The 251,798-nt window shown below is 35.6% G+C and overlaps 1 protein-coding gene and 2 pseudogenes across 3 annotated transcripts; all 3 read left to right on the forward strand.

The window, feature by feature from the left end:
- The first annotated feature begins 18,843 nt into the window (after nt 1-18,843).
- NIPBL (NIPBL cohesin loading factor) lies at nt 18,844-216,607 on the forward strand. 3 transcript variants are annotated; one of them, XM_054555486.2, is made up of 48 exons: nt 18,844-27,124; nt 93,966-94,050; nt 105,705-105,847; nt 107,540-107,705; nt 110,188-110,315; nt 114,614-114,713; nt 115,252-115,403; nt 124,074-124,234; nt 125,151-125,247; nt 128,988-129,614; nt 137,881-139,506; nt 148,862-149,044; nt 153,613-153,810; nt 154,061-154,132; nt 154,233-154,322; nt 155,958-156,061; nt 156,557-156,643; nt 159,662-159,893; nt 160,624-160,775; nt 161,311-161,391; nt 161,923-162,023; nt 163,365-163,503; nt 165,820-165,902; nt 167,186-167,318; nt 168,167-168,310; nt 170,452-170,541; nt 171,590-171,804; nt 171,905-172,007; nt 173,178-173,276; nt 173,367-173,513; nt 175,700-175,834; nt 177,349-177,447; nt 178,473-178,526; nt 187,496-187,604; nt 189,774-189,910; nt 195,537-195,677; nt 195,826-195,919; nt 196,641-196,795; nt 197,308-197,398; nt 199,704-199,877; nt 200,299-200,489; nt 202,983-203,090; nt 203,573-203,773; nt 208,361-208,507; nt 210,067-210,341; nt 212,022-212,196; nt 215,004-215,192; nt 215,744-216,607. In XM_054555486.2, exons 3-48 carry the CDS (start codon nt 105,784-105,786, stop codon nt 216,107-216,109), a joined length of 8,415 nt encoding a protein of 2,804 aa, XP_054411461.1. In that variant the 5' UTR covers nt 18,844-27,124; nt 93,966-94,050; nt 105,705-105,783; the 3' UTR covers nt 216,110-216,607. The 3 variants fall into 3 exon arrangements, with proteins under 3 accessions (XP_054411461.1, XP_024102796.1, XP_024102795.1); XM_024247028.3 differs by lacking the exon at nt 93,966-94,050 and having other exon boundaries at nt 215,004-215,233; XM_024247027.3 differs by lacking the exon at nt 93,966-94,050.
- Nucleotides 27,132-71,220, forward strand: LOC129059378 (keratin, type I cytoskeletal 18-like; annotated as a pseudogene).
- Nucleotides 216,608-240,552: 23,945 nt separating the features above from the next.
- On the forward strand, nt 240,553-241,419 carry LOC100435493 (small ribosomal subunit protein eS4, X isoform-like; annotated as a pseudogene).
- The last annotated feature ends 10,379 nt before the right edge of the window (nt 241,420-251,798 follow it).

The raw sequence follows: 251,798 nt of genomic DNA on the forward strand, positions 1-251,798 counted from the left end.
TATTGACCACATAATTGGAAGTAAAACACTCCTCAGCAAATGTAAAAGAACAAATATCAAAAGAAACTGTCTCTCAGACCACACTGCAATCAAATTAGAACGCAGGATTAAGAAACTCACTCAAAACCGCACAACTACAAGGAAACTGAACAACTTGCTCCTGAATGACTACTGAATAAATAACAAAATGAAGGCAGAAATAAAGATGTTCTTTGAAACCAATGAGAACAAAGACACAACATACCAGAATCTCTGGGACACATTTAAAGCAGTGCGTGGAGGGAAATTTATAGCACTACATGCCCATAATAGAAAGCAGGAAAGATCTAAAATTGACATCCTAACATCACAATTAAAAGAACTACAGAAGCAAGAGCAAACAAATTCAAAAGCTAGCAGAAGGCAAGAAATAACTAAGATCAGAGCAGAACTGAAAGAGATAGAGGCACAAAAACCCTTCAAAAAATCAATGAATCTAGGAGCTGGTTTTTTGAAAAGATCAACAAAATTGATAGACCACTAGCAAGACTAATAAAGAAGAAAAGAGAGAAAAATGAAATAGACACAGTAAAAAAATGATAAAGGGGATATCACCACCGATCCCACAGAAACACAAACTACCAACAGAGAATAATACAATCACATTTACACAAATAAACTGCAAAATCTAGAAGAAATGGATAAATTCCTGGACACAAACACCCTCCCAAGACTAAACCAGGAAGAAGTTGAATGTCTGAATAGACCAATAACAGGCTCTGAAATTGAGGCAATAATTAATAGCCTACCAACCAAAAAAGTCCAGGACCAGACGGATTCACAGCCAAATTCTACCAGAGGTACAAAGAGGAGCTGGTACCATTCCTTCTGAAACTATTCCAATCAATAGAAAAAGAGGGAATCCTCCCTACCTCATTTTATGAGTCCAAAATCATCCTGATACCAAAGCCTGGCAGAGACACAACAAAAAAAGGGAATTTTACACCAATATCCCTGATGAACATGGATGTGAAAATGCTCAATAAAATACTGGCAAACCGAATCCAGCAGCACATCACAAAGCTTATCCACCATGATCTAATCAGCTTCATCCCTGGGATGCAAGGCTGGTTCGACATATGCAAATCAATACATGTAATCCATCACATAAACAGAACCACTGACAAAAACCACATGATTATCTCAAAAGATGCAGAAAAGGCCTTTGACAAAATTCAACAGCCCTTCATGCTAAAAACTCTCAATAAACTAGGTATTGATGGAACATATTTCAAAATAATAAGAGCTATTTATGACAAACCCACAGCCAATATCATACTGAATGGGCAAAAACTGGAAGCATTTCCTTTGAAAACTGGCACAAGACAGGGATGCCCTCTCTCACCACTCCTATTCAACATAGTGTTGCAAGTTCTGGCCAGGACAATCAGGCAAGAGAAAAAAATAAAGAGTATTCAATTAGGAAAAGAGGAAGTCAAATTGTCCCTGTTTGCAGATGACATGATTGTATATTTAGAAAACCCCATCATCTCAGCCCAAAATCTCCTTAAGCTGATAAACAACTTCAGCAAAGTCTCAGGATACAAAATCAATGTGCAAAAATCACAAGCATTCCTATACACCAATAACAGACAATCAGAGAGCCAAATCATGAGTGAACTCCCATTCACAATTGTTTCAAAGAGAATAAAATACCTAGGAATCCAACTTACAAGGGATGTGAAGGGCCTCTTCAAGGAGAACTACAAACCACTGCTAAACGAAATAAAAGAGGACACAAACAAATGGAAGAATATTCCATGCTCATGGATAGGAAGAATCAATATCATGAAAATGGCCATATTGCCCAAAGTAATTCATAGATTCAATGTCATCCCCATCAAGCTACCAATGACTTTCTTCACAGAATTGGAAAAAACTACTTTAAAGTTCATATGGAACCAAAAAAGAGCCCGCATGGCCAAGACAATCCTAAGCAAAAAGGACAAAGCTGAAGGCATCACGCTACCTGATTTCAAGCTATACTACAAGGCTACAGTAACCAAAACAGCATGGTACTTGTACCAAAACAGAGATATAGACGAATGGAACAGAACAGAGTCCTCAGAAATAACACCACACATCTACAACCATCTAATCTTTGACAAACCTGACAAAAACAAGCAATAGGGAAAGGATTCCCTATTTAATAAATGGTGCTGGGAAAACTGGCTAGCCATATGTAGAAAGTCGAAACTGGATCCCTTCCTTACACCTTATACAAAAATTAATTCAAGATGGATTAAAGACTTAAATGTTAGACCTAAAACCATAAAAATTCAGGACATAGGCATGGGCAAGGACTTCATGAGTAAAACACCAAAAGCAATGGCAACAAAAGCCAAAATTGACAAATGGGATCTAATTAAACTAAAGAGCTTCTGCACAGCAAAAGAAACTACCATCAGAGTGAACAGGCAACCTACAGAAAGGGAGAAAATTTTTGCAATCTACTCATCTGACAAACAGCTAACATCCAGAATCTACAAAGAACTCAAAAAAATTTACAAGAGAAAAACAAACAACCCCATCAAAAAGTGGGCAAAGGATATGAACAGACACTTCTCAAAAGAAGACATCTATGCAGCCAAAAACATGAAAAAATGCTCATCATCACTAGTCATCAGAGAAATGCAAATCAAAACCACAATGAGATACCATCTCACACCAGTTAAAATGGCGATCATTAAAAAGTCAGGAAACAACAGCTGCTGGAGAGGATGTGGAGAAATAGGAATGCTTTTACACTGTTGGTGGGAGTGTAAATTAGTTCAACCATTGTGGAAGACACTGTGGCAATTCCTCAAGGATCTAGAACTAGAATTACCATTTGACCCAGCATTCTCATTACTGGGTATATACCCAAAGGATTATAAATCATGCACACGTATGTTTATTGCAGCACTATTCAAAATAGCAAAGACTTGGAACCAACCCAAATGTCCATCAATGATAGACTGGATTCAGAAAATGTGGCACGTATACACCATAGAATACTATGCAGCCGTAAAAAGGATGAGTTCATGTCCTTTGCAGGGACATGGATGAAGCTGGAAACCATCATTCCGAGCAAACTATCACAAGGACAGAGAACCAAACACCACATGTTTTCACTCATAGGTGGGAATTGAACAATGAGATCACTTGGACACAGGGCAGGGAACATCACATCTGGGCCTGTCGGGGGTGGGGGGCTAGAGGAGGGATAGCATTAGGAGAAATATCTAATGTAAATGAGTTGATGGGCAGGAAACCAACATGGCACATGTATACCTATGCATCAAACCTGCACGTTGTGCACATGTACCCTAGAACTTAAAGTATAATAATAAAAAAAAGAGGCCTAGCTAATATACCCCATGAGAAATATAATGCTTCAGAAATACAGCTGTCAATCCCTGTTTCATCAGATGTTTATAGGGTGCCTTGTAGTTTTAAAATATTCTCATAAAATTATTATATTCTGAGTTTTTCACAATAAAATAATGTAGATGAGAAAAAAATAAATGGACGTTCTCTGGTACTTGGGATTGTACATTGATATCATGTTTCTGGAGGACAATTCAAAAATATGTACCAAAATTTTCAATACAGTAGATATATTTTTTTGATCCAGCAATTCTACTTCTAGAAATTTATCCTTAGAAGATAACCCTACAAGTACTCAGATTTGTATATACAAGAATATTCTCTACAGTACCACTTACTTGCTATTAAATAAATGGGAAACAATCGAATTATCCTTTAACAGTGATTAAATAACTTTATGTTCAATCATACTACCCAGTCATAGAAAAAATAATGTCGACCTATATTTAATGACATAAGAAAATATATACAACATACTATTTCATTAGAAAGCAGCATACAAAACACTATATATACAGAAGTATCTAGCTATGTAAAATTATATGTATATGTGTGTGTCTATGCATTATAAGATGATTAGAAAATTGCTCAGCAAAATTTTAGCAGTGATTATCTCAAAGTGGTGAGATTTCAGGTGATTTTATTTTCTCCTTTTATGCCTTTGTATATTGTTTTGATTTTTTAAACAATTATCATGTTCTATAATTAAAATTAGAAAAATACAAAGCTATCTTCATTAGAAAAAATAAACTTCACATTTTATTTTTCACAATCTTTATATTTAGAAAAGTAATCATTGCACTCCATTCAATTTACATCAATTATGTAAAAAGTAAAAATAAAATGGATTCGTTGTAGTTTACCTCAATACTAATACAATTTTTTTTAAAATATTGTCTCTCCTTTTTTCATTATTTCGATTAAAAAAAAATCTCTGTTAGGGTGAGCCATCTCTTTAATAAGAAGATTGCCTTCGCTGTACTGTAACGTATGGCCCCCCGCCCTTCCTCCCTAATGCACAGACATAGGCACATGCAGCGCCGGGTGCAGCCAGGAAGCTACGTGCGGAGCCACCTGCCTAGCCACCAGTTGAACAGGTCCGAGACCCCAAGCATCGCCAGTGGACTGTTCCACTTTCCAGGAGTAGGGGGGGATTTTCTTAGAAATATAACTTGTTTAGGCCCAAATTCAATAAAAGAACCTCAATCTTCCCAATCCAATCAACGGAACAAATTACAATAAACAAACGTGTGTAATAATATAAATTAATCTGAGGTAGAATTTTGAACCTGAGCTTCTCTTTTTCTCTCCAATAGGAACTCACTAGGGAGAATGGTCTAATCCAGGAGTGTCCAATCTTTTGGCTTCCCTGGGACACATTGGAAGAATAATTGTCTCGGGCAACACATGAAATACACTAAGGATAGCGGATGAGGTTAAAAAAAAAAAAAACGCAAAAAAAAAAATTCTCATAATGTTTTAAGAAAGTTTACGAACTTGTGTTGGGCCACATCCGAAGCCGTCCTGGGCTGCGTGGGCCTGTGGGCCGTGGGTTGGACAAGCTTCGCTTAATCCGAGGTATCCCGCGCAGGTAAGAAGCTCACTGTTTGTTTGTTTTACACTTCTTAATAATTAGGTAATTCTGTAACAGCACCAAGTCCTTATTAGTGTGTCTCCTTCCAGAAATATAAGCACTCATTTTGTCCCTTTTCATGAATTCCCCCGAACTACAGCGATTAATCAAAAATTTAAATTCTGGATCTGGTTCCTCCGGGGTACAGAAGGTCAGGGCTGGGAGGGCACGTGGGACTTGGCCGAATCCTATAAATAGAATCTGCATTTAAGCTTCACACCCGGAATATTTCAGACGCCTGACAGGGTGGCCTTGGCCAGTAGTGGGAGGGAAACCACATGCCCTTGGATTTACCAGTACAGCCCTGATTTCATGTCAATGTACTGTTTGGGTTTTTTGTTTGTTTTTTGGGTTTGTTTTGTTTTGTTTTGAGACGGAGTCTCACTCTGTCGCCCAGGCGTGATCTCGCCTCACTCCAACCTCCGCCTCCCAGGTTCAAGCGATTCTGTCTCAGCCTCCCGAGTAGGTGGGATACAGGCGCATGCCACCATGCCCGGCTAATGTTTGTGTTTTTAGTAGAGACGGGATTTCACCATGTTGGCCACTCCGGACCTCAGGCGATCTGCCCGCCTCGGCCTCCCAAAGTGTTGGATTACAGGCGTGAGCCACCGCGCCCGGCCAATGTATTGTTTTCAATGAGGGTCACTCATTAAGTGTGTAATTAAATTCAGCTAAATGTAACTTAATTTTTTATAATGTTCAATGTTTAACATAAACAGAAAAAAAAGAATCGACGTGCCCAGATTTTCGGGTCATTATAGTTGAAGCCAGCTCAGATGGAAAGCTGAGGTTTTTACAAGGAACACAGGAGAAATGCAGGTTTGCGAGGGAGAAATGAACAGGTTTTATTCTCACAATCTTTATATTTAGAAAAGTAATGGTTGAACTCCACTTAATTTTTATCAATCATGTAAAAAGTAAAACGGATTCGTTGTAGTTTGAGTATCTCAATACGAATACGATTTCTTTTCAAATATTTTCCCTCCTTTTTCATTACTTACATTAAAAGAAAAAGTCTCTATTAGGGCGAGCCAGGTCTTTAAATAACGAGATTGTCTTCGCTTCACTGTAATCTACAGCCCCTCGCCCTTCTTCCCTAACGCATGGCACAGGCGCAGGCAGCCCTGGTGCCGCCGGGGAGTCACCTGCAGAGCCACTAGTTGAGCTGGGACTTTCCTGCCTTATCTCATTTACTTTTTGTTTTTTGAGACGGAGTCGCACTCTGTCACCCAGGCTGGAGTACAGTGGCGTGATCTCGGCTGACTGCAACCTCGGCCCGCTAGGATCAAGCGATTCTCCTGCCTCAGCCTCCCGAGTAGCTGGGATTACAGGCGCGCACCACCATGCCCGCCTAATTTTTGTATTTTTAGTAGAGAAGGGGTTTCACCATGTTGGTCAGGCTAGTCTCGAACTCCTGACCTCAGGTCATCCACCCGCCTCAGCCTCCCAAAGTGCTGGGATTACAGGCTTGATTTACTTTTTTACCCATTTACTTTTCACTGGAAAACCGAAGGACATTTTATTTCGGGAAATCAATTTGCTCAAAGATAATAGAACTAGTCGAAATTAGAGGATGTGAGCCCAGATGGGACTCGTAAATCCATGCTTTTTCTGCAGTCCCATGCTGCTTCTAAAGTAAAGGACTTTGCTAGTTACTTAGGTCATCTCCCTCACTTTCAGTTGAAACCATTTAACCAGAAAGATAACACTTAAAATGGTCACCTTACTGGTTTGTGGTAGAACCAAAATGAAAAGGTAGACTTTGGGATTCAGCTGCTTTCTCACTGTAGTGATTATGCCATTTTGTCTTTGGCTTTTAACCAATGTAGAATTAAAGATGAGAAAAATATTTTTAAAATTCTTTTTCTTAAAGCAGCTAAGGGCTTAAGAATATTAGTCCTCGTTTTTGATAGCACATATAATAAGCAATAACCTATAATGCTATAGCATATGTACTATTTCTGCGATAACTTGGGTGTAAATCACCGTACAGAGCCTGGGCTTTTTGTTTCACGTGATGGTGAATTAGGTCTTGCACAGCCTATTTTTGCTTTTCTCACAAATTCTCTGTGACTCAGGCCAATTATTTTCAAATAGTTTATTCATCAGTGAAATAGGTACAATGTTATAATGCCTTAGTCACAGCATATTCATTTCTTAGTAAAGCCAAGGATGTTTCTTAGATTCTAATTTGGGTAACATGGAAAGTTTCAGAAAATTTTGTGAAAAGTTAACTAGTAATCTTTATGCTTTGGAGGAAGGCACAAATTAAAGAGGGAAAACTTTTTTAAAATGTTCAATTGGTACCTAAGGATTTTTAAAAATACTGTTGGTAACACAGTGAGATCCTATCTCTACAAAAACAATTTTTAAAAAATTAGCCGGGTGTGGTGGCACATGCCTGTGGTCCCAGCTACTTGGGAGGCTGAGGCAGGGGGATTCCTTGAACCCAGGAGGTTGAGGCTGCAGTGAGCCATGATTGCACCACTGCACTCCAGCCTGAGCAAAAGAGCGAGACCCTGTCTCTTAAAAAAATAAAATAAAACTATTGTTTATCATTGTAAAATATTTACAACAGTCCTATGAGGTAGTGTTTTAAAACTGTGCACCCTGGATTATTTTGGGTAATGTGCCTACCATCAGAGTCAGAATTAAAATTTCCCAATAATAACAAATATTTATTTAGAATTAATTATGTGTCAGGCACTGTGGTAAAACTTTACAAGTATTATCTCCTTTAATTCTTACCCTTAGTCATGTGAGTTAGCCACAACTAAAATTTCCTTTTGAAAATGTTTTTTATTCATTTATCTTTTTAGAGATGGGGTCTTTCAGTTGCCCAGGGTGGAATGCAGTGGCAAGATCATATCCTTGAACTCTTGGACTCAAGCATTCCTCCCACCTCAGCCTCCCAAGTAGCTAAGACTACAGGTATGTGCCACCATACCCAGCTAGTTTTTTTTATTTTTATTTTTAGAGACAGGATCTGGCTATATTGCCCAGGCTCATCTTGAACTCCTGGCCTCAAGCAATCTTCCCACCTTGGTCCCCACAAAGTGCTGGGATTATAGGCATGAGGCCACCACTCCTGATCCACAACTATAATTTCTAATTTATAGATAAGGGAACTGGGATTTAGAAAGTTAAGTGACATCTAGGTTCTTAACCATTATGTGCATTGTCTCCCAAGTATCTCTGAGTAAGTGAAAAAGTAAACTTTCCTCCTCTCGGTACTCTTATCTGATACTTTCAGGCAGCCCAACATCCAGTAAAAGTGACGTGTGTAATCCAGAATTACTGGTTTTGGAGTAGGCAACATATACAAAAAGGCAAATATCCATGTGAGGTGCCATCCCAGGCTATCACAATCTTTGGATTTACCCTATCTTTAATAGTGCCTGAAGAAGTTCTTTTAACTTCAACCTTTGTAATAAAATACAATGATTTAATTGGGAATGACTGAACTCCATAGTAAACTCTATGATTAAAAAAATAGTTAATATATGTATATATAAATATGCAAAGTACAAATAATACAGAGTGTGGTTTTCATGTTAATCTCAATTACTTCTCACTGGGGAACTGGTGAAGCCTTCATCAAAGATGATTAAGAGTAATAATACTGTTCTAACACTGTCCAGATATTTCTTTCTTTTCATCCAGATGATTCTGTAAGGTCTATTGATAGTGTGTGTGCATGTGTGTATGTGTGGGGGTGTGTGATTCATGTCAATCTGTATTTGATGCTAGTTTATATTGGTTTCTTATGTCAAGGATAACAAACTAGTAGGAAGGAATTTTAATTCTGCTTACAATTGTTCTAAGTTCATTTATCAATTGGCAATTAGCAGAAGAGGTAGTGTCAGATTGGGGAAGAGAGCATTGAATATTTTATGCCTGAGGGGCCAAACTGAGATGGTGGTGGCAAGAAGGAGTGGGGCTTGTTAGTAGTTAGGTTAGTCATGAAGGCACACAGTAACTGGAGGAAGAAGGAAGGAACAGGATGGAGAAAGGGAGAGTGCTGGAGGTAAACTGCCTTTTTCACAATTTGGTCTATAGCCAGCCTTGCTCTTTTTGCCTGAAATGTTTGCAACCTTTCTGTTTTAGCTTTCTACATAAAGGATTTTTTAAATGAAAACTTGTAATTTTTTCCTTATTATCAATGTGATTTATATTTATTACAGAGAAGTTAGAAAATGCAAATAGTCACAAAAGAGAAAAATAAAAATAAACTAAAATACTCATTATGACAACATTAAAATTAAGTTAACATAATAACTTAAAATTACTCAGAGATAACTCATTTTACAGTAGGATGTCTACTCTTCTAGCACAAGTAGTTTTCTGATTAAGTGCTAATATTCCTGATTACCATCTCAAGTCATATCAGTTACTTATTTAAATCTACATTTTCAATATTTGTTTTTCATGAAATTCTCTATTTTATATAGAAATAAAATTTCAAATTAACAATAGCAAAGGCTACACATAAAAATAATATAATATTTTAGGTGTAAAATTTGCTTCTATTTGACCTATCCCTGCAATATTGTATTTCTTCTTCCATATAAATCCTGCCACTTCATGGTTTTTAAAAATCTTGTTGATTTTACCGAAATAAATGACTTACTTTGAAAGTTACTTTTAAAACTTAAAGGTTTAAATTGTTAAAAGTATTGAAAAGATAAAGGTAATTGTTAAATATGATGACTTATAAAATAGGAACTTCTCTGCATAACAAAAACTCAAAGAATGTAAACTCAGAGAATATGTAGAGAATGTGGGCCTGTTTGGGTTTAGTTAGAAAACAAATTTTGAACAATGTCTATTCATTCCATAACCAAAACATTTGAACAATTAATTATCAGTTCAATTTGAAATTAGGTAATGTGATTTTCCACAGAAAGGCATTTCCATAGGATATTAATAGAGGTTATGTGATAACAGGATTTCATGATAAAAAATGGGCTAAACAAAATTTAGCAGATTTTTTCATTAAGGAACGTTCAGAGCCTTTAATATGTTGATATGCATGATAAATCTTCAAGTGGAAGAATATGGCCAAAGAATTCTTTATTTCTGGATCATTTTGCAAGACTAATGTTCTGTGAGATAATTTGGGAAATGGTATAGTGACTCGGTCTAGTTAAATCATCTTAAAGTAGATTTGGTACACACAATATCGTGTTGTCAATTTGTTTGTACAAAAGTTAGTGATTTGCCAAAAAGTGTAATGTCAGTAAGTCCTATCTCATTTTACAGTCCATGGGTTTATCCCTAAGTTTTATTCCAATCTATAGGATATTTCTTGCCCTGATAGTATATGAGAGGAAAATAAAAACCAGAAACCTTATATTTTTAATGAAATATGAACATTTTGTGGGGAGGGGAGTGTCATTCATTCAACACACATTTATAGAGTGCCTAGCCAAGCACTGTGTTGCTGCTGAAACTACAAGAATAGTTAGGGGAATGGATTTTTTTTAAGTGTAAAATATATTAATATATTTAATATGTACTGTAAATATACAGTACATATTAATTCCCACACAAACTAAGGAACAAGTGAAGAAAGTCTCCAGTTATTACTTCTTATAAAAGTCTGCATATTTTATCCCACTAGGATCAATTTTCCAGTTAGAATTTAGATTATATTTGATAATTAATTGAAGAAATCCTGGATTCTTTGGTCTATAATTGTGATTATAACTTAATTTATATTTTCTCTTTATAAAACTTTTCATATTTTTTAAAGATTTGAAATCCTTAGTCATTCAACAATTTGATATAAATCTCTTATATTTTCTTCTAGATGTGTACTGCTGATTTTTAACTCTAACTCTTTAAAGTGTTTGGGATTTGGTAGATGATGAGTGAGACACTGAATAGATTTTCTCAAATGTTCAGTCAGTTTTCACAGCACCATTTATTGAATAATTTTCCATCCCTCCATCTTTCTTTCTGAGAGATTTTATATGAGATGAATGTTGCACACCTTTTGGGCATCTGTCGAAATGATCATATGTGTTTTCTGATTTCACTGGCTGATATGATGTATTTATATTATAGTAAGGGTTCACATGTTTGCAATTATGTTATGAACTTAATTATTATGGTATAATCCTTAAGTTACTGTTGAATTAAGATTTTTAGTATTTAATTGAAGATTTTCTTTAGTTTTCATTTTAATAATTTTTTGGTTACATTTTAGTCTCAGAATTCTATTAGGTTAATAAAATGATTGGATAATTTTTAACCACGTTTAACTTCTGAATAGCTTATAAAGCAGGGGAAAATGCCATTCCATAAAAGTTTGCTGAAATGATCTGTCTGGACTTAGCAATATTTCAGAGTAATTCTTTAATAATATTAAAAGTATGTATCTTTTAGTTGGTTGTTCTTGATCAACTATAAGAAGTTTGGATAAAAGAAAGTATGAGGAAGAGAAATTAATTACTTTCAAGCCCATCTTTCAGAGATAACATTTTGGTGTATTTCTTTCTAACCAATTTTTAAATAACAAAATTGGCATTATGATGTATTTTTTTCTGATTTTCTATACCATATGTGCTTTTTCTCCTATAGTCAAATATCCTTTAAAACATATATATTTAAAAACAAGCATTCAATTGGTAGACATTTAAGTTTTTATTTCTTTGCAATTATAAGTAGTACATCATTTTCCTATGAGTCGCTCTAAAATATTTTAAAAGTCTGTTCACATCCAGTGTTCTATTAACTTACCTGAATAACCTATAATTTTTAATGATGGATTAATTTTGCTTTTACATTTAAAATTTAGAATTTCATCTGCACTTTGCTTTAGTGGATGTAATGTGAGATTGCAGTTTTGCATTCGTTTATTTATCCAATGATTCATTCAGTGGATATTTATCAAGTACATATTCTATTAGGTGCTGATAAACCAAACATAGTCCTAGCTCTAGTGGAATTTACAGTTTAGGGAGTGAAGACAGACATAAATCAAATAATCACACCAATAAAATACAAATATAAACTGAGATAAGTGCCCAAAATGAAAGGAAATGTGGGTTCCGTGGCAGCAGGGAGCATGATATCATTTGAAGTATTAGAAAGAGGGCCAGAGTGGCTGGTGTTGGGTTGCAAGGTGGAGATAACTAAGAGACGAGACTGGAGAAGCAGGCAAGGATACACCATGTAGAGCCTTCTGACTTATTAAGAATTTTAATCTTTATCTTAAGAGTAATGAGAACTATTTAAAGATTTTAACAGCAGGTTAACATGATCAAATTTACATTTGGAAAAGATCACTATGGAAGCAGAAGAAAGAGTTGGGGGGATGAGTGTCTTTGTGGATGGCAGAAGCCCGTAAGCTATTATAGTAACATAGGCAAGAAATGATGGTAGCCATTTCTGGCTACGAATAATAATTGATGACTAAGTTGGTGTTGCTGGAGACAGAAAGAAGTAGATAGCTTTGATGGATATTTAGAAAATAAAATGAGTAAGATCTGGTGATTGATTGAATGGGTGGGGTACTGGTCAGGGGATAAGGGAGAGAGGTATTAAGGAAGACCTCTAGATTTCTGGCTTGAACAAAACTGGATTCACAAAAAGCCATTTCCCAATATCATTTGTTAAATAGGCTATCATTCCTCCTTGGCTTATGACATATTGGAGTTTCTTCCAACTATCTGTACATTTCTATGGCAAATATGTTGCAACCATTTTAGTTTTACAATGTATTTCAATATTTAGAGAGAGGAATACACTCCACCAAAACTCTTCTTTTTAAAAATATCTTTGTTGGCTGGGCATTGTGGCTCATGCCTGTAATCCTAGCACTTCGGGAGGCTGAGTCAGCAGAACTGCTTGAGGCCAGGAGTTCAAGACAAGCTTGGGCAACATAGCAAGACCCATATCTACCAAAAAATAAATTATCCAGGGGTGGTGTTATGTGCCTGTAGTCCTAGATATTCAGGAGGTGGAGGCAGGAAGATTGCTTGAGCCCAAGATTTCAAGGTTACAGTGAGCTATGATCATGCCACTGCACTTCAGCATGGGTAACAGAGCAAGACCCTGTCTCTAAAACAAACAAACAAAATATTTGTCTGTTTCCACCTATTATTCCATATGAAGTTTAGAATCTTTTTTCAATTGCTAAGAAAAAACCCTAGAAATTGAGAAGTTCTCTTTTAATTTTTATAGCTCAGTATGAAGTTTTATTCATTTCTTTGTATAGATTTCACATATTTCTTGTTAGAATTATTCTTTTTTTTTTAAGATGGAGCAATCTCAGCTCACTGCCTACCGAATTCAAGCAATTCTCATGCCTCAGCCTCCTGAGTAGCTGGGACTACAGGCGTGTGCCACCACGCCCAGCTAATTTTTGTATTTTTAGTAGAGACAGGGTTTCACCATGTTGGCCAGGCTGGTCTAGAACGCTGACCTCAAGTGATCCGCCTGCCTCGGCCTTCCAAAGTGCTGGGATTACAGGCGTGAACCACCATGCCAGGGCTCTTGTAAGAATTATTCTAAGTATTTTGTTGTTACTATTGTTATTGTAAATGCAATGGATTTCGTTTATTTTAATGCAATAAGGTGACAAGATTATAGAAGCTTGTTGAAGAAAGCCACAATGATGCTATCTCAGATGTAAAACTTTTGGTCATTAAAGGATCCCTCTTTGTCCGAGCCCAAATACCTAACATGATTATATTTGCTGTTTGATGTTGCAAGCAAGATATCTGAATACACTGAACTTGAGACTGTAGAGAAAAAAGTAAGAAAATAGATGAGTCTGTGAAGGAACTAGTTATTAATATTAATACCAGTACCTGGGGAGTGGGTAGATGTTACTTGGAGCGCGCATTCATGTTCCATATCAGAACTGTCCTGTGCTAAATGGAATCACAGAATTTGAAGAATGGCTGAGCTATTTGGTAGAAATAAAATCTGAATTTCAAAAGAAATTCACTAGTTTTCATTAGCGTGAATTATGCTTTAAGATTCTGCAGCTGACTTTAGAGAGATGTGTTTGAATTTTGTAAGCATCTGCCTTGTCAACATGGCTCTACTTCAAGAGGAATTGATTGAGCTGAAAGCAAACCCATATAATCTCTAGGACTTTTTTTAATGAACATATACATCATATATTACTATTCTGAAATTTCTGGCTCTGTAGTCAAATTCTTGCAACATGAGAGTCCTCCAACTCTTTTAATGTATATTTTCTTTCCTGAAACTATGGAAATAAAATCTAAGGGCCACTTTTAATAATGTAAACCTGGACTGGGAATTGAGATGGGCCCTGTCTATATTCAGTTCACCCCTGCTTTTTTTTTTTTTTAACAGTTTCTTTGAAATAGAATTCACATACCATACAATTCACCCATTTAAAGTGTACAATTCAGTGGTTTTTAGTATATTCACAGATATGTGCAATCATCACTGCAGTCAATTTTAGAGCATTTTCATTACCTCGGAAAGAAACTCTACCCTTTAGCTATTCCCCTGCCCACCCATGCTCCCACCCTCGGCTTTAAACAGCCAGTAATCTACTTTCTGTCTGCATAGATTTCCATATTCCATTCATTTGAATGCAATCATATAGCATATGGTCTTTTGTGACTAGCTTCCTTCACTTAACATAATGATTTCAGGATCCACTCATGTTGCAGCATGTATCAGTACTTCATTCTTTTATATACCATAATATACTACATAATATACCATTATATGGATACCATATTTTGTTTTTGCATTTGTCAGTTGATGGACATTTGGGTTGTTTCCACCTTTTGGTGATTCTAAATAATGCTTCCATAAACAAATGTGTACAAGTTTGTGTGTGGACATATGATTTCATTTCTCTTGGGTATATACCTAGTAGTAGAATTGCTGGGTCATATAGTAACTAGATGTTTAATCACTTGAGGAACTGCCAGACTGTTTTCCAAAGTGGCTGTGCCATTTTACACTCCTATCAGAGTGTATAAGGGTTGCAGTTTTCCTCTATATCTTTGCCAATAATTGTTGTTATCTGACTTTTTTATTCTGGCTATCATAGTGAGAATGAAGCCTTGTAAGTGAAGAATGAAAACTTTGTAGTTTCTTTATTTGCTTTTCTCTGGTGACGTCAAGCATCTTTTCATGTACTTATTGGCCATTTGCATTTCTTCTTTGGAGAAATGTCTATTTAGATTCATTGCCCATTTTAAGTGGGGTTATTTTTTACTAAGAGTTCGTTATATATTATAGACATAGATCCCTTATCAGATACATGATTTGCAAGTATCTTTCCTATTCTGTGGATTTTTTCACTTTCTTGATGGTGTCTTTTGAACCACTAAAGTTTTCAATTTTGATGAAGTCCAGTTTATGGTGTTTTTGTTTGCTTGCTTCTGGAGGCTTGTGTTTTTGGTGTCATAGCTAAGAATCCTGTCAAATCCAAGGTGATACAAATTTATCCTTATGTTTTTTTCTGAGAGTTTTATAGTTTTTCTCTTACATTTAGGTCATTGATCCATTTTGAGCTAATTTTTGCAAAATGGTGTGAGGTAAGGGTCCTAGTCTTTTGCATGTGAGGTAAGGGTCCTAGTCTTTTGCAGTTGTCTCAGCACCATTCGTTGAACAATAGCCTTTGGTTCTTGAACAAAGTTTGATCCGTTATATACCAGTATTCTCGCTGACCTCAAAATTACTTGAAGGCTAGTACTTGGCCCATAATTTTACACCTTTTTATAAATAAACCTCATTAAACTAATGTGACACTACTTTGTAATACTGTAAAACTAAATACTTTTTTTCTGGTTGTTGAGACAGGCTCTCACTCTGTCACCCAGGCTGGAGTGCAGTGGTGCCATCATGACTCACTGCAGCCTCTACCTCCTGGGCTCAAGCGATCCTCCCACTTCAGCCTCTCAAGTAGCTGGGACAACAGGTCCACACCACCACACCTGGCCAATAAAAAAAAAAAAATGTTTTTAGAGATGGGGGTCTCACTTTGTTGCCCAGTCTGGTCTTGAACTGCTGGACTCAGGCAATCCTCCCACCTCAGCCTCCCAAACTGCTGGGATTACAGGCATAAGCTACTGTCCTCAGCCAAAAACTAAATACTTTTGAATAGCTAATAGGTTATAATTCTACTATTGTTATAATTTAAAATGTATGTGGCCCACATACATATGGATTTCTGATAGTTGTGATTCACTACTGGAAAACATGTAAACCTCTGAAATATGGCATAATCTTCACTTCCACCCTGTCATGCTAGTTTTTGTCTTACCACTAGGTGACATGAACAATCAAGAGTATATTTACCCTTGATTTAAAGGAACCGAAATGTGTGGGGATGGTGGGAACCAATGGTGAGTGGATAGATATTATGAGAAGGTTGGTAGTAAGATAAATGTGTTAAGAAGGAGTGATGAAAGTGAAGCAGCAAGAATGGTTAGCAAGCATGGGTTGCATTGGAGTTGCACCTTGGGGTGAGAACAGACAAACTACTTGGAAAGTTTGCTGTAAGCTTTCTAGATGTGGGATGAAAGTATTATTAAGTTGAAAGTATTATTGTTAAGGAGATTTGCTGCTAAAAAATAAATTATTAAATCATTCGACTGGTTACATTAACTTTCTCATTGATTCACCTTTCTCCACCCTCTCTTACATTCCATCCTTCCTTCATTCAGTTGCCCAAGCTTCTGTTTTAATTGAAATTACAAAAGCAATATATAGCCACCTCAAGAGTTCAGATGTGAAAGTATTATGTCAATGAATATGAACATTTTTACAGCTCAATACATATTTCTAAATTGTACGAAATTTCCAAGTTCACCACACCTTATCCCTTTTGTGGGGTAATGTTATAGGTACTTCTTTTTACTGTTAATTGTAGAGTTATTCTAAAACGCAAATTTTATCATGATGTTATCCTGTATGTAAAGTTCTTTCATATTTATTTGTTGAGTGTGGGGTAACAGCTGCCTCCCAGGTTCAAGCAATTCTTGTTCCTCAGCCTCCCAAGTAGCTGGGATTACAGGCATGCGCCACCACACCTGGCTAATTATTGTATTGTTAGTAGAGATGGGGTTTCACCTTGTAGGCTGGTCTCAAACTCGTGACCTCAAGTGATCTGCCCGTCTCGGCCTCCCAACGTGCTGAAATTATAGGCATGAGCCACCACGCCCCACCTAAGAATGTTATCTGTCAATTTGGATGTGCTAATTCAAAATCTTTAAGAAGCTCATATTCTGATATTCTTAGAATACAGTAATATTCCAAAAAAATAGGGAATTAGATACTTACTTATATTCAGAGGCATACTAAACTCTTATTAGTGAATGTAATAGCTACATTGTAGTCAGAATAGTTTTCAAACCAGTTTTATGGTGAGCATCTCCTAAAGAGCCAGATTTCACAACTATGATGTTTTACAGCAATATTGTATACAGAATGAAAATCCAAAAGATTTAATGTAAACACAAAATTAAGCTTAAGCATGATCATTTCTAAGCTCCTAGCCAAAATGGACATTCAAAAGTTTTTACAGAAATTCTGAAAGATGTGCAATATGTTCTTTAAATTAAAAATACTTTTCCATCTATATTGTCAATACTACTACAGCTCTTCTAAATTCATAATGTAAGCTATTTTCCCATGCATCAAGCAAAAGTTACATCATTTGGCTAGATATGATTATAAGGAATCATCTGACTGTATTGGAGAAAGCTGATGAATGTTGATGTTAGAATTAGGAAGAAGGCAACGTTGAGTGTTAATTGTACCGTTTTTGTAGAGTTAACTGTAGATGGTTTAGAAGCAGTACAGAATTCAACAGTGTAAGATGGAAAGAAGCTGATAAATCAGAAACATTACTATTAAATTTAGGTTTTGGTGCTGCTTTTTTAAAGAGAAAATAAAATATTTCAAATGTCTAAAGAAAAATGTTAAAAGCAGTATTCATGTGTGGGTACAAATTCCTGACTAAACTTTTATATTTAATTTTTTAGCAAAAGAGAAATTCTTTACTCAAACCTCATGATTTTGTTCACTGGAAGTCACTTTTTTTGATGGTTTTCCTAATCTGTCACTACTCCTTACTCTGGAATAAGACAAGATATGAGCTATTTTCTCACCAGCCTTTGTTTGGTTGAGTTTATTTATTTATTTATTATTTTATTTTTTTTGAGACGGAGTTTCGCTCTGTCACCCAGGCTGGAGTGCAGTGGTGCAATCCCGGTTCACTGCAAGCTCCACCTTCCGGGTTCACGCCATTCTCCTGCCTCAGCCTCCCTAGTAGCTGGGACTACAGGCGCCCACCACCACGCCCGGTTAATTTTTTGTATTTTTAGTACAGACAGGGTTTCACTGTGTTAGCCAGGATGGTCTCTATCTCCTGACTTCGTGATCTGCCTGCCTCGGCTTCTCAAAGGGCTGGGATTACAGGCGTGAGCCACCGTGCCTGGCCAGAATCTTTTAGATTATTAAATGAAAACTAGATAAAACAGAAATACCTATACTACATACCACAGATTCTGAAATGTTGACTTTGGTGACAAAGTTACTAGTTTTTATTGGACTTTGACATGAATTAACCCACTATGTTTATCAATCAGGAATAGTTCATGGCAAAACTATTGCCACTTTATTAATTTAATTTTTAAAAGTTCATAATAGCTATTTTTCATGAGTGGAAACATTTAAAAGCTTAGGCTGTTTATGCAATTCTAATAGCCCATATTCACCACAACTCGTGTGTAAAGGAAACAAATAATTAGAAGTAGTAATACTGGTTGCATTGAGGCTTTTTTGGTATTAAAATGTCTCTAGGCTGGGCGCAGTGGCTCACGCCTGTAATCCCAGCACTTTGGGAGGCTGAGGCGGGTGAGATCGCGCCACTGCAGCACTCCAGCCTGGGTGACAGAGTGAGACTCTGTCTTAAACAAACAAAAAAAATGTCTCTAGGACTGATGAGCTGTACATCTTGGATATCATCGCTGTGATTAACTGACTTGACACCAAATGCCAATTTATAAAATAATGCCAGTATAATATAGCATTATAAAAGAATATACCCTTCAAGAAGTTTACAGTCTACTTTCTAGTACTCAAAATCGAATAATTTGCTTTTTATTTTTTATTTTTTGGCTGGAGATCGGAGTTTTATTATAACTCAAATCAGTCTCCTGGAGCATTTGGGGATCAGTTTTTAAGGATAATTTGGTGGGTGGGGGAAGGCAAGTGAATAGAGAGTGCTAATTGGTTGGGTTGGAGATGAAATCATAGGGAATTGAAGCAGTCCTCTTGCTCTAAATCAGTTCCTGGGTGGGTGGCCACAAGATCAGATGAGCCAGTTTATTGATCTGAGTGGTGCCAGCTGATCCATCAAGGGCAGGGTCTGCAGAATATCTCAAGCACTGATCTTAGGAGCAGGTTAGGGAGGGTCAGAATCTTGTAGCCTCCAGCTGCATGACTATTAAACTATAATTTCTAATCTTGTGCCTAATTTGTCAGTCCTACAAAGGCAGTCTAGTCCCATAAATGATTTGCTTCTAAGTATCACTTTCTTGAAATCACTGGTTGCATACTGAATTTGTATGATTGTTCATATATCAATGAAATTAAATCTTTCAATAAAATTTAAGAAGTTTGTCTACTTCATAATGAAGATATGCTCCATGTCCTATGGAGATAGTGCTTAAGAAGTATATTTTTGGAAGGAATAAACACATGAGTAAAAGTATATATGGTATGTTTCCACAAACCTTGAAACAAGGGGCTAGACTAGCTAATTCATTTGGTTATTCAACTAAAAATGTTTGGGTCTTTGTATTTTTTATTTTGATGCAGTTAGCTAACGCTCAGCTCTTATAGTTTCACTTCAAATAATAAATAGATCACATCTATTCATTCAATATGCACCCATTCTATCAGGCATTTTGAAGTTCTTAGACAAGATTAAATAAACTGACATAATCACTTAGCTACTAGATTCCTCCAAACATCTCTCACAAAACAGATATTACTTTATTTGTTGTGTTTATAAACAGTAGTGGAAACAATTCTGTTCTCTAATTTTAAGCTGAAAAATCATGTCCTTATTAATTCATTGTAATAATTTTTTATTAAATTTTATCCCTTGTGTCTTAAATTAAATGCACATAAATTTGATGTACAACTTTATAGTTTTAAAATGTGTCTATTTATGGCCTAATTTCAACTTTAAGTGAAAATGGAATTATTAAGAAATATTCACTGTTACATTTGGCTAGCAATTCATCATAGCATTAAGGTACTGTTTTCCATGGTTTTTCCATCTTGTGTTATAATACTGAGACATTTCACTTGTATAGTTCTGCATTCAATTTTTCTTCCAATTTATTTCCTGCAAGGTAATTCTGAGTTATAATTGTCACTCTATCCTTATTTGATACATTGGTTGCCTTTCTCTCCTTATGACTGTCTTTTTGGTAAACTCAAAAAGTGAGCAGGGGCCATACAGTTAAATTCAAAACAGGAAGTCATATGATGTTCCTTTATAGTCCTACCTTTCATGATTGACTTGGCTCCCTCTGCTGGTTAGTAATATAATTCCTTTCTTAGTTCAATAGGGTATGTGTTAACATTGGTGAAATATTTGGGGTGAATAAGCTTGGAGTTAGAGCTTCTTATATGTTGATTCTCTAGCAAATTTTGTGTTTAGCTAAGGTTTTAACCAACCTAGGCCTTCCTTATCTATAATGGAAAGGGACTTGGTATCACATGCCTGAAAAACAAAATTTTTATTAATGCCATCTTAAATAGACTTGCCAATATTACAATACTGAAATCTACAAATAGCAAATAAAGTGAAAGAGTAATGAAATATTTAAATTGTAATAAAATATTTCAGTATAATATAATCCTTATCTTATTTGCTTTCTGGTTAGATACTTTTCATTCTAATCATGCAACATAATGCCTCCTTTTTAAATTCTATACACAATTCCTTCCTTCCTAAGTTTCCCCCTTTTAAATCCTATACACAAGTGTAAGTACATTTATTTAAATATATAGAATGAGTTGGATGGCAAATGAGAGTTACCTATTTAACAAATTATTTACTTTGGCTAGAGAGAAAACACTTATTGAAAGTTTATTTTTCGGAGGGAGAAAGAAGTTTCCACCATTTTCAGGGAGTAATTTGTTCCTATAATTACTCTGTGAAAGATAGAAATTTGCTTTGCTCTGACTTATTAATAAACACTTGTTTTAAAATTGAAGGTGGGAAAAATAGAAACAAACATATATTTTGCCCCATGTTTATTACTGTGCTGTATTGGACATTTTAGATTGGAAAATGTGCTACAACAGATCAATAATAGTCACAGATCTACACACAACAAATGTAGGTCCACTAGGAAAATAATTCCTCCTCACAACTTTAACCATATCTGACATTTCTGCTAACAACATACTTTATTTCCTACCCTTTGCTTTAAGATTACCTTTCTGAAACCAGTATCAGATCTCTAAAATATCCTGGTACTTCCTCTAAAATCCTTCACTAGTTCATAGGCAGTCAGATCTTTCTAACATTCTTTTTTTCCCCATTTTCTAAGGAAAATCTGAACTGTAGATTTTTAAAAACAAAAACAAACACTTTTTTTGGCCTGTAACCCCCAATAAGGAATATATTTTACAAGGTAATCTAACACATATACACATGAACAAATGTTTACTTAAAAACACATACCCTTACCATCTGTGATATACTCTTTTATTTTCTATTCTTTCCTATATTTTAAATAAAAAATGCTAGTCATAATGCAATAAATTAATTTCATGACCCATAGTGGTATTATAATCCACAGTTTAAAACACTGGTCTGGAGCAGATGCTTTGACTACAAGCTAATCTACTCAAGAATGCTGTTAAAATGAGCACCATAAGCCTCTCTTCATACCTATTTTAGATGTTTTAAGTTTTTAATAGATTTTATATTCTTCCTTCATAAATACAGTAATTTTTTAAATGATGTTTTTCCAGATTAGTTCAGTATTAAAATACTTGACTAGTTTAACTCTGGTTCACATGCAGAGTATGTGTAGGTTCCAGAAAGATTAGGCTTTCATGAAACTTTATGGTCTTAAATAATTTTACATTAAAACATTTCAGAAGTGCATTTTTTGAGGCCCTTCCCTCTGTGTAATTCTTATGCATTACACAGTGAAACTTGCAGTATAATGTGGAACTGGTCACTTTGATTTAGTAACATAAGCTATAGATGTATGAAAACATAAACAATAAGGCCGGGCACAGTGGCTCACGCCTGTAATCCCAACACTTTGGGAGGCCGAGGCGGGGGGATCACGAGGTCAGGAGATGGAGACCATCCTGGCTAACACGGTGAAACCCCGTCTCTACTAAAAGTACAAAAAATTAGTCAGGCGGGGTGGTGGGCGCCTGTAGTCCCAGCTACTGGGGAGGCTGAGGCAGAAGCATGGCGTGAACCGGAAGGCAGAGCTTGCAGTGAGCCGAGATTGCACCACTGCACTCCAGCCTGGGCGACTGAGCAAGACTTCGTCTCAAAAAAAAAAAAAAAAAAACCATAAACAATATAGGAGTGTCATAGGATTATAAATACATGGCATGGATAATAAAATCTACAAGTTTAGAGAAAATTCGTAATTATAGGTGAGAAGTATTAATGAAAGGACAAAGCCTGCTCTTAGAGGATCAGAATAGGCCAAGATAAAAAAAGGCATCCATGGGAAAAGAACTGTTCATTTCTGTAATTTTAACAAAATAGATAATCTATGTTGAATAAAATCCATAAATACTATTTCCAAATTTGATTAAGGTATTTACTTTGAAAACCTGAAACAGGAACATCTTTACAGTGTTAAGTGATTTGATAATTTTTGTAGCTCTGCCCTAAAAATCAATATCCTTAATTAACTCTTCATCAGTTTCTTAAGTCATCTGTCATCCTAAAAGCAATTTAATTATTCTAAATGTTAAATAATTTTGGTAGTGTCTAATCTATAAAACATACACACACTACCAGTTATTTTTTCTACCTTTAACAAATTCGTTCCCATAAGAGACAATTTTATCACTAACAAAGGACAACCGGCAGGCATAAAATAGTGAGTAGAAAATGATTTTCTAAAATTTTTCATTTCTATCATTTTATAGCAAGTTGCATTTATCTTAAAGATAAATATTCTTCAACAAAAATAACAATTCAGATTTTTCAGTTGTAGAATTTCCTGGTGATGACATTTGATATAGATAGTTTATACCTGAAATCCATTTAAAATTTTTAATCAAATCTTCTGCAATTCATTGATCAAGAATACATATGAGACTATCCAGGGATATTCCTAGCAAAGAAAACTGAGTCATGCAACTCAGTTCTTGAAGCAAGGGGGCAATTTAAAGTCAGAATAAAGGTTTACTGGGCTATCCTCAATGGACAAGTGGAGGATGTAAGTCACCTGATTTGGAACATAAAAGACTTAAAAATGTAAGAGCAGAACAAATGGATGGTATTGGGAAAAATAATTATTAAGAAAAAAAAACCCACAACAATGAAATGAAGAAAACACTAATATTAGATTAACAGATTCTATGTAAGATCTAAACTTGGATACTTAAATTTATGCAAGCAAAATACCATTTGATTTAATAGAGAAATACTGTGATATGAATTGAAACAATTTCTTTGATTCTATAACCTGGAAAAAAAATGGTATAAACTATATAAAAGTTAAAACCCTCAAAGGCAGTGTTGTGTTTTCATTCACTGCCATGCATGAGATGTGTAGCATAAAGCTAATTAGCGCCTAATAAGTCCTCAATAAGAAAGGGAAGAAACTAAAAAAACTTAAAAATTTTAAATTAAATGACACAATAATGCCAAGACTTTCCAAAGTAGATTGACTGTAGCAGCTGCAGTTACCTGGACATGCAAAATTACTAGTTTACCAGTAACATTTAAGAAAGCAGACAGGAAGATAATTGTGCTTCTATTAGCGAATTGAAATAATGGTATTTTGAAACTGAGTGAAAAACACATTCTGAGCCATCTGTATTAAAGCTGTTCTGAAGATTAATGGGAAAAATAATAATGAACAGACGATTGGATTTACTAAACAATGTTTGATTAATTGTATTAATGGTTATAAAATACCTATCAAGGCTGTCTTTTCTTGTCCAAAAATTCAATACATGAAATATGAAAATTTGTAATACCATAGCCAAAGCCTTATTGCATAGCTTCTAGCTTACTGATATATTTACTTATTTTAATTTAAAAAGCCTATTTTTCCAGCCACTAGGAAATAAAATTTCTCACGTTTTATAGTACTCAAAAATCATGATTAAGTACATCTAATGCTAACCTAAGTGTAAGCAAACAGCAAAATAAATGGTGAATTAAAATATCCACACCAAGCCTGGCCTCACCTTTCATTGAACCTTTTCTTCAGAAGAAAACTAAAAATAAATTTCACTAACATTTGCTTTGCTTGACAGCATAATTGAGTAGCAACCAAAGTAGCCGTATGTGGTCCTTTATGTAAAGCCTCCTAGCCTCAGAAACACACACCTTTTGAATTACCGTGCCTGGTACCCATTTGTCCCCAATAAATACTTGCTGAATGAACTTTTCCAATAGTGCTGGATTTGCTCTGAGCCAACCAAATTCTCACTTTTGATGTATTTTGCAAGACAGAGGACGACAAGATGAAGAATGCAGTTTGAGACTCAGGAGAGCAAAGATAATCGGCCCAGTATGGATATGATCATTTGATGCACTGTCCTCGGGCATGCCCATTTACAGAAGCCTAAAAAATTTTATCCCTCGTTTGTGGGTTTCTGGTGTTGTGGAGGGCTTTCCAATGTTTAGAAGCAATATATTTTTATAGAATTCTGTAATAAACGTTTTTTAAATCTTTTATAAAGCTCTCCGTAGCATATAAGTACATATTAAAGACAGAAATGGGGGAGCATCAAGGCCCTTATAATCGTCATTCATTCATTAACCACATACTACGCATCTACTGTGTGGCATTCTAGGCGGGGGCCGTAACACCAGTGCAGAAAAACACAACCTCTTGTCCTCTTAGAGCTTACATTGCACTGGGGAAGGAGAGATAAGAAGATAAACAAGTAGGGATATGTAGACTGTCCAAAGGATAAAATGAGAAGGGGGCTAGGGAACTTTCAGTTTAAAAGTAGCCGCGGAAGCACCGAGTGACACGAGCAAAATCCTGAAGGTGAAGGAGCAAGCCCTATGGACACTCAGGGAAGAGTCCTACTCGCAAGGATGCCAGGGCAGGCCCGCCCCCACCCCCAACAGCGCGCGGGGACTTCTGCCGCGGTCAAGGCTTTGGCTCACTCCCCTCAAGACGGGAAGCCATTCGCAGGGCCTAGAGAAAAGGAGTGACAGGATCTTGGCCCCCTGGGTGGCCTGAGGCAAAAGGAATAATCTAAGCAAGTTTTCCTACTTACTTTTAGCGCACTGGTACACACACAAATACACAATACAATTCATATAACACGAATTTCGTCCCGGTTGAGTAAAATTCCCCTTACCTACTGCACTTTTTACCGAAAATAGCCCCTTTTTAATTTACACAAACTTAATAGAGAACTGTGGAACGATGGAGTTATTTCTTGTTTTACAATTTAAACACTACAACAACCATAGTACTGTACGTATAATCACATTTTGTATTCCAGCCTTGTCCAGCGCCTCAGTGTTCCGAACCTAAAGAGGAAAACGATGTTTGAAATCAGCTGGCCGCAGGCCCGCGGGTCGCCCGCAGTCACCGGTGGCTGAGTCGGGGCCGGCGGTTCTCCCCGCGCGCTCGGCTCCACCCACACCTAGAGGGGGGCGCCGGGGCCGCCGCGGGCGAGCTTCTCGCTCGCGCAGCGTCGCCTACAGGCCTTTATCTCGACGGTTAGAGAAGAACCCAAACCTCTGCCGACAAAAAGCAAGAGCAGCGGAGACCGCGTATTTCCAGAAATAAACGCATCACAAACACGATTCCAATTCAATCCAGCCGAGAGTCGTCTTCACCTCCAAAGGTTGCGTTCTTATTCCGCAGAAATAACACGCAGTCGGGCGTAAGGTCCCGGCTCTCAAAAGGCAAGGTGTACGATCCATCCATCCACCCGGCTGCAGGGACACCATTTAAAACGGGCATCATCGCCGTCGAATCGCGGGCGTCCTCTGTGGGGCCGCCCGGAGATCGGCTCCCTAAAGCTAACGACGACCTGGGACAGCCAGCGCGGCCTCCTGCCGCCGCCGTCGGCTACCTGAGAGCCCGTCCGGGCCTGAGTGCCCCCCACGCTCACGACCACCACCGAACTCGGGCCCCGCTCCTGTCCGCCTCCAGGAAAATAAAGACAGAGGAGAGCCGGCCCGCCTGTGTCGCAGGGCAAACGTCGCTCTGAAGCGTCGACAATACTGGCAACATCCACAGCCGCCCTGAGGGGACGGGCGCAGAGGAGAGCTGCCGCCTCCCGGCTGCTGGACCCGGCTGGGCCCGGGTGCGGCGCGGCGCGGCGGAGGACGCGAGCCCAAGTGGCGGCAGCGGCGGCGGCGGCGGTGGCGGAAGTGGAGTGGGGAAGAGGGGGTGGTTGTTAGTGTTTGGCGCCGGCGGAGGGAGTCATTCCTGCAGCTGCACTTCCGGTCGGCATTTTGTTCTGAGAGGGAGAGACGGAACGAGAGAGAGACACACACAGGGCTCCTTCCCCCCGCCCTCCCCCCCCTCCCTCCGTCGGTACCGACTCACCCGACACCACCAAGCCGCAGGGAGGGACGCCCCCGCCGACAGGAGAATTGGTTCCCGGGCCCGCGGCGATGCCCCCCCGGTAGCTCGGGCCCCTGGTCGGGTGTTTGTGAGTGTTTCTATGTGGGAGAAGGAGGAGGAGGAGGAAGAAGAAGCAACGATTTGTCTTCTCGGCTGGTCTCCCCCCGGCTCTACATGTTCCCCGCACTGAGGAGACGGAAGAGGAGCCGTAGCCACCCCCCCTCCCGGCCCGGATTATAGTCTCTCGCCACAGCGGCCTCGGCCTCCCCTTGGATTCAGACGCCGATTCGCCCAGGTAAATTCCTGCTCTTTATTTCGGCGGCGGCGGCGGCGGCGGCGGCGGCGCCAGGTCCTCAGCGTCTCTCCTCCTCGCTCCCCTCCCCGCCGTTTCCTTAGCGGCCCCAGGTCTCTTCCACAGGCGAGTCTAGAGTTCGCTCCTCTCTGGTGGCAGCCGCCTTGGGTAGCGGTGGTTTTGTACCCTCTCCCGGCCGGCTCCGGTGGCGGGGACTGGGCTCTTGCCGGGCGGCCGGGGAGGCGTAGGCCCGGCGGAGAGTGCAGGCCGCGGGCCAGCGGAATCTACTTGAGCTCGGGGATTAGGAGAGCTCCGGGCTGAGCGGAGCGACTGCTGGTCGGTGACAGGCCTCGCCCGGGAGTGGAGCCGTAGCTAGTGAGGAGGCGGAAACAATACAACTAACAGCAAATGTGCCCTGATCGTCCCCATATTTACAACTTTCCCGGTCCGGGAGTGGGGAACGTCCCAGTGAAACAAACAACCCCCCTTCTTCCCCCTGTGACCCCATGAAGGGAGGAAGTAGTTTCAGTTAGTGAGACAAACGTAAATACTCAGACGCGGATCCAGTGGTAATTCTTTCTCTTTCTAAAACTTGTTTGGACGTTGGAAAGTTCATAAAGACTCATTTTCTTTTTTAAAGAATTAAATCGTCCACATGAATATTTAATACAGAAAAGCATACTGTGGTAGACACTGCACATCTCCCCTTCCCCAAGAGCTTTTATCTTGTTGTTTGACAGTGTGTTGTTTCACATGGACTTTTTATTCAAAGACAAGTATAAAGTACTTGACAGGTTTACTCTGCCACTTTCTATTTGTATGCGTTATGTAAGGGCAGTTTTAAACGACTATACGTAAAACACTCAGGTACTTCCTGACCAAAACGTGTAGGAGCATACAAAGAATTTTAAGTGTTCTGAGAATTGTGCTGAGATACGGGTAAAACCAATTTTCTTTTCTTTTCTTTTCTTTTTTTTTCAAAAAATTAAGTTATACTTAAAATCCTTGGGAGGTTAAAAAATTGTAGAAGGTGCCATCCTTTCATGTCAGGGCAGTTCTTCTTGAGGTCCCAGGATTGTCATTGGCTGTTTGTGCCATGATGTTTGACTGTGTAATGAGAGAGGTGTCATTTTAATAGGTCAAATGTATCTGTAAATGCTGGAGAAAAATATCAGTTCTAACTTGACAAGTTCTAGTTCATGAGTAAGTTAAGTGTTTCGAGCTTGTTTATGGAGGCGTTCGTAATGTAGGTTGGTATAAGGGGGAAACACCAATTTAAGATTCCTCAAGTCAGGCAAATTGCTAGAAAAATGTACCTGGGTTACACGTTTTGATACTTTGTTTCATATTCGCTGAAGGAAAACTTTCATTGGTTAAAATGAAGCAGCACTGCTCAGCGAAATACCTTGTTTTACTAGTGTTTGTTACATTGGTTCATATTTTTTGTGTCATTAAATTATTGTCACTGTAGAATAAGTTATTTTGTGGAGGTTATTTTTGAGTTTAGCGTCCTTCTTACAATAAATTGTTTCACATTTCCTGCAAACATACGGATAAATGTTTAAAAGAATGAAGTTAATATAGCTGTCACGTACTAGGCATGTTTTTAATGCTATAAATCCGTGTAGTAGTCAGTAGCGTGTCCGTGATTTGTATTGGTCAGGGAGCAGTTTGAATTTTAAAAAGCCTGAAGCTCCTGCTGAGCCCCAGTCCCGGCCTCCCTCCCTCCCACTAATCTCCCATTCCTGTCTTTGTGCTGCCTGCTCCTGTTAGACACTGTTTGCTACGGGGCCTCAGGCCTACTGCGGGTGGGGGGGTGTACGAGTGGGGGGCATGCTAGGGAGGGAATGCAGACGGGAGGAACACTTCACATCTTAAGAAAGCAGAGGGTTTGCTTTTTTGGGGATGGGGGTGGTAAGGGCTTCATTATAAATGTTTAAAAGGCCTTCATATATTCCTGTGATTGTCTCTACAACTTTTATTTAATTAAAATACTAAGATGTATATCAAGGGATAAACATATTTTTACTAAAGATAATGGAAAGAGGAGTTGTGCTTGCTTAATTTTCACGAACTGAAGCAACTTATTTTCAGAGGTTGTTTTATGCAGATGTTTGAATAAGTGTGTTAGAGATGGGTTTATGTGATTGATTCTTTTTTTTCCTGAGACTTTGGAATTGTTATAGTGAATTAGTTCTTCCCAACTTATTTTCCCAATTCTACATATTTAGTAATTTGTGAATAATATAGATTGTGTGATATCTTTCATTATGATAGCATAAACATTTCTTTAAATTTAAAAATATGTTTTGTTTGGTCCAAACCAATTAAATACGTCATTTTTAAAGGAGAAAACACTGTGTAAAATTCAAATTGTAAAATTTAAACTTGAACTTTAAATCTCTGATAACCTAGTTGGAGAGAATAGTCTGTTTGCTTAAAGACTGTAGAGTGTTCTGCTTCCCCTCTGTTGGTTGGAATATTCACCAGTGGCTAATCATCTATTTCCATTAAAAAAAAATTAAAATTCAGTGAAAGGAGAAATCAGAAGTATTCCAGTAACCTTATAATCCTAGTTATATTATTTGGAGAAATATTTTCTCATGCACCTAAAGGAAATTTCAGCAATGTCGCTTATTGTTTCTCTTGACTGAAGAGTTGTCAATAACTTTTGTTACTTGAAAAGAGATTTCAAGTAAATCATGAAAGTAAATCAGAGTTGAACATTAAATAGATAATTTTCAGTGTTTGAGAAGTGTATATAGGATGCTTCCTTTTTAAAGTTATTCAACAATTTGTTTACTAAAGTTATTTGAGAACATTTTTGAACCTGTTCTAGAGATCATTATAATATTTTCTGCTTTTAAGGAAAAGTTATACATTACTTGAAAAAAGAAAAACTGTCTACTTGAGATTCTTTTTAGGGATGAAAAGTGAAAGTTTTTACTATGGCAGTAAGCTTGGTTCTTCATAGCAATCATTATTAAATTTCAAAAATATGAGCAAAGCTATGCCAATACAAAATTTTCTTTACTTGCAGCCAAAAAGTGTATTTTCTAAGGCTTCTTCAACTAATTTCATATTTAATTTTTTGGTACCAATCCATCATCAAACTGTCATAGAAATATTTGAACATATCTGTGTTACATGTTTGATATACCCCATTGTGGTATTTTTACTTTCTCAAAATAAGATGTAGTAATTAATAATATGAGTAAATAAAAACCAGGAGTTTGAGTTTTATTTAATTTCATTTAATCCTCCTTTCTGGCGCTTATTAGGAAAAGCATAATTAGGAAGAAATTCTAAAATTTTAAATTAAGATTTCAGTTTTATGTGAAGTGATTAGGGAGTCTGAGGTAAACAATAATTCCTTTTAGAGAAATATAACTTTAATTCTGTTTATCACGTTTACTTGCCATAAAAATGAATGGGAAATAATTGACTAGGAACCTTTATAGAAGCCTGACAATTAACTGTTCAGTTGAACATGCTTATTTTAATATCCTGACCATACTAGGTTAGGTTTGGTGGTAATTTATGGTCTTATATAGCCTTTAAAAATTGTTTTAAGATGGACTTTTTAAGCAAAGTTTTTCGTTTTTTCAGCAGTTGTCATTTATAATAATTCTTTGTATTTTAAAACTAGTCGTTTTTCAAGGTGACCTGAGTTCATTTAAAAATATTCTGATATCCCTGTGAGAGAAGTGACCAGCATGATTTCCGTTTAATGATGAAATACTTGACACTTAAGAGACCATAAGATTTGTGTAGATTTATGTAGTAAGTCAGCGGGAGGATAAGGGATTCCCTGACACTAGTGTTTTCTTAGATTAGGTTGCTTTAAGAAATACGTGAGCTCTGGTCTTGAAGCTAGGTATTGCTCAGTGCTGACACTGATACCATTTGTTACTTTTTCAGTTATCTAAGTTCAAAGTGCATTTTTCTCGTCTTTGAGAGAGAGGATACCTGTTTCTTGGTTGTATTTTCCTGGTATGAAAATAGAGTGGGATTTTAGTGTTTCTGGTTGATTTAAAAGGAATTTTAAACTCCATGTCTCTTAAGGCCATCATTGTAATTTTAAAGGGTATTTTATATGCTTAGAATATTTTGCCCAAATAAATTAAGTAATAAAAGTAATTTTAGGTATTTGTCTTGTGTGTAATTTTTTTTTGATGTAAATCTGGAGTCCGTTCTATTGAATTTTGTCAAATTGCATTATGTTTTAAGGCATATTTTTTTCTATTCCCAAAGTTATATCATTAGGAGAGATCATTGCTTGATGTAACATTGCCAGCTAAGATTTTGTCACATAAGATTTTGAGGACTTATTTGCCAGGAGTTAAGTCTGTCCCCATAATATCTCATTTAATCTTTTAACATGCCCAGAAGTAGAAACAATAATTATCTACAATGTACAGATGAGGAAACTGAGGCTGGAAAGGTTTAAAAAACGGCCCATGGTCCTGCAATTAGTAAATGATCAGTCTGATTTACATTTGTTCTTATGGATTCAGGATTCTATGTATCTAGTTTCAATGAAAATTTTAGTATTATCTTTTGGGTGTTAGTTGATTTGTTACTTGCCAGTAACTTAGTCAAAAAAATTGTGTACTTCAGGAAAAGAAGCTGAAACAGAATTCAGGCTATATATTCTGTATATATAATACTTTTAAAAAAATCAATAACTCTTTACCATCTTATATTTAAAACAATTTTTGTTAAGCAGTCTGTGAAGCTTTTAGTTCTTTTAAGTATTTTATATTGAGTTGAAGTTGTTTGTCAAAGCATCTGTTGTTAGACAAAATTCAGCTTTAGAGAGTCATTTCATTCATAGAAATGTGTATGACCAATTGTAGGATAGTAGCTAAATCTATAAATTAGTATGACTGATCATTTTGTCAAGTTTCAGTATTTTTATAGCCAGAGAATGTTGATCATTATAGTCATCAACTTGGGAGGTTGTGCACTTATTCCAGAACTGTTGCCATTACGTACAATCTTATAGGAATTCCTTTTGTGAATACCTTTAACACATTTGAAATAGTCTTTTTCTCATCTTTATGACAAATCTTTATTTTCTGGGGTGAATTTGAGTTTTAGATACTGTACAACATCACTTGAAACTTAGTTTAGGGATTTTTTTGTGTCTGGCACTATGTTGAGTGCTTTATGTTTGTAATATGTAGTAGTATTGAATGTTTCCATGTGACAGAAACTGCGAGGGAAAAGGTTTTTCAGTTCCTCAAGGTATTGAAAAGTTGAATATGAAGTTGAAGTTAGTTATATGAGAAAACTGAGATATGGAATGATTACGTGACTAGCCCAAGGTCACACAACTAATAAGTTCAAGAAAGTGGAGAAAAGATTTCAGAGTTGATACTTTACCCATAAGCCTTAACCACGATACTGTGTATCATGATTTGAACCACCCAACTACTCAGTGAAGTTAGTGATACTGTTCTCTTTTTACAGAGGAAATTGAGATTCATCATGCTTAAGAAACTTATTCAGTGTAGCAAACCTAGCAAGTGTTAGAAGTAGGATTCCAGCTAAAATGTATCTAATTCTAAAACCTCTATTCTTTACATTCTACCACTCTGGCTCTTCAAAATTTATAATACAATTTTTGGTGAAAGGGTAGCCTTGGTTATGAAGTTAGTGACACTGTTTTTCTTGTGGAGCTTACAAGAGTAATTCTAAAATGTTTTGGTCAGTTATAGCTGATTGATCATTTGATTATAGTCTTTTTTTTTTTTAAAAAAAAAACACCTTGTTACTTTACTTCATGTATAGTACACAAAATGTTTGTATATTCAAATATGCATGTAAATAGGATATTGATTTTTAAATGCATGTACTGTGGAATATATTAAATGTAGGTATCTGTGGAATAGGTAGCTTTAGAAAATTTGGCAAAAGCTATTCTCAGGCTATAACAGTACTGAAATTTTAAAAAATGATCAGTCATGCTAATTTATAGATTAACTGTATTTTTATGATTTTATTGTGACTCTTGTTACTTTTAATAATGTTAAACATTAAAAAAATTCCCAAGAATGCATTGAATTTTCAAAATAATTCATGTAGGTAAATTGCTTTGCCATCTTACATGTGTAACATATCTCTAAACATGGATATACCAATTTTCTTTGAGTTCTCTTTTGTACATATTTGTCCTTTGACAGAAAAGAAAAACTTTTTCAGAAATTAGCAATATTAATTTATTAAAATAATTATATATATACTTTTGCCTCTCCTGAGAAATTCAGAAGCTGTGACATAATTTTAAAATGCTGGATTTCCTTTTGTTAGAATTAACATATTTGGGTCACTTATGCAGGTGAAATGCACAGTTATTTTTATGTGAGCACTATTGAAAAAATACTATTCTAGATACATTAAAACTAACAATGTCTAAAACACTAATAAATTATTGAATTCTGACTATAATTTACTTTTAAAATATTAGTCTTTATGATTGATATTTATGATATTTAATTTGGTATTTGTAAAGCAAAAATGTCCTTTAATCCTGGCAAGGAAATACATTACGGAGTTTTCTCAGCACTGCTACTTGTCAACCCTTTCAGTATTTTAAAACCTGCCTTTAGTTGTCTTTATTTGAATCAGATTGTGGGTTGCCAATTTTGAGCTAAAGACATCGATCATCTGAGTGTATGCTCTATGTAATTTAGTTTTTTTTTGGTAATGACCAAGTTGAAATTTTACATTGTTTTAAGTTGGGCGTAACTCCATTTATTATTTATTTATTTTTTATTAATACTATTCTTTAAAATTGATGCACATGAAAAAATTTCTTCCTAGGATTCTGCGTATACCTCAGAAAGCTCTAAGATTGAAATTTGAAATGTCATGACCTGAAAACTGATTCTTTTCTCCTTTAAGAAAAGAATTCAGAAACTAGTATTTATTCCATAACGTTACCTTCAAGTTATCCTGAAAGACACACGTGACATATGCTTTTATTTAACTCTACTAATCTTTTTACTATTTTCTCTTTCCCTTTTCTTATGTATCTCTTCCTTTCACTATCAATGTCTATTTCATCTCCCCCAAAGCAAATTTTTACATACTGTGTAATATAGGTATTTGTTGTTAATGTGGATGATCTTGTAATGTGTTACTTTCCCTGATGAAACCCAGAGCAGTTTCAGAGGCCTCAAATTCTGTGATCTTCATAAGTTCAAAATAGATTGCTGGTGGAAAAGCATTGACATTAACCATAAAAATATATATTTGTGTATTGTTCCCACTTCTATAGACATGTATTACTTCGCAAAATGTCAGCTTAAGGACCAGAAATTTTTTCTGAGGAGAAAGAGAAAGCATTGCCTTTGCAAAAGTTTTCCTGATCATTCCATTTCATAGCATTTGTGCAGTTTTTTACCTGTATCTCTTGATAAAATAATTTGTTCCTATATTCGTCAGCCATACTAAACCATCAGCTCTGTGAAAGCAAAGAGACTTTGTATTATCTTCATCTGTATGTCTATAACATCATCACAGTGCTGCTCCTGTTTTAGGTATTCAATATATATTTGTTGTTTAGTTAGAATTGAGCCATATGGTATTTCTTAAAGGTATGTTTTTAAATCTAAGATTAGTGAATGGCAAGTACATTTCTCTTAATTTCAAAATACAATTTTCTTAGGTAGAGCTGTGTCCTTGAGGGCTTCTTGCTTTGGGGGTAGGAATATTTTATTTAAATATATCCCTAACAATACATACATAACTTTATAAAAATAAAGAAAAATTTAAAGCAGAGTTCCTTTTTAAGCTGTTAGTGAGGATCGTGAAGTACAGGAAGGGTTTTTTGTTCTGATTCCTTAGGCAGTATAATTGGAGTAAGATACTGGAGTATTGCAAGAGGTGAAGTATCTAAATACTTTCTTGTTTTAATCTTTGGATTTATTGCAGTTTTAATTTTCTTTGCCAATTTAAGAATTATATATAATCAGATAAGTTAAATAATGAGAAATACGTTACAGCACGTAAAAAATGCTATTCAGGGTCAGCAAAGCCTGAGTCCTGTCCTCTTGCTCTCCTCCCCGGACAGCATGTGCTTCACCACTTGCTCCACCTTCTCCACCAACTACTGGTTCCTGGGCTCCGTCCAGCCACCCAGCTATGGCGCCTGACCGGTCAGCAGTGCAGCCAGCGTCTATGCAGGCGCCAAGGGCTCTGGTTCCCGGATCTCCATGTCCTGCTCCACCAGCTTCTGCGGCGGCTTGGGGTCCAGGGGCCTGGCCAAGTGGATGGCCCAGGGTCTGGCAGGAATGGGAGGCATCCAGAACAAGGAGACCTTCCAAAGCCTGAACGACCACCTGGCCTCCTACCTGGACAGAGTGAGGAGCCTGGAGGCCAAGAACCAGAGACTGGAGAGCAACACCCGGGAGCACCTGGAGAAGAAGGGACCCCAGGTCAGAGACTGGGGCCATTACTTCAAGACCATCGAGGATCTGAGGGCTCAGATCTTTGCAAATACTGTGGACAATGCCTGCATTGTTCTGCAGATTGACAATGCCCATCTTGCTGCTGATGGCTTTAGAGTCAAGTATGAGACAGAGCTGGCCATGTACCAGTCTATAGAGAATGACATTCGTGGGCTCTGCAAGGTCATTGATGACACGAGTGTCACTTGGCTGTAGCTGGAGACAGACATCGAGGCTCTCAGGGAGGAGCTGCTCTTAATGAAGGAGAACCACGAAGAGGAAGTAAAAGGCCTACAAGCCCAGCTCGCCAGCTCTAGGTTGACCATGAAGGTAAATGCCCCCAAATCTCAGGACCTCGCCAAGATCATGGCAGACATCCAGGCCCAATACGACCAGCTAGCTCAGAAGAACCAAGAGGAGCTAGACAAGTACTGGTCTCAGCAGATTGAGGAGAGCACCACAGTGGTCACCACTCAGTCCGCGGAGGTAGGAGCTGCTGAGATGACACTCACGGAGCTGAGACATACGGTCCAGTCCTTGGAGATTCACCTGGACTCGATAAGAAATCTGAAGGCCAGCTTCTGGAGAACAGCCTGAGGAAGGTGGAGACCTGCTATGCCCTGCAGACAGAGCAACTCAACAGAATCCTGCTGCACCTGGAGTCAGAGCTGGCACAAACGCAGGCAGAGGGGCAGCACCAGGCCCAGGAGTACGAGACCCTGCTGAACATCAAGGTCAAGCTGGAGGCTGAGAGCACCACCTACCACCGCCTCCTTGAACATGGCAGGAACTTCAATCTTGATGATGCCCTGGACAGCAACAACTCCATGCAAACTATCCAAAAGACCACTACCTGCTGGATAGTAGACGGCTGAGTGGTGTCTGAGACCAATGACACCAAAGTTCTGAGACATTAAGCCAGCAGAAGCAGGGTACTCTTTAGGGAGCAGGAGGCCAATAAAATGTTCAGAGGTCATTGGGGGAAAATAGGCTATTCCGTTAAAATAGTTATCTGATGACTGAAATTTTTTTTTAATATGTCAGGTGTATTGAGGTATAATTTATACAGTAAAACTCAGTCTTTTGGGTGTACAGTTTGATGAGTTTTGGCAAACATACACAGTCTTAAAACCACCACCACAATCAGTATATTTCCATTACCCCCAAAAGTTCCCATGTATCCCTTTGTAATCAGTTTCCTGCCCCTACTGCAGCCTGAGGCAACTAGATCTGGTTTCTGTCTCTATAGTTTTTCCTTTTCTAGAACATAAAAATGGAATCATATATAGCCTTTTATGTCTTTTTTTTAAATTTAGCAGAAAGCTTCTGAGATTCATTCATGTTCTATGTATCAGTAGTTTGTCAATGACTGAAGTTTAAAATTGTTAACTTTAGTGATGCTCTTATGAAAGAGTATTATCAAAAAATAGTACTTTGAACAGTGGTAGATATTTCTCTCAGATTTTGGCCTTATTTTTGCCTTATCATTGAACATTTTACTTGCTCATTTTTACCCCTCGCCCCCCAAATGTTACTTGCCTGTTTAACCCTCACCCCTCAAATGTAGTCTAATTGACATCATTATATGACATTTATTTATATTAGTAAATGCTGTTTAATGCTCTACCAAGCATATGAAATAGACCTACTCTCTTTTTCATAATTAAAATAGGTAGCATCTTGCATTTTGAACATATAGCACATAGAAACTAGAATAAAAAATGAGGGATGGTGCAGTAACACCAAAAACTTGAGTTTACATTTGCTTTAGGTTTAGTGTTTATAAGTTTGTGCTAAAAATAGAGCATAGATTATAGTGAATAACAGTCACAGCCTCTCTTCCAATGATTAAAGTTAGAAAAGCAGTGCTCTTTACTGAAAGTTGGGGGCAGATAATGAGAAAAGAGTCATTTTCTGGACATTTTATTCGACCACCTTTCCCCCAACCCCTTCCTTTTTGAAACAGCTTCATCTCTGGGATATTCTCTTCTTGTTGTTTCTTTATGTCTTTGACCTCCCATTTGTTAAGTCTTTTGCTAGGTCTTGCTCCTCTACCTACCCCTTTAAATATTTGTGTTCTCCAGGAGGTGCTTCAGACTTATTTCTGTTCTCCCTTCCTGTTGATCTCATTTATTCACATGACTTGTTACATGCTACCTGTATGCTGATGACTCACAAATCTATCTCCAGAATATATTTCTCTTCCGAGCCAGATCCAGCTGTCTACCAGGTACCTCCTGATGTCCCACGAATAACAGAAATTCCATAGTATGTAAGTCTGAACTCATTCCTTAATTCTTCCTTACTCTGACCTGTCACCCAAAGAAAGAAAACTATTCTTAAAAAATACATGATGTAGGTTAATGTTTTCACTATCAACTCATTTGCCTAAACTAGAAATTCGGGATAATCCTTGACACTTCTTTACCATACTTCCAATTCAGTTGTTCACCCAGTTCCGACATTTGTAACACTTCCTTGAATTATCACTTGAATCTACCCCTCCCCCAATGTTTTGAATCTGTGAGAGGGCCTGAACGTAGTTTTCTCAGATTTAATAACTTCTAGTACTTTAAGAAAGATTTAGAGGTAATTGTGAAAGTAATATGTATTTAGTATTGGATACTTTTTGCTTCTATGCTTGGGCTCTGGTATTTAAAATTAAGGTGTAATCTTTAGTAACAGTGACACTATATAGCCTAAATGTGACTGTGTTCTGTTATATCTAAAATTTAGGACTTTTGACTTACAGCCCAGTTTATCAGCTGGGAGACTTGAACTCATTTTTTATCTTTCCATTCTTGCTTTTAGAATACTGCATTTCATGGAGTTGTATATTCATTTCAATACTTTGTGTTTATGTGTTTTGGAGCAGGGTAGAGGAGAAAATGGGAATGTATAAGGAAAGTTAAAGGAAGGACTTTTGAATTGACTTTCCTATACTGTAGAAACGAGTTTACTTAAATAACTTTCACTTTTATTGCAAACAACAGAAAACTAAAGAAATGCTGTGGGATATGATACCATTCAGGTGCTAGGCATGCACATATTTTTAATGACAGGAGTTAGATGTGTTGTAACAGTATTACTTGTTTGTGAGTTTGGAAATTAATGTTCATGGTTTTGTATAACTTTATGATATTTCTTCCTTAAAATAAGAAATTACCCCTCCAGCCCACAGTTTGAGCCAAAGGGTCTGCTTGAAATTATTAGTTTAAATAATCCTGAGCGCAACTTTTGTAAAGGGCATTTTAAAATGTAATGCTGCCTTGAAAAACAAAGCAAGCATTTTCTTCGTTATATCTAGAGTTTATAACTAAAGAAGTAATATGTGCTATATTTTGCTCTAGTGCCAAGTACCATATTTTGGAATGAATAGAATCAATCTAAAGGCAGTTTACAAAGGCTGAAGGGAGACCCAGTTTGGTAGTCATTGGATCCCTTTGGTGGCTTGCACATAGTAAGCACTCAGCAAACAATTGTTGAATAAATGAATTTGAATATATTTCAGTTTGGGGACATAGGACTAATTAGAGTGACAGAAGATGGGTGGGGCTTGCTAAATACTGAGCAAGTTTCATAGAGGAAGGAAAACATGAAACCCAGAAATGGTGGACAACATTGACGGCAAAGAATTGGTGTAATTTAGTTAACTATTTTTATCTGGACAATAAGATTTGTTTAGTTGAATAAGAGAAAGATCTATATACAGAAGTGTCTTGAGTTCTTTCTACTTTCATTTCCACTCTGGCTCTACTTCTGAACCCCCATGTTCACTGCTAAAGAACAAATTGTAGGCTTGGGGCTAAAATGATCTGCATAATCCAGATATTCATATTAAGAACGGGGAGGAGGTGTTGGGAAAGAGGTATTTCTTACAGTTCTTCAATCTTTCCAGTTACTCATGTTTCTTAGTATATGTCAGGGTGCCACTGCACTGTCCTCAGTATTCATATGAGGATGTCTAAAAACTAGAATTTAAAATCACATATAATTTACAATAAGCTTGTAACTGTCCTAGGATGAAGTTCAGTATCTGAATCTCTAATAATTAGTTACCTAGCTGTTGAGCCACATTGCCATCTACTCTGATTATCATATGGTTCTTATGATTCTGATATTTTAAACTGGAAGATAAACACCACAGTTTTAGTGTGTTTTATAAAAATTTTATAATTCAGTAGCAATCCAGTCCTTTATTTTCTTGGAAGCCAAAACTACATATAGTTTTCTGATATGTTAAGCTTAAACTGTGGAATTTAGAACTTAAAAATTTTCAAGAGCTTCAAAGTTGAAGACTTCTCTTAATTTTTTTTCAATTGTAGAACCAATGTGAAAAAAAAACTACATGCTATTTGGGAAATGGGAAAAATATCAAATTTCATGTTTTTCCTACTAAGTTTCCTATTAAATTTTTACATACAAATATTTATAATGAATGTAATTATGGTTAAATACATATATTCATCCTATAAATTTATTCCTCTTTTAACATTGATCATAAAGATTTTCCTAGTTTTCTATATAGTGTTCATAATTCTTTAAAATGTTGCCCAGTATTTTGTCAGTGGATGAACCATAATTTATTCATTCTATTCTTGCGTATTTTTTGCTTTTACTTTTTATCTGTATAAATAATGAGGCAGTGAATATCTTTATATGTAGTTTTTTCCCCCTTTAGGAGCTTTATTCACTTAGAGTAGAATCTCTTAAGAGGAAGTAATCCTGTAAGTGGAAGTTGGGCCAAAAGGTTTGAACATTTTTATGGCCTTTAATATATATTTCCAAAACTAATTTTATTCTGCTATAATCTTTATTTTCATTCACATCTTAATTCATTCAGTAGATTCATTGTATTTTTCATATAGAATACACACTGCCTATGAATATTATTAGGTCATTTAAATGCTCCCTTTTCCCACTGTTGTGCCTGTGGTCTCTTTTTACTATATATTTTTAACCTCTTGATGATAAACAATTGTGGCTTTTCAAACCCTGTATATCATTTCGAGGTGTTATATAGTAAAATTAGCATGGGATCTAAACTGCTATTAGCCAAGTGACATTTAGGCCATTCTTAACCCAAGCCCATGTCTTCAGCTGTAAACTGAAGAGGTTCTCAGCTTTTGAGATTTCATGGACTAGTCAGAACAAAGCAAGAAAGTGCTTTTCTGCAGAAATAAAGTGGTAAGGATATGTAGATTGGAATGTAGTAAAAAGAAAAGTAATGTCTAGGTAAGACCCATTACCTAGTCTTAATATTTGAAATGTGAAATACCCAGTGTGATGTGAACATGGTCATGATCTCATATTTATTCTCTTGTATGTCAAACACTGAGTGATTCCTATGTCTTTTCTCAGGAACTATTAAGGCATTGCAGATGGTGAAATAAAAGACTTCAGGCCAGGCCGGGCACGGTGGCTCACGCCTGTAATCCCAGCACTTTGGGAGGCCGAGGCGGGCGGATCATGAGGTCAGGAGATGGAGACCATCCTGGCTAACACGGTGAAACCCCGTCTCTACTAAAAATACAAAAAATTAGCCAGGCGCGGTGGTGGGTGCCTGTAGTCCCGCTACTTGGGAGGCTGAGGCAGGAGAATGGCATGAACCCAGGAGGCGGAGCTTGCAGTGAGCCAAGATAGCGCCACTGCACTCTGGCCTGGGCAAAGAGCGAGACTCCATCTCAAAAAAAAGAAAAAGAGAAAGAAATAAAAGACTTCAGCCCACCCATATTATAGTCTAATACAGTTTATAGACAGGTAAACAGAGATTATGTTACAATATCTAAGTGCTATGATCAGGATAAACGAGGTGCAGTTGGAGCCCTGGTGGTAGTGGTGGTCACCTAATTTAGACTAGTGTGGTGAGGCAGTAAGTCAGGAGCCCTCCTAGGTGTGATGGTTAGTAGGTATGCAAACTAAGTTTTGAAGGCTGTTAGTCATACTATGGAGTCTGGGACAACAATTTGATTTTTGGAAACTGATGATGGCTTAGATTATTAGAACATAGGCTGGAAAAAGGGGCATGCCAAAAAGGTCTGAAGCTACAGAGATGGGCAGGCTACAGATTATGAAGGAATGGATATGCCTTACTAAGAATTCTATGTTTTATTTTACAGATGAGAAACCAGGAAGTTATTTAGTAATGGAGTATGTTTTATGCATATGTAAAAAATTTTTTGGGTAGTAGGCAGGAAAAGGGAGGCTCAGGAGGCCAGTAGGAGTTGAGGTCCTCAATTAAAATGGGGGATTGTAGCGAAGGAAACCCATAACAAATATTAAAGAGTTAATCTGGTTATAGTTTAGTGATTCTATGTAGGTAGACTGGGTAAGAGAGAATGAAAACAGTCAAGGATATATCCTTGTCTCAAGTTTCATGTGGGCATATGAGAGTAGAATATAAGTTAAATCAATTTTGGCTGCCTGTGAGTAAAAATATAGTCTACCAAAACCTGTATCACCTTTCACATTTTAAAGGGAATGGATATTGAAAAATTTAGTGGCTTGGTCAAATTGTACTAACGATTATTTGGAAATGACTTTTACAGCTGACCTAGAAAATCTCTCTAGTGTTAAATCAGGGTTAACAGTAGCATGGTGGATGAAAAAATGCTCATCATCACTGGCCATCAGAGAAATGCAAATCAAAACCACAATGAGATACCATCTCACACCAGTTAGAATGGCAGTCATTAAAAAGTCAGGAAACAACAGGTGCTGGAGAGGATGTGGAGAAATAGGAACACTTTTACATTGTTGGTGGGACTGTAAACTAGTTCAACCATTGTGGAAGTCAGTGTGGCCATTCCTCAGGGATCTAGAACTAGAAATACCATTTGGCCCAGCCATCCCATTGCTGGGTATATACCCAAAGGATTATAAATCATGCTGCTATAAAGACACATACACACATATGTTTATTGCGGCACTATTCACAATAGCAAAGACTTGGAACCAACCCAAATGTCCAACGATGATAGACTGGATTAAGAAAATGTGGCACATATACACCATGGAATACTGTGCAGCCATGAAAAAGGATGAGTTCATGTCCTTTGTAGGGACATGGATGAAGCTGGAAACCATCATTCTCAGCAAACTATCTCAAGACAAAAAACCAAACACTGCATGTTCTCACTCATAGGTGGGAATTGAACAATGAGAACCCTTGGACACAGGAAGGGGAGCATCACACACCGGGGACTGTCGTGGGTTGGGGGGAGGGGGGAGGGATAGCATTAGGAGATATACCTAATGCTAAATGACGAGTTAATGGGTGCAGCACACCAACATGGCACATGTATACATATGTAACAAACCTGCACATTGTGCACATGTATCCTAGAACTTTAAAGTATAATAATAAAAAAAAAAGTAGCGTGGTGGATTATTATCTTATGTGATTAAGTTACTAGAAGATAATACTATTTCTTTTTAGTGCTTTGTTTTCTAGTATATTGAGTATATTATTGTGAGCTTAGAATAACATAATGAATGTTCTTTAATAACTATTTTCTATTGTGCAAAGTTCTCTTAGGGCTTTTCTGGTGTATTTGTTTATCCAGCGTCATCTGAAGACTGCCCCTTCAGTTAGTTTTATGCTAAATCCATACATACACTATAATGAAATCTTGTAGTGAGAACTATGTTACTTTGTTCATGAGGGGATTATCTTTACAAATATAATTAAAGGGATGCTTTTAAAATAAATTTTAAAATGGCGGTAGCTTTTTAGACTTGTTATATGCAGGAACAGTTATAAAGCAGTCAAACTGATGTATCCAAAATAACTGACCAAGTGACATACTGCCAAAACGAAAATAGTACTTTCCAAGGTTCTAAGTATACTTAAACAAATGTACTTCATTTTGGTTTTTGGCTTAAGAGGTAGCATATCAGAATCACTTAGGAATTTTTTTTTCTCAAACTTTAATCCTTTTTTGGAGATGAAGGATAAGTTTTTAAGTTTCTCTTTTAGCTGTGTTCCCTTAGACTTCTTAATCATTCAGTAAGAATTAATTGAATAACTGCAATGTGCTCAGCAATGAATACTAGATATTTGATATGGACTTTTTTTGAGTCTTCCTCCTGAATTTTACATGGCTACCTAAAAGATCTCTCTCTTTTTTTGTATTCTATGAAAACATAATCTGTGAGGTATAAAGGAGCAAGGAATCATGTGAGTAGAGTTAGTGAATTAGATTTTTTAAAAAATGATAGAATGGTGAGATGTGTTTAATTCTGAAGAATGGAGGAGGAGTTGCTGGATACTAGAGAGGACGTAGAAGTGAGGAAAGAAGTTAGGGTAGGAGATAGTGTAAATGAATGTGGTAGAAAAAATTCAGTACAACCTACCAGCAGTACTTCAAATAAAATTAGAAATTGTGAACTGACCTATCTGTTCCTAAAGGTGTCTTATATTTTAAAAGTCTGCTTAAAAGTCAAATTGAATCTTGTATATGTTAGAAATACACTACTTAAAAATATAAACCATGCCTGTGTGTTCACACTAAGTCCTCAGCAAATACTTCTTATTCATAGCTGCCTTTCTACTGATTTGATGGAAAATATATCCTTCTCAAATATATTTCCAAATGAAAATCTGCTAATTTTTGACATTTCTAATGGATTATTAGGAAGGAAAGTATTTGATAAGAAGCAAAGAAAAAGTAATCAAATTAGCTCAAGTTCATCTGATACTGAAATATGATAAGTACTCCTTAGTAACACAACTTAGCTATAAACCACAGATAAAGTGAAGTATCCAAAAAAAAAACTCTATTTATATGAGAAGTTTGATTTAACTTTTGTCTAATATCTAAAGTTAATTATGTCTCCAAAGGTATTGTACTATACTATACTGTCATGTATGTACTTTCAAAAATACATGTATATAAAAATACATATATACATATAATATATTCATATATACAAATATATCCTATGCACTTTGATAGCTCTATTTTGATAACTTGTTTTGTATTTTCCTACCTCACACCTTTTAATCAAAACATTTACCTCCTTTTTTATCCATCTATCCAAATCATACTTTCTTTCTATCATGATCTTATGTTTCTTCCCCCCACTGCGGGGAGGTGGCATATCAGAATCCTCTGTGGATTATTTTCAAGCTTAAAATCCTTTCTACCTTTTCTCCTACCCCAGTTCACATGATCTTTTCTAGCAGTACCTGTGTGTAGGAGTTATAGAAATTTTATGTTAGCTTGTCACATTTTCTTACTGTATATTAAGCTAAAGTTTATTTTGTTTTATTTTTACCTTATTTGTCTTCTCAGTCAGATTATAAACTCTTAGAGGACACAGTCTGCCTGTGGTGCTTGGTGTCTTACCTGCAACAGGCTTGTAGCAAGTGTTTGCTGATAACTGGTGTAGCTCATCTGGACTGGTTTGAAGAGATTTGGAAAATACCTCATACTCTTATAAACTGTAAAATTCACCCTTTTAAAGTGTAAAACTCAGTGATTTTTAGTATATTCACAAAGTTATGCATTCATCATTACTTTCTAGTTCCAGAGCATTTTCATCACCCCCCAAAAAACCACATTTCCATTAGTGGTCACACCCTGTTGTCTCCAGTCAGTCCTTGGCAACCATTAATTTACCTTCTGTTGCTATGGATTTCTGTATTCATATAAGTGGAACCAAATAATGTGCCCTTTTGTGTCTGGCTTCTTTTACTTGCTCATCTATATTGCAGCATGTATCAGTACTTCATTTCTTTTTAGGACTGAATATACTCCATTGTATGGATATACCACATTTTACTTTTGCTTTGTCGCTTGATGGACACATGGATTGTTTTCAGCTTTTGGCTATTATGAATAATGCTGTTATAAGCATTCATTTGTACGTTTCTGTGTGGATATGTTTTTACTTCTGAGTAGGTACAAAGGAGTAAAATTTTTAGGTCATATGGTAACTATGTTTAACTCTGAGGAACTGTCAGACTGTCTTCCAAAGAGGCGTATGGTTTTACATTTGTAGTAGCAGTGTATGAAGGTTAGACTGTCTTTACATCCTCACTAACACTTGTTATTGTCTGTCTGATTGTATTGGTCCTAGAGGGTGTGAAGTGGTATCTCTATGTGGCTTTGATTTGCATTTTCTTAATGACTGATGATATTAAACACCTTTTTATGTGCTTATTGGTCATTTATGTATCTTCTTTGGAGCAACATTCATCCAAATCTTTTGCCCATTTTTAAATTGGATTATCTGCCTTTTTATTGTTGAATTATAAGTTGTTAGACATATTCTAGATACAAGTTCCTTATCAGATACATGATTTGCAAATATTTGCTCCCATGCGGTGGATTGTCTTTTCACTTTCTTGATCGTGTCCTTTGAAGCACATACATTTTTAATTTTAAAGATCTCTATTGTTTTCCTTTGGTTGCTTATGCTTTGGGTGTCATAAGAAACAATTGCCTAATCCAAGGACAGGAAAAGTTACACCTGTGTTTAGTTTTAGCACTTACATTTAATACTCTGATCCATTTTGAGTTAATCTTTTTCATAAGGTATGAGGTAGGGATCCAGCTTCATTATTATGTATGTGTCTACCCAATTTTCCATTACCATTTGTTGAAAAGACTATTCTTTCCCATTGAATGGTCTTGGCATCCCTGTCAAAAATCAGTTGAATGTAAATTTAAGAGTTTATTTTTGGCTCTCAATTTTATTCCATCAGTCCATATGTCTATCCTTATGCCAGTACTACAGTGTCTTGATTACTGTGGCTTTGTAGTAAGGTTTGAAAGTGAAATGTGTGAGTCCTCCAACTTTGTTCTTTTTCAAGATTGTTTTGACTATTCTGGATCTCTCATTTTCATATGAAGTTTAGGATGTTTGTCATTTTCTGCAAAATAGGCAGCTGCAATTTTGATAGGGGTCATATTAAACTATAGATGAGTTTGGGGAGTATTGCCTTTACAATAATATTAAGTCTTAACAATCCAAGGGCATAGGAAGACGTTCCATTTTTTTAAAGCCCTAATTTCCTTTAGTGTTTTGTTTGTTTGTTTGTTTGTTTGTTTTGAGACAGACTCTTGCTTTATGGCCCAGGCTGGAGAGCAGTGGCATGATCTTGGCTCACTGTAACCTCTGCCTCCCTGGTTCAAGCGATTATTGTTTCTTAGCCTCCGAGTAGCTTGGGGTTACAGTCCTTTGTCACCGTGCCTGGCTAATTTTTGTATTTTCAGGAGAGGTGAGGTTTCGCCATGTTGGCCAGGCTGGTCTTGAACTCCTGGCCTCAAGTGATCTGTGTGCCTTAGCCTCCTAAAGTGCTGGGATTACAGGCTTGACCCACCACACCTGGCCGGTGTTTTGTAGATTTAAATGTACAAGTATTGCGTTTCTTTTGTTAAATTTGTTCCTGTGCATTGTATGCTTTTTAATGCTATTGTAAATGGAATTGCCTTTTTTTGTTTTGTTTTTTGAGAAGGAGTCTTGTACTGTCACCCGGGCTGGAGTGCAATGGCACAATCTTGGCTCACTGCAACCTCCACCTCCCAGGTTCAGGCGATTCTCCTGCCTCAGCCTCCCGAGTAGCTGGGATTACAGGTGCACACCACCACACCTGGCTAATTTTTTGTTTTTTCAGTAGAGACGGGGTTTCACTATGTTGGCCAGACTGTTCTTGAACTCCTGACCTCGTGATCCACCTGCCTCAGGCTCCCAAAGTGCTGGAATTACAAGCGTGAGCCACCGCACCCGGCCTGGAATTGCTTTCTTAATTTTACTTCCAGATTGTTCACTGCTAGGGTATGGAAGTGCAGTTGATTTTTATATATTGATCTTGTATCCTGCAACCTTGCTGAACTTGTTTATTAATTGTAACTCATGCTCTTCTTTCTAGGGACAGTTTACGTTCTTCAGTTTGGTTCATTGTGCCCTCCTCCAGTTTTCCAAATAATACATGTCAACAGTGTTATAAGAAAGAAATTTCTTATTTTCTCAATCCTGCTTTGTGACTTAAACAAACTTGTGCACCTATGAAAAGTAAGATCAGACAACTCAGAAGAAAAACGATATCCACTAAAAACTATGTCAACATTTTCATTTAGTGCTCTGGCTGTAGCATAGGATTAAAAATTTGAGGATTGTGGTTCAGTAGTTAAAGCAGTAAGCTTTACCTGTAGTGAGGCATCTTAAGTATTTGTTGCAGAAATAAATAAATGCCTGCTAACAATGTGTATATAGGGGTGCAAAATAAATTCTTTTGGTCAGTAATTTCTGAAGCCTTTACTCCACTAGTCAGTAAGTGATTTTCAGTAGTGCATCTGGAAAGCTTGAGTCATACGGGGGGGGGAAAAAAGGAGGGAAGAAACAAAAGGAAGTAAGATTAATAATTTGAATTTTATTAATACAGATAAGATTGTGATTTAAATAAATCTATTGATTAGGAACAAAAGAGGAAAAAATGGTAACAGATTACAGTATTATTCCTCAAGTTCAAACTTCTGTGTTTTTTAATGCCAGAATCAAACCTAAAATGTCAAATACACATATAAAAAGATGCCCAAACTTACTAGCAGTTAGAGAAATAAAGAGTTAAAATGTAGCTAGCTTATTATGTATTTTGTTGATCAGTAAGGATAAATAAAGTGTTGAAAGTATGCTTCATATACTATAAAGTATGCTTGTTTAATAAGTTGTATCCTCTATTATCATTAATATTGTTGTTCTTATCACTGACCTTTAGGTCTTAAAATAGATGTAGAGAAGGGTAGTGTAATCCTGCCTTTAAAAAAAATTCATCAAATGCTTTATGTCTTATTCATGGTCATATTTAATACTCCTGAAGAAACCCATGAGATAGATATTTTTGAGACAATTGAGGCATAGGAAGTTAAATAATTTGCCCAAGCTTACACAGCTTGAAACAAGAGGAAGAAGAAATCAAACCTATGTTTTTCTGATTCCTTTTTTTTTTTTTTTTTTGAGATGGAGTTTCGCTCTTGTTGCCCAGGCTGGAGTGCAGTGGCGCAATCTCAGCTCACCGCAACGTCCGCCTCCCAGGTTCAAGTGATTCTTCTGCCTCAGCCTCCCGAATAGCTGGAACTACAGGCATGCGCCATCACGCCCACCCAATTTTGTATTTTTAGCAGAGATGGGGTTTCTCCATGTTGGTCAGGCTGGTCTCGAACTTCCGACCTCAGGCAATCCGCCCACCTCAGCCTCCCAAAGTGCTGGGTACAGGTGTGAACCCCCACACCTGGCCTGTTTTTCTGATTCTAAAACTTAGTCTTAAACTTTTTTTTTTTTTAATTTAGTCTTTAACTTTTAATTGGTATACTATATTGCTTCTCCACTACCTTTGAACTTATTCCTAGGTGGATTATATAATAAATAATATTCCTTGGATTTTTAAATTGTATTAGTAAGATTTAAAGCAGAATTTTAAAATTGGATTTTGATTTTACTTCAGAAAACTCTCAAGTCTTTGCTTTGGGAAATCAAACAAAACATTTGCCCATTGTTGTAATGCTGCTGTATTTCCCAATTGTGATTTCCAAAATTTCTTTGATTCTCACTTTGGGAAATGGGGTCTTGAAATTCACAAAATCCGGTTTTGGGTCCAGAAGCAAATAGACTCAGTGAAAGAGACAGTCATGGGAGAACCTCTTAAATAGTTTTAGGACAAAAAGTTACAGTTTAAAGAGAAGGATGGGTAAATGTTGAAGAAAACTTAGTACCTCTTGTTTTCTCTATGTTGAAGACTTTTGTTTTGCATTAAGTCTTGCCTGCATTAAAAAAAAAGTGTAATGTGATTGTTTTATGTACTTACAAATTAATATGTATTGTATCTTTAATTGCATCTCTGTGGAACTTTTATATCATCTGCTTTCTTTGTTTTATACTTTTCTTTGGGAATCTCATATGCAGTGCAGACTGTTGTAATGAGTTTGGTTTGTTGACCTGGTGAGCAGTAGGATTTTGTAAAAGGAAATTCAGCTTAAAGCATTCAGAACTTTGGCTATTGTGCCCTTTCAGAAGTGAATTTTTAAATAGGTTTAAAATAACTGACTGCCTCCAAAGGATTGCTTTCTAAATTTTGTGTTAGAGACATGCTTGCCTCCTGATTTTGTATTTTAGCCCCAAAGTGAATTATTTAAGCTTTTCTGCTTGAGTTGGTGAATATTACTTCTTAAGTACATGTATATACACAGAGTTAAAAACCTGCTAGTACTCAAAAATCAGTCCTGTACTGTATAGAGATTTGCCTGCTGATGGATCAGGTGTTGTTTTCAGTATACTGTTCTTGGACTTTATGACAGACTAGGGGTACTTAATGCCTGAGTTGATAATCACATTATTACTTCTTACACTTTGTTTATAGAATCTAGAAGGAGTTAAACAGAAAAGTATTTTCTGTTCCTTCCTTATGATTTAGAAAATAGAAAAAGTCTTCGCTAAAGCCTTTAATTGCCTTATTCTTAGTGATGATGATGATGATATTAATAGCAATGATGGCCAGTATTTGTCATGAGCTCACTATTTTGAATATTTGACTGGCATTATTTAATCTTCACTACAGTTCTTGAGGTATAATCAGCCCTTCATATTTGGGAGTCACACATTTGCAGATTCAGCCAAGCACAGATTGGAAATATTCAGGAAAAGAAACCAATAAAAAACAATACAAAAACATTTAAAGTGCAGTATAAAAACTATGTAGCATTTACATTGTATTTGGTATTATAAGTATTCTATTAATGATGTAAAGTATACAGGAAGGTGTGCATTTTATATGCAAATACTACACCATTTTAAATTAGAGACTTTAGCATCCATGAATTTCATATCTGCAGGGATCCTGGAGCCAATCCCCTCAGGACCAAAGGGGACTGTCTAGCTATAATATTATCTCCACTTTACAAATTAGGAAACTGATGCTTACAAAGAATGTGACTTGCTCAAGAGATAAGAGAAGGAAGTCCCACGAGCAATTCAGTCAGCATAATTACCATGAATGTATGCTCTCCTTAAGTTTAGTTAGACTTCTGACCTCCTTGAGGTCAGGGACTTAATATGTTTATTTCTTTAATTCTAGTACCAAGCACAGCACCCAGCATGTGGCATGTGCTCGGGTTTTTTTGTTTTTTGTTTTTTTAATAAAGAAGTTGTGAGAGGCTGATTCATTAGCTTTAGCTGTAAGTCTTCTGGAGGGAATCCATACCAATTTCATTTACATTGCGTGATTTTTTTTTCCTTTGCCTTGGAATACCCCTTGGCAGGGGACCTAGTAAGTTCCTGTTCATTCTTCAAGTTCCAGCATGATTCCATCTTTTCTTTGATGCCTTCCTTGTCTCTTTTAGGCAGAATTAATTGTTCCCTTTTCTATCCACTCCCTTTTTTTCCCCAGCCTTTATTTTAGATTCCAGGGGGTACATGTGCAGGTTTGTTCCATGGGTAAATTACGAGTCGCAGGGGGTTTGTTGTATAGATTATTTTGTGACCCAGGTAATGAGCATAGTACTTGACAGGTAGTTTTTGATCTCCACCCTTCTCCCACCCTGAAGTAGGCTTTAGTGTCTCTTGTTTCCTTCTTTGTGTCCATCTGTGCTCTATGTTTAGCTCCCACTTACAAGAGATAACATGCAGTATTTGATTTTTTTGTTCCTGTATTAATTTGCTTAAGATAATGGCCTCCAGCTGCCTCCATGTTGCTGCAGAGGACATGATTTCATCCTTTTTTATGTCTACGTAGTATTCCATGGTGTGTATGTACCATATTTTCTTTATCCAGTCCACTGTTGGTGGGCATCTAGTTGATTCCATGTCTTTGCTATTGTGAATAGTGCTGTAGTGAACATACACATCCATGTGTCTTTATGGTAGAATGATTTATATTGCTTTGGGTATATACTCAGCAGTAGGATTGCTGGGTTGCATGGTCCTTCTAAGTCCTTTTTTTTTTTTGAGTCGGAGATTTGCTCTTGTTGCCCAAGCTGGAGTGCAATGGCGTGATCTTGACTCACTGCAACCTCTACCTCCCGGGTTCAAGCGATTGTCCTGCCTCAGTCTCCCAAGTAGCGGGGATTACAGGCGTGCGCCACTACACCCAACTAATTTTGTGTTTTTAGTAGAGATGGGGTTTCCCCATGTTGGTCAGGCTGGTCTCGAACTCCTGACCTCAAGTGATCCACCCGCCTCTGCCTCCCAAAGTGCTAGAATTACAGGGGTGAGCCACTGCACCCAGCCCTTTCTAAGTTCTTTGAGAAATTGAACTGTTTTCCACAGTGGCTGAACTAGTTTACATTCCCACCAGCAGTGTATAAGCATTCCCTTTTCTCCATTGTCTCACTAGCATCTGTTGTTTTTTGACTTTTTAGAATAGCTATTCTGACAGGTGTGCGATGATGTCTCATTGTCGTTTTGATTTGCATTTCTCTAATGATTAGTGATGTTGAACATTTTTTGATATGCTTATTGGCAGTATGTATGTTTTCTTTTGAGAAGTGTCTGTTCATGTCCTTTGCTTGTTTTTTTTTTTTTAATAGAGTTGTTTTCTGCTTGTTACTTTGTTTAGATTCCTTACATATTCTGGATATTAGACCTTTGTTGGATGTATCGTTTGCAAACATATTCTCCCATTGTGTAGGTTGTCTGTTCACTCTGTTGATAGTTTCTTTTGCTGTGCAGAACCTCTTTAGTTTAATTAGATCCAGCTTGCCAATTTTTGTTTTTGTTGCAATTGCTTTTGAAGTCTTCATCATGAAATCTTTGCCAGGGCTGATGTCCAGAAGAGTTTTTCCTAGGTTTTCTTCTAGGGTTTTTATAGTTTAAATTTTACATTTCAGTCTTTAATCCATCTTGGGTTGATTTTTGCATGTGGTGAAAGGAAGAGGTCCAGTTTCAGTCTTGTGCATATGGTTAGCCAGTTATTATTGAATAGAGAGTCCTTTCCCCATGGGTTGTTATTTTCAACTTTGTCAGAGATTAGATGTTTTAGGTGTGTGGCTTTATTTCTGGGCTCTCACCTGTTCTATTTGTCTATGTATCTGTTTTTGTACCAGTACTGTGCTGTTTTGGTTACTGTAGCCTTTTAGTACAGTTTGAAGTTGGATGGTGTGATGCCTCTGGCTTTGTTCTTTTTGCTTAGGATTTCTTTGGCTATTCGGGCTGTTTTTTGGTTCCATGTGAATTTTAGAAGTTTTTTGTTTTGTTTTGTTTTGTTTTCCTAATTCTTTGAAAACTGTCACTGGTAGTTTGATAGGAATAGCAATGAATCTGTAAATTGCTTTGGGCAGTATGGCCATTTTAACAATATTGATTCTTTCTGTCCATGATCATGGAATGTTTTTCCATCTGTTTTTGTAAACTCTGATTTTTTTCAGCAGTGTTTTCTAATTCTCATTGTAGAGATCTTTCACATCCCTGGTTAGCTGTATTCCTAGGTATCTTATTCCTTTGTGGCTATTGTAAATGGGATTACATTCTTGATTTGACTCTCAGATTGGACGTTATTGGTTTATAGAAATGCTACTGATTTTTGCACATTCGTTTTGTGTCCTGAAACTGTGCTGACGTGGTTTATCAGATCTAGGAGCTCTTGAGTAGAGACTGTGGGGTTTTCTAGGAATAGGATCATTATCATCTGTGAGGAAAGATAGTTTGACTTTCTCTCTTCCTATTCAGATGCCTTTTATTTCTTTCTCTTGCCTGATTGCTCTGGCTAGGGCTTCTACTACTATGTTGAGTAGGAATAGTGAGAGAGGGCATCCTTGTCTTGTTCCAGTTCTTAAGGGGAATGCTCCCAGCTTTTGCTCATTCAGTATGATGTTGGCTGTGGGTTTGTTATAGATGGCTCTTACTATTTTGTCCCTCTTTTTAAACTTTAATATATTAGTAATACCTATTATTATCATATTGTAATTATCTACTTCCTCTAGCCTGGGAATTCTTTATAGGTCAGGGAGGGGACAGTGGTAGGCTTTATCTAACTCATCTCAGTTATTGTCAGTATCAAGTATGATTTCTGGCACTTGGTAGGTGCTCATTAAATGTTTGGGCTGAATGAATTCATATAAACAAGCTAAAAATAGACTTGTAGATAAATGGTGGAGAACTTTATTTAAACGTTGTCTTCTCGGAATTACTGTCATTTGCTTTGTGATTTTAGGCTACTTCTTAGTTTATGAGCACCATTTCTCAAGGCTGCATTCTTTAAGAAATATTAGTATTTGAGGAGATACTACACCATCCAAAGATTGCCGCTAGTATTTTCTAAGATTTTTTTAGGGAAAAAATTTAAGAATGGAGGGAAGAACCTAATCAGTGAAAGATGTGATCATAAATAAGCAGACAGATTTATAGGAATAAACAGGTTAAGAATTTGAATATAGAAATATAGAAAGGAATATATTAGATTAAATGGTAGAGTCCTAAAGTAGAGTGTAAGCCAAAATTATATGTGCTCTTACACATACCACATACTGTATAGGATGGTTTATGAGGTTCAGTTGAGATAATATAAATAGAAGTGCTCGTAAGTAGGATGTTTGTTTCTACAAAATGAATTTTATTAAATATTTAGTGTACTGTAGATAAAGTGATTCTTAAGAATTTTTAAAAACTGGGCTGGGCGCGGTAGCTCGCGCCTCTAATCCCAGCACTTTGGGAGGCCGAGTTGGGCTGATCACAAGGTCAGGAGTTCGAGCCCAGCCTGGCCAACGTGGTGAAACCCCATCTCTACTAAAAATTCAAAAAATTAGCCGGGCGTGGTGGCATGTGCCTGTAATCCCAGCTACTTGGGAGGCTGAGGCAGGAGAATCGCTTGAACCCGGGAGGCGGAGGTTGCCGTGAGTCAAGATTGTGCCATTTCACTCCAGCCTGTGTGACAAGAGCAAGACTTCCTCTCAAAAACAAACAAACACACAAACAAACAGTTATATATTGCCATGTAACAAATTACACCAAAATTTAGCAGTTTAGAGGAATAAATATTTATTATCTTAGTATTCCTATGGGCCAGGAATATGGCTGCAGCTTGGTTGAATGCCCTTTTACTCATGGTATTTCAGGAGGCTATAGTCTTCCTATAGTTAGGGTCAGTGGAAGCTGCAGTCATCACAAGGTTTGACTGGCAGAGAATCTGTTCCAAGCTTAATCACTTGGCTCTTGGTGAGCCATAGGTTGCCTGTAGCTATTGGCTGGGTATCTCAGTTTCTTGCCACCTGGGTCTCACCTTAAAGCAGCTCACAACATGGCAGCTGACTTCCCTTAAAGTGACTAAGAGAGGGTACCACAACAGAAGCCAGTCTTTTTGTAACCTAATCTCAGAAGTGACCTGCCATCACTTTTGCCATATTCTATATTTGTTAGAGGCAAACACACAATAGGAGGGAATTACACAAGGTGGATGGCATAATTGAAGGCTGTCTTAAAGGCTGCCTACCACAGTGCAATTAGCATGGCATTAGTATGAGAATTCCAGTGATGCAAAAGTGAAAAATTCAACAAAAACAAGTACAGGAAGCAAGTTGAGGTTTGTTTGTTTGTTTGTTTTACAACTTTTAATGCATAGAGGGTAAATTGGCCAAAAAAAAATTAGTCAAGAACAGAAATATGTAGCTTGTCAGCAGTTAGTTGGAAAGGGGTAATAAGCGATGAATTTGAATAATTTACTAAGAGATAATATTACTGTAATGTGTGAGTTCATGGGGTCAGTTCATCTCTTCCTATGTATTTCTCATTTCTGTGTTGGTTCTGACACAGGAGTTTTTTCCTGTTTGACTGAGATCTACTAATGGAGGATTGTTATTTGATGATTAGGATTTGGGATTGAGCAGAAAACACTACTGTTTGCTTGTAAGATCATAATTGGGGTTTTGAATATGGAATATACTACCTTCTTAAATTTAGTTTTACATATGTGAGTGAGGCAGTTTCCCCTGTGCAGTTTTTCCTTGCACTTCTCCTTCATGAACCAATCTTAATGAGGAATGTGTGTGACATGTACCAAAAAGTTCAAAACTTTAAGATAGAGAAAATATTTTGAAGATGCCTATTCATAAATTATTTATTGGTTTAATTTATTTTCAATAAAAATTTCAGTGAGATGTTAGGTAGGTGCACTATTTCTGAAATTTATCTAAAAATAAGAAAGTCAAAGAAAATTCTGAAATCTATGTTTTTTGTTTTTTGGTTTTTTTTTTGAGACAGAGTCTCACTCTGTCACCCAGGCTAGAGTGCAATGGCGCGATCTCGGCTCACTGCAAGCTCTGCCTCCCGGGTTCACGCCATTCTCCTGCCTCAGCCTCCCAAGTAGCTGGGACTACAGGAACCCGCCACCACGCCCGGCTAATTTTTTTTGTACTTTTAGTAGAGATGGGGTTTCACCGTGTTAGCCAGGATGGTCTCGATCTCCTGACCTTGTGATCCGCCCACCTCGGCCTCCCAAAGTGCTGCGATTACAGGTGTGAGCCACCGCGCCCGGCCCTGAAAACTATGTTAATGGGGAAGGAAAAACAGACATGCCTTACTACATATTAAAATGTCATTTCAAGCAGTAGTAGCTAAAACATCAATACATCATGATAAATCAGTGGATGAGAGCAACCCGAAAATAAAACCCTACCATTTCTGCGAATGAAGTATATAATCATTATCTAATATAGCTAATATGTAATATGTAGTATATAACATGTAATTAATATACATAAGATGTGTAAAGGAATTCTGCATTTTTAGACCTCCCACAACGATTTTAAATAGTGACAGTGATACGAATAATATTATGATTATTTTGGGACTCTGTTTTAACATTAATTTTAACAAGAATGTATTTTGTGTTAAGTATAATCTTGGTTGCTGGGGTTACATAATTTATCATTCTGTTAAAATCATTTTGTTGTCTTTATTAGTCTTTTCATTAAGAGTGATATGTCCTTTTTTCTATCAAACTACTAATGTCTTTTAGAAATTATTTCTGCTACCAGGACAGATTTTGTTTTACTTATTGCTTAAGATTGTTAACTTGCAAAACGAAGTGAAGTGAAAATTTAATCAACTGTGAGACTGTCCTGACTACCTTAATCACGTAAAAGAATTTACTTGACTTTGTTGCAATCTGAGCTTTTATTTTGTCAAAGTCTAGTTATCTTATTAAGTCTTCAGTAGAAGATATAATTAATACTTAGTGATTTCTAAATCTGAATATTGGAGAAAAGGGCACCAAATTGAAGAATGCTAGATTTTAAGTATTTTCTAGAACTTTAATCTATATGTTCCTCAAGGGGAATTATTGTTAAGCACTGTCTTGATGTGGGAAAATAGATCTACAAGAAATAGGAGTTTCTTCTTCCCAGCCCCTAAAGATACGCTACATTGTAACTTTAGACTTGACTGAATTTTTCAGTGTAGTGCTGTCTTTGCACAGGTATATTTCTTTGCACAGGTGGTGACTAGTAGAATGTGGTCACATCCCATCATACTTGTTTAGTTTTTCCAGGTGAATATATAGCCAAGTTTTAAAAGCAATGCTCTGAGATTCTTACTCCACATCTTGTTAAATGGCGATTGTGAACCAGTAGATCTGGAGTAGGGTTTGAGAGTCTGCATTTCTAACAAACCCAAAGGTGATGTTATGCTCTCAGCAAGGTTCTAGACTGCTAAATTTCCTATATAGACTTAGTTGTTGTGATGTCTTTATTCAGAAAGAACTGCTTTGTTCTTGGTCTTATAATTGTAAGATATTTTGTTAGGTGAGTCCCATATATTTTTTCTCACTTAATCTTCACAACACCCCTGCAAGACTGTAATACATGTTCATTATGGAAAATTCAGATAAGCAAAAAGAAGAAAAATAAAAGTTACGTAGATATCAGAAATTAAGATAATATTTATTTATAAGTTTAAGACTCCAAGTGAAGATTAAAGCTCTAAAAGGAACTAAAGTTATAGCTTCGGGAGTATTATATGCATTTTCCCACCTTAAGTAAAGAAAACAAAACATTGTGGGAGTAATATTACTGAAACTAAAATGTATTTACTTAGAAAAGACCAGAAGAAAATGTCAGAGCATACAGTAGTTGCATTAGGGTGACAGGATTATAACAGGCACTTTCTCCTTTTATCTGCAGTCCAAAATATTTATAATGTGCATATGTTACCTTTACAATAAAAATTTAAAACCTTGGTCTTTTCAGAAATGCCACTGAGGAAAAGGTCTGAAAGGTAATAATAACTAAACTAAATAAATACTTTACAATTTAAATGAAAATCATCAAGATGGACAAAGAATAATTCACACAAGTGAAAAATGGTAAATGAACAACTGAAAAGAATAAATCAAATACAGCTTTAGTAAAATAGTAAACAGCTTTACACAATAGTAAAAAAACATGCAGCCAAGTAGGTATCTGTCTTTCCCAAAAGGAAGTATTTTAGAGCTAACAACCAATGCTGACAAGGCACAGCAAAACCAATATATTTGTTCATTTCTGGTAGTAGTATGCATCCTTTTGAAAGGTAATGTGGTTAACACAAAGATTCATAAATATTTAATGGCAATAGAATACAAAAATACTATACACACTCCATCTGTCACTATGTAACATGTTTACATGCTGAAAGACAATCTTTTGGGAAAAAAACTCTTTTTTGAGGATAAAGAGATGAGATTACAGAGTGCTTTAGTGTTTGCTTAAACATTCTTTAAGTCTTTTTAACTTAAAAAAAGCAAATAACCAAAGTTAACTTTACATATGATAGCCCTCCATCAAGTAAGCAAACCACATTTTGCATATTATGGATGTTTATGTTTTGTTTGTTTTTAGCGCTCTTTGGACTAATTCCTATAGAATTTTCCTAAATTAGAAACAAGTCTTGAGATTTGTTTTTAACTTTCCTAGTACTGAAGTCAACCACTTATTCCAAATTTATTGAATTCACCTGTATGTGGTACAATTATTATCTAGTTATCATACAGGGGACATAGAATTGAGACCACAAGGAAATAATGATTTTAAGAAATAGAAAGATTTAAAGATATTATTTCAGAAATGACTGGAGAACTTTAGGCATTAAAAAAAAATCTGTAAGTTCTGGTTTCAGTTTCTTCTCTTCAGTGTCCAAAATTGCATCAAAAATAGCACAGCCACTGCCAAACATGTGCATTAAATCTTGGAAAGCAAAAAGAGAAATGGTCTGTACCAGTAAGCCACAGTAGTAAAAAGTTTAAGCAGAGACTTTCAGAAGTAATCGGTCAGGTGCAGGTTCTGTAGAAACTTGAAGTCTTACCTAAGGAACAAGGTAAAAGAATGTATAACATATACCATGTTACATGAACATAACATTTAATATTGCAGATACTTTACAGAGCTATTATTTTATGTATATCCTGTCTGAAATGATTTGTCTCCACTTGAACCTTGTTGACTGTCTGTCCAGACTTCTTAAAACTGAAACCAAACAGCATACCCTAATTATCTAGTTGAGTATTTCCCAGCCATGTATTGGGTGAGAGCTGTTGGCATTTTGGACAAGACACTTCTTGTGCTGGACTGCCCTGTGATTTTGTGTCCCACTCAGTACTACCAGTTGCAACCCTCAGGAATTGAGTACTAGAAGCACCCTCACAGTTTTCATGGGGTTGGTGAGCAAGTACCTTCTGTTGAGAATTGGTCTAGTCCTTTGAAGAATGCTAGGTAGCTCTTTCCAAAATAGGTTAATTTCATGTCATAGTGTTTAGGTAAAAGCTTCACATTGGACATGAATAAAAAGGATTAGAGTTCAGTGTATTCGGGAAACTAATATAAGATCTTTGAATCTTCTTATTTTGTTCCAAGATTGTTGAAATTCAGGAGAGGACTTGCTGTGGTGTTTTTGGAGGGTAATTTTGCACTACTGTTTGAATCAAAATTTTAAATTATGCATTTGTCATTAACCCCACTTCTAGGAATCTAGCCTATAGGAATCTTGGAGGGCATAAAAAATTATTTGCCAGGATGTTCATTTGCAGTATTATTGGTAATCACAAAAATAATAAAAACTAAAAAAAAGAACGAAATAACCAACAACAATATAACCCCACCTACCTAAATGAATATTATAAATAGAGAAAAGGTTAAATGGGCATATAGTACATGCTATATGTTTATTATTTAAAAGGAACCAGGATGCTATATCCTGAATAAATTTTTAACAATGTATTATTAAAGGAAAAAAAAGAACAGTATGGGCCATGCACAGTGGCTCACGCCAGTGATCCCAGCACTTTGGGAGGCCAAGGTGGGCAGATCACGAGGTCAAGAGATCGAGACTATCCTGGCCAATGTGTTGAAACCCCACCTTTACTGAAAATACAAAAATTAGCTGGGCGTGGTGGCGCACGCCTGTAGTCCCAGCTACTCGGGAGGCTGAGGCAGGAGAATCACTTGAACCCGGGAGGCAGAGGTTGCAGTGAGCAGAGATCACACCACTGCATTCCAGCCTGGTGACAGAGCGAGACTCAGTCTTAAAAAAAAAAAAAAAAGAACATTATGATCAGTGTCATCTTCAGTTTTGAAATAAAATGTGTGTGTATGGATAAGTAAGGCCTGGAAGGTGACTTCTTATATTGTTGAAACAAATAAATAAAAAAGTAGAACCAAGGCTTCAAAGGTTGAGAAAGGGAATAATACATCCTTTGTTTTTCTAGAACATGATTGGTCCTCCCATCATTTTCCTTCATTTCTTCCTTTAGACTGCACAGTTGCACTTGCAGTAAACCCTTCCTCTTGAATCCCTACCCAAGGATATTTTGAAAAGGATCTAGTAACTAATGGGGCAATAAGCAGCACTGTCATCATGGGCACCTTAGGCTCAGAATTTGTCGTGTTTTAACTGTTTCTCTGTCTTTGCTCCCATGTCATCTTCAGTTGTTGGGTCCAACTTGCACATCTTTTCCATATATCTTTATTGTTCTTCCTGTCTTTATCCTAGTTCAGTTCATACCTAGATTATTATAGTAGCCTGTGAAGCTGGTCTCTTTTCAGCTTAAGTATTTCCAGCTGTGGAGAGTATACCTCAATGAAAATATTGCTGTAGCAATTTGTACCTCTTTACTCTATAATTTATTTTTTATCTTACCTTTTTTTTAGTGGTGGAGTAAGAAGGTAAAGGGAGATACAGGAGCTGATACTATTGTGTTTCAGTACTGGTGATCAATAGCCAAATAATTATATAAGCTTGCATACTGACCCAACTCTTCTAGAAGGGAGAGTGTTAACAAAACTAGGAGAGAGATTGTAGCCAGGGTTTAAAATGGATATATTTATGGGAGAAGCCTGCGTAGTGAATTGTGTTTTAGGGTAGGAATTCTGAATGAGTAAGCATGTCTGCTCTTTTTCTAATATCTGTTAAGTTTGGGGTTATTTTATTCCATGTCTTTTATCTTCCCTTTTAGAAATCCTCAGTTGAATTAAGAGGAAAAAAGATCATTTTAAAAAAAATATTTAGATTAGCATTGTATGAATGAAGACTGCAGAAATCTGTAGAAACCTGCTAGAAATTGGTCAGTTAGTAAGGTGTATCCCCTTGATAGCAATTTCTCATAAGGAGGATGTAGTAGGGAGGTCATTAGCATCTGGAGAGCTTTTTCCTAAGTGACAGTCATCACATTCTGAGATGGCATCCCACTTATCACCTTTCTCCCTTTGAGAATCAGTTTTAATGAGTCATTATTACTAAGGGAATGTGTTTTATTTCTCATGTGCAGGGGCAGAAAATTAATTTGGAATAGTTACCTTAAAGAAAGTGAGTTGGCAGTAACAGTGATTATTTCCTTCACTCCCGTGCCCAAATCTTTCATACTCTTTAAGGCTGAAAACTGCCACTTCCTGTAGGAAATATTCCCTGCTTTCTTTCTGGCCTTTCCTATTTAAAAATAATTTGTCCCTCTTCTGATCTTACTTGAATCTTGTTTATGACCCTTGTTATTTTCTACATTGTACTATAAATTATGTGTGCGCTTATTAAAAAATCTATATTCTATACTAGAAACTCTTCCTAGAGCAGAGTACATGTCTAACGCCTCTTGTATTCTCACAGTACTTAATAGAACATCTTGCACATAATATAGAGGCTCAGCAAATATTTCCTGATCATATTATTAATTGTGAAGTTTGCTAGGAAAAAGTTAATGAACTTCAAATGTCATTGCTCTTCTACCCCTTTAAAATGTCTTTTACCACAGAGAAAAATTAGCAAAAATTATAAAGCTGATATCCAGTAGCTGAAATTAGGAAAGCAATGTATTGAAGAAGGAGCTAGTGTAAATCTAGAAGTGAGTAGAGATGTAGATAAGCAGTGAATTTTATAAAACCTTGTGGGTAATGCAAAGAGTTTGACCTTTTTGCATACTTGAAGAGAGCCGTTTGAAGACTTTTAAGAGGGGAGTCGTTTGATCAAATTTGTGTTTTAAATAAATTAGTCTGATACAATGAGGAAGCTAACTGTACAGATAGTAACACCAGAAGATGGGAACCCAATTAGGTTACTGCAAGAATCTAGGAAAGAATAAATCCTAAAATCTTAGAACAGAGGCAGTATAGTAGGATAAAAGAGAATAGATTTAAGAAATACAGATAAAATTGATAGGGTTGGTGCCTTATTTGATGTGGAGTAAGGCAAATGGAAGCATCTTGATGAGGCTTTAGAAATTGAAGTGCTGACGCCTAAGTTAGAGAAGGAATATAGGGAGGAGGGAGAATAGCAGTAACTTTAGTGGCTGAGATGAGTTTTGAATGTGGCAATATTGGATTGTCTGTAAGAGAGCCGGTTGAAGATGTCCAGCAGTTAGTTGGTTATATAAGACTCAGGTTTATGGAGCGGTCAAGTCTGAGAATCATCTCAGCGTATAGATTCAGAGTAAGAGTGGCTAGAGTTTGTCCTAGAGAACATGTATTACTGATTTTTTTTTTTTTTTTTTTTTTTTTTTGAGATGGAATCTCACTGTCGCCCAGGCTGGAGTGCAGTGGCAGCAATCTCGGCTCACCACAAGCTCCGCCTCCCAGATTCAAGCGATTCTCCTGCCTCAGCCTCCTGAGTAGCTGGGATTACAGGCATGTGCCACCACTCCTGGCTAATTTTGTATTTTTAGTAGAGATGGGGTTTCTCCATGTTGTCAGGCTGGTCTCAAACTCCTGACCTCAGGTGATCCACCCGCCTCAGCCTCCCAGAGTGCTGGGATTACAGATGTGAGCCACCGCGCCCGGTGCGTTGTTGATTTTTAGAACCTTTTTTTTCACTGTTTTCTTTGGTGTTTCCATTAGCCAAGTATTTGTTATGGTTTACTTTCTATTATTGTTTTTATTATAGAAACAGTGTCTTTCAACCTGAATTTAATCATGAGGGGAAAAAAATCAAAGCAATCCAAGTTGAGGAACACTGTGAAAAACAATTGGCATTAAGTTTTCAACAATGTGTGTCTTGAAATATTAAAAATATAGGTTGTGGAATTGTTCAGCGTTAAAGGAGACTAAAAGAGACGTGATAACCAAATGCAGCCTGATTTGATTGATTGATTCCAGATAATCTTTTAGAGGACATTATTGGAATAATTGGAGAAATTTGAATATGGATTGTATTTTAGATAATAGTAACAATGTTAAAATGTTACTATACAATAAAATGATAATTTATTGTTGTATAGGAGAATGTCCTTTTACATAGGGTAAAGTGCCATAATGCAACAACTGCAGTGGTTCAGCACACACAAAAAAGTATGTGTAAAGTGATAAAGCATATGTAGTTTGCATTGTAAGTGCTTCTTATTATGTAAAAATGTATTTTTATAAAAGTGCCTAGTTTTCTTATTTCCTTCTTTTTTTTTTTTTTTTTTTTTTTTAAGACAGACTGTCTTGCTCTGTCTCCCAGGCTGGAGTGCAGTGGCGTGATTACAGCTACTGCATCTTCTACTTCCTGGGCTCAAGCCATCCACCCGTCTCAGCCTCCTGAATAGATGTGTGCCACCACAGCTGGCTAATTTTTCTGTAGAGAAACTCCCAATTTTTCTGGTCTTGAACTCCTGGGCTCAAGCAGTCCTTCTGCCTCAGCCTCCCAAAGTGCTGGAATTTCAGGTGTGAGCCACTGTGCCCAGCCTAGTTTTCTTAGTATATTTTTGCATGTGGTAGCATATTAGAGGTTGAATACAATTGTATTTATTACATGTTTGTGCTTTTCTCTACTGATTATGGGAAATTGTTAAGACAAAAATCGCATTCACTGTATAGCAGCTTGTTTATCCTGTGGTTCTTCTCTTTGCAGGCTAACTTACTAAGTAAATGGACCAGAATAAATTATTTTCATAAGCTATTATTATTAAACCCTGTATTAGTCAGAATAGGATATAATCTCAGTTATTTAATACAACTAGGGTTTATTCTTGCTCACATTACTTATCCAACAGTTTGTCAGGGAATAGATCTACTCCATACAGTAGCTCCAGAAACCACACTGATGGAATTTCTGACAGTGTATATCTGTACACCTGGAACATTAGTCCTCCACAGTGACCACCACATGGAAATAAAGAGCTAGAGGGTCTTCTGTTGGCTGTTAAATATTTCAGCCATGAAATGACACCCAGGTCATTCAGTCACTCACAACCTAGTAACCAGAACTAGTTACCTTACCCTGCTGGTAAGTGTCTGGGACATGTGGGAAGCACAGGTTGTTTGGTGAACTGTAAATGTCTCTGTCACATATTGTACTTCATCTCAAGAAATATGCATACTCTTTAAACCTATGGATAATGGCCGTTGTTGCCATAATTCTGCCTATTAAATTGTACTAAAAAAGTGTTACAGGCCGAGTATCCCTAATCCAAAAATCTGAAATCCAAAATGATCCAAAATCCAAAACTTTTTGAGTGCCTACGTGGTGCCACAAGTAGAAAATTCCACACCTGACCTCATGACAGGTTGCAGTCAAAACTTTGTTTAATGCACAAAAGTATTAGAGATATTGTATAAAATTACCTCTGGGCTATGTGTATGGGGTGTATATGAAACATAAATGAATTTTGTGTTTAGACTTGGGTCCCATCTACAAGATATCTCATTACATATATGCAGATGTGCCAAAATTTGAAAATCCGAAATTTGAAACACTTCTGGTTCCAAGCATTGACACTCAACCTGAATCACTTTTAGTGACAGTGTCTTTCCTCTTATATATTGACTATTTCTCACGTAATCCATTTTTATTTATTACTTTCAAAACTATATAATAAATGTAAACTGATTTTGAGAGAAGTTTAGTGATTTGTCCAGAGTTACAGAGTCTATCACTTGGAGAGCTTGTAGAGTTTTGAGATTTTGCTTTGCCATTTAAATTTAATGATAGCTACATTTAAATACTATTTTAACCTAAAACTTTTTTTTATATTTTTAAAAAGGAGTTTTTTTCCTCAGATTTTAATTTTTCTTCTTAAAATTTATTTAGCATTAGATAGTGTTTTCAGAATGAAGTCTATCAGCCCTGTATATAATCATTCTTTTTTTCTTGGGCACTTAATTAGTTAGACATTTCTCAAAGGTATAAATTCTAATGTAGTTCTTAAAAAATATCCAAAATGTCCTATATTATAGTTTATCTTAAACACATTTGAAATGTCTACATATAATAGATTGATGAAATCTATATAAACTTTAGTAACATGTCTCTAAAATATGGCACTACAATTAATTTCTAATATTAAAAATTTTGATAGAACCACAAACAATAGAAAACATTTTACATTGTATTTAATTTTAGGATGTTTATTTTAAATCTAGTTATAAACAAAGTCAGTTAACCAGATTCTTCAATTGACTTGATCCCTGTACCAACCCTTCCTGCACACTTCTTTTTATTGAATTAGGTAAATTGTAAACCAAAAGCTCTTACTAGATGAAGTTCTCAGGTCAGTACAGGTTCAACAGTCTGTTATGCCCCTATAATTCCTGATTGGAGTTTTGTTCTTAAAATCATACTCTTATGAACAAACACAAAGCTATATCATAACTATTGAATGAAGGGGAAAGAGTTACATTTTAATATTTAAAATGTTTAAAGCTTTATATGTTTGAAGCAGGTTTATTAGCTTAGTAGTTTTAACTTTTGTTCAATTATAGTCAAAAGATAGCTTTCATATTTAAGTAATCTCTGACCTTTGGTTTGACATGTAAATATGTTATAAATTTTATTATAGTAATACATTGTAACACATGGCCAAGTATCTCCAAAACTGACTTCATCTTTTGTGGAAGTGATGCCAACTGAACATACCAGGAAGTCTTAGGCATTTGTATCAAACTGCCTAAGAACCCAGCTGTTAGCTTATAAGTCAGTGAAATTATATTTTATCATTTATTATCATTGATAGAACACAGACTAAAAGGAAATACATCTGAAGTCCATTTCTTTAGTTCATCATTATCTTCAGTGGAAAAAGATATGAGGAACAACATTTCTCATTGGAAATGAACTGTCTTTGTCATTTCATTTGTGGTAGTTGTCCTTTCTTTCTTCAAAAAGCTATTTCTTCAAGAAAAGGAAAGTTAGTGAAATTTGTTTTCTCATTATACTTTATCCAAATTTGAAGTTTCCTAATAAAAGTAGATAATTGCCTTTTGGCAAGTTTCGTCTTTATTACAAGTTCATGTAGGTGTTTGAGGTTGTTTTTCTTATTTATAAGTTAGGCAGAAGATGATACCTATTTTCACAGTTACTTACTTACTGCTTTAGTTTGAAAGAAACTAACAATTTTTTTTCTGAAACTTTTTAAAAATACAATTAATTAGGCACCTGACTAAAATAAAGTATCTCTTTGGGTTTTTAAATTGGACATGTCAGGTTGTTTAATATCAGTTGTTTTACTAAAACTACAGAAGTGCCCTCAATTTTTACAGCATTTTGTTTTTTGAGTGAATTTTACCAACCATTTACATTTTATTTTATTTTTTTTTATTATACTTTAAGTTCTAGGGTACATGTGCACAACGTGCAGGTTTGTTATATATGTATACATGTGCCATGTTAGTGTGCTGCACCCATTAACTCGTCATTTACATTAGGTATATCTCCTAATGCTATTCCTCCCCGCTCCCCCCACCCCACAACAGGCCCCGGTGTGTGATGTTCCCCTTCCTGTGTCCAAGGGTTCCCATTGTTCAGTTCCCACCTATGAGTGAGAACATGCGGTGTTTGGCTTTTTGTCCTTGAGATAGTTTGCTGAGAATGATGGTTTCCAGCTTCATCCATGTCCCTGCAAAGGACATGAACTCATCCTTTTTTATGGCTGCTTAGTATTCCATGGTGTATATGTGCCACATTTTCTTAATCCAGTCTATCATTGTTGGACATTTGGGTTGGTTCCAAGTGTTTGCTATTGTGAATAGTGCCGCAATAAACATACATGTACATGTGTCTTTATAGCAGCATGATTTATAATCCTTTGGGTATATACCCCGTAATGGGATGACTGGGTCCAATGGTATTTCTAATTCTAGATCCTTGAAGAATTGCCACACCGACTTCCACAATGGTTGAACTAGTTTACAGTCCCACCAACAGTGTAAAAGTGTTCCTGTTTCTCCACATCCTCTCTAGCACCTGTTGTTTCCTGACTTTTTAATGATCGCCATTCTAACTGGTGTGAGATGGTATCTCATTGTGGTTTTGATTTGCATTTCTCTGATGACCAGTGATGATGAACATTTTTTCATGTGTTTTTTGGCTGCATAAATGTCTTCTTTTGAGAAGTGTCTGTTCATATCCTTCGCCCACTTTTTGATGGGGTTGTTTTTTTCTTGTAAGTTTGAGTTCATTGTAGATTCTGGATATTAGCCCTTTGTCAGATGAGTAGATTGCAAAAATTTTCTCCCATTCCGTAGGTTGCCTGTTCACTCTGATGGTAGTTTCTTTTGCTGTGCTGAAGCTCTTTGGTTTAATTGGGTCCCATTTGTCAATTTTGGCTTTTGTTGCCATTGCTTTTGGTATTTTAGACATGAAGTCCTTGCCCATGCCTGTGTCCTGAATGGTATTGCCTAGGTTTTCTTCTAGGGTTTTTATGGTTTTAGGTCTAACATTTAAGTCTTTAATCCATCTTGAATTAATTTTTGTATAAGGTGTAAGGAAGGGATCCAGTTTCAACTTTCTACATATGGCTAGCCGGTTTTCCCAGCACCATTTATTAAATAGGGAATCCTTTCCCCATTGCTTGTTTTTGTCAGGTTTGTCAAAAATCAGATGGTTGTAGATGTGTGGTATTATTTCTGAGGGCTCTGTTCTGTTCCATTGATCTATATCTCTGTTTTGGTACCAGTACCATGCTGTTTTGGTTACTGTAGCCTTGTAGTGTAGTTTGAAGTCAGGTAGCGTGGTGCCTCCAGCTTTGTTCTTTTGGCTTAGGATTGTCTTGGCAGTGTGGGCTCTTTTTTGGTTCCATATGAACTTTAAAATAGTTTTTCCCAATTCTGTGAAGAAAGTCATTGGTAGCTTGATGAAGATGGCATTGAATCTATAAATTACCTTGGGCAGTATGGCCATTTTCACGATATTGATTCTTCCTATCCATGAGCATGGAATGTTCTTCCATTTGTTTGTATCCTCTTTTATTTCGTTGAGCAGTGGTTTGTAGTTCTCCTTGAAGAGGTCCTTCACATCCCTTGTAAGTTGGATTCCTAGGTATTTTATTCTCTTTGAAGCAATTGTGAATGGGAGTTCACTCATGATTTGGCTCTCTGATTGTCTGTTATAGGTGTATAAGAATGCTTGTGATTTTTGCACATTGATTTTGTATCCTGAGACTTTGCTGAAGTTGTTTATCAGCTTAAGGAGATTTTGGGCTGAGATGATGGGGTTTTCTAAATATACAATCATGTCATCTGCAAACAGGGACAATTTGACTTCCTCTTTTCCTAATTGAGTACCCTTTATTTTTTTCTCCTGCCTGATTGTCCTGGCCAGAACTTCTAACACTGTGTTGAATAGGAGTGGTGAGAGAGGGCATCCCTGTCTTGTGCCAGTTTTCAAAGGGAATGCTTCCAGTTTTTGCCCATTCAGTATGATATTGGCTGTGAGTTTGTCATAAATAGCTCTTATTATTTTGAGATATGCCTCATCAATACCTGATTTATTGAGAGTTTTTAGCATGAAGGGTTGTTGAATTTTGTCAAAGGCCTTTTCTGCATCTATTGAGATAATCATGTGGTTTTTGTCTTTGGTTCTGTTTATATGATGGATTACGTTTATTGATTTGCATATGTTGAACCAGCCTTGCATCCCAGGGATGAAACGCACTTGATCATGGTGGATAAGCTTTGTGATGTGCTGCTAGATTCGCTTTGCCAGTATTTTATTGAGGATTTTTGCATCAATGTTCATCAGGGATGTTGGTGTAAAATTCTCTTTTTTGGTTGTGTCTCTGCCAGGCTTTGGTATCAGGATGATGCTGGCCTCATAAAATGAGTTAGGGAGGATTCCCTCTTTTTCTATTGATTGGAATAGTTTCAGAAGAAATGGTACCAGCTCCTCCTTGTATCTCTGGTAGAGTTCGAATCCATTTACATTTTAATATAGGATTACCAGGTTTTTATGCTGGTAAGGACATTTTTTGTAAAAATTATTCCCCCAAAAAATTAATTTAAAAAAGAGAGGACATTTTAATACGAAAAGGTAAAGTAGGAAAGGTGTATTTTCAGAATAAAAGACTGCCCTTCCATATATTTCAGTTGACATTATTATGCTGATATAGTATGTCTCCCATTGTCTTTATTTCTCTCCTACCTCTCTTTTTATTTAAGAGATAGGGTCTCATGAAACTGCCCAGGCTGGCCTTGAACACCTGGGCTTGAGTGATCCTTCCACCTCATCCTCCCTAGTGGCTGGGACTACCGGCATGTACCACTGCACCGAGTATTACTTTTTTTCTCTTTACCATGTGCTTCTGTGAACTTTATTTTAATCCTTACTTGAAAAGCATGATTTTGAACGCACCCTGTGATGAAGGTTACAATGCTTATTGCAATATTGCAATAGAAAAGGAGCTTTCAATTTTGTAGGCAAAGTTTTTGTGTGCCAGATCCCTGACTGAGAAAGACGATATTTTCATTTAAAAATAAGCAAATAATCGTCAACTTTTTTTCTAACACAGCAAATTGATCCATGTGCATGATGAAAAACCTCTGATATTGAACATAGAGATTCTTATTAATTGCAGTGTTCACAGGATTAGAATTTAAATACACAAATAGGTGTCTGCAGCTATCAATACCAGATGACTCAGTAAGCTAAATACAGACTTTAATAGAACTATCTTGGATGCCTTTTAAAATATCTTTTAAACTTGTTGTCAGGTATTCTGTTTTATGTTGTGATTTCTAAAATGGGTTGTAACATTTGAGACTCACTGAAGTTTCTTTTGTATTTTTGATGGTAATACTATTTTGCCATTTTCAGGATAGAAATACTCATTTTTTAAGCTATTACAGTAGGCAGCTTTTTTGTAAGGTGATATGAATATCAGAGAAATATAACTGCATGCTATACTTCTGATTTCATGGGATTAAAAAAAGAAAAGGCTTCTCAAGTGACACAAATGCATATGTTTTCAGAGACTAAGAAAGCATAAATTGATGACAGAACTTGTAATGCATTTAGATTTGTCACTTGAGAAGCACTTGTTACAAGCATCCTATCAATTTGTGTATTTCAACAAATAACCATTTTACAAAAAAACATAAAGTAAATAATAGTACACTGATGATACTCAGATATGGTGAACTCATACAGGTAGACCTTCAATGAGTAATGAGCACATTGCTTTAGGACAGATGTGACTCTCAACTTTTGATATTTGTGTAAGTTTAAAGTTGATGCTTTAATTTTTTAATAGGTCAAACTTGGGAATCTAATGACTGATAGTATTTTTGATAAGAAAGTACTAATATAGAACAAGAAACAATGTTCTGAAATGAAAATTATCAGACTTCCACTTTCTGTTCATATCTATTTCAAAAAATGTACGTGGCATATTGTGTTCTTTGCTACTAGTGGCTATTAAAATGGAATCATTTTATAAATGTCTTTCAGCAAAGAAAAATGTTGTCTGCTGCTGCGATCACCCACCACTAACTACTGTGCTCCTCCTCTCAATAGCTTGACCACCTTATATACTTTATGTGGCATCTTTAACCTGTGTCTGGCACCTTACATATCTTCTTCTTTGTTCCTTAATTTTTTTTTGTTTTTTCAAAGACTGCCTGGACTTACTCTCTTATTGTCTCCTCTGTATTGCTGCTATAGTTGTCATTTTCTTCTACATTCCCATTCTCTGCTTTGGCTGCTGTAATTATCTTTTGCTTTTACTATTTTGATCTTGTCATTCAGGACTGTACTATAAATTACATTTTACCATGGGTTAGGTTTACCTATCTTCAAAAAACTTTCAGATTACCTTATTCTCTCCTCAATACCAAATAATATACTCTAGTTTTCTTAGCTAATTTTTCAGTGTCTCCCCATTCTTCCAGATCCACCAAGAAAAATTCATCCTACACCACGTTTTTACCCCTGGACCTAAAGTTTATTGTATGTTCTTGAAAAGGAAAATTTCATCTCCTGGAAAAAAAAAAAACAACCATTTTTCCACTGATACTTCATGAGTACATATTGATTCTGATTTGACTACTATTTTGAAATAGAGTGGATGTAGAAATCTATGATGAAATCTTAAAACTAGTAAAATTATCATTAGAACTAGTATTATACATGGAACTATTAGTCTGGTGACATAGTCTGTTATACTACTCACGCTAAAGCAAAATAAAAAGTACTGTCTTCACTTGGAACTGTTGTCTTATAATTCTGTGTCTGCCTTCACCATTTCATGAAAATATTAATTGTTTTTCTTGGCTTACTTTTTCTTTAATTTATGTTCTTGCCAGGTCAAAATCAAAAGTGATGATTTAGGACTTGGGCATTTGTCGAGATAAGTTCATATTGTCACCACTTTCCCAATTTTGAAGCTTACAAAAAAAGTAGGCAGAATTTTAGTTTGCCTTCAGTTAGGGAAAGGAGAATTCATTTGCCACAGGAGTAAAATCCTATATTTTATAAAGCTATTTTAATGAAAATGCCAGCTTCCCAAAATGAATGGGACCAACACAGAATTGATTGATGCTTAAAAACTTTAACTGTATTGAGTTTTGGTAAATCATAATTCAAAAATAAAATGCAGGGGGACAAGAAATTATTAACTTTTTATTGTTGAAATACATTTTCCTCAATGTGTTTTTTGGGTTTTGGGTTTTTTTTGTTTTGTTTTGTTTTTTTGAAACAAAGTCTTGCTCTGTCACCCAGGCTGGAGTTCAGTGGCATGATCTCAGCTCACTGCAACCTCTGCCTCCCAGGTTCAAGTGGTTCTCCTGACCCAGCCTCCCGAGTAGCTGGGATTACAGGCTCCCACCACCACGCCTGGTTAGTTTTTGTTATTTTTAGTAGAGGCAGGGTTTCACCATGTTGGCCAGGCTGGTCTTGAACTCCTGACCTCAGGCAATCTGCCCGCCTTGGCCTCCCAAAGTGCTGGGATTACAGGCATGAGCGACAGCACCTGGCCCCCTCAATGTTTTTCTTAAAAATATGTTACCAGTTTCTATCACTGCCCATTTTCCACCCCCTTATTTTTTGTATAATGACCTTAAATTTTGACCCATTTCTTAAAGATTGGATTTTTATCATAATTTTTATACTCTTATCCTAAACCTGTTGGTTTGATTTTTCAATAAGAAAAATCATGCTATTCATAGTATAGGTGAAATCTCATCTGAGGTTACCCACTCGAGTAGTATATTCATAGAAAAAGTATTTTGAGTCCTTAAGAGCCATGTAGAAAACAAAACTGAGGGGTCAGTTTTCTTTTGGCCATTGTCGAATATTATACTTTCAACTTAGTGTGAAATGTAGGAAGTGTCAAGCATACTGGATACTTATTTCTCTGGAATCACTCTGGCTGTCTAATGGTGGTATTTGGTATTACTGCACAAAGCACAGGTTTTGTTTTAGAAAGTCCTGGATTTGACTTTCTTACTCATTTTATGAAGTTGTGCAGTGATGAACTCTGAGGTTCATGTACTTATATTACTTACAAAACATTTAAATTGTTAGGGTTGTTATGCCTAAACTTGATCATTTTATGTACCATCGCAATTTTGTTGAGAAGATAAATGCCAAAAAGCAAACCCTTGGAAAATTAGTTTACCTTTCCTTACCTTACCTTTGATAAAGGGAGTGTTAAAGGGTAACTGATTTGAACTACAGATTTCTTTTCTACCACCTTTAAGGTCCTTTCCAGTATTATCTCTGTAAACAAAGTTAAAGAAAAATACATTTGAAAGAAAAGATTTGTTGTAACTAAACCAATTAAAGCTGGCTTCTCAGCCAGGGCTGGTGGCTTACACCTGTAATCCCAGAACTTTGGGAGGCCGAGGCGGGTGGATCACGAGGTCAAGAGATCAAAACCATCCTGGCCAACATGGTGAAACCCTGTCTTTACTAAAAATACAAAAATTAGCTGGGCGTGGTGGCATGCGCTTGTAGTCCCAGCTACTTGGGAGGCTGAGGCAGGAGAATCGCTTGAACCCAGGAGGTGGAGGTTGCAGTGAGCCAAGATCACACCACTGCACTCCAGCGTAGATGACAGAGCGAGACTCCATCTCAAAACAAAAAACAAAAACAAACAACAACAACAAAAAAAAGCTGACTTCTCAGGGCCAATGATGTTATTCTCTGAGAGATACGTATATTTTTTCTTTTCATGAATAAGTTGAGGACATTATCTTGATATCTCTTGATCTGATAACTAGAGTAATCTTTGAATATTGTTGGTAGTTAGTTATTATTAAAAACACTTATTAAGGTCCTTTATGGAAAGTGACCAGTTTCTTACTTTTATATTCATTCTTCTTTCTGTGGCCTGAAACGTTGTGTGGTCTTTGGTTATTTACTTTACAATTTAGTTATTCTGATAAATACTCTTACTTTAAGAATTTTATATCCAGAAGAAGCTTTTTCTGCAGGCACAGAAGTAGTCTTGGTTGACCTGTTTTGGCTTTCTGTGTAATGTCTGTATTAGATACCAACTGATTGATATAAATGAGACTCTAAGGGGATAATAATAAGTGTTAAGGCCCAATCAACACCCTGAGGCTGTGAAAATGTTCACTTCTGTTTGTAGAAAGTTCATATATAATATGATATAAAAATTGCAAATTGAGTCCTGACAATTTCTAGTCTTATAAATGGATAGAGCAAGATGCAGTTTTAAGTGAATGAATTCCTATTTTAAAGTGGTTAAGGATTATATTTGCAAGTTCCAAATTATCTGTATTCTACTAATTGTCCTATAGATGACATTGTTATAATTTGTTCACTCACATTTTTGCTTTCCACTAAGATCTGTTATTATTATCTTTAGGATTTTCTTATTTGTTAACATGATTAAGTGATTAATCAAACTAAATCAGATAACATAGAACTCAGTGAATATAGCTCTTAACTTTGGATAACAGCTATTTTCCTCTTGAACTAATATCCAAATTTTTAATCTTTAAATGTTACAACTGCAGTAAGCATGGAATATTATTGAAATAAATTTAAATATAACTATGTAATAAATTATTAATTATGGATGATTAATAAAATGTTTAGTGTGTTGTTGAATGTTTCTTGAGAAAATTTTATATCAGTTCAAATAGTTTTGTAGCTTGTCAGCATTACAGAATTTTTAATTTTTTTATTGTGTCGTTAAGTGTAGTGGTTAAGAACATAGGCCTAGAGTAAGATTTGAATTCATATTCTGATTGTGGTCTTTATTAGCTGTGTGAACTTAGGCAAATTACTGTAACCTCTTTGAAAAGGCTTCCATTTCTATAATAGTTTGCCAGCTGGTTTGGTCAGGAACACTGTATTGTCTTGTGTATAGGTGTATCCACAATGTCTGGCACCTTGTAGGTGCTCACTAAATTTTTAATGAAATGAATGATAACTGCTTTGGATGATTGCCATGAAAATTAAATGATGATATGAATGTAAAGCAGCTAGTAATGTACATAGCTGACACTAACTGCTCTTATTATCAACAGTGACAGAAAATCTCCAGTCTAGCTAATACAAGAAATAGATTTTTCCTCAGACTCTCATCTCACATTCCCTTTTAAGATTTCCTTGTCCTATCCCCACCCCAGATATTTCCATTTTGCTTTTATTTTCTATAATAATTCCTGGAGGCCTCTATTAAAGGCCTTTTTCTTTGACTACTTACATCCATTATACCAGCATCTTTGTCAGTAAAATTTTATATATCTTTTATCCTTACTGTCATCGGGTTAAGAAACAATAATGTATTTTTAAAGGAAAATATTTTACGATGCTACTAAGCAGTTACTTTGTCCACTTATGCAGGTATTTCATAAGTATGAAGTAGGGAGGTCAATATCTGTCTGACAGGAATCTGCTGAAGATTAATGTTATCTAGCAGAATGCCTGGCATATAGAAGGTACTCAAATAAGTGATGCTGCCTATTAATAGCATTGATAGTAATACTTTAAAACACACTTTTTTCTAGTATATCATATCTCCAAATTTAATATTTATTGTCTTTTACACTTATTTTACATACATTAATTCATTAATTTTTTTTTTCTTATGAGATGGATTTTCACTCTTTTTGCCCAGGCTGGTGTGCAATGGTGTGATCTCGGCGCATTGCAACCTCCACCTCCTGGGTTCAAGCGATTCTCCTACCTTAGCCTCCTGAGTAGCTGGGATTACAGGCATGTACCACCACACCAGCTAATTTTGTATTTTTAGTAGAGATGGGGTTTCACCATGTTTGTCAAGTTGGTCTCGAACTCCCGACCTCAGGTGATCCACCCGCCTCAGCCTCCCAAAGTTCTGGGATTAAAGGCATGAGCCACCGCGCCTGGCCAGTTCATTAATTTTTAAAATAACTCTGTGAAGTAGGCACTATTATCCTCACTTTATAAATATAGACTGATGAAACCTTCAAAGAGACTAAGTAAATAACTTAAAGTCATTCAGCTAGTATGTGGCAGAATTATAATTAAAAACCTGTTTTTGCCACTATTGCATATTGTTAGAAGGCTGTTTCTTCTTGAGGCTGAGCTAAGAAAACATATATTCATCCTACATAACTTATGGTTCCCATTGTCTGTTCATTTGCCTATATTCTACTCACATTTCCTGCTTTCCATTCTTTCTTATTTCTGTCCAACTAGACCAAGAACATAATATTCTATACCCTGTCTCCCAAACTTCTGAGTCATGGATTTGTTTTAACCTCCTGCTATGCTCATTTAGCTAGGTATCATTTATGAATATTTTCTTCTCATTTTCATACCCATTCTCAAGTCTAATTCATTGATGACTCAGTCACGTCAGTAGTTTCTCCATTACCATGGCAATACCTTCCTAAATATGAGAATAAACATATTTCCTGACATAATTCCTTTGGCTCACTCTGTGAATTCTTTACCACTTTTGAACACTGTAAATGTACCTTTGAGAACTGTGTTGCCAATTTGATTTAAAAACAAAACAAAAAAATGTTACTGACTGTTCCAGTTATCTATTGCTGTGTAACAAACTACTCCCAGTACTTAGTGTGGTTTTAAAATAACAGCCATTTTCCTATGTCTCACAATTTTGTGGGTCAGGAATTTAGGCAGGGTTTGGCTTTGTTCATGTGGTAGTGATGGAGGTTACTTGGAGGTATTCAGCTGGTAGATGGGCTGGCCAGAATGGTTCCAGATGGCTTTACCCATATAAGTGCCGCCTTGGTAGAGACAGCCAGAAGGCTCAGTTCAACTGAGACATCATGTGTAGCATCTGCATACAGCATCATCAGCATGGCTTTTTCATGGTCATGTGACATTTAACATAGTGGATCAGGGTTTCAAAAAAGTATTGTCAACATGCTTATTTGAAAGCTGTAAGATTTCTTATCACCTAGCCCCTTTCTGCTGCATTTTATTCACCATGCATGTCACAAAGGTCAGCCCAGATTCAAAAGGAGAGAAATTAGCCATTATTCAATATGAGAACTAGCAAATAATTTGTGGTTTTTATTTTTTATTTTTGTGGGTACATAGTAAGTTATATATATTTATGGGGTACGTGAGATATTTTGGTATAGGCATGCCATGAGTACTATTCATGTGGTTTTTAATCTGCCACATTGAATTAAACCAATTATTTTAGATTGTGTAAATTCAAGTGAAAAAAATTGGTAATAGGGCAAATGGTTTCATGTATTTTTTTACCGGGAACAAATTTAAACAATTATTAGAATCAGAGCACCTATAATTGGAGTCAATTTTTCCTGAAGCTGAACCAAAATGTTTATTGGTTTGATTTGAAAGGAGAAGTTGGTTTTATTGACGTCAGAACTATAAACACTTTTTCCTATAAATGTGTATATTCTCCCTCTAATATTTGCTTTATGATTAACAGTATACTATCGTCTGCTTTTGTATCACGACTTGAGTTTAAGAGTTGTAAGTGTATAAGATCTGAGAAAAGAAAGAATCCTCCACTCCATTTCAGCTAATGTTATATTCTCACCAGTTTATATAACACTTACATATTATAAGTATTGTTTTCTCAAGTAGGATACAGGCATATATTTTACTGAGAGGAGAAAAGAATATCAAGGCGGATTTTTGGTTTAAAATGTTATTATTCATGTTCTAAACTTGTAGATCATTATAAGGATTTTGCCTTTGCTCTGAAAAAGTCATTGAAGGATTTCAAAAAGAGTGACATGATCCAACCTGTATTTTAATAGAATCTCTGGTTGCTATGTTCAACTGCCAAGGAGTGCAAGAGTGAAAAAGACCAATTAAGAGTCTGGGAAGGGAGCATGGTGGCTTGGAAATGGTCGAATTTTGGATATATTTTGAAGGTAGAGGCTCACGATCCAAAAGTTGTGTAAAAAAGATAGGAGTCAAGGATAATAAGATTTTTGGCCAAAGGAACTGGACAAATGAGTTGGCTTTACTTTAATCAAAATTAGGAGTATTGTAGAAGAAGCATGAAGAACAGTATAAGGAATTTATTTTGGAATAAGTTTGAGATGGTTGTTAGACATCCAAATGGAGATATCAAATAGGCAGTTGGATATTTGACCAGTCTGGAGTTCAGGAGAGAGGTCCAGGCTGGAGTCATTAATATATATAGTGTTTAAAATCCTTGAGACATGAAAATCACCAAGGGAGAATAAAGTGGTAAAGGAGATGGGTTTTGCCATGTTGGCTAGGGCTAGTCTGGAAATCCTGGCTTCAAGTGATCCACCTGCCTCAGCCTCCCGAAGTGGATTACAGCCATGAGCCACCATGTCCAGCCGCAGTGATTTTTCTTTTTTTAATTTTCTACCACTTTCTTCTTTCAATAAAACCATACTCGATGCACAAAAAGAGCAGGAAAGTCAGGAGACTGGGAAGCTTTGCAACTAACTTTGAATGTGTGGTCTTGAACACGTAATTTCATCTTTTTCTTATCTGTAAAACGAAGAGATTGGACTAGATTATTTGTAAGATGCCTTCCTACTTTAATATATAAGTGAATCTTTTCAAAACAGGGTAATTATATGGAATGTAACTGTCATCCTAGGGTAAGTGAAGTAGTCTTCAACTACATGCAGGTGACAGTTTGTAAGCTTGCTTAAAAACATGATTGCTTTGCCTATTCTTCTCAAGAAATTTTAGTCAAGTGCAAGTTAGAGCTAATTAATACAACCAAATCAGTGTTTGTTTTTGCATTCCCAGAAATTGTTAGTACTGTATATGATCAGTATGTACAATAAATGTTTTTACTAACTAAAAAAATTTCTTAAGGAAAAAAATATTGACCTAAGGAAAAATGTTTAGAGCCAGATAAAGGAGATTAATATCTCTAGATGCAATTTTACTTTACAACGTTATTGAGGTATGATCCGCTTAATATAAAGTTCACCTGTTTAAGTATACAATTTAATGGTTTCCAGTTTTGGAACCTTTTCATCAGTCCCCAAATTTTCCTCAAGCCTATTTGTAGTGAGTTCCCAACTCCCACAACCCTCTCCAGTCCTGGCAACTACTGATCTGCTTTTTGTTTCTATAAATTTTTCTGGACATTTCATCTAAAAAGAATTATGCTATATATAGTATTTTGCATCTGGCTTCTTTCACATTGCATGTTTTGAGGTTCATTTATGACATAGCATGTATCAGTATTTTGTTCTTTTTTATTGCTGAATGGTAGTTCATTGTATTATGATATTTTGTTTGTCTATACACTAGTTGGTAGATACTTATATAATTTCCAGTTTTTTACTTTTATGAGTAATACTTTTTTGAGCATTCATGGAGAAATCTTTGTGTAGACATACATTTTTATTTATCTTGGATACATTCCTAAGAATGGAATTGCTGGGTCATATGATAAATTAACTTTTTAAGAAACAGCCAAACTGTATTCCAATGTGGCTGTATCATTTTACATTTCTACCAGCAGTGTGTAAGGGTTCAAGTTTCTCCACATCTTCACCAACAGTTAATATTGTCTGTCTTTTTTATAATATTATGACAGTTTAATGGATGTGTCGGTATCATTGTGGTTTCAGTGAGAATATACCTAATGACTAATGATATTGAGCACTTTTTTTATATGTTTATAAGCCATTCATATGTGTTCTTTGGTGAAGTGTCTAAGTAACTTCTTTGCCCATTTTAAGAGTTGCGTTATCTTCTTGTTCACTAGTCAGAGTTCATTTAAATTCTGAATACAAGAGCTTCATCAGATTTGTGATTTGGCAATATTTTCTCCCAGTCTATGGCTTGTCTTTTCATTTTCTTATTGTGATATCGTTTGAATTATGAAAGTTGTTAGCTTTAATGAAATCCAGTTTATCAATTTTATCTCTTATGGCTCATGTTTTTGTTATCTAAGAACTCTGCCTTGTTTTTGTCATCTAAGAACTCTGCCTGACCTAAGGTCACAAATGTTTTCTCCTATATTTTCCTTTAGGTGGTTTATAGTTTAAGCTCATACATTTAGATATTTGATCCATTTGAATTAATTTTTGTGTATGGTATAAGATAATGGTCTGTTTTTTAATTTATTTTTGCATGTAGATGTCCAGTTATCTAAAAATCATTTGTTGACAAGACTGTCTTTTATTCCATTGAATTTTGTGGGCATCTTTGTGAAAAATCTAACAAATACAAAGATTTATTTCTGGACTCTAGATTGTTTTCATTGATCAATCCGTATACCTGTCCTTATATTAATACCACACAATCTTGATTACTGTAGCTTCATAGTAAGTTTTGAAATTGGGTAGTGTAAGTTCTCCAACTTTTTTCTTCACTAAATTATTTTGGCTATTCTAGATCCTTTGTATTTTCCTATAAAGTTAGGATCAGCTTATTTCTACAGAAAAAAAAAAACAGCTGGGATTTTGAAAAAGATTATGTTGAATCTATAGATCAATTTGAAGAGAATTACCATATTAACAATTTTGAGTTTTCTAATTTATGAGCATGGAATGTTTTAGATCTTTTTGGCTTAGCAATGTCTTATAACAGTGTGCAAATACAAATCTTGTACTTCTTTTTAAAAATTTATTCCCAAATATTCTTCATGGTCGTAGTTTGAATGGAATTGTTTTCTTAATTTCATTTTTGCTAGAATGTAGAAATACAACTGATTTTTGTATGTTGATTTTCTATCTTGTGATCTAGCTGAGCTTTTTTTTTTTTATTCTAGTTGTTCATTAGTGGTTTCTTAGGATTTTCTACATACTGGACAGTGTCATCTGATAATGCAGTTTCATTTCTTCCTGTCTAATCTGAATGCATTTAATATCTTAAGTTTTTTTCTTAAGATGTGTTACTTTTTGGTGTTTTACTGTACTAAATAAAACCTACAGGACAATATTCAGTGGAAGGAATAAGAGCAGGCATTTTTGTTTTTCTCCTGATAGGGAAGTTAGCTGTAGAATTTTCATAGATGCTCTTTATCAGGTTGAAGAAGAGCCTTTTTATTTCTAATTTTTGAGAGTTTTAAAAAATAATGGTTGTTGAATTTTGTCAAGTGTTTTTCCGTGTCTTTGGAAATGGTCATGTAGCTTTAGTTGTTATTTCTATTAATAAGATGTTTTACATTAATTTATTTTTAGATGGTTAACCACTCTTGCATTCGCAGGATAAATCCCGTTTGGTCGTAATGTGTAGTCATTTTTATATGTTGATGAATTTGGTTTGCCAGTTTTTAAAAAATAATTTTTGTATGTGTGTTCATGAGGGATATTGGTCTGTAGTTTTCTTGCATTGTCTCTGTCTGGCTTTGGTGATACCAGACTCAGTTGGGAAATATTCTCTAGTTTATAAAACAGTTTATAAAAGTTTGCTATTCTTTCTTATATATTTCGTAAAAATCATTGGTGAGATCGTCTGTGCCTAGGCTTTTCTTAGTGTGAAGATTTTTAATAAGTAGTTCAATTTTCTTATTTGTTAGGGATCTATTCAGAGTTCCTATTTCTTGTTGAGTCTTTTCTGGTAATTTGTCTTTTGAAGAATTTCCTTTTTTTTAAATATAAGTTGTGTAATTTGTTGGCTTAAAGTTAATATTCCCTTTTAATTCTTTTTTTATTTTTTTGAAAAGGAGTCTCACTCTGTCACCCAGATTGGAGTGCAGTGGTGTGATCTCGGCTCACGGCAACCTCTGCCTCCTAGGCTCAAGTGATCTTCCCACCTAACCCTCCTGAGTAACTAAGGCCACAGGTGCATGCCACCATGCCCGGCTAATTTTTGTATTTTCTATAGAGATGAGGTTTTTCCTTGTCGCCCAGGTTGCTCTCGAACTCCTGGACTCAAATGATCCACCCACCTTGGCCTGGAAAGTGCTGGGATTATAGGCATGAGCCATCACACCTGGCCTTCCCTTTTAATTTCTAAAGGATTGGTAGTGATTTCCTCTCCTTCATTTCTGATTTTGGTAATTTGTGTCTGTTCTTCTCTCTTACTTTCCTGGTCATTCTGTTTAAGAGATTGTCAATTTTGTTGATTATTTTTTAAGAACTAATTTTTGAATTCATTCATATTTCTCTGTTTTTTCGTTTTCTGTTTATTTTTATTTTAATCTTTATTTTTTCTTCCTGTTTTTGATTTTGTTTACAGTTTTTCTAGTTTCTTAAGGTATGGAAGCATAGATACTGATTTGAGGCTGTTCTTTCTAATGTGGGCATTTAAAGCTATAAATATTCCTATAAAACTGCTTTAGCTGTGTCCCATGAAGTTTGATATGTTGTGTTTTCATTTTCATGCAGTTTTAAGTATTTAATTTCTCTCATGATTTCTTCTTTGACCCATTGATTTTCTCAGATTTTTTTCGGTTATGGGTTTTAATTTTATTCTTTTGTTGTCAGGGAACACCCTTTGTATGATTTGTTGTAAATTTAGTGAGATTTATTTCATGGTCCAGTATGTGATCAATTTTGGAGAATGTTCTTGTGTGCTTAAAAGGCATTGAGTATTCTGTGGTCTTTGGGTGGAGTGTTCTGTAAACTTAAGTTAGGTCATTTTGGTTGATAGTGTTGCTGAAGTTTTTTACATCCTTGTTAATTTTCTCTCTAGTTATATTTATCATTCAGTTCTGTTGGTTTGTGCTTCATATATTTGGCAACTTCGTTGTTAGGTATGAATACATGTATAAACGTTATATCTTCCTTATGTACCGACTCTATTATTATGAAATATCCCTCTTTTTCTTTATTACTATTTATTTTCAAGTCTGTTTCATTTGCTGTTAATAGCCACTCTGGCTTTTTTATTGTTTCTGTTTGTATGGAGTATATTTTCTATTATTTTACTTTCAACCTATTTGTATCTTTGAATCAAAGAGTGTCTTTTGTAGAAGTATATAATTGGGTCTTGTTATTTGAACCAATATGATAGTTTTTGGCTTTTGATTGTCATATTTAGTCTATTCCCATTTAATGTGATTTTTGATATGAGTGAATTTACTTATGCCATTCATCCTTTACTGCCTTCTTTTGTGTTAAATATTCTTTTAGTGTACTATTTAAATTCCTCTGCTGTTTTTTTTTTTGTTTTTTGTTTTTAAAGAACAGGGTCTCATTCTGTTGCCCAGGCTGAAGTGTAGTGGCTATTCACAACTGCCATCATAGCATACTACAGACTCAAACTCTCTGCTCAAGTGATCCTTTCACTTCAGCCTTGTGAGTAGCTGGGAGTACAGGCATATAGGAGTGCATTGGAGTACAGGCGTACACTACTGCATGCAGCTCTCTTGATTTTTTTTAAAACAACTTTTTAGAGTTATTTCCTTGGAGGTTACTGTAGGGATTACAATATGCTTCTGAATTTATCACAATCTACTTGTATAGTTAAATTTTTATTCCAGTATAGTAGTAGAAAAACTCTTCCTTTAATAAAGTTTAAAGTAGATAAGTTTTTAAAAACATACTGTTTTTTAAAAATGTACTGTTTTTAAAATCCTAATTTTTATACTTAGTTATTTTTAGCAGTGTCACTCTGTTACGAGTTTCATGGTTACCTATAATAACCAGTTTCCCCATTACATGGTAGAATGTTATTTTTCCAATTTGAACTCTTAATTCTAAATTTTCTTCTACCTTTAAAATTCTGTGATTCTGTTTGGTCAAAAGTGTCTGTGGAAATAATACTTAATTTGATATGTTTATATAGTGGTTATTCAAAACTTACTCATCTATTATTTGCTGACATCTGATGAGATATAGTTCTAGAGACATTTTTTATTTCTGGACTTTAGTCTTGGATGGATGAAAATTTGATGTGATTTCAGGAAAGAAAAAGGATTATAAATTAGAATCCATAACATGGTGAAAGAAGTTTGTTTTTAATGTCAATCTAATGGTAATTTTTGATCATTTAATTTTTTAATTTAATTAATTAAATCTAAGACTGAGCAGATTTTTCTGTATGGTTTCAGACACCAGTAGTGAAAATTACACAATTCCATTTAATTCGGTAGCAGTAAGATATCAGTTGGCTTTTATTGATTAATCTTCCTTGCTCCTTCATCAACTATACCATATTTATATTTTATAAGTAAAAAGTTACTCATATTGCTAGCTTTTTGTGGATCTGTTTTGGATTTTATTCTCAATTTTCCCAAGGATTTTTACATTTTCAGTCCATGTAAAACTTCCAGTCTTATTTTTCTTAATAAGAGTATGAGGGGGTGGGCAGTTTCTATAATTAACTGATAGGTCTCTGCTAGAATGAGTTTCTCTTTCTAATAAAAAACAAATGTGACGTGGCTAATGTCAGCTTAACATGTAAAGATCATGGTATTAAGATCACTTGATTTATGTTTGCATATGACCACCTGGTATCATCATTTTAACTACATGAACTTGCTCAGCATCCAGATTTCACACTCTTTAACTTGGTGTTTGATTGTGTAAGGCGTTGTGTTTTTCATCTAATACATTCTCTAGCAGTTTTATATTTTATTTCAACCTAGTAACCATATGACCAGCATTGTGCTAGGTATTATGGAGAGATTTCAAAAATTAATTTTAAAAAATTAATGAGACAAGATTCTGTACTTAAGGTGCCAGTGAAATGATCTGAAAGGATGTAATTATGCATGACTGGATGCCGACTTTGTGTGCATCTAATACAGAAATTCATTAAAGGAAAAGATTGTGAAGTAAAATGGTAGGTAGAGGATGGTTTCCAGGAAGAGTTGGAACTTGAAGGATAGTAAGTGAAATGATAGAGGAATAAAGGATGGATAGATTTTGTCTAGGTGTCATGATAAAATAGCAACATAGTCCTTGATTTACAGTGGGTCAACTTTAGTTTGGATTACTAGTGAATGGGAGCAATGGTAGAAATTATAAGATTACAGATAGTGGCTTTTCATTTTAGAAATATTTGAGCACTAACATTTTAAGGGGAAATGATTGTCACATTGGCACATTCATACATTGGTACTGTAAGAATTTGCCAAAAAAGAATCATGAATGAATTCCCACATAATGAAGCTATAAAGAACTTTCAGAGGCCATGGAAATAAATGAATTTTTGAAGAGCTATAGGTAGACCTAAGTAGCTAGAGTTAAGAAATTATCAAGGATAATGAACCACTGGAGAAAGTGGAGTCAGTAGAGTCAATCTAAGGTACAAGAAAGAAGATTGAGTCACAGAAACCAAAGAATGAGTTACCAGATAGAAGGACTCACTCACCATGCGCGTTGAATGTTGCAATACTGTTTCTCTTCTCTTCTGTGTCCCTCTTTTCCTCCTTATAGCTTAAATTCAAAGGTCATTTAATCATTCCCTTGCATACAAATACGTTCAGTTCCTTCGCTCCTCTCTGTTTTGGCAAAACCACAGCTTTGGTTAAATCTCACCCTTGCAGCTAAGTGGGACTGGAAATAATTCAAAAAGCATAATGACTGGTCTCACTTTAAAGGCAGTTGGCTCTTAATGTTACCCAGCAATTGTACCACACTTCTTTGATCCATTCACTCTCCTAAATGATTGTTTCATTCTTTTTCCTCTCCTGAAAACCTCCAACATCTCTTCTTCATCAAGGCAATTAGAAAAGTTTTCACAAGTACCTGACATCACATTTGTCCTCCTATTCTTTGTTGAACCTACCCTAAACAGGTTTCTGCTCTTCTGTCCCACCATTTTCAAAATGGGTCTTCTCTAAGTCACCAGTAACTTGTATCAAGTCTAGTGATCAATTCTCAGACTTCAGTATTCAGTGACCAGTTAATGACTCCTTTGGTATTGAGGGCTCTCTTCGTTGTGCTTCTAAGGTACCATATTGTATTAGAATTGCTGTATCAATACCATTGCCAACACAGAACACACAATATCCAAGGTTTCTTTTCAGTTCTTTTTGTTCTTAGAATATATTCCAGTATATTAGTTTCCTAGGGCTGCTATAACAACTTATAATACCATAAAGCTGGTGACTTAAAACAACAGAGATTTATTCTCTTACAGTTCAAGGAGCCAGAAGTCCAAACCAAAATGTCAGCGTGCCCATTCACCTTCTAAAGGCTCTAGGAAAGAGTCCTCCTTGCCTCTTCCAGCTATGGTAGTGGCTCCAGGGATTCCTTAACTTGTGGCTACCTAAAACCCCAGTCTCTGACTCTGTCCTTACATGGCTCCCTTTGTGTGTCTGTCTCTTTCTTCTATCTTATATAAGGATGTGTGTCATTAGATTTAGGGACCACCCAAAATCCAAAACGATCTCATCTTGAGATCCTTTATTACATTGGCAAAGACCGTTTTTCCAAATAAGGTGACATTTGTGGGCTCCCAGTGGACTTATTTGCAGGGGGTTGAGGGTTTCACATTTCAATAAACTACTCAGTAATTGTATAGTTGTAGTCCTGTCATCAAAGTTACTTGAATTAAATTTTTGTGTGTGATTATGGTATTATTTGATATATAGTTGGGTTTGTTTGTGTTCAGTTTTAGGATTTGCTTTTTCATCCAATAATCAATAATACTGATTTTTGAGTATATATAACATACATAGTCATGCACCATATGATGACATTTGGTCAACAACAGACCATAATGACCGAGGTCCTACAGGATTTTAATACCATATTTTTACTGTACCTTTTCTATGTTTAGATACGCAAATACTGTTGTGTTACAGTAGGCTACGTATACAGTACGATAACATGCTGTATAGGTTTGTAGCCTAGGAGCAATAGGCTATACCAGTAGCAATAGGTGCCTAGTAGGCTCTACCATCTAGGTTTGTGTAGGTACATTCTATTATGTTTGCACAGTGATGAAATTGCCTAATGGTACATTTCTCAGAACGTTTGTCCCTGTCATTATGTGACGCATAACTGTGTGTAGCTCAGAGGTCAAAGTTATATTAGGAGGATATGCCCAGAATTCTCACTACCATCCCATTTTACCTTCCTTGTGGATAACCATTTTATGATTACTTTCAAGTTTATCTTGACCTAACAAGTAAGTCTGATTAGTGTCATCTTAATCATGGGACAAAAACAAGCAAACTCCTCAAAGTTCCTATATTTAAAATGGTGATAACGAGACTTACTCACTGGATTATATTGAAGATTAAATGGAAAAAAAAAAGTAAAACAATTAGCACAGTGCCTGGCACATAGTAGATATAATTTCCTTTTTTCCCCCTCTGTACCTCATAATATAGGCTATGTATTGCCTACAATTAGGGAGGCTAATCAATTTGTTCACATATAGCCTTTTCTTTCTATAAAGGAGAATTTGTGGTATATTAAACAGGCATTATAAAATATTACCCAGAAGTTTTATCAGTTTTTTGGCTTTCAGCTCCTGAAACTATAGATAGCATTTATCTATAGTTAGTAGCACTAGTTTTAAAATTTGGAATCTTGATCCTCTCATTCATTTATGTATTAGAGCAGAGTCAGACTTATTTTAAAAACAATTCTAACCTGCCTGAGGCTTCTTTCTAGAAGTGGAATGTATTTTGGGTAAGCTTCTTAAACTTCATAAAATCACCTTCTCATTTATTCCTTGCCTTAATTAATAAAACATGTACTTCTGCTTTTAATGATATTCAGCCATATACTCTTGACATTCTAAATTTTTCTAACACCCAATTTTGAGAAAATGTATTAATAGAGGACTGACTAAAGGTTGGCATTCTCTGCATTCCTCTGAATATTTCAAATTTTACTTTTAGGTTAAACCATACCATTGGAGATCTGTGTGCATGGATTGCATGATTTTGACCTCTTGTTAACTTTGCATTTACTGGATTGTACTTTTAGGATGTGATTTTTTTTTTTTTTTCCAAGAAAAGAGAAGAAAAGGAGAAGTCGCCTAAAACAGATCTTTAGTTTTTTTAGGAATGCTATTAAGGACCTTCTCCATTATGTCATCCAGCGTCTTTCTGAGGACTTACTAGTGAAATTACTCTCAGATTTCTGCATCTTGGAAATGCTGTACTTCTGAACAACTACTAATTAACTTTTATTTTATATACATAATATTTTCTTCTTTGCCTTACTAACAAGGAGACTTAAGCCTTATTTTAGGACCAACTCTTGGAGTTTGGAGAACAATGTGTGTTTCTGTATGCCATTTTTATTTATTTTCGATATCAAATGTATCCTTTGCCCTGAATCTTTCCCCTGTTTATTTTTGGTCATATGTATGCATCAGAATTATGGGAAGCACTTATTAAATACCAGCTCCCATCCCTGAAAACCTTGGGTTCAGCGGGTATAGTAGATTGCATTAATAGCACCGGTTCTTTGCCATGTGACCACACCATTTACCCCCTACTCCTAAAGGGGCAGATTATATTTCCTTGCCCCCTGACTTTGGATTTGGTCATAGGACTTACTTTGGTTTTAGTGGGCATGACATGACCAAAGGCTTGAATAGCACTGGCAGGATTGGGCTCGTACTTTTGTGCCTCTATTTTCTCCAAAAGACCATGTCCAGCCTGGCCCACTGGTTCCAGGAGAAGCGTTGAGAGACTGTAGTTTTAGGCCAGTATGTATTGAAGTATTTAGGGGAATGAACTTTGATGTTGTCACCTCTTAAATGGTTCAGGGAGACACACACCACACACACACACACCCCCCCCCGCCCCGACCACCACCACCACACCACGAGTGAGGAAGGGAAAGAGTTTGTGATTATTTAAGCAGATGGAGCAAAATGTAAACAAGTGGTGAATCTGGTTAAAGATTATGGTAGTTTCTTGACTAATTATGTAATTTTTTAAGTTTGAAATTATATCAAAAGTAAAAGTTATCTCTTCCACCTAAAAATTAAAAACATTTAAAACCTTAAGAAAATTGTTCTGCAAAGTTTCTAAATCAGCTAGTTTGAACATTAAACTTTGTTCAGTGATAAAAATCTGTACTAATGAACTAGGTACTGTCCAGAATACACAGACTATTACTGTTTTTTAAAATTTTTAATTTTGAAATATGGTAAATCCATAGGAAGTTGGGAAAAAATGTACAAGGAAGTCGTCACCCAGCTTCTCACAATAATACAATTTTACATTACTGTATTACGGTTTCAAAACCAGGAAACTGATGTTGATACAATCCAGGAGCTTGTTCATATTTAACCAGCTGGATATGTACTATTGTGTGCGTGTACGGCAGGTGTGTGTGTGTACAGTTGTGTGTACATATAGTTATGTGTAACAGTACCACACTCAACTTACCATTCTATCACTGTAAACACTACTTCAGGTGCTATCTCTTCATAACGACACCTGCGCTCTTGTTGTTTTTTGTTTTTTCACAGGGTCTTGCTCTGTCACCCAGGCTGGAGTGCAGTAGTGTAGTCATAGCTTACTGCACCCTCAACCTCCCTGGCTCAAGTGATCCTTACACCTCAGCCTCCCAAATAGCTGGGACTACAGGTGCATGCCACCACACTTGACTAATTTTTGTATTCTTTGTAGAGATGGGCTTTTGCCATATTGCCCAGACTATTCTCGAACTCTTGGGCTCAAACTATCCGTCTGCCTCGGCCTCCTAAAGTTGGTATTACATGCTTGAGCCACTGTGCCTGGCCCACTTGGGAGTTTTCAGCCCCTGGCAACCACTAATCTTTTCACCATCTCTACAATGTTACTATTTCAAGAATGTTACAAAAATCGAATCATGTAGTTTGTAGGCTTTTGAGATTGGTATTTTTTCTACTTAGTGTAATTTCCTTTGTATCATCCAAGTTGATGTTTTTACCAATAGTTTTTTTTCCCTTTTATTGTTCTAGCATTCTGTAGTATGGATCTACCATGGTTGGTTTAACCATTCTGCATTGAAGGACATTTGTTTCCAGCTTTTGGCTGTTATGAAATTGTCTTAGTCTGTTTTGTGCTGCTCTAACAGAATATCTGAGACTGGGTAATTTATAAAAAACAGAGATTTATTTCTTATAGTTCTGGAGTCTGGAAAGTTCAAGATTGAGGGGCCCACATCTGGCAAGGACCTTCTTGCTGTGTCATCCCATAATGGAAAGTGGAGGAGTGAGAGAGCACAAGACATTAGTGGGGAGAAATAGAAGGGGACAGAACTCTTCTTTTTATCAGGAACCCACTCCTGAGACAACAACATTAATCCATTTATGAGGGCAGAGTCCTTGTGAACTAATCACCTCTTAAAGGTCCCATCTCTCAACCCTGTTGTATTGGGTATTAAGTTTCCAACAAATGAACTCTGGGGGACACAGTCAAACCATAGCACGAATAAAGCAGCTATGAACATTCATTTGCAGGTTTTTGCATGAACATAGTTTTCATTTCATAAATACCCAAGAATGTACAATTGCCCTTTTACTTAGCGTTTAGATTTTTCCTTTAAAGTTTATTCTGAGGCAGTTGTTTTCATACTCTATTTGTGAAAAACTATTGTTCTTTCCAAGGCCTTAAAGCTATGACTAATTCTGTAAACATAGTTATTGTAATTTCAGGTTAATATTTTTAAGGAGTATATACAGCCTTGTGTGAAAAGAGAGAAATGGATTCAAAACTAAGCAACTTTTAAGTGTGCCATGTTTATTAACTAAGATATGTATGTAAGTAACCAGTAGATTATTTTTTGAAGTAGCATGAGTCAAAATAAATCAAATTGAGAGCCCCTTCAGCTTGTCTGTCAGGTCAGGAATGAACTAATTTGTACGTACCTTTTCTCCCTAATCTTGTGTCAGTCATAATCTTCTTTCCTTAGCTAGGCTCTGTCCTTCTTCAGGGACTTGAACATGTTAATCATTACCGATCCTCATTTCTTCTTCCTCCTTTGTCTATTTAACTCTTACTTACGAGATTTCCTTAATGAGACATTTCCTCCCTCCCCAAACATAAGTTTAGTTACCTTCTTTTCTTCTCTTGCAGCACTGTTTTGTTTTGTTTTGTTTTTCATATAAAAAACAGCTAGGACTCTGGAATGTTAAGAGTGGGGATTCTGGAATCAGACTTGGGCAAGTTACTTAATCTTTATGTGCCTCTGTTATTATTGTCTTAAAATGAACATAAAAGTAGTACCTAGTTCATAAGATAAGGATTAAATGAATTAAAATATATAAATCCCTTAGATAACAATGTTAGGCATATGTTAAGCACTATGTTAGTATCATCAAATGTTGTTACTGTTATGGAATTTATCACAAATATGTAATTATATGTTTCGTAGTGATTATTCATCATCCTTACTGGACTCTAAGGTCTGTGAAGATATGTCTATTTGGTTTACCACTGTATCCTCAACAACTGCTGATTGTCCCTATTGTAGGTGTTAGTTATTAAGTGCATGATAGTGAATACATAAAGGTTTACTTTTTTAAAAAAATTCAGGAAATCAGATAATCAAAAAGAAAGAAATTAATCACTTAATAAGTTTCATCTCCCAGGGATAAGAAAACTTAGGTAAAGAGAGGTTAAACTACTCCTTCACGTTCAGGCAATTCAGTATTCTAATTGAAAGTGTTGTGTTTCCTTTTTAAGTCTAGTTTTGCTTTTTGTGTTTATGTGTCATAATTAATTGTGTTAAAACATAATTTTAGAAACCGATCTTTCTATATCCCTCTTTTCTATACCCCCCAATTTTACTTCACTTTCTTAAACAACAATAAAAGTCTCCTGTAACATAAGATAAAGCTTTTCTTCCTAATTATCTTCTTTAGGTACTTTAAAAATCAATTAGCTATCACATGTTCTGGACAAGGGGAATCACTATTGAGTTAATATCCTAAGACTTTCAAAACCCAGAAACAAAATAAAAAAAACACCAAAAATGCTGTTTGGAGAGTTTCAGGTTTAATTAAAGAGTTTGTTCAGGTGTTTTTGCTGTTTGGAATCATTACCTGAGAAATTATGCTATAACATATGGTCATGTGATTCTGTTTCCATTAGCCTTCTACCCTGGGATATATGGCTATTACATTTTCTTTTTAATAATCTGTGTTTCATAGTAAGTTTACTTTTGTGGAACTCTATTATTAAATAAATCAGAAATCTCACTTAAAATTTAAAAATTTATTTTTCTAATGAAAAATTGATATTACAGAACTAAATTCTTAAAATTTTATGTACAGAAAGGATATAGTATTTGATGTTATCAAAACTTACATGTTATGATTAGTTCATTGACCATAAGTATATTAATTTAGAAAAAAATACATCCCTAATTTACATCATCTTTAATTTGTATACTTGTCATATAGTGCAGGGGTCCAGTGGAAATCATAGAAAGGTTACTGTAGGTAATGAGTCACAAGTCACTTTTCTCCATTGATAGCTTCTTTTTCTGTAAATCGAACTATTTAAAATAATTTAGAAACTTAGATCCTTAGTAAAAAGCTGTTTTTTATTTGTCTTAAGTTGACTTTTTTTTTTTTATCCTTTTAAGTTTCAGGGTACATGTGCACAATGTGCAGGTTAGTTACACATGTATACATGTGCCATGCTGGTGTGCTGCACCCATTAACTCGTCATTTAGCATTAGGTATATCTCCTAATGCTATCCCTCCCCGCTTCCCCCACCCCACAACAGTCCCCAGAGTGTGATGTTCCCCTTCCTGTGTCCATGTGTTCTCATTGTTCAATTCCCACCTATGAGTGAGAACATGCGGTGTTTGGTTTTTTGTCCTTGTGATAGTTTACTGTGAATGATGATTTCCAATTTCATCCATGTCCCTACAAAGGACATGAACTCATCATTTTTTATGGCTGCATAGTATTCCATGGTGTCTATGTGCCACATTTTCTTAATCCAGCCTATCATTGTTGGACATTTGGGTTGGTTCCAAGTCTTTGCTATTGTGTATAGTGCCGCAGTAAAGATACGTATGCATGTGTCTTTATAGCAGCATGATTTATAGTCCTTTGGGTATATACCCAGTAATGGGATGGCTGGGCCAAATGGTATTTCTAGTTCTAGATCCCTGAGGAATGGCCACACTGACTTCCACAAGGGTTGAACTAGTTTACAGTCCCACCAACAATGTAAAAGTGTTTGTATTTCTCCACATCCTCTCCAGCACCTGTTGTTTCCTGACTTTTTAATGATTGCCATTCTAACTGGTGTGAGATGGTATCTCATTGTGGTTTTGATTTGCATTTCTCTGATGGCCAGTGATGGTGAGCATTTTTTCATGTGTTTTTTGGCTGCATAAATGTCTTCTTTTGAGAAGTGTCTGTTCATGTCCTTCGCCCACTTTTTGATGGGGTTGTTTGTTTTTTTCTTGTAAATTTGTTTGAGTTCATTGTAGATTCTGGATATTAGCCCTTTGTCAGATGAGTAGGTTGTGAAAATTTTCTCCCATTTTGTAGGTTGACTTTTTAAAAATTTATTTTCCCTGGCCAGGCGCAGAGGCTCATGCCTATAATCCCAGCTCTTTGGGAGACAGAGAGGGGCGGATCACCTCAGGTCAGGAGTTTGAGACCCACCTGGCCAACATGGTGAAAGCCTATCTCTACTAAAAATACAAAAATTAGCCAGGTGGGGTGGTGCATGCCTATAATCCCAGCTACTCAGGAGGCTTAGGCACAAGAATCGCTTGAACCCAGGAGTTGGAGGTTGCAGTGAGCTAAGATCGTGCCACTGCACGCCAGCCTGGGTGACAGAGTGAGACTCTGTCTTAAAAAAAAAAAAATGGACGGGTGCGGTGACTAATGCCTTGAAATCCAGCACTTTGGGAGGCCAAAGCAGGCAGATCACTTGGTCAGGAGTTCGAGACCAATCTGGCCAAGATGGTGGAACCCCGTCTGTACTAAAAAAAAAATTAGCTGGGGGGTGGTGGTGCACACCTGTAGCCCCAGCTACTTGGAGGGCTAAGGCACGAGAATCACATGAACCTTGGAGGCAGAGGCTGTAATGAGCCGAGATCGCACCCCTGCACTTCAGCCTGGGTGACAGTGAGACTCTGTCTCAAAAAAAAAAAAAAAAAATTATCCTCCCTAAAAAGCTATTCCATTATCTTTTTTCACATTCATTAGTTATATTATTTAGTGGTTATATTTGGTTCTCTTCAACTGTTTTCTGAGTTTTTGAAACCAATTGCAGAGATAGAGCCCAAGGGAAACATGGTTTAGCAGTAGTAGGACTGAAAAAAAGTTTTAATTCTTGCTAACTTCACTGTGAGACTGTAGTGTTTTGTACCTAACAAAAAATTTTCCATAGTAATCTTTAGTTTAAAAAAAAAACTCTTCTATTACAGAAAACTGTATAGTTGTTATACTGTACCTTCAAATTTTTGTTGTATTTTTTATTGTCATATTGTTATTGTTTTTTCTCAAATATTTTCAGTCCACAATTTGTTGAATCCATGGATGTGGAACCTGTGAATATGGAAGGCTAACTGTACAAAAAAATCCCAGAATTAATAAGTAAGGTTAGTAAGTTTTCGGGATACAGAATTAATATACGGTATTCTATTGTATTTCTGCATCCTAACAATTAACAATTGGAAATCAAAAATTTGTCAATTATAATAACATCAAAAATGTGAATTACTTAGGAATAAATCTGAAAAAGTATGTGAAAGCACCACAGACCAAAAACTAGTAAACATTGCTGATTGAAATTAAGGAATATCTAAATTAGTGGAGACATATAAATTGTTTGTAGATCATAATGCTCAATATGGTTATCACTTCTACCCAAATGGTTACATAGATTGAATGCTATATCTATCATATTCCAAGCAGCTTTGTAGAAGCTGACAAGATGTTCTAAAATCCATATGTAACTATGAAAAAAAACCCTAGCATCAGAACAGTTTGGGGAGAGGGAATAAATTTGTACTAAAGCAGAGATATTGATTAGATAGTTGGATATGAGTCTAGTATATGGGAGAAAAGTCAGATTTAGAGATACAAATTTGGGAGCCATAAGCGCAGAAGCACTATTTTGAAATCATTCCACTGAATAGATCAACAGTAGAGTATGGAGAGGAAGATAAAAACCAGAAGAGGATCCTGGAGTGGCCAGTTTAGTCAGCAGAAAAACTAGGAGAATGTGTTGTTCTGGAAGACAAGTAAAGAATTATTCAAGGAGGAGAGAGTGATCAACTTTGTTGATTACTAGGTCAAATCATATGAGGTGAGAGGCTTGCCCACTGAATCTAGCAATTTTAGTATAATGGCTAACTGTGGCAAGGTATTTGGTGGAATGGAGAATAAAAACACATATGGTTATGGGTTCCAAGAGAAAGTAGGAGAAGAATTAGGGATGAATATAAACAACTGAGGGAATTTTGCTGTGAAAGGGAACAGAAAAATTAAGCCATTGTTGGAGAGAGATCATAGGGGTCAAGATAAAGGGTGGGGTTTTTTTGGGTTTTGTTTTTATTGGGAGTAGGGAGAATTATTTGCATATGTATGTTTTATGCTGATTGGAATTATTCAATATGTGGAAAAATTGATGATGCAGGAGAGAGGAGAATTGCTGAAACGGTATTTTTGAATGAGTTAGAGCAGGATAGAGATCAGTATGCAGATTACACATAAGTGATCCATGATTTTTTGCACCTCTTCCATGTATACCCTTTCTTGATTGCTCTTTCATGTGCTTTATTAATGATCTTACCTATTGGGAGAGTTTCCTAAAGTATCTGAAGCATATTCCATGTTCTCATACTAGATTGTCTTGAAGAACTGAGGATCAAAAATCAAAGTAGCCAGAGTTTCTTGAAAAGATTCTTAAGGCAGCCAGATTCCAAATGGCTAACAGAACCAAAATGGCAAAGACTATTACATACTTTTATAATTTAATATTAATATAGAAGTTTGTTCACAAGTTTTTCTTATATTTCACATACATCTCAAAAAGTTTCCGTTTCGGCATTTAAACAAAAAACCACACACTTCGGGATCTTTTGCTTTCTAATATTGTTGAATAATCAATTCAGAAGAATCTGGCCAATCTTTGATGTGCTAGTAAAAAAAAAAAAACCAAAGCTGAATTTTTATTTTCTCACTTATTTACATTAGTTGAAAGTGTGCCCTCTTGTGGACTATTCAGTAATTTTCACATAAAAGCCTTTTCCTTGTATATTGCAGACTAAATTAATTGTATATCATCACATATGTTTTGGTCAGACGTTGAGATCTAGATCTTAATGTTATAGTTCTTTAAAACCTAAACCTCATTTGGAAATAAAGTCATTGTTTGATTTTGCATTTCTAATATGATTGTGTATGAAACAGTCTTATAACAGTTTCAACCTGCATAAGGGACTTGGAAACAGGCTATTTCTTTTGCAGTATAAAAGAAGATGAGAAATAAATTTTGTTTTGGTGTGTTGGGGGTGGACTAGGAATCCAAACAATTCATAGACGCGCTTGGAAATTTCCTCCATAGCCTCTATGTAGAAATAAATTTTTAATAATCAAATTCCAGGACACAGAACTATTTTTTTCCTGAGGTAGTTTGTAGTTTTGTATAGTTTGGTAGAATTAAACTTTGTGTAACTAACTACAGGCCTCTGCAAATCCATTTAACTGTATAACAAACTGGGACTGTTTAACGTTATGTGAAGTTTTATTAAAGTCAGTTCATAGATGTGTATAGTTTTACTCATTGTTTTCTCAGCAAACATACACATATTTTATAAACTGCTTTTGAGAAACCCTAAATCTCAACCTTATTTACTTAGTGGTAACTTTTCTTTCTCTGCATAATAGTACTCAGTAGTGTAAATATATCCTTCTAATACACGTTATAAATATGTGATATAGCTACACTATTGGGACACGCATATACATTATTGGTATCCAGCATGGTGGCTGCAGAGAGCTCAGGGTTACAGAAGCAAAGCAAGTGTCTCAAGAGAGTTTTAGAACTTTGCTTTATTTTGCATTTTAAAAATTTATTGGAAGTAATTTGAAACTTTAGAAAAGCAGAAATGTTTTAAAGAAAGTGAGAATTTTTACAGTGCAGCTTATTGGGAACTTTTTGTTTTTGAGCTAGGATTTGAGGAAGATCCTTTCAGAAGTATCTTAAATAGCATGTGAAAAATCTGTTCTTGAATAGCAGGCAGGGAAAAGGAATCTGAAGGTGGCTTGACTGAAGTGAAAGGATTCTGCTGGAGAGACGCCACTCTCTAGGGACTAACTGACCTATTTAAAATAGTAAGTAGTACCACATAGATTGATTTATTTATTTACTTAACCTGTGTAGCTATTTAGCATTTATATCCCACCTATTTCCTAAAAGGATTTTAGGTGGTTTATAATGTTAAATGTAATATAAACCAGGACAATAAAAATATACTAGTTTAAACTTTTTAAAAAATTCTTTAATGTGAGAAGGCTGAGCAAAGGGCAAGGAGAACCTTTTCATTCTCCCCCCAGAAATCTTGCTCCTCTTTTACTAAAGCTTTCAGTCATCTCTCCAAGTGGTGGCAGGGCAATTCTAAGGTCTGACCTTAGTATGTTAACAGATTTACCCTTAGTTTCCTGGCCCACTAAGACTCCAGCAGACTTTCTGTTGTCCAGCAGGCTGGGCTGCAGCCACAGTATAACAAGGTCTGAATCTCAGCCTTGTGAGATGAGTATGCTTTTCCAAATTCTTATTTTCTTCAGATATTTTCCTCCCTTAAATGTGTGGATGGTAGCTGTTTCCTGTTATTTGCCATTCCTGTATTTTGTAGAATCCTTTTTATACCTTTTAGTTAACCATTTTTTTTACTACTTAATAATTCTATATATTAAATTTTTCCTGCTCAAAAACAGTGTGTGCGTGTGTGTATATATATATACATATATCTGTGTGTGTGTATATATATGTATATATATATGTACTTAGTTTTAAGCCTTTCCCCCACCACCAAAAAAATTAACATTAGCAAAGAAGGTGTTAATTAGCTAAATATTCCACATATATGAAATTTCAGTTTATTCAAAATAATGTTACAATCACACAAGGTGACAGTATAGTATAAAGAGTACTGACCTAGAGATCAAACACTTATATTCTAGTCTTGGCTAGTGAATTACTAGCTCAGAGACCTTAAACAGACACTTATCTTCTTTGAAGAACTTTTACTGTTTGCTGTAGGTTTATCTTTTTTCCATAGCAGTGTAGATGTTTCTCAGTTTTATGTCCTTTAGACAAACATAAGAATATAAGATTTGGTTAGAAACACCTGAGTTCAAATCCTATTTCTGCTGCATGCTGCCTGTTTAGCTGTAGACAGAGTATTTATGCCCTGAAACTTAATTTTTGCATCTGTGAAATAGTGATAATCTTTACTATCCTTTGATATTGGAATGATTAAGGAAAGGGATATATAAATATCTGACACATAAGAAGTGCCAAAAAAAATTTCCTCTACAGCGTTACTTTATTTCTTACCTATCTGATCTATTATAATGTAACTGTTATCAACCCTCAATAAGTGGCTTCCATAATTATAGCTATAGTTCAGACTACTTTTGTCAGATTGTGAATTTCCAACTTCCTGCTTTAGACATCTCCAACTAGATATTACACTGGCATTTTAATCTGAACAAGTCCAAAATCACACCATAGTTACATGTAAGTACTGCAGTATTCTAACAGAACTTTCTGCTTCCATCCTCTGTCTCTTTCTCCCCCACCCTATTTTCCTTATCACTATTAAATTAGTCTTAACTGAAAGCTTAAGGATGTGGAAAAAGATATCAACATTATGTAAGAAACTCCCTTGCAGGCTCCAATTGACCTTTCTGGCCATATGCTCTGTCTAAAGTGTTTATGAATATACCTTGCATATTACATTAGTCTTTAGCACCTAGCTCAGTATACTTCATAGAAGATGCTTAACATGGGTAATTAAATATTCAGAGAAATCTATGTACATATAGCAGCAACAGGAGACTTACTAATTTTTTTATTTTATCATAGTTTATTTTACTATTTTCCTGAATCATAAAGTAATATTCTAATCATAATAAAAGTCCAAGGAGTACAGATAGAAATACCACCAAAATAAGAATTCCCCAGCATCTCAGCATATACCCGACCCCTAATCATTGTTAAAGATTTAACAATGTTCTTCTTTTTCATGCCTAGACCATCATTTTTATGAAAATGTGTTTTAAGCAAAAGTATTTAGCTTGGTTGATGAGCTTATGATGTGCACATTGATATTTTCGGTTAGCAATATATCTTTAATATATTTTCATGAATTTTAATAATCTTTGCCACTCTTCTTTATTTTAGTGCCAATTTGTGGAGAGATTGAAATATAGAATCATCACTGTAAAGTTGATTCAGGCTTTAATTCAATGATTCTTTCTCTTTTCTCCCTCTGAAATATGTACCCCCTTTACCACATTCTTGTGGCCAAACTCAAATTTTAAAGGGCAGAGGATGTTCCATCTTGTTAGCCATTTTGCTTGCCTAGCATAGTGTCTGACACAGTAACATAAGATAAATATTAATTGGATGCGTCATGAAGGACTAAATATTTTAGAAATAGTATGTTGTGTTGGGTGCCACTTACAACTCAGGAGGTACTGACAGGTTTGAATGAACTGTTATGTAACCTGATATGGCATTTTAAACAGTTAACTATTAAGCATAGTAGAAGGAAAATGCTTTAGTTATGTTAAAGACAAGATGAAGCAGATTTTTCTGGAAAACAACACAAAGTAGAGTTTAAAGCAATTTCAATTATTAAAATACTAAGACAGATTGAATAGTTATTATGAGAAAAGTTACCAAAATCATATCTTACATCCATGATGTATTTAGCTCATTATTAGTGTATTCAAAGATGGAGGAAATAAGGGGTTTGTGCTTGGTAAGATTCATTTGTTAAAATGTCATTGTGCAAATTTTGAAAAGAAAGGTTATGAACTTAACATAAAAAATATCTTGGTGTTTACTTACTCATTGTACTCTTGTATCCAAAACTGATTTTCCTCAAAGTGAATTTTGCTTTCTGCTCAATAGTTCAGATCAAGAAGAAAGTAAGAATAATTGAAGTGCCATAGAAATGTGAATCACATACTAAATGTGGTTGTAAAGTAAGGAGCCTAACTCCATAAAGCCAGAGTCACCATACTTCGCTGTCACATGGTATAGTATACTGACTAACAGTCTTTTAAACTGGATGTTTCAATCAACCCGTAAAATAATATTTAAAAAAGAATGAGACAGATCTGTATAAATGAAAGATTTCTAAGATAATATACATGGCAAAAGCAAGATGCAGAAGAATATATAATAAATAACAGCTTGCATTTAACGAACACTTAATACATGCCCATCACAATTTTAAGAACTTTACACATATTATTTCATCCTCACAACAAAATTTAATAATAATTACCTACCTCTTAGAGATGAGGAAACTGAGGTGCAGAGATTAAATAAGTTGTCCAAGGTTATGTAGTGAGTGGAGGAGCTTGGATTCAAACACACAGCCTAATTAATCTCTTTCTTCTTGGCTGTATATTTTGAGTACATTGATTGTGTATGCATAGTAATCTCTGGATGTACCGTCATTTGTTATACTAATAATATTGTTATACATTTTAGCTGTTAGTTTAAGCATCCATGTGCCAGATAGCCTGATTTTGACTCCAGCTGTATGGCCTTAGGCAAATTATTTATCTTCTCTGTACATCACATTCTTCATCAAATAGAACTGTAATATTAGCACCTCAGGTTCATATGAGGATTAAATGAGGATTAAATTTATTACATAGTAAGTGCTGAGCAAACATGAGTTACCATTTCTATTTTTTAATCACTAAAATGTAGTAAAAATGTTGTGGGAATATCTACATGTGTATGTTTTTCAACATGTATATGATTATTTCTTTAGGATATATTTCTAAAGGTGAAATTGTTGAGAAAAAATGATGCATTTTTTTAAGGCTTTGGTTATAGGGTGCACAGTGGCCCTCCAGAAAGTTTATCTACCATCAGATAATAAGAATGCCTTTTATTCCAAATCTGTCCCAATTTTAGTATTGTTATAATCCCTGCTGATACTGGTTTATTTGCATTTCTTTTGTTTGCTTGAGGAAGTTGTAAATTTTGTTGTGAAATTAAATGAAGAAGTGGAGTCTTTAAAAATCTTGGCAAATGCTTAAAAGTTCCCTTCAGACTCATTAGAATGGGCTAAATTGATAATTTACTATAATATCTTCCCCTAATTAAGCATTCTTTTAATTAAACCTCAAGCCATTCTTAAATTTAGTTTATGATTTCTCAATGTATTTTGTTTGATTTAGTTCTTAGTATTACAACAGTTAAATTTTTTTCTGCTTTCTGTTGCCAGTATTTATTTCTCCTACCTTATGATTTAAATAATTGTAGGTGAGCAGGCCCAAGACTATGACTTGTAATACTGTGGTGAAATATATACTGGAATGCCAAATAATTATTTATAATAGATCTTTCAGAAGTAGGAATTATTTGTATTGAAAAGATGCCTTTCCCTCTATTTGTTTTGGAAAGACTCCTGTTCTTCCTCTGTTCTCCCAAATCTGTTTAGTAATGCTGTTAACTTTCTGGATCACTTACTGTGTGCCAGGTGGTATGTCAAATGATATATGTGCATTATTTTATTTTATTCTCATCACCACTTATGAAGTGGGCTGCTTTCCTCACTCTTCCATTTTTTCAAATCAGCAACTCTCAGATGGCTTTGCCTGGTTTAAAATTTACCCACAATTTTAAAGACATTTTACCTGGACTCACAAAGCACTGTGCAGTATACCCTTATAGTTCTATTCCCTCCATCCCTTTCAGTTTTCAACTCACTAAATTTGTTTTATAATCTACTAATCAGTCACCAATCACAGATTGTAAAGCACTACCTTAAGTGACAGTTTTAAAGCCCTCATTAAAATCTTCTTTACAGTTTGGTTGCAGTTTCATTCTGGACACATGTCAGCTTCAGTTTCACAAAAAACAATATACTTTCACAGAGCCAAGCAGTCCAAAACATTATTCAATCCAGAGCCAAAAATGTCATAGCTAGTTAGTTAGGGGTGTGTTTGTTCATGTTTAGAATCCTAGGAACGCTATATCTTGATGGACCCTGGTCACCTTTCAACATAAAGTAGCAACATTTCCACAGATTACTTACATTTATTAAAAGCTGTGACTTTAGCTAAAATTGTAACCTCATTTCTACCAAATTCCTCTGCTGTTCTTCAAAATCTTGGATTTCAGTGGAATTAGCCGTAGTTCAGCAGTGAAGATCAAATATTTTTGTCAGTAATCATCTATCAACGTATAATTAAAGCACTTTAAACCAAGTAAGTATTGTTGCTCTCCCGCCCCTTCCCCTTTACTCCCAGTACTTAGTTGACATCATTTCAGTGCATTTTTATGTCACTGTGAAAAGCACAATCTTGTGGTTAGGTTTATTAATCTTCTGGTTCATATATGGGTAACTGAATACATAGTCATTTTTAGGCTAAAAATCCTAGCCTGGGGTTGGATCTGCTCTATTTGTTACTCACCTAGGACTTAAGAAAACAGTCAGGTAGCCCACAGTAGAATCCTCTAGCATATTACTCTCTTTAGGTTCCTATCCTCTGAGTTAAATAATTAAATACAGTCATTTGTTACTTAATCTGCTTGAATATGGCAGTGTACATGTACAACAGTGAGTTGTATATGAATAACAAGATATTTTTGTGATCTGTAAGTAATTTTCATTCAATGATTTCTTTCCGTTAATTACCAAGCATAAGTTGGAACTTTCTTATTAGCAAAAATTTATGAAAAATTGTGTTTTGGTGACCTTTATCAGATTTTAAATTCCAACCAACTTTTTAAAGTGCTTGATGTGACTACTAACTATGCAATGTTGCATTAAACTTCTTTAGTAATTGTTAAATAATCAAATTAATAATTTCAAAGAATAGAAATTAGTAATTTCACAGTGTAGCAAATGGACAAATACAGAATAGCTAGTAGTGATTATAGCTTTCCTATATTATTTCCTGTGCCTTTTCCTTTCAGTGGGCTTCTGCTAGAAATTTTGTCAGTCATTCACCAAAGGAAAGTAATGTTTTTTCCCTTAGCTGGCAATTAGTAAAGAATGTACATATAAAGGTCTTTAAACTGTAAAGGAAAAAGAGGAAATGATTACCACAAAGACAAGATAGTTAATACCCCTAGAAGGAACCAGAATGCTAGCCTTTTGGATGATGATTCTATGGATGCTTACTTTATAACTTTGTTAAATTGTGTGTGTGTGTGTGTGTGTGCATGTGTGTGTGTGTACCTGTTTAATGTACCTTTGTGCAATAGGTCTTATATTTATAATAATAATGTTTGGGGTGAAGGAAATTCTTAATTTTAACTACCTGTATAATTATACATTAAATAATTCTATTTGCAATGTTGCATTCAGACATATGAGTAAGGGAAATTATTAGTATTATGTCATTTGAATGTTTGACGTTTACAACTCAAAAACTTAAGAGGTTCTCTTAAAAGTGACTGACTAGCAAATACAACCTTAAAAAGATAAATATTTAAGCTTTTTAAACTGGAAATTACAATTCAGTTTTTAATCTTAGCTCTATGGTTTAGTTGATGTAGACTTCCATTTGCTGATTAATTTATAAAGTAAAGCTGAAACTGGATCCCTTCCTTACACCTTATACAAAAATCAATTCAAGATGGATTAAAGACTTAAATGTTAGACCTAAAACCATAAAAACCCTAGAAGAAAACCTAGGCATTACCATTCAGGACATAGGCATGGGCAAGGACTTCATGTCTAAAACACCAAAAGCAATGGCAACAAAAGCCAAAATTGACAAATGGGATCTAATTAAACTCAAGAGCTTCTGCACAGCAAAAGAAACTACCATCAGAGTGAACAGGCAACCTACAAAATGGGAGAAAATTTTCGCAACCTACTCATCTGACAAAGGGCTAATATCCAGAATCTACAATGAACTCCAACAAATTTACAAGAAAAAAACAAACAACCCCATCAAAAAGTGGGCGAAGGACATGAACAGACACTTCTCAAAAGAAGACATTTATGCAGCCAAAAAACACATGAAAAAATGCTCACCATCACTGGCCATCAGAGAAATGCAAATCAAAACCACAATGAGATACCATCTCACACCAGTTAGAATGGCAATCATTAAAAAGTCAGGAAACAACAGGTGCTGGAGAGGATGTGGAGAAATAGGAACACTTTTACACTGTTGGTGGGACTGTAAACTAGTTCAACCCTTGTGGAAGTCAGTGTGGCCATTCCTCAGGGATCTAGAACTAGAAATTCCATTCGACCCAGCCATCCCATTACTGGGTATATACCCAAAGGACTATAAATCATGCTGCTATAAAGACACAGGCACACGTATGTTTATTGAGGCATTATTCACAATAGCAAAGACTTGGAACCAACCCAAATGTCCAACAATGATAGACTGGATTAAGAAAATGTGGCACATATACACCATGGAATACTATGCAGCCATAAAAAATGATGAGTTCACGTCCTTTGTAGGGACATGGATGAAACTGGAAATCATCATTCTCAGTAAACTATCGCAAGAACAAAAAACCAAACACCGCATATTCTCACTCATAGGTGGGAATTGAACAATGAGAACACATGGACACAGGAAGGGGAACATCACACTCTGGGGACTGTTGTGGGGTGGGGGGAGGGGGGAGGGATAGCATTGGGAGATATACCTAATGCTAGATGACGAGTTGGTGGGTGCAGCGCACCAGCATGGCACATGTATACATATGTAACTTACCTGCACATTGCGCACATGTACCATAAAACCTAAAGTATAATAATAATAATAATAATAAAAGGAAAAAATAAAAAAAATAAATAAAATAAAATATACCAACACTTAAAAAAAAAAAAATTTTATAAAGTAAAAGTATCTTAATGAAAGCATATCTTTGATTAATGTGTAATTATTAAAATATTATCTACTTACAAAAAAGGACTTACCAAGTACTGTTAAAGGGAAGATAAATGTTTTACAAGCCATATGTTGAAAATAAGAGAAAAATGTGGGGGCTTTGAACAGAATAACAAAGTGTTCAGTTTTACAGAATGTCTTCATATATTTTTCTGTGTGTGAAAGAGAATTCCATCATGATAAATACTAAACATTAAAGTCAATTAAGTCATTTGTGTGGGGAACATTAAAAATGTTAACACATGTCTTTGTCCTTTATGTGGTTGCATATTGATTATGTGACTTATAAGAAACATGTAGTGATAGTTGGAAAGACAAGCTAAGTACATGAACATTAAGTAATCATGCAAGATTGAAATAAGACAAGTTTCAAAAGATGTCACAAAGGAATATATAATTATTTACCAAAATAATATTGGGCAATAAATGTCATAAGTTCAGAGTAGATTAAGATACTCATTTGGGTGAATTTGAGGTTTCATGAAATCGTGGGAACACGCTTTGGATCTTGAAGAATTATAGGATTTGGACCAAAGTAGGAATGGGCTTCCTAGGTAGGAAGAATGTCTTAAGGAAATGTATAAAGATGGGAATACACAAGGGAGATTTGGGAGAATCTGATTAGATCAGGTTGGTTGGAGAGGGTGGTTTATGTAGGATAGTGATAAAAGACACAGCTAGAAAGGCAAGTTGAAGCTAGATTATGAGGTTAAATGTTTAACATGCTTATAATGTGGAAATGAATTACAGTGCTTGTCGAGGTTGATCAAGTATTCCTTTCTAGCAATCCAGCCTAGCAGTTAAGAAACAAACTCTGGAATCAGATTGCTTTGGTTCTAATTCTTGCTCCACTAGTTACTTTAAACTCACTGTAAATTAATTTCCTCTTAGTAAAATGCAAAAAACAATAGTAGCTACCATACTGGGTTGTTGTGAGAACTGAATTAATGTGTGCAAAGCACTTTGCAATTGCTTAACATATAATAAGTGGTATGTAAAAATGATTATTATATAGGTTGAACAAACAAAAGCTGTAACTTTTTTTTATAGTGATTAAGCATTTTCCTGATAGTAATATATCTGACATGTTTCTACAAATAATTGTCTGTTTTGTGTGTTGCAGTGTTTGGGAAATGGGAAGTAATGTCAGCTGGCACCTGAACTAAGTACTTTTATAGGCAACACCATTCCAGAAATTCAGGATGAATGGGGATATGCCCCATGTCCCCATTACTACTCTTGCGGGGATTGCTAGTCTCACAGACCGTAAGTTTGGTTAATTTATCTAATTTAAGTTCTACTGTGTGTTAACAATAATTTTTACAGTGACTGTTCTAAAAATTATTATAGGTTCTTTAAAACACGTTTACAGAAATAGCAACTGAAACTGCCCTTTAAAGAAAAAAAAATTGACAGCCTAATTTATCTAACTTCTTAGTGATGTTTATTTTGGTTGTCATGTTCAGTAATCTGTTGGAGCTTGTTGGAGGTATCAGCAGCCTATTTTACTCTAAGGACTTAAGAATTTTAAAGAACATTGCCAGTCTTTTGAATTTTTTTCAGAGATTTATTCTTTTGTTAGGCATTTGTAACTATAATTCTTAGTCCTTGAATAATGATACAAAAAGCTACCTACAATTTTAGTTACTGTGTCATCCTACCTGAATAAATAAAAGGAAAAAGCTATGAGAGGGAAGGGTAGAAAGTGAGAGGATGGCATACTTTTCTTTGTATAGCATTGTGCAGGATTTGGAACTTCATAATAAGGGAGCTAGGAGAAAGTATCTTCAAGAAATGTTTTTGTCCATGTTCAGTATCCTCCAAATACAATTTTTTTCTGGCTTTTGTTTTTTGTGAATTTCCAGTTGGTTTTAGTGGGGTAAAATAGATAACAGCCTATTAGCTTTGAGCTTAGGAAATTAGCGTAACTAGTTTATGAGGTCTAAATTAACAGGAAAGTGCTGTAGGTGATTGGGTCAGCGTTACTTAGGTAAGAAAACTTTTTGAAACTGGCATTAGTTTTTATTATCACTTGGTTGTAGGTAAGGCATAAATAGGAGTTCAAAATCAGATATACTGTCAGGAATTTCTTTTTGGTTTTTCTCCCCATGATCTTTGCTATACCTAAATATTTTGTCTTTCCAGGAAGCCCTGTTTATTAAGTAATAATTTATTTTCTGTGTTTTTATTAATGAAAATCCTGTTGGTACCTATTGGGGCTGAGCACCATGATAATTATACTGTATAGGTGATTAGAAATTAAGCCAAAAACAAAGACACCTGATATTTTAGTGAGCTTTCTTAACCTTTAGACAAATGAACAAATTTGTTAGGTGAACAGAGATTAAACGGCTGAATTTAAGCTACTATAAAACATTTATGTTCTTTTGTTTGCTATTAGAAGAGAATAAATAGGAGATAACTAGGAATTTGGAATTTAGAAGAATATTTTAATATTCTTACAGAATTCTATGCTATGAATGCTTTCTTTCTAAAGTGAGGTATTTGTATATTCTTCAGCTTTTAAAAAACGTTACTTGTCTACTTTATGAAGAGTCAGATATTGTTATTTGATTTATTTGTATGAGCATACTATTGATTCTGAAAAATCTTATAAACAAGAACAAATGAGATTAATGAATTGCTACATTGGAAGTTAGTTTGTAACCATGCCCTTTTCTCTAGTCATTTGTTAATAAAATTTAAGAAATGAAAAGCAAGGATGAATATAAGGGAGCTGAATTTTATTCCTAGAGACTAGTATAATCTGTTATGGTCCAAGTGATGTTTTGGAAATTTTGTAGGGTTGATTGAGGTTTGTTAGGAAGAGGAGGAATGCCTTTTAATAATTTGTCACATTGATATTTATAACTTACTTTTAATCCCAAAATACAGATAAGCACTAAGGAGACTTCTACAGTCACTCAATTTCTAATAACCTGATTTTATTCCAAATAGTCCTGAACCAGCTGCCTCTTCCATCTCCTTTACCTGCTACAACTACAAAGAGCCTTCTCTTTAATGCACGAATAGCAGAAGAGGTGAACTGCCTTTTGGCTTGTAGGGACGACAATTTGGTTTCACAGCTTGTCCATAGCCTCAACCAGGTATCAACAGATCACATGTAAGTATGATCAATTTTATATCTAAGTGAAAAGTTTTGGCCTAAGAGAATCCGTATTCCTGGTTTTAATTCAAAAGTTTTTAGATACATAGTTTATTTTTAAAATATATCAATATCCGAGGGAGAATATAGTCTTATTGCAATAATAGATTAAAGAGATTTAAATAGGCAATATTTATTTTTAGATAATAATTCTGACCCATGTAGCTCTATGGATATTTTTTCAGCTCTTTTGAACTTATCTTGGGGGATCCATCATTTGTGCAGAGATCTGGTCATGAAACTACATCCCTGTCCGGGCGCGGTGGCTCACACCTCTAATCCCAGCACTTTGGGAGGCCGAGGAGGCAGGTGGATCACAAAATCAAGAGATCGAGACTATCCTGGACAACATGGTGAAACCCTGTCTCTACTAAAAATACAACAAAAAAAAAAAAAAAAAAAAAAAATTAGCCAGGCATGGTGGCGGGCGCCTGTAGTCCCAGCTACTCGGGAGGCTGAGGCAGGAGAATCACTTGAACCCAGGAGGCAGAGGTTGCAGTGAGCCGAGATCACGCCACTGCACTCCAGCCTGGTGACAGAGTAAGACTTCGTCTGGGGAAAAAAAAAATTATTTTTCACTACAAAACCAATACATATTTATAACAACAACACAAAAATGCGTAAAAAGTAAAATCTCTCATTCTTATCCCTTCATATTCCACCACACGTTACTCATGTAACCTTGCATTCTTTATTTTTTTTTAATTTAAAAATTCATCATGTAAGGGAATGAGGATAAACACATTATAATAGAGAGATATCTGCATTAGATGCAGTACATATTTTTGGGGCATTTTTAAAGCTGATGACTCTAAGGTGAGATACTTAGTAAATGGATTTTCTAATGGAGAAGCTAAGAAATGATTGGTTAAAATCAGAAGGAAGTATAATACTAATATTTTGTCACTCCCAAAATTCACCAATATCTAAATCACTTCTTTTTTCTTTTTTTTTTTTTTTTTTTTTTTTGAGACGGAGTCTTGCTCTGTTGCCCAGGCTGGAGTGCAGTGGTGCATCCTTGGCTCACTGCAACCTCCACCTCCTGGGTTCAAGTGATTGTTCTGTCTCAACCTCCCTAGTAGCTGGGATTACAGGCCCCCACCACCACGCCTCGCTAATTTCTGTATTTTTAGTAGAGACAGATTTTCACCATATTGGCCAGGCTGGTCTCAAATTCCCGACTTCAGGTGATCCACCCACCTCGGCCTCCCAAAGTGCTAGGATTACAGACGTGAGCCACTGCACCCAGCCTCTAAATCACTTCTTATGCTTGTACATACTTATTCAGTAGTTTTCACCAAATATTTAAAGATGTAAAGGAAATAGCACACATAAAAAAAGGACTTATTTTATGGAGAGCTCCCGTAAGATTGCCCTGGAAATGTAGTGAGTCTTATCATTGGACACCATCTTTATAGGTCTTCATGGTTAGATCCAATGAGTAGAACAATGACATGTATAATGTAAAATTAAAACACTGGCTATACTTAATTTTATCATCATCTCCCATGGTTATGAATTTAATTTGCTACTTACATTGAAGTTTATTGAAAATTGCTGTTGTGAAATGTATTGAAATTTGCGGTTTGGTTTCCGCTTCTCCCACACCATGAAATTATTTGAGAAAACAATATAAGATGGAAAAATTACATAACCTCTGGGTCTTGTCTTAATCAGTGTGGCAACAGTATCTTATTTGTAAGACATTCTCAGAAAGTCAGACTCACTCATATTCAGATGTAAGAAAACATATTCCAATACCAAATATCAACTTTTTGTGTAACTATCACTTCTCTACCCTTCCATTATTTTGAGTAGTTTAGAATAGAATATTTCTTTTCTATTTTAAAACTACTTGGAAATTATTAAACTCATAGTTCAATAAAATAGTGTTTTGGGCTTTTTTTCTCCTGACTGTGTAAAGTAAAATGAAGAAAAAAGATTGTCCTTAGAAGAATCCTTCTCTGTTATTTTTGATAATTATATTTCTCCCAGGGATAGCATATTTGAAAATTCATAACTGTTGGGCCAGGCACGGTGGCTCACGCCTGTAATCCCAGCACTTTGGGAGGCCGAGGTGGGCAGGTCACCTGAGGTCAGGAGTCGAGACCAGCCTGGCCAACATGGTGAAACCCTTTCTCTACTAAAAATACAAAAATTAGCTGGGTGTGGTGGCAGGTGCCTGTAATCCCAGCTACTTGGGAGGCTGAGGCAAGAGAATCACTTGAACCTGGGAGACAGAGGTTGCAGTGAGCCGAGACTGCACCATTGCACTCCAGCCTGGGGAACAAGAGTGAGACTTTGTCTCAAAAAAAATAATAATAAAAAAATAAGAAAATTCATATTGTTGGCCATACCAGTGTGATTTACTTTTATATGATAAGTCTTCTTAAGAATCAGTCACCATTTTAATTTTTGATATTTATTTTCTCAATGCCAGAGAATTGAAAGACAACCTTGGCAGTGATGACCCAGAAGGTGACATGCCAGTCTTGTTGCAGGCCGTCCTGGCAAGGAGTCCTAATGTTTTCAGGGAGAAAAGCATGCAGAACAGATATGTACAAAGTGGTGAGTTTCTTAATAACTGAATTCCCATATCAGAACTTGTTTTATACATATTTAAATCCAGGTGTCTTCTTTAACAAGCTGGCCTATCAGGAATGCCATGTTTATGCCTTCAGTCAAGCCAAGAACAAGAAGGAAACTAAACTGATAAAATTCTTGTAGTTTAATATGTAACTAAATTCCTTGAGAATTAGACAAAGCTTTAAGTGTATTTTGTTAAATATTTTGGAATATATCAGTTTACTCAGCTTAAAAATTTTTTTGTTTTAGAAGATCAGAATTAATTTGAAATAAGTCTTTCATTAATTAAATAAATATTTGCAAAGCTTTTGAACATGTATGTTGTAGCAGGTATATAGAGTTTTAATACTGATTGTGATTATATTCATGGTTTTCTAGTAATTGATTTAATACTCCTGTTGCCTTAGCAACAGAAAAATTGGTTAAGTATTATTATTAAAGAAAAATTGATTCATAGTATTATAATAAAAATATTACATCCAACACAGATATAATTTTTATGTAGTCATGGAGTACCTTTGGGTTAAGAGCATTGTTCTGTTCAAGCTTACCAAATTTGACAAGCCCAAGTGCCTGTTTGGCTCTCAAGATTAAAATAGTCAGGGCGGGAATAGCTTGGACAACTTCAGAAAGTTTGACTTTGTTAATTAAATAACTGTATTTAAGAATTTTACCAGCCGGGCATGGTGACTCATGCCTGTAATCCCAGTACTTTTGGAAGCTGAGGCAAGTGGATTGCCTCAGGCCAGGAGTTCAAGACCAGCCTGGGTAACATGGTGAAACCCTGTCTCTACAAAAAAATACAACAACTAGCCAGGCGTTATGGCGTGCGCCTGTAGTCCCAGCTACTTGGGAGGCTGAAGTGCGAGGATCGCTGAGCTCAGGAGGTCAACGCTGCAGTGAGCTGAGATTGCACCACTGCCCTCCAGCCTGGGCAACAGAGCGAGACCCTGTCTCCAAAAAAAAGAAAAAAATAAATAAAATAATTTTGCCAAATTCATTTTGGTTTACTTTGTTGGCAGCACTTCCATGATGCTTGCCATTCCGTTTCCTTTAAATGATATTGCTTTGCTGATTCTGTGTATTTGTGTTGTTTGAATGGTATTTTGAAAGCAATTGCATAGTTACTATTGATTCCTCAAAATGCATAATGGGGATGCTTCTGACCGACTTGCCTTTTAGCAAGTTGAAGGTAGGTATGCAGGACAGGGCTCTGACTTCACCAGAACTAATAAGTCAGATTGCAATAGTAGGAGACAGATATAAATAATGAAGGAAGCTAGAGTTATGAATGCTTTCTGGAAAAATGTTGGAATTGAAAGAAAATATAGAAAGAGTTGAGTGGAAGAAAGACTAATAGAGTAGGAGTATTATATGAGAATGTGAGTAAATCTAATATTGGATAAATGAATCTAAGGCTACTAATACTACATTTTTGCAACTTACATTTTTGAGTATTTGGGTAGTAAATCACTCTGATAAAAACTTTTAGAGTGTTCACCTCTCAGTCACATATTTTGTGTTTTATACTACATATACTTGTTTTTTAGTCTAAAATATTGTTTGATTTCTATATACCCTACTTTGTAAAAGCATAAACTAGCATTTAAAATTAATCGATTAATTGCATGTTTTTTTTTTTTAAAGCATTTTCCCGATGATATATGGCTTTGAAATTTTAAAAGTTGGCTGGGCGTGGTGGCTCACGCCTGTAATCCCGGCACTTGGGAGGCCAAGGTAGGAGGATTGCTTGAGCCCAGGAGTTCAAGACCGGCCTGGGCAATGCACAGAGACCCTGTCTCATTGAAAAATAAAAAATAAAAATAAAATAGAAATTTGAAAAGTTGATTTTGGGGTTGGTAAGTTTAAATATGAGTCATGCATGTGGAGAAAATTTAATAAAATGCAAATCACTTTAATCATAGTTCTTTGGAACTTAGAGCTAATTGAAAAGGACTGTTAGAATTTCATTTACCCGTTTTATTTAGAAAGCCATTGCTTTCAAACTAGTAATTCCAGTTTGTCCCAGTGATGACTGTTAATTCAGGGGGGAAAAGCTTTTTAACTCCTGTCTCATTGAATGTTCATCTCCCTCCAAAAGAAAAAGAAAAAAAAAAAACCTCCGGCAACAATAATTATAGTAATTAAGCTATTAAGCTATGGAGCAAAACAATTTTGTGCTGAGTTTGAGTTGGAAAAGAAAAGTCAGAAGTTGAAATTTAGGCTACATACTTAAGAGAACACCCTTCAATGGTAGACTTAGAGGCAATGTAGCTAATTTCATTCAGCTACAATCTGTTTTATTTTATTTTATTTTATTATTATTATACTTTAAGTTGTAGGGTACATGTGCACAATGTGCAGGTTAGTTACATATACATGTGCCATGCTGGTGTGCTGCACCCATTAACTCGTCATTTAGCATTAGGTATATCCCCTAAAGCTATCCCTCCCCTCTCCCCCCACCCCACAACAGTCCCCAGAGTGTGATGTTCTCCTTCCTGTGTCCATGTGTTCTCATTGTTCAATTCCCACCTATGAGTGAGAATATGCGGTGTTTGGTTTTTTGTTCTTGCGATAGTTTACTGAGAATGATGATTTCCAGTTTCATCCATGTCCCTACGAAGGACATGAACTCACCATTTTTTATGGCTGCATAGTATTCCATGGTGTATATGTGCCACATTTTCTTAATCCAGTCTATCATTGTTGGACATTTGAGTTAAAACACCAAAAGCAATGGCAACAAAAGCCAAAATTGACAAATGGGATCTAATTAAACTAAAGAGCTTCTGCACAGCAAAAGAAACTACCATCAGAGTGAACAGGCAGCCTACAAAATGGGAAAAAATTTTTGCAACCTACTCATCTGACAAAGGGCTAATATCCAGAATCTACAATGAACTCCAACAAATTTACAAGAAAAAACCAAACAACCCCATCAAAAAGTGGGCGAAGGACATGAACAGACACTTCTCAAAAGAAGACATTTATGCAGCCAAAAAACACATGAAAAAATGCTCACCATCACTGGCCACCAGAGAAATGCAAATCAAAACCACGATGAGATACCATCTCACACCAGTTAGAATGGCAATCATTAAAAAGTCAGGAAACAACAGGAGCTGGAGAGGATGTGGAGAAATAGGAACACTTTTACACTGTTGGTGGGACTGTAAACTAGTTCAACCCTTGTGGAAGTCAGTGTGGCCATTCCTCAGGGATCTAGAACTAGAAATACCATTTGACCCAGCCATCCCATTACTGGGTATATACCCAAAGGACTATAAATCATGCTGCTATAAAGACACACGCACACGTATGTTTATTGCAGCACTATTCACAATAGCAAAGATTTACAATCTCTTTTGTAGTACTCTTAGCAAATGAACTTCTGTTTGAATATTTCTAGTGAAAGGCACTTTTTATAACAATAGCAGGAAATGAAATTTGGAAATATAATTTGATGCTTGCAGCTCCCAAAAAAGAGATTGGCTATAGAAATCATAAGAAAATTCAGGGTGTTATTTATAGATTTTTATCTGACTTTGAAATGTCTAAATAAGTGAATTTTTCTGTGTCTCCTATATAATGAAATGTCACGTGAATAATTGAGAAATAACGTCTAGCTTGGAAATAAATGTAAGAACCAGAATGCTATTCTCAAGTTTTTATTTTTTAATCAAATATTCCGTTAATCCCTACTATGTGACAAAGAGTTATTGTGAAAGAAGGAATAGGTACATTCTGTTTTGCTTCAAAAGACATCAGATGGAAATTGCAGGAATTCAAACTTTTGGCCCATAAATAAAGTACTTTTCGAAACCTATGTCTGAACCATAATACAAATAGCTTTGTGAAATTAAGTTACCAAGCATGAGAGATGTATATGGTAAAATATTCATGTAATAAAAAGTACCCTGAGTCCTGTTGTAGAAGGAAGTGTATTGTGTTAGCTGCGAGGTTAGATAAGACAACTTTTAAAAAAATCTTTTCAATTCTAAGGCTAAATAATAGAATATTGAGTAAGCAAGTAAATTTTTTAAAAATACTATAATCTCTGTTTCTAGTCCTGGATTAGTTTTATGGAAAATGGTGTTGTAATAAAATTGTTCTTGAAATTTACAGTTTAACAGTGTCTATATTTTGCTCTTTGAAATGAAAACATTGATCAAAAAAAATCTCTGGAATGTTTGTGAAAGAATAACTGATTTCAGTTATTTAAAGGACACTTTACTGTTAGAAGAAAATAACGTTCTGTATTTTTGTGTTTTGCATAGGAATGATGATGTCTCAGTATAAACTTTCTCAGAATTCCATGCACAGTAGTCCTGCATCTTCCAATTATCAACAAACCACTATCTCACATAGCCCCTCCAGGTAATATATGTATATATCATTTATTAAATATTGTCTTGTATGGTGAATATGCTGGTGAATATATGGTTCATACATTTAGGTAATGGTGGATTATTTAGAGTTTAAATAGTTGAAATACTTAAACAGTAATCCACTTTGCATTTGCCTTAAAATGTTGTATGTGGAAATAGTCTGATACGCTAATTGAAGTAGCTACCATCTTAGTAATGTAATTTCATGCAGACAAAAAATGTTAAAATAACTAATGTGTTTGAGATAAGAAGATTTAGGGAGCATGGCTTTAAGTACCTTAAACAGATTGGTACTTTTATATAAGTAAACAAATCACCTGTTTTTAAAAACTTTTTTATTGTAACTCTTTGATTATGAATTGTGAACAATTTTTGTATGTTATTTGAGTATTTTGCAAGATTCTTCTGTTTGCACAGATTTTACATATATAAACTAAGAGTTCAGAGGACTTTGTGACAGTCAAATTTCAAGGAATAGCATGTTTATTTTATTTCCTTATATTTTTTATTTGGGTTTTGGGTTTTAGCCGGTTTGTGCCACCACAGACAAGCTCTGGGAACAGATTTATGCCACAGCAAAATAGCCCAGTGCCTAGTCCATACGCCCCACAAAGCCCTGCAGGATACATGCCATATTCCCATCCTTCAAGTTACACAACACATCCACAGATGCAGCAAGGTAAGAAAGTTGTTTGTAACTTTACTGGGAATGTCTAAGTGCTTTAATTCCAAGCAAATTTGTTTTTTAAAATATAATTATTAAACGCAAACTAAAATACTATACTGTATACTTATTTGTCAGCCATATCTTTTTAAAGATATGGCTTAAATCATTAAAACAATGTTACACTTACCATTTGAAAATTTGTCATTTTAGGAGATGAAAGGAGCAGTGTCATTTTGGCTTTTTGGATTCAGTTATTATATAACTAAGTATATTTAGGTGTGAAATTAAGAAGAACTGCGTTTTTTAAAATTGCTCCTTCTTCTTACATTAGCACTAAGCCAAGGAACAATTACATTTTAATTGGTAAAGTAGATACAGTCAGCCTTTCACATACATGGGTTCTGCATCATGGATTCAACCAAACATGGAGTGAAAATATTTGGAAAAAAAATTGAGTCTGTAGTGAATGTGTACAGACATGTTTTCTTGTCATTATTACATAAACAGTACAGTATAGCAACTGTTTGCATAGCACTTACATTGTATAGGCATTGTAAGTAATCTAGAGATGATTTAAAGTACTGTATAGTGCATAGGGCTATATGCAAGTACTATGCATTTTATATCAGGGACTTTTGAGCATTTGCAGATTTTGGTATCCACAGAAGGTACTGGAACCAATGCCTCATGGATACTGAGGGATGACTACTATGAAAAATTTACTATACTGTAATAATTTGTAGTAAAAATTTACTGTAGTACAGTAAAGGAAAATTAATCTTAGATGCAAAAATTTGAGATTAAATTACCAGTTCTCACTTGATTACTAGTTCTTAATGTCATAATGTTGATATTATGATGTCTTTTTAAGGTTATATTGCCTTGAGATATATTTCATGGTTACTAAATAATTGATTTATTATTAGTATAAATTGTATGTTTTAAAGAAATTTTTTAAAGCAGAAAAGTGCAAAGGATAATATAAAACATCTTTATTTTTGTCCTTAATTAACAGCAAATTTTAAATATTTGCTGTCAGTCACTAGTTTCTACATGTGTATTCTTGTTTAATATGCATGAAGTTGAAACTTTATTCATTAATAAACTTATTAATATATAAACTTTTAACTTTGTCATCCATCAAAACAGTTAACTCTGGTTTCCCAAAATCAGATAATGAAATATTAGGTTGAGTTTTTTTACACACGAACTCAAGGAGAAACTGGGAAGCAAATTTGACACATTTGAAATAGACACAGCCAGGTGCGGTGGTATGCACCTGTAATCCCAGCACTGTAGGAGGCTGGGGCAGAGGAATCAGTTGAGCCCAGGAGCTCAAGACCAGCCTGGGCAACACAGTGGGACCCTGTCTCTACCAAAAAAAAAATTACCCAGGCATGGTGACACTTACTTATAGTCCCAGCTACTCAGGAGGCTGGGTTAGGAGGATTGCTTGAACCCAGAAGGTCAAGACTGCAGTGAGTCATGATCACACCATTGCAGTCCAGCCTGGGTGACAGATGGAGACCTATCTCAAATAAAAGAAATAGACACTTAGAAAATTACTGAATTGAGTGTGAGTGCCAAACATACATATCTATGTGTATATGTAGATTCTTAATATTTGTAAAATACTAGTATACTCAGGTATACAAAAGTCTGAGGGACATTTTACATGTAATGGAGGAAAAATGTCAAAAGAGCATATCTGTTTCTTGTGTAAATGTCCATATACACATGAATGTGTGTAAAAAAGAATGTAAATTTTATCTCTAAGAAATGTGATGTTTTTTCACAAAATTAACTTAGCTTTTTAATATAGTTTGAGGACCTATTCAGTATTGTGTCATTTCTTAGAAATGCTCAGATAAAGAACTAAAAACCATACTCAGGGATTAGCCTCACCCAGATATTAAAGTTATTCTAAATAAAAAAGTTTAGTCAGTACTACCCAAAACAGTTTGTATATTCAATGTAATCCCTATCAAAATACCAATGACATTCTTCACATAAATAGAAAAAATTTGTGTAGAACCAAAAAAGACCCCAAATTTCCAAAGCAATCCTGAGGAAAAAGAACAAAGCTGGAGGCATCACACTACCTGACTTAAAAATACATTGCAAAGCTATAGTAACCAAATCAGCTTGATACTAGCATAAAAACACATAGACCAATCCCAGAATAGAGAATCCAGATATAAACACAGATATTTACAGACAACTTACTTTGACAAAAGCACCAAGAACATAAAATGAGGAAAGGACAGACTCTTCAATAAATAATGCTGTGAAAAATATACTCAAAATGGATTAAATACTTAAATCTGAGACATGAAACTACTAGAAGAAAACATTGAAGAAACACTCCAGAATGTTGGTCTGTGCAAAATACTTTTTGTTTAAGATTTCAAAGCATAGGCAACCAAAGGAAGAAATAGACAAAAGGGATTACGTCAAGCTAAAAAGCTTCTGTACAGCAAAAGAAACAATCGACAAAGTGAAGAGACAACCTACAGAATGGGAGAAAATATTTGCAAACTATCTGTTTGACAAGTGATTAATAACTAGAATATCAGTAATATATAAGGAACTCAGTAGCAAAACAAAAACAATAACAACAAACTGATTAAAAGCTAAAAGATGTGAGTAGACATTCTCAAACGAAGACATATAAATGGCCAGCAGATAGAGCAAAAAATGCCGAACATCACTCATCATCAGAGAAATACAAACAAAAAGCACAGTGAAATATTATCTTGCGTTAATTAAAATGGCCTTTTTCAAAAAGACAGGTGATAGTGAATACTGGTGAGGATGTGAAGAAAAGGGAACCCTCATATACTGTTGGTGGGAATGTAAATTAGTACAGCCTTTATGGAACACTGTATGGTGGTTTCTCAGAATACTAAAAATAGAGCTACTGTATGATCCAGCAATTCCACTAGTAGGTATGTATCCAAAAGAAAGGGAATCAGTATACTGAAGAGATGCACGCCCATGTTTATTGCAGTACTATTCGCAAAATAGCCAAAATATGGAATCAACCTAAGTCCCCCATCAGTGGATGAATAAAGAAAAGGTATATGTATACGCAGTGGAATATTACTCAGCCATAAAAAAGAATAAAGTCCTGTCATTTTCAGCAACATAGAGGGAACTGGAGGTCATTATGTTAAGTGAAATAAACAAAACACAGACAAATATTGTATGTTCTCACTCATATGTGGCAATTAAAGTGGATTTTAAGAAGATAGAGAATAGATTGGTGGTTACCAGAGGCTGGGAAGGGTAGAGGAGGGAGGCGATGAAGAGAGCTTGATTAATGGGGACAAATATACTGTTTGATAGGAGAAATAACACATAGTGTTTGATAGCTCAGTAGGGTGACTGTAGTTGACAACAATCTATTTTATATTTCAAAACAGCTGGAAGAAGATAATTTGAATGTTTTTACCATACAGAAAAGACAAATATTAAGGTGGTGGATATCTGAATTACACTGATGCAATCTTTACAAATTATATGAATGTATTTAATTATCACATGTATCCCAGAAATATGTGCCTCTATTATCTATCAATAATAAAACATAATTTTCTTTGAAAAAGAAAAAAATTAGTCTGGCAGGGAAAAAGTGGATAGGTCAGTAGGACAGAGAGAATGCAGACGTAAGACAGTTTAGACTATTTAGAAAGGGTGCATTTTTTTTCAACTTTATATTACAAAAATTTAACTATGCAGAAAAGTTCTAAGATTAGCACAATGAACCCCTTCACCAACAGGTATCCTGCCACTTTGTCCTTAAGTACATCTGCTAAGACTATTCTCCTATATAAAAAATAAAGGTCAGTTCTACAGTATCATCTAATATCCAGAATACATTTGACTTTTACCAATCCAGTTGTCCTAAATATATTTTTAATATCTTTTCAAAGCATGTTCAAATCTAGCTTTTCACACATTGCATTTGATTTTTGCATCTCTTATGGAGGCTCTTTTAATCTAAAGCAATCTTATACCTTTTTCGCCCATGACACTAAGTTTTGGTTTTTGAAGAGTTTGGCCACTTTTGTTGTAGAATATTTCACATTCTAAACTCCACTCTTTTCTGCTGGTGTTGTTTAATTTGTTTTCTGTATTTCCTATCAAGTAGAAGTTAGCTTTAAGGTTTTACTAGTTTCCAGTTACACATTTTTGGCAAGAGTACTTGATAAGCAATGTTGTGCACTTTACATTGTATCTTATCATTATCATAAAATGGTCTCAGTGTTGGTGGTATTTAGGTGGTGAACCTCTCTTTATTGTAAAAGTACATATTTTTCTCTTTGCAATTAGTAAATAATCTGTGGGATGATACTTTGAGATCATGTAAATATACAATTTCCCATTAATCTTTTACTTGAAGGGGGTAGCATTCAGTGAATCTCATTTTATCAGTTTTTACAAAGTCATTGGAAAAACGATGATTTTTTAAAATTTTATCATTCTAAAGATTACATTTTAAAATCAGCATATAAGAATGGATTGTTTAATAAATGATGTTGGTGATTGTCTAGGTATTTTGCAATTTTAGCTGGATTCCTGGATCACTGAAAGCAGAAGTGTTCTAGATTAATAAGCTGTTTATATTTTTTAAGTCATAAAATTATAAGAAAAACGTGGGCAAATTTTTGGTATTCTAAGAGTTGAGAAGGCATTATTTCTAAGCAGACCGAAAACCTGGATTGCAGAAATGAAAAAAAAAAAGATTAATTATAAATTTGTATATAAGAGAACATAAATATATAAATTACATAAATATAAAACAAATATGGGGGAAATATGCAACATTTATTATAAACACAAAGTATTGATTTAATATACCAAAATCTCATAGAGATCAATAAGAACAAGACAAAAATGAACTAAAGAAGTAAACAGGCAATTTACTGGAAAAGAATAGCCAAGTCGATACAGAAAGATTTAATAAATATATGAAATTGTGGTCACCTTAGCTCATAGAGATGCATTCAAAATTAAGATGAAATAAAATTTTATATCAGATTGATAAACATTTCAGTCTTCATAGTGATATAAATTGGTACAACTTTTTTAGAGAACCGTGTGTTTGACAGTATCTATCGTATAATTTAAAATTCATATACCTCACTCAGTAGTCCAAAATCTACCTCCCTTAAAAGAAGGGGAAAGGGATAAAAACATACTCAGACTATTCTAACAAGTTCTACCAAACATTAAATGAAGAGATAGTCTAATCTTAATCCATTCCAGAAAAAAGAAAAACAGCAACACTTTCTCAACTCTTTTTATAAAGTTAAATTACAATCTGGATACCAAAATCAGGTGAAGTGAGGAGAGTATGAGAAAGGAAAATTATAAATCAATCATCATACGTGAACGTTCATGTACTGTTCCCGAATTGAAACAAAATGTTACTAATTTTTTTCTACCACTAGGTAAGATTAAATCAATCTCTTTTTCTTTTTTCCATACAGGTGGGGTCTTGCTGTATTGCACAGGCTAGACTCAAACTCTTGGGCTTAAGTGATCCTTAAGCCTTAAGGTGAAACAAATTTTTTAAACAAATATTAAGAAACGAGGCCAGGCATGATTGCTCACTCTTGTAATCCTAGCACTTTGGGAGGCCAGAGTGGGCAGATTGCTTGAAGCTTAGGAACTCAAGACCAGCCTGGGCAACATGGTGAAACTCCATCTCTCTCCACAAAAAATTAGCCAGGCATGGTGGTGTGTGCCTGTAGTCCCAGCTATTTGGAGGCTGAGGTGGAAGGATGGCTTGAGCCTGGGAGGCAGAGGTTGCAGTGAGCTGAGATCACGCCACTGCACTCTAGCCTGGGCGACAGAGTGAGACTCTGTCTCAAAAAAAAAAAAAAGAAAGAAAGAAAAAAGAAAAGAAAAGAAACCGAATAAGCAGTGTTATCAACCTATATGACAAAATTAGATATATATATGAATTGGTTAGTAGAAGACAATTAATATAATTCAGATTATGGGGCTGGGGTCCTGTGAGCCTTTTAATAGGTCTCAAAAGAGCATTCAGAAAGATTCAACTTCCATTCATGACATTTAAAACTTTTCACTGAATAAGAATACATTAAGCACTTTGGGAGGCCGAGACTGGCGGATCACGAGGTCAGCAGATCGAGACCATCTTGGCTAACACAGTGAAACCCCGTGTCTACTAAAAATACAAAAAAATTAGCCAGGCGTAGTGGCGGGCGCCTGTAGTCCCAGCTACTCCGGAGGCTGAGGCAGGAGAATGGCGTTAGCCTGGGAGGCAGAGCTTGCAGTGAGCCGAGATTGCCTGGGCAACTGAGCAAGACTCCGTCTCAAAAAAAAAAGAAGAAAAATACATTAAGCTGGGTGTGATGGTGCACATCTGTAGTCCCAGCTACTCAAGTGGCCAAGGCAGGAGGATCACTTAAGCCCAGGAGTTTGAGTCTAGCCTGTGCAATACAGCAAGACCCCATCTGTATGGAAAAAAAAGGAGAAGACGTTGATTTCATCTTACCTAGTGGTAGAAAAAATTAGAAACATTTTGTTTCAATTCAGGAACAGGACATGAATGCCTATAATGACATTTATTTAGTGGGTGTCCCAGCCAATACAGGAAGATAAGAAGTGTTAAAACTATGTATAATTATTGGTAAGGAAGAAAAAAGTGTCATTTTCAGGTGACATAATTGTCTTCATAGAAAATCCGAGATAAGCTACAGACAAGATACTAGAATTAATAAAAGCATTCCAGTTAGTTACTGGATATGACATCATTATAATGAAATCAATTGCATTTTTATATACAGCAATAAACAGGTATAATTGTAATCTTTTTTGATAGCATTAACAATTTAAAAGAACACCACAAGATACCTAGGAATAAATTTAATGAAAGATATAAAAGACTTTTGTGGAGCAAATTACAAAACTTTTGAAAGAGATAGAAGAAAACTTAAGAAAATGAAGAGTTATGCCATCTTCATGGATAGGAAGACTCAATAGGGTAAAGATTATTATTACACCCATATCTATAAATTCAGTATAACACTGATAAAAAATCTCAAGGAAGGTTTTTGTGAAATTTAACCTGCTTCTATAAATTCATATAGAAGAAGTTCAAGAATAGACAAAATAATAAGGAATGAAGTGTAGCAGCTCAGTCTAACAGCAGTCAAGATTTATTGTAATATTGGTGCAGGCATGGAAAAATAACATACAGTGAAGTGGAACATGATGAAGAGCTTAGGAACATACCCATGGACAAACGTAAACTTGGTCCATATGGCATTATATCTTAACGGGGGAAAGAATGATTTCTTTAATTAATGATGCAGTTATTCATATGGAAACAAGTAACATTGGATCCCTATCTCACACTTAAAAATAAGTTTTACATGGGTTAAAGACCTAACTGAAAAACCAAAATTGTAAGGCTTTTAGAAGATACAGGAGGCTGTCTTGTTATGACTTTGTATAAAGGAGGGGATCTGAATGGCCAGTACACAAGAGAAGATGCTTGGCTTCACTAGTAATCAAGGAAATCCAAATTAAAGTGACTGTCAGAAACATTTCCTACCCTTAGAATGATAAAAATTACTGGCAAGGATATAGAACAGTGGGAACTCTCATACGCCACCAATGAATACAAATGGTCATAAGTAATATGTTATTTAGTAAGGTTTAAAAATATGCATATCTGGCAATTTCACTCCTAGGTATTGGCACCTAGAGCTTTTACACATTTATAAAAACAGTCCTTACGTACAAGAACATGCATTGCAACATTGTTTATGGCAGCAAGCATTTTAAGCAATTTGAACATCCACATAAGAATGAACAAATAAATAGTGTACATCATACATCAGAGTATATGTAATTATTTAAAATAAATGGATTTAGGCCAGGCACAGTGGCTCACATCTGCCTGTAATCTCAGTGCTTTGGGAGGCTAAGGCAGAAGGGTCATTTGAAGCCAGGAGTTTGAGACCAGCCTGGGCAACATGGCAAGACCCCATCTCTACCAAAAAAAGAAAAAGCCAGATGCGGTGGCAGGTTCCTGTAGTCCTAGCTATTCAGAAGGCTGAGGCAAGAGGATCACTTGAACCCAAGAGTTTGAGGTTACAGTGAGCTATGATCATGCCAGTGAACTCCAGTCTAGGCAACAGAGCTGTCTGTAAAAAAAATAAATAAATAAAAGAATTTAAAACTATATATATATAATCTCAGTATAATATTAAATGGAAAAACAAGTTATATAAGGATAGATACATAAATCATCTATATAAAATTACAATGTAAAAACAATACAGTGAATTACTTAGGACTATATTCATGCATAGCAAAGGTATAAAGATAACACATAGGCAGAATAAACTCAGATCAAAATAGTGGTTACCTCTAGGGAGTAAAAGGAAAGGAATAGAGGAGAGAAATAACAGATAAATGGATATCTTCAACTATATTTGTAATGTTTTAGTTCTTTTCAAAAATAGATCAGAATCTGGCAGAGTGTTAAGATTTGATCAAACTAAGTAGTCAGTACCTGAGTATCTGTTATATTATTCTCTGTAATTTCTATATGCTTAAAATATTTGTGAATAATTATTATTCTCCAAGAATGTTAAGAATCTTTTAAATAAACCTTTTTTTTATTCTTATTAATTTCAGCGTCGGTATCAAGTCCCATTGTTGCAGGTGGTTTGAGAAACATACATGATAATAAAGTTTCTGGTCCGTTGTCTGGCAATTCAGCTAATCATCATGCTGATAATCCTAGACATGGTTCAAGTGAGGACTACCTACACATGGTGCACAGGCTAAGTAGTGACGTATGTAATATATTATCATTAAGGTGATAAAATAGTTCTAATATTTGTCATATAACCTAGTATTTCCATTTCAAAATGTGAATGATACCTACCTTATATCATTATACTAGGTACTGAGTACAACATGGCTCCTGCACATACAGAGCTTAGTCTAGAGCAGGATTGGTCAAGTGTGACCAGTAGCCTGAACCACAAAGTGAGAATGGTTTTTACATTTATAAAGAGTTATTTAAAAATATATATATATATATATGCGACAGAGACTGTATGTGGCCCACAGAGCCTAAAATATTTATTCTCAGTTCCTTTATAATGAAAAGTTGGCTGACCCCTGTGACCTCGAGGTTTAGGTTCTTAATGAAATATTTCAGTTTTAGGTTAATACTGCTCACACTAAAATTTTTTTTTTTTAGATAATGAGCCTGTATTTATTAGTACTTGACTCTTTTTCCCTCTAATACTTGTACAGAGTTTTGTGTCTGAAATTTAATGTTGCCTTGATGTTATTAAAATATTCCACATTCTGGAAATTTGCCTTGCTATTGATTTGATTGTATTTTATGTAAGCTGCATGTGTCTAAGGATAATACAGATGACAATAAACTCTGCCCTCAAGACATTTACCACCTGGTAGAGTATTCATAGCTCCTTTTGTAGAAAAAAGCAAACAAAAATGGAGCATACTAGTAATACAAATTTTTTTATTCATTGCCATGCTTAGGCTGTTGATTCTTTTGGATACAATTTCAATTCTTCTAAGATATACCGAGAAGAAAACAGGAAAGTGCAGAAGAATTATGCTTTTGAATTCCAACACTTTACCTGTCAGTAATTTATGTCTCTTATTGGTTCTCTTTAAGATTTCTATAAAGCCTCTCCTGTCATTCAAAAGATAAATTGTATACTCTATTTTTAGGATGGAGATTCTTCAACAATGAGGAATGCTGCATCTTTTCCCTTGAGATCTCCACAGCCAGTCTGCTCCCCTGCTGGAAGTGAAGGAACTCCTAAAGGTATTACTGTAACTAAAATTTCCTTCTGTATATTTTATATTTGAAGTTGATTAAAGAACTCAAACTTCCTAAAGCAGATATTAAAAAGTTGTTCTGTATTTTTTTTTCATTGTAGAAAAAAAAATAAACCTGTACAAGCAGGTCTGGATCATGGGATTTAAATCTGTCCCTATTCATTGATTCATTCATCTTCCACTTACCCAGTAATCTGTTGATAGTATTCTCAGATACATCCAGTATCCATTCTCTTTGATAAATCCAGTGGTCTTTTCAAACCACAACATTCTTCTCTTAAATATTGAAATTTTTGATCAGCTTTCCTCTTTCCTCCAAAAAGACTTATTTCATATGAACCCATCTGTTTTTCTCCCACTTCTTTCGTTGATACTTTTTTTCTTCATTAGCTCTTCTCCTTATTCTTATTCTTCTCAAGATTTCTATTATTAGACCTTTTATCACTCATCGTACTTTTTTCCCTGGCCGTTTTATTAAGTTTCATTAACAGCATTGATTATTTTCATGCATAAGACTCCTAAATCAATCTTTGGCTCTAGTCTTGTCTCCCAAGTTGTAATTCTTCATTTCCAGACAAAACTTCCTTCATACCTAGCAGATATTTCAAATTCATGTTCAAAATGGTTTTCACTTTTCTTTCTGCCATCCCATCTGTCTTAATGCTATTCCAGTCCTGAATCATTGTAACTTAAAAATGTTAAGTTATCATAAAGTCTCTTCTCAACTATTTAGTCATTTATCAAATCTAACCTGTTCTATTGTTACATTCTTTAATCTCTCACATCTACTTTTATCTCTGCCTTTTAAAATTCTATCTTTTATTCCAGGTCTAAGTTAAATGGGTGATATTCCATGGGCCCTCCCCTAATCTCCTCAAGCTATTAGTTTATATTTTTTGTAAAAACTTTTACTACTTTATGTACACAAATTTCAGTTTGTTTATCTTTGAATTTTCAAAGAACCTTGCATAGTCTTCTATTTGTCACAGATTCACAAAATTGTGAATTTAAGTCCAGGTTTGAGCCAGTTTTTAAAATACTTAAAATTGTAGTCAAATAGTTTTAATTATCAGTTTGTTGGAAGAGAATACTGTCTTCTACTTTTTAAAATTAGCTTATAATTAATTTTAACATAGCTGGTAATATATTCTCTCAAGTAATGAGAATTTCTAATTATAGCCATCTAAAACATAAAGATATTTTACCTCCTATCTGCTTCATATGGTAAAGATCTTTTTTTCACTGATTGTATTCCTACTATTTATCAAGGACATTTTTCTTTTTTTTTTTTCAAAATTTTTTAAAAATTTTTATTTTATTTTACTTTAAGTTCTGGGATACATGTGCAGAATGTGCAGGTTTGTTACATAGGTATACGTGTGCCATAGTGATTTGCTGCACCTATCAACCCGTCTTCTAGGTTTTTTTCTTTCTTTCTTTTGAGACAGAGTCTCACTCTGTCACCCAGGCTGGAGTGCAGTGGCATGATCTCGGCTCACTGCAATCTCCGCCTCCCAGGTTCAAGCGATTCTCCTGCCTCAGCCTCCTGAGTAGCTGGGATTACAGGCGCATGCCACCACAGCCGGGTGATTTTTTTTTTGTATTTTTAGTAGAGACAGGGTTTCACCATGTTGGTCAGGCTGGTCTCGAACTCCTGACCTCATGATCCGCCCGCCTCAGCCTCCCAAAGTGCTGGGATTACAGGCGTGAGCCACCACACCAGGCTTGTTGTCTAGGTTTTAAGCCCTGCCTGCATTAGGTATTTGTCCTAATGCTCTCCCTCTTCTTGCCCCCTACCCTCCAACAGGCCCTGGTGTGTGATGTTCCCCTCCCTGGGTCCATGTGTTTTCATTGTTCAGCTCCCACTTAAGAGTGAGAACATGCGGTGTTTGGTTTTCTGTCAAGGACATTTTTCATAGGGTGAAAGTTGAGCTCTTATGAGCCATTTCAGTTCTGTAAATTGTATGAATTTTCAGGGACAAAAACCCAGCTTCTGAAAGGGAGAAAAACTTCCAGAGTAACTATGTGTAGGTTAGATACATATCCCACAAGTGTTGTCAAGGTGAGAAGTTATTTAGATTGCCAGGGAAAGAGAACAGGGAGATAGGTGATTGATCTAGATAACTAGCTTTTTTTCTTCCGACTCTTGAGATTAGATAGATAAATAGTAGATGAACTTTAGATAGAAATGGAAAACTTTAAAACAAATAACCTCACTAATATATTATTCACCAAAAACTTGAACTTCTGTTATGAAGTTGTTTTCTAACTAGTTTTGAAGGGTAAGTGCATTGTCAGTCTATCTTGATTTTTAGATTAATTATTAGAATTTGAAGTTTGTTCTAAAGTGTATATAATTTGCCGCATAGAATTTAAATACAAAGGCATAATGGTATATTACAATTCAGACTTAGACAAATCTTGTTTTAAATCTTCAGGTTTGTTAACTACATAACCTTAGGCAAATTTCTTAACCTCTGTAGGCTTCATGTTCCATTTCTGAAAAATTTTAAAGCTAATACTCAAGAATGTTGTAAAAATCAAGTGAATTGCTACGTAAAGCACCTTTCACAACTCTGACACAAAATGTTAGACTAACATTTATAGTTAATTGCTCCCATATCATCTTTATCACACTTGATTCAATAAATAAAGTTGTATGTTTATAGATAACATTTAAAATACATTAACCTTGCTAATTGAAAGTCCAGATTTATGTATCATGGAAAAAGACTGAAAGCTTAATTTAAGGCAGTTCTAGGTTTAAGTTCTGTCTGTAAAAAAACTTTTATCTTGACCAATTTTTACAATTTCTTACAAGTTTTTAAATATTTTATAGTTTAATGATAAATGTATACATTATTCAGATGCAGTTATACTATTATTTCTGAAGCATATCAGTGCACTTTTTCCTTCATGTCTGAAGGATAATTTTTGTCTGAAGGCTTATTAACTAGGATAATTTTTCCATCTGATTATTTTTAACACCTTCCTGTTTCATATAACATTGGTTGATTTAATGGACTCTGGGCTCAATATATTTTATTGGGCCTTGAAATTTACTGAGCTTATTTATTTTTCTAATAAAAAGAGGATTAGCAAGCTGAAGAATGTGAATGATGTTAAGGGAGAAAGAGAAGACCACATAAAAGTATAAATCAATATTTTACCACCAGTTTTTGAAGTAAGTAAAGGCTGTAGTAATTGTAAATTGACCGCTTGCTTTTTGTTATCATCCCAGTGGTATTCATGTAAGATAGTCTCTAGGATTAAATTGTTATTTTTGTGTAATTTAACAAAAGCGTACTTATTCTTACTTTAATCAGGATATATCCGTTTTCCCAGATAGTCCATGAAAGAACAGAGATGGTCGTGCCCAAAATATTTGTGTTGTATCATCTTTAGAAGCAATGAACTTTTTACCCCTATAAAGCTAAATATGTACACTTTATAGGCACAAAAATATAGAAATAATACTGGTCTGAAAAATTGAATACTCATACTTAGATTCAAACCTAGATTTTAGATTATCTACTAGCAAGCTAAACAACTGTGTGGGACAAGTCTTTAAGCTTTCTTTTCATCTTTTGTAAATAAGTAGCTTGGATTATATAATTTCTTATTTTTTTCTAGCATTACTATATTGTCACTTACTAATATTTCTATCACATTGTAAGAAAATGTGAAACCAGCACAACTGTTATTTCTATCGAATTATTTTTCTAGGCTCAAGACCGCCTTTAATCCTACAATCTCAGTCTCTACCTTGTTCATCACCTCGAGATGTTCCACCAGATATCTTGCTAGATTCTCCAGAAAGAAAACAAAAGAAGCAAAAGAAAATGAAATTAGGCAAGGATGAAAAAGAGCAGAGTGAGAAAGCGGCAATGTATGATATAATTAGTTCTCCATCCAAGGACTCTACTAAACTTACATTAAGACTTTCTCGTGTAAGGTCTTCAGACATGGACCAGCAAGAGGATATGATTTCTGGTGTGGAAAATAGCAATGTTTCAGAAAATGATATTCCTTTTAATGTGCAGTACCCAGGACAGACTTCAAAAACACCCATTACTCCACAAGATGTAAACCGCCCACCAAATGCTGCTCAATGTTTGTCGCAGCAAGAACAAACAGCATTCCTTCCAGCAAATCAAGTGCCTGTTTTACAACAGAACACTTCAGTTGCTGCAAAACAACCCCAGACTTCTGTGGTACAGAATCAACAACAGGTATCACAACAGGGACCTATATATGATGAAGTGGAATTGGATGCATTGGCTGAAATTGAGCGAATAGAGAGAGAATCAGCTATTGAAAGGGAGCGCTTCTCAAAAGAAGTTCAAGATAAAGGTAAAATAATCTCATTATTACCACTTCATCATCTGGGCAAATATGTAATTATAGTGTCAAAAATTTTTTTCACATTACTTTTTTTCCAAATATTTTGTATAATTTATGTCTACTCAAGTACATATTTTTATTACTAATACTTATAATGCAGAAGTTAAATTCGTAACAATTTCATTTATTGTCTGAAACAACTATATGAGATTTGGTAATTCTCTACTACAGGTCTGTTACTCATTATGTACTATATGATTTTACTTATTTGTGCTTTTCTGCTAAAATGAATATTAGCATTTCTATATGACATGTATATTTCACAAGTTATGTTAATATTGTTGTGCACCTTCAAATTTTTTTCTGCTGAAACAAGGTTAACCACTGTAGAATTATTTTGAACAGGTACATTTAAGAAAAGCTCGTGTGTATGCTTATTAGGCAGTTAGATATTTCACTTGGTTTATGATCCTACTGGCTTAATAATGTCAAATTTTTTTAGTAAACAAATCATGGAAAGAGTTAATATTAAATAGCAAACCTTAGAAATTAGGAGTCTTTTGGTGGTAATTACAGTGAAGTGTTCGCTTTTGTCTGACTAGTATGTTAGGATGGAGTTTCAAGACATACCTGGTCTATGAGTTTATGAGCTTTCCTTGTGCTTCATAATCAAACAAAAATAAATTCCTAGTAAGTTCTTAGTAATTTGGTATACACTGTATACAAAATTTCTTTCATGTTTTAAGAGACTGATCAATCAGTGATTGAAATTAGCAATATAATTGATGAATTTCATTGCTATATAAATGCATATACACATTTGATCAGACCAAAGGCATGCTTTATGATTTAATTTTATGATTAAAATACTCTAGGTTGATTTTCAGTTCTTATACTTTATTTCTTGGTAATGATAAAACTTCTTGATATTGGGTAGAGCTGATTTTTATATACGATGTGTTCAGTGTTTGACAGGATCATGACTAGATAATTGTGTTTCTGTGCTAAGAAACATGCTGAAGATTAGTATTATATCTCCTGCCTGTCATGATGGCCCATTTTAATGTTACTGAAAAAAAATGGACTGTATTTAGTAATTGTTGTACTACAATGTTTGCAACATGTAAATCAGAAATAGATGCAAATAAAGAGATTGCTAGAAGTCTTCATTTTACTGGCTAGGGAGCTGGGATTTTTTTTTTGTCTTTTTTTTTTTTTTTTTAATATAGATTCAGGGGATATATATATAGGTTTGTTACATGGGTATATTGTGTGATGGTGAGGTTTGGGCTTCTAGTGAACCCGTCACCCAAATAGTGATTATAGTACCCATTAGATAGTTTTTCAACCTTGGCTTCGTCCCTCTTTCCCCCGTTTTTGAGTCCCCTGTGTCTGTTGTTTTCAACTTTATGTCCATGTATGCCCATTGTTGAATTCCCACTTACAAGTGAGAACCTGTAGTGTTTCATTTTCTGTTTCTGCGGTATTTCACTTAGGGTAGATAATGGCCTCAAACTTCATCCATGTTGCTGCAGAGGACATGATTTCATTCTTCTTTATGATTGTGTACCATGGTGTATATATACCACATTTTGTTTATCCAGTCCACTCCTGATGGACGCTTAGGTTGATTCTGTAACTTTGCTATTGTAAATAGTGCTGTGATAAACATATGAGTGCAGGTGTCTTTTTTATAAAGTAATTTTTTTCCCTATAGATAGAAACCCGGTAGTGGGGTTACTAGGTCAAATGGTAGTTCTATTTTTTGTTCTTTGAGAAATCTCCATACTGTTTTTCATAACGGTTGAACTAATTTACATTCCCACCAACAGTGTGTAAATGTTCCCTTTTCTCTGCAACCTCTGTTATTTTTTGACTTTTTAATAATAGCCATTCTGACTGGTGTAACATTGTATCTCATTGTGGTTTAATTTGCATTTCTCTGATGATTAATGATATTGAGCATTTTTTTTAAATGTTTGTTGGCTGCGTGTACGTCTTCTTTTGAGAAGTATCTGTTCATGTCTTTTGCGCACTTTTTAGTGGGTTGTTTTTTTCTTGTTGATTTGTTTGAGTTCTTTATAGATTCTCAGTATTAGACCTTTGTTGGATGCATAGTTTGTAAATATTTTCTCTCATTCTCTAGGTTGTCTGTTTACTCTGCTATGGTTTCTTTTGCTGTACAGAAGCTCTTTAGTTTAATTAAGTCCCATTTGTCAATTTTTCTTTGTGTTGTTTTTGCTTTTTAGGTCTTAGTCATAAATTCTTTAATTAGGACAATGTCCCAGAAGAGTTTTTTTGCAGGTTTTCTTCTAGGATTTTTATTGTTTGAGGTCTTACAGTTATATATTTAATTCATCTTGAGTTAATTTTTGTATAGGTGAGAGGCAGGAGTCCCATCTCATTCTTCTGCATATGGCTAGCCAGTTTTCCCAGCACCATTTATTGAATAGCGTGTACTTTTTCCATTGTTTATTTTTGTCAACTTTGTTGGAGATCAGTTGTTTTTAGGTATGTGGCTTTATTTCTGGGTTCTCTATTCTGTTCATTGATCTGTGTGCCTATTTTTATACCACTACCATGCTGTTTTGCTTACTGTAGTCTTGCAGTGTAGTTTGAAGTTTCCTAATATGACGCCACCGTCTTTATTCTTTTTGCTGAGGATTGCTTTGGCTATTCAGGTTCTTTGTTGGTTTTATATAAATTTTAGGATAGTTTTTCCAGTTCTTTGAAAAATTACATTGGTAGTTTGATAGGAATAGTGTTGAATCTGTAGATTACTTTGGGCAGTATAGTCAATTTTAACAATATTGATTGTTCCTATCCATGAGCATGGAATGTTTTTGATTTGTTTGTGTTATCTATGATTTATTTTATCAGTGTTTTGTAGCTGTCCTCGTAAAGCTCTTGCAACTCCTTGTTTAAATGTATTCCTAGGTATTTTATTTTGTGTGTGTGGCTATTGTAAATGAGATTGAGTTCTTGATTTGGTTCTCAGCTCAAACGTTATTGCTGTATAGACATGCTACTGATTTTGGTACATTTATTTTGTATCCTAAAGCTTTATCGACATTATCAGGTCTATGAATCTTTTGGAGGAATTTTTAGGGTTTTCTAAGTATGGGATCATGTCATCAGTGAACAGAGATAATTTGACTTCCTCTTTTCCTATTTGGATGCCTAATATTCCTTTATCTTGCCTGATTGCTCTGGGTAGGACTTCTGGAATTTTTTTTTAAACTGGTAAAGTTTTGATATTAAGGGTGAAATGTTGCTTGTACCTTTTCTCTTTAGTTTGCAGTGTGAGGTTCAGGAAATAAATACATAGGTTCCAAATTATATCTCTTCCTCTAACCTGTTATAAAAGTATGCGTATATCAAATAAAAAAGGGAATATTACTCAGCTTTTCTTATTAACCTGTTCAAAATTCCTGAATCTTAGGATAGCCAGTTTTGCAGGAAACATGCAATATCACAATTCCCTGACCAAGAAATATTAGTTACCCTGATAACTGAATTTTTGCATGACATTAAATCTGTATTATGGAAAAATGTGTTCTTGAAAAAGAATGTACGTTTTAAGTGAATTTTAATAGTTGTTGATAGTAACAAAAACAGAGAAGGAATGGTGACCTTTTTTTATGTATCATGTTTGTTGAATCCAAAGCTTCTACTTATAAAAATGGAATTAAAATAAGGGTCATATATAGTTCTAATTGCATATTAGCAAACTTATTTTATACTGCAAACTTTCCTTTGGAAAAATAGAACAAAGTCAACAGGTACAACGTACTGTTCTTGTAGAAACTTGTATATTTTATTTTCAATTATCTAAATAGTTTTTTCTGTAATCTGTGATGGCATAGTTAACAGATAACTGAAAAGTTGAATGAGCAGAGTTGACATTCAATTTTGGTGAAAATACAGGTATGTGGTGATATCCTGAGGATTAAAGTAGGTTTTGCTGAGTTCATATTATTGTTGTTATTTCTAACTTGTTTTCTGAAAGCCACTTTGCTCTTATTTCGTGGATTTATAGTCATGTATCACACAATGATGTTTCATTTCACACCAGACTTTATATACAATGGTGGTCCCATAAAAATATAATATTGTATATTTACTCTACCTTTTTTATGTTTAGATATGTTTTAGATACACAAATGCTTACCATTGTGTTACAGTTGCCTATAGTATTCAGTATAGTAATGTGCTGTACAGGTTTATAGCCTGGGAGCAATAAGCTATACCATATAGCCTAGGTACATAGTAGGCGATATCATCTAGGTTTATGTGAATATACTATATGATGTTCACGTAACAGAGAAATCTCCTAACAATGCATTTCTCAGAATGTATCCTGTTGTTAAGCAATACATGAAATACATGACCGTATTTGAAAACTTTTGGAACTTAGATGCCACCTAACCCTTTTGATTTGAACTTGGCATATTGCATTCAGTTTCTGCATTGTGTGATGGGATGGTATTTGTTATATAAGAAGTTACCTTGAGATTTTGAGATGATTAAAGGTGTGTATATTGGTCCAAGGGTGTAGGTGAGGTCATAAATAAAAGCAAAATTCTTCTGAAGTGGTGGTTTTAGAGCCCTTAAGAGATTAAATACTTCCTTGAAATTAATTTGTCCCTAGTTACCATTATTTTTACTTATTAAAGACTAAATGTTAAAGTTGACATTTAATATATTCAAACATTTGGCACTGAGGACTTTTTTACAACTGTTGTATTACTGGTGATATGGAGCAGGCAGGACTATTTGTCTGGCCTACTAGTTGTACTTTAGGATATGAGTTTGTTTGCCAATATATTCGTTTACTGTGAGAGAAATATTCCATTCAATAACCAGGAATCAAAAACACTATATCTCATAAGTAAGATTAGAAAGTTCAACAAAAGTAGAATATTTGTGGAATTCAAATAAAGGGACAGAATAATCTTAAGAAGTGTTTTACCTAGGCTGTGGTAGACCCTATTGTACCCTTGTTCCACACAAGAAAGACATTTTTCTAGCTGCTAGGTATTTATGTCCCTTTGTCCTGTTCTCTCTTTGAGCAGTTCTGTATATACATTGATAAGGCAACTTTGTAACCTAATATTTTATAATATTCCAAAAGGACCCTTTTCTCAATCCTTTTGCTCATACTTTTAGTGTCTCTAATTACATAAATTAATTTTAAAAGGCTATTCATCTTTCTTTGCTTCTGGGATGACCTGTCAGTAGATATTAATACCTTTTTCATGTGCTGAAAATTTCTGCTTTCTTTTGTCAAAGAGGGGGTTCCTTTGTTCATCTTTGCCTATTTCATCTTTTCCTAAGGTCCACTTTCCATGTTAGCAAGTATAAGGAATGGCTCAGCTTCACTAATGTTTTTATAATGTTACAGTATTCTTGCACTATAGCCCTTGTTAAAAGTCAATGATTACCTACTGTCATTTGGAATAAGAGACTGGGATTTGGTACAAGGAATAGGACAATTAGCCACTCAGCCTGTATTGTGGTTGAGGAGTGGTGTGTTTTCATTTTACATAATTGGCTACCATGTATACACAATTATTGTGCTTTCTGCTTTAAGTGTTTTCATTTATCACTTGTAGATTTAAGTAAGTGGTATAGTTTGTTTTTCTTGTAAGCATAATTGAGTTCAGAATTTCTGTAAGGGCTGCATCTTATTTTGAGAATAGCAGCATCTGGATGACAAGTGTTGGTTTTGAGATTACGATAATCCTTTTGTATGCATTTTCTTTAGGAATATATGTATTCTGATAGCTAATCTTATGGTTCCCAGTGCTGAAGAGGGCTTACAGGTGATCACTGTCCTAAATACCAAATTGATTCTTCATAGAGATGGCTTTCCATGATTATTAGGTGGTTATGATGTAATGAAGACTCATAACAAAAGTGGGTGGACAAAAGTGACCTGTACAGATTCAGAGCTGCTTTATAAGGAGTAAGTTCATGGTGGAATTGAATCAGACCAAGTGAATCAGAACATGCATGCTCTTAACATACCTAAGAATCCTTGCCACAGTAATGAAAATTTTCCAAGTTTTACAGGAGTAAAGTACTTTTCAGTAGTTGAACGATTAAAATTTTGTATTTAACAGCATTTTATATAACTGAAAAACAATGGTAAGATGTTTCCCAATCTTAATTACTTGTGTGCAAATACTTTCATACATTTTTTATTATAAATAATCATAGGATTCATAGTTTAAATAAAATATATCATTTCTTTGAAACTAACTTATTTTATTTGCTAAATTTTCATTTTAATGTCTTAAGGTAAATTCGATTGAGGTTAATAATATATAAACTCTTGAGTATTTTGTAATCCTTTAAAAATCAACCCTCTAAGCTATGTTAATGTTTTTCTGAAGACTTTGCATAAAAGAATGAGCCATAGATACCTTAAATCTTCAGATGCCTGAGACCTATATTGTTGTATATCTTAAGTATGATTAGGCTACCATTTTAATTATTTTTACAAAGCATATTTCATCAAAAATATAGAAATCTTAGGTTATACTCTTTGAATTTCTAGATTCTTATAAAAGTTTAAGGGATAAGTATAAATTGATAAAGCATCTTATTCATGAGATATCAATTGGTTTGCCCTGTGGCAAAACATAAAGATGATTTTTGAATGGCAGAACATTCTAAAAGAGGATTCTATAAACATAAATTTAGTATTCTGATTTCTTTTTTAAGGTATTGATGTAGAAAACTTCCTATAAATTCTTACCATGTTAGTTTTAACTGGTGGAAACAATCTAATGATAATATATTACACTTTAGAATTATTATGGTAGTGTTTTGCAAATGGAGCATGTGTGGTGATAGATTTGACTGGATAACTGAAGGAGCAGAAGGACTTAGTTTTACAAAATATAACTAACAAATATCTTAAGTAAATTGCAGTTATATTTGATTAGATTTTAAACTGGCAAGAACTGCTACTTCCCACTTTAAAAAGAAAACAGTGGAACTTTGCTATATAAAAGAAGCATTTCCATTAGGAAAAAAAGAAATCACAACTTGGTTCTCTAACAATAAGGAGCCATTTTTCAGTTGTCAGTTTGACTTTTAACCTTGTGATACCATCTTCCTTATATGATATATCACATTAGTGAATATTGCAAGAGAATCTAGAGATTGTCTTGTTAAAATAACTAAAAGTGACTTTTAAAACATACTCAAGCAATTCAGCAAATAAACAAAAGGAAGCCAAACCTCAAGGTGCTATAATGTAACCATTCCCAAGACCTAACTGGAGATTTAATTTATAGAAAATGACCTAGCTCCCTCTTAAGTCAGAAATGGAGTCATACACAGAAATATATAGATGTTAAAAATACCTTCACATTTTATTGTAATGGTGAATTTGTGTTTGTGTGCGCGTTTGTCTTTACATTTCATAATACTGTAAATTATTTCTTTCTGAGACCAGAATAGACCCCTAGAACATTATAACTTTATGTCGAAGAGTAGGAACTGTTTTCTTCAGTGAAAGTTGCTTAAGACAGGATTCTAATTTATACCTATTGCTCCCTGATTTTAAATTTTCTATACCTATGGTATCTGTTGCTTCCTTATTTTAAATTTACTTCTATCTAACATTGTGGTTAGCTTTTAAACTCCTTTCACACTTTTAACACTTTAAAGAATTTGAATTATTGATTAAAGTTAAATGACAAGTTATTAAATTCTTTTTTTAAACTCATTTTTTCCCAATGGCGTGGTATATATTTTCTTTCTTTTTTTTCCACACTTATCTTAGATACAGTAAAAGCTTATATTTCCTGTTTGGTATATTGGCAGATTTGGAGCTCTTTATAGTTTTTGGCTAACAGTTAAAATTAACCTGAGTGAGACTTTATGATTTATAACTGGTTGCTTGATTATTAGGAAAAGAATCTGATTTATCCTTGACATCTATGAACATAAATATGTTTGTATTTGGTACATTATAAGTTCTATTCATTTTATATTCTTACACTTATTTATATCCTTAAAGAGTATGCGATTACATTCTTTTTACTATATTTATTGAGATCTCGCAAGCATATTTCTTCAAACCTTGGTTTTCAAAGTATTGTGTCATTCATGCTTACTATTTTATGTGTACATATTTGCATTTGCATTTTGCTCCATTTTAAAAACATAACCTTAAAAAGATAAACAACGTCCATAGGGTTTTTAATAAGATAAGAATACATGTCTATTACTGATATTGATATTTATCTTTAAATTTCAGATAAGCCTTTGAAAAAAAGAAAACAAGATTCTTACCCACAGGAGGCTGGGGGTGCTACAGGAGGTAATAGACCAGCTTCTCAGGAGACGGGTTCTACGGGAAATGGGTCAAGGCCAGCATTAATGGTTAGCATTGATCTTCATCAGGCAGGAAGAGTGGACTCTCAGGCTTCTATAACTCAGGATTCAGACTCCATAAAAAAGCCTGAAGAAATCAAACAATGTAATGATGCACCTATTTCTGTTCTTCAGGAAGATATTATTGGAAGTCTTAAATCTACACCAGAAAACCATCCTGAGACACCTAAAAAAAAGTCTGATCCTGAGCTTTCAAAGAGTGAAGTGAAACAAAGTGAAAGTAGATTAGCAGAATCTAAACCAAATGAAAACCGATTGGTGGAGACAAAATCAAGTGAAAACAAGTTAGAAACTAAAGTTGAGACCCAAACAGAAGAACTTAAACAGAATGAGAGCAGAACAACTGAATGCAAACAAAACGAGAGCACCATAGTTGAGCCTAAACAAAATGAAAATAGACTGTCTGACACAAAACCAAATGACAACAAACAAAATAATGGCAGATCAGAAACAACAAAATCAAGGCCTGAAACCCCAAAGCAAAAGGGTGAAAGCCGGCCTGAGACTCCAAAACAAAAGAGTGATGGGCATCCTGAAACCCCAAAACAAAAGGGTGATGGAAGGCCTGAAACTCCAAAGCAAAAAGGTGAGAGCCGCCCTGAAACTCCAAAGCAAAAAAATGAAGGGCGACCTGAAACACCAAAACACAGGCATGACAATAGGAGGGATTCTGGAAAGCCATCTGCAGAGAAAAAACCTGAAGTGTCTAAACATAAACAAGATACTAAATCTGACTCACCTCGGTTAAAATCAGAACGAGCTGAAGCCTTAAAGCAGAGACCTGATGGGCGATCTCTTTCTGAGTCACTAAGACGTGACCATGATAATAAACAAAAATCAGATGACAGAGGTGAATCAGAGCGACATCGAGGGGATCAGTCTAGGGTTCGAAGACCAGAAACATTGAGATCCTCTAGTAGAAATGAACATGGCATTAAATCTGATAGTTCAAAAACTGATAAACTAGAACGAAAACACAGGCATGAATCAGGGGACTCAAGGGAAAGACCATCTTCTGGGGAACAGAAATCAAGACCTGACAGTCCTCGTGTTAAACAAGGAGATTCTAATAAATCAAGATCTGATAAACCTGGTTTTAAATCACCAAATAGTAAAGATGACAAAAGGACAGAGGGTAACAAGAGTAAAGTAGACACTAATAAAGCACACCCTGACAATAAGGCAGAATTTCCAAGTTATTTGTTGGGGGGCAGGTCTGGTGCGCTGAAAAATTTTGTCATTCCGAAAATCAAGAGGGATAAAGATGGCAATGTTACTCAGGAGACAAAAAAAATGGAAATGAAAGGAGAGCCGAAAGACAAAGTAGAAAAAATAGGATTAGTTGAAGATCTAAATAAAGGAGCTAAGCCTGTAGTTGTGCTACAAAAACTGTCTTTGGATGATGTTCAGAAACTTATTAAAGATAGAGAGGACAAATCAAGAAGTTCCCTTAAACCTATCAAGAATAAACCATCAAAGTCAAATAAAGGTAAGAATACTTCTACTGATGTCATTTATAATATAATCGATTTTAAGTGTTAAGGTTACTAAGTATTAAAAAGGAAATTTACAAAAAGTAGAAAGCTGCTACATGAAAATATAACATTTATGTCAACAGGAAATTTTTTTCAGGAGTATAGATAAAAAGTTTCCAATGAATTTTTTTTTCCCCACAGTTTTTTTCTTCCCACCCACTACTCAAGGTAGTTATGAATTTTACTGCTATTTGGTTACACAGAGATAAGTTATTTTACTGTTTAGTTATTTCTTATATTTCTGAAATATGCTTAAGTGAATGTTGTATTAAAATAGCTGTCTTTAAAAACTCTATTTAAAAGTGTCTTACAATACTACATTCTTATAGACCTGTGTCTGAGCCAATTATTGATGAATAGTTTGTATAGTTTAGAAAGTTATATAAAAGGTTATTTTTCATTTTGTTGGGGAGATGGTTAGTTAAATATGTTTTATATTTTTAAAACATATCTTTTTGTCCTTGTTTATGCAAAGGTAATAGGGAATGGTACTTACTTTTTAAATTTGGTTAAATTGTAAGTTTGTGGGAGGCAGGGGACTGGTGTTATTTTTGCATGGTTTCTGAATTAAATTCTCTGGTTACTCGAGTAAAATTATTTCCAAAGGGAGAAGAATGTCTTAAGTGCCAAAAGATAATGGCCATTTGTGCAGAAGATATACTTCTGTATCCCTTTGTACACAAGTATTTAAAATAACTTTTTTTATTTTTAAATAGAGATAGGGTCTTGCTTTGTTGACCAGGCTGGTTTCGAACTCCTGGCCTCAAGCGATCCTCTCCTCTCAGCCTCCCAAAGTGCTGGGATTACAGGCATGAGCCACCGTGTCCATACAGTCTAAATATACTGAGGTGTAGTGAAGGCAATAGAACTGAGAGTTTATTTGATTTTTAAGTTTTCCTTCTGTGAAAGAGAATTATTAAGAATTTAGATTTATACTTATATATATTACCAAGTATATGAAATCTGGAATTGCATTGGCCAAGAGGGTAGCCATTGCCTTTTTTGGCTATTTAAATTTAAGTTAACTAAAATTGGAATTTCATTTCATCAGTAGTCACATGTGGCTGTTGGCTACCATATTGGACAAAACAGAACATTTGCATCATCACAGAAAGTCGTATAGCACTGCAGTGTACTAGGAGATATAAAAAGTGTGTGGTTATTGTTTTTCATAACATGCTGTTGTAGCTTGTCTACCAAGAAAGCTCTTTGAAAACATAAAGAACTCTTTATTCAAAGAATGACTTGTGGCTAATCTGTTGTTATTCTTGCTTGGTCTTCGTCAACATTCATTTTTTCACTGTTAATTTATTTCATTTTGTCTTACAAAAATGAAAAAAGATTGCCTTCTGAGTTGCTAATATTTGTGTTCTTTGAGTGAAGCTTTTAAGTTTTAAATTATGGCAATTAGACTTACCAAAAATCAATTAAGACATCAGCCTTAATTAATAAGTAGGCTTTTTTATTTAACTTGAATACATCTTTTCAAAGTTACTTGTTAATATAAAAGAGGTTGTAGAATGGGGGGGTTGACATCAGAATTGTTTTCTTTTAGGTAAAAGTTTTCTTTAAAATTTTTTAGTGAAAGTTTGGAAGTAGCTTATATTTATAAACTAAAGAGTATGGCTATACAATTTTAGAAGAGTTAGGTGAAAGATGGAAAGTGGTACCCTCTTGTTCCTTTGATCTGGACCATCTTTCTCTCCCTCCCCTCTCAGCTTACCCTAGCCTTGCTTTCTAAACTCTGTTCTAACAAAGAGTCTTTTAAAACTCCTTAAAGAACATCCAGAAGTGAATATAGCTTTTAGTTAGTAATTGGTATATTATTTCGCCTGGTTTTTTCACATGCAGTAATATTGCCTATGAATATGTTTTTAGCACCAAAATGCATTTCTGATAGTATACTTTTAATGCAGATGTATATACCTGATATGGTCATGTTAGTATGTAAGTAAGCTATCTGGGTGTCTGTCTATTAGAGTGATGTGTGTGTATGTGTACATGTGCGTGTTTGTGTATATATACACATGTATTAATGTAACTGCAATTACAATAACAGTCCTTTTCATCAAAAAATACTATGTCAGTGCTTAGATTCATTTCAGGATGCCGTGTAGCTGTCTTTTGGATTAATTTATTTATGTCTTAGGATCCATATCTTTTTTTTTTTTTTAGTAATGTTCTAATTTTGGTTTTATTTTAGATTTTTGCTACTCAGTTTAAATAGCAGAGTTGGGTAATTGTGGATTTTTTTAAATTGCATGTGTATGAAGCACAGTTGTAGATTACTGACCTTTTGTAGTATATATTGGGATTTTCTTTGGAGATTCACAGAAAATCACATTTTGATGTGTTGATGATTTTCTGAGTAAAGGAGTTAGTATGAATACTGCTGGGATACTTTTATGGTTGGTTCCTAGGGCCAAAATTGAAGAGCCATAAATTTCCATCTTTTAAGTATTTTACCTGATGTTCATATAGAAAATAGTCATTCTTTAGGATATATTTTAAGCTGATAAATTTTGATTGTGTAATAGAGGTATAGATTTATTACTCCTAATTTAGATTATTTTTGTCTTTTGTATGAGCATGATAAATGTAAAGTGGCATTGTTACATTTGATTTGATTTCTGTGGCAATATGTCTATATCCCTAGTACCTAACAAAATACTTCATACATAATAAATCATATTTAATGCCTATTGAATGGAGACGGTGTTGCCACCATTTTCAGGAAAAGTTTTTGTGTACAGATTAAAATTAGATAATCGTCTTTTATGTTCCCATCAATACACCCTAGCTCAAGAGCTACTTATTTTTCAAATCCTGCTTCCTAAACATTGTAATAACTCTTCACCCTGTCGACTACCTAGTTTTTTTGTTAAGTTCCAAAGAAAACCTGCTTATAGTAATATGTGTTTAATTTTTCTGTCACACTTATTTTGATCTACAGCAGTTACAACATGGGATTAATATTATTCCCATTCTTATCCTGCTTTGTTAACTTCCCTATCTTTCCATCACCATGTTTATTCCTTGCCTGGGAGGGGTGGAGGGGGCAGTCAGGCAACGTAACTGTTTGTAGAATTCTTTTTAAGTTCTTCAAATGTCTTCTACTAAAATATACTTCAATCAGTATGTTACATGCCAAAAAATATTTTGTTAAAAATTTCATTAGACTATTACCCTAATGTATAGTGTCTCTAAATTAAAATAATAAAGTTAGGAGATCCTTTAAGATTGGCATAATCTCCCAGCATTTTGGGAGGCCAAGGTGGGTGGATCATTTGAGGTCAAGAGTTAGAGACCAGCCTGGCCAACATGGTGAAACTCCACCTCTACTAAAAATACAAAAATTAGTTAGGCACTGTGGCAGGCACTTGGTAGTCCCAGCTACTCAGGAGGCTGAAGCAGGAGAATCACTTGAACCCAGGAGGAGGAGGTTACAGTGAGCTGAGATCGTGCCACTGCACTCCAGCCTGGGTGACAGAGCAAGACTCTGTCTCAAAAAAAAAAAAAAAATTGGCATAATCATCAACTAACACATGCCTTCAGTGTTATTAACAGCTTATTATCAGTAATTACAAACATATTCGATTTTGTTTTGTTTTGTTTTGTTTTTTTAACTCCAGAGTGTCTCAAAATATCTTAGTTTTATGTCTAAGGAACCCATTTTTTCTTCTGTCTCCCCCTACTTCTTTCCAACCAGTGTATCATTCTCCATTGTGTGGACTCAGTGCTTGCAAGAAATATCCGTATTATTTGTTATTTGACATCATCCTTTAAACTGAAGAGTAAAGCAGTTTCTGAAAGTAGTCTTCACTGGGAATGTATCTAGCAGCTTTAATAGTCAATAGTGGTTAGCCTATATTGCTCACTTGATGAGCTAATGATTGCAGGCCTTACTAGCGACAGTGATCGCACTTCAATTATTTACTGTTACAGTTACACTACTAAAGGCTGATAACTATCATCAGCTGGTTGCCTTTTACTTAGCACTGAACCAGTCTAGTTAGATGGTGTTTAGGATCCTCAGCTTCTGCAAGCTTGAAAGTGTTGTTTCTGAGAGTGAATTTATAGCACAGTTTATTAATTCCTAAATTGAGGAATTTTCAGTGTGTTTTCTTTAAAGTAGATTGTAATATTGAATAATATTTAATGATGCTGCAGTGGAAATTTATTTTGTTTCATTTGTACAGTTTTATAAAATACCTTTCTAAAAATTAAATTTTCAGTTTCTGTAAAGATATTGATATCAGTGATATCTTTAGGAAATGTTTGGAGAAAGTTTATTACAGAAGTTGGCATAATCTGTATGTAGCTCTTGTGACTTTAGAGCAGTATTTTGAAAATTTGTACTCATGATTTCCATTTGTAGAAGTTTTCCAAAGTATGCTTAATAGATTGTTCATACAAATATTGCTTAAAAGAAATGCACTAAGTAGAAACCTTTTTATAAAAACTAAAGTTTGCTGGAGGTATTCTCTCTCCTTTCCATTCCGTCTCTTAAGGCAGTCCAAAAACATAGTTTCTATAGGGTTCTTGTGTCTGTAGAAATAGGTATATCATTAACAGCTAAGGAGCTAGCAAATATTAATTCTGTAAGACCCTGTGCCTATTTATGAAGAAATAATCTTTGACATGCTAAATTCCCTCTTATATTCTAAAAAAAAAAAATTTAATGAAACCCTTCTTTACAAGGGCCTGATGTGAAATTAAGAGTATGAATACCTACTAGTATTACAACACCAATAAAATGGGTTTTTTAATACAGATCTCTCTGTCTTGCCTATAAAAATATTAGCATTTTCTGACTTCTAATGTATCAATTTTTAAAAATTCTCTTTTAAACTTATTACAAATTATACTACAAAGAGAACTAGTATCAAAACCCTGAATAAGTCTTAACCTTTCAAAGCTTGGTTCATTCGCTTTTAAAATAAAGAAACCAATTTCCCTCCTACTTTATACAGTTATAAAGACGAAAATGAATGTTCTTATAGTAAAAGCTAAAGTCTGTCTGATTTTTTTATATAAAGGAATGTACAGTCATTCAATTTCTAATTGAATTGAATTTATCTAATGAAGAAAGTAATTTTTTTAAATAAATCTTTTTATGTATCTGTACTTTATATTCAGTGTAGATTTAAAGATATTACTGCCACAATTTATTTTTCTCACCGTGTATACATATCAAGGAAAGAATCATTTGATCCCTGCCCCCTACTTTTCTGTAATGAGTAGTAAGTTGTTACTTACATAATGAGTAGTAAATTGTCATTTACATGCAGTATTGTTTTTTGTTTTTTGTTTTTTTTTTTTTGCCCCTGCTTACCTCTATTTGAAGTTAAAGATCCATTTGGTGCTTCTGTGTTATATGGGTAGGTTAGTGGAAGAATTGTCACTGAATTGTTCCATTATGCCTGCCTAAGTTTGTTTTTTTTTTTTTTTAGGATTTATAAAATTTGGAGGTTTATGTGAGGCTCTTAGTTTTGTTTCTGAACGTGACTTGTTTCCATTGACCAAAGCTTCAGTCCCAAAGATTTTATTAGTTTACGTGATTTATTTCTATCTCAGAGTTGTTTTCCTGTTTTAAAAAGAAAACAGAACACATCGTTAGTTATCAAATCAATGATTCTTTTAAGTTTTTTGATGATTTCTGGTTTTAATAATCTGGCAAGTGCTAATTTGAGTGATTTATAATAGAAATCAAAGATTGCTTAAATGTAGCATATCTAGGAGTAAATGTATTCTTTAGCCATATTAAAGCCAGAGTATAGAGTGCACTGTATCTAATGTAATATATGTACAGAAGCTGAAAATTTGATATCTTACAAAACTGTGACTAAATGACATTATTCATCAAGCCAATAACATAAAGTTTTATGGGAATTCAGACATCTGATTTAAAGAATAAAGTAGTTAGGACAAAAGAAATTAGGTGAGAGACAATCATAAAGCACTAGTAATCTGAAGTTTTAGGAACAAATAACTTGGCAAGCAGCAATAATCCCTAAAATCATCAATCCCTAAAATACATCATCATATATTAAGAGATAGCAAGACTCTATGTTTGTATTTAATGGATTATTAACTAATTCAGGGGAAATAACATAACCAAGTATGTCATACAGATAATTTTAAGTACTTGCTGTTTATTCATTTCTGTTAAACTGAGTTAGTTATCCAGATAAGGATCCTTTTGTTTTTTAAAGACAGGGGCTCATTCTCTTGCCCAGGCTGGAGTACGGTGGTGCTAATTATAGCTCACTGCAACCTGGAACTCCTGAGCTCAAATGATCCTCCCATCTCAGCCTCCAAATGGCTGAGTTATCCAGATCCTTGATGTCATATTAAAGATCTCAGGCCTGAATATGGGAAAGTCATGCATTTTATTTATTTATTTATTTATTTATTTATTTATTTATTTATTTATTTATTGAGATGGAGTCTTGCTCTGTTGCCCAGGCTGGAGTGCAGTGGTGTGATCTTGGCTCACTGCAAGCTCTGCCTCCCGGGCTCACACCATTCTCCTGCCTCAGCCTCCCGAGTAGCTGGGACTACAGGCGCCCGCCACCACGCCCGGCTAAATTTTGTATTTTTAGTGGAGACGGGGTTTCACTGTGATAGCCAGGATGGTCTCGATCTCCTGACCTCGTGATCCACCCACCTCGGCCTCCCAAAGTGCTGGGATTACAGGTGTGAGCTACCACGCCCGGCCCCTTTATTTCTTATCTTTGTAATCAAGGAACCTGGCAGAGTCCATTTATAAAGAGCTTCATGAAATGGAAGAAAGGACATGGTTAATTCAGAAAATGTGTGAAACCTGTGGAATAGACAATTCTGTTCAGAATGAAACAGGGTTCACTTTTGGAGGATGATACGTATAGAGACATTGATTCCTGGATTTTTTTTCTTTAAAGTTGGGGCACCTTCAGAAATAAAACATTTGGCCTTTGAATTATATTGTTTAAACTTTGAAAGTTTTACAGAAGTTAAAATGATCTAGAGAATACTAGAGAGGTCTCAATTGATAGTATTCTTGTTAATGTAGGGAATAAGAAAGGGTAACTACTGTTGATAAATGTTGATACCTGCTTTATTGGATATAAGGCACAGGTTATCTGTGTTTGGCTATTGTGAATAATTTTTTTAAAAAGAAAAAGAGCAGAGTCCTTGCTCTGGGAACATAATAATCCATTGCAGAGAGAGCACAAGAACTAGTACATATTTTAACCTTTGATTATTGTGTTAATTAACAAGGAAAATATTAATTCTGGGATATTAGTATTGAGTCAGTGTGTCTGTGATGTGAACTTAATCTAAGCAAAACACTTAGGTGCATTTGCTTTTAAAAAAAAAAAAATCCCGTGATGAATGAAAGGCCAAATACTTTGGATTATCTGTATTTATAAACCCATAAAGATTATAATGTTTCCAATACTGCAAAAAAAAATTTCTATTCTTAGAAATTTTAGAAATGTACTCATTTGTCTATCAAATACAGCAGCTCAGGAACTATCCAGGAAGTACATCTGTAAGTGAACATGAGAAATTGTGAACCACAGAGTTAGGCAATCAAGAAGCATCTATTGACTATCCATATATATGTACTTAATATTATGTAGGTCATGTGGAAAAGGGAAGATGTATACTCTAAAACATGATTTTCCATCAAAAAGACACATATTAAAGTAGAGATATTCAAAGACTTTATAGTGAGGTGCAGAATGTGTTCAGTTTGGGGTGAAGATAAGCAATGCAAAGCTAAAGTTGACTTCTTTTACTTCTACCAATATTCTAAAAAAGAAGGCCCTCACTGATAAAACTTAACTAGTTAAATTAAGAAAGCCAATACAGAAAAATATTACCTGATTTCAAAATGTCAGAGAAGTTAAACTCAACATGAGTTAGAATTCTTAGCAATGAAGTCTTCGGGATATTACCAGTCATGAGTATTTCATGTTTGTTGGATAAAATTGTTGCTATGCATGTCCTTAGAAGAACAGAAGCCTGAAAGTTACTGAAATAACTCCTTTGTGATACTGAATAAAAGTTTCAGAATAATAGAAAAAGGGTTATTCTTCCACTAAGATTAATATTTTATATCTCCATCTTGAGTTATTTGATTGTATCGTCTTAATATTCTTGATAGCTATTTACTTTTCTGTCATGATTTTTATTCTTTACATAAGCACTATTATCATTTGCATGTTATAAAGGATAGTGTTAATGTTGATTGTAAGTTACTAATATTTCCTGCTATAAACCACAAAGGTACTCTTTGCTTCCAATTCATAAAATTTATCAGGTAAGATTTTTCTTTTTATACTTCCACTCAAAGTAAGTAAAGGAAGCTAAAATTGCCATCTTTAGTAATCATTAAGGACAAATTATCCTGAATAAGTAGCTTTTGCTACTTCTACTTTATTTTTTAAACTATCAGGAAGATAGTCCCAGTTTATTTCTTCGTAAGAACTATTTGTGTATGTGTTTGTGTGTATGTGTGTAGGATTAAGTAGTATAATGGCTCTTATTGTCTTGTCTTCTTTGTTATTGTCTTGACTCGTGGGAAGATATGAACTTGGATTTCTAACTTGAAATGTACTTTTCAGTTACAGACATTTATATTTTAAAATATTTGTCATCTATTTATCCTGTGTTACATGTTTCTCTTGTCTTCAGTTAAATTTTATATATTGATTTGTCTATTTGAAGAAGTTCTCCATAATGCTAAAGGCATTACCATGCCCTCAAATAGACAGTAATAGGTAAAAGCATATGTAAAGCTCTTGTCTCAGCCACCATACACAACTGCCAAGATCATAGAGAAGGAGGAGGAGTGGTAAGTGTCTTCCAACACTTCTCACTTGTATTGAGGGGTAACATTAGAATCAAACTACTTCAGACCTACACAAAACAAAATTTATGTACTACCAAGAATGTCAAGTGTACCTCTTACCACAAATCCACTTGCTAATGTCAGTGAATCTCTAGTTTCAGAAAGTTTTTAGTCAGTGCAGACAAATTGAAGGCATTATATCAAAAATTTATTATATAATTACCCTTCATTTTTATGGTGGTAAGTGTCATGTTTTTAAAGTCATTACATAATTATATGTATATATGTACACATACATATATATTAACTATATCGTCACTTTAGGGTTAAGGGTATTATAGTTGTGTTTTCTTAAAATAAACAGGTGATTTAGAAAACAAATACTAATATTTTTATGATGCTAACTTAGTTAAAATTTTCCTTTTATCTTCAGATTTACATTTTTTTTATTCACCTTTCATTAATAGGTAGTATAGATCAATCAGTGTTAAAAGAATTACCCCCTGAACTCCTGGCAGAAATTGAGTCCACCATGCCACTTTGTGAACGTGTGAAAATGAACAAACGCAAGCGTAGCACAGTTAATGAAAAGCCAAAATATGCTGAAATCAGTTCAGATGAAGATAATGATAGTGATGAAGCTTTTGAATGTAAGTATCACAGAACTCTTTGTTATTATTTTAGAGTTTAAAAGCAGGTTGATGTGTTTTTCTCATAATTTGGGGGTTTAGCAAGAGCACAGTCACCTTAATTCTTAATAACACAGTATAGTAAGTTTTTTTCTCTATACTTTAAAAATGCGTGAAAGATGAGATCAGTTGGCACCAAGAAAAAAATATTAAATGAGCTACAATTAATTTTAAAACACAGGTAGGTATGTGTCTGTATGCATTCAGCAAACATTTATTGAGCTCCTGTTATATGCTAGACACTGAGAGTAAAAATACAAATAAGATATGGCCCGTGTCTTCAAAGAGCCTTCAGTCTAATGGGGGAAATATGTAAATAAATAATTGCAGTATGCTGATAAAAGTACAATGATAACAGTAAATCCAGGGTGCTATGGGAACACATTGGATTGGCATCAAAATCAGAGTGGGGGCTCAGGGAATGCTTACTGGAAGAGGTGACACTTGAGTTGAGTCTTGAAGGACACGTAGGAGATAGCCAGATGAAGAAATATTTAAAACCATACTATCACTAAATTATGAATGGATTAGCCACATTGCAGATTATCTCTGTGGTTTGGACCTGGCTTCTCCTTTTTGCCCAGCTGTGTCCTGGAATTCCTCCCTTGTTTCACTGTTTTCCAGAGCTGGCTTCTTCACTACACAGCTACCTCTCTACAACACTGTGATCACCTGTCTTTGCACTAGACTTGCTATACCTCGCCTGTCTTCCTACTGGTCCACTGAAAAAGTTCTTCTCTTTTATCCCTATCTTCCTTCTTCTGGAGCAAGAGAATTGAGCCTAGCCAAGAGGGGTCAGCAACCTTGTTTGACTTAAACGGCATTCAGTGGAAACAGACTATGGGAGATCTTCACTTGTGTGCCAACTGACTTAGTCATAATGACCAAAAGAAGTGGGAAGACCACCAGTGTTCTACTTTTTCCACCTAGTGTCCATAGATTGAGGTGTGACAAGCAAGGGCAGGAAGGACAGATGCATGCTGCCATTTTTAAATGTATATTGCTGATGGAAGCCCTTCACCTCCTCCAAAGTTTTTAATGTTAATTTACTGATTTTTTTTTAATTGTGAGCTCTTGAGCTATGAGCAGTAGACTATGAATACTGAACAAATCTGAAAAAAGTTTTAAAATTGAAATAAAATATACAGCAAACTTAACATTTAATCATGTATAATTGTTATAATTGTATTATGAAATGTATTGACACACAGTATATTAAAATGGCTAAAGTTAATTTTTTTTATTACAATCAGATATTTTGGTCATATGGGGACGTGGTTAGCTCTGGAAGATGAGAAGATATAAGAAACATGGGGCCCAGGAACTCATTCTCTTTAATATACATGCCTTACCACTCTGCCTCTTTCCCTCTAATAAACATATCACCTGTATCTAGAATAGCCAAGAAGGAGGAGTCCCTGAATTCCAGTTTGATTTCAAATGACATTTCAAATCCAGTTGACTGAAAGTGGCTGCCTCCATTACTAAATTGCAAAGATTTCTGAAGCTGTCTCACAGTTAAGTGGAAAGGATAACATAATCAAAAATCTCCACCAAGTGTAAAATAGTGGAGAATAGAGCCACACATCCCTCATGTTTGTCACCAATGCAGCCACCATTCTTTTCCTCTTGATTTCTATCATGAAAGCTATTGTCTCATCTTATGGAGGCACATAGCTTCGTTGTAAAGCCATGGATCCTGTTATATCTATGCCCAACTATATCGAAAGGTAATATTTATTTTAAAGAACCTAAGCTTCACCCGCTGCTAGAAGAAAGGAAAGTTTCTCTGGATTTTTAAAGAGATGCCAAGAGTAGCTTCCTGTTTTTCTTCACTTATTTCTATACAAGTAACTATAGAAAAGTGGACACTGGAGCCACTGATTTGAATGGTGAAAGAAGTCCAAAAGATTGTTCACATAAACAACCAAATTGTTACACCACAACAGAAACAGTGTAGTGAAAATATAGCACAATACAAAATGTGAAACTATTATGAGAACGTTAAGTTGCAAACATTATGCTGCTGAGAGAGAGAGAAATTTTTGAAACTTAGCAGTTTAATCAAATTGGTTTCTCAAAATCTAAAACCAGGGAAATAGTTTTGTTGAAGGTTAGGGGAAAATGTTGAAGGATAATTTTGAAAGTTGGGCTACACAGATTTGGATGGCCATAGCACAAATATAAGGTCACTGGGTGCCTGGGGAAAATGGAGAGAGGGGCGATGTAAGAAGCTCAAGAGATATATATAGGTGAAATTTGGAAAGAGAGGATAGAGAACACCCAAGTCATATTTTACGTACCTTTCTTTTGAGTCCTTTCCCCTCCCCTGCTTATTCCAGGGTAATGAGAGAAATGGAGAAAGAATAAGCTAACCACAATGAGTTGGTATCCTAATAACCTCATTATAACACAATGTGTTATGGAAGTTGTTTTTTTTTTTATTTGTCACCCCATTTTTATCTAAATTGTCTAAAATTTGATGAATGTGAAATAAAGATTTACAAGATCTGTGGATAGTTACCACCAATACAGCATATACTATGTAATTACAAACCACTATAAGATTTTTCAAGCATTTGCTACTCATAGGATTGAATGCTTGAAACGGATTTGTTATGAAATTAATTAAAATGTACAAAGACTAAAGCAGGTCATATTTGAGGTTGTAAAATACTAATTTCTGGCGCGGTAGCTCATGCCTGTAATACCAACACTTTGGGAGGCCGAGGTGGGAGGATTGTTTGAGCCCAGGAGTTTGAGACCAGCCTGAGCAACATAGCAAGACCCTTTCTCTGCCCCCATAAGAAAATAGTGCTTTCTGAAGAAGTTTGCTTATTAGTTGTCATCCCTTGTAATGTAGGCATTTCAGTACTTGTGAAAAAACCATCTAAGGAATTCTATATAGAAATGACCTGTTTCTCTGTCACAAATACATACACACACCCTACTTATATTAGTGTATGAAACAAGTTGTCACTAAAGGAATGTACTAGAGCATACTGTAATCATAAAAGAGGAACAGTCCTATCACTCTTCACATACCTCATAACCAAATTCATACCTAATTATGAAGAAAATCTCAGATATTTATATCCGTTTACATTTGTGCTTTATATGAACCTTTTGGCTATCCAAGCCTGTGACTGTAAAGAAGAGGAAACAAAATGACCTTTTCCTGCCATGTTGTCCATAGATTGGCTAGAAGAGTCCAGAACCAGAAACCAACCTAGATTCTTGAACAGGAGTAGTTAGGGTAGCATTTAAGAATAAGATTAGACAGAGTATAGACATTTATTACCCACACATGAAGACACTGGCACAAGCCTAGAGTGCCTGGGCCAGAGGTTGGCATCCTTACATCTAAGCCAAGTAGGGGACTTAAGCAAAACATTTGTCTTAAGTATTTGTGTATTTATCATAGTTAGGGATTCAGAAAAGAGCAGTTGCTAGTCAAATAACAGACTAGAAAGTTTATCATTGTCAGCAACAAGTGATCACAACAACAACCAGTGTGTGATTTCAAGGTAGGACACATCACTTCTCTACCCTGGTTTTAACTTGGTGGTACCCACTGCATCCTAGAACAGACATGGTAAATATTTGTCACTCATAGTGCCCCTCAGCTCTTACTGCAGACACATTTCTAATCAGTCTTTCTTGCTGAACTATGATGCTTTCTCAGGGCTTGGAGTTATTTTCAACATAATGTTCTAGGCAGCTATTGCCAGTTGATGAGAGTTGATGTGTTAGATGAAATCTGTTTGCCAGGTCTGCCTAAAGGCTCCTGTCAGTACGGGTGATTTTAGCAGAATGCTAAAATGATGGGGAAAAGATTGAAGGTAACATATATAATCATGCTTATGAAGCGTGCATAAGCTTAGAAACTTTTCTTGGGTTTAAGCAAGACTTTTGTTGAAGAACTGAATTCATTATGTGAGTATTTACAACTGTACAGGTTTTTTCTGTCTTGGTAGGCTTGTCACGTTAGGTCACCAGGGCTTATGGAATTTATCGCTGAGTTGTGGGTTTAACTTAGCTATTAATTGATGGTGTACACGGTTACCCATATTCTGTAACACTTTCTCAAAAGTTGACTTTTCCTCCAAACCCTGCTCCCCATCAGTAATCTAAGTGCTTTAAGGTGGTTCTGTTTTTCATCTAATTCCTAAATATAGTTTGTTTTACAGCCTCAACTAATCTTGAAGTTTAGATATAACCCTTACTGACTTACTGAATAACTGTCCTTGAAGTGAACACTGTAGTTTAATTTCAAGAACCTTCCTATCTGTATTTATTAGCAGTAAATACCGAGTTCATGTAAAGATCTTTAAATCTGGGTAGATTGTGCTAAAATTAGTGATACTTTTTCTATATCATAACTTAAACTTCTGGATAGACAAAATCACTGAATTTCCTAGACCCTATGGAATGAAGATTTTTTTCCCCATGTGATTCATTTGTAAAGTACAAGTTTTAATCATCTTTTTAAATGAGGTAAATTATTTGTCATGGGGATTTGCTTCTAGCCTCTAGGAAACGACATAAAAAAGATGATGATAAAGCTTGGGAATATGAAGAGCGTGACAGAAGAAGCTCTGGGGATCATAGGAGAAGTGGCCACTCTCATGAAGGAAGAAGGAGTTCAGGTGGTGGTCGTTATCGAAACCGAAGTCCGTCAGATTCTGACATGGAAGATTATTCTCCTCCTCCCAGCCTTAGTGAGGGTAATTCATCAGTGTCAACGGATTTCTTACATAAACCAATTTAAATTTAGGGCTTTAACTTTGAAGAATATTTTATATCTTTTTATGAGTTAATTAATAACTAATTTTCAATTAAGACAAAAATACTTAGTTTCTATGTGCAGTGATTATTGTTTAAGTCTTTAACATTCAGGAAAAAAACTAGAAACAAAAATGGAATTATTTTAAGTTGTCAGTCCTACATTTCAGTACTTCTTTTTGTTCGTTTTAGTTGCTAGGAAAATGAAGAAAAAAGAAAAACAGAAGAAAAGGAAAGCATATGAACCAAAACTAACACCTGAAGGTAACACTTTAGTTTATTTAATTTGTCTTTATTCATATTCTTCAGCTTCACATGTCTACTTGGAATGTGAGAATAATGAATGTATTTTTCTCTCTTGCAGAAATGATGGACTCTTCAACTTTTAAGAGATTCACAGCCTCAATAGAGAATATTTTGGATAATTTGGAAGATATGGATTTTACTGCATTTGGTAAAATCAACTTAAAATACATTTACACATACTCTAAGTGTCTTAACTGTATCCTCTAGAGTAACTGAGTTACTCTAGAGGATACAGAGGCATGCTCTGTGCTATCAAGAAACTTGAAATCTAGTTGTAAAGTCAAATCTAGTCTGTTACCAAGAAATTAAAAACTTTAGTACAAAACTAAACTATAAATTAATCAAGTCTGGATAGTATCTAAAGAATCATGAGTAAGTCAGAGTAATTAAAAAAGTCTTTATGCAGGTGAGGAGGCTTGAAAAGGCCCTGTATAGTGAAGGTACTGATAGGAGCAAATATGCAGAAATAAGCATCTATTCTTCTGTTCATTTATTCTGATGACCAATATTTATTGAATACTTACTGTATGCCAGTAGTATGTTAAGTGCTAGAGATGCAAAAATAACTAAAACCCAAACACCTGGCTTTAGGGAATACAGATTCTAATATGGAAAACAAAATAGTAAACCAGTTAGAATACAGTAGGATTAATGTTACATTCGTGTATTACTTTTACAATGACATAAAGATTACATCTATAAATATTAAAATATGTTTATAAAAACACTGCTTACAATATATAGAGCTATTCTTAACAATCTTATGCCACCTTCAGCTGGTAAAATAAGTATTTGTTTTGTGAGAATTACTTGCCTGAGTATCATTGTGTTTGCTGATTATTTAGAATGTCAGTTTCATCTTTTTTTTGTTTTAAATCATGAAAGGATGTTGAATTTTATTAAGTAATTTTTCTGCATATACATAATCATGATTTTCCCTTTAGTTCATTAACTTTGCATATATACTAATTACTTTTATAATTTTTTTTTTTAGGAGTTCAAATGTAATAGCTACAAAAATCACAAAATGTACAGATCAAATGATGAGAGTCACACAGTTTACACATTAAAACTTTACAATTCTGTGCTGAGAAATTGTCTTCTGTATCATTTAGGGTCCCAAAAGTACAAAGGGCACTCTCAAATTAGGATAATATGAGGAGGAGTTATTTACAAAGAGACCAGTTAAAAAGATGGAGGCAAAATAGTACCAGAACCCAGGGTTAACAGCCTTAAACCAAAAGAGTGAGGATACAGAAAAGTCACCAGAACTCATTCTGCGGGAAAAAATGTTGTAGAGTAGGCTGCCTTGAAGCAATACCTTTTGGTCAGGGGACAGAGCCAGCCTGAGGAGACCTTGTAAGCAAAGAATAAGAGATATAAATACCTTGACCTTCCACTCCTCTTTGATCTTCTAACAGGGCACCCTACTGGCCAAACCCAAACAAAAGCCAGAGGGCATGGGAGACTCTTGATGTAGTCCATTCAGGTCAGCCTCCTGAGGCAGAGAGTGTCAAGAGTATATACAGAGAAAGAGTCAAGAGTATATCTAAAGTAGTAAAGATAAGATATCTATCTCATCTTCCCATTTTAGTCATAAATCTGACTTCAATTTCTGTCCTTTTTCATTCAGGGTTCACTTGAGGTTTATATATAGAGGTGCCTTAGGTTGTTATTTGTTTAGTTTGCGTGTCTAAAAATTTTATTAGAAAGTTAAGCTTGACATTTTGAGCTATTTCATTTACCTAAACTTTGTTTGTGTTTGTTTGGCTTGATTTTGCAGGTGATGATGATGAAATTCCTCAGGAACTGCTCTTAGGAAAACATCAGCTTAATGAACTTGGCAGTGAATCTGCTAAAATAAAAGCAATGGGTATAATGGATAAGGTATCTCACCAAAGTAAAATTTATAAATTTACTTCATAGAAACATTTGAAATTAATTTAAGGTTTTCAGGGTAAATTATAAAATTTATGTAAAGTAAATAGTAAAAAGAAAACTCATTGTTGACTTCTGAGAGTCTAAATGAGTTTTTTTGTTTTTTTACAAAAGAATAAAAGAAGTATTCTACAGATTATTCTAAAGAGAATCATATTACTGCATTGAAAGAGGCACGGACTTTAATTTTTTCCAGAGTTTTTTTTCATTTTCTCAGATATTTAGATTATTTAAATGCAGAAATACATTAAATTTTTCTTTGACATTTGCTTTAGTCATTTAGGGTCGTTGAGTAGAAGTTCTAAGTGGGAAAGTTTTCTTACTCTTTGAGAGGGTGACAATGCTATTTCCTCCATAGCTCAAAGGGAATAATGTACAGATTGTTTCTTGAATAATATATAACTTTTACCAATGATTGATAAAGAATTTATGTTGCTATTTTAGCTTTCAACTGATAAAACTGTGAAAGTCTTAAATATCTTGGAGAAGAATATTCAGGATGGGTCAAAGCTTTCCACTTTGTTAAATCATGTAAGTTTCAGATCCATACTGTTAATTTTACCCTTAATGTTATTAAGCTCTATAGTAGTCCCCCACTTCTCTATTGTTTCATTTTCCATGTTCTCAGTTACCTACAGTCAACTGTGATCTGAAAGTAGGTGAATAATTTTTATTACAGTCTATTGTTGTATTTTTTATGGTCATTGATCTCTTCCCATGCCTAATTTATAAATTAAATTTTATCTTAGGTATGAATGTATAGGAAAAAACACAGTGTATATCGGGTTTGATAGTATGCGTGGCATGCACTCGAGGTCTTGGAATCTATCATCTGTTCATTAGGGAGGGACTAATGTGAATTTTTTCACAAATGACTTTCATGTGTAGGGGAAATTTCACATTTCGTTAATTTGAGCATGTTACCATGAATTACTAGTTACATTCATTAGCATTGCTAATAGAACTTCACTTTTAGTAATTCAGAATTAATGTTACACATTGTCAATTCACAGCTTTGCCATAAAGTAAGAATAATAAAGACATGAAAATTTTTGTCAATTTAGGGGGCAGTTCTTTAGTTTATGCTCTTCCTTATGTAAGTGTATGACTGTTTAAATTTTGTTTTTGATTTATGAGATGATAGTAGGTAGTAATTCTTTTTGTTGAGCTTCCCTGAAGAAATAACATAGTTAAAAACCTTATGATTTCCTAATATATACTAATTAATATACATTACTCCTTATATACCTTTTTTATACCTACCTCAAAGGGTTGTTCAAAGGATTAAAGAATTAATTCATGTAAAGCACTTATAACAGTGTCTGGCACACTTTAACTTCTCGGTAAATGTTAACTCCAGCTGTTACTATATTTTAATATGCTTATATCAAAAGCAGTAGCAACATGGTTGCAATGGTTTATTAATTCAGTGAAGCAAATTTCCTGGGATTTGCCTTCCTAGCATTGTAGTGGACTATAAATTATATGTGCATTCAAATTGATCTTGATATCTCTGACATTAATGAATGCAAACACTAATGCTTATAGGCATTTAATAAGTTCTGAGTTGATAAATTTTCTTTCTCTCTCTTTTTTTTTTTCTCCCCTGATAGAGCTAGGGTCTTGCTCTGTCCCCTGGGCTGGAGTGCAGTGCTACAGTCATAGCTCATTGTAGTCTGGAACTACTGGGCTCAGGTGATCCTCCCACCTCAGCCTCCCAAGCTGCTGGGACTACAGGCATGCACCACAGTGCCTGGCCAATTATTTAAAATATTTTGTAGAGCCAAGGTCTCACTCTGTTGCTCAGACTGGTCTCAAACTGCTGGCAACAAACAGTCCTCCTGCCTAGTCCTCCCAAAGCTCTGGGACCACAGATGTGAGGCACTACACCTGGCCAAATTTTATTTATTTTTAAAAGCCTGATTATAAAATTAACATATTTATTGTAGAAAATTTCCAAAACACAGAAAGCACCAAAAAAGCTATATTCTAATCCAGCAATAACCATTTTGAACACTTTTGATATATATACTTCTCATGTATACATGTGTAGTATATATATTTAAATACAAGCACTAGATTTTATTTTATCTTACGAGGGAAATGCTCTTGGTGTTTACAAAAGCCACAGGATTGCTAGGGAATCTACATGGAATAAAACAAGCTTGTCCAACCTGTGACCCACTGGCCCATGTGGCCCAGGACAGATTTGAATGCAGCCCAACACAAATTCGTAAACTTTCTTGAAACATGAGGATTTTTTGCAATTTCTTTTTAAGCTCATCAGCTATCGTAATTGTTAGTGTATTTTATATGTAGTCCAAGACAATTCTTCTTCCATTGTGGCCCAGGGAAGCCAAAAGATTGGACACTTCTGGAATAAAATATGTAGAAAAATAATCTCAGGTGGTAGTTTTCTGGATTATTAAATATATTTATATTTTTAAGTGTCCTCTCTTTTTGCATCACAGAAACAAAGGCTTAGAGAAACCTAAAGTAACAATCTACTCCATTGTTAGTCTACAAGTTACTTAAATACTTCACCAAGAAATTGTGATAATCATCATCAGAAATCTAGAGTTCTGGAGAGCTGGCTGACTCAGTCTTAAGGAAATTACTTTCATCCCTAAAAACCGTAACAGTATTTGATATGTTGTGGATAGCCTTAACGTTTGGCATGAATCATGAACCTCCTTAACTGACTCTTCCAAACAAACAGCAATGATCGCATCAAAGACAAGCTACTTTATCTTTCCTTTGTGAGTTTTTAGGCATTACTGAACAGAAAGCCCTGTCTGCTTTACATATTATATATTGTGTTTTTGTTCATTTTCCTAGGGTATAAGCTTTGAATTGGAAGTAGTCCTATAATATAGTTTATATTTCATAACTAAAGATGTGATAGGAGGATTTTTACTCTAACAGTAAGATTACTCCTAATTGCAATGTCAAGTTGCTGATGTGTAAATTAAAATAAAGTCTTCTGTCAGTTCTTAAATTATCCGTTTAAAAAAAGTCTTCATTAGTCTGCATATTACTACTTTTTAATCTCAGTTTCAGAAACTGTGTTGTCGAAAAGCAGGTGTTAGGAATGATTGTCAATAACATTTTAGTACTAAGTAAGATTTTACCCTTTGTCATTAATTTTTGCTTTGTTTATCACAGCAGCAAGCAGAATTTATAAAGTTTTTAAACTATCATAATGTTTATGCCCAAAACACAAAATTAATTTATATACAGTTAAACTCATAAGCTAAATCTTAGATTTGTATAAAGCACACAAAGGATATAAAGATAATTAAAACTTTGTCAGTAGGGTGTCATCTAGTGGTGAAATGAGGTAGAGTATATCACGTTTGAAAACATTGAAATACAAATCGTGCTCAAAGTAGTATCAGTATTTGTATCTCATTCTGGATATTCTTAAAAGAATTAACACACATCATAACACTTTTCCACCAGTGAAAATCAAATAAATCATAATTTTAATGTATATTTTAAACCTATAAATGTGTTTATTTCCATTTCATTAACAATACTGTTTTACAGAATAACGATACTGAAGAAGAAGAAAGGTTATGGAGAGACCTTATTATGGAGAGAGTTACAAAATCAGCGGATGCTTGTCTTACAACCATCAACATTATGACATCCCCTAACATGCCAAAAGCTGTGTACATTGAGGATGTAATTGAAAGAGTTATACAGTACACTAAATTTCATTTGCAGAATACACTTTATCCTCAGTATGATCCTGTTTACAGATTAGATCCTCATGGAGGTTAGTTCGTATAATATCAAAATTATTGTAAATTTTTGCCATGTTAGATGAGTCAAAATAGGACTTAAAATGGCACCAAAATTTTTGAATCATATAACTTGTAATAAACACTGATTTTGATTATGGATTTGACTAGAATATAGTACTTGTTCAATTATAATTTCTTTAGGAACTATTTATATATAATAGAAGTTATTTCTACTTCTCAGGGAAAATCTCAGAAAATACTACCTTCTGGTTTCATTTATCACTTCACCCTAATTTTACGCAAAATAGCAGTTGTCTACAAAATGGATTGATTCAAGATAAATACTCCTTCTCTTGTTCTTAACCTTCATAAATGAGCAATGAAATGTATACATTCGAAGGAAGTAAGGTCATACTTAGGTTTCTGAATAATGAACTTGATGATCTATTGTATAATTGCAAATTAATTTAAAGGGAAATGTAATCTTACTATCCTGCTCCAATGGAGAAAAGTAGAAATCAAGATAAAATAATATTTTAGGTACAAGGATTTAATAACTGCTGAAAATTGTCTGATGCAAGAATGTTTCTAATGGAATATCTCCAGAGAGTAATTCTCTATTTTAATAAATAAAAAGCTTAATATTCCAGGTTCTGTAGCTAAAAAATTGTGTTCTCTTAATTCAAAAAACAGTTTGAGTACTGTTTATTAAAAATTGTTAAAAGTTGATGTTTTCCTTATCTTGAATTTGTTTCATTTTAGGAGGCTTATTAAGTTCAAAAGCAAAACGGGCTAAATGTTCTACCCATAAGCAGAGAGTAATAGTAATGCTTTATAACAAAGTTTGTGACATTGTTAGCAGCTTATCAGAATTGCTAGAGATACAACTTCTTACAGACACAACAATTCTTCAGGTAAGTTTTTTTGGTAAGCATTTTGTGTATTTCTAAACTAAATGATTAAGTCCAGTATAACCTAGCTCACTCAATAATAAGACCAGCACTATATTATCAAGAATTTTTCCTGTTAAGAGTATGTTATTTCTAAATTGAAGAAATAAAACTGCAGGAGTTTTAAAAAGACATTCTTTCAGGAGACAGACAAATGTAGTGTAAATTCCAAACTCTAAATTCTTTGAAAGATAGGTTATATTTTCATGCAGATATTAAATGTTTGTTATTTCTTTATATTCCTGTGACATTTGTAAACTCAAAAAGTAGAGATTAGAGGACTGATAGCTATGAAACAATGTACCTGTTGTATGTGCTAACTTGATTTGAGGATGAAGGGGAACAGAGAAAAGAATAGATGCTGATTAGGTGGGGGAAAGAAAAAATGCCTTCTTAGTGTTTTCCAGTAACCTTATGAATGTATTGGAATTTAGTAAGATAGAATGTTACTGAAATCAACTAAAGATGTATACTACTTACTCTTTTCTTTTTTAAACAGGTTTCATCTATGGGAATAACACCATTTTTTGTGGAAAATGTCAGTGAACTACAGTTGTGTGCCATTAAGTTAGTCACTGCAGTAAGTATAATCAATTTGTATTTTTAGTTACCCCACAAATAAAACAATATTGATGTCATTTAATCCAAACTTCCAAAAAATAATGAAGATACCTGGTTTTCAGTACATTCATTTCAATCTAAGGACTGTTTTACTAAGTCTTATTAGACTTTCTTAATTGAGGATTTATTTTTCTGTTTTGTTAATTTATTGGGTTATTCTGTTTTGTCACATTTAAAACACTTCTAAATGTTTGCAAATATTTCAGCTAATAATTCCTTGATATTTATAATAAAGTTAGAATGGTTTAAAATCATTTAAATCTTGTCTGACTGCCTAAAGACAAGATTTCATAGTCCTTAAATGAAACTAGTGTACTCTTTGACTTCTGTAAGAATGTTATAATTAATGATAGGAAAATAGAGCAACTTACCTTAGATACTGAAAACATTTTCATTCTAAATGGCAGGTAATTTTTTTAATCACATGATATTATTTTTTGGTTTGTTTTCTATTATAAGTTTAACTTGGAATCTTATAATTACTAAACAGGTATTCTCAAGATATGAAAAACATAGGCAGTTAATTTTGGAAGAAATTTTTACTTCACTTGCAAGATTACCAACCAGCAAGAGGAGTTTAAGGAACTTCAGGTAATTAATTATAACAGAGGTCAAGTATAATGAAGAACCACCATTATATTGAACCGTCATACATTTATTCTTCATTTCTGTCTGATTTATATTTTAATAATGAAAAACTAGGCAGTTACATCAGAACAGCATGAAGAATAGCTTAGATGTGTGAAATAACATGGCATATTTAGGGGGCTTAGAAAACTTCACTGATTCTCAAAGGTAAAGATCTGTGGCAGGGTTTTTCAGTCTTGGCACTGTTGACATTTTAGGCCATATAACATTTTGTTATGCATAGCTGTCTAGTGCAATATAGGATGCTCAGCAGCATCCCTGACCTCTACCCATTAGATGCCAGTAGACACCTTTCCTCCTTCCAGTTGTGACAACCAAAATTATCTCCAGGCACTGGAGAGCAAAATCATTCCTTATTACGAACCACTAGTCAGTGAGAAGATGTTGTTGATCCTGTTGGAAATATGGCTGAAAATAATCAGATCAATTCAAAGAGGATTTTATAAGATTTTTGTGTCTCAAAAAAAATAAAAAACAAAGATTACTCTAATGGCAGTATGGAGAATAAACATGGGGATTAAATGCTCTTTAATTGCTAAGCATACTGTTAATAAGGAATGTTACCCACTGTTGTGGTCAGCATTATTGTCTTTGCCATCATAGATAATCACCAGAATTATCTTAATATTCCTGAGTGATTAAAAGTGTTGACGTGGCATATAGGATTGTTTTTAAGATTGCTTTGAAGGCTTCTTTCTTCTCTAAAATAATTATCTTAATCATTTTTTGGACTAATTGTATACTGATAAACATTTATTGTCTGTTAAACCTGAAGAAAAATTATCAACATATAAAAGAATCCTTAGATTTTTACAATATCTGTAGAACAAAAGATGTGGAAATTGATTTTTTATAATCTGTGCTACCAACACTAGCACAGATGTCAAGAGCTGTGTAGCAGATTTTAATACCAAATGAATAACAGATTCAGCAGATGAATAGCAAAATATATGGGCATTTGGAAACTTTGAAGACTTTTATCATTTTCAAAATCATTTTGAGAAATGTTTAGTATTATGAATTTTTATCTGCAATGTATGTAAAGCATAGAAATTTATATTAAATACTGTATTTTTCCTTTGACTATTTTAATTATCTGAGCATGCATAGGTATTTACTTGATGTTTTTGCTAACTTATGACAAATAATTACACATAAGAACACTATAAGCACTAAGTTCATGCCTAGAAATATTGGCAAAGTATCGTGAAACTTTCAGACAATAGATGACATTTAAATGAGATTATCTTGATACTCTATACAAATTTTTTTTCTTCATTAAAGGTTAAACAGTAGTGATATGGATGGAGAACCTATGTATATTCAGATGGTTACAGCACTGGTTTTACAACTTATTCAGTGTGTTGTACACTTACCATCATCAGAGAAGGACACTAATGCAGAAGAAGATTCAAATAAAAAAGTAAGGAATCTATTAAAGGTTTTACAACTGTACTTTTATTGAAGGAAATACCTATATTCTCTGTCATTCCTATAAAACTGAAGTTTTGTTTTTTTTTTTTCTTTTTTTTGAGACGGAGTCTCGCTCTGTCACCCAGGCTGGAGTGCAGTGGCGTGATCTCAGCTCACTGCAACCTCCGCCTCCCGGGTTCAAGTGATTCTCCTGCCTCAGCCTGCTGAGTAGCTGGGATTACAGGCACGCACCACCGCGCTCGGCTAATTTTTGTATTTTTAGTAGAGACGGGGTTTCACCAGGTTGGTCAGGCTGGTCTCGAACTCCTGACCTCGTGATCCACCCTCCTCAGCCTCCCAAAGTGCTGGGGTTACAGATGGGAGCCACTGTGCCTGGCCAAAGCTGATGTTCTTAATTAGAGGTTCATGGCTGGGCTTTAAGGTCCTTTTAGAGCACTAGACATGGTGTTGGAAGAGTTGAGTTCTGATTCTATTGTATCTACCAGTCATAAAACATATAAATCATTTTAATCTTTCTGAGTTTATTCTTCAGCTGTAAAATGGAGGTGATAATACTTATCAAAACTGCTATACCAGGTTGTAAGGGTCAGTGAGATATTAAATGTGAAAGTGAATATTACAATATGTAATATATATGCATGTTGAGTATCCCTGATCCAAAAATCTAAAATCAGAAATGCTCCAAAATCTGAAACTTTTTGAGTACCAAAATGATATTCAAAGGAAATATTCATTAGGGCATTTTGCATTTCAGATTTTCAGATTAGGGGTACTGAACCCATATATAAATACATAACATAGGATTATAATTAACATTAAATTCATGGGGAAAATGAGTTTATTCCCTCCCTAATAGGTAGCTCATGCCGACGATTTGCTTTTGGTTTTATAGCTTTTGGAGATGTTTAGAATTTTTCCAAGTGTATACTTTTACCTCAACAAAAGTTTAAGAGAAACAAATAATTTTGTTTATCTACTGTTAGATCCAAGCATATGTGTGTATCTTTTTGGGAATAATAATAAATATATAATAATTATTAATAACTGGACAGGCACTTTGGCTCATGCCCATAATCCCAGCACTTTGCGAGGTCAAGGTGGGCAGATTGCTTGAGGCCAGGAGTTCAAGACCAGTTGGGCAACATGACAAAACTCTGTCTCTACAAAAAATACACAGATTAGCTGGTCCTGGTGTTGTGTGCCTGTCATCCCAGCTACTCAGGAGGCTGAAACAGGAGGGTCGATCGAGCCTTGAGAGATTGAGACTCAGTGAGCCGAGATTGTACCACTGCACCCTGGCCTGGATGACAGAATGAGACCCTGTCTAAAAATGAATGAATGAATGAAAGAAAGAAAGTCAAATACTATCTGAAAAGTTCAGATCCTCTTTATTTCTCCCATCCCAATCCCATTGTTTGTCTCTAGTCTTCCTTTCCTAACCATTGGTGACAAGTGTGATGAATATGTTTATTTCTTTCTTTTAATTATTTTTATGTAAATTTGATATGCAATTATTTCATTTTTACGTAAAGGACAGTGACATATTTACAGCTAATTTTTTCACTCAACATCGCTTTTAGTACATACAACTCATACTAGATTGTTTTTTACTTGAGTTAAAAACACCATATCATAGAATCACAACTTAAAGCAAAAGTTTCTCTAGATATACTTAGAAGTAGAATTAAGATAGTATACATGCATTAAATTTACTGGAAGTTGTCAATTTGCTTACTAAAGTGGTGTTTCAGTTTATAGCCCTACTTACTTAAAATTATGGTCATTGAGAAATACCCATCTTATTTTGCGTTTTCCTGGTTATTAGTGAGCTTGAGCCCCTTTTGCTATAGTTATTTGTCTGTTGTATTTTTATAACTGTGAATTGACTGTTTATATCTTTAAATTTCTGATGAAGGCATTGAATTTTTTTTTTGATTGTATGGGTTAGGTGTTTCTTAAACTTTGAGGTTGATATATATTTTTCTAAATTCTTTTTTTATTTTCAATCCATTTCTTTCTGTTCTGACCAGGATTATGATAAACAACTATTGATATTAAATTTGTTAACCACATGTGTTACTCTTACATTCTTTTGATAACACTCTATCTGTATTTTTATTTGTTTCTATAAAGTTTTAAAATATGCTTAGTGTGCTAATTTTGGCTTCTCTCGTTATATATAATGGAATAGTTTAAGCATTTTAGTATTTAAATGTATTACCCCTCTTCAGTAATAACATGACAATAGCAACAGGGCTAACTTATTATTTCTTGTATCTTTATAAACTCATTTTTTTCATTCTAGATTGACCAGGATGTTGTCATTACTAACTCTTATGAAACAGCTATGCGAACAGCCCAAAACTTCCTCTCCATCTTCCTTAAAAAGTGAGTAAAATTAATATAAATCTGGTTTTTCTTTTCCACAGTATAGAGAATAGTTCATTTTTTTAAAAAGATGAATCCAATTTCCTGCCATAATCTGAACTTTGAATACGTCTTCCTGACACTTGGTTTCTTGATCTTTAAAATGAGGCAATTGGAGTATTAAAAATCTAAAATTGGGATGGGACTACATGGGGGAAAAAAATCTAAAATTTTGTGAATTTTCTTATGTGTTAGACTCCAGAAATTAAAGTACTAGATTGAAATTCTGTAATTTGTCTTCAGTAGATTTTGGAGAATTTTCCTATTGTACCTGAATAGGAAAGTTTGTGAAGAGATGTTATTTAGCCTCCATAAGAAGTTTTTTTTTTTTTTTTTTTTAATGAGACAGAGTTTTGCTCTTGTTGCCCAGGCTGGAGTGCAATGGTGCGATCTCAGCTAACTGCAACCTCTGCCTCCCAGCTTCAAGCGATTCTCCTGCCTCAGCCTCCCAAGTAGCTGGGATTACAGGCGTGCACCACCATGCCCAGCTAATTTTGGTATTTTTAGTAGAGATGGGGTTTCACCACGTTGGTCAGGCTGGTCTCGAACTCCTGACCTCCAGTGATCCGCTTGCCCTGACCTCCCAAAGTGCTGGGATTACAGGCGTGAGCCACTGCGCCCAGCCCAGCCTCCGTAAGAATTTATGATGACCTTGGCCAGGCGCGGTGGCTCACGCCTGTAATCCCAGCATTTTGGGAGGTCAGGGCAAGCGGATCACTGGAGGTCAGGAGTTGGAGACCAGCCTGACCAATGTGGTGAAACCCCGTCTCTACTAAAAATACAAAAATTAGCCGGGCATGGTGGTGCACGCCTGTAGTCCCAGCTACTTGAGAGGCTGAGGCAGGAGAATCGCTGGAACCTGGGAGGTGGAGGGTTGCCGTAAGCCAAGATCATGCCACTGCACTCCAGCCTGGCTGACAGGGTGAGACTCCATCTCAAAAAAATAAAGAATTTATGGTGATCTTTTAGGTAGAAAAACAGTGATCATTTTTTTAAATGTGTTTCACTTGCAAGAAAGTAGTATTAGTATTGCTTAATAAATGAATTCCCTATAATTAAGGAGAAAATGGAGTTTGTGAAATAGACTCATTTTAAACCATATTTTATTTAATGTACATTTATATGTCTTGTTACTAAACATAGAAAAAAGAAAACTTAGCTAACAATTTCAATCATGTTGGTAGACAGATGACTGACATGTGTCACCTAAATTGACATCCTTTTCATTATTTGTCTTTGAACAGATGTGGTAGTAAGCAAGGTGAAGAAGATTACAGACCACTGTTTGAAAATTTTGTTCAAGACCTTCTTTCAACAGTCAATAAGCCTGAATGGCCAGCTGCTGAACTACTCCTTAGTTTGTTAGGGAGACTGTTGGTAAGAGTATAGCATTTAAAGATTATTAGATTACTAGAAGACAACATAATGAGGATGTATTCTGATTCACAGATGATGAATTCTTTAAAAATGTGTAAGGAAATATGAACATTGCATCTCTTTTTGCATGTGCATAGCTGTACACAATATTGTCAGTACCTTGTAGAAAATTTTCAAATGTTGTGAAGTTTGGTGCTTTCATTTCATTACATAAGATAACAGTGCTTTAACAGTTTTTTTTTTTTTTGGAAATGTTATATTGTTAAAAGCATCTCAACACTGAGTCATAAGTTACTCATTTCAAAGCAAGAAAATGATTAATATAGACTCCTTATCATCTTTAAGAGTATTTCTACAAATATGTGGCATTTTGTAGTCCTCATGTAATGCAGTAGGTAAATGCAAAGAAATGTGACTCTCTTTATTTTTAAACTACATTTGAACTTGCACAATACACATTGTTACAAAGCTTCTGGGACCTTTTTGTGAATGGGAAAATATGTTAATATTATTCGGAAACGATAATAACTTTTCATAGGCATCAGAATTCCACCCTAAGAAATTCTTACTCAGTAATACCACATTTTGTGCAAATAATACAGTTGAGCCTGCATATTTAATGAGTTATGTTCTTAAGGAAGTTTAATCTGTAATTTTTTTAGTCACATGAAAATGTTCAGATTCCAGAAAATCAAAAGGCAAAAATGACTTTATGGGACAGTATCACAGGAAAAAAAAAAAGTTTAAATTTTAAATTATACAATTTAGATTGGGAATTTATATGATAAATTGCTATTTAAAATATATTGTTATAAATCTATTCAATCAAAAACTATTTTGATATTTAGGTTCATCAGTTCAGTAACAAGTCAACAGAGATGGCTTTAAGAGTGGCATCTCTTGATTACCTTGGAACTGTTGCTGCACGGCTGAGAAAAGATGCTGTTACAAGCAAAATGGATCAAGGATCTATAGAACGCATTTTAAAACAGGTACTAAGATAAAGGATTAAAATTATGGGAATAAATAATAGTTATTTTCTTTGCATGTCCTTACGTTAGTTTTGCATTTCATTTTGTGGATTCAAAATAAGATTTTTACTTCTAAAAGTGGGTTTTTCAAAGCCCCAGTGAGAAATTTTAAGACCCGAGAATGAATTATTTAGTCTAACAGGGACTTCTGAATGGTTCATATAAATCATTTACTTTCTTTTTGTGAAGTACTCTTAATAATGTATAATGCTGTTTTATATTTGATTTAACATAAATTTTATTTAAGTTTTTAATTTACTGAATGGTGATTTAGCATACCCAATAAGATTGTTTTGTACTTTTGAATGTTATGTATCTTCTCATAACAAGGAGGTGTGAGGAGAGCTTTTTTATACTTTATTACATTAGAGAGTTTTCATCTTGGGGGAAAAAGGGTTTTATTGCTTTTTTTTTTTTAATGTGGATGAAGTGGTAGTAATAAAGTTACGTGAGAAAATTGGTGAGGAAATGATTTCTAATCCTACTATATACAACTTCTGTTTTCATTTTTTTCTAGTCTTTTTTTATGCTCATAATCATATCCATGTTGGTAGAAATGCCTCTAATTTTTTTTTAGCTATAGTTCGTGTTTTGAAATAATTTCAACCTTAGAGAAAAATTGTAGGAATAGTACAAAGAACTCCCATAAAAGCTTCTTGCAAATTCCTCAATTATTGACAATTTACAAAATTTCCTTTATCATTTTTCAAAATATAGATGTACGTGTCTGTATATGCATTTTTTTTTTAATTTTGTTTCAAACCACTTGAAGTTAAGTTGCAGACATGATTCCCTCATTACCCCTGAATTCTCTAATGCAGGGATTTTCAAAGTGTGATCCCCTTGACAAGTAGCACCAACATTGAAATCATCTGAGAACTAACAAGTACATTTCTAACAAAAGTACAAATTCTTAGGACCCTCCCTGGACCTACTGAATCAAAAACTCTTGGTTTAACAAGCCCTCCAGGTGATTCTAATGAATGAATGCTGACGCTTGGGAGCCACTGCTTAGAGTATATTTCTGCAAACAAGAGCTCTCACTTAAATATCTATAGTACAATTATCAAAAGCAAAAAATTATCATTAATATAATATTAACATCTAATATAATACTGCAATACCTACTCTGGTAAATTATAATTTGTTGCCATCATTATTTTAATGCTCAAATCATCCTAGATTTGATCAATGAGAACCCTTTGAAGCTGGCTTTCGTATCCTTTTGATATATTCCCATCATAATTTGAGGGCTTTCTAGAACAAAAAGGTGTTTCAGGAAGATCTTTTACCTTCCCTACCCCTGCCCTGGGGTCAGTTGTTTCTCCTAGGAATCTTGGTTCCTTTTATTGGTGAATTGTAATGTAGAAACCAAGATCTAGTTGCTGGATGACTTTCTGTATTTCTTAAAGTGGGCCTGGAACCTCTTATTGCCATGTATGGCTATGTTGATTATACATTGTGCAACTCAAGGGGAAGGATCATTTGTAAATTTTTATGGCTCTCAACACATATTTCCAAAAGGAAATTCTTCCTACCTCTGAAGATTTAACACATTTTTCTGATCATTTTTATGTCAACTACCTGTGAGCTGCTTTTTAAAAAAATGACATATGGTTCATAAAAATAATGGCCGGGCGCAGTGGCTTACACCTGTAATCTCAGGAGGGTGGATTATTTGAGGTCAGGAGTTCGAGATCAGCTTGGCCAGCATGGTGAAACCCTGTCTCTATTAAAAATACAAAAATTAGCCAGGCATAGTGGACCATGCCTGTAGTCCCAGCTACTAGGGAGGCTGAGGCAGGAGAATTGCTTGAACCCAGGAGGCAAAGGTTGCAGTGAGTCGAGATAGTACCACTGGACTCCAGCCTGGGCGACAGAGTGAAACTCCATCTCAAAAAAAGTAAAACAAAAAAGGCAAACTTCAGCTATCAATATATAATATTTTTCAGAAATAATATTTTTGTTTTTTCCTTTTAGTTACTGTGGTTGTATTTTCATTTTTAATATCAGTTTTTCCTTCAGATTTGTGTTTACAATTAGATGATTTATTAAAGCACACCAGTAATATCTTTTTTGTTCTTATTTGGTTTATTCTATAGGTTTCAGGAGGAGAAGATGAAATCCAACAATTACAAAAAGCATTGCTTGATTACTTGGATGAAAACACTGAGACTGATCCTTCACTAGTGGTAGGATTCTTTTCCCCTGTTTTGGAGATACTACATGTTTATTTAAATTGGGTTTAAGAAAATTGGGAGGTAGCATGATGAAGAGGAAAACTTAAGTTGTTTGGAATATTGATTTTCGAAACAAAGGGGTACTTGATAATTTAAACAGAAAAGAATGCTTTGGGTTGATTTGTCTTATATGGAATTCTGGTTACAGATACTGTACTGTACTAAAATTGTGTGACAAGAGAAATATTTGGAAGTTTCTCCATAAGTGATCTTTGAGACTAGGCTAGGTCATTGGTTCTCAGAATGAGTATGGGCCGAGTAGTACATGAGATGATCTATAAGCCTGTAAAAATAAACTATTGAATTTTTAAATATAATTTTACTTCTATTTCATGTATGTTACACAACATAACCAAAATATTAGTATAAGAGGTTCATGTACAAAATTTATAAACTATTATTTGAGAACGTTATACATAGAGATATTTTATTTTATTTTTTAACTGATGGGATATGCAATTGAAAGAAATGGTATACCACTAAGCTCTTCAGCCAAATACTGCAGGTTTTCAGTTTGTATTCAAAGGAACAGATTTACAGGTGTGTCTCAGTGTTAAACTATTTCAGTGACAATTGTCTTGTGTGTTTCTTGGAGAACTAAGGCAAAATTTGAAAACAGATGAAGTCTTCTACCTTCAGCATTTTATCCATTTGTTATAAACTTTCCTAGTTGACCCATCATCTGTTTAACTTTGTCATGATATTGTCCTTGATTAAGTAGTTGATAATAGTATTCTATATTTAATACAGTTGTGTTTATCAAATTATCTTGACTTCATTAATGTAAGTATTGGAACATAGTAAAATAATAAGTTTTCTAACATTTAGGATATTCTATATTTTCTGGCTTTCTTAAAATCTGTTTTTATCACATGGAAGTTGTTTTAAAGTAAACTTTAATATTTGTATTCCTGTAATGTGAGCACTCTAACTTTATTACTTAACTTGGAAATCTTGCTGCTAATTTCATCAAGCTCAAGTCTGTCTAATTTCTTTCCAGTTTTCTCGTAAATTCTATATAGCCCAGTGGTTTCGAGACACGACTCTGGAAACAGAAAAAGCAATGAAATCACAAAAAGATGAAGAATCATCTGAAGGAACACATCATGCAAAGGAAATTGAGACAACTGGCCAAATTATGCATCGAGCTGAAAACCGAAAAAAGTTTCTTAGAAGCATTATCAAAACCACACCTTCTCAGTTTAGCACATTAAAGTAAGATCCAAGGAGAAAACAGTCTACATTTATCTCCTTGATATCTATTTACCTAAGTTACAAAAAAGAAAAATAAATTTTTAATGACTTTTTGTTGCAGGATGAACTCTGATACTGTGGACTATGATGATGCTTGCTTGATTGTTCGATACTTGGCCTCCATGAGGCCGTTTGCCCAGAGCTTTGATATTTATTTGACCCAGGTAAACTGGATAAGAATTCCTTATACAGTGATACTGATTTTTCTGATTTGGGATGCTTGTGAGCAGTATATAATATCATTCATTGTTGAGTACAGATACTTAAAAGATCATAGATGTAGTATTTATTTTTAGGTTCTCCGGCCGGGTGCAGTGGCTCACGCCTGTAACCCCAACACTTTGGGAAGCCAAGGCAGGTGGATCACCTGAGGTCAGGAGTTCGAGACCAGCCTGACCAACATGGTGTAACGCCGTCTCTACTAAAAATACAAAAATTACCCGGGCATGGTGGCACACGCCTGTAATCCCAGCTACTCGAAAGGCTGAGGCTGGAGAATCGCTTGAACCTCGGAGGTGGAAGTTGCAGTGAGCCGAGGTCGTGCCATTGCACTCCAGCCTAGGCAACAAGAGGGAAACTCCATCTCAAAAAAAAAAAAAAGTCCTTGTTCTACATCCCTTTTACATATTCTTGTTTTACAAGTATATATTTGTATGAATGCACACACATACAGTATCAGTAGAGTAAGTGACATTATAAAAACATTCAACTAAACCCCAGCACTTTGGGAAGCCAAGGAGGGCAGATTACAAGGTCAGGAGATCAAGACCGTCCTGGCTAACACAGTGAAACCCCATCGCTACTAAAAATACAAAAAATTAGCTGCCGTGGTGGCATGTGCCTGTAGTCCCAGCTATCAGGAGGCTGAGGCAGGAGAATCGCTTGAACCCGGAAGATGAAAGTTGCAGGGAGCCGAGATTGCGCCACTGCACTCCAGCCTGGGCGACAGAGCGAGACTCCATCCCAAAAAATAAAGTAATAAAATACAAAACATTAACTACCAAATTATGATTTAAATGATACTAAATATCTTTGATTCAAGTTACACATAGCAAGGTTTTAGTGGGGCTACAGGTTCTGCAAATGAAGCATAACAATTAAAAAACAGGTTTAATTGGATAAAGGAAAGGCTCCAAAGTATGGACTGTACGCTTAACACCTGTACTGATCTTTAAGTTAAACTTTGAATCAGTAGGAAAGATCCTTTACTCATTTATATACAGATTAAAGAGAGGTAAATAATAGATTTGTTTTCTTTTGCATGTTTTCATGCTATTTTTAATTAAATTTTATGTATTCTAAAATTTACAAAAATGTCAATGTTTGCTTGGCAGATCCTACGAGTTCTTGGTGAAAATGCAATTGCTGTTCGAACAAAAGCCATGAAGTGTTTGTCTGAGGTTGTTGCTGTAGACCCCAGTATTCTAGCAAGGGTAAAGAGCAAAAATGATTCTTTTCTATTTGAATTGGAATATTCACTCTATTTAGGTATAAATTGTTTTTTTCTCTTCATTTTTCTTTAGCTTGATATGCAACGAGGTGTTCATGGACGACTGATGGATAATTCGACTAGTGTCCGAGAAGCAGCAGTAGAATTACTAGGTCGATTTGTCCTTTGTCGACCTCAGCTTGCTGAACAGTATTATGATATGCTGATTGAAAGAATATTGGTATGTTTGTCATTTTTATAATGATTCATGAATATAATTTTGCCTTTCAAGCATCATGTTTTGTTTTAAAGTGTTAAGCTAGAAAAATAAATGTACCAATTATGTATTTATATTGTCTAATTTATGAACTATTGCCACTTTCTAAACAAGTACATATTTTCAAGAATAGCCCTTGCAATATCATAAAACAAATCATTGGTAATAATTGGATTCCATTTTTCAGTTGCTGTTTCTTTTTAATTATACCAGTTTACAATGAGTAGATGATAGGAACCACATGGAATAGTTCAATGTTTTTGAACAAGAATCTAGAGTGATTTTATGTATATATTTATGTATGTATATATATAAACAGGAAGAATTATTTCAGTGAGAGACACGTACAGAACATTGGTATCTGACAATATTTTTGGATCCCTTATGTGCATCTTCTTGTTTCCTTAAAGCTGAGTAATGATGAGCTCAGATACCTACAAGTTAAGCCTAAAAGTTCATTGAGGTTTAAGAGCAAACTAAAGAGGTTCTACATACATCATGGAATTCTCTGGCTCTGAAGCATTTTTCTGAAAAATGAAAGGAAACATTGGCATTAGGAAATATCTGTGGAATCTCCACACTACCCATTGCAGGCATATTGACTTATTGTAGAACTCAACATAGATGCACTAGTGCACAAAATTAAGTATTACCTCAATGACAAGAGTTTATTTTGTCACCCTTGGCCTAGTATCAGAACATTGTGTGACAGAAGTATAGAGTCATTTTTAGCTGCAACTAGGCATAAATCTTGGTTGAGAAACAAGTAATTTAAAGAAAAGCTGGAAAAATTTTTTTCCTTCTTAGGGCTTCCATCTTTTGAAGGGTAAAATCAACAGGATTCCCAAGTATCTAATAAACTCTGATATTGGTAACCCTAGTAAAATATCCTAAAATATTTTGGGGATTGCTAAAATCACATAATGGAGATTAATAATTTTGCACACTTCATGTCTGATGCTTTTTATTTTTAAAACTCTTTAATATGAAAGTTTGTTAAAGAAAAATAGTACAGTGAACACCCTTGTACCTACCTCCATACTTCATCTGTACTTTCTGCTAAATTATTTTAAGTCAAACATTTTTACTTCTTTTCTTGTGAACACTTCAGTTTGTAACACCAAAAAAAGATACTGTGCTATATAAACAAAACCATTATCTCACCCAAATTAACACTCTAGTATCATCTGAATACTAGTTCTTAGATCCTCCATTGTCCTAAAAATGTTTTTTCATTCTTCTTTTTTAAGAGTCAGAATTCAGTCAAAGGTAATACATTGTATTTGGGGGTCATGTCTTAAAATTGAAGACTATTTTCTTACTCTTCTTTTTTTTTTTTTTTACATCCCATATGACATTGACTGATTCAAAAGGACTGATCGGTTTTGTTATCTTCCCATGCTTCGTTTAATTTAACTTGTGTTGTATCTCTTATAAACCATAAGATAGGCCAGGCGCAGTGCCTCACGCCTGTACTTCCATCACTTTGGGAGGCTGAGGTGGGTGAATCACCCAAGGTCAGGAGTTCGAGACCAGCCTGACAACATGGTGAAACACTGTTTCTACTAAAAATACAAAAACTAGCCAGGCGTGGTGGTATGCACTTGTAATCCCAGCTACTTGGGAGGCTGAGACAGGAGAATCGTTTGAGCCTGGGAGGCAGAGGTTGCAGTGAGCTGAGATCGCACCATTGTACCCCAGCCTGGGCGAGAAGAGCGAAACTCCATCTCAAAAAAAAAAGGAAGTAACCATAAGATAGTACCAAAGGTTTGATTAGATTCAGGTTAAACATTTTTATGAAGTCTACTTTTAAGTGATACTTCATGTGCTGTTTAAGTGCCAGACACTATTCTAAAGCTTATGTTTGTTTTCTCATTTAATTTTGACAAGCGTATACTTCTAGTCTTGTGTCCAGGGCTTAACTATAAAATATGTTTCTGTGTCTTAGATATCATACTTTAAAAGTAAAGACAATATAATAAAATAACACATTTATAGTAGCAGTAAGAAAGCATGTAAAAAGCAAATATGTCAAATCTGTTTATCATGTTAACAAATAGCGAATATACTGTGTATGGATACTTATTTCTAATTTCACACACAAGGCATCTCAATTTTTCTGACACTTAAAAATACCTTTCTGTTTTTAGGATACTGGTATCAGTGTCAGGAAAAGAGTAATAAAGATTCTCAGAGACATTTGTATTGAACAACCAACATTTCCAAAAATCACAGAAATGTGTGTAAAAATGATTCGCAGAGTCAATGATGAAGAGGGCATTAAGGTAGTGTTGACTGTTTTAAATTTATTTTTCATTAATGTTTAAAATAAGTTAAATGTTTATTGCACCTAAATGTTGATTTTAAATATATCCAAAAACTTTACAATGAATCGTTTTTAGTTTATAAACTTAAGAAAAATACATACTTTAATACTTTTTTGTTTCTAGATTTTTATATTAATTCTTATAATCTGATTTTAACCAACCAATTCCTCAGTGGTAATATTTATTTAAGACTGGCCATAGTAGCTCATGCCTATAATCCCAGCACTTCGGGAGGCCAAGGCAGGAGAATGGCTTGAGGCCAGGAGTTGGAGATAAGCCTGGGCAACATAGTAAGAATCCTATTTCTATAAAAAATAAAATGATGAAAATAATTTTTAAAAATTTCACCAAACATAGTAGAGCATGCCTATAGTTCCAGCTACTCTAGAGACTGACACAGGAAGATTACTTGAGCCCAGGAATTCAAGGCTGCAGTGAGCTATAATCTTGCCACTGCACTCCTGCCTGGGCAAGAGTGAGACTCCATCTCAAAAAATGTGCATGTGTGTGTTGATTGATTTATTGATTGTTATTATAAGAGATTGCATTATATTCAAAGGTTTCTCATGGGATTATTTTGATTTTCAATTGTTATGTTTTTAGTTTTCTAAATTATTAAATAAATACTTTGTTTCATTATGTTAAGTGAAATAAGCCAGACACAGAAAATAGCACATATTTTCACTCATGCGTGGAAGCTTAAAAAAAATTTATCTCATAGAGATAGAGAATAGAAAGATGGTTAGCAGAGGGAGGGAAGGGTTGTGAGGGGTTGAATAAAGAGGGGTTGGTTCACAGTTATCAAAAATACACCTAGAAGGAATAAAATTTAGTGTTCAGTAGCATAATAGGGTGACTATAGTTAACAGTAATTTATTGTACATTTCAAAATAACTAGAAGAATGGAAATGGGATGTTCCTAACACAAAGAAATGATAAGTGCTTGAGGTGATGGATACCCCAGTTACCCTGATTTGATCATTATACATTGTATGCTTGGATCAAAAGTTCAAATATACTTCAAAAATGTGTACAGCTATTATGTATCCATAAAAAAAAATTTTAAGTTTAGTCCTAAATTCATTAGTAAATTTACATTTATATATAATAATATATATAATTGTCCCTTTTTTTTAAGTTTAGCAAACACTGTAACAACTTCTTCTCCAAAAGCAGTAAATATATTTTTTAGTTTGATCATAAACATTTGAGTGTATAGTATGAAGAAGTTCTAGGCTAGGGATAGTATCACCCATTCGTATTGTTTAAAATCTTTACCAAATTGAAAATTTTCATAGTTTTGAGAAATTAGTAGTTTTAGGAAAAACTGAGGAAATTAATACCAGAAATTTCTGGCAATTTGTGTTTTGATTAGTTATTTATAGCTTTGTGTTGGGCCTAATGAGAATTTGGAATTGTGAAATTGCCGTATTTGTTATAATTAGTTAATTTGAAATTTCTCTTTCTTCTAGAAATTAGTAAATGAAACATTCCAGAAACTCTGGTTTACTCCAACTCCACACAATGACAAAGAAGCAATGACAAGGAAAATTTTAAACATTACCGATGTGGTAAGAAGGACTGGAACAAGGGTGTGGTCACTGTTGATCCAGACCTAATTGAGGCCTACATGTCTTATGAAGGAAGAGACAATAATGAGATATTTCATTAATCTTGACATTTCGTACTGCTGCCTTTACTTTATATTTCTGGAGATGCTGAAGGGATGCAAGTAACATGTCGTTGATGTTTCCATATAGCCCTACTTCTTGGCATTAATTGATGTAAACACTGATACTGAGATTTTCCTATTCCTCCAGCAATTAAATACAGGGAGGGAAAGGAGAAATGGAAGAACAGATACAATCGCCCAAGGGTAATAATCTGCAAAGATAGTAATGCCTACTTTTTTCAGAAATTATGAATATGGATTAGCTACATTTTTTTATTATGCATAAGCTATACATTTTGTGTTTTTAATATAAGAAATTTTTGCCAGTCACAGTGGCATATGCCTATAATCCCAGCTGCTCAGGAGTCTGAGACGGGGGATCAAGAGATCTTTGAACCAGGAGTTCAAAGCTGCAGTATACTGTAATCATGCCTGTGAATAGGCACTACACTCCAGCCTGGACAATATAATAGCAAGATCCCTTCTCAAAAAAAAAAAAGAAAGAAAAATTCTGTATATTCAATTACATCGTCTTCTACATTTCTATTGATGTCTTTAAAATGTGCCATCTAGAAGGGTAATAAGAAACAAATATTTTTGTTCTTAATGTTTAAGATATTACAGATTTTCCTCACAGAGTGTAAAGTTATTGTGCCATTTTAAACTTATGCCACTTTAAACATCTAGTGCCATATTAAACCTCAATACATTAAACTAATTGCTTCAGTGTTTTCCAAGATATTTTTAGAATAAAGTTCTGTAGTGTTGGTAAATGGTTGTGTTACTGAAAAAATAGTTTACTTTAAAAATAAACTTTTGAATTGAGAAAATTGAAACATGTTTCAGGCTAAAGCATAACAAAAGTATATTTTATTCATATTTTTAAATATACTTCTAACTTTGATACTTTTTCATCACCCTTAGGTTGCAGCATGCAGAGATACTGGATATGACTGGTTTGAGCAACTCCTTCAAAACGTGAGTGTTCTTTTGACTCCTGATAACCTAAAATTTAATAGGTTAGTTTTTTGTTGTTGGTTTTTTTTTTTTTTTTTTTTTTGACTGTATGATTTAAAAGAACCTTTTTAGTACTTTTGGTAGGGAAAATTTATTTCAATATGTTAGGCTGGATGATTTTGTTAATTTCTGTAATTAATTCAGTTGCCTGGTTGTGATTTTTTTTTTTTTTTTGGGACGGGGTCTTGCTCTCTCACTCTGTCGCCCAGGCTGGAGTGCAGTGGCACAATCTTGGTTCACTTCAACCTCCGCCTCCTAGGTTCAAGCAATTCTCCTGCCTCAGCCTCCAGAGTAGCTAGGATTACAGGTGTCCACCACCACACCCGGCTAATTTTCGTATTTTTAGTAGAGACGGGGTTTTACCATGTTGGCCAGGCTGGTCTCAAACTCCTGACCTCAGGTGACCTGCCTGCCTCGGCATCCCAAAGTGCTGGGATTTTAGGCATGAGCCACTGCGCCTGGCCTTCAGTTGTCTATTATAGAAGTAAGTTTTCTGAATAATTAACTAAAAGTATTACTTTCTTTCCAGATAATTATTTTTTTCTTTAATCTCTGTGATTAATAGTTACAAGATTTATAAATGGATCAATATATTGCATTAAAAATATAATTACATGATTTAGTATGTTATGCATAGAATTTCCTTTAGTAGTACAGAATCAAACCGCAACTAGTGGTTTTTTTTTAAGTTTCATAAATAGAAATGTTTATCTCCCTATGAATTGTTAAATTTTTTATTTTAGAAAATTTCACATAGGCAGAAATATCCATCACCCAGCTTCAAAAATTATCAGCATTTTCCCAGTCTTGTTGTAGCTATCCTTCCTCTATCTGGTTTTCTCCTTTTCTTTCTTCTTTTATTTTCCGTAATACTTTTTTTTTTTTTTGAGACAGAGTCTCACTCTGTCGCCCAAACTGGAGTGCAATGGCGCCATCTTGGCCGGCTCACTGCAACCTCCGCCTCCTGGGTTCAAGGGTTTCTCCTACCTCAGCCTCCCAAGTAGCTGGGGTTACAGCACTTGCCACCACACCCAGCTAATTTTTGTATTTTTAGTAGAGATGAAGTTTCGCCATGCTGGCCAGGCTGGTCTCAAACTCCTGACCTCAGGTGATCTGCCCACCTCAGCCTCCCAAAGTGCTGAGATATAGGCGTGGGCCACCATGCCCAGCCTGAAATACTTGTAAAACAAATGCCAAACTTTATATTGTCTCACTCATAAATACTTTAGCATCTGTCTATCTGTAGCAGATGACTTTAAAAAAAAAATTATCATTTATATCAGAATAATAATGCATTATTCCATAACTAATACCTATTCAGTGTTCATATTTTCCTGTCTCAAAAATGTATTTTTATAGTTGGTTTGCAGTTGCTTTGGTTGATATACTCTTAAGTCTCTTAGATTAGTTTGCCCCTTACCTCCCTTTTCTCATGCGACTTGTATGTTTTTCTGTAGAATCTCCCACATTCTGGATTTAATAGTTCACTTTTTTTCTGGTGTCGTTTAAGTTGTTCCTGTATCCACCAGTTTTCAAGTAAACTCTTAATGAAATCTAGAGGCTTAATATGATTGAAGTTCAATTTTTAATCTAGGAGACAAATACCTCATAGGTGGTGTTGAATATTATTGCATCACAGCAGGAAGCACATGTCTGGTTGTCTCATTTTCAGTGATTGATCTTTGATGAATTTAAGTTATGGTATACAGTCATGTAACCTCCAACACAATGAACATACAGGATATCACCCTAAAAAACTTCCTCATGCCTTTTTGCAGTTGATCCTCTCTTCCTGGCCCTAGAAAACTATTGATCTACTTTTTGTTACTGTAGTTGTACCTTTTCATGTACATTGTTCCTGTCGATGGAATCATACAGTATGTAATCTTGTTTGACTTTTTAAACTTAGAATGTTGATTCATTCTTGTTGCTAATATATTAATGTATCTTTTTATTACTGAGTAGTTTCAGTAGTGTGGATATATCATAATTTCTTTATCATTCACCATTTTGTGGACTTTGGGGTTCTTTCCAGTTTGGGGTGTTAATGAATAATGCTTCTGTGAATATTGGTGTGTAAGGTTTTGTGTAGATGTATGTTTTCATTTATCTTGGGTAAATTCCCAGGAATGTGATTACAGGGTCATATGGTGAGTGAGAAACTGCCAAAATATTTTTCCAAAATTGCTAAACCATTTTTCATTTCCACTATCAGTGTATGAAAGTTCCAGTTGCTCTACATCCTCACCAGTTCTCATTATTGTCAGTCTTTTTTTAAAACTTTAGCCATTTTGGTGTGGTGGTAAAAGTAGTACATTACTTTCTTAAGATGTCTTTTTTGAAAAACCTCCATGGTGTTTTCAATGTGTAATCTTAGACTGTCTTCTTAAATTATCTTTCATTTCATATTTTTACGTGATATGTTTGGCATCATTTCTTTTCTAAATCAAATAATTAGCTCTATATCATAGAACCTTATGACCACCTTAGTTAAGTTTATGTCAGCCATCCCAGAAGGTACATCATGATTTCTAAAAGGCTCTAAATCATATATTTCATTTGATAGTTATTATAAATGATCAAGTAAGAATTCAATGTAATTATCAGAAATGTCACTATTTAGGATTACTAAAAAGAATCTACAATAATATCATCTTGTATTAGCAAATTAGAAGCAGAAGGGACATGACCAGATTTGTAATCTCTTAACATTGATAGTTTTACTTGTACATTCTTTGTATCTTTATTCTCTAGTCCCATTTATTTAGTCAGTAAGTTAGTTTATCCATCCTATTCATGCTCTCTATTCTGTGCTTTCCTACTTTAGTTTCTGCCAGCAACTTAGTTTACCAGTGATATTGTGACTTTGTGATATATTTCCTTATACTAGCAGAGTTTGGTTTAGTGAAAGAAAGCAAACTCATATATATATATATGACAGAGACATAACTACTCTGAGCAATTATAACATGTATGCATAAATGTTAAGAGAAGCTAGGAAGGATATAAAGAATGGATTGCTGTAGTTATTACAAATTCTTGAGTCCAGAATAATTAACATGCTTACTGTTTTTACATGAGCACATATACATGCATTGCATTCAGTCCAATTTCAGATATTTCTAATTTTTATTTTTGGATTGGGTTTTTGGGGTTTGTTGTTGTTGTTTGTTTTTTGTAGATCATTGACTCTCCCCATTTATTGAATTTTTTTTTTAGGGAAACTTGAAGTACTACTAAAATAGCTTCAAATTCCCACATGTACTAAACTCTGTTCATTGTCTAAATAATTATGTTAGTATATCTTTTTTTTTTTTTTTTTTTGGAGACAGGGTCTCACTGTGTCGTGCAGGCTGGAGTGCAGTGGCACCATCATGGCCCACTGTGGCCTCAACCTCCCTGGCTCAAGCAGTCCTCTTTCCTCAGCCTCCCAAGTAGCTGGAACCACAGACATGCACCACCATGTTTAGCCTTTTCTTTTTTTTTGAGACAGGATGTCACTATATTACTCAAGCTTTTATTATATGTTTTGTTTTTGTTTTTGAGGCGGAGTTTCACTCTTGTCGCCCAGGGTGGAGTACAGTGGCATGATCTCTGCTCACTGCAACCTCCGCCTCCTGGGTTCAAGTGATTCTCTTGCCTCAGCCTCCCAAGTAGCTGGAGTTACAGGCACCCACCACCACACCTAGCTAATTTTTTTATATTTTTAGTAGAGACGGGGTTTCACCATGTTGGCCAGGCTGGTCTTGAACTCCTGACCTCAGGTGATCTGCCCACCTTGGCCTCCCAAAGTGCTGGGATTACAGGTACAAGCCACCGTGCCTGGCCAGTATGTCATTTTTAAATGTATGGTGCTATCATTCGTTTATAACCTTTAACAATTCATAGTTTTTTGGCATTTTTCAGTAGGATGTGGAAGAATAACTTCTGTCTTGAAGGTCCTCACATTTTTTTTATTTCTAAAATGTACTCCAGTTAGTTTAAACCACTACCATAAATTGAGTAGCCCTTTATGACAGTCTTCTTCAAAAAAAACATTGATAGCCCTGTGATGGGTACACAAAAATTAAATAGATTTTACAATGCCATTCATTTTAATTACTGAAGATCTGAGACTGACCCTTTTTTAGTTTGTAAGGAAAATACAGGCAATGAAAAACAGTTAAGAGTAACCTGTTTCAGCTGTTCCTGTCCTTTGTAATCCAGAGCAAGATCTTTCTGAGTTTACGATAAAATATTTTATCTCTGTCAACCAGTGAATGGATAAATAAACTATGACAATCCCATGCAATTTAATAGTACTCCACATCAAAAAGGAACAGACTGTTAATACATACAGCAACATAGATAAATAATGAAAACATTGTGCAAAGTAAAAGAAGCCTTACGTAGAAGAGTACATATTATAATTCCATTTATACAAAATTCTAGGAGAGGTAAAACTAATCTATACTGGAAAAAATCAGAAGAGTGGCTGCAGGGAGCTGGGGATTGACTGGGAAAGGACATGAGGGAACTTTCAGGGATGATAGTAATGGTCCCTAGCAGTGGTTCTAAAAGTTACCAGCATTACCTGGGGTTTTATTAGAAATGCAAATTCTTAGGCCCTCCTCCAGACTTAATTCATCAGTAACTCTGAGGGTAGAGGCCATCATTCTGTATTTTAACAGTCTCTCTCCAGATGATTCAGATATAAGTTAACGATTGAGAACAACTGTTCTGTATATTGGTGTAGGGACTTGAGTTACGGTGGTAAATGCATGTGACAAAACTGAGCAAATGTACACTAAAAATTTGTGCATTTTATTGCGTGTACATTTTATCTCAAGGAAAAAACGGGGAGTATACTGAAGTCTCCAGTTTACTTTGAAATGCATTGAAAGTAGAATGGATATAGGTGGGTGTGTATGCATATGTGTGTGTGTGTGTGTGTGTGTGTGTGTTCATCCCAGCAGAATAAAGTCTCAAAGATAGGATCCAGGAGCCAGGCTCAGTAGCTTGCACCCAGAATCCCAGCCTCTCAGAAGGTTGAGGCAGGAAGATCATTTGAAGCCTGGAGTTTTAGACCAACCTGGACAACGTACCGAGACCCCATCTCTGAAAAACATAAATAAAATTAGCTGGGCACTGTGGCCTGTGCCTGTAGATTCAGCTGCGTGGGAGGCAGAGGCAGGAGGATCACTGGAGCCCAGGAGTTTTAGGCTGCAGTGGATTATGATTGTGCCACTGCACTTTCTTCTGGGGAACAGAGTGAGACTCTATCTCACACACCAAAAATGTTTTTAATGGTAGAATCTAGATGATGGTCGTTAGAGAGTGTTTATGATAAAACTTTTTTCAACTCTTTTGTTTGGCTGAAATTTTTCATGATATTAAGATGGTGTAAAAAATGTACCTATATCACTGAGAATGTTGGTACCTTTAAAAGATATTTTTTAAATGAGCAAACTAAATTATACTTTAAAAAAATTTCATGCACCTTGATTAGTTCTTATTTATATTATGAGTGCATGGCTAATATATGTGTGTAGGTTAACATTAAAGTAGAAGAAATCATTTCAGAGTGGGCAAGAAAAAATTTTGATAAAATTCAATATCCTTGGATGATTACTTATAATGAATAAGGATACAATGTAAATTCCTTAATCTGACAGATAAAACTACAAAACCTAAAATGAAAATAATGCAAAATGGAAAACTGTGAGCTTTCTTCAAAATCATGAATAAAAAAATTTAAATATATCAAGGTGATTGTAAAATGTATATGGAAAAGCAGAGAAAAGGTAAAAATAACTAAATAATTTCTGAAAAAAGCTGAAGCACTGACTTGCCTTACAAAATATTGGGAGTTATTTTCAAAGATACATAATTAAGAGCAGTAATAAGTAGATTAGTACTAAATAGAACAATGGAACAGGATAGAGATCCCAGAAAACAGGCTTACACATATAGAATATGCTTGCTATAAAACAGAAGTGGCACTGCAGCTGATGGAGAAAAGACTGTTTAGTAAATGGGGTTGGGATATTTGACTGTCCATAAGAATTTACAAAAAAAAAGATTCCTACTTCAGCTCAAAAATCAACTCCATGTAGATTAAAGGAGAACTTTAAAACTTTTAGAAAATATAGGAGAAAAAAAAAGTTTTAATTACATATGTGTGTGTATGTGTATATATATATACACACATATATATACGTATATATGTATATATGTGTGTATATGTGTATATATGTGTATATATATGTGTGTGTGTATATATATATGTATATATATATACTTTTTTTTTTTTTTTTTAATGGCATGGTCTTGCTGTGTGGCCCAGGCTGGACTCAAACTCCTAGGCTCAAGTGATCCTCCTACCTCAGCTTCTTGAGTAGCTGGGACTACAAGCGTGCACCACCATGCCCAGCCTGAATATATTTTTGATCTCTGGGTAGGAAAGGATGCCTTAAACAAGTCACAAAAACCATTAACCTTAAAAGATTGAAGAAAGTGAAAATACAAGTCACAAAATGGGAAAAGATATTTGGCACATATATAACCAACAATTAATACCGAGAATAAATACATAAGAACTCCTCTCCTACAAAACCAGTGTAAGTCAAGAGTCCCAGTAGAAAAATAGGTAAAGTTCATTAATACGCATTTCATGGAGAAAATAGCATATAGGGCCTATATTGTGTTCAACCCCATTAGTAAAGTAAGGAATATAAATCAAGACCACATTCTATACCTATACCATTTTATTGACAAAAATGGAGAAGTCACACAATCACAAGTGATGGAAAAGAGGGATCAGGTAGTGTCTTTTAATACAGATAATAATTGAAAAAGTATTACAGCCACTTTGAAAAACGATTTCATAAAATTATCTCATAAAAGCATTATCTTGTGAAGTTGAACAATGTATATATCCAATGACCCAGCAATTCGACTTCAAGTATATATACACACAAAAGAATCTTGCATATTTGCATCAGGAGGCATATACAAGAGTGCTTATTGTACTAAAATTGGGATTAACCTATCTACAAAAGAGTGGATAAATGAATTAAGGTATAGGTACACAGTGGGGTGTTGTACAGCAGTGAAAATCAGTAAAATACAGCTGTATGCAACAACCTAGATCATAGTGGCATAATGTTGAGTGAAAAAAGCAAATCTCAGAAGACTACATCAAGTATATTACCTTTTTAGAAAGTGGAAAATCAAAGAAAAATATAAATAGCATACAGCTTATACTTTTTTTTAAAACAAGGAGATGGTAAATTTCTGATAGTGGTTACCTTAAGTGTGGAACAGGAAAATGGGATAAGGGAAGGAGCACATTGGGAGATACGAGATATTAAAATTATTCGTGTTCTTGATTTGGATTCAAAGTATGCCATTTATTAGTAAATTAAAAGGGCATATACGAGTGGCAACAGTGTGTCATGAATCAAAATTTATGATTAATTCTTTTGTGTGTATCTGAAGCCTTGGAAATGAAAAAGGAAAACCAAGGATGAGAGAGGATAGTTTTCTACTCCTGCCGTTAAATAAAAGACCAAGCTAGGCCGGGCATGGTGGCTCATGCCTATAATCCCAGCACTTTGGGAAGCTAAGGCAGGCGGATCGCTTGAGCCCAAGAGTTTGAGACCAGCTTGGGCAACATAGAGAACCCCATCTCCCCAAACTGTACAAAAATAAGCCGGGCACGATGGCTCACACCTGTGGTCCCAGCTGTGTGGGAGGCTGAGCCTGGGAGGTCAAGGCTGCAGTGAGCTTTGATTGTGCCACTGCACTCCAGCCTGAGTGACAATGAGACCCTGTCTCAGAAAAGATCAAACTAGAATGTGATTTTAATAGCTGCTTTAAGGAAATTAGAGAGTGGGGCAGGAAGAATTTGCGGTTCATAGTTGAAACCTAGTACATTGAAGCTGTCTGCTTTATTTATTTCTTCAAATTGGAGGAAAAGGGACAGTGTGTGTGTTATGTTACTCTGGTTGCTGTCAGTTGTTTTAATCATTTATGCATCTTGTGGGGAAAGTTTAAGCTTGTGCTGCCCAAGCTTGTGCCCAACTATAAGCCACATGCATTTTTTTAAATGTTAACTTAATTTCAATTTTTATTTTATTTAATTTTAATTCCTCAGTCACAGTAGGTACATTGCAAGTGCTTAATAACTGCATGTGACTCTTGGAAACCATATTGGACAGCAAAGATATAGAACACTTCCATTATTGCAGAGAAAGTTATATTTAACAGCAGTGGAACTCTTCACAGAAATCAAATACACATTTAGATTCCTTCAATATCCCCAGAATTAGATTAGCTAGCTTTTCTTAGCAAAACAGATATACCTTATGACTTTTCTGTTGACTTTTGATTATGGAAGATTAGATTGGTTTTACTTTTTAGCTATATTTAGAATTATCTCTATCCTCATCTCATTATTCATAACACTTTTGTAGCATTGTTTGTGATTTTGCAAAGGATAATGCAGAAATCTACCCTTATGTTTTATAATTGCCTTTTAAGGTACAATTCAGATGCAGTTATTAATTATTTAAAATAATTCAACTAGTATTATGTGATACTGTGTTTTTGATTGGAATAGGGAGAAAGGGAAGGTCATCTTTTCTACATCTTTCACATATTACCTTAGGTCATACACAGCAATTTAAGTACTTTGTAGTAAAATTGTTTGAAAGTATTGGTAAATTACTGGTTTATAAGATATTTTTAAACATATATATTTTTGTTTTATTAATTTGCACTTTGAGTATTAAATTGTTAATGACAAATTGAAAAGTATATTACTTATGGACACTTTTAATGTGTTTATATTATTATTGCCTAATGAATAATTATACCGGGATTTTTTTTCTTTTTTGTGTGTGTGTATATATATATATATATATATATATATATATATATATATATAGTTGTTGAAGTCCGAAGAGGATTCCTCATATAAACCTGTGAAGAAAGCTTGTACTCAACTTGTTGATAACCTAGTTGAGCACATTCTTAAATATGAGGAATCTCTAGCTGGTAAGACATTTTATATATATATTGATCTTTAGTTGATTTTATAAGATATTTTTAAATATTTTGAGCAAATTTCTCATTTTTGCCTCTGGCTTTGCTTGTCTAATGATTACTTCACTTTTAAATGAAATACATTTTTGTTATATAGATATCTGTTTGTTGCATCCTAGATTATATTAAGACTGACTAAGATTATCTAGAGCATTGTAATAAAAGCATGGGCCTCACCTCTTCCACATATCTTTTAATAGCATATTATAATTTTAGATGTCATATTGAATAGGAGTAAAAATCCAGGGGCTAATATGTATCTGGCTAATGATACTCATCACAAAACTGATATCTTCTAAGTCATATAAAATTATCTTTCAAAATGAAATTGTTTTAGCTATTATAAAAATGTTTTTTAAAGATTTGTATTGCATTCCTAATATTTATTATTTATAATTGTTACATAAAGTTTGCTTAATCTTTAGCTAGAAATTTATTAAAATGTTTAAAATCACAAATTATTTAAGTACTTAATATTTTATATTATCTCACATTATTTACCAATCACAAATCTGAAATTTTTTAATCAATTATAAATAAATGATTATTTAAGAAATATAAAAATTGGGCCAGGCACGGTGGCTCCCGCCTGTAATCCCAGCACTTTGGGAGGCCGAGGCGGGCGGATCATGAGGTCAGGAGATCGAGACCATCCTAGCTAACACGATGAAACCCCATCTCTACTGAAAATACAAAAAAATTAGCCAGGCATGGTTTCGGGCGCCTGTAGTCCCAGCTACTTGGGAGGCTGAGGCAGGAGAATGGCATGAACCCGGGAGGCAGAGCTTGCAGTGAGCCAAGATCACGCCACTGCACTCCAGCCTGGGCGAAAGAGCAAGACTCCGTCTCAAAAAAAAAAATATATATATATATATATATCTATATATACATATATATGTATATATAGATATATATGTATATATAGATATATATATGTATATATAGATACATAGATAGATATAGATACCCATTGCTTGAAACGCACAAAGACTAGCATTACTTCCCATCTAATGCACATTAATGAGGAACAACGTCAGCCTCAGTTCTCCAAAATTGGGAGCCAATAGCCTCTAATAGCCGTCCATTTGTGGCACCTACGGAAGTTGTTGATATGCTTTATATTTTTTATGCAGTCTTTTTTTTTTTTTTTTTCCATATGTACCTCTTTTTTTTCTTTTTATCTCCTTGTTCCGTTTTTTTATTTTTCCCCATCCTGGAATTTAGGGGTGATACTGATGTCCCTTAATGTTAAAAAGTTGCTAATTTCCTCTGAAAATTTGTTTCCTAAGAACCAGTGTATTTCCTGATTAGCAACATTTTCTTCCCACCTGAACAGCATTTTGTTTAGAGCTGTCTTATAGCATTGTTCCAATTTCTGTTTGTTGCTCCCATTTTTTAACATTCTTCTACCGCAGCAACGTCTCTTTTTGTACCAGTACCCTTAAACACAGTTTCACCTCAGCTAAATTGCTCACTTTTTTTCCCATATTCGCTTCTTTTTTTTTTTTTTTTTTTTTTTTAAAGACAGGGTCTCACTCTGTCACCCAGGCTCTGGGGTGTAGTGGCGCAATCATAGCTCATTGCAGCCTAGAACTCCTGGGCTGAAGCAATCCTCCCACCTCAGCCTCCCGATTAACTGAGACTACAAGTGCACATCACCACACTGGGCTAATTTTTTATTTTTCTGTAGAGATGCAGTTTTCGCGTGTTGTCCAGGCTGATCTCAGATTCCTAGACTCAAGCCTTCTTCCTGTGCTGGCCTCCCAAAGTGCTGGGATTACAGGTGTGAGCCATCACACCCAGCCCATTGATTTTAGATAAAACCAATACGACATTTATTCCCAAAAGCCCATTCCTAAGCTTCCCAATTTCCATTAGTATAAAACTTGCCTTCTGTAGAGAGCATGGCCTTTTGTTCTTTATCTTGAGTATATGTTATTTCTATATCAAAGAAAAAATGAGATGGAGAAAGTCTAGTTTCATAAGGATTACTAATTCATTATATTGAGGCCTATACTGGACCTATTTAGGGGAGAATATTAAGTAATTTAAATAATATTCTGTATAATTTCCACTACCTTGTCATATTTTAGTGTCTTATTTCTCTGTTTGTTTTTCCAGACTCTGACAATAAAGGTGTGAATTCTGGAAGATTGGTAGCTTGCATAACCACTTTGTTCTTATTCAGCAAAATAAGACCCCAGCTCATGGTTAAACATGCAATGACTATGCAACCATACCTTACCACTAAATGTAGTGTAAGTATAGAGCTGTCTTATTCTTGTATCTTACATAAAACATTAAGTGCTTTAAATTTAGAGTTCACATGCGTCAACCACATTCTCACTGACAGACCAACTGTGTCATTTACTTAGATATATGTTCTATTTGTAGCAAGTGATCTATAAACATCAAGTCTGACATAAAGTTCAGGTTCCATTTTGCTGTAAACTCCTCAAGCCAAACCCTCAGTAGATGCTTACTAAATGTTATAGCTATTGTTGAGATCTCAAAATGAATGAAGCAGAGTTCCTCTCTTTGAGAAATTTACTATGTTTTGGGTCCTGAATTTACTTTTCATTTGTCTGTCATTTATAATATAATAAATATAAAAATTGATACCCATTGCTTGAAGCACACAAAGACTAGCATTACTTCCCATCTAATGCACATTAATAAGGAACAATAGTCAACCTCGGTCATTCTCCAAAATTGAGAGCCAGTAGCCTCTAACAGAGGTCCATTTATGGCACCTAAGGAAATTGTTGATATGCTTTATATTTTTCATACAGTCTTTTTTAATTTTTTATTTATATTTTATAAATATATTTTATTTTTATAATAGAACAATATGTTAAATATGGAAAATCTATAATATCATACCAGAGATGTTAGGCTGTTAATATTAACATACACTATGTTTTTCTAAAATAAGGTGTGAGTAGTAAGACATTGCTTAAGTTAAATTACCCAGCAAATTAAGATTTTAAAGTATATATGACAGCATAGTGAGTTACATGGTTTACATGTATAATCTCATTTACTTTATGAAGTAGGTACTATTATCTCTGTTTTACAGATAAGGAAACTGAAGCTTAAAGAGTATAAGTAACTGCTAAAAATTCGAAATTTTAAAATACTCTAGAAACTTAACAAATATAAAGGTTTCTCACATACCGTGTTCCTAATGTTCCTAAGGAGCTAATTTTAACTGTTTACTCTATTGCATTTGTTTTGCTGCTATGGTCAGTTTTTTTGATTATCTAAATTACAAGCTCTAGGTGAAAACCTCAGGACTTCCTGAGAAAACTTTAAGAACTGAGGAGAGTAATAAAGAATAATAAATACCTAAAAACAACATGCGTTTACTTCTGAGACACTAATTCTATCTTTAGGGTCTGTATTAGATCCAGAAATAAATTGTTTAATATTGTGGCTAATAATAATAGCTAATAATTTTTTAGCACAGTACCAAGCACTGTGAAAATTTTACATGTATTATCTCGTTTACTTTGTGAAGTAAGTACTATTATGATCTCAGTTTAATAGATAAGGAAATTAAAGCTTAAAGAATATAAATAACTGGCCCAATGTCACATAGCTAAGCAGTCCCAAAGTTAGAATTTAGCCCCATGTCTGCCAGTAGAGTCTGGACTATAATGAAACCTGTTATATATTATTTATATTATAAATAGTCCTTGCATGATTTTGAACCAGTAATTTTTTAAAACAAAATCACTTTTAAAATGTCTTGTACATTTTTTATGTATGTATGTACACAAATATAAAGTTGGATATAAATAAGAGTATCTCATACATGGTAAACTTTTTTTAATGTTTTGTGATTTTGGTTTTTGTTTTTATATCCTATCTCCATCTTTATTCATTTTCCCTTCAGAATAAACATCTTAGAGTATCCTTAACATACTTTTATAGTTGTGGACACACAGGTATATATAAATAGTTGACCGGGTTTTGTAAAAATTGAATCATATTATATAGATATTTGTTAGGCATATTTGGTAATCTCACATTACCTGGTATATATCTAATTCCTTGTTTTAGATGGCTATATATTATCCATTTTATGGATGTCCTATGATTTATTTAATCATTTCCCTATTTGGCAGGTGTTTACATATTTCCTTTTGATCACCACTACAAACAATTTTTAAATAAACATTCCAATTTAAATACCTAAGTACTGAAGACTTTATTTTGTTGGAACAGTTTCTGAGAAGTGGACTTTCTAGGTTGAAACAATGGTTATTTTGGTTTTCATTTTTAATTGATCTTGCCATTTTGCGGTGGATGTGTTTTATACAACCTTTTGGAAAGCTGTATGTGACAATCATTGTCATTATTTAGTATTCTTTGCCAGTCTAACTGGTGGTAAGGAATAATTCATTATTGCTTCAGTTTCCTTCCCTGACTGCAAAGAAGGTTGAGCATCTTTTCATGGTACTGACCAGTGGGGCTTGCTTTTCTGTTAATTCACTATTTATATCATTTTCATATCATTCGTCCATTTTACCTTTGAATTATAGGCTTTTTTTTTTAGGAGAGCTCTTTAAATAATTTAAATATTTTAGATATTAAACCATCTTATAGTATATTCATTACAAATATTTTTTCCTATTCTGTTCTGTTGCTCTTTTACTTAATGGTTTCCATCTTTCTTTAAATTTTTCTTCTAGAATTTAAGATATTTCTTTTACTTGATTTTCCAGGCCAGTATGTTAAGGGAAGGTTCAGAAAATGCTACTTTTTTGTTCTTGTGTGGTTTTTTTTTTTTTTCCGAGACTGAGGCTCGCACTGTCACCCAGGCTGGAGTGTAATGGTGCGATCTTGGCTCACTGCAACCTCTGCCTCCTGGCTTCAAGCGATTCTCCTTCCTCAGCCTCCCGAGTAGCTGAGATTACAGGTGCACACCACCACACCTGGCTAATTTTTTGTGTTTTTAGTAGAGACGGGGTTTCACTATGTTGGCCAGACTGGTCTTGAACTCCAGACCTTATTGATCTGCCCCGCCTTGGCCTCCCAAAGTACTGGGATTACAGGCATGAACCACTGTGCCTGGCCTTCTCTTTTCTTTCTTTTTTTTTTTTTTTAAAAAAAACACAGTCTTGCTCTGTTGCCCAGGCTGGAGTACAGTCCTGCAATTTTGGCTGACTGCAACCTTCGCCTCCCAGGTTCAAGCAATTCTCATGCCTTAGCCACCCAGGCAGCTGGGATTTTACAGGTGTGCACCACCACACCCGGCTAATTTTTGTATTTTTAGTAGAGACAGGGTTTTGCCATGTTGGCCAGGCTGGTCTTGAACTCCTGGCCTCAAGTAATCTGCCCACCTTGGCCTCCAAAAGAGCTGGGATTATAGGCATGAGCCACTGTGCCCAGCCACTACTTTTTTTTTTTTTTTTTTTTTTTTTAAGTAAAATGCTGGCACTGGTTCTCAAATGAATTTATCTTACCCAACAAAAATTCTTCTATCCCTAGACCCACTTTAACTCATTACGGGAAACAACAAGATTTCTGTGCTACTTAAAAAGAATTTATCTTTTCTTTTTAATCCTGTGGGGATCCTAAAAGGAAGGATATGATGTGGGAATTTCTTTTTTTTTTGTAATTAATACTTCTACTAGCCAAGTGGTGGGAATGTTTTTAACTAGTGTGTTAATGCGCTCAAAAAGTCCAAAATGGGCTGGGCACGGTGGCTCACGCCTGTAATCCCAGCACTTTGGGAGGCCGAGGCAGGCGGATCACGAGGTCAGGAGTTCAAGACCAGCCTGGCCAGCATGGTGAAACCCTGTCTCTACTAAAAATACAAAAATTAGCCAAGCATGGTGGTGCGCACCTGTAGTCCCAGCTACTCAAAAGGCTAAAGCAGGAGAATCGCTTGAACCTTGGAGGCGGAAGTTGCAGTGAGCCGAGATTGCGCCACTGCACTTCCGCCTGGGTGACAGAACGAGGCTCTGTGTCAAAAAAAAAAAAACTCCAAAATCTATGCCGGTAATCCATTACTAACAATGAGGATTAGTAGCTTAAAAACCAGATTAAGGCTGGACATGATGGCTCACACCTGTAATCCCAGCACTTTGGGAGGCCGAGGTAGGCAGATCACAAAGTGAGGAGTTTAAGACCAGCCTGGCCAATATGGTGAAACCCCATCTCTACTAAAAATACAAAAATTAGCCAGGCGTGGTGGCGGGCTAGTTGTCAGTCCATATTCCTGACATGCTGGTGCTTCTCCTTCCATGCCTCCAGCTACTCTGGAGGCTGAGGAGAATCACTTGAACCCAGGAGGCGGAGGTTGCAGTGAGCCAAGATCGCGCCACTGCACTCCAGCCTGGATGACAGAGCGAGACTCCATCTCAAAAAAAAAAAAAGGAAAAAAAAAAACTAGATTAAAAACATGCATTGAAAGCCTTACTACACACACACACACACACATACATATATAACTTTGATTGCCTTTGGGGAAATGAACTGGGTGGCTGGAGGATAGATAGAAACAAGACTTTTTATTGTAAATCCTTTTCTACCTTTTGGTTTTTTTAAAAAAGTCTCTACCTGTTTTTTTAAACATGCTTATTAATTTTTCTAATCAAAGAAATACACATTTAAATTTAAAATAAAGAAGTCCTAGGCTGAGCATGGTGGCTCACACCTCTAATCCCAGTGCTTTGAGTGGCCAAGGCAGGCGGATCACTTGAGGCCAGGAATTCAAAACCAGCCTGGGCAACATAGTGAGACCCTGTCTCTACAAAAATGAAAATTAAGGCCGGACGCAGTTTCTCACACCTGTAATCCCAGCACTTTGGGAGGCCGAGGCAGGTGGATCACGAGGTCAGGAGTCCTGGACCAGCCTGGCCAAGATGGTGAAACCCCGTCTCTACTAAAAATACAAAAATTAGCCAGGCATGGTGGTGGGCACCTGTAATCCCAGCTACTTGGGTTGTTGAGTCAGGTGGTTGCTTGAACCCGGGAGGCAGAGGTTGCAGTGAGCCAAGATCATGCCACCGCACTCCAGCCTGGGCAACAGAGCAAGACTCCATCTCAAAAAAAAAAAAAGACAATTAAAAAATTAACCGGCTGTGGTATTATGCGCCTGTAGTCCTAGCTACTTGAGAGACTGTCAGGAAAATCGCTCAAGCTCAGGAGCAGGATTGCATTGAGCTATGATTGTGCCACTGCACTCCATCCTGGGCAATTGAGCAAGACTGTGTTTCTTAGAAATAAAGAAGCCTTTTGCCTAGTTCTGGGATTCTATGTGTTTATCTGTCATAGAAAATTTTAACACAGAGTTTCTCAACCTCAGCACTATTGACAGGACTAGATGATTCTTTGTTGTCAAGGATTGTTCTGTGCATTGCAGATTGTTTAGCAGCATCCCTGGCCTCTAGCCACTAGATGCCAGTAGTGGCTCCCATTGTGACAACCAAAAATGTCTCCAGATACTGCCAAATACTCCTGTGTCAGGATACGGGGGAAGAAGCTTATTCCTGATTGACAACTACTGGGTTAACATACACAGTTTGGAAAATACTAATCGTAAAAACTGTACCAGTCTTTGTATAATGCTGTCAATATGTAAATACCTTTGTTTAGAATTGACTTATGTTACATTTTAGAGAAAAAATATAACTTTAACATTGTGATTAAGTGACCCCAAAGTCACATTTTGGTAAGTTAGTTGTTGGTCCATATTCCTGAAATGCTGGTGCTTCTCCTTCCATACCTTGAAAAAAAAACTCTAATAGACTTTTTTTTTTAACTGGACCTTTACATGCAAAATGCCCTATTTCTGCCCCCAAATACGTAAAGCTGTATATAGTTTCTTTTCAGGTTTTGGATATTCATAAAGCATTAATTTTATTCTTATAGACACAAAATGATTTCATGGTTATCTGCAATGTTGCAAAAATCCTAGAGCTAGTTGTACCACTGATGGAGCATCCAAGTGAAACTTTTCTTGCCACTATTGAGGAAGATCTAATGAAGCTCATCATCAAATATGGCATGACTGTAAGCACTCAGTTTACCATTTCTTTATTCACTAGTGTAAAGTTCTAATGTATTTTATTAAAATTTTTAAAGCAAATATTTGTAAAAAGCTAAGTTTTTAAAATAGTATATTTTTAACTTTTATCTAAACATTTTCTATATCTTTTAGGTAGTGCAACATTGTGTGAGCTGTCTTGGAGCTGTTGTAAATAAAGTGACACAAAATTTTAAATTTGTGTGGGCTTGTTTCAATAGATATTATGGTAAGTTCAATACCAGGGTTTTAAAATTATTCTGCTAGGTCCTGCAGGGGGTCAGCTCATTTTAAACACATTTGATAAAAGGCTAGACTCAAGGAAATTATGAGGTGTGATTATCCACTGTGGTCCTCTCAGAAACAATATTTTCTAGTGTCTTTTGTATTTCCTTAAGAACCCACTGTGATTACTGCAGAAATTTATCTCCTGATAAGTAAAGGTTGGTAAATTTTTTGCGCACTGTGAAAAGTAAAATTTAAATTTTCTTACATTAATTAGTTTAGACTCTGAAGAGCACTCTCATAATTCTAGACATATTTAATATTTAGAACCATTAGTAAAAAATTAATTGGCCGGGCACAGTGGCTCATGCCTGTAATCCCAGCACTTTGGGAGGCCAAGGCGGGTGGATTACCTGAGGTCGGGAGTTCGAGATCAGCCTGGCCAACATGGTGAAACCCCGTCTCTCTACTAAAAATACAAAAATTTGCCAGGCGTGGTGGCACACGACTGTAATCCCAGCTACTTGGGAAGCTAAGGCAGGAGAATCACTTGAACACGGGAGGTGGAGGTTGCAGTGAGCCAAGATCATGTCACTGCACTCCAGCCTGGGTGACAGAGTGAGACTCCATCTCAAAAAAAAAAATTGTAATTCATTAGTAGTAATTACTTGAACTTAGTAATTCAAAGATAAATATTATAAATAAATATTACTTATCTTTATTAGGTGCCATTTCAAAATTAAAAAGTCAACACCAAGAGGACCCAAATAACACTTCACTTCTAACAAACAAACCAGCACTTCTTAGATCCCTTTTCACCGTTGGAGCGCTATGTCGGCATTTTGATTTTGATCTGGAAGATTTTAAAGGCAACAGCAAGGTAAAGATAGTAATACTTAAAATGCTATAAAACATAGAACTATATGGCACTGTGATCTGAGAATGACAGTAATGACCCAGGATGAAGGCCATATTAGAGTAGTCTGGTTTAATGAAAATTCTGAAAACAGTGCTACTCAAAGCATGGTCCTCAGACTGGCTGCTAATCCATCACCTTTTTGTTACTGGTGTGTAACCAGATAATGAAATTTCCCTGACAAGTTATATCAGCTTTGTAACAGTAGGCACACTGTTGACATCAACAGCTGACTTTTTACAAAAATTTTTTTCAATGAAGGAAACAGTGCACTGATTTACATTCTGAAACAAGCTTCTTTGTCACAGACTGATACTTTGAATGCCACTGTTGTAAAATAAATGAAATTGGTTACTTATTTTTTTAATAAAGTTCACACAAATTCTCATTGTCTTTAGGTATTTTTTTTCCTTTATAGTTGAAAATTAATCTAAGTTACTGTTCATGAATACTTTAATGTGTTTTCCTCCCCTTAGGTTAACATAAAAGATAAAGTACTTGAACTATTGATGTATTTTACAAAACATTCAGATGAAGAAGTACAAACAAAAGCTATCATTGGTCTAGGTAAGTCTAAATTTCTTTATAATTTGTAGCTATTTCAGAGGGATAGAGCACATTTTTAAATATTGTGAATCTAAAATGTTGATTTACTTTAATATGTTTCTATTAGCAGTAGGATTTGGTGTATAGAATGTAGGTCTGAGGATTAAAACAACTGGGTTCCATTCTTGTCATGGCCATTGACTTCCTGGGTAACCTTGAGCAAGCCATTTGTCTGTTCATCAGTTTCTTCATTAGTAAAAATAGAGATAACAATACTTTCTTCTACCCCTCCTCCATAGGGTATCTTAAGAATATTTATTAAAGCCCTTTGATAAAGAAAAATAATGTAGAAGAATTCTGTGCTCTTTGCATTTTTTTAATTGTCCTTTTTCATTGCAAAGCTTTGTCACTACAGGAAGCTGCCACATCTATTTACAACAATGATCAATCTACACTGACTTATTTATATAAAAGCAAATAATAAGCAACCCAAAAGGAACAATTTGGATATATACCTGTTTTATATTTATTTTTCCAGGAAGGATTGATGTAATAAAAACATGTTTTGCAATTGTTAGGCAGGTCTATGTGGCTTATATCTAGGAAGGAATTAGAATATGAGGAAATAGGAGGCGAATGGCATTAAAGTACCTGAATTGAATGCACTTCAAAAAAATACAAGAACAGTCTGTCCAGGTTTTTGGTTTTTGTTGGGTTTTTTTTGGTACAAATACAGTTGGCCTTCCATATCCATGGGTTTCACATCTGTGGATTTAACCACCAAGGATCAAAAATACTGAGAAAAAAAAAATTACACCTGTACTAAATATGTGCAGACTTTTTTTGTCATTATTCTCTAAACAATACAACAGCAATTTACATAGCATTTACATTGTATTAGATATAAATAATCTAGAGATGATTTAAAGTATATGAGAGGATGTGAATAGATTATATGCAAATACTACCCCATTTTATATCAGGGACTTGAGAATCCACGGATTTTGGTATCCCTGGGAGGTTCTGGAGCCAATTCCCCATGGATACCGAGCAATGACTGTACACGTAAAGCTACCCAATGAGATTAATAACTTATTTGGAAATTTTATTTTGGTGTTATGATTAAGGTTTATACTTTAATATGCATGAATAGTTATTTATATTAGTCTTTTGAACAAAAATGAGTAAGAAAAGATTCTAAGTTACCCAAACCTTATTAAATCATGTTTATGATTTCTGTAAATAAATTGAAACCTTATCATTTTATTCTCCTCCATCCCTTTTTGAAAATTACTTATAGCACATAGAGTAAAAATTCAGACATCATTTACTAAAGAGTTAAACCGGTGCAATATTAACTTCAAGCCAATGTGTACCTTTAAATATTCAGTCTGGACATAATTTATATGGAGTGGCAAAACTAATAGTGTTACAAGTATTTTAGAGTACAAAAAGATGAAGTTTTAACTTAAGCAGTGCTATTCAGAAAATATTGCCTCTAGACCAGTTAATAAAAGACATCTTGCCTGGGCCATAGTTATCCTGAGTGACCTTGGGCTAGTTATCTGATCACTCTATGCTTTGAGTTTAGTTTGTTGTTTGTTATCAATAATACTTGCTATCATCAGAGATCTTCATTTTTTCCTCAAATAAACATTATATACAAATAAACATGGATGATATATTGCTACTTATTAACCTGTGGTTATAGGATTCAGCATTGTGGCCTTATTATAATGCCATATGAGAAAGAAATGGAAGATATTTTTAGCTCTGGTTTATTATATTGTTTCATCAAATGAATATATTTTGATTTTTTTTTTAAAAATAATGTCAATGTAGTACCTTCTGCTGGGGATCTGAAAAATGTTTGCAGACATTACTTCTTAAATCCTGAAAACATCCCTGTGAGGTAGGTGGGTGGTAAATATTATTATCCCCATTTTACAGATGGAGAATTGAGGCACAGAGAGATTATGTGACTCACCCAAGGTCACACTACAAGTCAGTGGTGGAGCCAGGAATAGAACCCAAGACTCCTGACTCCTAATCCACTCCCCTAGCCACTAGGCCCTGCTCCCTCCTCAAGGTTTCCTCTTGTGTGAAATTCTCCTTTGAGAAATGCAATTTCTTGTTTTTAATTCATGGGGAAAGAAGTACCTGCTCTAATGCTTCTCTAGGTAAGGCCACTAGCATATTCTTCCAGTCATTTTAAGTTTTAATTTTTTGAAATAAGGAGCCGTTTATATAATTTATTAACTATTTATTAAATGTTTTATTTAATTTTAATATGAATATATGATGAGATTTTTCCCCTCTCCCATAGGATTTGCCTTTATTCAGCATCCAAGTCTAATGTTCGAGCAAGAAGTGAAGAATCTATATAATAATATTTTATCTGATAAGAACTCCTCAGTCAATTTAAAAATACAAGTGTTAAAAAACCTCCAGACCTACCTACAAGAAGAAGATACACGTATGCAGCAGGCAGATAGAGACTGTAAGTGAAAATATATTTTTAAATTTCATATACGTTTATATTATAATGGTTTTATCTTCATTAATCTAAATATCTAAATTTCCTTGTTTGTTAGATGAAGAAATTCAGTTAAATAGCAGTCCTTATGCTGAGGTCTATAGCTAGGCTTTAGCATATTCTTAAATTCTCTAAAATAGTTTTAAAATTGTGTATGTGTGTAAACATTAACATTCTGAGGGAGGAAAGAGATTATAGTTCTCATTGGGTTCTCAAAGGGGCCTCTGATACAGACACACACACACACACACACAGATTAAGAACCATTGAGCCAGAACACTAGCTATAATGTTTTGTGACTTTGGTTATGGCCTAATTTTGAAATATTTAGTAAAGTTAGTATAGGTGCTCTTAATGTGTGTTTATCCTTTGCTTTCTTTTGTAGGGAAGAAAGTTGCAAAACAGGAAGACTTGAAAGAAATGGGTGATGTTTCCTCAGGGATGAGTAGTTCCATCATGCAGCTTTATCTCAAACAGGTGCTTGAGGCATTTTTTCACACCCAGTCAAGTGTACGCCACTTTGCCCTAAATGTCATTGCATTGACTCTAAATCAAGGTCTTATTCATCCAGTTCAGGTAAGCATGTTTTATGGCAGCAGCACTTACTAAAAGAGCAAGATTAGTTGTAATTTGATGCACTGTGATTATAGAGAATAAGTAGTTCTTTGTTCCTCTTACTCTTCTTTGTACTAAACTCTTAAGAATCTGGCAGTTTTAGATAATCTCTTGGGTTATGATTACTGCAAAATACCCATATATTCATAATATTGTCTCTGTTGTAAACAAACTTGTAATTTCTATTGGCAGAACATATACTCAAATTATTTTTCTAAGTAGGGATGATATATTTGTTTTAATTCATATTTACTTTTGTCCCTAAGATCCAGCAATCTATAATGTAAAGAGAGTTAACTGGGTTTAAAAGTATAATCTGTTCAACAGGGTGGAGTCTTAGTCCACAGAAAAGTAAATTATATAAACTCAATTCCTTCATCTTTAAGTTGGGTATAACACCAACTACTCGACACCTCATAGCATTGATATGAGGACACGACGATGTAATAAAGACATTAGTATTACTGAAGATTGGCAGCTGATGCTGATGTAGTAGTATATACCATCTGATGGTCAAGAGAGCACCATAGGCTACAAAAGTGTATGTATTAAGTAAGCAGAGTCTATACCCTTCAAGATTTTTATTTTGGGTATTTTTCATGGAACTTTTTAAAAATATGATATATTTAAACATACTGTGGTCTTCCCTATGTCCTGAAACAAAGCATGTTAACAAATATTTATCCTGTTCTTCATGACTCTGGGCTATTATCATAAAGAATCATACATTATAATGTAACAGTAGTACATTGAGACTGTCACCTTTTTAAACTACCGAGGGTTCTTTGTTGGGTGCTTTTTATTATATGTGCCTTTTAAACTTTTTTTTTTAATTTCACACAAAGGAGTCAGGTGCAGTGGCTCACACGTGTAATCCCAGCACTTTGGGAGGTGGAGGTGGGCGGATCACTTGGGTCAGGAGTTCAAAACCAGCATAGCCAACATGGCAAAACCCCGTCTCTACTAAAAATACAAAAATTAGCCAGGTGTGGTGGCACATGCCTGTAGTCCCACCTACATGGGATGCTGAGGCAGGAAAATTGCTTGAACCCAGGAAGCAGAGAACCCAGGAAGCAGAGGTTGCAGTGAGCTGAGACCATACCATTGCACTCCAGCCTGGCCAACAGAGGGAGACTCCACCTCAAAAAAAAAAAAAAAAAATTCACACAAAGAAATTGCAAAAGTGATACAATGAATTCCTTTATTCTCTTCACCTGTATTCACCATCTGTTGACATTTTGCCACAATTGCTTTCTCTCTCTCCCTTTATACATCTGCTTTTTTCTGAATCATTTGGTAGGAAGTTTCAGATAATTATGATTCTTTACCACTAAACACTTCAGCATATATTTTCTAAGAACAAGGACATTCTCTTATAAAATCATAATATAATCATTAAATTTGGGAAGTTTAACACTGATACAATATTATCTAATATACAGTCCATTTGCAGATTCTGCTAGTTAACCAAGGGCGCTCTTTATAGCCTTTTTCTTTTCTTTTTTTTTTTTTTTTCTTTTTTTTGAGGCAAGATCTTGCTCTGTTTCCCAGGCTGGAGTGCAGTGACGCAGTCTCGGCTTACTGCAGCCTCCACCTCCTGGATTCAAGCACTCTTCCCACCTCTGCCTCCCAAGTAGCTGAGACTATGGGTGTGCGCCACCACCTGGCTAATTTTTGCATTTTTGTAGAGATGGGGTTTTACCATGTTGGCCAGGCTGGTCTCAAACTTCTGAGCTCAAGTAATCTGCCTGCCTCAGTGTGCCAAAGTGCTGGGATTACAGGCATGAGCCACCGCACCCACCTTACAGCCTTTTTTCTTTCCTGATTCGAGATTTAACATGATCATTTCTTTCATTTAGTGCCATGTCTGTATTTTAAAGTTATGTTTGTTGTTGTTTTTCTGGCCTTCACATTGCTTTTTGATTCAGACTCGCTCAACATAGTACTGTTTTTTGACTCTAGAAGTACAGTGAATATGACTGTTATCAACTATCTGTTCCTCAAAGCCACGTATGAAATCAACTTTGAAAAACAATTATATTTTCGTAGCTTTGAGTATGGAAAACAAATTACTGTTTGCCCTATATTATCTTTACAAGGCAAATTCAGTCAAGCTTTAAAAACTACTGGATTATACATTTGTAGTCTATATCATAATCTTAAATAGATATTCTTAGTGTGAGAATGCTTTATGTTTAAAGAATCTTAAATTTACAATGAAATTGTTTAAATTTTATCACGTCAGTATTTTTGCTGATGCTCCAGTGCTTTCTGGATTTAAGCCGAATCTCAAAAGATCTGTTATTTTAAAAAGAACACTAAAACATAGTCTTTATAGGAAAGCCTATAAGGTTAAATTCATATATCTCAGATATACAAAAAGTTTTGACATATGTCTAAATAGAGAGTTTTTACTACCGTGATACCTCATAATTTTTTTTTTTTTATTTCCAGTGTGTGCCATATTTAATTGCTATGGGCACAGACCCAGAACCTGCTATGCGGAACAAGGCTGATCAGCAACTTGTGGAAATAGACAAAAAATATGCTGGATTCATTCATGTATGTATTTTAACATTTTATAACCTAAATTTGAACATTTTTCTTGAGTAAAGCATTTCTTTGATAAATGCCCTGCCCACATTCATAATTGGAATAAAATGTCTTACTTAGTACCTATCTTCTAAACATGCAACTAAGTTAGTCTTCCAATGTGTTTATTCTAGTTTAAAGTTAAGATTGGTCTAGAGGTGACGGTACCAAGCACACCAGACTAAAAATCAGGAAACCTGGATTTTATATCTTACTATGTGAACCTGGCTACAGTGACTCTCCTGGGCCTCATTTTTTTCTTCTTCTTTGAAGTGAGGGAATTGTAAGAGATAATCTCTAATGTTCCTTCTAGCACTTCATTCTGTGATTCGTATTATTTTAATTAAAAAAAACAAATAATGAAGCTAGCCTCAGAATGTAATGCTCTAAGTATATTTTTAATTTGTGTCTTTTAATTTCCCTGACAAAAATGAGACTTTTATTGATTTCAGATGAAAGCAGTGGCTGGTATGAAGATGTCTTACCAGGTACAACAGGCAATCAACACATGCCTAAAAGATCCTGTAAGGGGTTTCAGACAAGACGAGTCCTCTAGCGCTTTGTGTTCACACCTTTACTCCATGATCCGTGGAAACCGCCAACACAGACGAGCCTTTCTTATTTCTTTACTCAACCTCTTTGATGACACAGCAGTAAGCACAAAAACTTATTATTTTAAGAAAATAAATGCTCTAGAAATTTTATGGATAAAGTAGTCATCATTTTTAAAATATTACCATTTTATTAGTATATGATAGTAACTTCATTAAATGTTTTCTTAGTCTTCTAAGTTATTTACAAAGTACACAGTCAGAAGTGAAGGGGAAATTTTGTATGAGAATAAGTGTAATGAGGAATAATGTATAATTTTGCCTCCATACTGAATATCCTATAAACTTTGATAACAGTTTCTGTAAGCGTATCTTTAAATAAGCAACATCACTAAACTAATCGCTTTGGGAATCGATTACCTCAAATATTGTTAGAGAATAACTGTTCTAGGTTTTCGGCTATTGAGATCCCTAGTTGTTCAACTTGATTTCCCTTAATGAAGGGAAGTCACTTTTCTGTATAGTAGTCCACTTTTGTGTATAGTAGTCCTCCCTTATCATTAAAGATACATTTCATGACCCCTAGTGGATGCATGAAACCATGGATAGTACTAATTATTATATATACAGTCATGCATCACTTAATGACAGGGATACATTTGGAGAAATGCATAGTTAGGCGATTTCTTTGTAGGGTGAACATCTTACTTAAACCTAGATGTTGTAGCCTACCTAGGCTATATTGTTCCTGGGCTACAAACCTGGACAGCATGTTACTGTACTGAATACTGTAGATAACTATAACACATGGTAAGTATTCATGTACCTAAACATATCTAAACATCGAAAAGGTACAGTAAAAATATGATAGGATAATCTTATGGGACCATCATCATATATATGGTTTGTAATTAACTGAAACATGTTATGTGGCACATGACTGTACTGGTTTTTCCAGTACATACAAACCTATGTTAAAGTTTTAATTTATAAATTAGTCACAGTAAGAGATTAACAATAATAATAAAATAGAACAATTAAAACAATATACTGTAATAAAAGTTATGTGAATGGGATCTTGCTTTTCTCTCTCTCTCAAAATACCCTGTTGTAGTTTACTCACCTATTTTTGGACTATGGTTGACCAAGGGTAACAAACTATGGAAAGCAAAACGGCAATAAGGGGGGATTACCATAATTACAATTTTGACACTTCTGGCTGTTGCACTAGTTGCATTGGCCAGGACCATAGGCCAAGAAAACTGAATATTCTTTTAAGTTTACCTTTTAATTTATTTATTTCACACAATATTTATTCTGCATCTGCTATGTACCAGCCATTGTGCTAAGAAGTTTAACGAGCATAAAATAGTAAAGACAGATATGGTTTCTGCCCACACAGAGTGCACATGAGTCTATGTGTATAGCAACTTTTAAAAGAACAAAAGAGGCCAGGAGTGGTGACTCACGCCTGTAATCCCAGCACTTTGGGAGGCCAAGGCAGGTGAATCACAAGGTCAGGAGTTCGAGACCAGCCTGACCAACATGGTGAAACCCCATCTCTACTAAAAATATAAAAATTAGCCGGGCATGGTGGCACGTGCCTGTAATCCCAGCTACTCAGGAGGCTGAGGCAGGAGAATTGCTTGAACCCAGAGGCAGAGGTTGCAGTGAGCCGAAATCATGCCACTGCATTCCAGCCTGGCCAACAGAGCGAGACTCCGTCTCAAAAAAAAAAAAAAAAAAGAACAAAAGAAATACTTTAATTAACTTGTTAGCCTGACAGCAGATTTTTGCAATAAAGCAAAATTATAATTACCATAGTGTAGATATCTTACTAGACCTCTTCTTTTTAAGTACTACGTGAAATTTATCATCAACATTGTCATCATATCATTATCAGTATTAAGTTTGCATTGTGTATAGGACACTATACTAGGCGTGCCAGATGATATAATGTAGTGCTTTTGCCCTGAAAGGATTTTCCCTCCAGTTGTGGGGATAGGATACAAAATTAATAGTGATTATGGTTAGTATATCCTGAGTGCCCTGATGGTTTGTTTTGATAATATTGTTCCAGTCCTTGTTTCTCTCCAAAAGAACTTCATTTCTATGTGATTTCACTGCCTGCTTTATGTCATTGACTAGATGTTCTGTTATCTCAGCATTTGAAATGCTAAACTGGACACCCAGCTCTCACAAAGCAATGCTTTCTTCTGACTACTTCCAGCAAAGAATGTCAGAGAAGGAACAAATGCCTGAAGGCCCAGAGGGATAGAATGAGAGGGATCTGCTATATAAACCAGGGGAGGAAGATGTTCTAATCAGGGCCAAAAAATACAAAGATAAGAATGGGAAATAATGAATAGTTTGTTATTTGACTGGGGCAGAAAGGTCATAATGAGGAATAGTATATAGAGGATCCTGTAGATGGCAAAAAAAACATTGGAAGTGTGTGAATAAAATAATGAGGACAATTGCCAAAGAGCAGTTTAGGAAGATGAATTTTTTTAGCATTGTGGTCACACTGGAGGTAATAAGAAATTAATCTATTATTATAACAGTAGAGGAGAAAAAGAATGGATAGTAGAGGCTGGGTGCGGTGGCTCATGCCTGTAACCCCACCATTTGGGGAGGCCAAGGTGGACAGATCACCTGAGGTCAGGAGTTCGAGAACAGCCTGGCCAACATGGCAAAATCCCGTCTCTACTAAAAATACAAAAAAATTAGCCAGGCATGATGGCGCGCACCTGTAGTCCCAGCTGCTTGGGAGGCTGAGGGATGAGAATCACTTGAACCTGGGCAGCAGAGATTGGCCAGTGAGCTGAGATCCAGCTGAGCGACAGAGCAAGACTTCATCTCAATATAAAAAAAAAAAGATAGTAGAAAAGGAAAGTTGAGGGAAAAATTAAATGAGACTGTGTGAAAAGAATAGTCAGTGGACAACTGGAATATTTTTATCTTGAGCACCTGAAAGAATAATAGGATTGTTGCCAAAGTCAGATTGCAAAGGAGTTGGCTTGAGGAGTACATAAAAAGGGAATAGTCAAAGAGCTAGGAAGAGAAAACTTAAGAAGAAGATTTCATGAAGGAAAGCGTGGGTAATAGTCAGATGCTATTGAGAAGTCAAGGAGAGTAAGAAGTGAAAAATAGAGTAGAATGGTGAACTTCGTGGACAAAAACAGTCAAGCAGTGAGGGACAAAAGCAGATTGTAATTGAAGAGGGAGGGCCAGGTGAGATGACTCATGCTTGTAATCCCAACACCCGAGCCAGATGATCGCTTGAGCCCGGGAGTTCCGTACCAGCCTGGGCAACATAGTGAGACCCTATCTCTACAAAAATTAAAAAATAAAAACTTAGCCAGGCCTGGTGGTATGCATCTGTACTCCTAGCTACCTAGCTACTGAAGAGACCGAGGCAAAGGGATTGCTTGAGCCCAGGAGTTCAAGGTGGCAGTGAGTGGTATCATGTCTCCTTTAAAAAAAAAATAGTGGGCAAGACATGGGAGGAGCAGTCTAAACTATTCTTTGAAGAACTTTGGAAGGAAAGAGAAATACAGGGCTTTTATGGATGTTGAAGAAAATATATATATTTTCTTCAATATATATATGAGTTTTGAAAATATATATGTGAATTATAGTGTTAAAACTAATAGATGAGGTAGGGTTTTATGTCTACATTTTTTCATCTGTAATGTGGGTGTTGATATATATTGTACATATTGTAAAGTAAAAATAGAGTGAGAGTGATACTCTTATGAATATTAATAGCAAGGTTATTCCATCTGTGCTATGGGATCTTGCTGCTGCTGCTGTTGGGTTTTATGTTGTTTCCATGGCAGGGGAGGGTAGATGGTAGGAGGGAGTGTTTTTTAGTTGTGAGCTTTTTTTTTTCCTTGAGCTATAAATATTTAAAAGAAATTTGAATATTAATATGCCTTTCTGTTTATGATCATGAAATGCTTGAATTCTGTTACTTCTTTTTAAAGCAAGCAACTAAATAATCATAGTTTTTCCTTAAATTTTGCCTGCTTCACAGTTTTTACAGTGTGAAACTGATAGCATTGTCAAAACAACTCTAACATTCTGAATTACATATACACAGGAAACTGACAAATGTTTATGAGTACGTGGGATTTGGGTTTTTTCTTTTAACCTATGTATTAGTACTATAATTACTAGTTATTTTGAGGGCAGAATAGTAACTGTGTGTAACTGATCTCCATATAGGTTAAACTCTTAGTAGCACAATGATATAACTAGAACTTTCATGTATACTTTCTGATATGGTATGGATTTATCATAAAGATTCCATATACTCTAAGAAAACTTCAAGGAATTTCACATGGATGCAATAAAAAATTTCACCTCTTCTCTTGAGATAGCATAGTGTAAGTCATTATAAAATTTAAAAAAAGGGCCTAAGATTATTTTATAAAATTCCATTTCTGTTCCCCCTTTTCCCTTTTTCTTACACCTGTCTCCCTTTCCCTTTTTCCCCCTTCTATATTTCTGTCTCTCCTCCTCTCCCTCTGTCTCTCTGTGTCTCTCCCGACTCCGTGTGTGTCTGTTTATCTCTGTCTAACATTAAGTGAGGTGAAAGTGCCCTGTATTTTTTCTAAAAAAGGTTTTTTGGTTGGGTTTCTAGATTATCCGCTAAACATGTGTGCTTTTTCTTAAAATTTACAGAAAACAGACGTGACTATGCTCTTGTATATAGCAGACAATCTAGCCTGTTTTCCATACCAGACACAGGAAGAGCCGTTGTTTATAATGCATCATATAGACATTACACTCTCAGTTTCTGGTAGTAACCTACTGCAGTCATTCAAGGAGGTAAGTTACACACATTACTATTCTTAATCCATCTGTCAAAGTGCAGGCATGCTGTTTTCACTGTTTTGTTTCTCATTATTCTTTTTATCCTCTTCACGAGTATATAAAATCTTTCTAAGTGAACTTAATGAAATCTGGGCAGTACTTGACTTGGGAGAGGATGTACATTGCCACTTTACTTCTATTTAGAAACATCTAAAATACATATATGGATTGTTCTGTTGATAAGCCATCACATTTATTTTTCTCACTTTAAGCACTGACCTTAAGTGTTTGCATCCATTCATACATTCATTTAAACTCCATTTTAAAACATTATTCTGTAAATCTTGTAATGCTGTAATCATAACATTACACATGAAAATATATAGCTTATTTACACTTATACAGAAAATGTATGACACCATTGACTTTCTTATCCCTCAACTATAGCACCGTAATAGAGTTTGCATATGTGTGCCCAAAATCTTTTACTAAATTTCCTGTTGAACCTTCCATTGTTTCTGTCATGACTTTTAGGAGGAATGTAATTTATTTAATTACAAAAGTACCTGCTGTAGCACTAGGCATATAGTAAGCACTCAGTAAATTCTTTACAAATTGAATATTCTCATGTATCTAATGATCCAAGTAGATCTCATTTTACAAAATTGTATTGCTCACAACTCAGCCTTGTCAGACTAGTAAATCAGACAGATTATTTTAGATGCCTCCCGAGGGCTGGAATTACAGAGGTGTCTTAAACCCTTACTACTTGAAGTGTGGACCACACACCAGCAGCAGTGGTTTCACCTGAGAGCTTATTAAAGCTGTAGAACCTCAGGCCCCACCCAGATTTTCTGAAACAGAATCTGCATCTTCAACAAAATCCACAGATGTTAATACGCACATTTAAGTTTGAGAAGTTAATAATTCCCAGGAGCTTTAGCCCTCATGTTCTCTTATTTTACCTACTTACTGGTATGGCTATCTTTATAAATGTTTCTTCCACTTTTGAATAAATGTTGTTATAATGTGCCCCACACACACACACCACACAGCCTGCTTAAATGCAGTTGACTTTGTTTCTAAGACCTAACATTTTCATAAAGTACAAAGAAACAGGATTTAAGTCTTCAGAGAAAATTGCTTATTATCTTGCCAAAATGTTCTTGAAAAGGAGAGTTTGCTAGAAGCTGGGATGTCCAAAATTACTTTATTCTCCTCAGTTAAATTATAGTTACTGCTTTTCCTCTATAATGACTTACCTATGCACCAAATTGGTACTTTTATAACTATCTTTTATTACTATCCTTAGAAGAAAATTGTTTCCCTTTGAATGATATTTCAGAAGGATTTTTTTGAAGGAGTGGTTGTGGGGGAGGGGGTGGATATTATATATCATTGTATTCAGTTTTAGAAACTATACCCTAAGATTACATATCCAGTTGTTGACATAAAGTCAAGAGGTTTATAAAATATTAGTTTAAGGAAGCTTTTTCAAGCTGTTGAATGGAGCATACTTATATTTACTAGTGGCATTTTGTTTTTATTGTTTATCAAACAATTTTTTCTTTCAGTCTATGGTAAAGGACAAAAGGAAAGAGAGAAAATCATCACCTAGTAAGGAAAATGAGTCAAGCGACAGTGAAGAAGAAGTTTCCAGGCCTCGGAAGTCACGGAAACGTGTAGATTCAGATTCAGATTCAGATTCAGAAGACGATATAAATTCAGTGATGAAATGTTTGCCAGAAAACTCAGCTCCTTTAATTGAATTTGCAAATGTGTCCCAGGGTATTTTATTACTTCTAATGTTAAAACAACATTTGAAGAATCTTTGTGGATTTTCTGATAGGTAAGGTTACATAAGCAGTGAAAGAAAAACCTTCACTCTGTTCAAATAATAAATATTTGGGCTGGGTGTGGTGGCTCATGCCTGTAATCCCAACATTTTGGGAGGCTGAGGCGGGCAGATCCCCTGAGGTCAGGAGTTTGAGACCAGCCTGACCAACATGGTGAAACCCCATCTCTATTAAAAATACAAAAATTAGCCAAGTGTGGTGGTGCACGCCTGTGACCCCAGCTACTCGGGAGACTGAGGCAGGAAAATCGCTTAAACCTGGGAGGCAAAGATTGCAGTGAGCTGAGATTACGCCACTGCACTCCAGCCTGGGCAACAGAGCGAGACTCCGTCTAAAAAAATAATAATAAATATGAAACCCAGTTTTGTTTGCATGCTTACTTTAATGTTAGAAATGTTCCTTTTTTAAAAAGGAGTTTATTCTCTTCTATTGCTGGATAGTGTTCTATTGTGTAATATGCCATAATTTATTTTTGTTAAAGGGAAAAAAACATATTCCTATACTTGTTGGTAATGCATTACAAATTGAAGGACTTATTTTGTTGATTTCCTTAAAAAGACTCAGGCTAACCTTAAAATAGATTACAAGTTTAAGTTTTTAAAGAGCTCTGAAGTAACAGATGTAAACCAACTAAACTGAGCTCCAGTAGAACTCAAATAGTATTTAAAGTACTCTATAAAGTAAGAGAGAGAAAAGGTACAGCTATTATAAACACCCTGTAGTTTTACCCACCAGTAGTCATTAAAGATACCTTTTTTCTGCCTGTAACCATGGAATTTTGGTCATTTTTTACATTCATTGAAATCTAAGATTGGGAATCACAAAATCAAATGTTAATAGGCCACCTGGTCAATGGCCAACTGGAAAGAGTGTGTTTCATGTAAAGAGGTCATTTAAGTGGACCTGTCTCAAGTTTCCATAAGCTTGTTGCCAAAGGAGAGGGTGGGCATAATGTGGCCAGAGCTCCCACTTTTTCAGGAGACACTAGAAATCCAGATTTTTAAGAGGAATATCTCTGTATTTGTTTGAAACAGGGTCTCGCTCTGATGCCCAGGTGGAGTGCAGTTATGCAATCATAAACTCCTGGGCTCGAGTAATCCTCCTACTTCAGCCACCTGAGTAGCTGGGAGTACAGATGCATGCCACCACACCCAGCTAATTTTTTTTATTTTTTACTTGTAGAGATGATGTCTAGTTGTGTTGCTCATGGTAGTCTTGAACTCCTGGCCTCAAGTGATCCTCCCACACTGGCCTCCCAAAACTCTGAGATTATAGGCATGAGCCACTGCTCCTGGCCTTATAAGGAATATCTTGATGTTAAATGTTGGCAAGATGCAAAATAATTTAAAACCTTTTAAGGTTTTGAGGCAATGCTAAGGAGTTGGAAAGATTTTTAAGCAGAGTTGTTAATAACCTGAAACAGGTTTATAAACAATCATTCTGGCCACTATATAGAGGATGGATAGGTTGGGGGTGGGGGAGCAACTAGTAGAAAGAGGTAAACCAGTTAGGTGGTATTAAGTAATTGTATTGAAGCTGTCCTAGGATCACAATAGTATTAAAAATAGACATGAGTAATTTCATTAATATGGTGCTTCCTACCTATAATTGGATTTCTCCAAATATGTTGTTTCCATAGTTTTAAAGTTTTTGGTGTTGTTTTCCCAAAACAGTAAAATTCAGAAGTACTCTCCATCTGAATCTGCAAAAGTATATGATAAAGCGATAAACCGAAAAACAGGAGTTCATTTTCATCCAAAACAAACACTGGACTTCCTGCGGAGTGACATGGCTAATTCCAAAATCACAGAAGAGGTGAAAAGGAATATAGTGAAACAGTATCTAGATGTGAGTAGTAAAACCAAAAGTTTTTACTTCTCATAAGGGCTTTTTTGACAAGTAAATGTGGGGGGCCGGTGGGGAGATGACTATCTCCTTCACATTGAATATAAGCTTCATGAACTATCAAGATAATTTTTCTCTATGTTGTTTTAATGAGTTACTTTAAGCTTGTCTTTCCCATTGCACCCATGGCATCCTAATTATTTTTTCTTAGGAAACAGCAGCCCACGAATAATTTTATTTTAGTAAAAATGAAAGATTATAGGAAAACCTGTGTGTGTGTTTTGTAGTTGTCCCCTGGTATCTGTGGGAAATTGGTTCCAGTCCCCCCATGGATACCCAAATCCTCCGATATTCAAGGGCCTGATAAAAAATGGCATAGTAGTCTGCGTGAGGTGGCTCACGCCTGTCATTCCAACGCTTTGGGAGGCCATGGCAGGTGGATCACTTGAGCTCAGGAGTTTGAGACCAGCCTGGGCAACATGGCAAATCCCCATATCTATAAAAAATACAAAAAATTACCTGGGGGCAGTGGTGTGTACTTGTAGTCCCAGCTACTCAGGAGGCTGAGGCAGGAGAAGTGCTTGAGCCTGAGAGGCAGAGGTTACAGTGACCTGAGATTGCGCCTTTACACCCCATACTGGGTGACAGGAGTGAAACCCTGTCTCAAAAAAATTATTTAAAAAGCATAGTATTTGCATATAACCTACATACCTCCTCCTATATACTTTAAATCATTTCTAGATTACTTATAATACCTAATACAATGTAAATGCTATATACATAGTTGGTATACTGCATTGTTTTTTAAGTTGTATTATTTTTTATTGTAATGCTGTTTGTTTTGTTTTGTTTTGAGACGGAGTTTCACTCTTGTTGCCCAGGCTGGAGTGCAATGGCACGATCTCGGCTCACCACAACCTCTGCCTCCCGGGTTCAAGCGAGTCTCCTGCCTCAGCCTCCTACATAGCTGGGATTACAGGCGCCTGCCACCACGCCCGGCTAATTTTTGTATTTTTAGTAGAGATGGAGTTTCACCATGTTGGCCAGGCTGGTCTCAAACTCCCGACCTCAGGTGATCCGCCGGCCTCCCAAAGTGCTGGGATTACAGGCATGAGCCACCATACCTGGCCAGTGCTGTTATTTTTTATTGTGGCATTTTCCAAATAGTTTTTGATCCACTGTGGGTCGAATCCGCAGGTGCGGAATCCGGGGACACAGAGGGCTATGTTTTTAATTCAGAAAAATACATGGCTTATATGTCATAAAAGGTAAAACTGCAAGCAGTCATTCTCTTACCCTGTTTGGCCATTCTGTTCCTTTCTTTTCTGATAACCAATATTATTTCTGATAACCAACATATTTTCGTATGTTCTTATATGAGTAATGCCAATATATATATTTGTAGATTTTCTCACTTAACAAGTATGCAAATTTATGTATATAAAATGTGCTTTTAAAATAGAGACAGATAATAGACTAGAGGTTACCAAGGACCGGGAAAGGAAAGAACGGGGAGTTATTGTTTAATGAGGACAGAGCTGTGGTTTCCAGTGATTAAAAAAAAAAAAAAGAAAGAAACAGCTCTGGAAATGGATAGTGGTGATAGTTGTACAACATGCCAATGAATTATACATTTAAAATGGTTAAACTGGTAGGCTGGGCATGCTGGCTTATACCTGTAATCTTAGCACTTTGGGAGGCCTATGTAGGAGGTTTGCTTGAGTCCAGGAAGTCCAGGCCAGCCTGAGCAACAGGGCAAGACCCTGTCTCTACAAAAAATACAAACATTAGCCAGAAATGGCATTGTGCACCTGTAGTCCCAACTGCTGGGGAGGCTGAGGTGGGAGGACCACCTAAGCCTGGGAGGTGGAGGCTACAGTGAGCCATGATCATGCCACTGCACTTCAGCCTGAGTGACAGAGTGAGACCCTGTCTCAATTTAAAAAGAAAAAAAAAGGGTTAATCTGGCAAATTGTATGATATTTCTGTTTTACCACAATATAAAAGTTTTTTAAAATATTTTTGAAATTAGAGGACTGTCCTAAAAAATAAAAATAAAGTTTTATATTTTAATCTACTTAATTTCAGGTGCAGTGGCTCCCAAGCACTTTGGGAGGCTGAGGTGGGCAGATCACTCGAGGCCAGAGGTTTGACACCAGTTTGGCCAACATTGCAAAACCCCATTTCTATTTTTTCTTAAAAAAATTTTTAAAAATCTACTTTAAAGCAAGTAGCTGAACATAAAAATAAGGTTTTTTGAACTAAGAATATAATCTACACAGTGGCTTTTCATATTATCCATTGACTGCAAACCTTACACACTCTAAAATTTAAAAATATTTTAGTTCTTATTTAAAATTTTTCAGCATTCTTTGCTTTCTCTTGCATCCTCTTAGCAGAGAGCAAAGAGGGGAGATAACTAGAAAATGTCTATCAGTATTATCACCTGGTTGCTTGATGACTTGGACCAAGGGTCTGAAAACTCTGGCTGTTTTTCTATCTAACCCATTGCCTGTTTTTGCAAACGAAGTTTTACTGAAAACATTCATGCCCACTCATTTATTTGTCTGTAGCTGCTTTCATACTACAGTGGCAGAATTGGGTAGTTGTGACAGACTATTTGGCCTTCAAAATGAAAAATATTTACCACCTGGCTGTTTACAGAAAATGTTTACTAGCCCCTGACTTAGATGATGGCTAACGTCTGTTTCACCCACACCAAACTACTGCCATAGAAAACATTTAGGAATTTGACAATCTTGCTTGAAATATTTACTTAAAATTCTGAAATAATATCTGTTTTTTTGTAGTTCAAACTTCTCATGGAACATCTGGACCCTGATGAAGAAGAAGAAGAAGGGGAGGTTTCAGCTAGCACAAATGCTCGGAACAAAGCAATTACCTCACTGCTTGGAGGAGGCAGCCCTAAAAATAATACAGCAGCAGAGACAGAAGATGATGAAAGTGATGGGGAGGATAGAGGAGGAGGCACTTCAGGGGTGAGGCGGAGGAGGAGTCAACGTATTTCGCAGCGTATTACGTAAAATGATTTTTATGTGCTTATATATGTCAGTCTATTAAATGTACACCAAGTAATGTAATACTTAAAAGAGAAAACATTTTGTAGATAGAGATTCTCTACTTACCCATTTATACATCCTTTTGTAGAAAGTTTAACATAAAAAACAATAAAAAAAAACAGAAATGAGATTTATCCAGCATAAAGGGTTAATTTTTCTTTGAATTGTATTAATGTGTGTTATTTTTATTGTTGCTAAGTTTTATGTAGCTTTATGGTTCATATGTATATATAATTTTATATATCAGTAAGAGTAAAGACACGGGTACAAATTAAGAGTTATATGGTTTTACAAGTATATGTTAACCCCTTGGCGCTGGCGGTCACGGTGCGGTCTCATTGCCGGCAATGGAAGTGTGCCGGGAAATCCCAACTCCCGGCGTCAAGGGATTAAAAGCAATAAAAACAATAATTTCACTAAAATTCTTTTGTGTAACACTTGGTCTTTTTTCCCCCCTCCCAATGTTTTAGTCATTGAGAAGGTCAAAACGAAATTCAGACTCTACGGAGTTGGCAGCACAGATGAATGAAAGTGTTGACGTCATGGATGTCATCGCTATTTGCTGTCCAAAGTACAAAGATCGACCACAAATTGCAAGAGTAGTACAGAAAACCAGCAGTGGCTTCAGTGTTCAGTGGATGGCAGGCTCCTACAGTGGCTCCTGGACTGAGGCTAAGCGCCGTGATGGCCGCAAACTGGTGCCTTGGGTAGACACTATTAAAGAGTCAGACATTATTTACAAAAAAATTGCTCTAACGAGTGCTAATAAGCTGACTAATAAAGTTGTTCAGACTTTACGATCCCTGTATGCCGCCAAGGATGGGACTTCCAGCTAATGAATTTGTACATGCAGCCAAATTTACAGGAATTTTTTAAAAGGCAGAAAAACTTGAAATACCAACATTCTGGCAAAAAAAAAAAAAAAAAAAATCAGTTTTATGAAGAGTAAGTGGAACCTGGGATGCAGGAACAAAAGAAGGAAATGTTGGGCAAACATTTTTGTGGGAGCTCCCTTCGCTGTTGTGCAGCAGAAACAGATTCTCAGTTCATTTTTACTCCCACTGTATTATAGTTTAACAAAAATTGTTTATATCTTGGAAAAAAACTTCTGTTTAAAAAAAATAAACAAGTGAATGTTGGAAATTAGTCTGTTAATGTTCTTAATAAAGTGTTCTTGGAGTTTAACCTAGCAGCGGATGGCTTTCTTTAGCTTAGCCCAGTTTCCAGGGAAGCATTGTTTTTTCCAGGCTGTAAAATGGCAGAATCTCCTGGATATATAATTTATTCTGTTGAAAAAAAAAAAAGCATGCAGTATCTATGACCTATCTGCAGAAGGAGTTTTTGTAAATGTAGATTTTGATGTATTAGGTCACCCTGAAAACAATACAAGAAAAGGGATCCCCAGGTAATCTGGTGGAGCGAATACTGCAATAAATTTTTTTACTTCTCTTTGTTACTTGTCTGTTTCCATTTGAATTTCTTATTGTAAAAATCTGTTTAAATCCATTTATATTATTTTACAGTCTTTTATGTAAAATTTATTATATCACTGGTTTTCAAAGCAAAACATAAAATATTGTTTATACAGTTTGTATAGGCTGACTTCTGAATAATTGGTATCTATTATTTTCATTCCCATAAGAGGGTGTAAACAATTAACTCCAGGGTTTTATTGTATCCTGCAATATTTAGTATTAACTATATATGATTTAGCACTGTGCCAAACACATTTTCAAGAGTACATTTTGATATAAAAAGAAACTATAGTTTATTCCTTGTATGCTTCAATTTCTTTCTAGTGATGTCATGATGCTGATATTTATTCTTTAAACCTCGGGTAAAGGTAACCTGTTATTTGGAAAACCAGCATTTCTCTTAGTTAAAATGATGTCCTGTTATTTTAGAACTAGAGTTGAGATGAATATGACACTTCATAATTACACTCACTACATTTTTCACAAATTATTTTTTAATGCTGAAAAGAGTAATTTTACTTGTTGAGATGTTTATTCATTTTCTAATAATTCTATGCTAAAAGCTTTTATCATAAGTCTTTTGGGAACAGTTGTCATTTACACATTACTTACTGCAGATATCTTGACTAAATCAGGAGGGAGGTGTTTAATCATTTGATATGTATAGTTGACACTCAGGAATAGTAATGCCTAAAATTTACAGTGGATGAGGTCTGTTTCAAGTTTAATTCTTTTCAAAAATGTTTTACTTATTTTTAAATGACTTTGAAAAAATTGACCTCCAGAATGCTGTTTTATGAAATTGGCAAATAAATGAAGGTATTCAATTTTTGAGGAAGAATGACATTGCCACAAAATACCTTTTTTGTGACACCTATTAAACCACTATGAAAATAACTTTTCAGGATCTATTTCCTATGTGGAATTCTTTCAAATGCTTTCTTCACGGAAATGTTTTCTCACTCTTCGTTTTCTTCCCCTTACTTACATGTTTCTCTTTTCCTTATACCGTGAACTCTGGAACAAAACTAGATTGGGTTGGTTGGTTGGTTGGGTCTTCTTGGAGTTTATGTATATCAACAAAGGATTTGAGGTCACTTCTGAGAATAATATATCTAAAAGAGTAAAATACTGGTTAGAGAAAATATAAGAATAAAATCCAGCCCAGAGAGAGTACTAAGAATGTAAATGTGAGTAGAAAGCCAGTTTTGAATGCTATATATGTGACAACGATGCATGCTGTCATTTAATTCTCACAAAAACTCTTGTTACATATTTTATCCTCATTTTGTAGATGAGGATAGCAGGCTTAGAAGGATTTGGTAATTTACTAATGTCATGATAGGGATTTAAATCTGGAATTGAAGTAATTGTGTCTCACTACTCTAAGCTAATTGAACATCAGACATTAAGAGAGATGATCCTTATTGAAGTAAACCAGTTCCTAAAGGATCCTTGTAGTATACATACTTGGGAATTCTGTTTAGAGTAATTTTTAGGAAGTAGGTACACAGTAGTAAGTCTTCTGTTGCCTCAGTTGGCCATAGATGGAATTTTGTGTTTGCCATTCATTAGAAATTTAGGAATTTTAGGCAGGGCATGGTGGCTCACGCCTGTAATCCCAACACTTTGGGAGGCTGAGGCGGGCAGATCACCTGAGGTCAGGAGTTCAAGACCAGCCTGACCAACATGGGGAAACCCCGTCTCTACTAAAAATAGAAAATTAGCTGGGCGTGGTGGTGCATACCTGTAATCCCAGCTACTCAAGAGGCTGAGGCAGGAGAATCGCTTAAACCCAGGAGACGGAGGTTGCGGTGAGCCGAGATCACGCCATAGCATTCCAGCCTGGGCAAGAAGAGCGAAACTCCATCTCAAAAAAGAAAAAGAAATTTAGGAATTCTAGGAATCAGTTTTGAAATTTTTTGTATATTCTAAGCTCCTATTTTATCTATTAATAGAAGCCGAATGTTAATATAAGCCTTAACTCTTAAATATACAAACCAAAATTTTCAGAAAGTTGAAGATTCTTCAAGATGAATTTTTAGGTCTTAACACTATTAAAGCTTTGGCAGTCAAATATACAAAATCAAACTTTAAGTATATTGGGGATTTACAAAGTTCTATTAAGTATTTAGAAAGTTCAGTCCTACTCTATAGTGTGTTGATTAATTACTGTAGATTAATCTTGTTATATTGACTTGAAAAGATAGGTTATATTTGATATAAAAATTTTCAAGTATTTCTTCACTTTTTAAGTACATTAATATGAAATTTTAGCCTTATTGAAATTGTTTATTAAGAAAGAATGTCTAGTTTTTAAAATATATTCATACCAAAATACACATGGCAGAAAGTGATCTCTAGAATTTTCTAGATGTAGTAATCTCTAATGGAAGAAATGCTGACTTTTTTTTAGAGAGAAATATATAGCTTACTCTGTTGATAGGTTGAGTATTTGAATTATTCAGGTAACTGAAGCACACAGGTGATTTTTATGACCATAGTCTGTCTCATGAAAACAGGTAAGTCAGGCTGATGTTTGTTCAATACAGATTTCATGATCAGCAAGCAAATTTACCGTATTTTTATTTAGAAATAAATTAACCAGGGAAGTATGTGGTTCTCCCTCCCCTATACACCACTTTTAGTTGCACAGAAAAATTCATCCTTGTCACTACCTGTGTCCAGGTGGTCTGCATCTTCAGAACTGTAGATATGGATAATTGGAATAAGATTACTTTTGCAAATATGAAACTCATCAGATTACCCACTTGAAATAATGTAATTTGAAACACTTGATAGTAATTTTTGCCCCATAAAAATCCTACGTGTTTGAACCTTTTGCTGTTTGCCATGCTCATTTTAAAACCAAAGTTTGTTTAGTCCTACAGCTAATGTTTGTCATAGGCAGCATTTATTACAAATTGATTTTACTAATTTTTCACTTGAATTTTTTTCTGAAATACACTCTGTCCTATTGGTGCTAGCCGAGAAACAATTACATGCAAATTAATGTAATAGAAAGTCACTGACCAAACAAATTCAGTTTGGTACTCTGTTGACTAAGTGGTCATAAAGTTCCTGTGTGTTTTGCATGATGATGTGAGTACCACCAACCCACCCTTCCTTTTTAAGACCCCAATTGTATATGGCTTCACTGCTGAGAGTGGTACAGTGTACACAATTATTTTTCTTATATGAATTTTGTAAATTATTTTTACTTTTTTTTAAGAGAATCTCCATTTACCCATTCCTGTTTCAGTCATTCTGAATTTCTGACCAAACTTATTTGAGCTGTACTCCATGCACCCCTTTCCACTCTTTTTGAAACAAGTCTCAGGCATCATTTTATCCATAAATAGGTTATCTTTTTTTTTTTGAGACGGAGTCTTGCTCTGTCACCCAGGCTGGAGTGCAGTGGCCCCATCTCAGGTCACTGCAAGCTCCGCCTCCCAGGTTCACGCCATTCTCCTGCCTCAGCCTCCCGAGTAGCTGGGACTACAGGCGCCCGCCACCATGCCTGGCTAATTTTTTGTATTTTTAGTAGAAACGGGGTTTCACCATGTTAGCCAGGATGGTCTCAATCTCCTGACCTCATGATCTACCCACGTCAGCCTCCCAAAGTGCTGGGATTACAGGCGTGAGCCTCCGCACCCAGCCCCATAAATAGACTAAATATTCTTCCTTGATATCAAATATCCAGTAAGTGTTTAAATTTTTGATTTTCTCATAAATGTCATATTTTTTAGGTCCTTTCTGTAGGCTTTCTCATGTCTTTTTAATTCCTTGCAAATTTTTTATATTGAAAACACAAGTATTTTTCCTTGGGTTCTTAAGTAGATTCTAGGGGCTGGGTGCAGTGGCTCACGCCTGTAATCCCAGCATTTTGGGAGGCTGAGGTGGGCAGATCAAGAGGTCAGGAGTTCAAGACCAGCCTGGCCAACAAAATACAAAAATTAGCTGGGCGTGGTGGCATGCACCTGTAGTCCCAGCTACTTGGGAGGCTGAGGCAGGAGAATCACTTGAACCCGGGAGGCGGAGGTTGCAGTGAGCCGAGATTTCACCATTGCATTCCAGCCTGGCAACACAGTGAAACTCTGTCTCAAAAAAAAAAGTTGATTCTAAATGGAGAGTCTAGGTGTTTTCTGATTTTTAATCAGTTTTCTTACCTGAAGTTATTGTAGGCTTGAGAGATATTGGATCTCTTTCAAATTCATAAGTAGCTTGAGCCTGTATAACTAGAACAGAGTACCACTACAGAGATAATGAAGTACGGAAATAGGTCCACTTTTCAGGAAGATGGTGATAAGCATTGTTTAATCCTTTGATTTGGAGTTGGCAAATAACCAAGCAGGCAGTTGGAGAGAGAGATTTAAAGTAAGGAAATGGAAGTTGAACTAGATGCGGGAGGATGCCCTATAATCAGAGTTCCTTTTGTTGGTCAGTAATTTTGTAATACATACTGCTTGAAATAAGTGGACTGCAGGCTATGATTTTTTTTTTTAATGATATAGCTTTCAGGGTGTTACAGATTTTGTTGAATGGAATTTTGCCCTTTTGTGACTTTTTTCAGTCATCGTTTAAATCTCAATCACATAGAACTTGAAAAGTTAGTGTTACTTTATCAAACATAGTAGCCTCACCCTTTACATTGACCTTTCTTCTGCTACGAAATAGCAGAGTAAGCTTTTCTTGATTATAACATGCCTAGAATTGTAATTTAGCCTTAACCTCACTAGATTTAGATCCTGGAGCAAAAAGCAGAAAAAAGTCATTATGGTCTAAGTTTGTTATACAATTTAAACCAATAATGGATCTCCAATTCCATAGTTTTAAAAATATTTATACAGTCATATGAGAGATGACAAATAATCTGAAGTTTTTAATCACTTTGGAATTTACTAACCCCTTTGAGAATATAATGAAAGCCGAGAAATCTCTCTCCTTAGAAAACAGAATAAGTTCATATTCAGAATTGTGCATAAAATTTCAAGGGGTTCATGGACATCCCCATCCCATTTCCGTCTTTGGCCTATCTTGGGAATCTATGGACTGACTACAGGTTTAAGAAGGTGAAATTAAGACTCAAAGAGGTGAATTGATATCACCAAGCTGCATACCTACTTATTGCTAGAGTCAAAAGCAAAACTGGGTTCTTATCTCCCATAAGGAAGATTTAATCTTGGGAAGTTCTTATTCAGTCTCCTGTTAAGATCTGAATGTAGGCTACTTAATGACTAAATTTTACTGTTTTTTTTTTGTTTGTTTGTTTGTTTTTATGGTAATAGTACAAACAAGAATTTAATTAAACCAAATAGTTATGGATAACATTAACAAATACTTTTAAAAGTCTTTTGTGAACTAGCCTAAAAACTTAACTGTCCATTATTACTATTTTTATTTATTTTTTTTTATTTTTATTTTTTTTTTCTTTTATTATTATTATTATCATTATTATACTTTAGGTTTTATGGTACATGTGCGCAATGTGCAGGTAAGTTACATATGTATACATGTGCCATGCTGGTGCGCTGCACCCACCAACTTGTCATCTAGCATTAGGTATATCTCCCAATGCTATCCCTCCCCCCTCCCCCCACCCCACAACAGTCCCCGAAGTGTGATGTTCCCCTTCCTGTGTCCATGTGTTCTCATTGTTCAATTCCCACTTATGAGTGAGAATATGCGGTGTTTGGTTTTTTGTTCTTGCGATAGTTTACTGAGAATGATGATTTCCAGTTTCATCCATGTCCCTACAAAGGACGTGAACTCATCATTTTTTATGGCTGCATAGTATTCCATGGTGTATATGTGCCACATTTTCTTAATCCAGTCTATCATTGTTGGACATTTGGGTTGGTTCCAAGTCTTTGCTATTGTGAATAATGCGGCAATAAACATACGTGTGCATGTGTCTTTATAGCAGCATGATTTATAGTCCTTTGGGTATATACCCAGTAATGGGATGGCTGGGTCGAATGGAATTTCTAGTTCTAGATCCCTGAGGAATGGCCACACTGACTTCCACAAGGGTTGAACTAGTTTACAGTCCCACCAACAGTGTAAAAGTGTTCCTATTTCTCCACATCCTCTCCAGCACCTGTTGTTTCCTGACTTTTTAATGATTGCCATTCTAACTGGTGTGAGATGGTATCTCATTGTGGTTTTGATTTGCATTTCTCTGATGGCCAGTGATGGTGAGCATTTTTTCATGTGTTTTTTGGCTGCATAAATGTCTTCTTTTGAGAAGTGTCTGTTCATGTCCTTTGCCCACTTTTTGATGGGGTTGTTTGTTTTTTTCTTGTAAATTTGTTGGAGTTCATTGTAGATTCTGGATATTAGCCCTTTGTCAGATGAGTAGGTTGCGAAAATGTTCTCCCATTTTGTAGGTTGCCTGTTCACTCTGATGGTAGTTTCCTTTGCTGTGCAGAAGCTCTTTAGTTTAATTAGATCCCATTTGTCAATTTTGGCTTTTGTTGCCATTGCTTTTGGTGTTTTAGACATGAAGTCCTTGCCCATGCCTATGTCCTGAATGGTAATGCCTAGGTTTTCTTCTAGGGTTTTTATGGTTTTAGGTCTAACATTTAAGTCTTTAATCCATCTTGAATTGATTTTTGTATAAGGTGTAAGGAAGGGATCCAGTTTCAGCTTTCTACATATGGCTAGCCAGTTTTCCCAGCACCATTTATTAAATACGGAATCCTTTCCCCATTTCTTGTTTTTCTCAGGTTTGTCAAAGATCAGATACTTGTAGATATGTGGCATTATTTCTGACGGCTCTGTTCTGTTCCATTGATCTATATCTCTGTTTTGGTACCAGTACCATGCTGTTTTGGTTACTGTAGCCTTGTAGTATAGTTTGAAGTCAGGTAGTGTGATGCCTCCAGCTTTGTTCTTTTGGCTTAGGATTGACTTGGCGATGCGGGCTCTTTTTTGGTTCCATATGAACTTTAAAGTAGTTTTTTCCAATTCTGTGAAGAAAGTCATTGGTAGCTTGATGGGGATGGCATTGAATCTGTAAATTACCTTGGGAAGGATGGCCATTTTCATGATATTGATTCTTCCTACCCATGAGCATGGAATGTTCTTCCATTTGTTTGTATCCTCTTTTATTTCCTTGAGCAGTGGTTTGTAGTTCTCCTTGAAGAGGTCTTTCACATCCCTTGTAAGTTGGATTCCTAGGTATTTTATTCTCTTTGAAGCAATTGTGAATGGGAGTTCACTCATGATTTGGCTCTCTGTTTGTCTGTTATTGATGTATAAGAATGCTTGTGATTTTTGCACATTGATTTTGTATCCTGAGACTTTGCTGAAGTTGCTTATCAGCTTAAGGAGATTTTGGGCTGAGACAATGGGGTTTTCTAGATATACTATCATGTCATCTGCAAACAAGGACAATTTGACTTCCTCTTTTCCTAATTGAATACCCTTGATTTCCTTCTCCTGCCTAATTGCCCTGGCCAGAACTTCCAACACTATGTTGAATAGAAGTGGTGAGAGAGGGCATCCCTGTCTTGTGCCAGTTTTCAAAGGGAATGCTTCCAGTTTTTGCCCATTCAGTACGATATTGGCTGTGGGTTTGTCATAAATAGCTCTTATTATTTTGAGATACGTCCCATCAATTCCTAATTTATTGAGAGTTTTTAGCATGAAGGGTTGTTGAATTTTGTCAAAGGCCTTTTCTGCATCTATTGAGATAATCATGTGGTTCTTGTCTTTGGTTCTGTTTATATGCTGGATTACATTTATTGATTTGCGTATATTGAACCAGCCTTGCATCCCAGGGATGAAGCCCACTTGATCATGGTGGATAAGCTTTTTGATGTGCTGCTGGATTCTGTTTGCCAGTATCTTATTGAGGATTTTTGCATCAATGTTCATCAAGGATATTGGTCTAAAATTCTCTTTTTTTGTTGTGTCTCTGCCAGGCTTTGGTATCAGGATGATGCTGGCCTCATAAAACGAGTTAGGGAGGATTCCCTCTTTTTCTATTGATTGGAATAGTTTCAGAAGGAATGGTATCAGCTCCTCCTTGTACCTCTGGTAGAATTCGGCTGTGAACCCATCTGGTCCTGGACTTTTTTTGGTTGGTAAGCTATTGATTATTGCCACAATTTCAGCTCCTGTTATTGGTCTATTCAGAGATTCAACTTCTTCCTGGTTTAGTCTTGGGAGGGTGTATGTGTTGAGGAATTTATCCATTTCTTCTAGATTTTCTAGTTTATTTGCATAGAGGTGTTTGTAATATTCTCTGATGGTAGTTTGTATTTCTGTGGGATCGGTGGTGATATCCCCTTTATCATTTTTTATTGCATCTATTTGATTCTTCTCTCTTTTTTTCTTTATTAATCTTGCTAGCGGTCTATCAATTTTGTTGATCCTTTCAAAAAACCAGCTCCTGGATTCATTTATTTTTTGAAGGGTTTTTTGTGTCTCTATTTCCTTCAGTTCTGCTCTGATTTTAGTTATTTCTTGCCTTCTGCTAGCTTTTGAATGTGTTTGCTCTTGCTTTTCTAGTTCTTTTAATTGTGATGTTAGGGTGTCAATTTTGGATCTTTCCTGCTTTCTCTTGTGGGCATTTAGTGCTATAAATTTCCCTCTACACACTGCTTTGAATGCATCCCAGAGATTCTGGTATGTTGTGTCTTGGTTCTCGTTGGTTTCAAAGAACATCTTTATTTCTGCCTTCATTTCGTTATGTACCCAGTAGTCATTCAGGAGCAGGTTGTTCAGTTTCCACGTAGTTGAGCGGTTTTGAGTGAGATTCTTAATCCTGAGTTCTAGCTTGATTGCACTGTGATCTGAGAGACAGTTTGTTACAATTTCTGTTCTTTTACATTTATTGAGGAGAGCTTTACTTCCAAGTATATGGTCAATTTTGGAATAGGTGTGGTGTGGTGCTGAAAAAAATGTATATTCTGTTGATTTGGGGTGGAGAGTTCTGTAGATGTCTATTAGGTCCGCTTGGTGCAGAGCTGAGTTCAATTCCTGGGTATCCTTGTTGACTTTCTGTCTCGTTGATCTGTCTAATGTTGACAGTGGGGTGTTAAAGTCTCCCATTATTAATGTGTGGGAGTCTAAGTCTCTTTGTAGGTCACTCAGGACTTGCTTTATGAATCTGGGTGCTCCTGTATTGGGTGCATATATATTTAGGATAGTTAGCTCTTCTTGTTGAATTAATCCCTTTACCATTATGTAATGGCCTTCTTTGTCTCTTTTGATCTTTGTTGGTTTAAAGTCTGTTTTATCAGAGACTAGGATTGCAACCCCTGCCTTTTTTTGTTTTCCATTTGCTTGGTAGATCTTCCTCCATCCTTTTATTTTGAGCCTATGTGTGTCTCTGCACGTGAGATGGGTTTCCTGAATACAGCACACTGATGGGTCTTGAGTCTTTATCCAATTTGCCAGTCTGTGTCTTTTAATTGGAGCATTTAGTCCATTTACATTTAAAGTTAATATTGTTATGTGTGAATCTGATCCTGTCATTATGATGTTAGCTGGTTATTTTGCTCATTAGTTGATGCAGTCTCTTCCTAGTCTCGATGGTCTTTACATTTCGGTATGATTTTGCAGTGGCTGGTACCGGTTGTGCCTTTCCATGTTTAGCGCTTCCTTCAGGAGCTCTTTTAGGGCAGGCCTGGTGGTGACAAAATCTCTCAGCATTTGCTTGTCTGTAAAGTATTTTATTTCTCCTTCACTTATGAAGCTTAGTTTGGCAGGATATGAAATTCTGGGTTGAAAATTCTTTTCTTTAAGAATGTTGAATATTGGCCCCCACTCTCTTCTGGCTTGTAGGGTTTCTGCCGAGAGATCCGCTGTTAGTCTGATGGGCTTCCCTTTGATGGTAACCCGACCTTTCTCTCTTGCTGCCCTTAACATTTTTTCCTTCATTTCAACTTTGGTGAATCTGACAATTATGTGTCTTGGAGTTGCTCTTCTCGAGGAGTATCTTTGTGGCGTTCTCTGTATTTCCTGAATCTGAATGTTGGCCTGCCTTGCTAGATTGGGGAAGTTCTCCTGGATAATATCCTGCAGAGTGTTTTCCAACTTGTTTCCATTCTCCCCGTCACTTTCAGGTACACCAATCAGACGTAGATTTGGTCTTTTCACATAGTCCCACATTTCTTGGAGGCTTTGCTCGTTTCTTTTTATTCTTTTTTCTCTAAACTTCCCTTCTCGCTTCATTTCATTCATTTCATCTTCCAGGGCTGATACCCTTTCTTCCATTTGATCGCATCGGCTCCTGAGGCTTCTGCATTCTTCACGTAGTTCTCGAGCCTTGGTTTTCAGCTCCATCAGCTCCTTTAAGCACTTCTCTGTATTGGTTATTCTAGTTATACATTCTTCTAAATTTTTTTCAAAGTTTTCAACTTCTTTGCCTTTGGTTTGAATATCCTCCCGTAGCTCGGAGTAATTTGATCGTCTGAAGCCTTCTTCTCTCAGCTCGTCAAAGTCATTCTCCGTCCAGCTTTGTTCCGTTGCTGGTGAGGAACTGCGTTCCTTTGGAGGAGGAGAGGTACTCTGGTTTTTAGAGTTTCCAGTTTTTCTGCTCTGTTTTTTCCCCATCTTTGTGGTTTTATCTACTTTTGGTCTTTGATGATGGTGATGTACAGATGGGTTTTTGGTGTGGATGTCCTTTCTGTTAGTTTTCCTTCTAACAGACAGAACCTTCAGCTGCAGGTCTGTTGGAGTACCTGGCCGGCCGTGTGAGGTGTCAGTCTGCCCCTGCTGGGGGGTGCCTCCCAGTTAGGCTGCTCGGGGGTCAGGGGTCAGGAACCCACTTGAGGAGGCAGTCAGCTGGTTCTCAGATCTCCAGCTGCGTGCTGGGAGAACCACTGCTCTCCTCACAGCTGTCAGACAGGGACATTTAAGTCTGCAGAGGTTACTGCTGTCTTTTTGTTTGTCTGTGCCCTGCCCCCAGAGGTGGAGCATGGTGATATGCACCTGTGGTCCCATCTACTCGAGAAGCTGAGGTAGGAAGATCACTGGAGCCAGAGAGGTTGAGTCTGCAGCGAGCTGTGATGTGCCACTGCACTCCAGCCTGTCTCAAAAAAAAAAAAAAAATTGCTCCCACATTTTATTCCTTAGGGACATGGTGGTTGAGCTTTAAAGTATGAAGGGGAAAAAGTTGAAGGGAGGGGGAAGCAAGGAGAGTGTCCCAAACAGATGACCAAGCACTTACAAAGGCCCTGGATAAAGTAGCATGTGGCCCTCAGGAGCTTCACAGTTCCTATGAATGGCGGAGAACAAATGAGAGAATGATGAAGCCAATGAAGTAGGGGCTGATTCATGCTTCTGTAGGCAATGTTAAGGATGTCCTATGAACAACAGAGTGCCATTAAAGAGATTAAGACACCTGGGGCTGGAATAGGGATTTGTATTTGTAGAATTCAATTTGTGTTTCTAAAAGATCACTGACTACGATCTATAGAATGATTGGAGCAGGGTCATAGTGTTCCATGTGAGACATGACGATAACTTGGGCTGGGGGGTGGTAGTAGTGGAGGGAGGGTAGTGGCCTCATTTGTTTGGAAAGTTCAGTCAGTCACATATCTTTGGTTATTATAATTTAAATTGTAATAAGGAGATAACAAGTGTGAACTTGCTTAGTAAAATTAGATGGGTGAAGCCAGCCTTTCTGGGTTGCATCAACATAGGGAGACAACATGACTTACTCCTCGTTCTTCTGGAGAATGGCCCATGAGGGAATAACCATGATTTTAAGTGAAGAATCTAAATATATTACATTATCCAGAAAGGAGAAAAGTAGTCTAGGTGGATTTCTGCATAACTGTAAAAAGTCAACTGAATCTTTAACATTTTGCCATTTATACAATTCAAAGTAATTTCAAGACAATTAATGAAGGTTTTAACTCAATAAAGTTTACGTTACTTAATAGTTTGATTTTGCTAATTATTAAAGAAAGAATGCCTTATCCCACCTCTCTCCATCTAGTCCTTTGTAGAGGCAACCACTTTAAATTCTTAGCTCTTTCTTTGGGTCATTTATATTTCTAAAGAATATACTGTTACAATTTGTTAACACTAGACCTTACATATTGAATTATATTATGCTCTGTTGACTTTTTTATGATAGGTAAGGACTTGGCTCTCATGTCCTTCCCCTCTCCTCCCAATATGGATATCATATTTAATGAGCATTTATATAATATAAAACTATGTAAATATTGTTTAATCAGAGCCAACACTTAGTGTACTATAAATACATGTTCTTGTTTATGTTTTCTTGTGTACTTTAATTCCTTTAGAATGTTCTTTTATATCATTCGCTCTTTGGAGTCTTCCCCCACCCTCTTCCTTTATCCCAGCCCCTCCTCCCCATTAGTTTTGTATCAATGTGGATTCGTTTTCCAGGGCTGCTGCAAAGTTGTTCCAGACTTTTCCTTCCCCATTTCTGGCTGGATCCAGAGTCCATCTCTGGCATCCATACTTTTCTCCTTTTAGCTTAAAATTCTCAGTTTGCTTGAGCATATCCTGCCATAACTTCCTAAGAATAGGTGCATGGGGACAAAGTTTTTGAATTATTGGATGTCTGAAAATGTCTTTATTCTCATGATTGATAGCCGGGTCTGGAATTCTAAGCTGAAAAGTTTCCCTTTGAAAGCTTCTCATAATCTCCTAGCCTGTGCTGTTGCTGTTAAGTGCATTGATACAATTATTTTTGTTCTTTTGTATATGATCTGTGTTTCCCCTCTCTAAAAGACTTTAGGATATTTTTTGTATTTCTGGTATTCTAAAATTTCATAGTGATGTCCCTTAATGTGAATCTTTTTTAAAAAACTCATTTTGCAGCTGGGCACCATGGCTCACACCTGTTATCCTAGCCCTTTGTGAGGCCAAGGTGGGAGGACTGTTTGAAGCCAAGAGTTCAAAACCAGCCTGGACAACAAAGCAAGATCCCATCTCTATTGTTTTAATACAATTAATAAAATTCATTTTGCAGGGCATGTTGTAGGCTTATTTAATCTGTGTCCTTAGCTCTGCAGAATTTTCTTTTTACTAATTTTCTCCCCTTTAGTTTATATTTGTCCCCTTAAATCTGTAGATATTGTTCCTTTTAGACTAATTTTCTCAGCTATGTGTTTGCTCTTTTTTTTTCCTTTCTTTTTTGGCTCTGTCTTCTTTGAGAGTTTTCCAACATTATCTTTTAACTCTAATATTAAATTCATTACAACTATATTTTAAATTTTGAAGGTTTTTTTCTTGTTCTCTGATTGCTGCCTTCATACAGCAACTTATTTTATGAATGAATATACCGCCTTCTCATATCTGTTAGATTAGAAAGTAGAATTTTCAGCTGGGTGCGGTGGCTCACGCCCGTAATCCCAGCACTTTGGGAGGCCGAGGTGGGTGGATCATGAGGTTAGGAGATCGAGACCATCTTGGCCAACATGGTGAAACTCCGTCTCTACTAAAATACAAAAAATTAGCCGGGCGTGGTGGCGCACGCCTGTAGTCCAAGATACTCAGGAGGCTGAGGCAGGGGAATTGCTTGAACCTGGGATGCAGAGGTTGCAGTGAGCTGAGATTGCACCACTGCACTCCAGCCTGGTGACAGAGCAAGACTCCATCTCAAAAAAAAAAAAAAAGAAAGAAAGTAGAATTCTTACTTGCCATTTGGGGGCCTGAGCTCAAGTCACGGCCAACATATCATGTGTTCAGGATTAAGTAGGCTGAGAAATCACATGCCTTATTCCTTAGAGATCTGATTCAAATTATAAACTGCAGCCAGATAGATGGAGGTAACATTAACAGCTTTATTGTCAGTAGAGCCAGAATACAGAACACATTGTAACCTGGACCTGCAATCACAGTCAAGCTTGCTGCCATCTTCCTGGAATCTAGACCTTGCAATGCATCTGCTCGGTCGATTATTTGGCAAGGCAGATACTTATCTACTTAGGCAGCCTACCGAAAGAAAAACTGCTTACCCCTCACTTGTCAAGCCTCAAGTGTTGGGAAAGAATAGAGGAGTCACATGCAATTGGTTTTTAATACAGGTATTGCACTCACTTAAGAAATGGAAACAGGCTGGGCATGGTGGCTCACACCTGTAATCCCAGTACTTTGAGAGGCTGAGATGGGAGGAATGATTGAGCCAAGGAGTTAGAGACCAGCTAAGGCAACATAGTGAAACCCCTATCACCACAAAAAAAAAAAAAAAAACAAAAATCAGCCAGGCATGGTGGTGTTTACCTGTGATTCCAGCTACTCAGGAGGCCAAGGCAGGAGGATCACTTGAACAAGAGGTAGAGGCTGCAGTGGGCAATGATCACACCACTGCGCTCCAGCCTGGGTGACAGAGCAAGACCCTATCTCAAAAAAAAAAAAAAAAAAGAGAAAAGTTGGGCTGGGGGGAGCAACTGATGTCAAACTCTTTTTTTTCTTTTGTTTTTGTTTTTTTGAGACAAGGTCTCACTCTGTTGCCCAGGCGCAATCTCTGCTCATCACAACCTTCGCCTCCCAAATTCAAGTGATTCTCGTGCCTCAGCCTCCCGAATAGCTGGGATTACAGGCACATGCCAATACGCCTGGCTAATTTTTGTATTTTTGGTAAAGACAGGGTTTCACCATGTTGGCCAGGCTGGTCTCAAACTCCTGACCTCAAGTGATCCACTCACCTCAACCTTCCAAAGTGCTGGAATTACAGGCATGAGCCACCACACCTGGCAATGTTGAACTCTTGCCACTCACCAATCAGAAATGTAAATTCTCTTTTTTCCAATGGAATAACCTTATAGAAATGTAAGGATAGAGTTCCCTTTGTCACTGAGCATACCAATTAGTTTTAAAAAACACTTCTTTTATTTCTTTTTGAGTTATTTTCTCTATTATTGTGCCTATTTAATTTGGATTTTCCCTTTCATAATGAGGATTTTCTCCATGCATCCAGGATGCCTAATGGTCTATTTAGTTTTAGGGAAAGATACTAAAACATTTCTTGAAGCTCTGAGTGCGTAGGTGAAGCTCCTCTAGCAGGCTCTACTCTGGGCAGTGGCCAGCAAACTTTTTTCTGTAAAGGGCCAGAAAATATTTTAGGCTTTGCAGGCCATAAGGTCTATGTTGCAACTTTGCAATTCTACCATAGATAATATGTAAATGAATAGACAGGATGCATTTCAATAAAACCTTATTTGTAAGAAGAGGGATTGAGCCACTTTGCAGACCTCTCTGCTCTAAGGCAAATCAGTTGGACCCTTGCTTGGGGGTATAGGTGCTAGGAATTCTTTGCAGAAGTTTGCAGAGATGAAGAGTTGCAGCTAATCTACATATGGACTAATAAACCATGGTTGTCTCATGGTTTATTAGTGCATATGTAGAACAGCTGCATGCCCCTGTTCGAAAAGCTGGTATGCCCCTTTTTGTGCTTATCAGCTCTGAGTCTCAAGTTCACTTTTCATCACCATCCTCTTTTGCACAAATTGTATCATGGCTTTCTCCACCCTGTTACATCTGTTGCTGCTGCTTTTGTCTTCTCTCTTCTGAAAATTTGTTGAAATCTTTCATCTAGAATTGTCTCCTTTCCAATTCTCTTTATTTGCATTGATTTATATATTTCTAAAATTTATTATCCTTTCACTTGGGTCTTAAGAGACAGAATAAAAAATATTTATGAATACACTATATCAAGAAACTTTGTGTGTGTGTGTGTGTGTGTGTGTGTGTGTTTTGAGACAGGGTCTCGCTCTGTTACCCAGGCTGGGGTGAAGTGGCATGATCATGGCTCACTGCAGCCTTGACCTCTCAGGCTCAAGTGATCCTCCCACCTCAGCCTCCCAAGTAGCTGGGACTACAGGCACACACCAACACACCTGGCTAATTTTTAAATTTTTTTTGCAGAGACAGGGTCTCACTATATAGCCTAAGCTGATCTTGATCTCCTGGACTCAAGCGATCCTCCCACCTTAGCCTCCCAAAGTGCTGGGATTACAGGTGTAAGCCGCTGTACCCAGCAATTTTTAATTTTTTGTAGAGATGGGATCTCCCTTTGTTGCCCAGGCTGGTCTCAAACTCCTGGGCTTAAGCGATCCTCCTGTGTCAGCCTCCCAAAGTAAGATTACAGGTAGAAACCATTAAAAGACAATTTTTTATCTTCAGCTTTTAAGGGGTACATATGCAGGATGTGCAGGTTTGTTACATAGGTAAACGTGTGGTGTGGTGGTTTACTGTACAGATCATCCCATCACCTAGATATTAAGCCCAGCATCCATTAACTGTTCTTCCTGATTCTCTCCCTCCCCTCCTCAACAGGCCCCAGTGCGTGTTGTTCCCCCCATGTGTCCATGTGTTCTCACCATTCAGCTTCCACTTATAAGTGAGAATATGCAGTGTTTGGTTTTCTGTTCCTGCCTTAGTTTGCTAAGGATAACGGCCTCCAGCTCCATGCATATCCATGCAAATGACAAGATCTTGTTCTTTTTATGGCTGCATAGTATTTCATGGTGTGTGTGTGTATATATATATATATATATATGTACAGTATTTTATTTGTCCAGTCTATCATTGATGGACATTTGGATTGATTCCATGTCTTTGCTATTGTGAATAGTGCTGCAGTGAACATATGCATCCACGTATCTTTATAAAAGAATGATTTATATTCCTTTGGATATATACCCAGTAACGGTATTGCTGGGTCAAATGGTATTTCTGCTTTTAGATCTTTGAGGAATTGCCACACTGTCTTCCACAATGGTTAAACTAATTTACACTCCCAGCAACAGTGTAAATGTGTTCCTTTTTCTCCACAACCTCGCCAGCATCTGTTATTTTTTTTAATAATTGCCATTCTGACTGGTGTGAGATGGTATCTCATTGTGGTTTTGATTAGGATTTCTCTAATGATCAGTGATGTTGAGCTTCTTTTCATAGGTTTGTTGGCCATATGCATGTCTTCTTTTGAGAAGTGTCTGTTCATGTCCTTTGCCCACTTTTTAATGGGGTTTTTTCTTGTAAATTTAAGTTATCTGTAGACTCTGGATATTAGACTTTTGTCAGATGGACAGATTGCAAAAATGTTCTCCCATTCTGTAAGTTGTCTATTTGCTCTGGTGATAGTTTCTTTAGCTGTGCAGAAGCTCTTTAGTTCAATTAGATCCCATTCGTCAATTTTTGCTTGTGTTGCAAGTGCTTTTGGTATTTTCATTATAAAATCTTCGCCTGTGCCTATGTCCCAAATAGTATTGCCTAGATTTTCTTCTAGGGATTTTATAGTTTTGGGTTTTACATTTAAGTCTTTAATCCATCTGGAACTAATTTTTGTATAAGGTGCAAGGAAAGGGTTCAGTTTCAATTTTTTGCATATGGCTAGCCAGTTCTCCCAGCACCATTGATTAAATAGGGAGTCCTTTCCCCATTGCTTGTTTTTGTCAGGTTTGTTGAAGATCAGATGGTTGTAGGTGTGCTAAATTCTTAATACTGGGGTAATATTAATTAGTTTATTTTTACTTTCACTAGCTTTGAATATATTTAAAATATTTGTTTTTAAATTAGTATCATTTTTTTAAATCCTATGTAAAAAGTTTCCCTTCAGGTAGGCAACTCCTACCACAGAAGTTGATTGCAGGCCCACATATATAGTTACAAGCTGGGTCATTCCCAATTTCCAGACCAATCTTACCTAAAAGGCTTTTTTCCTCTAAGGTGTTCCCTAGATTGAATATTTTCATGAAAACAGAAACATTAGCTTTCATCAGGGTCTCTACGTCACAAGACCAAGTTCAGATGCTGAACACACATGAATGGTCAGTGTGTGAACAGTGTCTGAATGCAGTAGAGCTCTGGTGGCTGCCACTAGGACTTCTGACCAATTATTAAGTGTTTTCCTCTTCTCAATAAGGTCCAAAGTTTTCCTACAGAAAAGCCAAGCAAGACATAAAGCACAGTACATGGTGATTATTTGAATTGTTGAGAAATGGCAAATGGTATAAGCTATAATGGCTTATCATTAGTTTATCAAATATTTACTAAATATATACTATATTTATACTTTATAAGCATTGCATCTAAAAAGCACTCATTGGATGTTTCCTCTGTATTCAGATACTTTGAGCAAAGCTGGCAGATCTTCGTGTCTCGAAGATAAGCGGATATTCAAGCTAGAGGCTAGGTACCTCAGGATTGTCAGCTTTCTGCTGATATAACCGAGTAACTACTACCTGACTAGCTTACCTGCCTTAACCGTAAAATTGGACAAAATATATGTAAGGCAATTTCTTTTAGACATTAGACAAAATGCAGCACAAGACAGTCAACCCCAATAGAAGGAAAGTTCCTGAGGTAAGTCGCATGAATGCCTGGCTGTCTGCTTAAGGACATTACCCTGACTCTAGCACAGTAAGTGGCGTCCAGGCAGACCACAGTGCTCCCACTGAGCTGAGCGGGGACAGATCAGAGTTCTGGGCAGTCACAATGGCTGGAATCTACAAGATCAAGAGGGAAAAAGCTGTACAGAGGCTAGCTCATAATTTGGGGGTTATTTTTTTCAACGCTTTTTCATAACAACTCAAAGCACGGTAGATGCAGATACACTGAAATTGGATCTTAAAGAGACACACTTTTTTCTTGTCAGGCTTGACATTATCTTGCAAAAGCCCACACGAGAGAGTTCCTTGTGAGGTCTTTGCCAAGGGCTTATGTACACTGCAACACTATATGCAATTTTCCAGAAAGTAGTAGCTACTAAGTTGAAAGAGAACAGAGATACTAGAAGCTAAGAAGTGCTGGAGGATGCTGGAGTCCCAGCCCAGCTAGAGTGGAGCACCAACACCTGATACTCCAGACATCCAGCTTAGACACCAGAAAGGCCCCCTGAGAATGAAGAATTGTGCCCTAGAGTAAGGCCCACAAAGCATAAAACTAAACCCATACGATCCACAGAGGGAAATTTTGGAGGTTATGTTCTACTAAATTAAACTCAGAATAAACCTGGCACTTACCACATATTCAAGATGATTATCTTTGAGCTTCCTACATGAATAAAAACTATCAACTTTTCAGAACAAGCCAACGGAATTCACAATCTATTACAATTCACCCACTATATGAAGAATACAATAAAAAATTACAAGCTGGGTGTGATGGCTCACGCCTGTAATCCCAACTACTCATGAGGATCACTTGAGGCTAAGAGTTCAAGACAAGCCTGGAAAAGAGAGCTAGATCCTGTCTCATAAATAAATAAATAAATAAATAACCACTAGACATGCAAAGAAAGGAAACTATGACCCAGAGTCCAGAGAAAAAAGTCCATAAAAACTAACCTTGAGATGCCCCAAAGACTTTAAAGCAGCTATTTTAAATATGTACAAAGAAACAAAAGCGTTTACAGAATTAAAGGAAAATGTATGGTTCTGTTTGTTTTGAGACAGAGTCTCTCTCTCTCTGTCACCCAGGCTGGAGTGCAGTGGTATGATCTCAGCTCACTGCAACCTCCACCTCCGGGTTCAAGTGATTCTCCTTGTTCAGCCTCCGGAGTAGCTGGGACTACAGGCATGTACCACCACACCTGGCTAATTTTTGTATTCTTAGTAGAGATGGGGTTTCACCATGTTGGCCAGGCTGGTCTCGAACTCCTGTCTTCAAGTGATCCACCCACCTCAGCCTCCCAAAGCGCTGGGATTACAGGTGTGAACCACTGTGCCCGGCCTGAAAATGTAGTTTTAAGGAGAATGGAGAGACAATAGGGCAGAAAAAAAATTTTTTTAAGAAATAGTGCCTGAAATTTTCTCATATTTCATGAAAACCATCAACCTACAAATTCAAGAAGCTTAGGGAACTTCTACAAGAATACATCAAAAGGAACCCAAACCTACACACATCATAGTCGAACTACTGAAAATCAAAAATAGAAAATACTGAAAATACTCAGAAGAAAGTGACATTTGCCGGGCACAGTGGCGCACGCCTGTAATCCCAGCACTTTGGGAGGCTGAGGTGGGTGGGTCACTTGAGGTCTGGAGTTTGCGACCAGCCTAACATGGTGAAATCCCGTCTCTACTAAATATAAAAAAATGAGCAGGGCGTGGTGAATCATTTGTACCTGGGAGGTGGAGGTTGCAGTGAGCCAAGATCGTGCCATTGCACTCCAGCCTGGGCAACAAGAGTGAAACTCCATCTCAAAAAAAAAAAAAAAAAAAAAAAGTGACATGCAATGTATTAAAAGTAGAGAAATAACAGAGGTAATAGCTGACTTTCCAATTAGAAACAATGGGAGCAAGAAGACAATGTAAAGCATCTTTCAAATACTGAAATAAAAACTTGTCAACCTCAAATTTTACATCAAGCAAAAATACCATTCAAAAATGGATGACTACACATTCAATGCAATCTGTCAAAATTCCAATGACATTTTTCAAATAGAAAAAAATCAAAAATTTCATATGGAGTCACAACAAAAGACTCCACATAGCCAAGGCAAATCTAAGCAAAACAACAAAGCTGGAGGCATCACACTACCCAATCCCAAGATCCATTATAAAGCCAGAGTAATTCAAAACAATGTGATAGTGACATAAAAACACACACAAAGACCAATGGAACAAAACAGAGAGCCCAGATGTATATAACAGTCAACTAATTTTCAACCAAGAAGACACCATCAGGAAAGGATAATCTCCTTAATAAAAAATGAAAACTTCCCAAGGACCCTTTTTCCTCTCTATCTTGCCTAAAATAATTTCTTAATAACTTTTACAACATAACTATATGTTACCTATAAGAAACTTATTTCACCTATGATGACACACAGACTGAAAGTGAAGGGATGGAAAGAGAAATTCCATGTACGTGGAAACCCCAAAATAAAGAAAAAAGCAGGAGTAGCTATACTTAGATGAAATAGACATTAAGTCAAAAACTTTAAAAAGAAATGAATGGCAATCATTAAAAAGTCAGGAAGCAACAGGTGCTGGAGAGGATGTGGAGAAATAGGAACACTTTTACACTGTTGGTGGGACTGTAAACTAGTTCAACCCTTGTGGAAGTCAGTGTGGCAATTCCTCAGGGATCTAGAACTAGAAATACCATTTGACCCAGCCATCCCATTACTGGGTATATACCCAAAGGACTATAAATCATGCTGCTATAAAGACACACGCACACGTATGTTTATTGCGGCACTATTCACAATAGCAAAGACTTGGAGCCAACCCAAATGTCCAATAATGATAGACTGGATTAAGAAAATGTGGCACATATACACCATGGAGTACTATGCAGCCATAAAAAATGATGAGTTCATGTCCTTTGTAGGGACATGGATGAAATTGGAAATCATCATTCTCAGTAAACTATCGCAAGAATAAAAAACCAAACACCGCATATTCTCACTCATAGGTGGGAGTTGAACAATGAGAACACATGGACACAGGAAGGGGAACATCACACTCTGGGGACTGTTGTGGGGTGGGGGGAGGGGGGAGGGATAGCTTTAGGAGATATACCTAATGCTAAATGACGAGTTAATGGGTGCAGCACACCAGCGTGGCACATGTATACATATGTAACTAACCTGCACATTGTGCACATGTACCCTAAAACTTAAAGTATAATAATAATAAAACAAAATAAAAAGAAAGAAACAAAGGGCGGAGTTGTGGGATTGTGGCAGATGGGAGGTAGCACTAGACTGCAGCTCCGACTCAGATGGACAGAGCAGCATGTGGAGGCTTGGATTATTAAATTTTGCTCCAGAACAACTGCAGAACTAAATCAGGAAACCCAAGGGGACCCATAGACTCTCTGAAGGAAGCGGATTACTCCTGCAGGACCCAGGAGACACCCCAAATACTGTGCTGGTATCCCTGGCTGAGAGACCCACAGACAGTTCACATCACAGGACTCTGTGCAGACAACCCCCAGTACTGGCATGAAACCTGGTAGACTTGCTGGGTGGCTAGATCCAGAAGAGAGATAACAATCACTTCAGCTCGGCTCTCAGGAAGCCACATCCATAGGAAAAGGGGGAGAGTACTACATCAAGAGAACACCCTGTAGGACAAAAGAATCTGAACAACAGCCTTCAGCCCTAGACCTTCCCTCTGACAGAGCCTACCCAAATGAGAAGGAATCAGAAAACCAACTCTGGTACTATGACATAACAAGGTTCATTAACACCCCCAGAAAATCACACTAGCTCACCAGCAATGGAAACAAACCAAGAAGGAATCCCTGATTTACCTGAAAAAGAATTCAGAAGTTTAGTTATTGAGCCAATCAGGAAGGCACCTGAGAAAGGCAAAGCCAAATGTAAGGAAACCAAAAAAATGATACAAGAAGTGAAGGGAGAAATACTCAATGAAATAGATAGCATAAATAAAAAATAATCAAAACTTCAGGGAAACAATGGAAACACTTATAGAAATGCAAAATGCTCTGGAAAGGCTCAACAATAGAATCGAATAAGTAGAAGAAATTAATTCAGAGCTCGAAGGTAATGTCTTCAAATTAACCCAATCCAACAAAGACAAAGAAAAAAGAATAAGAAATGTGAACAAAGCCTCCAAGAAGTCTACGATTATGTTAAACGAAACCATTCACCTAAGAATAATCAGCATTCCTGAGGAAGAAAATAAATCTAAAAGTTTGGAAAACATATTTGGGGGAATAATCGAGGAAAATTTCCCTGGCCTTGCTAGAGACCTAGATATTCAAACACAAGAAGCACAAAGAACATCTGGGAAATTCACCACAAAAAGATCATCACCTAGGCACACTGCCATCAGGTTATCTAAATTTAAGATGAAGGAAAGAATCTTAAGAGCTGTGAGACAAAAGCACCAGGTAACCTATAAAGGAAAACCTATCAGATTAACAGCAGATTTCTCAGCAGAAATCCTGCAAGCTAGAAAGGATTGGCGCCTATTTTCAGCCTCCTCAAACAAAACAATTAGCAGCCAAGAATTCTGTATCCAGTGAAACTGAGCTTCATATATGAAGGAAAGATAGTCTTTTCTATACAAACAAATGCTGAGAGAATTCACCACTACCAAGCCACCATTACAAGAACAGCTAAAAGGAGCTGTAAATCTTGAAATATATCCGGGAAACACATCAAAACAGAACCTCTTTAAAGCATAAATCTCACAGGACCTATAAAACAAAATACAACTTAAAAAACAAAAACAAAAAACCAAGATATACAAGCAACAAATAACACAATGAATGGAATGGTATCTCACATCACAATATAAACAGTGAATGTAAATGGCCTAAATGCTCCACTTAAAAGATACAGAATGGGCCAGGTGTGGTGGCTCACACCTGTAATCCCAGCACTTTGGGAGGCCGAGTCTGGCAGATCACGAGGTCCGGAGGTTGAGACCAGCCTGACCAACATAGTGAAACCCCGTCTCTACTAAAAATACAAAAATTAGCCAGGCGTGGTGGCAAGCGCCTGTAATCCCAGCTACTCAGGAGGCTGAAGCATGAGAATTGCTTGAACCCGGGAGGCAGAGGTTGCAGTGAGCTGAGATCATGCCATTGCACTCCAGCCTGGGCAACAGAGCGAGACTCCGTCTTTAAAAAAAAAAAAGATACAGAATGGCAGAATGGATAAGAATTCACCAACCAACCACCTGCTGCCTTCAAGATACTCACCTAACACATAATGACTCATATAAACTTAAGGTAAAGGGGTGGAAAAAGACATTTCATGCAAATGGACACCAAAAGTGAGAAGGAGTAGCTATTTTTATATCAGACAAAACCAACTTTAAAGCAACAGCAGTTTAGAATTTCTACACACACCGAAGAGAGGTCCTCTTTCCTTGCCTAATGCAGCCATGGCTTGTGGTCCCAAGAGGCATCTGAAGTAGGTAGCAACTCCAAAGCATTGGATGCTGGATAAATTGACCAGTGTGTTTGCTCCTTGTCCATTCATCAGTCCTCACAAGTTGAGAGAGTGTCTCCCCCTCATCATTTTCCCAAGGAACAGACTTAAGTATGCCCTGACAGGAGATGAAGTAAAGATTTGCATGCAGGGGTTCATTAAGGTTGATGGCAAGGTACGAACTGATATAACCTACCCTGCTGGATTCACGGATGTCATCAGCATTGACAAGACGGGAGATAATTTCCATCTGATCTATGACACCAAGGATCACTTTGCTGTACGTCGTATTACACCCAAGGAGGCTAAGTACAAATTGGGCAAAGTGAGAAAAATCTTTGTGGGCACAAAAGGAATCCCTCATCTGGTGACTCATGATGCTCGTAGCATCCACTACCCTGATCCCCTCATCAAGGTAAATGATACCATTCAGATTGATTTAGAGACTGGTAAGATTACTGATTTCATCAAGTTCAACACTGGTACACTGGTAACCTGTGTATGGTGACTGGAGGTGCTAACCTGGGAATAATTGGTGTGATCACCAACAGACAGAGGCACCCTGGATCTTTTGACATGGTTCACATGAAAGATGTCAATGGCAACAGCTTTGCCACTCGACTTTCCAACATTTTTGTTACTGGCAAGGGCAACAAACCATGGATTTCTCTTCCCTGAGGAAAGGGTATCTGCCTCACTATTGCTGAAGAGAGAGACAAAAGACTGGGGGCCAAACAGAGCAGTGGGTGAAATGGTCCCTGGGTGATGTGTTAAATCTTTGTACATAATTAAAAATAATGTGGCAGGAATTAATAGGAAAAAAAAGCAAGAGCAGTTTAAAAGGACAAAGAGGGACATTATATAATGATAAAAGGACTTGTCCAACAGGCAAATATCACAACTCTAAACATATATGCACCTAACACTGGAGCTCCCAAATTTATAAAATAATTACTAATAGACCTAAGAAATGAGATAGACAGCAACACAATAATAGTGGGGGACCTCAATACTCCACTGACAGCACTAGACAAGTCATCAAGACAGTTAACAAAGAAACAATGGATTTAAACTATACCCTGGAACAAATGGACTTAGAGATACATACAGAACATTCCATCCAACAACCACAGAATAAACATTCTATTCAACAGTGCATGGAACTTTCTCCAGGATAGACCATATGATTGATAGGCCACAAAACGAGCCTCAATAAATTTAAGAAAATTGAAATTATATGAAGCACTCTCTCAGACCACAGTGGAATAAAACTGGAAACCTGCAGGGGTTCAGTCAGGATGGTGGGGAAAATTATAAAATGAAACACAAACCTTCTTGGAAGGCTGAAAGGTTTTTGCAAAACCTTCAAGATAAAGTTATGGCTGAAGGCAGCCTAATCCTCTTTGAGCTATAGCAAGGGTAGTTAACATAGGAATGTAGAGTAGTTTATCTAAATAGCTTGTTTACTCATGTGGTTCTAAAATTAACCTTTGATCATTTGTGGGCAGGATAGCGCTCTGTGGGGAGGGGAGTGGAGGAAGGTGACCAGGTTGATTACCCTCTAATGGTGTTTACTTGAGACTTTTGTCATTTAATGTGTACTGAATAAATACCGGGAGGGCCAGCGAGTCAGGGCTGTGGCTGACAGCACTCTTCTTAGTGTCTGTAAGTGGCCTGGACCTTCAAGCTGGAATGACAAGCATAATATCTGTGTCAGTGTACGTTATTCATCCGTCGTTAAGTCAGGGTCTGTAGGACAGACCCCCCAGGTGGTGACCCCGATGTGACCAACACTGCGAAGGAAGCATGACAGACCCCTTGAAACGAAAGTGAAAAGGACCATATTCTACCAGCAGCCCCAACGGAGCCAATACTTTTAAATTTATATTCCTCTGTCGTAAAGAATACACAGCTAAGAGATTTAATCATTTACCTGAAAAAGTAAAAATGTCCTCTCCTTGGAAATATCTTGGGTACGTACTAACTTTCCAGTCAGTAAGACCTCAGAAGGTTAAATTAAATACTAGCAACTTACACACCTTAAATGATTATCAGACATTACTGGGCGATATTAACTGGCTCCACCTCACTTTGGGGATTCCTACTGATAAACTACAAAACCTGTTTTCTATCTTAACAGGCAATCCAGCCCTGTATTCTCCCAGATATTTAACCCCTGCAGCAAAAAGGGAAATTGAGGAAATAGAACACGCCGTCTCTCAGGGGCAGCTAGATCACATTGATCCACGTTATTCAATCCAATTGTTTTATCTTTCTCACCAAACACTCCCCTACAGGGTTAATAGGACAGATGGCCCCTGGGCTATGCTTCCTAGAATGGGTTTTTTGCTCACATACTGGGACTAAAACACTATCTCCCTATAGTCAGTTACTTACTAAAGTCATCTATTCAGGCCACAAACAATGCAATCAGTCACTAGGTTATGACCCTGATGTCATCAGGATACCTTTAAGTAAAAAGCAATTCGAAGCAGTATTGCCAGTATCTATCAATCTGCAAATAGCTTTCTCTGATTACACAGGACAAATAGAGCACATACTTCCTGCTGAAAAACTCCTTTATTTCTTATCTTATACCCTGGTAATCTTGTCCACAAAAATAGTTCACTCCCCCATACCTAATGCTTTAACACTGTTTACTGATGGTTCTGGTAAACATGGAAAAGCAGCAGTCTGGTGGAGACCACATAATTCAATCACTTGATCTGGGTTTACCAGCACTTAGAGAGCCGAGACTGGGGCCCTGATACTGGCCTTGGAAACTTTTTCCACTCAGCCCATAAATATTGTAAATGACTTGGCTTACACTGTGTATTTATTGCAGAACCCTGAAACAGCCTTAATTAAGTCCGCTCTTGAGCCCACCCTGTGTGCTTTTTCTTCGATTTCAGCAATTCCTATATCAATGTACACATCCTATTTTTATCACACACATTCGAGCCCACAGCTTTCTGCCTGGCCCATTGGCTTATGGCAACGAACAATACCTACAAGTTATGACATCACTGCTTGACCAAGCCCCACAATTGCATCAATTTTTCCACCAAAATTGGAGAAACTTATCTAAACAATTTCAACTTACCCAGAGGCTAGCTAAACAAATTATCCCACAATGCCCAGATTGTCAGCTCACTGGCCTCCTTCCACAGGTGTTAACCCTAGAGGATTAGAACCTCATCAGTTATGGCAAACAGATGTTATACACGTCCCTGAATTTGGAAAACTTAGATATGTACATGTATCCATTGATACCAACACTCATCTAATTAGTGCACACATCCTTCCTAGAGAGTCCACTTGGTATATCATTAAACATCTTTTAACTTTTGCATTTATGGGGCAGCCCACAAAAATTAAAAAATTAAAAAATTAAAACTGAAAATGGTCCAGCTTATGCCAGCTCACAATTTCAACAATTTTGTCACAAATGGAATATCCAACATTCCACAGGAATCCCATATAACACCCAAGGACAAGCCATAGTAGAACGTGCCCACTCCACCCTTAAAAATATGCTCAGAAAACAGCCAGAAGAAGGGGAGTATGAGTAAAGACCCTCCAATACTATTGGCACAAGCCTTATTTACCCTTAATTTCCTAAATTTAGATGACAAATTTCAATCAGCTGTAGAAAAGCACTTTGCTAAAACCTCTCAAGACATAAAGCCTGCAGTTTTATGGAAAGATGTAAACAGTAATGAATGGTGTGATCCAAACGAATTGCTAATGTGGGGAAGAGGGTATGCTTGTGTCCATACCCCCTCAGGTCCTCTTTGGATTCCAGCATGATGCATTAAACCGTACCATGGTGTGGCTAGGATCCAACCTGGTACCGGAGATGAAGGAACTGACCCTACAGGATCCACAGCCCCAGACGATGAGGCTTCCATGGATGACACAAGCCCCGGACGTCACCTGGGGGATGCTGAAGAGGACAACTCAGGAGGCTGAATGAATTCTGCTCCGGACACAGACACCACTTACTTCAGATAATTTGTTCCTTGCTATGCTCTCTGTTGTACATTGCAACTCACATAGGGTATTGATCCTTTTTATGCTCTTGCTTTGTCTGCAACCTGTACCTGCTACACTCTACTGGCTCATATCTTAGACCCGCCTTTCTTTCGCCCTGTCACCTGGGCAGACACTCCCTTCCCAGCCTATAATAACATAAGTGCTTGGCTAGGAGGGATAGATTTACCCCCAGTGGGGTCCCTCAGTAATGGCACATATTGGACTAAGGTGCCAGATAACACTACATATCACTCCACTATCTTCCCACTGTGTGTAAGTTATAAAGGTTCTAACACTTACTGTGTATCTGCCCAAACACAATTATGGCCATATCATGGCAAAGAAAATGCCTTAACAGCCTTAGCTACAGGTAGCCTCAAACCAGGTAATGCAATCAATGCCACTTTCCAAAATATTCCTTCCTGTGCTAAAGGACAAAATTGGGAAAGTACTGGATTTTACTTTAGCTGGCAGGTCTGGTCACAGGCGACAAGCCCATAGCCTCCAGTTAGGCAATTATAACATCTTAGACTGGAGTCCCCATGGCCATTTGCAGGGCAGCCTTACTAATGTCCTCCTCTGTCAAGGCATCAATCACAGTTTTGTAGCCACGTCCCGTTCCCCTATGATTTGGGCCGATGGGGCGATGCAATATCCCAGACCCCAAGGAAATTCCATGCCACCCCAAGACACTTTATGGCACCTGGGACATCTTGGCACCTCCCTTGACACCTGGCATGGAACATATCATAATTCCGGTAACAACTATACTATAACCTTTATTCATACTGATCAGTTACGCTGATTAGCAACTGATTTGCACTACCCATCCATGTTTTCCTTATGGGAACCAATATTTCTATTTCACCCCAAAACTCCACATTTGTGACCCGGGTGCAGGGACAGACTTTGTTCGCCTCATGTATCACTACTTACAATATATCTGATCTAAATATTACTAGTGTCATGGTACTAAGGAGATAATCTGAGGCATTCCTACCAGTCAATTTGACATGCGATTGGCAAGGATCCTCTGCCCTTGACACCTTAGAGCGTACCCTGTCCCAGGTCAGACACAAAAGATTCATAGTTACATTTATGGCCTTTATAGTCTCAGCCATAGTCATCCTAGCAACTGCTACCATTGCTGTGGCATCTATTACTGAGTCAGTATAAACAGCTGCCTTTGTAGATAATCTGGCCAAAAATGTGTCTAATGAACTTCTCTTATAGCAGGGTACAGATCAAAAAATTCTTGCACGTCTGCAAGCCCTTGAGGCTGCTTTAAAATATGTGGGGGAGCCACAAGATGCATGGGCATTCCAACAGCAATTAAGCTGCAACTGAAAGCACAAGCATATCTGTGTCACTTCTCTACCATGGAATCAATCAATGCATAGTTGGGATGAGGTGAAACAACACCTCTGGGGAATTTAACAGCAGACATAAAGCAACTTAAAACTAAAATTTTAGAATCCCTTCACACTATAGATCTACATACCCAACAAACAGCCATATGGAAGGGTGTGCAAGATCATCTCTCCTGGTTAGACCCCCACTCCTGGGGGTCACTCTTTGACTAGCAAAGAATTTTGCTAATTATACTCATGATTGTCTTATGTTATTTACTAATTCTAGGATGCAAAGCCAGAATAAGAGCAATGACTGTCACTCCTGACAAACCTGTTGCTGCATACATCGCACTCTCCAATCAATAAGATCTGATGCAGAAAACAGAAAAGGGAGAGATGTAGGGGTTCAGTCAGAATGGTGGGGAAAATTATAAAATAAAACACAAACCTTCTTAGAAGGCCAAAAGGTTTTTGCAAAAGCTTCAGGACAGAGTTATGGCTGAAGGCAGCCTAATCCTCTTTGAGCTATAGCAAGGGTAATTAACAGGAATGTAGAGTAGTTTATCTAAATAGCTTGTTTACTCATGTGGTTCTAAAACTAACCTTTGATCATTTGCAGGCAGGATAGCGCTGGGAGGGGGTAGGCGGGGGGGGGGTGGGAGTGGAAGGCGACCAGGTTGATTACCCTCTAATGGTGTTTACTTGAGACTTCTGTCATTTAATGTGTACTGAATAAATGCCAGGAGGGCCAGAGAGTCAGGGCTGCAGCTGACAGCACTCTCCTTAGAGTCTTTAAGTGGCCCGGACCCTTGGCCGGATTGACAAGCATAATATCTGTGTCAGTGTACGTTATTAATCTGTCATTGAATCAGGGTCTGCAAGACAGACCCCCACAGAAATCAACTCCAAAAGGAGCCTTCAAAACCATGCAAATACATGGAAATTAACTAACCTGCTCCTGAATGATCACTGGGTCAATGAAATCAAGATTGAAATTAAATAATTCTTTGAACTGAATGACAATAGTGACAAAACCTATCAAAACCTCTGGGATACAGCAAAGGTGGTGCTAAGAGGAAAGTTCATAGCCCTAAAGGCCTACATCAAATAGTCTGAAAGAGCACAGATAGACAATCTAAGGTCACACCTCAAGGAGCTAGAGAAACAAGAATAAACCAAACCCAAACCTAGCAGGAGAAAGGAAATAACCAAGGTCAAAGCAGAACTAAATGAAATTAAAACAAAAAACAACACAAACGATAAAGAAACAAAAACCTGGTTCATTGAAAAGATAAATAAAATTGACAGACCATAAGCAAGATTAACCAAGAAAAGAAGAGAGAAAATCCAAATAAACTCAATAAGAAATGAAACAGGAGATATTACAACTGATACCACAAAAATACAAAAGATCATTCAAGGCTACTAGGAACACTTTTATGCACATAAACTAGAAAACCTAGAAGAGATGCATAAATTCCTGGAAAGATACAACCCTCCTACCTTAAATCAGGAAGAATTAGATACCCTGAACAGACCAATAATAAGCAGCAAGATTGAAACGGTAATTTAAAAATTATCAACAAAAAAAAGTCCAGGACCAGATGGATTCACAACAGAATTCTACCAAACATTCAAAGAAGAATTGGCACCAATCCTATTGACACTATTCCAGTAGATAGAGGAAGAAAGAACCCTCCTAAGTCATTCTATGAAGCCAGTATCACCCTAATACCAAAACCAACAAAGGACATAACCGAAAAGGAAAACTACAGACCAATATCCCTGATGAATATAGATGCTAAAATCCTTAACAAAATACTAGCTAACAGAATCCAACAATATATCAAAAAGACAATCCACCTTGATCAAGTGGGTTTCATACCAGGGATGCAGGGGTGGTTTAATATATGCAAGTCAATAAATGTGATACACTACACATACAGAATTAAAAACAAAAATCACATAATCATCTCAACAGATGCAGGAAAAGCATTCGACAAAATCCAGCATCACTTTTTGATTAAAACTCTCAGCAAAATTAGCATACAAGGGACATACCTCAATGTAATAAAAGACATCTTTGACTAACCCACAGCCAACAAAATACTGAATGGGGAAAAGTAGAAAGCATTCCCTCTGAAAACTGGAACAAAGATGCCCACTCTCACCACTCCTCTTCAACATAGTACTGGAAGACCTACCCAGAGCAATCAGACATGAGAAATAAATCTAGGACATCCAAATCAGTAAAGAGGAAGTCAAACTGTCGCTGTTTGCTGATGATATAATTGTTTACCTAGAAAACCTTAACAATTCCTCCAGAAAGCTCCTAGAACTAATAAAATAATTCAGCAAAGTTTCTGGATACAAAATTAATGTGCACAAATCAGTAGTTCTGCTATACACCAACAGCAACCAAGCTGAGAAACAAATCAAGAACTCAACCCCTTTCACAATAGCTGCAAAAAATAAAATATTTAGGAATATACCTAACCCAGGAGGTGAAAGACCTCTACAAGGGAAACTACAAAACAATGCTGAAGGAAATCATAGATGACACAAACAAATCGAAACATATCCCATGCTCATGGATGGATAGAATCAATATTGTAAAAATGACCATACTGCCAAAAGCAATTTAAAAATTCAATGCAGTTCCCATCAAAATACCACCATCATTCTTCACAGAATTAGAAAAAACAATTCTAAAATTCATATGGAACCAAAAAAGAGCCCACATAGCCAAAGCAAGACTAAGCAAAATAAACAAATCTAGAGGCATCACATTACCTGATTTCAAACTATACTATAAGGCCATAGCCACCAAAACAGCATGGTACTGGTATAAAAAAGAATAGAGAAACCAGATGTAAACCCAAATACTTACAGCCAAGTGATCTTCGACAAAGCAAACGAAAACACAAAGGGGGAAAGGACACTCTTTTCAACAAATGGTGCTGGTATAATTGGCTAGTTGCATGTAGGAAAATGAAACTGGATTGTCATCTCTCACCTTATACAAAAATCAACTCAAGATGGATCAAGGACTTAAATATAAGACCTGAAACTATACAAATTCTAGAAGATAACATTGGAAAACCCCTTCTAGAGATTGGCTTATGTAAGGATTTCATGACCAAGAACCTAAAAGCAAATACAATAAAAACAAAGATAAATAGCTGGGTCTTAATTAAACTGAAGAGCTTTTGCATGGCAAAAGGAAGAGTCAGCAGAGGAAACAGATAACCCACAGAGTAGGAGAAAAATCTTCACAATCTATACATCCGACAAAGAATAGCCAGAATCTACAATGAACTCAAATCAGCAAGAAAAGCAAACAATCCCATCAAAAAGTGGGTTAAGGAAATGAATGGACAATTCTCAAAAGAAGATATACAAATGGCCAACAAACATATGAAAAAATACTCAATATCACTAATGATCAGGGAAATGCAAATCAGAACCACAATGTGATACCACCTTACTCCTGCAAGAATGGCCATAATAAAAAAAATCAAAAAACAATGGATGTTGGCGTGGATGCAGTGAACAGGGAACACTTCTACACTGCTGGTGGGAATATAAACTAGTACAGCCACTATGGAAAACAATGTGGAGAAAAAAAGAAAGAAACAAAGAAAGTCATTATATAATGATAAAGGGATAACTTAATCATAAAAACACGGACAGGCATGGTGGCTCATGCCTATAATCCCAGCACTTTAAGAGGCAGAGATGGAAGAATCACTTGAGGCCAGGAGTTCGAGACCAGCCTGGTCAACATAGCAAGACCCCATCTCTTTTTTTAAAAAATTAAAAAACAAAACCAAAAAAAACCAATAAATATATGTGCATTTCATCTAATTGCTGCAGAATACGCATTCTTCTCATCAGCACATGGAATGTTCTCAGTCAAACAACAATAACAAAAAACCCTGAAAACAACAACCAAAAAAACCATGAAAAAGAACGCAAAGTCTACATGACACATGGGACATCATAAAGCAACCAAATATATGGATTTCGGTGTTCCAGAAGGTGAAGAGAAGATCAATGGCATAAGAAACCTATTTACCAAAATAATGACTGAAAACTTTCCAAGTATAGCAAGACATTTAGACATCCAGATACAGGAAGCTCAGATACCCACAAATAGATAACAACCCCAAAAGGTCTTCTGTCTGTCACATTATAGTCAAACTGTCAAAAGTTAAAGGCAGAGAGAAGTGCCTAGTCACATACAAGGGAAGTCACATCAGAGTAACAAAGGATTTCTCAGCAGAAACTTCACAGGCCAGGAGAGGATGGGATGATATATTCAAAGTGCTAAGAGGAAAATAAAACAAAAACCTGCCCAACAAGAATTCTATACCCAGCCAAGGAATCTTTCATAAATAAAAGAGAAATAAAGTCTCTCCCAGACAAACAAAAATGGAGAAGATTCATTTCAGGAATGAGTCCTCACATCTCAATAATAACATCTCAATAATAACCCTACCTATAAGTGGATTAAATGTCCTACTTAAAAGATAAGACAGTAAACAACAACAGTAAAAAGACAATGAAGATCATAATATAATGACAAAGCGATTAATTCATCAATAGAATATTGCATTTCTAAATATATACGCACCCAACACTGAAGCACTCAGATATATAAAGCAATTACTAGATCTAAAGGAAGAGACAGACTCCAATACAGTTGTATTTGGGTACTTTAAAACCTACTCACAGCAGGCCGGGCATGGTGGCTCATGCCTGTAATCCCAGCACTTTGGGAGGCCGAGGCGGGTGGATCACAAGATCAGGAGTTCGAGACCAGCCTGGCCAAGATGGTGAAACCCCATCTCTACTAAAAATACAAAAATTACCTGGGCGTGGTGGCAGGCACCTGTAATCCCAGCTACTTGGGAGGCTGAGGCAGAGAATCACTTGAACCCGGGAGGCGGAGGTTGCAGTGAGCCGAGATCATGCCACCGCACTCCAGCCTGGGTGACACAGCAAAACTCCATCTCAAAAAAAAAAAAAAACCCAAAACCGCACACATACACCTACTCACAGCATTAGATAGCTCATCTAGACAGAAAATCAACATAGAAACATTGGAATTAAATTGCACTTTAGACCAAATGGACCTAACAGACATTTACAGACCACTTCATCTAACAGCTACAGAGTATATATTCTTCTCATCAGCACACAGAATATTATTATTAGCATACAGGATATTTTCCAGGATAGGCCATATGTTAGGCCACAAAATAAGTCTCAATAAATTCAAATAAATCAAAATAATATCAAGTAACTTTTCTGAACACAATGGAATAAAATAGACATTAATAACAAGAGAAACTTTGGAAATGGTACAAATAAATGGAAATTAAACATGCTCCTGAAAAAAAACGAGTCAATGCAGAAATTAAGAAATTTATTGCAACACACAGAAATGAAAACACAATGTACCACAACCTATGGAACACAGCAAAAGCAGTGCTAACAGGGAAATATATAGCAGTAAATGCCTACATTAAAAAAAAAAAAAAAAAAAAAAAGAGAGAAAGACTTCAAATAACCTAACAATGAACCTTAAGGAACTAAAAAACGCAAGAACAAAACAAACACAAAATTAGTAGAAGGAAAGACATTATAAAGATCAAAGCAGAACTAAACAAAATAGACTTAAAAAGATACAAAGGATCAACAAAACGAAGTTGCTTTTTTTACAAAAATATTTTGTTCTTCAACTTTTAAATTCTGGGGTACATGTGCAGGATGTGCAGGTTTGTTACATAGGTAAATATGTGCTGTG

Source organism: Pongo abelii, chromosome 4, assembly GCF_028885655.2.
Source record: "Pongo abelii isolate AG06213 chromosome 4, NHGRI_mPonAbe1-v2.0_pri, whole genome shotgun sequence".
Taxonomy (NCBI): Eukaryota; Metazoa; Chordata; class Mammalia; order Primates; family Hominidae; genus Pongo; species Pongo abelii.

Bases quoted from the DNA above. Each gene is read 5' to 3' on its own strand.
- NIPBL (XM_054555486.2), top strand. From the start codon at position 105,784: ATGAATGGGGATATGCCCCATGTCCCCATTACTACTCTTGCGGGGATT. The intron at 156,644-159,661 runs GTAAGTTTCAGA...ACTGTTTTACAG, and splicing joins TTTCCACTTTGTTAAATCAT to AATAACGATACTGAAGAAGA. The intron at 173,277-173,366 runs GTAAAGAGCAAA...ATTTTTCTTTAG, and splicing joins ACCCCAGTATTCTAGCAAGG to CTTGATATGCAACGAGGTGT.